Source organism: Engystomops pustulosus, chromosome 8, assembly GCF_040894005.1.
Source record: "Engystomops pustulosus chromosome 8, aEngPut4.maternal, whole genome shotgun sequence".
NCBI classification, from domain to species: domain Eukaryota; kingdom Metazoa; phylum Chordata; class Amphibia; order Anura; family Leptodactylidae; genus Engystomops; species Engystomops pustulosus.
Window position 1 is genome coordinate 113,747,916 of NC_092418.1, and position 225,121 is coordinate 113,973,036.

General features: G+C 44.5%; 1 protein-coding gene across 1 annotated transcript; it reads left to right on the forward strand.

Moving 5' to 3' along the window:
- The first annotated feature begins 70,638 nt into the window (after positions 1 to 70,638).
- On the forward strand, positions 70,639 to 200,927 carry TMEM163 (transmembrane protein 163). Its single transcript, XM_072122277.1, has 8 exons — positions 70,639 to 71,139; positions 77,589 to 77,708; positions 143,028 to 143,071; positions 144,714 to 144,805; positions 168,860 to 168,956; positions 183,076 to 183,187; positions 195,337 to 195,478; positions 196,332 to 200,927. The coding sequence occupies exons 1-8, from the start codon at positions 70,950 to 70,952 to the stop codon at positions 196,390 to 196,392; spliced, it is 858 nt and encodes a 285-aa protein (XP_071978378.1). The 5' UTR covers positions 70,639 to 70,949; the 3' UTR covers positions 196,393 to 200,927.
- Positions 200,928 to 225,121: the final 24,194 nt, after the last annotated feature.

The window sequence follows — 225,121 nt, forward strand, 5'->3', positions numbered from 1 at the left end:
GAGAGGATCCACACTGACAACTAGGAGCGAGAGGATCCACACTGACAACTAGGAGTGAGAGGATCCACACTGACAACTAGGAGCGAGAGGATCCACACTGACAACTAGGAGCGAGAGGATCCACACTGACAACTAGGAGTGAGAGGATCCACACTGACAACTAGGAGTGAGAGGATCCACACTGACAACTAGGAGTGAGAGGATCCACACTGACAACTAGGAGTGAGAGGATCCACACTGACAACTAGGAGTGAGAGGATCCACACTGACAACTAGGAGTGAGAGGATCCACACTGACAACTAGGAGTGACAGGATCCACACTGACAACTAGGAGTGACAGGATCCACGCTGATAACTAGGAGCGAGAGGATCCACACTGACAACTAGGAGTGAGAGGATCCACACTGACAACTAGGAGTGACAGGATCCACGCTGACAACTAGGAGCGAGAGGATCCACACTGACAACTAGGAGAAGAGGATCCACACTGACAACTAGGAGAAGAGGATCCACACTGACAACTAGGAGTGAGAGGATCCACACTGACAACTAGGAGCGAGAGGATCCACACTGACAACTAGGAGTGAGAGGATCCACACTGACAACTAGGAGCGAGAGGATCCACACTGACAACTAGGAGTGAGAGGATCCACACTGACAACTAGGAGTGAGAGGATCCACACTGACAACTAGGAGTGAGAGGATCCACACTGACAACTAGGAGTGAGAGGATCCACACTGACAACTAGGAGTGAGAGGATCCACACTGACAACTAGGAGTGAGAGGATCCACACTGACAACTAGGAGTGACAGGATCCACGCTGACAACTAGGAGTGACAGGATCCACGCTGATAACTAGGAGCGAGAGGATCCACACTGACAACTAGGAGTGAGAGGATCCACGCTGACAACTAGGAGTGACAGGATCCACGCTGACAACTAGGAGCGAGAGGATCCACACTGACAACTAGGAGTGAGAGGATCCACACTGACAACTAGGAGCGAGAGGATCCACACTGACAACTAGGAGTGAGAGGATCCACACTGACAACTAGGAGTGAGAGGATCCACACTGACAACTAGGAGTAAGGGGATCCACACTGACAACTAGGAGGGAGAGGATCCACACTGACAACTAGGAGGGAGAGGATCCACGCTGACAACTAGGAGCGAGAGGATCCACGCTGACAACTAGGAGCGAGAGGATCCACACTGACAACTAGGAGTGACAGGATCCACACTGACAACTAGGAGTGAGAGGATCCACACTGACAACTAGGAGTGAGAGGATCCACACTGACAACTAGGAGCGAGAGGATCCACACTGACAACTAGGAGCGAGAGGATCCACACTGACAACTAGGAGCGAGAGGATCCACACTGACAACTAGGAGCGAGAGGATCCACACTGACAACTAGGAGCGAGAGGATCCACACTGACAACTAGGAGCGAGAGGATCCACACTGACAACTAGGAGCGAGAGGATCCACACTGACAACTAGGAGCGAGAGGATCCACACTGACAACTAGGAGCGAGAGGATCCACACTGACAACTAGGAGCGAGAGGATCCACACTGACAACTAGGAGCGATAGGATCCACACTGACAACTAGGAGCGAGAGGATCCACACTGACAACTAGGAGCGATAGGATCCACACTGACAACTAGGAGTGAGAGGATCCACACTGACAACTAGGAGTGAGAGGATCCACACTGACAACTAGGAGTGAGAGGATCTACACTGACAACTAGGAGTGAGAGGATCCACACTGACAACTAGGAGTGAGAGGATCCACACTGACAACTAGGAGTGAGGGGATCCACACTGACAACTAGGAGTGAGAGGATCCACGCTGACAACTAGGAGGGAGAGGATCCACACTGACAACTAGGAGTAAGGGGATCCACACTGACAACTAGGAGTGAGAGGATCCACACTGACAACTAGGAGTGAGAGGATCCACACTGACAACTAGGAGTGAGAGGATCCATACTGACAACTAGGAGTGACAGGATCTACACTGACAACTAGGAGCGAGAGGATCCACACTGACAACTAGGAGTGAGAGGATCCACACTGACAACTAGGAGTGAGAGGATCCACACTGACAACTAGGAGCGAGAGGATCCACACTGACAACTAGGAGTGAGAGGATCCACACTGACAACTAGGAGTGACAGGATCCACACTGACAACTAGGAGTGAGAGGATCCACGCTGACAACTAGGAGTGAGAGGATCCACACTGACAACTAGGAGTGAGAGGATCCACACTGACAACTAGGAGTGAGAGGATCCACACTGACGACTAGGAGTGAGAGGATCCATTTAGAGATAAGTCACTCGGGGACAGCTATTACTGGTCTGGGTCGTATTCTTTATAATCTGCTAATGTGATACCAAGTATTAAATATATAATTACAGGATTTTGGCCTATTTTTTTTTTTTTTGGGGGGGGGGGGGGTTCTGTGTATGTTTCTATTGAAGCACGTTCTTTTTTTCTGGGGGGTATGGTATGGTGATACATGCGTGTCCGTGCACTCGTTCGTTCGTTAAAGGAAACCTACCATAATAGAACTACCTAAAAAGATCTTTATCGAGGGGAGGCATATTGCAGAGCTGACTGTGTGTGTGAGATGTAGCAGTGCTGAGAGTGTCATTGGGGAAGATTTATCGAGCTGTCTAAAAGTCTGAATATTCCTATCACAGCTCCCTTTAAAATATTCATGGGCACTGGTGAAATGAAAGCTGAGCTATAATTGGTTGCCCTGGGCAACTAGGAATATTCTGACTTTTAGACAGCTTGATAAATCAGCCCCATTGTGTGTAATAGGCATCTCATGGATCTCATCATCTCTGATCTGTCTCATCTCTTTCTATGTGTCAGATACTAGTGAATGTTCAGAAGGTAAATGAAAGTGTAGATAAACCCTGTACCCTTATAATCTAAGCACATTGTGAGCTCCCAGGAACTCACAGCACAGAGGACTCATGAAGTGTCTGCTCAGAGAGTCCCCGCTCACAGCACAGGGGGATCATGAAGTGTCTGCTCAGAGAGTCCCCACTCACAGCACAGGGGGATCATGAAGTGTCTGCTCAGAGAGTCCCCACTCACAGCACAGAGGGATCATGAAGAATCTGCTCAGAGAGTCCCCGCTCACAGCACAGAGGGATCATGAAGTGTCTGCTCAGAGAGTCCACGCTCACAGCACAGAGGGATCATAAAGTGTCTGCTCAGAGAGTCCCCGCTCACAGCACAGAGGGATCATGAAGTGTCTGCTCAGAGAGTCCCCGCTCACAGCACAGGGGGATCATGAAGTGTCTGCTCAGAGAGTCCCCGCTCACAGCACAGGGGGATCATGAAGTGTCTGCTCAGAGAGTCCCCGCTCACAGCACAGGGGGATCATGAAGTGTCTGCTCAGAGAGTCCCCACTCACAGCACAGAGGGATCATGAAGAATCTGCTCAGAGAGTCCCCGCTCACAGCACAGAGGGATCATGAAGTGTCTGCTCAGAGAGTCCACGCTCACAGCACAGAGGGATCATGAAGTGTCTGCTCAGAGAGTCCCCGCTCACAGCACAGAGGGATCATGAAGTGTCTGCTCAGAGAGTCCCCGCTCACAGCACAGAGGACTCATGAAGTGTCTGCTCAGAGAGTCCCCGCTCACAGCACAGAGGGATCATGAAGTGTCTGCTCAGAGAGTCCCCGCTCACAGCACAGAGGACTCATGAAGTGTCTGCTCAGAGAGTCCCCGCTCACAGCACAGAGGACTCATGAAGTGTCTGCTCAGAGAGTCCCCGCTCACAGCACAGGGGGATCATGAAGTGTCTGCTCAGAGAGTCCCCGCTCACAGCACAGGGGGATCATGAAGTGTCTGCTCAGAGAGTCCCCGCTCACAGCACAGAGGACTCATGAAGTGTCTGCTCAGAGAGTCCCCGCTCACAGCACAGAGGACTCATGAAGTGTCTGCTCAGAGAGTCCCCGCTCACAGCACAGAGGGATCATGAAGTGTCTGCTCAGAGAGTCCCCGCTCACAGCACAGAGGAATCATGAAGTGTCTGCTCAGAGAGTCCCCACTCACAGCACAGAGGGATCATGAAGTGTCTGCTCAAAGAGTCCCCGCTCACAGCACAGAGGAATCATGAAGTGTCTGCTCAGAGAATCCCCACTCACAGCACAGAGGGATCAAGAAGTGTCTGCTCAGAGAGTCTCCGCTCACAGCACAGAGGGATCATGAAGTGTCTGCTCAGAGAGTCCCCGCTCACAGCACAGAGGGATCATGAAGTGTCTGCTCAGAGAGTCCCCGCTCACAGCACAGAGGGATCATGAAGTGTCTGCACAGAGAGTCCCCGCTCACAGCACAGAGGAATCATGAAGTGTCTGCTCAGAGAGTCCCTGCTCACAGCACAGAGGAATCATGAAGTGTCTGCTCAGAGAGTCCCCGCTCACAGCACAGAGGATCATGAAGTGTCTGCTCAGAGAGTCCCTGCTCACAGCACAGAGGAATCATGAAGTGTCTGCTCAGAGAGTCCCCGCTCACAGCACAGAGGGATCATGAAGTGTCTGCTCAGAGAGTCCCCGCTCACAGCACAGAGGAATCATGAAGTGTCTGCTCAGAGAATCCCCACTCACAGCACAGAGGGATCATGAAGTGTCTGCTCAGAGAGTCTCCGCTCACAGCACAGAGGGATCATGAAGTGTCTGCTCAGAGAGTCCCCACTCACAGCACAGAGGAATCATGAAGTGTCTGCTCAGAGAGTCCCCGCTCACAGCACAGAGGAATCATGAAGTGTCTGCTCAGAGAGTCCCCGCTCACAGCACAGAGGGATCATGAAGTGTCTGCTCAGAGAGTCCCCGCTCACAGCACAGAGGGATCATGAAGTGTCTGCACAGAGAGTCCCCGCTCACAGCACAGAGGGATCATGAAGTGTCTGCACAGAGAGTCCCCGCTCACAGCACAGAGGAATCATGAAGTGTCTGCTCAGAGAGTCCCCGCTCACAGCACAGAGGGATCATGAAGTGTCTGCTCAGAGAGTCCCCACTCACAGCACAGAGGAATCATGAAGTGTCTGCTCAGAGAGTCCCTGCTCACAGCACAGAGGAATCATGAAGTGTCTGCTCAGAGAGTACCCGCTCACAGCACAGAGGGATCATGAAGTGTCTGCTCAGAGAGTCCCCACTCACAGCACAGAGGGATCATGAAGAATCTGCTCAGAGAGTCCCCGCTCACAGCACAGAGGGATCATGAAGTGTCTGCTCAGAGAGTCCCCACTCACAGCACAGAGGGATCATGAAGAATCTGCTCAGAGAGTCCCCGCTCACAGCACAGAGGAATCATGAAGTGTCTGCTCAGAGAGTCCCCGCTCACAGCACAGAGGGATCATGAAGTGTCTGCTCAGAGAGTCCACGCTCACAGCACAGAGGGATCATGAAGTGTCTGCTCAGAGAGTCCCCACTCACAGCACAGAGGGATCATGAAGAATCTGCTCAGAGAGTCCCCGCTCACAGCACAGAGGAATCATGAAGTGTCTGCTCAGAGAGTCCCCGCTCACAGCACAGAGGGATCATGAAGTGTCTGCTCAGAGAGTCCCCGCTCACAGCACAGAGGGATCATGAAGTGTCTGCTCAGAGAGTCCCCGCTCACAGCACAGGGGGATCATGAAGTGTCTGCTCAGAGAGTCCCCGCTCACAGCACAGAGGGATCATGAAGTGTCTGCTCAGAGAGTACCCGCTCACACTCTGGGATCTTACACCGCCCATCACTGGGTGATAGGAGCTAAAACACCAATAACACTGAGTAACATTGTACAGTAAGGGGTTAAACATGATCTTTATTGGGTAAACATTGAGATGTGAGAACTTTATTTCATGGGAAAACCCCTTTAAGGAGATGTCTTACTACACAAAACCTTGTGGGCTCAGGACCCGGTTTTGCCATCCAGCATTTAGTTTGCTTTATATAAAGGATGCTAAATCCTAATGGGCAAAAGGAGCGGTTCCCTCTATCCACCAGGACCTACCTGCACCCCACATTACATCCATGTCACCCTGCACCCCACATTACATCCATGTCACCCTGCACCCCACATTACATCCATGTCACCCTGCACCCCACATTACATCCATGTCACCCTGCACCCCCACATTACATCCATGTCACCCTGCACCCCACATTACATCCATGTCACCCTGCACCCCACATTACATCCATGTCACCCTGCACCCCCACATTACATCCATGTCACCCTGCACCCCCACATTACATCCATATCACCCTGCACCCCCACATTACATCCATGTCACCCTGCACCCCCACATTACATCCATGTCACCCTGCACCCCCACATTACATCCATGTCACCCTGCACCCCACATTACATCCATGTCACCCTGCACCCCACATTACATCCATGTCACCCTGCACCCCACATTACATCCATGTCACCCTGTACCCCACATTACATCCATGTCACCCTGCACCCTCACATTACATCCATGTCACCCTGCACCTCACATTACATCCATGTCACCCTGCACCCCCACATTACATCCATGTCATCCTGCACCCCACATTACATCCATGTCACCCTGCACCCCACATTACATCCATATCACCCTGCACCTCACATTACATCCATATCACCCTGCACCCCACATTACATCCATGTCACACTGCACCCCACATTACATCCATGTCACCCTGCACCCCACATTACATCCATCTCACCCTGCACCCCAATATTACATCCATGTCACCCTGCACCCCACATTACATCCATGTCACCCTGCACCCCCACATTACATCCATGTCACCCTGCACCCCAATATTACATCCATGTCACCCTGCACCCCACATTACATCCATGTCACCCTGCACCCCCACATTACATCCATGTCACCCTGCACCCCCACATTACATCCATGTCACCCTGCACCCCCACATTACATCCATGTCACCCTGAACCCCCACATTACATCCATGTCACCCTGCACCTCACATTACATCCATGTCACCCTGCACCCCCACATTACATCCATGTCACCCTGCACCCCCACATTACATCCATGTCACCCTGCACCCCCACATTACATCCATGTCACCCTGAACCCCCACATTACATCCATGTCACCCTGCACCCCACATTACACCCATGTCACCCTGCACCTCACATTACATCCATGTCACCCTGCACCCCCACATTACATCCATGTCACCCTGCACCCCACATTACATCCATGTCACCCTGCACCCCACATTACATCCATGTCACCCTGCACCCCCACATTACATCCATGTCACCCTGCACCCACACATTACATCCATGTCACCCTGCACCCCACATTACACCCATGTCACCCTGCACCCCCACATTACATCCATGTCACCCTGCACCCCACATTACATCCATGTCACCCTGCACCCCACATTACATCCATGTCACCCTGCACCCCACATTACATCCATGTCACCCTGCACCACACATTACATCCATGTCACCCTGCACCCCCACATTACATCCATGTCACCCTGCACCCCCACATTACATCCATGTCACCCTGCACCCCACATTACACCCATGTCACCCTGCACCCCACATTACATCCATGTCACCCTGCACCCCACATTACATCCATGTCACACTGCACCTCACATTACATTCATGTCACCCTGCACCTCACATTACATCCATGTCACCCTGCACCTCACATTACATTCATGTCACCCTGCACCCCACATTACATCCATGTCACCCTGCACCCCACATTACATCCATCTCACCCTGCACCCCACATTACACCCATGTCACCCTGTACCCCCACATTACATCCATGTCACCCTGCACCCCCACATTACATCCATGTCACCCTGCACCCCCACATTACATCCATGTCACCCTGCACCCCACATTACACCCATGTCACCCTGCACCCCACATTACATCCATGTCACCCTGCACCCCACATTACATCCATGTCACACTGCACCTCACATTACATTCATGTCACCCTGCACCTCACATTACATCCATGTCACCCTGCACCCCACATTACATCCATGTCACACTGCACCCCACATTACATCCATGTCACCCTGCACCTCACATTACATTCATGTCACCCTGCACCACACATTACATCCATGTCACCCTGCACCCCCACATTACATCCATGTCACCCTGCACCCCACATTACATCCATATCACCCTGCACCCCACATTACATCCATGTCACCCTGCACCCCCACATTACATCCATGTCACCCTGCACCACACATTACATCCATGTCACCCTGCACCACACATTACATCCATGTCACCCTGCACCCCACATTACATCCATGTCACCCTGCACCCCCACATTACATCCATGTCACCCTGCACCCCACATTACATCCATGTCACCCTGCACCCCCACATTACATCCATGTCACCCTGCACCCCCACATTACATCCATGTCACCCTGCACCCACACATTACATCCATGTCACCCTGCACCCCACATTACATCCATGTCACCCTGCACCCCCACATTACATCCATGTCACCCTGCACCCCCACATTACATCCATGTCACCCTGCACCCCCACATTACATCCATGTCACCCTGCACCCACACATTACATCCATGTCACCCTGCACCCCACATTACATCCATGTCACCCTGCACCCCCACATTACATCCATGTCACCCTGCACCCCACATTACATCCATGTCACCCTGCACCCCCACATTACACCCATGTCACCCTGCACCCCCACATTACATCCATGTCACCCTGCACCTCCATATTACATCCATGTCACCCTGCACCCCCACATTACATCCATGTCACCCTGCACCCCCACATTACATCCATGTCACCCTGCACCCCACATTACATCCATGTCACCCTGCACCCCCACATTACATCCATGTCACCCTGCACCCCACATTACATCCATGTCACCCTGCACCCCACATTACATCCATGTCACCCTGCACCACACATTACATCCATGTCACCCTGCACCCCACATTACACCCATGTCACCCTGCACCTCCATATTACATCCATGTCACCCTGCACCCCCACATTACATCCATGTCAACCTGCACCTCCATATTACATCCATGTCACCCTGCACCCCCACATTACATCCATGTCACCCTGCACCCCCACATTACATCCATGTCACCCTGCACCCCACATTACATCCATGTCACCCTGCACCTCCACATTACATCCATGTCACCCTGCACCCCCACATTACATCCATGTCACCCTGCACCCCACATTACATCCATGTCACCCTGCACCCCACATTACACCCATGTCACCCTGCACCCCACATTACATCCATGTCACCCTGCACCCCACATTACACCCATGTCACCCTGTACCCCCACATTACATCCATGTCACCCTGCACCCCCACATTACATCCATATCACGCTGCACCCCACATTACATCCATGTCACCCTGCACCCCCACATTACATCCATGTCACCCTGCACCCCCACATTACATCCATGTCACCCTGCACCCCCACATTACATCCATGTCAACCTGCACCTCCATATTACATCCATGTCACCCTGCACCCCCACATTACATCCATGTCACCCTGCACCCCCACATTACATCCATGTCACCCTGCACCCCACATTACATCCATGTCACCCTGCACCTCCACATTACATCCATGTCACCCTGCACCCCCACATTACATCCATGTCACCCTGCACCCCACATTACATCCATGTCACCCTGCACCCCACATTACACCCATGTCACCCTGCACCCCACATTACATCCATGTCACCCTGCACCCCACATTACACCCATGTCACCCTGTACCCCCACATTACATCCATGTCACCCTGCACCCCCACATTACATCCATATCACGCTGCACCCCACATTACATCCATGTCACCCTGCACCCCCACATTACATCCATGTCACCCTGCACCCCTACATTACATCCATGTCACCCTGCACCCCACATTACATACATGTCACCCTGCACCCCACATTACATACATGTCACACTGTACCCCCACATTACATCCATGTCACACTGTACCCCTACATTACATCCATGTCACCCTGCACCCCCACATTACACCCATGTCACCCTGCACCCCCACATTACATCCATGTCACCCTGCACCCCACATTACATCCATGTCACCCTGCACCCCACATTACACCCATGTCACCCTGCACCCCACATTACATCCATGTCACCCTGCACCCCCACATTACATTCATGTCACCCTGCACCCCCACATTACATCCATGTCACCCTGCACCCCCACATTACATTCATGTCACCCTGCACCCCCACATTACATCCATGTCACCCTGCACCCCCACATTACATCCATGTCACCCTGCACCCCCACATTACATCCATGTCACCCTGCACCCCACATTACATCCATGTCACCCTGCACCCCCACATTACATCCATGTCACCCTGCACCCCACATTACATCCATGTCACCCTGCACCCCCACATTACATCCATATCACCCTGCACCCCACATTACATCCATGTCACCCTGCACCCCCACATTACATCCATGTCACCCTGCACCCCACATTACATCCATGTCACCCTGCACCCCACATTACATCCATGTCACCCTGCACCCCACATTACATCCATGTCACCCTGCACCCCCACATTACATCCATGTCACCCTGCACCCCCACATTACATCCATGTCACCCTGCACCCCACATTACATCCATGTCACCCTGCACCCCACATTACATCCATGTCACCCTGCACCCCCACATTACATCCATGTCACCCTGCACCCCACATTACATCCATGTCACCCTGCACCCCCACATTACATCCATGTCACCCTGCACCCCACATTACATCCATGTCGCCCTGCACCCCCACATTACATCCATGTCACCCTGCACCCCCACATTACATCCATGTCACCCTGCACCCCCACATTACATCCATATCACGCTGCACCCCACATTACATCCATGTCACCCTGCACCCCCACATTACATCCATGTCACCCTGCACCCCCACATTACATCCATGTCACCCTGCACCTTTCATTACATCCATGTCACCCTGCACCCCACATTACATCCATGTCACACTGCACCCCACATTACATCCATGTCACCCTGCACCCCCACATTACATCCATGTCACCTGCACCCCACATTACATCCATGTCACCCTGCACCCCCACATTACATCCATGTCACCCTGCACCCCCACATTACATCCATGTCACCCTGTACCCCACATTACATCCATGTCACCCTGCACCCCACATTACATCCATATCACCCTGCACCCCACATTACATCCATGTCACCCTGCACCCCCACATTACATCCATGTCACCCTGCACCCCACATTACATCCATGTCACCCTGTACCCCACATTACATCCATGTCACCCTGCACCCTCACATTACATCCATGTCACCCTGCACCTCACATTACATCCATGTCACCCTGCACCCCCACATTACATCCATGTCACACTGCACCCCACATTACATCCATGTCACCCTGCACCCCACATTACATCCATCTCACCCTGCACCCCCACATTACATCCATGTCACCTGCACCCCCACATTACATCCATGTCACCCTGCACCCCCACATTACATCCATGTCACCCTGCACCCCCACATTACATCCATGTCACCCTGCACCCCCACATTACATCCATGTCACCTGCACCCCCACATTACATCCATGTCACCCTGCACCCCCACATTACATCCATGTCACCCTGCACCCCACATTACATCCATGTCACCCTGCACCTCACATTACATTCATGTCACCCTGCACCCCCACATTACATCCATGTCACCCTGTACCCCCACATTACATCCATGTCACCTGCACCCCCACATTACATCCATATCACGCTGCTCCCCACCTCCTCCTCTCCCTCTATTACCCCCTTCTATTCCTCAGGGCTGCAGCTTCTACCAGGGATCTCCATGGTTTCTGTGTAACGCTAGAGTTGCTCCTCCCACACAAGTCACATGGCGATGACATCATCAAAGGTCCTTTACACCATGAGGAAATCATGTACAGTAACTTCTTAGAGCAGACACTTTCCTGTGAATATACAATGTACAGGAGATCAACACAATCCAGTCCCTGCCCCATCTATAGACCACAACCAGGGCAGACCAGGAGACCTCACAACCTCCAGCCTGAGAGCAGAGCTGGGGCTTCACTGCTGTCTCCAGGACCTGGCAATAAAGGAAGCATTTGATTGGTTGGCTGGTCTGTTTGACTGACAGATATTGCTCACAGAATAAGAATTCTGTCTCACAGAATAGTATTTTGTAGTACAGAAGTAGAATTCTGTGGCAGAGAATGGTATTTTTTAGTACAGAAGTAGAAATCTGTCCCACCGAATAGTATTTTGTAGTACAGAAGTAGAATTCGGTTGCACAGAATAGTATTTTGTAGTACAGAAGAAGAATTTTGTCACACAGAATGGTATTTTGTAGTACAGAAGTAGAATTCTGTCGCGCAGAATAGTATTTTGTAGTACAGAAGTAGAATTCTGTTACACAGAATGATATTTTGTATCACAGAAATAGTTTTTGTTGTACACAAAAAGAGTTTTGTCTCACAGAATGGCATTTTGTAGTACAGAAATGTAATTTTGAAAAGACTCTTATACAAAAGTCATTTTGTTAAAAAAAATTATTCTGTGCCACAAAATAAAAAATGTGTGTCACAGGACAAGTTTTGTGTCTACAAAATTTAATTCTGTGTCATAAAAAAATATTCTGTAAACACAAAATCTTTTTTTGTTCACATAATCTATTATGTAAGCACAAAATAAATTTGGTGTTCACTAAAAGTAGATGTGTAGTTTTGTGCAAGTGTAATGTATTTTGTCTTCAAGTAGAATATTTTGTGAACACAAAATTATTCTGTGCTTACAAAATGGATTCTGTGTCACAAAATGCACTGTGAACAAACGGCGCCCCATACACCACTGCCCTGCCAGGACTTTTGATGCTGTGATATGGAACCTTCACTGCTGCCCCCCAGGACCATTCACCTTGTAGTATGGAAGACTCACTACTGCCTCCCAGGACTTACATTTATAGATGCTATCTCCTTGTCAGAGGGGCGGGTCCTTACTCAGGCTGACAAATGAGATAACAGAGGAAGAACTTTCTCCAGAAGTTTTATTTTGGGGCTAATAAATGAATCTTTAAAGCCGGGGAGGTTCTCTTTCCGTGTTCTGTAGTGCGGCTTATTAGCGCATCACATTGAAGTGTCTGTATCAGTCCTGTGTCTGTTGTGTAATGACAGAATTGCTGCTCGCACTTTGCTGATAAAAGATTTCGAGTGACTCCCCTTTTACCACCGCTCCGCAACTTCTATTCACTAAGGTCTGAATGGTGTGACCTCCCTCCATGGAGATCTCACCCTGCATGTACAGCGCTCATTACTGCCATTATCCACCAGCTTCACTAACCCACACAATGTTCACATTTACCAACATCATCTCCAAATAGAGCAGAGCTGCTGGTGTATCTAAGCCGCTCATGTGTGATACTGTCTCTTGGGCTGTGTATCTAAGCCTCTTATGTGTGATACTGTCTCCTGGGCTACGTATCTAAGCTTTTTATTTGTCATACTCTCTCCTGGGCTACGTATCTAAGCCTCTTATGTGTGATACTGTCTCCTGGGCTACGTATCTAAGACTCTTATGTGTGATACTGTCTCCTGGGCTACGTATCTAAGCTTCTTATTTGTCATATTCTCTCCTGGGCTATGTATCTAAGCCTCTTATGTGTGATACTGTCTCCTGGGCTACGTATCTAAGCCTCTTAGAATAATAATAATAATCTTTATTTATATAGCACCATCAAATTCCGTAGCTTTACAAATCACAGGGGACAAATACAAATATAATATTACATTACAGAGTACAAACAGTCATATGGGACAATAGGAGTGAGGGCCCTGATCACAAGAGCTTACAGTCTATGAGGATGAGGGGTGTGACACAAGAGCTTACAGTCTATGAGGATGAGGGGGGACACAAGAGCTTACAGTCTATGAGGATGATGGGGGGACACAAGAGCTAACAGTCTATGAGGATGAGGGGATGACACAAGAGCTTACAGTCTATGAGGATGATGGGGGGACACAAGAGCTAACAGTCTATGAGGATGAGGGGATGACACAAGAGCTTACAGTCTATGAGGATGAGGGTGACACAAGAGCTTACAGTCTATGAGGATGAGGGTGACACAAGAGCTTACAGTCTATGAGGATGAGGGGTGACACAAGAGCTTACAGTCTATGAGGATGAGGGGGGACACAAGAGCTTACAGTCTATGAGGATGATGGGGGGACACAAGAGCTAACAGTCTATGAGGATGAGGGGGGTGACACAAGAGCTTACAGTCTATGAGGATGAGGGGATGACACAAGAGCTTACAGTCTATGAGGATGAGGGGGGTGACACAAGAGCTTACAGTCTATGAGGATGAGGGGGGGACACAGGAGCTTACAGTCTATGAGGATGAGGGTGACACAAGAGCTTACAGTCTATGAGGATGAGGGGGGACACAAGAGCTTACAGTCTATGAGGATGAGGGGGGACACAAGAGCTTACAGTCTATGAGGATGAGGGGGGACACAAGAGCTTACAGTCTATGAGGATGAGGGGGGTGACACAAGAGCTTACAGTCTATGAAGATGAGGGGTGACACAAGAGCTTACAGTCTATGAGGATGAGGGAGTGACACAAGAGCTTACAGTCTATGAGGATGAGGGGTGACACAAGAGCTTACAGTCTATGAGGATGAGGTGGTGACACAAGAGCTTACAGTCTATGAGGATGTGGGGTGACACAAGAGCTTACAGTCTATGAGGATGAGGGGGGACACAAGAGCTTACAGTCTATGAGGATGAGGGGAGGACACAAGAGCTTACAGTCTATGAGGATGAGGGAGTGACATGAGCTTACAGTCTATGAGGATGAGGGAGTGACACAAGAGCTTACAGTCTATGAGGATGAGGGGTGACACAAGAGCTTACAGTCTATGAGGATGAGGTGGTGACACAAGAGCTTACAGTCTATGAAGATGAGGGTGACACAAGAGCTTACAGTCTATGAGGATGTGGGGGACACAAGAGCTTACAGTCTATGAGGATGAGGGGAGGACACAAGAGCTTATAGTCTATGAGGATGAGGGGAGGACACAAGAGCTTACAGTCTATGAGGATGAGGGGTGACACAAGAGCTTACAGTCTATGAGGATGAGGGAGGACACAAGAGCTTACAGTCTATGAGGATGAGGGGGTGACACAAGAGCTTACAGTCTATGAGGATGAGGGGTGACACAAGAGCTTACAGTCTATGAGGATGAGGCGAGGACACAAGAGCTTACAGTCTATGAGGATGAGGGGAGGACACAAGAGCTTACAGTCTATGAGGATGTGGGGTGACACAAGAGCTTACAGTCTATGAGGATGAGGGTGGACACAAGAGCTTACAGTCTATGAGGATGAGGGGAGGACACAAGAGCTTACAGTCTATGAGGATGAGGGAGTGACATGAGCTTACAGTCTATGAGGATGAGGGGTGACACAAGAGCTTACAGTCTATGAGGATGAGGGGAGGACACAAGAGCTTACAGTCTATGAGGATGAGGGAGGACACAAGAGCTTACAGTCTATGAGGATGAGGGGGTGACACAAGAGCTTACAGTCTATGAGGATGAGGGGTGACACAAGAGCTTACAGTCTATGAGGATGAGGGGAGGACACAAGAGCTTACAGTCTATGAGGATGAGGGGTGACACAAGAGCTTACAGTCTATGAGGATGAGGGGTGACACAAGAGCTTATAGTCTATGAGGATGAGGGGGTGACACAAGAGCTTACAGTCTATGAGGATGAGGGGGGACACAAGAGCTTACAGTCTATGAGGATGAGGGGGGACACAAGAGCTTACAGTCTCTGAGGATGAGGGGGGTGACACTAGAGCTTACAGTCTCTGAGGATGAGGGGGGTGACACAAGAGCTTACAGTCTATGAGGATGAGGCTGTGACACAAGAGCTTACAGTCTATGAGGATGAGGGGGTGACACAAGAGCTTACAGTCTATGAGGATGAGGGGGTGACACAAGAGCTTACAGTCTATGAGGATGAGGGGGGTGACACAAGAGCTTACAGTCTATGACAGTGATGGCTAACCTATGACACGCGTGTCAGTGCTGACACGCGTAGCCATTTTCACTGACACGCGGCTGCCTGAGAGTTAAGTTTCATCCTACATGACCAGGTGCAGTAGCCGGGAGGCTGAGAGATTGCACTGAGCTTCCAGCACTCCCCCCTCCTCCTCCTCCCCCGGGCCGGCCCCTCCCCACGTGTGAGCTGTGCCTAGTGTCTCCAGTCAGCACAGGTATCAGCATGGGGCACAGCAGGAGAGGTGATCCGGCCATACACCCAGGAGGCTCCTCTGCAGCTCCTGATAGTTGTGGTGGGGGGAGGATGGCAGCACAGTCAGAGGCCACATTGCTGCTGCCCTGTGTGATGTCCCAGCAGCTGCCACCTCTACACTGACCATCTCCAGAGCAGGGATGAGGGAGGACAACCACTCCCATCATACAGTGAGTAAGGTCAGTGCACTGTATGATAGAAGACAGTCATCAGGGATTGTGTGTCAGTTTTGTGACGTACAAGCCCTGAAATAATCACAACGCCTTGTAAATCACCAGACATTGCGATTATTTTGCTCCTCATGAGGGAGATGCAGACAGCGGCGCCTGCGCCCTCGCTATAACCTGTGAACTTTCATGACAGAAAGTTCACAGGTTACTAAGCATTTCCACACGTGTCTGATTGTAACCGATCTATTACAATGTGCGATTTGCACATAGTAATAGATGATTGGGAAAATCCCCATATACTGCCATACTGTAGTATGGCAGTACATGGTAGGATCAATCAGACAACCTACGGTTAAAGTACCCTAGAAGTTAAATAGTATACATATTTGTTATTTAAACTATAAATATCACAAAATTATGTTTTTTTTGTCAAGGTGACACACCACCCGAGTTATGCTCGGTTTTTTGGCGAATTTTTGACACGCCAAGCTCAAAAGGTTGCCCATCACTGGTCTATGAGGATGAGGGGGTGACACAAGAGCTTACAGTCTATGAGGATGAGGGGGTAACACAAGAGCTTACAGTCTATGAGGATGAGGGGTGACACAAGAGCTTACAGTCTATGAGGATGAGGGGGTGACACAAGAGCTTACAGTCTATGAGGATGTGGGGGGTGACACAAGAGCTTACAGTCTATGAGGATGAGGGGGTGACACAAGAGCTTACAGTCTATGAGGATGAGGGGGTGACACAAGAGCTTACAGTCTATGAGGATGAGGGGGTGACACAAGAGCTTACAGTCTATGAGGATGAGGGGGGACACAAGAGCTTACAGTCTATGAGGATGAGGGGAGGACACAAGAGCTTACAGTCTATGAGGATGAGGGGTGACACAAGAGCTTACAGTCTATGAGGATGAGGGGGTGACACAAGAGCTCACAGTCTATGAGGATGTGGGGGGCACAAGAACTTACAGTCTATGAGGATGAGGGGGTGACACAAGAGCTTACAGTCTATGAGGATGATGGGGGGACACAAGAGCTAACAGTCTATGAGGATGAGGGGGTGACACAAGAGCTTACAGTCTATGAGGATGAGGGGGGTGACACAAGAGCTTACAGTCTATGAAGATGAGGGGTGACACAAGAGCTTACAGTCTATGAGGATGAGGGTGACACAAGAGCTTACAGTCTATGAGGATGAGGGAGTGACACAAGAGCTTACAGTCTATGAGGATGAGGGAGTGACACAAGAGCTTACAGTCTATGAGGATGAGGGGTGACACAAGAGCTTACAGTCTATGAGGATGAGGTGGTGACACAAGAGCTTACAGTCTATGAGGATGAGGGGGGACACAAGAGCTTACAGTCTATGAGGATGAGGGGAGGACACAAGAGCTTACAGTCTATGAGGATGAGGGAGTGACATGAGCTTACAGTCTATGAGGATGAGGGAGTGACACAAGAGCTTACAGTCTATGAGGATGAGGGGTGACACAAGAGCTTACAGTCTATGAGGATGAGGTGGTGACACAAGAGCTTACAGTCTATGAAGATGAGGGTGACACAAGAGCTTACAGTCTATGAGGATGAGGGGGGACACAAGAGTTTACAGTCTATGAGGATGAGGGGAGGACACAAGAGCTTACAGTCTATGAGGATGAGGGGTGACACAAGAGCTTACAGTCTATGAGGATGTGGGGTGACACAAGAGCTTACAGTCTATGAGGATGAGGGGGGACACAAGAGCTTACAGTCTATGAGGATGAGGGGAGGACACAAGAGCTTACAGTCTATGAGGATGAGGGAGTGACATGAGCTTACAGTCTATGAGGATGAGGGAGTGACACAAGAGCTTACAGTCTATGAGGATGAGGGGTGACACAAGAGCTTACAGTCTATGAGGATGAGGTGGTGACACAAGAGCTTACAGTCTATGAAGATGAGGGTGACACAAGAGCTTACAGTCTATGAGGATGAGGGGGTGACAAAAGAGCTTACAGTCTATGAGGATGAGGGGTGACACAAGAGCTTACAGTCTATGAGGATGAGGCGAGGACACAAGAGCTTACAGTCTATGAGGATGAGGGGGTGACAAAAGAGCTTACAGTCTATGAGGATGAGGGGTGACACAAGAGCTTACAGTCTATGAGGATGAGGCGAGGACACAAGAGCTTACAGTCTATGAGGATGAGGGGAGGACACAAGAGCTTACAGTCTATGAGGATGTGGGGTGACACAAGAGCTTACAGTCTATGAGGATGAGGGGGGACACAAGAGCTTACAGTCTATGAGGATGAGGGGAGGACACAAGAGCTTACAGTCTATGAGGATGAGGGAGTGACATGAGCTTACAGTCTATGAGGATGAGGGGTGACACAAGAGCTTACAGTCTATGAGGATGAGGTGGTGACACAAGAGCTTACAGTCTATGAAGATGAGGGGTGACACAAGAGCTTACAGTCTATGAGGATGAGGGGGGACACAAGAGCTTACAGTCTATGAGGATGAGGGGAGGACACAAGAGCTTACAGTCTATGAGGATGAGGGGAGGACACAAGAGCTTACAGTCTATGAGGATGAGGGAGGACACAAGAGCTTACAGTCTATGAGGATGAGGGGGTGACACAAGAGCTTACAGTCTATGAGGATGAGGGGTGACACAAGAGCTTACAGTCTATGAGGATGAGGGGAGGACACAAGAGCTTACAGTCTATGAGGATGAGGGGGGACACAAGAGCTTACAGTCTATGAGGATGAGGGGTGACACAAGAGCTTATAGTCTATGAGGATGAGGGGGTGACACAAGAGCTTACAGTCTATGAGGATGAGGGGGGACACAAGAGCTTACAGTCTATGAGGATGAGGGGGGACACAAGAGCTTACAGTCTCTGAGGATGAGGGGGGACACAAGAGCTTACAGTCTCTGAGGATGAGGGGGGTGACACAAGAGCTTACAGTCTATGAGGATGAGGCTGTGACACAAGAGCTTACAGTCTATGAGGATGAGGGGGTGACACAAGAGCTTACAGTCTATGAGGATGAGGGGGTAACACAAGAGCTTACAGTCTATGAGGATGAGGGGTGACACAAGAGCTTACAGTCTATGAGGATGAGGGGGTGACACAAGAGCTTACAGTCTATGAGGATGTGGGGGGTGACACAAGAGCTTACAGTCTATGAGGATGTGGGGGGTGACACAAGAGCTTACAGTCTATGAGGATGAGGGGGTGACACAAGAGCTTACAGTCTATGAGGATGAGGGGGTGACACAAGAGCTTACAGTCTATGAGGATGAGGGGGGACACAAGAGCTTACAGTCTATGAGGATGAGGGGAGGACACAAGAGCTTACAGTCTATGAGGATGAGGGGTGACACAAGAGCTTACAGTCTATGAGGATGAGGGGGTGACACAAGAGCTTACAGTCTATGAGGATGTGGGGGGCACAAGAACTTACAGTCTATGAGGATGAGGGGGTGACACAAGAGCTTACAGTCTATGAGGATGATGGGGTGACACAAGAGCTAACAGTCTATGAGGATGAGGGGGTGACACAAGAGCTTACAGTCTATGAGGATGAGGGGGTGACACAAAAGCTTACAGTCTATGAGAATAGCCATAACCTATTTAGGACTTAATCTACTATGGACAGTCTCCAAGGGGTTAAATGGTTACCCTTCATGATGACAAGTTCCCTTTAAATGCGGTGATGTGGATAATAGCATTCCAGGCGCCGTCCCATACACCCTCCAGTTTCACAGACAGCAGAGAATGGTGCCTGGCTCCGCGCTGCGCTCACTCTCACCCTCATGTCAACAAACACGGATTTATTAAGATTTTTGACAAATAGGAATGAAATTCCCTCATACACCATCACCTCCATCTCATACCGTAAGTAAATGTATCATGGAGTGTGGCAGGGTGGCGGCCACTAGAGAAGCTTTTGGGCATAAAATGTGCATTTTGCCTTATGAAAAGCTGAGTAGAAGACAGACCTGGAAAAGGTGGGTCTGTCTAATTAAGTTGACTAGTTTTCAGCTGGAGGGGCTGCACTAATACATGGGGCAGACTTCACACTGGGCTCCACCCTGGGGAAGAGACAGGCGACGGCAAAGGCCTGTGGAGCGGTGGCAGTGAACTGTTACTGTGTTTTTGGGGTGGCTGGCAGTAGGCCAGCACCTGGTGAGGTAGGGAACCTTGATGTTTAGTTAGTGCCGGAGAGGCTTAGGTATTATTTTTATGTTTTGAGTTTGTGTACTGCCAAATAAAGCTGGCTGAGGCCAGTCTTAACCTTACTCACATTGTGTGAATTCCCTGTGTGTGCTGGTCGTCTGCTTAGGAGACGACGATCCCCGGAGCTAATCTCCTACATATGGTGGCGGTATGCTATGGCATGGAAGTCAGCACACACAGCGAGATTTAAAGGGCCAGTAGCCCTCATGTGAGAGACTGTTCCTGCTGCTGGAGGCGCTGTGGTCACGGGAAGATTTGTCTTGGTGTGAGAGATATACAGAGACTGCTGGTTTGCTGTGGGAGTAATCGCCATGGGTCCGATGGATGAGTTCCAGAGACGCTGCCGGCAGATGATGTGGGAGGACCTTGGAATGCCAGAAGCCATTCGGGTTATGGAGACCCCAAATGCCAAGCCGAGCGGATCCCAGCCGATGGTTCGAGATGTCTGTGATCGGTCTGCAGTTCCTGAGGAGAGGTTGCTATGTGCCGTTGCCGGGGGCAACCGACGGGAGCAGCTTTGCAGATGTCTACGGATGAACCGGTGTGTGGCGGAATGTCCGGCGGCCAAGTGGCCACGTGTTGCAGCGTGTATGCAGCAGTGCAAAGATGTGGTTGCTAGGGGCAACCAACGGCAACAGCGTGCGGCTGTGCCATGTGAGGTCAGTGCACCTCATTGTCCTCTGGTCAGGAGACCAGAGAAGTTGCCAGTCAAGACCTGTGAGATGATAGTGGGTGGAATCCCGCTGATGGTGGAACTGGACTGTTCTCGGGATGTCTCCAGAGTTAATCCGGACATCTTATTGTTCCTGAAGTACCAGCCAGGGAAGGGTAAGACTGTCTGGATTGACTTTGAAAGTGATATTGCGATTGTGACACATAAGCTGGAGATTTGTGCAGATCTGGAGGTGGAGTTCATCCTGGGGAAAAACCTCCCTTTTTTCTGGGACTTGTGGGAAAGTATTCCAAGTAGTGGGAATAGCTGCTTTTCCTGGGAGACCCCTCTGACATCGGGTACAGTCCCAATCTCCCCAAAGGACGATCTGGAGAAGTCTCAGCGACCTGAGGTGATGGTGGGTGGAGTCTCAACAGGTGGCAGTCTGAACTGTGACCAAGGGGTCTTGATCCCACAGAAGGAGACTCTGCCACTGAGACTGATAAAGTCTGATGGACTATGTGATGATGATAATATTTGTGATGCCTTAATTTCTGAAGTTAAACCAGAAAAGTGTAATGTTGTGCATAATCTGCCTCTAACCTGTGATTATAGTGTTAACTGTGATTATATGACACTACCTGTAACATGTGACAATTCTGCAATGCCGATAACATCTGATAGCGTTACAATGTCTGTTCAGAATTATGCAGAGTGTGAAATAGGTGCAGCCCTAGATACTGAGAGAGTTAGCTCAGAGGTGCCCCTAGAGGTTGTGAGTTGTAATGACACAGGTAGCGAGCCTGAGATGTATAATGTAGCTAATGGCAGTTCAGATAGGGATACCGCCATAGCAAGGGCAGGTGAAGATAATGAGATCCTGATTGTTAGTGGTTTCCCTTCAGCCCAGAGTTACACAAACAGTGAGTGTGAACAGAGCCCTAGAGAAGCAGCTACTCGCTCAGAACCTGCAGGAGGTGAGGATAGCCTGTGTCAGTCACCTGTGGAGGAGTCTCACATCAGTATTCAGGAAATGTCAGGGGGAAACCAGACATCTGATACACCTGAGGCTTCTGAGGAGATTGATGTACTGAGTTCGTGTGTGAACAGGGCCAGAAGAAGCATCAATAAACTGAAGCGTCATGTGAATACTGGTTTGCGGAATAACTGGTATAAATGCTACAATTGTCACGTGTCTTATAGAAGAAAAGATGACCTAAAGAGACATATATTACAGAAACATGAGTTGAAGATTGATATCTCGTACTGTCCTTTCTGTGATACAGTGTTTGCAAAGAAAAGTGAATGGGAGGTTCACATGTGTACGTGTTCGGGGAACAAAAGAAAGTGCCAAAATGGTGATGCCGACCTCCAGGTGTGTTCTGTCGTGATGTGGCACCAGAAGTGTCCTAGGAAGGAGACCAGGCGTAAACCAGACCCCTGTACACCTGCTGATGAACCGCAGAATACGCATGATGGCGTGCTGACTGAAATTGTGTGTGAACAGGGTGGAAGCGCCACGCTTAATCATACACCTACGGATGAGGGGACCCCAGATCCCCAGAAGGTGGTGGAACATGTGATGCACCAGCCCTTTGGTAGTTCTGCCTGCAGTGTGGTGAGTGCAGTCTACAACTCTGTGAGGGAAGGTCGCCCATGCATCCGCAGTGATCGTGATGTTGCTGAGAAGGAGGAGAAGCCCTTGACTGACGTTACAGTGACTGGATCAAGGCCTCTCATAGGCATTCTGGAGCCACCGGTTGCCACAAGTAATGACTTTGCTTGCAAAGGTTTGGGGAAACAGGAGTCCAACCTGGCTTTTCTTCAGCAGCCAACTGGAAAAGCCGTATTGAAGACAAATACAGTGACTGGTGCCCGAGACACTGTTACAGGTGCGACGTCCGATATATTGGGCTGGGAAGCTGGTGCAGTACAAGGCGGTGTGGGTGTGACTAAGTCTGTAGTCTCAACCGTGATGGCCACCCAAGTGGGATCGCTTATAACCAGTAACCTGAATACAGTCTTGGGAAAATCCGAAGAATGGGTTAATGGTTACCCCCCGAAGACAGGTGAAGAGCTGTCTCAGCCTGCTGAACCTGTGGAGAAGGTTGAAGTGGCGCCAAGTCTACAACAAAGGGACCAGCCGAGTTGCTGTGTACGTGTGGAAGCTCTGTCGTCTCGTCTCTGTCATAGTGCATGCCAGCATTCTCTGGGCAAGTGGAGGAATACCCAGATGGGCCCTACAGAGACTCCAGCACAGCTGCACCCAACGGTAGATCTGCCTGATCATCTGAGGAGCGAAAGTGAAGATGGTCTGGATGGTGAGAAGTGCCTTGAAGATATACCGGGTGATGACTGCAGTGGATGTGAGGAGACGGTGTCTGATATAATGTCAACAGAGCCCTCGAAATTCCTACACAGGAAAGACTCGGTGAAGACTGAGGTGTTGGCCAGCAAGGCGTATGAAGGACTGACCGAGGAAGAGGTCAGCCAGGAACCTAGTGCAAGCCATGAAGAGTTTAAGGCTGCCATTGTGGAAAGTCCATGCCAGGACTTGGGTCCGAAGTCCGAAGTGTTAGCTGGAGGTGATGAGGATGATGCTGATGTTGAGATGAGTTTCACCTACACCGAGAGCGGAGGTTGTGACCTCAGAGGTAGCAAGCGCACAGCTTTGCAGACATGTGACCAGAAGCTCACCAATGTGAATCGTGCCCTGGTTCTGAACGGTAATGCCCCCTTCAATGACAAAGAAGGTGCCGAAGCTGAAGACTGGAAAACGGGCAAACCCGTGCGTGTCGTGTGCAATGCTAAGGGGAATAAGCACAGTGCATATGCCTCAGTGGATGGTAACCGGTGTGACGGCATCCACAAGGTGATGAAGAGATGGGGCCTAACCATGCCAAGCCCTGAGGGGTATGTGGAGTCTCCACTAAAAGGCAAGAGAAAGAGGAGAAGAAAATCTATCATTGTTAATAGAGACATGATTGAAGATGATCAGTTGTGTGAAGGAAGAGATGCTGGGACTAATTTTGAGCTGTCTGTGTCTCCTGCAGTTAAGGAAAAAAGCTGTCATTTTCCAGGTATAGAAGATGTAGTAGATAGTAGGGTCTCTACAGTGCTTCTAGGAACCGTAGGGATTAGACCCCAATATAGGAGCTTTGACCCCGGAGGGAGAATTAAGCTTATTGATCAGGCCTACGGCCTTGATCACAGGGGGAGGATATGTGGCAGGGTGGCGGCCACTAGAGAAGCTTTTGGGCATAAAATGTGCATTTTGCCTTATGAAAAGCTGAGTAGAAGACAGACCTGGAAAAGGTGGGTCTGTCTAATTAAGTTGACTAGTTTTCAGCTGGAGGGGCTGCACTAATACATGGGGCAGACTTCACACTGGGCTCCACCCTGGGGAAGAGACAGGCGACGGCAAAGGCCTGTGGAGCGGTGGCAGTGAACTGTTACTGTGTTTTTGGGGTGGCTGGCAGTAGGCCAGCACCTGGTGAGGTAGGGAACCTTGATGTTTAGTTAGTGCCGGAGAGGCTTAGGTATTATTTTTATGTTTTGAGTTTGTGTACTGCCAAATAAAGCTGGCTGAGGCCAGTCTTAACCTTACTCACATTGTGTGAATTCCCTGTGTGTGCTGGTCGTCTGCTTAGGAGACGACGATCCCCGGAGCTAATCTCCTACAGGAGTAATGATACATACATATTCCTGGAATGAACATGACGTAGTATCCCCCAACTATAACCACGAAAATCATCTAAAGTAAATGAAAAATAATGTACATCTAAACATTCAAAACACAAACAATAATAGGATTGTGAAGATGTTACACTATCAAATATTCCAGATTAGGAGCCGGAAATGGAAATAGTAAAAAGAACCACTCTAGTTAATGAATCTGTGCAAAATTATTTGTTCTCTATGTATCTTACATGGGGCACATGCATCATAGTTTTTCGGCTGCCACTTTTTCAAGTTTCCTGGAGTCGCCCTTAATCATTACAATGGGGCAGATTTATCAAGCTGTCTGAAAGTCAGAATATTTCCAATTGCCCATGGCAACCAATCACAGCTCCCCTTTAAAATATTCATGAGCACTGGTGAAATGAAAGCTGAGCTGTAATTGGTTGCCATGGGCAACTGGAAATATTCTGACTTTCAGACTGCTTGATAAATCTGCCCCAATGTATCTTAAGGTTTTCCCCTTTGTGATACATGTGATGAGTTGCCCGTTGAGTCTCACTTTTGTGACATTTTATGGAATGCGTCTTTTTAGTCCCAAATAGTAGATACCAAAAGTAAGCCTGGGCCCAGCGTGTTCTGTTTTGTGACTTATTAGGCGCAAGAATGGGACAATTTCAGAGCCCAAAAGTCTCAAACGTTGAACAAACATCTGGGCTACAAAGATAAAGACGGCCACTACATGGAATCCTGGAGGCAGAGAACTTTGGTGCCCTGGTTTATACTGCACCTAAAGAGTCTCCAACTGCGAAAAGTCGCACAAAAAAAGAAAAAGAAAGTAATAGGAGTGATACATAATAATAATAATAATAATAATAATTCTTTATTTACAGTATATAGCGCCTACAGATTATGCAGCACAGCACAAAGCATGTCCCCCAATGTATAATACACCAGAGCTGCACTCACTATTCTGCTGGTGGTGCAGTCACTGTGTACATATATGACGTTACTTATCCTGTACTGATCCTGAGTTACATCCTGTATTATACTCCAGAGCTGCACTCACTATTCTGCTGCTGGGGCAGTCACTGTGTACATACATGACATTACTTATCCTGTACTGATCCTGAGTTACATCCTGTATTATACTCCACAGCTGCACTCACTATTCTGCTGCTGGTGCAGTCACTGTGTACATACATGACATTACTTATCCTGTACTGATCCTGAATTACATCCTGTATTATACCCCAGAGCTGCACTCACTATTCTGCTGCTGGTGCAGTCACTGTGTACATACGTGACATTACTTATCCTGTACTGATCCTGAGTTACATCCTGTATTACACTCCAGGGCTGTACTCACTATTCTGCTGCTGGTGCAGTCACTGTGTACATACATGACATTACTTATCCTGTACTGATCCTGAGTTACATCCTGTATTATACCCCAGAGCTGCACTCACTATTCTGCTGCTGGTGCAGTCACTGTACATACATGACATTACTTATCCTGTACTGATCCTGAGTTACATCCTGTATTATACCCAAGAGCAGCACTCACTATTCTGCTGCTGGTGCAGTCACTGTGTACATACATGACATTACTTATCCTGTACTGATCCTGAGTTACATCCTGTATTATACCCCAGAGCTGCACTCACTATTCTCGCTGGTAGTGCAGCCACTGTGTACATACATGACATTACTTATCCTGTACTGATCCTGAGTTACATCCTGTATTATACTCCAGAGCTGCTCTCACTATTCTGCTGCTGGTGCAGTCACTGTGTACATACATGACATTACTTATCCTGTACTGATCCTGAGTTACATCCTGTATTATACCCCAGAGCTGCACTCACTATTCTGCTGCTGGTGCAGTCACTGTGTACATACATGACATTACTTATCCTGTACTGATCCTAAGTTACATCCTGTATTATACTCCAGAGCTGCACTCACTATTCTGCTGCTGGTGCAGTCACTGTGTACATACATGACATTACTTATCCTGTACTGATCCTGAGTTACATCCTGTATTATACTCCAGAGCTGCACTCACTATTCTGCTGCTGGTGCAGTCACTGTGTACATACATGACATTACTTATCCTGTACTGATCCTGAGTTACATCCTGTAAATCTTTTATTTTATATATAAAAATGAAAAACATTACAACAATAAACATAAATCAAGCCATAACTTCTGGCAAAACAAAACAATAATAATAATAACAAAACAATAATACAAACTAAAAGAGACTTACAAAAATCTCCTGGCCCAGCCACACACACACCACACAATCAGCATTATAAAACAAAACCTTCACCCAATCCCACCACCTAATTTTTTTTTTTTTTTTTTTTTATATAATTTTTTATAATAAATTTTTTTTTTTTTTCCATAAATAACTAAAGAATACACAGCAGAAAAAAGACAAACAGGAAATAAAAACATTAAATATAACTAACTAAATCCCACGCCCATCACCCTCCCACCCAGACACTGGTCTAACGTCCAAAGTTCGCGCTATATAGTCCAGACCAGTGCCCAGGATCATAAAGTCCAAGTCCCGTCCACCCCCCTCCCAACCTAACACCCTAACACCAACACCCCAAAACCAACCACCTATATACACATTAACTATAACTACATAAATACACACTGTACACAAAATACAAACACATTAAACATATCAACATATAACAAACCAACCACATAAAGCCCAGGTTCGGTGCCTGCAAGCCCTACATCTCTATATGCTCATAACACAAAACAAAAATCTACAGTGTCAGCTTCAGCCCAACACCAGGAGCGGAGATGACAGACTAAGGGACACTAAAGGAGAACCCCCTCCAAAGGAGAGAGGCCCTCCCCGTGCCCAGCCTCTCATACTCCAGAGAGCGCACCTTCACCAGGTCACCCAGAATGTTCCTAACCACCTCATCCACCGGGAGGATTTTACGCTGCGTCGATACTAAACACCGTGCGTTCCACGTGTGGTACCTGACCACTAGACTGACTAGAAATAACGTGCATCGGTCCCGGCCACCCAGGCCTCTGAATGCTCCATAGGCCCACTCCGCATAGGAGAGACCGGCCAACCCGGGCCAATGGATGGAAGCGCCCACCCGGTTGTACACCTCTGTGTTAAAGGGACAATGAAGCAGGAAGTGGTCCATGCTCTCCAGCAGACCACCGCACTCCTCCCGGGGACAACCCCTTTCCTCAGAGCTCCTACACTTCAGATTGTCCCTCACACACAGCTTTCCATGGAAGCAGCGCCAAGTCAAGTCCCAAAACTTCAAGGGGATCCTGATGGAATTCAAAAGACCTAAACCCACCCCCAGATCCCGACTTGGGCAATCCCTGAGGGCCAGAGGCTTCTGAAAATGGGTCAACAGAACCCTTTTGTCAAGGAGTTTCCTCGACATGGTCCTGATCTCCCACATTCCCAGACCCCACCGGCGAATCACCTTCAGAACCGGGGTAGCGTAAGCCGGAAGATGCCCATGTGGTGTACGGAGATCCTTCACTCGCCCTCCTGTCTCCCATTCCTGGAAGAAAGGCCGAAACCATCCCCTACAGGAGTATACCCACGGAGGAGCCCATCCCCTGCAGGAGTATACCCACGGAGGAGCCCTCTCTTTCCAGAGGTTTGCTACATTGATCTTAAGAAAGGTATTCACTAGGAACACCACAGGGTTGACCATACACAACCCTCCTTGTCTCCTCGTGCGGTAAGTAACCTCCCTCTTGATAAGGTTCAGCCTATTCCCCCATAACAGCTGGAAGAACAGACTGTAGACCCGAGTCCAGAGGGGTTCTGGCAACATGCACACACTGCCCAGATATATCAGCAATGGGAGCAGGTAAGTTTTAATCAAGTTCACCCTTTCCCTGAGGGTCAAAGACCAACCCTTCCACTGGTCCACCCTCTGAGCGGCGATCTTAAGCCTGCCATCCCAGTTTTGCATGGGGTAATCCCCCTGGCCAAATTCGATGCCGAGAACTTTGGCAGAGTCTTGGGGCCCTGGAAGAGTGTCCGGGAGATCAAAGCCTGGATCCCCCTCTCCCAGCCAGAGACTCTCACACTTATCCCGGTTGATCTTGGACCCAGAAGCCTCTGAGTAGCGGTCAACCTCTGACATCACCCATTGCGCCTCCCCTCTCGAGGACACAAAAACGGTGACATCATCAGCGTACGCTACCACCCTTAGAGTGGCTTCCGGTGCCTCCTGGTCCATCCCGACTCCCACCAACGGCCCACGATCAACCCTCCTAAGGAATGGGTCAATCGCGAACACGTATAAAAGTGGGCTCAGAGGACAACCCTGGCGAACACCAGACCCGACCTCAAAAGAGCGGCCAATCCAACCGTTCACAAGCGGGAAACTCTCTGCCCCTGCATACAAAACTTTTAGCCAATTGACAAACTCCCCCGGCAGGCCATACCTCAGAAGGACAGACCAGAGGTACTCGTGGTCAACCCGATCAAACGCTTTTGACTGATCCAAGGACAGCAAGTACCCCTTCCAGTTACCAGCCCTGCCCTGCTCCACTGCCTCCCGAACACAAAGCACAGCACTAAATGTACTGCGGCCTGGAACAGAGCAGTGCTGGGTCCCCGAAAGGAGCCGGGGCGCAAACTGCACCAGCCGATTAAACAGCACCTTTGCCAAAACCTTTCTGTCCGTATTGAGAAGCGCTATGGGACGCCAGTTCTCAATACGAGATCGGTCCTTACCCTTTGACAGGATGATCAGGGCAGACCTCCTCATTGACTTCGGCAGAGCGCCCGAGGAAAGACACTCATTGAATACCTCAGTCAAGAGGGGAACCAAGGCGTCCTTAAAGGTCTTATAGAACTCAGATGTTAAGCCATCCGGACCCGGCGATTTCTTGAGGGCGAGCCCTTCAATCGCCAGGCTGACTTCCTCTTCCCTGATCATCTCTGTCAAAACATCAAGAGAGGGGTCTACTCCTGGCTCAGGGACAGTTTCAGCCAGAAAAGCCGATATCACATCCCGATCTAGATCCTTCCTGCCCAAGAGGTGTGAGTAGAAGGATCTGACGACCTCCAGAATCCCTGATCTGGACCTTTTCAGGGATCCCGTACTGTCAACCAGTCCTGTGACAACTTTACCATTCACTGACATCTTGCAGTTTCTGTAAGGGTCGGGCGAGCGGTATTTCCCGTAATCCCTCTCAAAAACCAAAGATGCGTGTCTATCGTACTGACACCTCTTCAGCAAAGATTTCACTCTGGAGATGTCCTCACGACTACCTCCAGTCGAGACGAGATGCTCGAGTTTCCTCCTCAGGCCCTGATACAGGCGGTACCTGTCCAGGCTCCTGAGGCTCGAGAGCTGGCGGAAGAATCTCGCCACCCTTTTCTTGAGCATCTCCCACCACTCTGACTTACTGCTACAAAGGCCCAGCAATGGTACCTGGCTCTGAAGAAAGTCCTCAAAGGATTGTCTGATCTCTGCTTCCTCCAGGAGAGACGAATTGAGCTTCCAGTAGCCTCTTCCCATCCGGGGGGTCTCTGTAACATTCAGAGAAAACAAAATTAGACAGTGGTCGGAGAACTCCACCTCAACAACGGACACTGCTGAAGAAATGGCTTCCTCCTTTAAATAAAACCTGTCTATTCTAGACCTGCAGCTACCCCTATAATAGGTGAACCCCGTGTGGCCTGGGGTGTGCCGGATGTGGACATCCACCAGGCGAGCCTCACTAGCTATGCTATTAAGAGCGACGCTATCATAAGTCAGCTTGTCTCTGGAACCTCCCCTATCCTGGGACCTCGTGACAGCATTGAAGTCCCCTCCAAAGACCACCTGCCGACTTGTAAAAAGGTAGGGCTTGATCCTCATAAAGAGACACTTCCTGTCCCACTTGGACTGGGGACCATAGATGTTAATTAGGCGCAGTTCTTGTCCCTTCATGAGGACATCCAGGATCAGGCACCTCCCCATTTCTAACTCAATAACTCGTCGGCATTCTACCGGCGCGGTAAAAAGGACCGCCACTCCGCTATACGGCTCGGCCGCAAGAGACCAATAGGAAGGCCCGTGTCTCCATTCCCTCTTAGCTTTAAACACGGCCGCCAAATCTGGCAGCCTGGTCTCCTGCAAAAATAAAATGTCGACTTCAACACGGCCGAGAAAATCAAAGGCCGCAAATCTAGCCGCATCAGACTTAATGCTGGCGACATTAATGGACGCCAGCGTCAACGGAGTGGGTGCCGCCATCATGAGTGATTAAGTTAGACGGCTTTTTTCTTACTATTTCCCTTCCCCCGACTCTCCTCTGAAGATGATGCCTTTTCCCTTTTCCCTTCAGAATTGGGGCAACTTCTTTTTAACGAAATTGAGGTGTCCATGTTATTACTGGCCCCCAAGGACCCACCCGGACCACCCTCTCCTTCGTCCTTGTCTCCTGACTCTGAGTCAGTCTCCCACTCTGAGGACCCAGCATCCCCAGAGGATAGAGACTCGGCGCCCCCTGCAGGCTGCTCCGCCGCCACCTCCAGAACCCCACCCTCAGCCTCTCCTTCCGAGGAGGCGATCTCATCGAGGGTGAGGAACCGGTTGGAAAGCTCAACCAGAGGGGAGGAAGTTTTCCCTTCCTTAGGTACCTTAGATACGCCGCGTTTTTTCTTTTTCTGCTTGCGCTTATTTTCTAGCCAAATCCTGTTATCCTCATCCATACTCTCATAATGGGAGGATGTGGAGGACATGGCACCTTTCTCGCGCTCCATCCTCCTGACCTCCTCATCCAACTCATCATCCCTCAGGGCCTCAGTAGCATGACCAGCCTCTGAGGAAGGACCAAGGGTCACCCCAGCAACCTGAGGCTTCCCCAGTTCTCTCCCTTTTTGTCTGGCTTCAAGCCGCCTCAACTGAGAAGGTGACTTATTCTTGCTTTTCTTCACAGGCCCCTCAGCTCCTCCACCTCTGCTGGTACCTTCCCCAGCAGAAGCAACCTCATGGCTCTCCTCCACTGGGGTCACAACCGCATTGGCAAAGGAGCGAGGACAACGGCTGAAAGGGTGACCGAGCTCACCACACAGGTTACACCTAATGTCCTTACAGGATGCAGCGAGATGACCTAGCCCACCACACAAAGCGCACTTCTGCACTTGGCAGCTGGCGCTAAAGTGTGTGGGGTCACCGCACCTGTGACAGACCTTCGGCTGCCCCTGGTAGAAAATCAGGATTCTGTCCCGCCCAAGAAAGGCTGAAGAGGGAATGTGGGCGACTGTGCCGCCTGAACACTTCAACTTCATCATGAAGGTCCAGGCCCCAGACCAAATGCCAAATTCATCACGGTTTTTCTGAGGTACCTGAACTACTTCGCCATAACGACTTAGCCAAGTCATGATGTCCATGCAAGAAAGTGACTCGTTACGGGTCAAAACGGTCACCTTCTTGACTGTGTTTTGGCGAGACACTGCTTGCACAGCAAAGTCTCGCCAGCCAGGCTCGTTCTTTGCCAGCTCATAATTCGACCAGAAGAGCTCTAAGCCCTCCGGCCGGACAAAGCTGACATCGAACTCCGGAGTACCATAAGGATGTATCAGGGCAAAGATGTCACTAGCCCTGAAGTTCATCTTCAGGAGGAGCTCCACCACCCTTGACCTGGGTGGGCATGCGTCACTGCCCCTCCAGCGAAGACGAACCACATTCCTACGGGAAGCTCCGGGCCCGGTTGTGGGTAAAGACCATACAGTCTCTCCCCCCCTTTTCTCTTGGAAGGCTGCCAGGCCATGCCTGTCTGTCCAGAAGGACAGATCAACCTCTCTCCCCTCTACATTGATTGACTTTTCCCCTCTCCTGAGAGCCTCCAGAAGACGCCTTTGCAAAACGCTGTTCCCAGAGCCAGGAGACAAGGAGTTAACCCCACTTGCCCCAGCGGTGACACTCGCATAGCTCCTTATGGGAGCGGCCACCACTGGGGGTGCAGATGGATCAGCACAAACCACATGATTAACCCCCTCACCACCATCCACCACTCCCACACTCACCACACTATGTACATTACTGTCTCGCTTCCCTCGCTTCCTTGCATCACTCACACCAGCTGGGCCAGGAGGACCTGGGGTTGCCTCAGCGTCACTGGACACTGGGGGTAGAGCCACCTCCATAGCTGATACAGCCTGAGAAGAGGCAGCTCCAACCCCGATCTTACTTGTGCCCTCTGCCTCATTGGCATTAACCCCTTGTTGTCCCGCAGTTTTTTTAAGGTTGGAGCATCCCTGCTCGCTGGATGAAAGAGGCCTCCTGTCTTTATTTACTCCGGACAGTCTCTTTGTGCCATCTCCAGGGTCAGATGAGCCAATACAAAATAAAACCTTTCCTGCGCCCTTTCCCGCAGGCTGCACAGGACGCTTGGGAGGCGCCGCACCACAAGCCCCAGCAGCCCCATCACACTGCCGCTGCTCACCGGACCTAGCAGCAGCCACAGTGCTAGGGACTACAGGAGCCACCGCCACTGCCCCTGGCACTGGGCCACCCCCCCCTCCCACTAGGGGGCAGCGCACAGTACCAGGACCTGCTGGATCGCCCTCACTGTCCGGCCTTTCGGCCGATGCCTTCCCTGCACCATCCTTGCTACTACAAACAAGGCTGGTGCTCTGCGCCATGATGGAACGTGGCTTTGCAATCTCCCCGCACCCTGGCACCGAGTCCACTGCAGGATTCGTGCTGGGCTGGGTAACGGGGCCTACACGACAGGCTGGCACTGCTGCCCGCCCGGAGGGAACAGGGAGGGGACGAAACACCAGATTCACCTCCTGAGACGCCTTGGTCTTCCTGGCTCTCTTCTTTCTCTTTAGGTCGTCATCTGGGATATCATCGCCGAAGGAAAAGTTCTGGAGGTGAACTGGGGACTCGAGCTGTCGGATCTGAGCCATTAGCGCCCCCCCCTGGCCGCTGTCATCACTTTCCTCCTCCAGGTTGGCAGAGCCGCAGCCTGATGGTAATGGCGCTTGCTCCGCAGGCAGCCTGTCGTGCGAGGCCTGCTGGTGTTGGCGCAGGCCACCAGACGGACACGGCTGGTCTTCCTCATCCTCCTCATCATCGCCATCATCCGCCTGGATCTGAAGCCCCTTCAGCTTTCTCAGCTTCTCCTGGCGCATCTCCTCAAATCTGGCGTCGTTCTCCAACTTTTCGCGGAACGGACCGCTGTGCTCGCGGATTAGATGACGCTTCTCCTGCAGAGCGGTGACCTCGGCTTTTAGTCTGTCTATGGTGGTAAGAAAATCAGACTTTTTCTTCTGTGTAGCCACCCCCGCTAGGGCCAAGGTCTCCCTTATCTCCTCCTGGAGCCTCCTCAGCGCTTTTCCAGCTTCCTCGTACTCACGGAGGTGCTCAGCAATCCGGGAGCCATAGATGGAAGCAGACTCCCGGGCCTTAAGATCACCCCATGCCTTTTGCACACCTCCGTGAGCACCCAGCTTTTCAGCTGAACCACCCAGCTTTCCCGCACAGTCACTCAGCTTTCCAGGAGGAGCACTCAGGCTGATGTTACTTGCCTTGATCTTCTGTGATCTGGAGACCTTGCAGCTTCCCTGGGTCTTGGGGGTGGCAGCCGAGGTCACATCGCTGCGTCCTTGGCTCCGGGCAGATCTTCTTACCCCCTCCGCTTTGGCCGGTAACTGGCTTCTCCTGCCCCCCGCCGGCCTGGTCCGGGAGGCAGAAGCCTGGGATTTTCCTGGCTCACTCATCCCAGAAACCTACTCCCTCCCTGGGGAGGAGAGAGCAGGCCTGGGTGGATGGAGATTGCTCCAGGTGGTGCAGGAGCTCAGTCACAGACAACCACACCCGTCAGCAGTGCACAGCAAAATGAGTCAGCACTCACTATTCTGCTGCTGGTGCAGTCACTGTGTACATACATGACATTACTTATCCTGTACTGATCCTGAGTTACATCCTGTATTATACTCCAGAGCTGCACTCACTATTCTCCTGCTGGTGCAGTCACTGTGTACATACATGACATTACTTATCCTGTACTGATCCTGAGTTACATCCTGTAAATCTTTTATTTTATATAAAAGTGAAAAACATAACAATAATAAACATAAATAAAGCCATAACTTCTGGCAAAAGAATTACAAAAGAACAAATATAAACGAAAATAAACTTACAAAACCTCCTGGCCCAGCCACACACACACCACACACTCAGCATGAAAACAAACAAAACCTTCACCCAGTCCCACCACCTAATTTTTTTTTTTTTTTTTTTTTTTATATCGAAATACACAGCAAAATACACATAAATAAATAAACAATAAATAAACACAGAAATAACAATGAATATAACGGAAATAACATTAACATTAAATAACAATAAATATAACTAACTAAATCCCACGCCCATCACCCTCCCACCCAGACACTGGTCTAACGTCCAAAGTTCGCGCTATATAGTCCAGACCAGTGCCCAGGATCGTATAGTCCAAGTCCCGTCCACCCCCCTCCCAACCTAACACCCTAACACCAAAACCCCAAAACCAACCAACCTATATACACAAGAACTATAACTACATATAACACAAGATACAAACACATTAAACATACCAACATATATCAAAACCACATAAAGCCCAGGTTCGGTGCCTGCAAGCCCCTACATCTCTATAACCTCAGATACAAAACAAAAATCTACAGTGTCAGCTTCAGCCCAACACCAGGAGCGGAGATGACAGACTAAGGGACGCTAAAGGAGAACCCCCTCCAAAGGAGAGAGGCCCTCCCCGTGCCCAGCCTCTCATACTCCAGAGAGCGCACCTTCACCAGGTCACCCAGAATGTTCCTAACCACCTCATCCACCGGGAGGATTTTACGCTGCGTCGACACTAAACACCGTGCGTTCCACGTGTGGTACCTGACCACTAGACTAACTAGGAATAACGTGCAGCGGTCCCGGCCACCCAGGCCTCTGAATGCTCCATAGGCCCACTCCGCATAGGAGAGACCGGCCAACCCGGGCCAATGGATGGAAGCGCCCACCCGGTTGTACACCTCTGTGTTAAAGGGGCACTGAAGCAGGAAGTGGTCCATACACTCCAGCAGGCCACCGCACTCCTCCCGGGGACAACCCCTTTCCTCAGAGCTCCTACACTTCAGATTGTCCCTCACACACAGCTTTCCATGGAAGCAGCGCCAAGTCAAGTCCCAAAACTTCAAGGGGATCCGGATAGAATTCAATAAACTCAAACCCACCCCCAGATCCCGACTTGGGCAATCCCTGAGGGCCAGAGGCTTCTGGAAACGGGCAAACAGAACCCTTTTGTCAAGGAGTTTCCTCGACATGGTCCTGATCTCCCACATTCCCAGACCCCACCGGCGAATCACCTTCAGAACCGGGGTAGCATAAGCCGGAAGATGCCCATGCGGTGTACGGAGATCCTTCACTCGCCCTCCTGTCTCCCATTCCTGGAAGAAAGGCCGAAACCATCCCCTGCAGGAGTATACCCACGGAGGAGCCCTCTCTTTCCAGAGGTTTGCTACATTGATCTTAAGAAAGGTATTCACTAGGAATACCACAGGGTTGACCATACACAACCCTCCTTGTCTCCTCGTGCGGTAAGTAACCTCCCTCTTGATTAGGTTCAGCCTATTCCCCCATAACAGTTGGAAGAACAGACTGTAGACCCGAGTCCAGAGGGGTTCTGGCAACATGCACACACTGCCCAGATATATCAGCAATGGGAGCAGGTAAGTTTTAATCAGGTTTACCCTTTCCCTGAGGGTCAAAGACCAACCCTTCCACTGGTCCACCCTCTGAGCGGCGATCTTAAGCCTGCCGTCCCAGTTTTGCATGGGGTAATCCCCCTGGCCAAATTCGATGCCGAGAACTTTGGCAGAGTCCTGGGGCCCTGGAAGAGTGTCCGGGAGATCAAAGCCTGGATCCCCCTCTCCCAGCCAGAGACTCTCACACTTATCCCGGTTGATCTTGGACCCAGAAGCCTCTGAGTAGCGGTCAACCTCTGACATCACCCATTGCGCCTCCCCTCGCGAGGACACAAAAACAGTGACATCATCGGCGTACGCTACCACCCTTAGAGTGGCTTCCGGTGCTGCCTGGTCCATCCCGACTCCCACCAACGGCCCACGATCAACCCTCCTAAGGAATGGGTCAATCGCGAACACGTATAAAAGTGGGCTCAGAGGACAACCCTGGCGAACACCAGACCCGACCTCAAAAGAGCGGCCAATCCAACCGTTCACAAGCGGGAAACTCTCTGCCCCTGTGTACAAAACCTTTAGCCAATTGACAAACTCCCCCGGCAGGCCATACCTCAGAAGGACAGACCAGAGGTACTCGTGGTTAACCCGATCAAATGCTTTTGCCTGATCCAAGGACAGCAAGTACCCCTTCCAGTTACCAGCCCTGCCCTGCTCCACTGCCTCCCGGACACAAAGCACAGCACTAAATGTACTGCGGCCTGGAACAGAGCAGTGCTGGGTCCCCGAAAGGAGCCGGGGTGCAAACTGCACCAGCCGATTAAACAGCACCTTTGCCAAAACCTTTCTGTCCGTATTGAGAAGCGCTATGGGACGCCAGTTCTCAATACGAGATCGGTCCTTACCCTTTGACAGGATGATCAGGGCAGACCTCCTCATTGACTTCGGCAGAGCGCCCGAGGAAAGACACTCATTATATACCTCAGTCAAGAGGGGAACCAAGGCGTCCTTAAAGGTCTTATAAAACTCAGATGTTAAGCCATCCGGACCTGGCGATTTCTTGAGGGCGAGCCCTTCAATCGCCAGGCTGACTTCCTCTTCACTGATCATCTCTGTCAAAACATCAAGAGAGGGGTCTACTCCTGGCTCAGGGACAGTTTCAGCCAGGAAATCCGACATCACATCCCGATCTAGATCCTTCCTGCCCAAGAGGTGCGAGTAGAAGGATCTGACGACCTCCAGAATCCCTGATCTGGACCTTTTCAGGGATCCCGTACTGTCAACCAGTCCTGTGACAACTTTACCATTCACTGACATCTTGCAGTTTCTGTAAGGGTCGGGCGAGCGGTATTTCCCGTAATCCCTCTCAAAAACCAAAGATGCGTGTCTATCGTACTGACACCTCTTCAGCAAGGATTTCACTCTGGAGATGTCCTCACGACTACCTCCAGTCGAGACGAGATGCTCGAGTTTCCTCCTCAGGCCCTGATACAGGCGGTACCTGTCCAGGCTCCTGAGGCTCGAGAGCTGGCGGAAGAATCTCGCCACCCTTTTCTTGAGCATCTCCCACCACTCTGACTTACTGCTACAAAGGCCCAGCAATGGTACCTGGCTCTGAAGAAAGTCCTCAAAGGATTGTCTGATCTCTGCTTCTTCCAGGAGAGACGAATTGAGCTTCCAGTAGCCTCTTCCCATCCGGGGGGTCTCTGTAACATTCAGAGAAAACAAAATTAGACAGTGGTCGGAGAACTCCACCTCAACAACGGACACTGCTGAAGAAATGGCTTCCTCCTTTAAATAAAATCTGTCTATTCTAGACCTGCAGCTACCCCTATAGTAGGTGAACCCCGCGTGGCCTGGGGTGTGCCGGATGTGGACATCCACCAGGCGAGCCTCACTGGCTATGCTATTAAGAGCGACGCTATCATAAGTCAGCTTGTCTCTGGAACCTCCCCTATCCTGGGACCTCGTGACAGCATTGAAGTCCCCTCCAAAGACCACCTGCCGACTTGTAAAAAGGTAGGGCTTGATCCTCATAAAGAGACACTTCCTGTCCCACTTGGACTGGGGACCATAGATGTTAATTAGGCGCAGTTCTTGTCCCTTCATGAGGACATCCAGGATCAGGCACCTCCCCATTTCTAACTCAATAACTCGTCGGCATTCTACCGGTGCGGTAAAAAGGACCGCCACTCCGCTATACGGCTCGGCCGCAAGAGACCAATAGGAAGGCCCGTGTCTCCATTCCCTCTTAGCTTTAAACACGGCCGCCAAATCTGGCAGCCTGGTCTCCTGCAAAAATAAAATGTCGGCTTCAACGCGGCCGAGAAAATCAAAGGCCGCAAATCTAGCCGCATCAGATTTAATGCTGGCGACATTAATGGACGCCAGCGTCAACGGAGTGGGTGCCGCCATCATGAGTGATTGAGTTAGACGGCTTTTTTCTTACTATTCCCCTTCCCTCTACTGTCCTCTGAGGATGATCCCTTTTCCATTTTACCTTCAGAATTGGGGCAACTTCTCTTTAACGAAATTGAGGTATCCATATTATTATTGGCCCCCAAGGACCCACCCGGACCACCCTCTCCTTCATCCTTGTCTCCTGACTCTGAGTCAGTCTCCCACTCTGAGGACCCAGCATCCCCAGAGGATAGAGACTCGGCGCCCCCTGCAGGCTGCTCCGCCGCCACCTCCAGAACCCCACCCTCAGCCTCTCCTTCCGAGGAGGCGATCTCATCGAGGGTGAGGAACTGGTTGGAAAGCTCAACCAGAGGGGAGGAAGTTTTCCCTTCCTTAGGTACCTTAGATAGGCCGCGTTTTTTCTTTTTCTGCTTGCGCTTATTTTCTAGCCAAATCCTGTTATCCTCATCCATACTCTCATAATGGGAGGACGTGGAGGACATGGCACCTTTCTCGCGCTCCATCCTCCTGACCTCCTCATCCAACTCATCATCCCTCAGGGCCTCAATAGCATGACCAGCCTCTGAGGAAGGAACAAGGGTCACCCCAGCAACCTGAGGCTTCCCCAGGTCTCTCCTTTTTTGTCTGGCTTCAAGCCGCCTTAACTGAGAAGGTGACTTATTCTTACTTTTCTTCACAGGCCCCTCAGCTCCTCCACCTCTGCTGGTACCTTCCCCAGCAGAAGCAACCTCATGGCTCTCCTCCACTGGGGTCACAACCGCATTGGCAAAGGAGCGAGGACAACGGCTGAAAGGGTGACCGAGCTCACCACACAGGTTACACCTAATGTCCTTACAGGATGCAGCGAGATGACCTAGCCCACCACACAAAGCGCACTTCTGCACTTGGCAGCTGGCGCTAAAGTGTGTGGGGTCACCGCACCTGTGACAGACCTTCGGCTGCCCCTGGTAGAAAATCAGGATTCTGTCCCGCCCAAGAAAGGCTGAAGAGGGAATGTGGGCGACTGTGCCGCCTGAACACTTCAACTTCATCATGAAGGTCCAGGCTCCAGACCAAATGCCAAATTCATCGCGGTTTTTCTGAGGTACCTGAACTACTTCGCCATAACGACTGAGCCAAGTCATGATGTCCATGCAAGAAAGTGACTCATTACGGGTCAAAACGGTCACTTTCTTGACTGCGTTTTGGCGAGACACTGCTTGCACAGCAAAGTCTCGCCATGCGGGCTCGTTCTTTGCCAGCTCATAATTCGACCAGAAGAGCTCTAAGCCCTCCGGCCGAACAAAGCTGACATCGAACTCCGGAGTACCATAAGGATGTATCAGGGCAAAGATGTCACTAGCCTTGAAGTTCATCTTCAGGAGGAGCTCCACCACCCTTGACCTGGGTGGGCATGCGTCACTGCCCCTCCAGCGAAGACGAACCACATTCCTACGGGCAGCTCCGGGCCCGGTTGTGGGTAAAGACCATACAGTCTCTCCCCCCCTTTGCTCTTGGAAGGCTGCCAGGCCATGCCTGTCTGTCCAGAAGGACAGATCAACATCTCTCCCCTCTACAGTGATTGACTTTTCCCCTCTCCTGAGAGCCTCCAGAAGACGCCTTTGCAAAACGTGATTCCCAGAGCCAGGAGACAAGGAGTTAACCCCACTTGCCCCAGCGGTGACACTCGCATAGCTCCTTATGGGAGCGGCCACCACTGGGGGTGCAGATGGATCAGCACTCCTACCAGGATCCCCCCCAGCACCATTCACCACCCCAACATTCACCACACTATGTGCATTACTGCCTCGCTTCCTTGCATCACTCACACCAGCTGGGCCAGGAGGACCTGGGGTTGCCTCAGCGTCACTGGACACTGGGGGTAGAGCCACCTCCATAGCTGATACAGCCTGAGAAGAGGCAGCTCCAACCCCGATCTTATTTGTGCCCTCTGCCTCATTGGCATTAACCCCTTGTTGTCCCACAGTTTTTTTAATGTTTGTGCATCGCTGCTCGCTGGCTGCTAGAGGCCGCTTGTCCTTATAAATTCCAGACAGTCTCTTTGTCCCATTCATATCTCCAGGGTCTGATGTTCCAATACAGAATAACACGTTTCCTGCGCTTTTTAATGCAGGCTGCACCGGATGCTTGGGAGGCGCTGCACTACAAGCCCCAGCAGCCCCATCACACTGCCACCGCCGCTCACCGGAGCTAGCAGCAGCCACAGCGCTAGGGGCCACAGGAGCCACCGCCCCTGGCACAGGGCCACCCCCCCCTCCCACTAGGGGGCAGCGCACAGTACCAGGACCTGCCGGATCGCCCTCATTGTCCGGCCTTTCGGCCGATGCCTTCCCTGCACCATCCTTGCTACTACAAACAAGGCTGGTGCTCTGCGCCATGATGGAACGTGGCTTTGCAATCTCCCCGCACCCTGGCACCGAGTCCACTGCAGGACTCGTGCTGGGCTGGGCAACGGGGCCTACACGACAGGCTGACACTGCTGCCCGCCTGGAGGGAACAGGGAGGGGGACATACACCAGATTCACCTCCTGAGACGCCTTGGTCTTCTTGGCTCTCTTCTTTTTCCTCTTTTGGTCGTCATCTGGCATATCATCGCCGAAGGAGAAGTTCTGGAGGTGAACTGGGGACTCGAGCTGACGGATCTGAGCCATTAGCGCCCCCCCCTGGCCGCTGTCATCACTTTCCTCCTCCAGGTTGGCAGAGCCGCAGCCTGATGGTAATGGCGCTTGCTCTGCAGGCAGCCTGTCGTGCGAGGCCTGCTGGTGTTGGTGCAGGCCACCAGACGGACACGGCAGGTCTTCCTCATCCTCCTCATCATCGCCATCATCCGCCTGGATCTGAAGCCCCTTCAGCTTTCTCAGCTGCTCCTGGCGCATTTCTTCAAACCTCGCGTCGTTCTCCAGCTTTTCCCGGAACGGACCGCTGTTGTCCCGGATAAGCCGACGCTTCTCCTCCAGAGCGGTGACCTCGGCTTTAAGCCTGTTGATGGTGTTAAGAAGATCAGACTTTTTCTTCTGTGTAGCCACCCCCGCTAGGGCCAAGGTCTCCCGTACCTCCTCCTGGAGCCTCCTCAGCGCCTTGCCAGCTTCCTCGTACTCACGGAGGTGCTCAGCAATCCGGGAGCCATAGATGGTAGCAGACTCCCGGGTTTTTAGATCTCCCCATGCCTTTTCCACACCTCCGTGAGCACCCAGCTTTCCAGCTGAACCACCCAGCTTTCCCGCACAGTCACTCAGCTTTCCAGGAGGAGCACTCAGGCTGATGTCACTTGCCTTTATCTTCAGTGTTCCGGAGACCTTGCGGCTTCCCTGGGTCTTGGGGGTGGCAGCCGAGGTCACATCGCTGCGTCCTTGGCTCCGGGCAGATCTTCTCACCCCCTCCGCTTTGGCCGGTAACTGGCTTTTCCTGCCCCCCGCCGGCCTGGTCCGGGAGGCAGAAGCCTGGGATTTTCTTGGCTCACTCATCCCAGTAACCCACTCCCTCCCTGGGGAGGAGAGAGCAGGCCTGGGTGGATGGAGATTGCTCCAGGTGGTTCAGGAGCTCTGCAGCACACAACCACACCCTCCAACAGCTCACAGCAGAATGACAATGCACTCACTATTCTGCTGCTGGTGCAGTCACTGTGTACATACATGACATTACTTATCCTGTACTGATCCTAAGTTACATCCTGTATTATACTCCAGAGCTGCACTCACTATTCTGCTGCTGGTGCAGTCACTGTGTACATACATGTCATTACTTATCCTGTACTGATCCTGAGTTACATCCTGTATTATACTCCAGAGCTGCACTCACTATTCAGCTGCTGGTGCAGTCACTGTGTACATACATGACATTACTTATCCTGTACTGATCCTGAGTTACACCCTGTATTATACCCCAGAGCTGCACTCACTATTCTGCTGCTGGTGCAGTCACTGTGTACATACATGACATTACTTATCCTGTACTGATCCTGAGTTACATCCTGTATTATACTCCAGAGCTGCACTCATTATTCTGCTGCCGGTGCAGTCACTGTGTACATACATGACATTACTTATCCTGTACTGATCCTGAGTTACATCCTGTATTATACTCCAGAGCTGCAATCATTATTCTGCTGCCGGTGCAGTCACTGTGTACATACATGACATTACTTATCCTGTACTGATCCTGAGTTACATCCTGTATTATACCCCAGAGCTGCACTCACTATTCTGCTGCTGGTGCAGTCACTGTGTACATACATGACATTACTTATCCTGTACTGATCCTGAGTTACATCCTGTATTATACTCCAGAGCTGCACTCACTATTCTGCTGCTGGTGCAGTCACTGTGTACATACATGACATTACTTATCCTGTACTGATCCTGAGTTACACCATGTATTATACCCCAGAGCTGCACTCACTATTCTGCTGCTGGTGCAGTCACTGTGTACATACATGACATTACTTATCCTGTACTGATCCTGAGTTACATCCTGTATTATACTCCAGAGCTGCACTCACTATTCTGCTGCTGGTGCAGTCACTGTGTACATACATGACATTACTTATCCTGTACTGATCCTGAGTTACATCCTGTATTATACCCCAGAGCTGCACTCACTATTCTGCTGCTGGTGCAGTCACTGTGTACATACATGACATTACTTATCCTGTACTGATCCTGAGTTACATCCTGTATTATACTCCAGAGCTGCACTCACTATTCTGCTGCTGGTGCAGTCACTGTGTACATACATGACATTACTTATCCTGTACTGATCCTGAGTTACACCATGTATTATACCCCAGAGCTGCACTCACTATTCTGCTGCTGGTGCAGTCACTGTGTACATACATGACATTACTTATCCTGTACTGATCCTGAGTTACATCCTGTATTATACTCCAGAGCTGCACTCACTATTCTGCTGCTGGTGCAGTCACTGTGTACATACATGACATTACTTATCCTGTACTGATCCTGAGTTACATCCTGTATTATACCCCAGAGCTGCACTCACTATTCTGCTGCTGGTGCAGTCACTGTGTACATACATGACATTACTTATCCTGTACTGATCCTGAGTTACATCCTGTATTATACTCCAGAGCTGCACTCACTATTCTGCTGCTGGTGCAGTCACTGTGTACATACATGACATTACTTATCCTGTACTGATCCTGAGTTACACCATGTATTATACCCCAGAGCTGCACTCACTATTCTGCTGCTGGTGCAGTCACTGTGTACATACATGACATTACTTATCCTGTACTGATCCTGAGTTACATCCTGTATTATACTCCAGAGCTGCACTCACTATTCTGCTGCTGGTGCAGTCACTGTGTACATACATGACATTACTTATCCTGTACTGATCCTGAGTTACATCCTGTATTATACCCCAGAGCTGCACTCACTATTCTGCTGCTGGTGCAGTCACTGTGTACATACATGACATTACTTATCCTGTACTGATCCTGAGTTACATCCTGTATTATACTCCAGAGCTGCACTCACTATTCTGCTGCTGGTGCAGTCACTGTGTACATACATGACATTACTTATCCTGTACTGATCCTGAGTTACACCATGTATTATACCCCAGAGCTGCACTCACTATTCTGCTGCTGGTGCAGTCACTGTGTACATACATGACATTACTTATCCTGTACTGATCCTGAGTTACATCCTGTATTATACTCCAGAGCTGCACTCATTATTCTGCTGCCGGTGCAGTCACTGTGTACATACATGACATTACTTATCCTGTACTGATCCTGAGTTACATCCTGTATTATACCCCAGAGCTGCACTCACTATTCTGCTGCTGGTGCAGTCACTGTGTACATACATGACATTACTTATCCTGTACTGATCCTGAGTTACATCCTGTATTATACTCCAGAGCTGCACTCACTATTCAGCTGCTGGTGCAGTCACTGTGTACATACATGACATTACTTATCCTGTACTGATCCTGAGTTACATCCTGTAAATCTTTTATTTTATATAAAAGTAAAAAACATAACACAAACCAAACATAATATACAATATATACAAAATATATACAATATCTTACCTGCTGGTCCAGCCCCATTCATACCTAGCAAAAATAATGACTTACAATACACCAAATACTACAACCCCCACACAACCGATTATTACATCCTAAACCAAACCAATAACAAACACAAGCCATACCCACAAATAAACATAAATGACCATAAATATACATAAACCCACCCCACACCCTCTAATAACAAACCACCCCACACAGATCACATCCCACACCCATTTTTTTTTTTTTTTAAATATATATAATAACAAACACAGAATACACATAACACTACACTAAACTAAATCCCTCGCCCGCACCCTCCCCTTCCCCCCAGACACTGGTCTAACGTCCAAAGTTTGCGTTAAGTAGTCCAGACCAGTGCCCAGGGTCGTTCATAAGTCCCACCACCATCACCCCCCTCCCAACCTAACACTATGTCCCAAACCCAACTATATACAATATATACAATATATATACAGTAATTACAACATAACATAAAGAAAACAGAATACAAATAAAGTCTAAACAACATCAATCCAAACCACATAAAGCCCAGGTTCGGCGCCTGCAAGCCCCTACATCACTACATGCTCAGAACACAAAACAAAAATCTACAGTGCAGCATCAGCCCAACACCAGGAGGGAGATGACAGACTAAGGGACACTAAAGGAGAACCCCCTCCAAAGGAGAGAGGCCCTCCCCGTGCCCAGCCTCTCATACTCCAGAGAGCGCACCTTCACCAGGTCACCCAGAATGTTCCTAACCACCTCATCCACCGGGAGGATTTTACGCTGCGTCGATACTAAACACCGTGCGTTCCATGTGTGGTACCTGACCACTAGACTAACTAGGAATAACGTGCATCGGTCCCGGACACCCAGGCCTCTGAATGCTCCATAGGCCCACTCCGCATAGGAGAGACCGGCCAACCCGGGCCAATGGATGGAAGCGCCCACCCGGTTGTACACCTCTGTGTTAAAGGGGCACTGAAGCAGGAAGTGGTCCATGCTCTCCAGCAGGCCACCGCACTCCTCCCGGGGACAACCCCTTTCCTCAGAGCTCCTACACTTCAGATTGTCCCTCACACACAGCTTTCCATGGAAGCAGCGCCAAGTCACGTCCCAAAACTTCAAGGGGATCCTGATGGAATTCAATAAACTCAAACCCACCCCCAGATCCCGACTTGGGCAATCCCTGAGGGCCAGAGGCTTCTGGAAATGGGTCAACAGAACCCTTTTGTCAAGGATTTTCCTCGACATGGTCCTGATCTCCCACATTCCCAGACCCCACCGGCGAATCACCTTCAGAACCGGGGTAGCGTAAGCCGGAAGATGCCCATGCGGTGTGCGAAGATCCTTCACTTGCCCTCCTGTCTCCCATTCCTGGAAGAAAGGCCGAAACCATCCCCTACAGGAGCATACCCACGGAGGAGCCCTCTCTTTCCAGAGGTTTGCTACATTGATCTTAAGAAACGTATTCACTAGGAACACCACAGGGTTGACCATACACAACCCTCCTTGTCTCCTCGTGCGGTAAGTAACCTCCCTCTTGATAAGGTTCAGCCTATTCCCCCATAACAGCTGGAAGAACAGACTGTACACTCGAGTCCAGAGGGGTTCTGGCAACATGCACACACTGCCCAGATAAATCAGTAACGGGAGCAGGTAAGTTTTGATCAGATTAACCCTTTCTCTGAGGGTCAAAGACCAACCCTTCCAATGGTCCACCTTCTGAGCGGCGATCTTAAGCCTGCCGTCCCAGTTTTGCATGGGGTAATCCCCCGAATTCGATGCCGAGAACTTTGGCGGAGTCCTGGGGCCCTGGAAGAGTGTCCGGGAGATCAAAGCCTGGATCCCCCTCTCCCAGCCAGAGACTCTCACACTTATCCCGGTTGATCTTGGACCCAGAAACCTCTGAGTAGCGGTCAACCTCTGACATCACCCATTGTGCCTCCCCTCCCGAGGACACGAAAACGGTGATATCATCAGCATACGCTACCACCCTTAGAGTGGCTTCCGGTGCTGCCCGATCCATCCCGACTCCCACCAACGGCCCACGATCAACCCTCCTAAGGAATGGGTCAATCGCGAACACGTATAAAAGTGGGCTCAGAGGACAACCCTGGCGAACACCAGACCCGACCTCAAAAGAGCGGCCAATCCAACCGTTCACAAGCGGGAAACTCTCTGCCCCTGCGTACAAAACTTTCAGCCAATTGACAAACTCCCCAGGCAGGCCATACCTCAGAAGGACAGACCAGAGGTACTCGTGGTTAACCCGATCAAACGCTTTTGCCTGATCCAAGGACAGCAAGTACCCCTTCCAGTTACCAGCCCGGCCCTGCTCCACTGCCTCCCGGACACAAAGCACAGCACTAAATGTACTGCGGCCTGGAACAGAGCAGTGCTGGGTCCCCGAAAGGAGCCGGGGCGCAAACTGCACCAGCCGATTAAACAGCACCTTTGCCAAAACCTTTCTGTCCGTATTGAGAAGCGCTATGGGACGCCAGTTCTCAATACGAGATCGGTCCTTACCCTTTGACAGGATGATCAGGGCAGACCTCCTCATTGACTTCGGCAGAGCGCCCGAGGAAAGACACTCATTGAATACCTCAGTCAAGAGGGCAACCAAGGCGTCCTTAAAGGTCTTATAAAACTCAGATGTTAAGCCATCCGGGCCTGGCGATTTCTTGAGGGCGAGCCCTTCAATCGCCCGGCTGACTTCCTCTTCCCTGATCATCTCTGTCAAAACATCAAGAGAGGGGTCTACTCCTGGCTCAGGGACAGTTTCAGCCAGGAAACCCGACATCACATCCCGATCTAGATCCTTCCTGCCCAAGAGGTGCGAGTAGAAGGATCTGACGACCTCCAGGATCCCTGATCTGGACCTTTTCAGGGATCCCGTACTGTCAACCAGTCCCGTGACAACTTTACCATTTACTGACATCTTGCAGTTTCTGTAAGGGTCGGGCGAGCGGTATTTCCCGTAATCCCTCTCAAAAACCAAAGATGTGTGTCTATCGTACTGACACCTCTTCAGCAAGGATTTCACTCTGGAGATGTCCTCACGACTACCCCCAGTCGAGACGAGATGCTCGAGTTTCCTCCTCAGGCCCTGATACAGGCGGTACCTGTCCAGACTCCTGAGGCTCGAGAGCTGGCGGAAGAATCTCGCCACCCTTTTCTTGAGCATCTCCCACCACTCTGACTTACTGCTACAAAGGCCCAGCAATGGTACCTGGCTCTGAAGAAAGTCCTCAAAGGATTGTCTGATCTCCGCTTCCTCCAGGAGAGACGAATTGAGCTTCCAGTAGCCTCTTCCCATCCGGGGGGTCTCTGTAACATTCAGAGAAAACAAAATTAAACAGTGGTCGGAGAACTCCACCTCAACAACGGACACTGCTGAAGAGATGGCTTCCTCCTTTAAATAAAACCTGTCTATTCTAGACCTGCAGCTACCCCTATAATAGGTGAACCCCACGTGGCCTGGGGTGTGCCGGATGTGGACATCCACCAGGCGAGCCTCACTAGCTATGCTATTAAGAGCGACGCTATCATAAGTCAGCTTGTCTCTGGAACCTCCCCTATCCTGGGACCTCGTGACAGCATTGAAGTCCCCTCCAAAGACCACCTGCCGACTTGTAAAAAGGTAGGGCTTGATCCTCATAAAGAGACACTTCCTGTCCCACTTGGACTGGGGACCATAGATGTTAATTAGGCGAAGTTCTTGTCCCTTCATGAGGACATCCAGGATCAGGCACCTCCCCATTTCTAACTCAATAACTCGTCGGCATTCTACCGGTGCGGTAAAAAGGACCGCCACTCCGCTATACGGCTCGGCCGCAAGAGACCAATAGGAAGGCCCGTGTCTCCATTCCCTCTTAGCTTTAAACACGGCCGCCAAATCTGGCAGCCTGGTCTCCTGCAAAAATAAAATGTCGGCTTCAACACGGCCAAGAAAATCAAAGGCCGCAAATCTAGCCGCATCAGACTTAATGCTGGCGACATTAATGGACGCCAGCGTCAACGGAGTGGGTGCCGCCATCATGAGTGATTGAGTTAGACGGCTTTCTTTTTACCCATCTTACCACCACCCTCGGGAAATGAACACCCCCTTTTTAGACATATTGTGGTGTCCATCTCCCGCACCTCTGATGCCTCATCCTCGTCTCCAGACTCTGGGCCAGTCTCCCCTCCTGAGGACCCTGACTCCCCAGGGGGAGACTCGGCACCCCCTGCAGGCTCCGCCACCTCTGGCCCTTCACCCTCAGCCCCTCCATCGGCAGGAGAGGCTCCATCCAGGGCCAGGAATCGATTTGAAAGTTCGACCAGCGGGGGGTTGGTTGCACCTTCCTTGGGTACCTTAGTCAAGGAGGGAGAAGATCTTACACCTCCCTTCTTTTTACCCTTTTTCTTCTTTTTGGCGCCACGCTTACGCTTTTCCTCTAGCCACGCCCTATTATCCTCATCCATACTCTCATAATGGGAGGAGTCTGAGGACGTGGCACCTTCCTCTCTCTCGATCCTCCTGACCTCCTCATCCAGTACATCATCCCCTGGGGCCTCAGCGACAGGTGTGGTCTCCCGGACAGCGCCAGAGGTTGTCCCAGCAGCCCGAGACTCCCCCCGCTCTCTCTCCTGTTGACGCTTCTCTAGACGCCTTAGTTGGGCAGGCGTCTTTTTCCTGTCTTTCTTCCCTGGCCCCTCCATTCCTCCGCCTCTGCTAGTCCCCTCCCCAGCAGATTCAGCCTCATGGCTTTCATCCGCTGAGTCTGAGCCTGCATTAGTGAAGGAAAGAGGACAACGACTGTACGGGTGACCGAGATCACCACACAGGTTACATCTAATCTGCCCTGTACAGGATGCAGCAAGATGGCCGACACCCCCACACTTCTGCACGGTGCAGTTTGCGCTGAAATGTGTGGGGTCACCGCACCTGTGACACAGCTTAGGCTGCCCCCGGTAGAAGATCAGGATCCGATCCCTCCCCAGGAAGGCTGATGAAGGGATGTGGGCGACTGAGTTACCTGAACGCCTCAACTTTACCATGAAGGTCCAGGCCCCTGACCAGATACCAAACTCGTCTCGATTTTTCTCGGGTACTCCCAGTACCTCTCCATAACGATTCATCCAGGTCATGATGTCAAAGCAAGATAATGATTCGTTACGGGTAAGAACGGTCACTTTCTTGAGTTCGCTCTGGCGGGACACTGCTTGCACAGCAAAGTCCCGCCACTCGGGCTCGTTGTATCTCAGCTCATAGTTGGACCAGAAGAGCTCAAGCCCCTCCGGCCGAACAAAGCTGATATCAAACTCAGATGTACCATAGGGATGGATCAAGGCAAAGATGTCAGCCGCCTTGAAGTCCATCTTCAGCAGCAGCTCAACTACCCGTGCCCGAGGGGGACACACATCACTGCCACGCCACCGAAGACGGACCACATTCCTACGGTTAGCACCCGGCCCGGTTGTCGGGAGCGACCATGATGTCTCCCTGCCTCTTTGCTCTCGGAAGGCAGACAGGCCGTGCCTCTCAATCCAAAACGACAAATCAACCTCCTGCCCCGCTACATTGATCGTCCTTTCACCCTTCTGTAAGGCCTGCAGGAGGCGCCGTTGCAAAAAGCCGTCCCCAGAGCCCAGAGACGAGGATGATGGAACCCTACTTCCCCCAGCAGCGACACTGGCATAGCTCTTAATAGGGGCCGCCACTGGGGGAGCAACCGGACCAACCCCTGCACCCACCACATTAACACTACCCACCTGCATGTTACACTCAGCCGCACCACTCACACCCCCAGTCACTCCATCACCCACCCCCAAAGCTGGAAAAGATTCAGCACCACTCACACCATTCAAATTATCCACCACAACATTACTGACTCCACTCACACTGGCTGGACCAGCAACAACATTAGGGGACATGACCACCTCCGCATCTTCAGGCACAAGGGACGGGGGTCCCCTCGCCGAGCATCGCCCAGAGGGGACCCCAACTTGTGTCACACTTGTGCCCTCCGCATCATTGGTAGCAGATGTTATTTTACTTTTCTTAGGGGAAGGTAAGAGTCGCCGCTGATCTTTGGCCGGTGTGAGGCGCCGCTGATCCCCACCTTCCTCAGCACTCGTCTGCAGACTATCTCCAACACCGACACAAAACAGGACTTTAGGTTTAGGTTTGGGAGGTTCGGAGCCCTCAGCCTCAGCGACCCCTCCACGCTGCCGCCGCCCCATAACCAAGTGATCAGCGGCAACAGCATGAAGAGGCGCCGAGGCACCGGAAGCTGCCACCAGTGCCGGGCTATCCCCCCCTCCCACCGGGGGACGCACCACAGCACTGGATTTGGATGGTATCGCCACTGCCGAGCCGCCCTGACTGTCCGGCCTTGCGGCCGATGCCTCCCCTGCTCCCCCACTGTTACCACAAGCAGAGACGGAGCCCATCGCCACATCAGATGTCACACCTGTAATCTCCCCGCTCCCTGGCACTGAGTCCACTGCAGGACCCGTGCTGGGCTGGGTAGCGGGGCTCGCACAGTGAGCTGACCCTGCGGCCGACTCGGGTTTTACGGGGAGGGGGCTGTAGACTAGACTCACCACTTCCACGGATTTGGTCTTCTTCTTTCGTGGTTTGCTGCCCCCCGGTGCATCCTCCGGCAGATCGTCTCCAAAAGTAAAGTCCTGGAGGTGCACAGGGGACTCGAGCCGTCTGATCTCCTCCATCAGCGCCCCTCCCTGGTGGCTGTCACTATCCTCACCCGGGCCGGCAGAACCGCAGCCAGATGACATAGCCGCTTGTCCTGCAGGGGGCCCACTGTACGGCACCGGACTTTCCTCCTCCATCTGACTCTCAGGCTGAAGCCCCATCAGCCGCCTCTGCTTCTCCTCCTCCATCTCCCGGAATCTCTCATCATTAAGAATTTTTTCTTTAAACGGACCGCTCCTCTCCAGCAGATACGCCTTCCTCTCCTCCAAGGCCTGGATGTCAGTCTGGAGCCTGGATATCTCTGCCAGAATCTGCTCCTTCCTCCTCTTCTGGGCAGAGCTTGCCCTGGCATGGGCGCACCTGAGCTCCTCCCGCAGTCTCCTCACCGTCTTGCTGGCTTCTTCGTACTCAGAGAGGTGGCCCAGAGCCCGGGAGGCATAGCTGGAAATAGACTCCCGGGTCCTCAGCATTCCCCAGCCCTCTTCACTGAGGTCAGCCTCACCTCCCTGAGCACTCAGCTTTCCCGCAGTATCCAGCTTTTCCTTGGTACCCAGCTTTCCCGAGGTATCCAGCTTTCCTGGGGTTTTGGTGCTTTTTGATGCCTTAGCTGGCCTGGGGGTACTTGGAGCAGCATTGCTGCTGTTCCGTGCAGATCTTCTTACCCCCAAGGCTTCCGCAGCGCTGGCCGGTTCCTGGCTACCCCTGCCTCCCGCCGGCCTAGACCGGGAAGCAGGAGCCTGGGACTTGCTGCCCTGGCTCATGCCTGAAAACCCACTCCCTCCCTGGGAGAGGAGAGAGCAGGCCCCAGGTGGAGGTGGTTTTCCCTGGAGCTCAGGAGCAGCAGCAGCACACAGCCTCTCACAGCAACAGAGAGTTAACGAGGTAACGAGCAACACCAGAGATGCACTCACTATCTGCTGCTGGTGCAGTCACTGTGTACATACATGTCATTACTTATCCTGTACTGATCCTGAGTTACATCCTGTATTGTACCCCAGAGCTGCACTCACTATCTGCTGCTGGTGCAGTCACTGTGTACATACATGTCATTACTTATCCTGTACTGATCCTGAGTTACATCCTGTATTATACCCCAGAGCTGCACTCACTATTCTGCTGCTGGTGCAGTCACTGTGTACATACATGACATTACTTATCCTGTACTGATCCTGAGTTACATCCTGTATTATACCCCAGAGCTGCACTCACGATTCTGCTGCTGGTGCAGTCACTGTGTACATACATGACATTACTTATCCTGTACTGATCCTGAGTTACATCCTGTATTATACTCCAGAGCTGCACTCACTATTCTGCTGCTGGTGCAGTCACTGTGTACATACATGTCATTACTTATCCTGTACTGATCCTGAGTTACATCCTGTATTATACTCCAGAGCTGCACTCATTATTCTGCTGCCGGTGCAGTCACTGTGTATATACATGACATTACTTATCCTGTACTGATCCTGAGTTACATCCTGTATTATACTCCAGAGCTGCACTCACTATTCTGCTGCTGGTGCAGTCACTGTGTACATACATGACATTACTTATCCTGTACTGATCCTGAGTTACATCCTGTATTATACTCCAGAGCTGCACTCACTATTCTGCTGCTGGGGCAGTCACTGTGTACATACATGACATTACTTATCCTGTACTGATCCTGAGTTACATCCTGTATTATACTCCAGAGCTGCACTCACTATTCTGCTGCTGGTGCAGTCACTGTGTACATACATGACATTACTTATCCTGTACTGATCCTGAGTTACATCCTGTATTATACTCCAGAGCTGCACTCACTATTCTGCTGCTGGGGCAGTCACTGTGTACATACATGACATTACTTATCCTGTACTGATCCTGAGTTACATCCTGTATTATACTCCAGAGCTGCACTCACTATTCTCCTGCTGGTGCAGTCACTGTGTACATACATGACATTACTTATCCTGTACTGATCCTGAGTTACATCCTGTATTATACCCCAGAGCTGCACTCACTATTCTGCTGCTGGTGCAGTCACTGTACATACATGACATTACTTATCCTGTACTGATCCTGAGTTACATCCTGTATTATACTCCAGAGCAGCACTCACTATTCTGCTGCTGGTGCAGTCACTGTGTACATACATGACATTACTTATCCTGTACTGATCCTGAATTACATCCTGTATTATACCCCAGAGCTGCACTCACTATTCTGCTGCTGGTGCAGTCACTGTACATACATGACATTACTTATCCTGTACTGATCCTGAGTTACATCCTGTATTATACTCCAGAGCAGCACTCACTATTCTGCTGCTGGTGCAGTCACTGTGTATATACATGACATTACTTATCCTGTACTGATCCTGAGTTACATCCTGTATTATACCCCAGAGCTGCACTCACTATTCTGCTGCTGGTGCAGTCACTGTGTACATACATGACATTACTTATCCTGTACTGATCCTGAGTTACATCCTGTATTATACTCCAGAGCAGCACTCACTATTCTGCTGCTGGTGCAGTCACTGTGTACATACATGACATTACTTATCCTGTACTGATCCTGAGTTACATCCTGTATTATACCCCAGAGCTGCACTCACTATTCTGCTGCTGGTGCAGTCACTGTGTACATACATGACATTACTTATCCTGTACTGATCCTGAGTTACATCCTGTATTATACTCCAGAGCTGCACTCATTATTCTGCTGCTGGGGCAGTCACTGTGTACATACATGACATTACTTATCCTGTACTGATCCTGAGTTACATCCTGTATTATACTCCAGAGCTGCACTCACTATTCTCCTGCTGGTGCAGTCACTGTGTACATACATGACATTACTTATCCTGTACTGATCCTGAATTACATCCTGTATTATACCCCAGAGCTGCACTCACTATTTTGCTGCTGGTGCAGTCACTGTGTACATACGTGACATTACTTATCCTGTACTGATCCTGAGTTACATCCTGTATTACACTCCAGGGCTGTACTCACTATTCTGCTGCTGGTGCAGTCACTGTGTACATACATGACATTACTTATCCTGTACTGATCCTGAGTTACATCCTGTATTATACCCCAGAGCTGCACTCACTATTCTGCTGCTGGTGCAGTCACTGTACATACATGACATTACTTATCCTGTACTGATCCTGAGTTACATCCTGTATTATACCCAAGAGCAGCACTCACTATTCTGCTGCTGGTGCAGTCACTGTGTACATACATGACATTACTTATCCTGTACTGATCCTGAGTTACATCCTGTATTATACCCCAGAGCTGCACTCACTATTCTCGCTGGTAGTGCAGCCACTGTGTACATACATGACATTACTTATCCTGTACTGATCCTGAGTTACATCCTGTATTATACTCCAGAGCTGCTCTCACTATTCTGCTGCTGGTGCAGTCACTGTGTACATACATGACATTACTTATCCTGTACTGATCCTGAGTTACATCCTGTATTATACCCCAGAGCTGCACTCACTATTCTGCTGCTGGTGCAGTCACTGTGTACATACATGACATTACTTATCCTGTACTGATCCTAAGTTACATCCTGTATTATACTCCAGAGCTGCACTCACTATTCTGCTGCTGGTGCAGTCACTGTGTACATACATGACATTACTTATCCTGTACTGATCCTGAGTTACATCCTGTATTATACTCCAGAGCTGCACTCACTTTTCTCCTGCTGGTGCAGTCACTGTGTACATACATGACATTACTTATCCTGTACTGATCCTGAGTTACATCCTGTATTATACCCCAGAGCTGCACTCACTATTCTGCTGCTGGTGCAGTCACTGTGTACATACATGACATTACTTATCCTGTACTGATCCTAAGTTACATCCTGTATTATACTCCAGAGCTGCACTCACTATTCTGCTGCTGGTGCAGTCACTGTGTACATACATGACATTACTTATCCTGTACTGATCCTGAGTTACATCCTGTATTATACTCCAGAGCTGCACTCACTATTCTGCTGCTGGTGCAGTCACTGTGTACATACATGACATTACTTATCCTGTACTGATCCTGAGTTACATCCTGTATTATACTCCAGAGCTGCACTCACTATTCTGCTGCTGGGGCAGTCACTGTGTACATACATGACATTACTTATCCTGTACTGATCCTGAGTTACATCCTGTATTATACTCCAGAGCTGCACTCACTATTCTCCTGCTGGTGCAGTCACTGTGTACATACATGACATTACTTATCCTGTACTGATCCTGAGTTACATCCTGTATTATACCCCAGAGCTGCACTCACTATTCTGCTGCTGGTGCAGTCACTGTACATACATGACATTACTTATCCTGTACTGATCCTGAGTTACATCCTGTATTATACTCCAGAGCAGCACTCACTATTCTGCTGCTGGTGCAGTCACTGTGTACATACATGACATTACTTATCCTGTACTGATCCTGAATTACATCCTGTATTATACCCCAGAGCTGCACTCACTATTCTGCTGCTGGTGCAGTCACTGTACATACATGACATTACTTATCCTGTACTGATCCTGAGTTACATCCTGTATTATACTCCAGAGCAGCACTCACTATTCTGCTGCTGGTGCAGTCACTGTGTATATACATGACATTACTTATCCTGTACTGATCCTGAGTTACATCCTGTATTATACCCCAGAGCTGCACTCACTATTCTGCTGCTGGTGCAGTCACTGTGTACATACATGACATTACTTATCCTGTACTGATCCTGAGTTACATCCTGTATTATACTCCAGAGCAGCACTCACTATTCTGCTGCTGGTGCAGTCACTGTGTACATACATGACATTACTTATCCTGTACTGATCCTGAGTTACATCCTGTATTATACCCCAGAGCTGCACTCACTATTCTGCTGCTGGTGCAGTCACTGTGTACATACATGACATTACTTATCCTGTACTGATCCTGAGTTACATCCTGTATTATACTCCAGAGCTGCACTCATTATTCTGCTGCTGGGGCAGTCACTGTGTACATACATGACATTACTTATCCTGTACTGATCCTGAGTTACATCCTGTATTATACTCCAGAGCTGCACTCACTATTCTCCTGCTGGTGCAGTCACTGTGTACATACATGACATTACTTATCCTGTACTGATCCTGAGTTACATCCTGTATTATACCCCAGAGCTGCACTCACTATTCTGCTGCTGGTTCAGTCACTGTACATACATGACATTACTTATCCTGTACTGATCCTGAGTTACATCCTGTATTATACTCCAGAGCAGCACTCACTATTCTGCTGCTGGTGCAGTCACTGTGTACATACATGACATTACTTATCCTGTACTGATCCTGAGTTACATCCTGTATTATACCCCAGAGCTGCACTCACTATTCTGCTGCTGGTGCAGTCACTGTGTACATACATGACATTACTTATCCTGTACTGATCCTGAGTTACATCCTGTATTATACTCCAGAGCTGCACTCACTATTCTGCTGCTGGGGCAGTCACTGTGTACATACATGACATTACTTATCCTGTACTGATCCTGAGTTGCATCCTGTATTATACTCCACAGCTGCACTCACTATTCTGCTGCTGGTGCAGTCACTGTGTACATACATGACATTACTTATCCTGTACTGATCCTGAATTACATCCTGTATTATACCCCAGAGCTGCACTCACTATTTTGCTGCTGGTGCAGTCACTGTGTACATACGTGACATGACTTATCCTGTACTGATCCTGAGTTACATCCTGTATTACACTCCAGGGCTGTACTCACTATTCTGCTGCTGGTGCAGTCACTGTGTACATACATGACATTACTTATCCTGTACTGATCCTGAGTTACATCCTGTATTATACCCCAGAGCTGCACTCACTATTCTGCTGCTGGTGCAGTCACTGTACATACATGACATTACTTATCCTGTACTGATCCTGAGTTACATCCTGTATTATACCCAAGAGCAGCACTCACTATTCTGCTGCTGGTGCAGTCACTGTGTACATACATGACATTACTTATCCTGTACTGATCCTGAGTTACATCCTGTATTATACCCCAGAGCTGCACTCACTATTCTCGCTGGTAGTGCAGCCACTGTGTACATACATGACATTACTTATCCTGTACTGATCCTGAGTTACATCCTGTATTATACTCCAGAGCTGCTCTCACTATTCTGCTGCTGGTGCAGTCACTGTGTACATACATGACATTACTTATCCTGTACTGATCCTGAGTTACATCCTGTATTATACCCCAGAGCTGCACTCACTATTCTGCTGCTGGTGCAGTCACTGTGTACATACATGACATTACTTATCCTGTACTGATCCTAAGTTACATCCTGTATTATACTCCAGAGCTGCACTCACTATTCTGCTGCTGGTGCAGTCACTGTGTACATACATGACATTACTTATCCTGTACTGATCCTGAGTTACATCCTGTATTATACTCCAGAGCTGCACTCACTTTTCTCCTGCTGGTGCAGTCACTGTGTACATACATGACATTACTTATCCTGTACTGATCCTGAGTTACATCCTGTATTATACCCCAGAGCTGCACTCACTATTCTGCTGCTGGTGCAGTCACTGTGTACATACATGACATTACTTATCCTGTACTGATCCTAAGTTACATCCTGTATTATACTCCAGAGCTGCACTCACTATTCTGCTGCTGGTGCAGTCACTGTGTACATACATGTCATTACTTATCCTGTACTGATCCTGAGTTACATCCTGTATTATACTCCAGAGCTGCACTCACTATTCAGCTGCTGGTGCAGTCACTGTGTACATACATGACATTACTTATCCTGTACTGATCCTGAGTTACACCCTGTATTATACCCCAGAGCTGCACTCACTATTCTGCTGCTGGTGCAGTCACTGTGTACATACATGACATTACTTATCCTGTACTGATCCTGAGTTACATCCTGTATTATACTCCAGAGCTGCACTCATTATTCTGCTGCCGGTGCAGTCACTGTGTACATACATGACATTACTTATCCTGTACTGATCCTGAGTTACATCCTGTATTATACTCCAGAGCTGCACTCATTATTCTGCTGCCGGTGCAGTCACTGTGTACATACATGACATTACTTATCCTGTACTGATCCTGAGTTACATCCTGTATTATATTTCAGAGCTGCACTCACTATTCTGCTGCTGGTGCAGTCACTGTGTACATACATGACATTACTTATCCTGTACTGATCCTGAGTTACATCCTGTATTATACTCCAGAGCTGCACTCACTATTCTGCTGCTGGTGCAGTCACTGTGTACATACATGACATTACTTATCCTGTACTGATCCTGAGTTACATCCTGTATTATACTCCAGAGCTGCACTCACTATTCAGCTGCTGGTGCAGTCAATGTGTACATACATGACATTACTTATCCTGTACTGATCCTGAGTTACATCCTGTATTATACTCCAGAGCTGCACTCATTATTCTGCTGCCGGTGCAGTCACTGTGTATATACATGACATTACTTATCCTGTACTGATCCTGAGTTACATCCTGTATTATACTCCAGAGCTGCACTCACTATTCTGCTGCTGGTGCAGTCACTGTGTACATACATGACATTACTTATCCTGTACTGATCCTGAGTTACATCCTGTATTATACCCCAGAGCTGCACTCACTATTCTGCTGCTGGTGCAGTCACTGTGTACATACATGACATTACTTATCCTGTACTGATCCTGAGTTACATCCTGTATTATACTCCAGAGCTGCACTCACTATTCTCCTGCTGGTGCAGTCACTGTGTACATACATGACATTACTTATCCTGTACTGATCCTGAGTTACATCCTGTATTATACTCCAGAGCTGCACTCACTATTCTGCTGCTGGTGCAGTCACTGTGTACATACATGACATTACTTATCCTGTACTGATCCTGAGTTACATCCTGTATTATACTCCAGAGCTGCACTCACTATTCTGCTGCTGGTGCAGTCACTGTGTACATACATGACATTACTTATCCTGTACTGATCCTGAGTTACATCCTGTATTATACTCCAGAGCTGCTCTCACTATTCTGCTGCTGGTGCAGTCACTGTGTACATACATGACATTACTTATCCTGTACTGATCCTGAGTTACATCCTGTATTATACTCCAGAGCTGCACTCACTATTCTGCTGCTGGAGCAGTCACTGTGTACATACATGACATTACTTATCCTGTACTGATCCTGAGTTACATCCTGTATTATACTCCAGAGCTGCACTCACTATTCTGCTGCTGGTGCAGTCACTGTGTACATACATGACATTACTTATCCTGTACTGATCCTGAGTTACATCCTGTATTATACCCCAGAGCTGCACTCACTACTCTGCTGCTGGTGCAGTCACTGTGTACATACATGACATTACTTATCCTGTACTGATCCTGAGTTACATCCTGTATTACACTCCAGGGCTGCACTCACTATTCTGCTGCTGGTGCAGTCACTGTGTACATACATGACATTACTTATCCTGTACTGATCCTGAGTTACATCCTGTATTATACCCCAGAGCTGCACTCACTATTCTGCTGCTGGTGCAGTCACTGTGTACATACATGACATTACTTATCCTGTACTGATCCTGAGTTACATCCTGTATTATACCCCAGAGCTGCACTCACTATTCTGCTGCTGGTGCAGTCACTGTACATACATGACATTACTTATCCTGTACTGATCCTGAGTTACATCCTGTATTATACCCAAGAGCAGCACTCACTATTCTGCTGCTGGTGCAGTCACTGTGTACATACATGACATTACTTATCCTGTACTGATCCTGAGTTACATCCTGTATTATACCCCAGAGCTGCACTCACTATTCTGCTGCTGGTGCAGTCACTGTACATACATGACATTACTTATCCTGTACTGATCCTGATTTACATCCTGTATTATACCCAAGAGCAGCACTCACTATTCTGCTGCTGGTGCAGTCACTGTGTACATACATGACATTACTTATCCTGTACTGATCCTGAGTTACATCCTGTATTATACTCCAGAGCTGCACTCACTATTCTGCGGCTGGTGCAGTCACTGTGTACATACATGACATTACTTATCCTGTACTGATCCTGAGTTACATCCTGTATTATACTCCAGAGCTGCACTCACTATTCTCCTGCTGGTGCAGTCACTGTGTACATACATGACATTACTTATCCTGTACTGATCCTGAGTTACATCCTGTATTATACTCCAGAGCTGCACTCACTATTCTGCTGCTGGTGCAGTCACTGTGTACATACATGACATTACTTATCCTGTACTGATCCTGAGTTACATCCTGTATTATACCCCAGAGCTGCACTCACTATTCTGCTGCTGGTGCAGTCACTGTGTACATACATGACATTACTTATCCTGTACTGATCCTGAGTTACATCCTGTATTATAACCCAGAGCTGCACTCACTATTCTGCTGCTGGTGCAGTCACTGTGTACATACATGATATGACATTCATGTTGTGTACCATTCATCACCGGTTCTGTGTATTTCTGAGATTTTTACATAGTTCCATCAATTTATTTGCAAATAAAACTGAAGGTAACACATTTTGTTTCAGAGAAGAAAAAAATCTAATCAATATCGAGGCCTTTCCTTCAGAGTTAGCAGATACCTGCTGAGTTATGAAGTTGCCATGACAACCAATTTTATTTCTGTCTCGCTTTAGACCGGGCCCCGGCAGCGGGGGGGTTCCCCAGGGTCCAACTGACCAACTAAAGAATAAGAGTTTAGCATCACATCTTTCAGAGCCGTCCCCGGAGATTCCCGCCTGAGTCACAGGATTGGTCCAGAAAGAGCAGAAAACTTATGTGTGAAAAAGACCAGAAAGTTCATGTAAAGCGAACAATATTTATTCATTACTCTTAAAGGGGTCGTCCATAAAGAGTCTGAGTAACAGCTCATTAAACAGTGTGGGGCCCAACCAGAGATTTACTATAGGGCCCAAAAATGTCTCCTAGTGCTACAAGAATCCCGGGACCTGATCCTGCATTTACTCTGACGATTCCCCGGATGTCTGTTGCTCCATCATTGGAATTAAAAAAAAAAAATTCTGACTTTACCCATGGAAATTAAAGGAAGGAAGAAGATGAACTGCAGCAAGGGGAATTTATCAAGGATCCGATTGTGATGAATGTGTCTTGACACAATGGGGCTCATTTACTAAGGGTCCGAATCGTGCATTTTCGCCAGGTTTCCCAAATATTTCCGATTTGCGCCGAATTGCCCCAGGATTTTGGCGCACTCGATCGTATTGCGGTGCATTGGCGCCGTCTTTCACGCGACAGAAATGTGGGGGGCGTGGCTGTCGGAAAACCCGACGGATTCAGAAAAAATGCGGAATTTTAAAAAAATTGTGTCGCAAGATCAAGCACTTACATGCACCGGGCCGAAGAAGGTGAACTCCAGTGGACCTCCGCTCAGCAGCGACACCTGGTGGATATCGGGCGCACGACCTTAGTGAATCCCGGCAGGACCCGAATCAGCGTCGGAGAACGCACAGCGGGATCGTGACAGGACCAGGTAAGTAAATCTGCCCCAATGTAATGATGATCTTCTAGATCAGTGATGGCTAACCTATGACACGCGTGTCACTGCTGACACGCGTAGCCATTTTCACCGACACGCGGCTGCCTGAGAGTTAAGTTTCATCCTACATGACCAGGTGCAGTAGCCAGGAGGCTGAGAGATTGCACTGAGCTCCCAGCACTCCCCCCTCCTCCTCCTCTCCCGGGCCGGCTACTCCCCACTTGTGAGCTGTGCCTAGTGTCTCCAGTTAGCACAGGTATCAGCACGGGGCACAGCAGGAGAGGTGACCCGGCCGTAAACCAGGAAGACTCCTCTGCAGCTCCTGATAGTTGTGGTGGGGGGAGGATGGCAGCAAGTCAGAGGTCACATCGCTGCTGCCCTGTGTGATGTCCCAGCAGCTGCCACCTCTACACTGACCATCTCCAGAGCAGGGACCAGGGAGGACAACCACTCTCATCATACAGTAAGTAAGGTCAGTGCACTGTATGATAGAAGACAGTCATCAGGTCTTGTGTGTCAGTTTTGTGACGTACAAGCCCTGAAATAATCACAACGCCTTGCAAATAGCCAGACATTGCGATTATTTTGCTCCTCATGAGGGAGATGCAGACAGCGGCGCCTGCGCCCTCGCTATAACCTGTGAACTTTCATGACTGAAAGTTTGCAGGTTACTAATCTTTTCCACACGTGTCTGATTGTAACCGATCTATTACAATGTGCGAATTGCATATAATAATAGATGAAAATCCCCATATACTGCCATACTGTAGTATACTGTAGTATGGCAGTACATGGTTGGATCAATCAGACAACCTAGGGTTAAAGTACCCTAGAAGTTAAATAATTATACATATTTGTTATTTAAACTATAAATATCATAAAATTATGTTTTTTTGTCAAGGTGACACACCACCCGAGTTATGCTCGGTTTTTTGGCAAATTTTGACACACCAAGCTCATAAGGTTGCCCATCACTGGTCTAGATATACATGTGTCAGGAAACACAGGACATGGCAGCCGATGTGTATGGGGGTCAGAGCGCCCACTACTGTGTGACTTCAATGGATCTGTGAGCAGCATAACTAATCCAGAAGGTGTATATTCTATAGATAGGGATATGTTCTAGCGATATATATATCGTTAAATGTTATATTTATGGCATTTTTGCCTATTTAAGCCCATGTGTTAACAGGACGTCCCTGATCTCAGTAAGCAGATACGTTTTCCCGCTTTTCACCGCTTTCTATTTCTATTGATTTTGCTCCATTTTGGATAACGCCGGTGAAATTCTCTAGGATCCCATTTGTTGGGTTTGTGAGTCAGAGAGGAGAGGAGGCGGCCGGACACTTCATCCAGCTGCTCCTCCGGGAATATAAATCCTGCAGCCTGTTGTCTTGGTAAAAACACAATATTAGGACGTGGAGCGGTGTGTCTTGGGGATTATGCACAGGCTTAAGCCCTAACCCAGTTGTTGCTCTATAGATTTAGGCCACAATGCGGACGGCTTACAAATCCACATTTCCCTTTTTTATCTTCTCCTGATACATTCACTTCTTCCATTTTTTGCCGCTGCTTACATGTAACAAAGGAGAAACATAAAGATAAATCTCCCCCAATTGTCTTCTTTGGAATTGTTCTAACTAAATGGGGGACATTTACTAAGGGCTTAAGGGTTTTCTGTCGGACTTTGCACATTCTTTTAGGTGTAAACTACTTGCACAGGTATTTAAGAAGTGTCTATGACCCTTTTGTGGCCCATGCAACACAAATTAGGGGGCGTTCCAGAACTTCCAGTGCTCAGTCGGCACATGCACCAAAGTTAACATGCAAAGTCTATCCTATGTTAAAGGTGCACCACAAAAAGTTGGTGAACTCTGTTGGACCAGTGCAGGGAAGCGACAAATTCATGATTTTTGGCACACGTTCTTAATGAATCTGGCGCCCCCAGCATTATACACGGGCAGAGCACTTTTAGTGCAGTTTCCTAATTTCTTAGTAAATGTGCCTCAATGGGGCAGATTTACTTACCCGGTCCATTCGCGATCCAGCGGCACGTTCTCTGCGGTGGATTCCGGTCCGGCTGGGATTTATTAAGGTAGTTCCTCCGACGTCCACCAGATGGCGCTGCTGCGCTGAAGAGCATCGGAACGCACTGGAGTTCACCGAGCCGGGCTGAGTGAAGGTAAGTGCAAGCTCCGCGACACATTTTTTGTTTTAAATGCTGCGGTTTTTCCGAATCCGTCGGGTTTTCGTTCGGCCACACCTCCGATTTCCGTCACGTGCATGCCAGCGCCGATGCGCCACAACCCGATTGCGTGCGCCAAAATCCCGGGGCAATTCAGGGGAAATCGGCGCAAATCGGAAATATTCGGGTAACACGTCGGGAAAACGCGAATCGGGCCCTTAGTAAATGACCCCCAATATCTTCTAATTTCTCCGCAGGATGGATAGTAACTTAGCTTGGGATTAATGATGTCACTGCACCAGGCCGGTGATGTCACTTCAGTCTTCAGGTGTCACATTGTACCATTGGCCCACATTTACTAAGGTGCTTGCGCCAGTTTTCTGTTGGACTTTGCACATTCTTTTCAGTGCAAACTGCTTGCACAGGTACTTAAAAAGTGTCCACGCCACTTACATGTCGCATGGGACACAAATTTATGCACTGCAGGAGGCGTTCCGGTTCTCACTCGGACCGTGCACCACATTTATCATGCAACAGACAATCGCACGCCTCATTGAAAAGGTGCCCAAAAAAAATGTGGCGCTCTATGTTGGAACAGTGCAGGGGGCGCCAGATTAATGAAGAACATGCACCAGAAATCCTGAATCTGGCGCCCCCTGCACACTACACAGGACACTGCACATAGTACACAGGACACTGCACATAGTACACAGGACACTGCACATAGTACACAGGACACCGCACATAGTACACAGGACACTGCACATAGTACACAGGACACCGCACATAGTACACAGGACACCGCACATAGTACACAGGACACTGCACATAGTACACAGGACACTGCACATAGTACACAGGACACTGCACATAGTACACAGGACACCGCACATAGTACACAGGACACTGCACATAGTACACACTGCTTTGCTTGTAGTAATCTGGGCCAATGTTTTTTTGACCCACTCCGGAAAACAATATACAGCATCCCTCCTTGTAACCATCTCTCTGCAGATTGCCCGATCACACAGGGCTGGTATAATGCCGGGCACATTTGGAGATGCCATTAATCAGCTCCGCTAAGTGGGAGCTAATATTGGAGTTGGCACAAGATCCACAGAACAGTAAATATCAAGGAGCTTTAAGAGGGGTCACTTCCCTGTCTGCTTATTTACTCTGTCTTCAGATTACATATCTTAATTTCTTGACGTGCTCCATTTAAGGAGTTTTTCTTTGGGATTGAAGCCTCCTTGGCATTCTTAAAGGGTATTCTGGGATGAGAAGGGAGTCTACCTGCTCCGACATCACCCCGAAACCAACACTGTAGCTTTTTACTTAGCACTTTTTAAGCTTTACTGATGTACCAGTCCTGTTTCCCAGTGATCCGTCATTTAAGAGAAAATTCATGTTTTTATCTATGCAAACAAGGTTCTCGGTGCACCCAGCACCTACTGTCCTCTCTCTAAGCTGTCCTGAATATTGCAGTATCACCCCTTTACACAGTTGACATCTCATGCAGTAAGAAGGTGTAGAAAAGAAGAAAATAAGTGCACAGTAGGAATGGTCCCACCCCCAGGGCACTAAGAATCTTATAATTTCCTTGGAAACAGGGAAGGTGTGTCTGGAAAACTTTTGGAGCTCCAAGATACTCCTATTAACAGGTAAGTATTGGTTTATTTCTTATTTTACGTTTTATGCTACAAGTTATAGTAGCAGCAAAATCTACTCCACTATGCAGCAACTATACCTCCCTACATTAAAGGAGACACTAATGGCTGCTCAGAGGTTGATTCTGGTATTGTTATAAAGATTAGAATCTCACCTTAAGATCACATTTTCGGTTCTGTAGCTCAGAGAATCCCAATCCTGATGACATTCATGTTTCTAGTTACTATAGAACAGTGGTGGCGAACCTATGGCACGGGTGCCAGAGGCGGCACTCAGAGCCCTTTCTGTGGGCACCCGGGCACACCAGACAGGACTCAAAGAATTTTTCTGCAGTTCCAAGCAATTTAAAATATGCTGCTTTTAGTCATATTTTGATACTTACTTCGCTACTTGGGACTGTAGGAAGAGGGAGAATGAATAAGCAGGTCGAAATTATCTTTGAAGGACCTCCAGCTGGCCCCACGATTCTCTGTGAACAGACACCGGAAAGAAGCTAAAATGATGCAAATTTTCCATCTTTCTACTGTGTTGCTGTCCTCAGGAGGCCAATTTGATTGTTGAAGAACAGGGAGCAGTAAGTTACTGCTTTAATTTTTGGTTGGCACCTCACGATAAATAAGGGGGGTTTGGGGTTGCTATTTGGGCACTCGGCCACTAAAAGGTTCGCCATCACTGCTATAGAACAAAGAATAGAGGAAGTGCCCCTCCCTCTGCAGCCACTAAACTTGACTCATCTCAGGAACAAGATGACTCTTCTTAGCTCATTTTCACATGAATATGGAGGAGAATTTTTTGTAGGTAAACAAGTGAGATATCACGTAAAAGTGGACAATTTAGAAAGTACTTAAGGGGGCTGGTAGTTTTATGGGGTAAAATCTGGTGACAGTGTCCCTTAAAGTTATAGAAGTCAACAGAAGACTTTGTAACCGCTGATATCAGCAAAGATGTAATGTATGAGCAATCAATGTGGTTAATGATGATAGTGTTAGTGGGGGAGGGGTAACGATTGCTGGAAAATGATTGTCACTTTGTGTAAATGGGCAATTGTATTGTTTTCTCAGAAGACGTGTGACCTTTACAGATTGCAAAACAAAAACAGAATATCATCCCATTTATTTGTATGAGGCTTGTAGGAATCGACTTACCTCCCAACCCTCATACAGTCCCATATACATAAACACAGAAATTAGTGGTTTTGAGCCCCTGCGCATTATGTGACATAGTGGGGCAGATGTATTATCGTGGCAAAAAAGTTTTGGCAGCTCACATTTTTTAAAGTGCAAAAGTGTTGCGGATCATTTACAATGCGTTTGCGCCAGAAAGAACAGATGTTTCCCACTATCTCGTCTCGTCAGTCTTTTTTTGGCTTAAGTGGGTGTGGCCTATATTTTCTACATTTATGTTGAGTTTTTTTTAGGCACAATTTTTGGCGCAGAACAGACCAGGAAAAAAATGGTCAAATCAAAAGAAAAACAGGCGCAGCCCATGTAAGATTGTGGCGCAAATCTCATTTATGTCTGCACTTTTATGGCGCTCGACTGATTAGTTCCGTCTGCACATTAATTACTTACAGCCATGCGCTACTTTAATACATCGAGCTTTCCATAGTTGGATCTTAGATGCCGACTGTCGAGGTTGCGACAGAATTAATAAATCCCCCAAGTGAGCCGCTGCTCTGCAGATGTTTGCTCGACATCTATCACTATTTTGTGCCTAAAAAAATGGCTAAAAAGTAGCAAAAATACCCCTGCCCTGAGCAGCTGCACTTGAAAGGGTCCGTCGGACGCATTTCTGTCGGGTTTCACGTTTTTTTCCAAGGTTTTTGGCGCACGCGATCGGATTGTGGCGCATCAGCGCCGGCCTGCATGCAACACAAATCAGGGGATGTGGACATTGGACAACCCAACTGATTTGGACAAACCGTGGAATTTTAAAACCAAATTGTGTAGCAAGATCAGCAGTCACATGACCAGGAAGAAGGTGAACTCCGGCGGACCTCAGGGGGGGAAGCGACACATGCAGGAAATTGGACGCACGATCTTAGTGAATCGCAGCAGCTCCAAATCCTCGTCGGACATTTCGGATCGGCGCTGTCAATGGGATGGGTAAGTAAATGTGCCCGTTAGTCTTTGCACTTACAACACTATGGGGCTTATTTACTAAGGGTTGCGAATCGCACTTCCATCGGACTTTGCACCGTTTTCGGGGATTTGCACGGCTTTGATAGGTATTTAACAAGTGTCTGCGCTGGGATTGTGCCGTACGTGATCAGTTTTTGGCACAGCTGCGCTGCTTCCATATGACACAAACTAGAGCGCGTCCCTGACAATCCGTCTGATTTGGACTGAGCGTGGGATTTAACTTTCAAATTGTGTCGCAAGCCGAAGCACTTACATGCACCAGGAAGAAGAAGGTGAACTCCGACCTGAGCAACACATGCAGAATATCGGGCACATGATCTTAGTGAATCTCAGCACAGTCCATTATACATGGACAATGCAGTTTCTGTGAACTCCAGCGGCCGGATAAGTAAATGAGCCCCAGTGTAGTCTGGAAATTGTACAAGCAGTTACTATTTTGTGCAAAAATAAAGCCCTTAATGTTTTGTCAACTTTTCTCAATTTTGCTTCATTACTGGTCACAAATGAAACATACTTTGTAGGGTAACAATATGAGACAAATTAGACAAAAATGAATCGGACCTCCGACAATTCCAAAACCCCTTCTAATAAGGCAAAACTAGATCATTCATAAATCACCAGACAAGAAAAGAAACAAACCAGACGAACCACGACAGACCAGAACCTGAGACACACAATGATTAATGCCCCCCAATCTCTAAATTCCAAGTCAGGCTTTGATTCAGTTTCTTCTGGGCCCCTTCTAAAATGTCCCCCCATGTCCATTGTACTGCTCTTCTGATAACTGATCATGCACATTTGCCTGAGCCTCCCACTGTGTCGTGTGATTCCTGCATTGGGTTGCTGTGCTCCCCTGCTCTGTGATGCTGGGATACCCTGCACATTGATCTTGTGATCACCTGCACTTTGAACCTGGGATGATCTCTTCCATTGTGATGCTGTGATCCTATGCACACTGATCCTGTGATCCCCTGCGCTGTGATGCTTGGAATATCCTCTGTGGTCTTTGACCTTATGATCCCGAGCACTGTGATGATGTGATCCCTGAACATTGATGCTGTGATTCCTTGCATTTTTATCTTGAGATCCTCTACACACAGAAAACATTGCAGTTTAGGGCAGTGATCCATTCTTGCTGGTATGCCTTGCGCTGTGATTCTCTGCTGATCCACAGCCCATTGACATAATGGTCCACTACACTATGATGCTGTGATCCCTTCTACTTTGAATTAGTCATTCTTTGCACATCGATGCTGGGATCCCCTGCACATGATGCCCTCCTGCATATTGATATTGTAATTCCCTAAACACTAATGCCGGGATCCCCTGCCCTTTTGATGGTGTGATCCTTGCACATTGATGCTGTTATTATACCTTATGGTCCCTTGCATTATGATAATGTGAGCCCCTACACATTGATGCCGTGATTTCCTGAACTCTGATTCCAAGATCCCCTGTACTTTGATGCTGTGATACTGTGCACTCTGATGTAGTGATCCCTGCACATCAATGCTATGATGATTCCCTGCCCTTTGACCTTATAATACCCTGCCCTATAATGTGATCCCTTACACACTGATGCTGTGATCCCCTGCGCATGGATCCTGTGATCCTCTACACATGGAGGGCACTGCAGTTTCTTAGAGGCAGTGGTTATAATCAGAGCCTGTACACCTGCTCCCCTGTCTTAGTTATGGATCAGAACAGTTACATTATGTGCAGAATAGACCCTATGGCTAGAGATCAGTTATATTGCTGGATATTATAGGGTCCCACCTCTCCTTATCACATACCTCTCTGTCTGTGGGGGGCTGTGTAATATCTATGGAAATCCCTCAACCATGTGCATATAGGATAAAGATCCCATATCTTGTACTGTATCAGTAGTCCCTATACATTGCTAATAGATTTATAGGATATAAACCTTCTTGAGTCCTTTGTATATTGCCTTATATTTAGGAAGGAAACAGTCAGTGGGGTGCATTGCATTGTGCACAGGGCTGTGTGTGGGGCTCCAGTCACCTGCCTGTGTCTCCCCCCTGTACTGCTGAGTGATGCTGCAGCCTGAGCTCAGTAGTCAGTGCCTGCCTGCCTGCCTGCCTTGCTATCCTCCTCTCTCTGGCTGTCATGAGCTTGCACTGAGCTTGCACTGAGCTTGCACTAGTAGAGAGTGATCCAGCAGCACCCAGTGCACACAGCCCAGCACCCTCTCCTCACACCTGGGTGCCACATTCCTCATCTCCAGGCACCATGGACCCCTTTGACACAGAGCTCTGCTACCCCCCGGATCCCAGCATCGTGCAGCCCAACTGTAACGGGCAACCAGCTACAGGACACCCTGAGCCCAGCAAGACCCTGGAGGTCCCAGTCCCAATGGACAGGGAGCAGCAGATGAAGATGAGTGAGAGTGGCCAGTTCAGTGATCTGGTGGAGAACAGAGGTGGGTGAGTCCTGGGACCGGTGCAGCACCCATAGGTGCAAGGGGGGGGGGGGGGTTGAGGGTCCCAAATAAAGTAACTTTATTACACTACATCAGCTGCAGCAGGATCCATTATAGACATTATTAGTGAACAGTTCATGGGGTTCAATAGATCATTAACCCTATCTGACCTGTATCTACCCCTCTAAGAAGATGTAATGTGTTGTCTCTACCTTGTACTTTATCTATAATATATGAGATGGAATCAATAAACTGAATATGATCCTAGTAATTTATTATATCTACAGTGTATCATATCCAGATACATGATGTTTACTCTAAAATGTATCAGATCCCAAACATAGACATGATAGTTACATTGTATCAATCCCCTGATTCATAAAGTGTAATCTCTACCCTGTATAAGACATTTAGCAGTTGATGTGATCTCTATATTGTACCAGACCTGATGTACAGAATGAGCTGAGCTTTACTGTCAGACCCCTGTTATATCATTTATGATCTCTAAGTTGTATCAGACCCCTGATCTTTACATTGTAAGTTTAGGATCACAAGATGTTTGAGAGCCACAATGAATCCTACCTGTGATGTCTCAGGATCCCTTTGTGTGTGTGTAATTGATAATAGCTACAATTATGTATAAATATTATATTAAATAAATATTATTGTAACAAATCCCTGATAATGATCTATGATATCTGCACTGCACATAGTATATACCCTGTGATCTGATGGCAGTGACTGCTCGGTGTGATATATGTGAATACTATATCAGTCACATAATTTTAGACATAAATAATACATTATCTGTCACAAATAATTCTATTGTATCAAAACTGTATAATCCAGCCATTATTCTCTAGTAGATCTCTAATATTGTGATCAGGAGAGGAGGGATTGTATTCTGCTTGGCTACTTAATATAATGGTCATACAGTATTATTAATTATAATGCATATCTATCTACATCGAAATATGATCCTAACATGATATCAGATAGAATATATCCCTATATTGTATCATATTTCTCACATATAACAATTTATCTCTACATTTTATCAGATCCCCAATAGCCGATATGTAACCTTTACTGTGTACTAGTTTCCTGATATTAATGCACTTCATTTATTGTATTAAACCCCTGATAAAGATCTCTGAAATGTTATAATATTAATTCATTAAAATATATCATGACGTGTTATATATGGCTTCAGATCTCTAATATGCAGTGTGATCCCTACATTGTAACATATCTTTAATGTATAGAATTTCTACATTGCCTTATATCTACATTTTTATCTATCTATCTATCTATCTCATATCTATCTATCTATCTATCTATCTATCTCATATCTATCTCCATATCTATATCCATATCTATCTCATATCTATCTATCTCATATCTATCTATCTATCTATCTATCTATCTCATATCTATCTATCTATCTATCTCCATATCTATCTATCTATCTATCTATCTATCTATCTCCTATCTATCTATCTATCTATCTCATATCTATCTATCTATCTCATATCTATCTATCTATCTATCTATCTATCTATCTATCTCATATCTATCTCATATCTATCTATCTATCTATCTATCTCCTATCTATCTATCTATCTCATATCTATCTATCTATCTATCTATCTATCTATCTATCTCATATCTATCTATCTATCTATCTATCTATCTCCATATCTATATCCATATCTATCTCATATCTATCTCATATCTATCTATCTATCTATCTATCTATCTATCTATCTCCTATCTATCTATCTATCACATATCTATCTCCTATCTATCTATCTATCTATCTATCTCATATCTATCTATCTATCTATCTATCTCATATCTATCCATCTCATATCTATCTATCTATCTATCCCATACCTATATCTATCTATCTATCTATCTCATATCTGTCTGTCTGTCTATCTATCTATCTATCTATCTATCGGTGTATCTATGTAATCTAATCAGCTTTCTACCTCTACACTAATGGAACTCCATTCATTTAACCCTGTCACCTCCATAGCCTGTGACTCCTATAGATATGTTATTAGGTACAAACTAAATTATATAATATAATATAATATATCACCCACTCTGGAAGTGTAAGGGGGCACTGAGGGGAGTCATCTGTACACACGTTATAATTTGACGTTGTAGATAAGAAGTGGCAGAAGTTCTTGTTTTATACCTGCGATATCACTTTAAGACGTGACATATGGTAAATATCTTGGGGGGGGGGAGATGTTGGGGAACAGGACACCATTACATAAGGAGGGTCACAAACAGCTTTTAATTTTGTCAGAGACATGGTGCCCTGACCCTGAAGTGCCTAACCCAGTGTCATGTCTGTGATATGTCATTAGCACCCATGTAAGGTATGCCAGGGGTGTGAGTGTGCACTTGGCTGGATCTGATTGTGTTGTGCTATGTGCAGGGTAGTGAGTGTTTATTGAGTATACATTGAGTGTGGCATTACATGTATATGGTATATGAGTGTGTATGATGTGTTACCTGTGTTTGTTTTATAGACTATGTGAGTGTATAGGATTTTAAGTGTATATTTTTGTACATGTGATGTTCTTGTATAATGAATGTTTGTAGATGTGTGTATTATATATATATATATATATATATATATATATATATATATATATATATATATATGTCATAGAAAGTATTGTGTATGATGTGTTAAGTGTGTGCAGAGTAGTGTATGTTTGTGTGGTATGACAAGTATTGTGTATGATGTGTGATGTGTGTATTATAGTGGTGTGTGTGTCTGGTTGTGATGATGGTTTGTGTTTGGCATGTATTGGATTTATACAAGACCTGTGCATTGTGCTTTTTGTATTGAAGTGTTTGTGTATCTTAGTGTATGGCATGTGTGTGCTGTGTGTATGGAGTCTGCTCATTGTAGGTGCTTTCTGCTATTCAGATGCTTCAAGGGCAGAATGAATAATTTAATACGGAGTCAGATGTGGAAAGCATAAAATCAAAGCAGAGGCATAATACCATTCACATGATGAGTTAACAGGGAGGGAACAAATCACATTAAGGGGCAATTAAGATGAAAGAAAGAAAGAAAGAAAGAAAGAAAGAAAGAAAGAAAGAAAGAAAGAAAGAAAGAAAGAAAGAAAGAAGGAAAGAGAAAAAAAAAGAAAGAAAGAGGAAAATCGATCCAAGATTAATAATGAAAATATAAATAAACAGATAGTTATTAAGTTTGAGATAGAAAGATTACTGGAAAATGTTATAAGATAAATAGACGGAAAAAGTGACTTGTATACAGAAAGGAGATGAATAATTATAGAAAAAATAGATATGAGATGTAAAGATGATTGGTAGTTAGAGCCATAGATAGAGAGATCACAAGAAAAACTGCTTATAGACAAGTATTGGTATGAACAATATATACAACAGATATATATATATATATATATAACATTATCACATAGGAAACAGCTGGATATATAATTAAAAACATAGTCAAATAAGAAATATAAAGTTTCATAGATAGCAATATAGATAAATAGATACAATAATAAGATAAGTGAATAGATAGAATAGAAAGATATGAGATGTATAATAGATAGAAGGATACATACATACATAAATCCTGACTAGTCCGTATTCTATATGCAGTAAGTAGAATCTTTGCAAATTTTTCTGTACACAAAGAATTTTTTGGGGTAAACTTTGACCCTTTCGCCGCCATCACCATAAGGGTTAAAGCAATTTTGCAGAATTTTTCCCTCCCACAATTTGCTAATGTTGAAATAAAGGGTTAACGCCGTCATCACTTTGACTAAATATAGTTATTGATTGTCAGCGGATGATTCCGGCCCGGCGCAGGGATTTATCAAATGCTTTACAAGGGATTAAAAAGGGAGAACAAAGGCGAATGACGACCATATGGCAGGACCCCGACTCAGGGAACAGCTGGAGAGGGGGAATGGATGGGACTGGCACCTGTACTGCCCCCCTAGGGACCAGCAGAGCCTGTATGGGGGCGGGGGGGGGGGGGGTAATCTGTAGAGCTGAGATCAAAATAGGGAAGTGAAGACACAGTAATAGAAAGCGACAGACATAGATACAGATGGGATGTGGAGGAGGAAGAGATGGAAGGCTATTTTGGGATTCCTACTCTGCTCTCCGCCTGATGGTGGGATCGGCTGCTTCGCTCTCTACAAGGAATATGTCATTGCCAGGAAATAATTGTATTTGTTCTAGATTTTTTTTTCCCCCCCCGGAAACTAATTTTAGATCCCTAGAAATACATTGCCAGGTGTTTGCTGTTGTGCTGTATACAAACAATAAAATCAGATTAAGAATTTGCCGGGAAACCAGGATTATTGTTGTTTGAGTAAAATAATATCGTGTCATTGGCATAGATAGAAATCATCGGCAAAACCTAGAATAGGACCCTCCCACCCCAAATTTTGCATGGCTTTATATGTGCGATTGCTTGAAGGTATTTTATGACTGTACTGGAGCTCCCTATTTGTTCTGAAATAATAAATAATAAAATTCTAGCTGTCAGTGGCCACCACTAGGGGGCACCAAATGTGTTTGAATGCAGACAAGTGATAATTGAACGTTTCGGAAACTGTATAAATCTGTTTCTGTATGTATGTATATATATATATATATATATATATATATATATATATATATATATATACACACACATGTTCTAGTGGCATGTATACTATGCTTCTATACGATATAGAGCTTATATACTCTGTATACAAGTTTATGTTGGTCCAAATTAAGCCAATGCTCCTTTTAACATGGACTATTTATTTTTTTGGGGAAAGTTGGATGAAAAGTTAGTTACTAGTGATCATGGTAGTTATATTGGTGACTTAAAGGTACACTGTCACCAGCTTTTACCCCATTAAACTATTAGAAATATCCTTTCTAGAAATCCCTCTTTTAAGTGAAATCTCCTTCATTGAGCAGAGAAGGGTCATATTTTGCCTTTTAGAGGCTGGCAGGAGAGTGTAAATTCAGACTCCCCTCTCTTTGGTTTTATAGCACGTAGAACCATGTGTTTGGTGTCATTTTAAAGATAAGAATCTCATCTTGCGCATCGTATCAGGCTTCTAGTTTCCAAGGGCTACAGAATCAGAGATAGAGGCACTTAAATAAAAGGCGGAACTGGACCTCTATCTGTTGCTCACATTCCCAACAATGAATTTAACTGCCTGTATCTCCAGAGCCAGAAGAGTGATCCAAAAATAATGAGATTTTTTTTTTTTCTTAAATATAACACCAGTAGTGGATGAAATTATTTTTTTATAGGAAAATTTGATTTTTTTTTTAAAAAAAAGGTTGTTTAGAAAGGACATTTCATACCTTTCCGTGTAGTTTAAAGTGATAAAATCTGATGACAGGTTCCCTTTATAAACAGTTCATGTTGTTTTCGTTGGGCAGTGACAACTGCTGTGAGTATATTCAGGTGGTTGTCACGTATCAGACTCCTTCAGTATCACTTTCCTCTGCTGGCATCATGTTCATTCATCCTCGGCTGATTTACATAGCAGGGGGCTCGGCAGATTAACCAACCATACGGACGCCTTTACAGGGCGGATTCTAATTAGTGCGACTTTTTTGCTTTTATTTCATGTGATCCATGAATATTGATGTACTCTGTTTCCATGGATTCAGATTCTATATGTGCATATAGGATATAGTAGTAGCATCATCCGCAGCATAAGTGCACTATGAGCCGTATACTGTACAGTATAGACAGAATGGATTCTTCATACTTTTGGGTTAATTCCATGCTCTGTTATTTTTCCAAGCCCACTTCCCTTCTTTTATTGGGTCAGGGTATCATAGTTCCTCACAGACTCAAACAGAGTTTTTGTTACGGAGTTGAAAACGAAAAAAATTTATAAAATATAAGCTCCACCCCTGAGGAGCTGAGGACACACCCCCACCAGTCCACTAAACACCCACATTTGGATTATTCTATACACATCCTGTCTCTTTTGCTATTGGCCAGGACCCTTTTCTGCAACTGTGCAAATCCTGGCACAAACACATATTTTCACTTTTCTCTGTACTCATGAGTGCTATTTAATGGCACCTGTTTTTCTGCAATTCTTTAAAAAGATGAATTTTTATGTGTTTTTAGAGACAGTAAATATTTTGTGAATTTTTCCTTTAAGGGTCCCTCTGTAATGCTTATAGGCAGCACTAGAGACAGAGATACATTGTGAGATTTAGATACTTTCTCTTTAGTGACCATTATATTACATTGTATTACCAAGTATTACATAGTTCCCCGTCAATGGGCTGTTCTTCAACACAAGTTTTGAAATGTGTTAAAGGGCCATTCCCATTGTAAATAATAACCCAGCAAGGATATCATGACTTCTGCTGTCTATGAAGTAATATTCATACATCTGATTTTTGTTATTCAGGTTTATTAGAAAGCAGCACAAAACTGAAGCCACACGAAGCCCAAGATTACAGGAAAAAGGCCTTATGGGTATCGTGGTCGTCCATCGTGGTCACCTTGGTGTTGGCGGTTGCAGCCTTTAGTGAGTATGCAGAATGTTTTAATACATTTTACAAATAATTTTGGTTTTTTTCCAGTTTGACACAGATTACCCCTCTCTAGAGACCATCGGTAGGGATGAGCAGACCCAAATCTGTGTATGAGTACATCCAGAACATAGCACGCTCAACCCACTGCTGGTAACACCCGTGATCTGTGCTGTCACCAATCGTGGGTATTAACTGTTTAAATGCCGCCAGGAATGCCCTGGGGGTGACCTTTTGGGTACCCAAGCCAAGACCCGAAATGAACTCCGAAAAGGGCTGCTCATCGCTAACCATAAGTATACAGTCAGGAAGGCTGCACGGTCATTTCTATATTAGTCTAATCATCAGCAGTGACTGTATTAGGAGGTTGTGCCCTCCCCTTGTAGGGTCCATGCAATTGCATAATTTAGGTGCTTGCTGCCCAAGATGGTGACCCCCAGTGAGACAGCAGAAACGGCTGTAATCACAAGGGGTCACCATAACATCACATGGCACAGCTAAACCAAGTGTCCCAGGAATGTGTAGACAGAAAGAAACAATTTATATCGTAGTGCTGATTAAATAACTGGATTTAAAAGCTTTATTGAAAAAAATAAAAAGAATCAATTTTTTTCGCTTCTTTAACCATCAGGACTAATAACAAAGTAATAACTTTGCCTTGAATCTCTTTGTTTATAAAATGTTGCAATAGTTGAACGATTGTTGACCCATTTCCCAACTCGATTAGCAAAGCATCATGTAATACTGCCCTAATATGTCCCTGCCTATGTCTCACATGACTCCACCATGCACTTATCTCTTTGACGACCTCAATTAGATTATGGATCTCAGAGGAGTCTCTAATGTTAAAAAAGCAATTTTCCAGAAATACACGTCCACTGCCGGATACATATATCAGATGACTTTTAATTTAACAGAGAAAACAATTCTTGGTCACATTTCCATCTAAAATTCCAAATTGTCTGATGAATATCATGCAGTGCACTGTCTCTTAAAGGGACGGTACACTGATACCATAGAGAGATCCTAATAATGGGTCTCGCCCTTAGATGTGATAATTCAGGAGAGGTGTTTGTAACAAATCTGCCCAATGATTCCACAGTCGCTTACTTGTCCTTTGTTTTTTTCATTTGAGATCTTGAGTTTACTGTTGGGAAGTTGTATTCCCTTAATTACCTTTTATAATGCATTGTACAGAGGTCTTCACTCATTGATTCTCTAGATGGATTCTAATGAACTTTAGGGTCCCGCCAAGGGGTCTCCCAACACCCCTGATATAAAAATGGTAATTGAGGGAGGGTGTTCTGTGTGGAGGATTCGGGTTCTGCCGGGATTCACTAAGGTAGTTCCTCCGACATCCACCAGTTCATCGGAGTTCACTGGACTTCACCAAGCCGGGCTGAGTGCAGGTAAGCGCGTGTCCAGCTGCACTTTTTTTTTAAAAATGTGGCGGTTTCTCCCAATTCGTCGGGTTTTCGTTCGGCCACACCCCCGATTTCCATCACGTGCATGCCGGCGCCGATGCACCACAATCCGATCAGGAGCGCCAAAAACCCAGGGCAATTCAGGGAAAATCAGCGCAAAACGGAAACATTTGGGTAACCCGACGTAAAAACGTGATTCGGGACCCCCAATCTGTCTGCTCTAGCATTCAGCTATGAAGCTGCTTCTCGTCAGTTTGGAGCTCAATGCATTAGATGGATTTATTATATTATATAGGTACCAGGTAAAAGGTCTCTATATTATTGACTATGGGGCTCATTTACTAAGGGTCCGAATCGCGCACTTTCGTCAGGTTTCCTGACGATTTCTGATTTGTGCCGAATTGCCCCGGGATTTTGGCGCACGCGATCGGATTGTGGCTCATCAACGCCGGCTTTCATGCAACAGAAATCGGGGGGCGTGGTTGTCGAACAACCTGACGGATTCGGAAAAAACGCAGAATTTAAAAAAGAATTTGGGGCACATTTACTTACCCGATTCAGCGGTGCGTTCTCCGACATTGATTCGGGTCTTCCGGGATTCACTAAGGTTGTGCGCCCGATATCCAGCAGGTGTCGCTGCTGCACGGAGATCCGCCCGAGTTCACCTTCTTGGTGTATGTGAGTGCTGATCTTGCGACACAAATTCTTTTTAAAATTCAGCGTTTTTTCAGAATCCGTCGGGTTGTCCGACGGCCACGCCCCCCAATCTCTGTTGCATGAAAGCCAGCGTTGATGCGCCACAATCCGATCACGTGCGCCAAAATCCTGGGGCAATTCGGCGCAAATTGGAAATCGTCAGGAAACCCGACAAAAGTGCGCGATTCAGACCCTTAGTAAATGAGCCCCTTTGTGTCGCAAGATCAGCACTCACATGCACCGGGACGAAGAAGGAGAACTCCGGCGGACCTCGGCGCAGCAGTGACATATCGGGCGCACGACCTTAGTGAATCCCGGCAGAATCCGAATCAGTGTTGGAGAATGCGCCGCTGGATCGTGACTGGACCGGGTAAGTAAATGTGCCCGAATGTGTCCGTTCTCGCTAATTTCTTCTTAAAAGAAAAGGGAGGCTCTAAGATATCCTTTACCTCCTTATAGTCAGGGGGCAGGGCTAGACTCTTCTGCATTGCTGACAGGTTCCCTTTTAATACGACAAGTATAATTACCACCATGTCCGGTCAAGAGGCCAATTACAGTCGCTCCTCGTATCTCCAGCTTCACTCAACAAGAGAGATAAATCACCCGTGCTCAATCTACAATACATGACCCGAGGGAATTGTGTCAGCTCCCAAGGACGGATTATTGGATTCAACCTGAGGCCTTTCTGCAAAATTTAGCATATAGTAAAGGAAGCAATTTATACTGAGAGAATGGTGGCAGCGCCGCACAGATTACCATATAACCGCGAATGGGGATGGAGAACCTGAGCCGCCCCCGAACTCCATGTGCTGAAGTGTGAATAGAGCTCAGCCGCTCTCACTCGTAAAGTCAGAAGAGCAGAAATGTTATCACTCGCCGGCCGAACATTCCCTCCATTAAAATATGGAAATAAGACTTACACCAATATACTGAATAATAAGGGAGAGCTTAAGAGAGAAAAACAAAAATTGTAAGTGGGATGAACAAAAGATATTCAAATGAACAAGTGTAGCCCTGAATATGTATGAAATAGAATTGTCCATGAAGAAACCTGTCTAAAATCCATAGGGGCAGTATTATAGTAGTTATATTCCTGTACATAGGGGGCAGTATTATAGTAGTTATATTCCTGTACATAGGGGGCAGTATTATAGTAGTTATATTCCTGTACATAGGGGGCAGTATTATAGTAGTTATATTCCTGTACATAGGGGGCAGTATTATAGTAGTTATATTCTTGTACATAGGGGGCAGTATTATAGTATTTATATTCCTGTACATAGGGGGCAGTATTATAGTAGTTATATTCTTGTACATAGGGGGCAGTATTATAGTAGTTATATTCCTGTACATAGGGGGCAGTATTATAGTAGTTATATTCCTGTACATAGGGGGCAGTATTATAGTAGTTATATTCTTGTACATAAGGGGCAGTATTATAGTAGTTATATTCCTGTACATAGGGGGCAGTATTATAGTAGTTATATTCCTGTACATAGGGGGCAGTATTATAGCAGTTATATTCTTGTACATAGGGGGCAGTATTATAGTAGTTATATTCTGGTACATAGGGGGCAGTATTATAGTAGTTATATTCTTGTACATAGGGAGCAGTATTATAGTAGTTATATTATTGTACATAGGGGGCAGTATTATAGTAGTTATATTCCTGTACATAGGAGGGCAGTATTATAGTAGTTATATTCTTATACATAGGGGGCAGTATTATAGTAGTTATATTCCTGTACATAGGGGGCAGTATTATAGTAGTTATATTCCTGTACATAGGGGACAGTATTATAGTAGTTATATTCCTGTACATAGGGGACAGTATTATAGTAGCTATATTCCTGTACAAGGGGTCAGTATTATAGTAGTTATATTCCTGTACATAGGGGGCAGTATTATAGTAGTTATATTCTTGTACATAGAGGCAGTATTATAGTAGTTATATTCCTGTACATAGGAGGGCAGTATTATAGTAGTTATATTCTTATACATAGGGGGCAGTATTATAGTAGTTACATTCCTGTACATAGGGGGCAGTATTATAGTAGTTATATTCTTGTACATAGGGGGCAGTATTATAGTAGTTATATTCTTGTACATAGGGGCAGTATTATAGTAGTTATATTCTTGTACATAGGGGGCAGTATTATAGTAGTTATTTTCTTGTACATAGGGGGCAGTATTATAGTAGTTATATTCCTGTACATAGGGGGCAGTATTATAGTAGTTATATTCCTGTACATAGGGGGCAGTATTATAGTAGTTATATTCTTGTACATAGGGGGGAGTATTATAGTAGTTATATTCTTGTACATAGGGGGCAGTATTATAGTAGTTATATTCCTGTACATAGGGGGCAGTATTATAGTAGTTATATTCCTGTACATAGGGGGGCAGTATTATAGTAGTTATATTCCTGTACATAGGGGGCAGAATTATAGTAGTTATATTCCTGTACATAGGGGGCAGTAATATAGCAGTTATATTCCTGTACATAGGGGGCAGTATTATAGTAGTTATATTCTTGTACATAGGGGGCAGTATTATAGTAGTTATATTCTTGTACATAGGGGGCAGTATTATAGTAGTTATATTCCTGTACATAGGGGACAGTATTATAGTAGCTATATTCCTGTACAAGGGGGCAGTATTATAGTAGTTATATTCTTGTACATAGGGGGCAGTATTATAGTAGGTATATTCTTGTACATAGGGGGCAGTATTATAGTAGTTATATTCTTGTACATAGGGGGCAGTATTATAGTAGTTATATTCTTGTACATAGGGGGCAGTATTATAGTAGTTATATTCTTGTACATAGGGGGCAGTATTATAGTAGTTATATTCCTGTACATAGGGGGCAGTATTATAGTAGTTATATTCCTGTACATAGGGGGGCAGTATTATAGTAGTTATATTCCTGTACATAGGGGGCAGTATTATAGTAGTTATATTCCTGTACATAGGGGGCAGTAATATAGTAGTTATATTCCTGTACATAGGGGGCAGTATTATAGTAGTTATATTCTTGTACATAGGGGGCAGTATTATAGTAGTTATATTCCTGTACATAGGGGACAGTATTATAGTAGCTATATTCCTGTACAAGGGGGCAGTATTATAGTAGTTATATTCCTGTACATAGGGGGCAGTATTATAGTAGTTATATCCCTGTACATAGGGGGCAGTATTATAGTAGTTATATTCCTGTACATAGGGGGCAGTATTATAGTAGTTATATTCTTGTACATAGGGGGCAGTATTATAGTAGTTATATTCTTATACATAGGGAGCAGTATTATAGTAGTTATATTCCTGTACATAGGGGGCAGTATTATAGTAGTTATATTCTTGTACATCGGGGGCAGTATTATAGTAGTTATATTCTTGTACATAGGGGGCGGTATTATAGTAGTTATATTCTTGTACATAGGGGGCAGTATTATAGTAGTTATATTCTTGTACATAGGGGGCAGTATTATAGTAGTTATATTCTTGTACATAGGGGGCAGTATTATAGTAGTTATATTCTTGTACATAGGGGGCAGTATTATAGTAGTTATATTCTTGTACATAGGGGACAGTATTATAGTAGTTATATTCTTGTACATAGGGGGCAGTATTATAGTAGTTATATTCCTGTACATAGGGGGCAGTATTATAGTAGATATATTCTTGTACATAGGGGGCAGTATTATAGTAGTTATATTCCTGTACATAGGGGGCAGTATTATAGTAGTTATATTCTTGTACATAGGGGGCAGTATTATAGTAGTTATATCCCTGTACATAGGGGGCAATTTTTATTAGTAAAAACAAACAAAAATTTACAATACATTCTTGTCAGAATGAAAAATAAAACAATTATTTAACAGAGATTAAACACATCAGCAAAATAATGAATTTAGAGTAACTTCAAATTAAAAAGTCCATCACTGGTAATAAGGAAAAAAAAATAAATAAACAGAATTCCATGACATATAATCCATCACTGTAGATTTATGTTCCTCCATAACTGAACATTCTGGCTCTTTTTCCTAAACTCTAATGATTGGATCCACCTCAGCTCTGATAGTATCTGTGTGACTGCGGTCATGGGCTGGAAGGACTCATTATGGACGGACACTCTGGTCCTGGTGTGCCAGTGGTAGTATTTAGTTACCGTGATGATCAGGTACATGGTCCCCCTGTCTATGCCGGCTACCTGTGGTGTCACCCCATAGATTACATCAGGGTAGGTCAGAGACTGCAGTCTTGGTATCATAAGCCTGCGGGACACCTCCTGCCATATCCGCCTCCCTCCCTGGCACTCGGTAATGAAGTGCTGCATCGTCTCCTCCTGCTGACAACCCAAGGGGCACATACGGTCTGAGACACTTAAAAACTTTAAATTACCCCTAACAAAAAGCTTCCCGTGCAGTGATAGCCAAGCAATGTCGAATAGTTTTGCAGGAAACCTAGGACTATTGAGGAGCTTCAGACTTTTCTGCAATGTGGCCGTTGCGCAGTCCCTCAGAGCTGGCTGTAAAGTATAAAAGGTCCTACAGACACTCATATAAAGGTCCTTCCTGGTCTTACTCTCCAGATAGGTCTTATCTATTCTCCACTTTTTCACACACCTGAGACCATACTCCAGATACTGGGGGAGGAAGCCAGGAGTCCATCGGCCCCTCTTGAGACTGCCGCCTCGCACCCAAGACTCTGCAAAAGGCAATATCCAGTCCCTGACACTACTTACCCACAGGAGACCATTGTTTGAGTCCAAGCTTCCAAAATTAACTTTCAGAAACATGGAGTCAAAAAATACCCTTGGATTTAACATATCCAGTCCACCCTCTCTCCTCTGCAGGTAGGTGATCCCTCTTTTTACTGGGTTCAACCTATTCCCCCATAAAAGCTGGAAGAACAGGCTAAAGAGCCGAGCGGAGAAAGATTCTGGCAAAGGAAAGACGACAGAGACGTAAAGGAAGACAGGGACCAGGTAAGTCTTCAGCAGAGCAACCCTTTCTCTATAGGTCAGCCTCCAGTTCTTCCATCGCTGAACCTTTGCATTTCCGGTATCCAACTTCTCTTCCCAATTTAGCTTGGCATTATCTTCCCTCCCAAATTTCACCCCAAGAATCTTAATATGGGTGGAGGCCTTGGCGAACTGCGGTAGATCAAAGCCAGGAGCAGCATCCAATGTCCAGAAAGCCTGACTCTTCTCTAGGTTGACCAGAGACCCGGAGGCCTCTGAGTAACTTCTGATGGCTGCAGACAACATCTCCACCTCACGAGGTTCAGATATCACCACAGTCACATCATCCGCGTAGGCGACTACCTTCAAAGGCAAGCAATGGGGACCGGCACCACCTGAAAATCACACCGCTGCAGTGATCGCAGAAACAAGTCTATGGCAAACACATACAGCAGTGGACTCAGGGGACAACTTTGTCGCACCCCTGCCTCTACTTCAAAAGTGTCCCCCTGCCAACCATTGATCAGAGGAAAGCTCTTCGCCTCTCTGTACAAAGTTCTCAGCCAATCTATAAATTGTCCCGGAATACCGTACTTTGACAAAGTGGCCCATAGATAATCGTGATCAACCCTGTCAAAGGCTTTAGCCTGGTCCAGACCTACAACATATCTCCCACACCTCAGAGCTTTACATCTCTCAAACATCTCCCTTATCGAGAGGACTGCTCCAGAGATGTTCCGCCCTCTTACTGTGCCGTACTGAGAGCCTGCCAACAGTGCCGGGGACAAACAGACTAACCTAGAAAACAGAATTTTTGCCAGAATTTTCCTGTCGACATTCAAGAGGGCGATCGGCCTCCAGTTCTTGATGTCACTAGGCTCCTTACCTTTGGACAGCAGAATAAGGGAGGACACTCTCATGGATGGAGGCATCAGGTGATTTTCTTGACAATTAGTAAATACATCCACAAGGATCGGGGCTAAGAGGTCTCTGAATTTCTTATAGAATTCACATGTTATACCATCAGGACCTGGTGCCTTCTTCAGATGTAACTTATCAATGGCCTCTTTAACCTCCTCCTCTGTTATTCCTGCTGTCAAAGGAGAGAAATCCAAATCTCTAGTGTCAGGACCTGGAGTTGCCTCCAAGAATTGAGCCATTTTGTCTTTGTCCAAAACCTTCTTCTGAAATAACTCGGCATAGTAGGATCTCACCACCCCCAGGATACCCTCCCGAGATTCCTGTAAAACACCCTGGGAGTCAGTGAGACCTGTGATCGATTTCTTAGCCACACGTTCCCGGCAACTCTCATATGGATCTGGCGTGACTACGTTTCCATAGTCACGCTCCACAACCAGGGACGTGTAGCGGCTGTACTGATACTGCTTTATTTCAGATTTCAGTCGGTCAATCTTTTGTTTTTCATCCCCACCCACCGAATAGAGTGACTCCAATTCTTTCCGCAGCTTGAGATACTGGCTGTACTTACTCTTACCCTTCTTTACTGACAGTCTCTTTAAGAGGGACCGGATCTCCTCCTTGACATCCTCCCACCAGTCAGATGCATGATTATAGAAATACACTCTGTCCAATTCACCCTGTATAAGAGAGTGGACTTGTTCCTGGACAAAAACCCTCTTCTAATAGGGCAGAATTTAGTCTCCACAAGCCTCTTCCTATATCTGGCCGTTCTGTATTACCCAAGTAGAAGTATAGGGCCAGGTGATCCGAGTATGGGACAGACTTCTCACTTCTATCCCCAATGACCTCCGAGGGACTCACCAGCGCTAGGTCTATTCTGCTATACCTCCCAGCACAGGAGTAGGTAAATTTGGGTTTTCTACCACCCTGCACAAAGACATCAGATAAACCTGACTGTGTGATCATATCATTTAAGACCTTAGAGTCCCTAGCAAGAGGTCTACCAGTGGGTCTGTCACTCAATGTCCTAGTGGCGTTGAAATCACCCGCCATGATGACTGGGAGAGATGTAAATAAATATGGTTTCACGTCATTAAATAGATTGATTCTCTCAGTCACTGTCTATGGACCATAGATGTTGATAAGCCGGAGCCTTCTACCTCGGATAGTAACCTCCAACACCAAACATCTTCCCATCGACACCTCGGTTAGTCTGTGAATGGTGACATCGTGGGTACTAAACAGTATGGAGACCCCGGCACATGGCTCCACAGACAGTGACCAGATGGACGGCCCGGAGCGCCATTCTCTCTCTGCTTCTTTTAACAAACTAAGACTATTAAGATGAGTCTCCTGTAGGAAAAAGACATCGGCATCGAGATAATGTAGATGTTCATACACCGCATGTCTTGTCCTTCTTGCCCTAATGCTGTTGACATTGCTAGATATTATTTTCAGGTTGAAGTTCGCCATTAGAGCTATAACAAGAAGCAGAGAGAGTGTCCCCATCATCATAAATCTGGATCAGATCCCTCCTCTTCACCACCCGTCTCCATGTCTGATTCAGGCTCTGGCCCCACCCTATGGGGTCTACGTTTTGAGGGGGGGGTCACCATCGGGATCCTCATCATACTCTGCCACCATCCTCTGCAGTTCCCTCTCTAGCTCCTGCTCTGCGTCTGACTCTGAGAGGACACTGAATCTATTCACTGTCATGGTCATGTCTGTTCCACTGTCCACTCTGATCTTTGATGACTTGTGAACTGTGGTCCACTCACCCTCAGGCTTCCGGGTGGACCTATCTTTTTTCCTCCTCTTATTAGCAGATGTTGTGGCTGGAGAGGGAATGAGCACTGAGGGTGGTGCAACCTGCTGGACAACTTCCATATCTCCCTCTGTGGTTTGGATCTGAGGCTGGTCTGGTGTTGGCATAGCATCACTTGACTCTAGGACCTGCTGAGGTTCTGGCGTAGCCTGATCTGACCCTAATAGCAATGCCTCCTCCTCCCCCAGGTCATCTGCCCCTGCCAATAGGTCTTCATCAGGGAAGCTCTTACATATGTTGTGCCAGGCATTGGGACAATCCCTGTGGGCATGGCCGATCTCACCGCACAGGTTACACCTGATGTTCTGGCAGTCCGCACTCACATGGCCGATATCCCCACACAGGCTGCACTTGACCACAGAGCAATTACTGGCGATGTGACCGACTCTACCACATTTAAAGCATCTACGGGGCTGACCCGGATAGAAACATACTCCCTTCTCCCGGCCAATGAAGAAGGAGTTGGGCAGGTGCTGGGTTATGTTGTTGTACTGTCTTAATTTCACCAGGACCTTCCACCCTCCTGTCCAGATCCCGTCCTCATCCCGGGTCTTGGTGAGCTCTGACATGAGGTCACAGTGCCTCTTGAGCCAAATGACAATATCCTGCTGGGGAACAGACTCATTCCAGAAGATGACTGTGACTGTGACTGTACCAAGTTTAGAGATGGGGATGAAGCTGAAATTATTCCACCCCTCTGCATCTCTAAACCTGGGGAAGATGGCCCAAAACCGGTCCAGGTTGCACATCAGCTTAAAGCTCACGTCATATCCCTGGCGATCGGGGAGGTTAATTACTGCCAAAATGTCACTTGGCGAGAACCCCATTTGTTCACACAATAGTGATCTGACCACAAACCGCCTGTCAGGTAGGTCCTCCTTGGCCCCTCTGTGCCTAAATCTCACCACATTCCTCCTCTTAAACGCCTGACCGGTGTAATGAGAGCCAGATGAAAATGATGGTGCACCCCGGCTCCAGGCGTTGCCAGAAGAAGACTGGTGAGGGCCCGTACCCTGCTGTGTCTGGGGGCGCTGCGGGGGCTGCTTGGCTCCTGCACTCTGAGGGTCTGCTACCTCAGCAACTAGAGGGGGGAAGTCCTGAGCATCAGACTGTACTACCCCCTCCCCACCATCAGCCTCCATACACTGCTCTGCCTGCTCTATGGCAACATCCCACACAGACTGCGCTTCCCCTGCTGGAACATTATCACACACAATGGTATCAACATTGGTAAAAGGAACAGACGCAGATAAATCAGCATTATCACCAACATTGGGGGCAGCAGTGTCACAGACATTAGGGGCGGCAGTATCGCCAACATTGGGGGTAGCAGTATCACAGACATTAGGGGCGGCAGTATCACAGACAGTAGGGGCAAAGGCATTAGGCACTGATGTATGAGCAGTATCAGGCACTGAAGTCCCATCAATGTCAGTACCATCAGTCCCAGCAGAGTCCTGATGATCCTGCTCAGATGCCACAGTGTTACCTTCAGGATCAGGTGCACAGTCCTGCTGCAATGAGCCGTCATCTAGGACTTGTGGTGCTTTTCCTCCACCACTAGCATCAGGCAGATGTCCACGTTGCACGCTGAATGCTGGGACATGTGGTGTTTTCACTGCTCTAGTGGCATCAGAGGGACGGCTGTGATCCTTTTGCAGATTGCAGGTTGCTGGGACTTGTGGTGCCTCTGCTGTGGGTGGCTGCTGATCCATGGCTTTATCTTTCTTGTAGAGATCCCTTTGCTGGTACGGGAAAGTCGCAGGCTGGAGTATAGGTTTCCCCTGGGTCTGCTGGACACCACCAGCGCAGGTCTCAGTTGCAGGATTAGATGCCCCTCCATGATGTCTCTGGGCCTGGAAGCGCTCCTGGTTCCTGTAGGTCTCTGCCAGGGGACCCATCTGCTCCAGGACAGCCTCAGTCTGGGCGACATTGTCAGCGAGCTGCTTGGCCAAGGTGGTGAGCTTCTTGTCTAACAGCTCATGTCTCTCCGGGTTTGCTGCCTTCAGCTTGTAGGCACAGTCAATGTTTTTTTGTAGCAGCAGTTTTTGTTCCTTCAGGTTTCCCAGTCTCTTTACCAGTGTTGGGATCTGATCAGCCAGGAGGAGCTCAGGTGCACGCTCAGCCGCTGCATAGGGAGTTGCCGCAGGTGCACGCTCAGCCGCTGCACAGGGAGTTGCTGCAGGTGCACGCTCAGCCGCTGCACATGGAGTTGCTGCAGGTTGCTTACTGGTGGTAGGTACTGGCACTCTGCTGGGTCCGGGCCTCTGCGCCACTGTTGGGCTCTGGCGCGCTGCGGCTCTTACTGCTGGGGGATGACACTGTCCAGTAGCAGCACTTGTGGCAGCCTGAGGCCTCCCTGCTAGTTTGGTCTCGGCCTTTCTGCCTCCACTCCCATACCTTGTGCGCTCACAGCGGATCAGTACAGGCTGCTGCAGGTTCTCCAGCAAGGTCTGCTTCTCCAGAGATGTTCTCCTCTGCCTGGCTGATGGAGGTGTACACGGCACAGGTGAGGCCGGGGCTGGAGGCTTCCTCTGCTCCTGCACAACCTGCTCGCTCCTCTGTCCTGGATGACCCGACATTGTGTTCCCACTCACTGGCTTCTGCTGCACATTCACACTGGTAGGTGATTTCACCAAACTGGAACTTACTGCTGCTGCTTCTTTCTTCACAAACTCTTCATTCTTTACTTCACTGCTTCTGGCTGAACTGCAGCCGCTGACATGACTTACTGCACCGGAGACTATAGGATTTTCATCCATTGGTTTGGGTGTCTGGGAGTTATTTCCCAGAGAAGGCCTTGGAGCCTGGGCCTTGCATGGGGAAGATCCCCACCCAGGGTGGCCCCGCCCTGGGCTAGCTCCATACATGAGGAGACCTCAGGAGCTCACACTGCACACAACCTCTCAGCAAGGGGGCAGTATTATAGTAGTTATATTCTTGTACATAGGGGGCAGTATTATAGTAGTTATATTCCTGTACATAGGGGGGCAGTATTATAGTAGTTATATCCCTGTACATAGGGAGCAGTATTATAGTAGTTATATTCCTGTACATAGGGGGCAGTATTATAGTAGTTATATTCCTGTACATAGGGGGCAGTATTATAGTAGTTATATTCCTGTACATAGGGTTATATTCTTGTACATAGGGACAGTATTATAGTAGTTATATTGTTGTACATAGGGGGCAGTATTATAGTAGTTATATTCCTGTACATAGGGGGCAGTATTATAGTAGTTATATTCCTGTACATAGGGGGCAGTATTATAGTAGTTATATTCCTGTACATAGGGGGCAGTATTATAGTAGTTATATTCCTGTACATAGGGGGCAGTATTATAGTAGTTATATTCCTGTACATAGGGGGCAGTATTATAGTAATTATTTTCTTGTACATAGGGGGCAGTATTATAGAAGTTATGCAGGAGGAAAAAAGGAGGGGTATCATCGGCAACAGGCAGGTGAAGTAAAAAATCCAATCTTTATTTCCAAGACATGATTAAAAAGTGATCACTGGGGAGAGAAAATGGTTACGCGTTTCGGACCATGGGAATGAGGTCCTTATTCATACCTGTATTTCATCTAGTGTGAGCTGGCTTTATGGAGAGGAGGAAACACGTCAGTAGGGAGAGACCTCCCTCCTAGCCAAATTCACACAGGTGGAGACAAATTAGCAACAATGGGGAAAAAGGAAACAGAAAAAAATCCACACAGGCAAGGAAACAAAAAACAAAACAGAAGTTATATTCTTGTACATAGGGACAGTATTATAGTAGTTATATTCTTGTACATAGGGGACAGTATTATAGTAGTTATATTTTTGTACATAGGGGGCAGAATTATAGTAGTTATATTCTTGTACATAGGGGGCAGTATTATAGTAGGTATATTCTTGTACATAGGGGGCAGTATTATAGTAGGTATATTCTTGTACATAGGGGACAGTATTATAGTAGTTATATTCTTGTACATAGGGGGCAATATTATAGTAGTTATATTCCTGTACATAGGGGCAGTATTATAGTAGTTATATTCCTGTACATAGGGGGCAGTATTATAGTAGTTATATTCTTGTACATAGAGGGCAATATTATAGTAGTTATATTCCTGTACATAGGGGGCAGTATTATAGTAGTTATATTCCTGTACATAGGGAGCAGTATTATAGTAGTTATATTCTTGTACATAGGGGGCAGTATTATGGTAGTTATATCCCTGTACATAGGGGGCAGTATTATAGTAGTTATATCCATATACATAGGGGCAGTATCATAGTAGTTATATTCTTGTACATAGGGGGCAGTATTATAGTAGTTATATTCCTGTACATTGGGGGCAGTATTATAGTAGTTATATCCATGTACATAGGGGCAGTATTATAGTAGTTATATTATTGTACATAGGGGGCAGTATTATAGTAGTTATATTCTTGTACATAGGGGGCAGTATTATAGTAGTTATATTCTTGTACATAGGGGGCAGTATTATAGTAGTTATATTCCTGTACATAGGGGGCAGTATTATAGTAGTTATATTCCTGGACATAGGGTTATATTGTTGTACATAGGGACAGTATTATAGTAGTTATATTGTTTTACATAGGGGGCAGTATTATAGTAGTTATATTCCTGGACATAGGGGGCAGTATTATAGTAATTATTTTCTTGTACATAGGGGGCAGTATTATAGAAGTTATATTCTTGTACATAGGGACAGTATTATAGTAGTTATATTCTTGTACATAGGGGGCAGTATTATAGTAGGTATATTCTTGTACATAGGGGGCAGTATTATAGTAGTTATATTCTTGTACATAGGGGGCAGTATTATAGTAGTTATATTCTTGTACATAGGGGACAGTATTATAGTAGTTATATTCCTGTACATAGGGGGCAGCATTATAGTAGTTATATTCCTGCATATAGGGGGCAGTATTATAGTAGTTATATTCCTGCACATAGGGGGCAGTATTATAGTAGTTATATTCCTGTACATAGGGGACAGTATTATAGTAGTTATATTCCTGTACATAGGGGGCAGCATTATAGTAGTTATATTCCTGTATATAGGGGGCAGTATTATAGTAGTTATATTCCTGTACATAGGGGGCAGTATTCTAGTAGTTATATTCCTGTACATAGGGGGCAGTATTATAGTAGTTATATTCCTGTACATAGGGGGCAGCATTATAGTAGTTATATTCCTGTATATAGGGGGCAGTATTATAGTAGGTATATTCGTGTACATAGGGGGCAGTATTATAGTAGTTATATTCTTGTACATAGGGGGCAGTATTATAGTAGTTATATTCTTGTACATAGGGGGCAGTATTATAGTAGGTATATTCTTGTACATAGGGGGCAGTATTATAGTAGGTATATTCTTGTACATAGGGGACAGTATTATAGTAGTTATATTCTTGTACATAGGGGGCAATATTATAGTAGTTATATTCCTGTACATAGGGGCAGTATTATAGTAGTTATATTCCTGTACATAGGGGGCAATATTATAGTAGTTATATTCTTGTACAAAGGGGGCAATATTATAGTAGTTATATTCCTGAACATAGGGGGCAGTATTATAGTAGTTATATTCCTGTACATAGGGGGCAGTATTATAGTAGTTATATTCTTGTACATAGGGGGCAGTATTATGGTAGTTATATCCCTGTACATAGGGGGCAGTATTATAGTAGTTATTTCCATGTACATAGGGGCAGTATTACAGTAGTTATATTCTTGTACATAGGGGGCAGTATTATAGTAGTTATATTCCTGTACATAGGGGGCAGTATTATAGTAGTTATATCCATGTACATAGGGGCAGTATTATAGTAGTTATATTCTTGTACATAGGGGGCAGTATTATAGTAGTTATATTCCTGTACATAGGGGGCAGTATTATAGTAGTTATATTCCTGTACATAGGGTTATATTCTTGTACATAGGGACAGTATTATAGTAGTTATATTCTTGCACATAGGGGGCAGTATTATAGTAGTTATATTCCTGTACATAGGGGGCAGTATTATAGTAGTTATATCCTTGTACATAGGGGGCAGTATTATAGTAGTTATATTCTTGTACATAGGGGGCAGTATTATAGTAGTTATAGTCTTGTACATAGGGGGCAGTATTATAATATTCCTATACATAGGGGGCAGTATTATAGTAGTTATATTCCTGTACATAGGGGGCAGTATTATAGTAGTTATATTCTTGTACATAGGGGGCAGTATTATAGAAGTTATATTCTTGTACATAGGGACAGTATTATAGTAGTTATATTCTTGTACATAGGGGGCAGTATTATGGTAGTTATATCCCTGTACATAGGGGGCAGTATTATAGTAGTTATTTCCATGTACATAGGGACAGTATTATAGTAGTTATATTCTTGTACATAGGGGACAGTATTATAGTAGTTATATTCTTGTACATAGGGGGCAGTATTATAGTAGTTATATTCTTGTACATAGGGGGCAGTATTATAGTAGTTATATTCTTAGTAGGTATATTCTTGTACATAGGGGGCAGTATTATAGTAGGTATATTCTTGTACATAGGGGACAGAATTATAGTAGTTATATTCTTGTACATAGGGGGCAATATTATAGTAGTTATATTCCTGTACATAGGGGCAGTATTATAGTAGTTATATTCCTTTACATAGGGGGCAATATTATAGTAGTTATATTCTTGTACAAAGGGGGCAATATTATAGTAGTTATATTCCTGTACATAGGGGGCAGTATTATAGTAGTTATATTCCTGTACATAGGGGGCAGTATTATAGTAGTTATATTCTTGTACATAGGGGGCAGTATTATGGTAGTTATATCCCTGTACATAGGGGGCAGTATTATAGTAGTTATATCCATGTACATATGGGCAGTATTACAGTAGTTATATTCTTGTACATAGGGGGCAGTATTATAGTAGTTATATTCCTGTACATAGGGGGCAGTATTATAGTAGTTATATCCATGTACATAGGGGCAGTATTATAGTAGTTATATTCCTGTACATAGGGGGCAGTATTATAGTAGCTATATTCTTGTACATAGGGGGCAGTATTATGGTAGTTATATCCCTGTACATAGGGGGCAGTATTATAGTAGTTATATCTATGTACATAGGGGCAGTATTACAGTAGTTATATTCTTGTACATAGGGGGCAGTATTATAGTAGTTATATTCCTGTACATAGGGGGCAGTATTATAGTAGTTATATCCATGTACATAGGGGCAGTATTATAGTAGTTATATTCTTGTACATAGGGGGCAGTATTATAGTAGCTATATTCTTGTACATAGGGGGCAGTATTATAGTAGTTATATTCTTGTACATAGGGGGCAGTATTATAGTAGTTATATTCCTTTACATAGGGGGCAGTATTATAGTAGTTATATTCCTGTACATAGGGGTCAGTATTATAGTAGTTATATTCTTGTACATAGGGGGCAGTATTATAGTAGTTATATTCCTGTACATAGGGGGCAGTATTATAGCAGTTATATTCTTGTACATAGGGGACAGTATTATAGTAGTTATATTCTTGTACATAGGGGGCAGTATTATAGTAGTTATATTCTTGTACATAGGGACAGTATTATAGTAGTTATATTCTTGCACATAGGGGGCAGTATTATAGTAGTTATATTCCTGTACATAGGGGGCAGTATTATAGTAGTTATATTCTTGTACATAGGGGGCAGTATTATAGTAGTTATATTCTTGTACATAGGGGGCAGTATTATAGTAATTATATTCTTGTACATAGGGGGCAGTATTATAGAAGTTATATTCTTGTACATAGGGACAGTATTATAGTAGTTATATTCTTGTACATAGGGAACAGTTTTATAGCAGTTATATTCTTGTACATAGGGACAGTATTATAGTAGTTATATTCTTGTACATAGGGGGCAGTAGTATAGTAGTTATATTCCTGTACATAGGGGGCAGTATTATAGTAGTTATATTCTTGTACATAGGGGGCAGTATTATAGTAGTTATATTCTTGTACATAGGGGGCAGTATTATAGTAGTTATATTCTTGTACATAGGGGGCAGTATTATAGTAGTTATATTCTTGTACATGGGGGGCAGTATTATAGTAGGTATATTCTTGTACATAGGGGGCAGTATTATAGTAGTTATATTCTTGTACATAGGGGACAGTATTATAGTAGTTATATTCCTGTACATAGGGGGCAGCATTATAGTAGTTATATTCCTGTATATAGGGGGCAGTATTATAGTAGTTATATTCCTGTACATAGGGGGCAGTATTATAGTAGTTATATTCCTGTACATAGGGGGCAGTATTATAGTAGTTATATTCCTGTACATAGGGGGCAGTATTATAGTAGTTATATTCCTGTACATAGGGGGCAGTATTATAGTAGTTATATTCCTGTACATAGGGGGCAGTATTATAGTAGTTATATTCCTGTACATAGGGGGCAGTATTATAGTAGTTATATTCTTGTACATAGGGGGCTGTATTATAGTAGTTATATTCCTGTACATAGGGGGCAGTATTATAGTAGTTATATTCTTGTACATAGGGGGCAGTATTATAGTAGTTATATTCTTGTACATAGGGGGCAGTATTATAGTAATTATATTCTTGTACATAGGGGGCAGTATTATAGAAGTTATATTCTTGTACATAGGGACAGTATTATAGTAGTTATATTCTTGTACATAGGGAACAGTTTTATAGCAGTTATATTCTTGTACATAGGGACAGTATTATAGTAGTTATATTCTTGTACATAGGGGGCAGTAGTATAGTAGTTATATTCCTGTACATAGGGGGCAGTATTATAGTAGTTATATTCTTGTACATAGGGGGCAGTATTATAGTAGTTATATTCTTGTACATAGGGGGCAGTATTATAGTAGTTATATTCTTGTACATAGGGGGCAGTATTATAGTAGTTATATTCTTGTACATGGGGGGCAGTATTATAGTAGGTATATTCTTGTACATAGGGGGCAGTATTATAGTAGTTATATTCTTGTACATAGGGGGCAGTATTATAGTAGTTATATTCTTGTACATAGGGGACAGTATTATAGTAGTTATATTCCTGTACATAGGGGGCAGCATTATAGTAGTTATATTCCTGTATATAGGGGGCAGTATTATAGTAGTTATATTCCTGTACATAGGGGGCAGTATTATAGTAGTTATATTCCTGTACATAGGGGGCAGTATTATAGTAGTTATATTCCTGTACATAGGGGGCAGTATTATAGTAGTTATATTCCTGTATATAGGGGGCAGTATTATAGTAGTTATATTCTTGTACATAGGGGGCAGTATTATAGTAGGTATATTCTTGTACATAGGGGGCAGTATTATAGTAGTTATATTCTTGTACATAGGGGGCAGTATTATAGTAGTTATATTCTTGTACATAGGGGACAGTATTATAGTAGTTATATTCCTGTACATAGGGGGCAGCATTATAGTAGTTATATTCCTGCATATAGGGGGCAGTATTATAGTAGTTATATTCCTGCACATAGGGGGCAGTATTATAGTAGTTATATTCCTGTACATAGGGGACAGTATTATAGTAGTTATATTCCTGTACATAGGGGGCAGCATTATAGTAGTTATATTCCTGTATATAGGGGGCAGTATTATAGTAGTTATATTCCTGTACATAGGGGGCAGTATTCTAGTAGTTATATTCCTGTACATAGGGGGCAGTATTATAGTAGTTATATTCCTGTACATAGGGGGCAGCATTATAGTAGTTATATTCCTGTATATAGGGGGCAGTATTATAGTAGGTATATTCGTGTACATAGGGGGCAGTATTATAGTAGTTATATTCTTGTACATAGGGGGCAGTATTATAGTAGTTATATTCTTGTACATAGGGGGCAGTATTATAGTAGGTATATTCTTGTACATAGGGGGCAGTATTATAGTAGGTATATTCTTGTACATAGGGGACAGTATTATAGTAGTTATATTCTTGTACATAGGGGGCAATATTATAGTAGTTATATTCCTGTACATAGGGGCAGTATTATAGTAGTTATATTCCTGTACATAGGGGGCAATATTATAGTAGTTATATTCTTGTACAAAGGGGGCAATATTATAGTAGTTATATTCCTGTACATAGGGGGCAGTATTATAGTAGTTATATTCCTGTACATAGGGGGCAGTATTATAGTAGTTATATTCTTGTACATAGGGGGCAGTATTATGGTAGTTATATCCCTGTACATAGGGGGCAGTATTATAGTAGTTATTTCCATGTACATAGGGGCAGTATTACAGTAGTTATATTCTTGTACATAGGGGGCAGTATTATAGTAGTTATATTCCTGTACATAGGGGGCAGTATTATAGTAGTTATATCCATGTACATAGGGGCAGTATTATAGTAGTTATATTCTTGTACATAGGGGGCAGTATTATAGTAGTTATATTCCTGTACATAGGGGGCAGTATTATAGTAGTTATATTCCTGTACATAGGGTTATATTCTTGTACATAGGGACAGTATTATAGTAGTTATATTCTTGCACATAGGGGGCAGTATTATAGTAGTTATATTCCTGTACATAGGGGGCAGTATTATAGTAGTTATATCCTTGTACATAGGGGGCAGTATTATAGTAGTTATATTCTTGTACATAGGGGGCAGTATTATAGTAGTTATAGTCTTGTACATAGGGGGCAGTATTATAGTAGTTATATTCCTATACATAGGGGGCAGTATTATAGTAGTTATATTCCTGTACATAGGGGGCAGTATTATAGTAGTTATATTCTTGTACATAGGGGGCAGTATTATAGAAGTTATATTCTTGTACATAGGGACAGTATTATAGTAGTTATATTCTTGTACATAGGGGGCAGTATTATGGTAGTTATATCCCTGTACATAGGGGGCAGTATTATAGTAGTTATTTCCATGTACATAGGGGCAGTATTACAGTAGTTATATTCTTGTACATAGGGGGCAGTATTATAGTAGTTATATTCCTGTACATAGGGGGCAGTATTATAGTAGTTATATCCATGTACATAGGGGCAGTATTATAGTAGTTATATTCTTGTACATAGGGGGCAGTATTATAGTAGTTATATTCCTGTACATAGGGGGCAGTATTATAGTAGTTATATTCCTGTACATAGGGTTATATTCTTGTACATAGGGACAGTATTATAGTAGTTATATTCTTGCACATAGGGGGCAGTATTATAGTAGTTATATTCCTGTACATAGGGGGCAGTATTATAGTAGTTATTTTCTTGTACATAGGGGGCAGTATTATAGTAGTTATATTCTTGTACATAGGGGGCAGTATTATAGTAGTTATATTCTTGTACATAGGGGGCAGTATTATAGTAGTTATATTCCTATACATAGGGGGCAGTATTATAGTAGTTATATTCCTGTACATAGGGGGCAGTATTATAGTAGTTATATTCTTGTACATAGGGGGCAGTATTATAGAAGTTATATTCTTGTACATAGGGACAGTATTATAGTAGTTATATTCTTGTACATAGGGGACAGTATTATAGCAGTTATATTCTTGTACATAGGGGGCAGTATTATAGTACTTATATTCTTGTACATAGGGGGCAGTATTACAGTAGTTATATTCTTGTACATAGGGGGCAGTATTATAGTAGTTATATTCTTGTACATAGGGGGCAGTATTATAGTAGGTATATTCTTGTACATAGGGGGCAGTATTATAGTAGTTATATTCTTGTACATAGGGGGCAGTATTATAGTAGTTATATTCTTGTACATAGGGGACAGTATTATAGTAGTTATATTCCTGTACATAGGGGGCAGCATTATAGTAGTTATATTCCTGCATATAGGGGGCAGTATTATAGTAGTTATATTCCTGTACATAGGGGGCAGTATTATAGTAGTTATATTCCTGTACATAGGGGGCAGTATTATAGTAGTTATATTCCTGTACATAGGGGGCAGCATTATAGTAGTTATATTCCTGTATATAGGGGGCAGTATTATAGTAGTTATATTCTTGTACATAGGGGGTAGTATTATAGTAGGTATATTCTTGTACATAGGGGGCAGTATTATAGTAGTTATATTCTTGTACATAGGGGGCAGTATTATAGTAGTTATATTCTTGTACATAGGGGGCAGTATTATAGTAGTTATATTCCTGTACATAGGGGGCAGCATTATAGTAGTTATATTCCTGTATATAGGGGGCAGTATTATAGTAGTTATATTCTTGTACATAGGGGGCAGTATTATAGTAGTTATATTCTTGTACATAGGGGGCAGTATTATAGTAGTTATATTCTTGTACATAGGGGATAGTATTATAGTAGTTATATTCCTGTACATAGGGGGCAGTATTATAGTAGTTATATTCCTGTACATAGGGGGCAGTATTATAGTAGTTATATTCTTGTACATAGGGGGCAGTATTATAGTAGTTATATTCTTGTACATAGGGGGCAGTATTATAGTAGTTATATTCTTGTACATAGGGGGCAGTATTATAGTAGTTATATTCTTGTACATAGGGGGCAGTATTATAGTAGTTATATTCTTGTACATAGGGGGCAGTATTATAGTAGTTATATTCCTGTACATAGGGGGCAGTATTATTGTAGTTATATTCTTGTACATAGGGGGCAGTATTATAGTAGTTATATTCTTGTACATAGGGGGCAGTATTATAGTAGTTATATTCCTGTACATAGGGGGCAGTATTATTGTAGTTATATTCCTGTACATAGGGGGCAGTATTATTGTAGTTATATTCCTGTACATAGGGGGCAGTATTATTGTAGTTATATTCTTGTACATAGGGGGCAGTATTATAGTAGTTATATTCCTGTACATAGGGGGCAGTATTATTGTAGTTATATTCCTGTACATAGGGGGCAGCATTATAGTAGTTGTTTAGTGGGTTTACTGAGGTACTACAGCTTATCTCTACATCAAATGAATGGTCTATTCTGTGATCATCACCTGCTGATCTGTGGGATATTGGGTGTTGGGCACCAGTATTTTGATTTGACCTTTTCTGTGGATTAGTAATCATTACTTTTTGCCCTTAAAACCCTTCAGATCATCAGACAAGGCTCCAATCTCATTCATGATACACTTCCTAATTCCCACATGTCGTCCTCTAACCTGTTTAGCATTGTTAGTGAGCTTTACCATGGACATGTTGCAGCATTTTGGAGTCTTTGCTTCTATGGATCGATATTATTCTCTGGATTTACTTTGGGGAGTGAAGGCTTATTAATCTGATGTTACTTTAAATTCTGTCGCGTTCCCCTGATAAATAATTGATAGACGCTGCTGAATGTATTAGATGTCTGTCGAAAAAGAAATGAGAAATGACGGCATATCTGTATTTTATATGTGGATGTTGTGCTGCTTTGTTAAAATATGATCAATGGTCACATAATACAATCTAGATGTAAGTATTATATAACAGGCCAGGCACATAGGAATACTGCGGGGGTCCATACATTATGGATATGTGCAACATGGACCCATAATAGAAAATCTTTGCTTATAAAATTTTTAGTATATATATATATATATGTTTTATGCAAAAACTTTGGGTGGAATTATAAACTTGCGCCACGATTCTGGTGGTTTTGCGACAAATACACTGTCTAGAATGCCTTGCACCACATTTATCAAGGCTTTTAGATTCTTTTTGGCACTTTCCCGAATTGTACGATTAAGGGGGCGTGTCCTCCTAGATGGGTGTGGCCTCGCGAGAGAGGGGCGTGTCTTGCGGGAAATCTCCTGTGCGCCCAAAATTCTGGAGCACAGTTTAGATCAACTAAAAGTAGGTCTAATTTAGGAACCGACAGTCTTATGCTGCACCAGAATTCATCATCACAGTGATAAATCTGGAGCAGCAAAAGACTAGAAAGCTTCGGAGCCTGAGACATATTGATAAATCTCTTCATTTTGTTGCAAATCCTCTGAAGGTCTCACTCGGGGGTTCTTCTGAGCCTCCTGCATACTGTGATGCTTATTGCAGTCAGTGTCTAACAATTTGCGCTTAGCGCCCTCTAGTGGTGACTATAAGCAGATAGAATTTTTCGTTTATTTCAATGCAGAAGATTTGGAGCCAACAAATTCTCATTGCTATTAAGATAAATTAAATTACGATAAAGAATGATTCCGAATGATTCCTGATGAGTCTTTATAGTCAATCCATTCTCTACTATTGAATCAGTAGTCACCGAGACGCGGTTTGTTCTCCAATAAGATCCTTTGGAAATAACTCGTCCAGGCCCAGGCTGGGGTATACAATGTATCTCACAGTCTCCGGATATGTCTTTGACCCTATAGAAGCAGGAGGGGCTCTTTGCATTACTCTGTGTTTTTGCTGAATGGGCTTCCAGTAAGAGACAATCTGGGACGCTCGCAGTCTCTTAAGAAGCTTCTGAGATTGATCTTGTTGTCCACCTTCCTTTTTATGTAGCAGCTTTAATGTAATGAGAGAACATGGCTTGGTAAGAAACACAGGGCGATGCGGCTTCACGTGGAGGGAATATAAAAGCCGGGATTATAACGCCGCTGCTTGATCTTTCTGGGAGCCTTGGAATAAATCTTGGCTTGTCACAATGTGATTTGAGATTGACGTGTTAGATAGAAGCGATAACCCCCCGCCGCTCCTCGCTATATCCCCCGACACAAAGTCACCGCCAGTCATCTCTGCCCAGGGCAGAGGGGTTTTTTAATTAAAAAAAACACTGCAATTCTTAGTTGTATTTGTATGCAGGGAAGGAAATATGGACAATTATATGACACACATATTACACGGTACTATTATTATTACAGTGACCATTTAATGTCCAATACTTGCACCTCTAGGCTTGTGATCTGGGTTTTGTGACTTTCATACAAACATAAAATGCAAGGTATGTCTCTGTGCAGACTGCTGTCGGCTTTCATAGGTATGGAACATAATTGTGAACATTTACTTACCCGGTCACTGGAGTTCACAGAAAGTGCATTGTCTGTGTATAATGCGCTGTGCGGGGAGTCACTAAGATCGTGCGCCCGATATCCTGCATGTGTCGCTTCCCCGCTCAGGTCCCCGGAGTTCACCTTCTTCTTCCTGGTGCATGTAAGTGCATTGTCTGTGTATAATGCGCTGTGCGGGGAGTCACTAAGATCATGTGCCCGATATCCTGCATGTGTCGCTTCCCCGCTCAGGTCCCCGGAGTTCACCTTCTTCTTCCTGGTGCATGTAAGTGCATTGTCCGTGTATAATGCGCTGTGCGGGGAGTCACTAAGATCCTGCGCCCGATATCCTGCATGTGTCGCTTCCCCGCTCAGGTCCCCGGAGTTCACCTTCTTCTTCCTGGTGCATGTAAGTGCATTGTCCGTGTATAATGTGCTGTGCGGGGAGTCACTAAGATCATGTGCCCGATATCCTGCATGTGTCGCTTCCCCGCTCAGGTCCCCGGAGTTCACCTTCTTCTTCCTGGTGCATGTAAGTGCATTGTCCGTGTATAATGCGCTGTGCGGGGAGTCACTAAGATCGTGCGTCCGATATCCTGCATGTGTCACTTCACCGCTCAGGTCCCAGAGTTCACCTTCTTCTTCCTGGTGCATGTAAGTGCATTATCCGTGTATAATGCGCTGTGCGGGGAGTCACTAAGATCATGTGCCCGATATCCTGCATGTGTCGCTTCCCCACTCAGGTCCCCGGAGTTCACCTTCTTCTTCCTGGTGTATGTAAGTGCATTGTCCGTGTATAATGCGCTGTGCGGGGAGTCACTAAGATCATACACCCGATATCCTGCATGTGTCGCTTCCCCGCTCAGGTCCCCGGAGTTCACCTTCTTCTTCCTGGTGCATGTAAGTGCATTGTCCATGTATAATGTGCTGTGCGGGGAGTCACTAAGATCTTGTGCCCGATATCCTGCATGTGTCACTTCCCCGCTCAGGTCCCCGGAGTTCACCTTCTTCTTCCTGGTGCATGTAAGTGCATTGTCCGTGTATAATGCGCTGTGCGGGGAGTCACTAAGATCGTGCGTCCGATATCCTGCATGTGTCTCTTCCCCGCTCAGGTCCCCGGAGTTCACCTTCTTCTTCCTGGTGCATGTAAGTGTATTGTCCGTGTATAATGCGCTGTGCGGGGAGTCACTAAGATCCTGCACCCAATATCCTGCATGTGTCATTTCCCTGCTCAGGTCCCCGGGCTTCACCTTCTTCTTCCTGGTGCATGTAAGTGCAATGTCCGTGTATAATGCGCTGTGCGGGGAGTCACTAAGATCCTGCACCCGATATCCTGCATGTGTCGCTTCCCCGCTCAGGTCCCCGGAGTTCACCTTCTTCTTCCTGGTGCATGTAAGTGCATTGTCCGCGTATAATGCGCTGTGCGGGGAGTCACTAAGATCCTGCACCCGATATCCTGCATGTATCGCTTCCCCGCTCAGGTCCCCGGAGTTCACCTTCTTCTTCCTGGTGCATGTAAGTGCATTGTCCGTGTATAATGCGCTGTGCGGGGAGTCACTAAGATCCTGCACCCGATATCCTGCATGTGTCGCTTCCCCGCTCAGGTCCCCGGAGTTCACCTTCTTCTTCCTGGTGCATGTAAGTGCATTGTCCGCGTATAATGCGCTGTGCGGGGAGTCACTAAGATCCTGCACCCAATATCCTGCATGTGTCATTTCCCTGCTCAGGTCCCCGGAGTTCACCTTCTCCTTCTTGGTGCATGTAAGTGCATTGTCCGTGTATAATGCGCTGTGCGGGGAGTCACTAAGATCATGCGCCCACTATCCTGCATGTGTCGCTTCCCCGCTCAGGTCCCCGGAGTTCACCTTCTTCTTCCTGGTGCATGTAAGTGCATTGTCCGTGTATAATGCGCTGTGCGGGGAGTCACTAAGATCGTGCGCCCGATATCCTGCATGTGTTGCTTCCCCGCTCAGGTCCCCAGAGTTCACCTTCTTCTTCCTGGTGCATGTAAGTGCATTGTCCGTGTATAATGCGCTGTGCGGGGAGTCACTAAGATCGTGCGTCCGATATCCTGCATGTGTCGCTTCCCCGCTCAGGTCCCCGGAGTTCACCTTCTTCTTCCCGGTGCATGTAAGTGTATTGTCCGTGTATAATGCGCTGTGCAGGGAGTCACTAAGATCCTGCACCCAATATCCTGCATGTGTCATTTCCCTGCTCAGGTCCCCGGGCTTCACCTTCTTCTTCCTGGTGCATGTAAGTGCAATGTCCGTGTATAATGCGCTGTACGGGGAGTCACTAAGATCCTGCACCCGATATCCTGCATGTATCGCTTCCCCGCTCAGGTCCCCGGAGTTCACCTTCTTCTTCCTGGTGCATGTAAGTGCATTGTCCGTGTATAATGCGCTGTGCGGGGAGTCACTAAGATCCTGCACCCGATATCCTGCATGTGTCGCTTCCCCGCTCAGGTCCCCGGAGTTCACCTTCTTCTTCCTGGTGCATGTAAGTGCATTGTCCGCGTATAATGCGCTGTGCGGGGAGTCACTAAGATCCTGCACCCAATATCCTGCATGTGTCATTTCCCTGCTCAGGTCCCCGGAGTTCACCTTCTCCTTCTTGGTGCATGTAAGTGCATTGTCCGTGTATAATGCGCTGTGCGGGGAGTCACTAAGATCATGCGCCCACTATCCTGCATGTGTCGCTTCCCCGCTCAGGTCCCCGGAGTTCACCTTCTTCTTCCTGGTGCATGTAAGTGCATTGTCCGTGTATAATGCGCTGTGCGGGGAGTCACTAAGATCCTGCACCCGATATCCTGCATGTGTCGCTTCCCCGCTCAGGTCCCCGGAGTTCACCTTCTTCTTCCTGGTGCATGTAAGTGCATTGTCCGTGTATAATGCGCTGTGCGGGGAGTCACTAAGATCCTGCACCCGATATCCTGCATGTGTCGCTTCCCCGCTCAGGTCCCCGGAGTTCACCTTCTTCTTCCTGGTGCATGTAAGTGCATTGTCTGTGTATAATGCGCTGTGCGGGGAGTCACTAAGATCCTGCACCCAATATCCTGCATGTGTCGCTTCCCCGCTCAGGTCCCCGGAGTTCACCTTCTCCTTCTTGGTGCATGTAAGTGCATTGTCCGTGTATAATGCGCTGTGCGGGGAGTCACTAAGATCATGCGCCCACTATCCTGCATGTGTCGCTTCCCCGCTCAGGTCCCCGGAGTTCACCTTCTTCTTCCTGGTGCATGTAAGTGCATTGTCGGTGTATAATGCGCTGTGCGGGGAGTCACTAAGATCATGCGCCCACTATCCTGCATGTGTCGCTTCCCCGCTCAGGTCCCCGGAGTTCACCTTCTTCTTCCTGGTGCATGTAAGTGCATTGTCCGTGTATAATGCGCTGTGCGGGGAGTCACTAAGATCGTGCGCCCGATATCCTGCATGTGTTGCTTCCCCGCTCAGGTCCCCGGAGTTCACCTTCTTCTTCCTGGTGCATGTAAGTGCATTGTCCGTGTATAATGCGCTGTGCGGGGAGTCACTAAGATCGTGCGTCCGATATCCTGCATGTGTCGCTTCCCCGCTCAGGTCCCCGGAGTTCACCTTCTTCTTCCCGGTGCATGTAAGTGTATTGTCCGTGTATAATGCGCTGTGCAGGGAGTCACTAAGATCCTGCACCCAATATCCTGCATGTGTCATTTCCCTGCTCAGGTCCCCGGGCTTCACCTTCTTCTTCCTGGTGCATGTAAGTGCAATGTCCGTGTATAATGCGCTGTACGGGGAGTCACTAAGATCCTGCACCCGATATCCTGCATGTATCGCTTCCCCGCTCAGGTCCCCGGAGTTCACCTTCTTCTTCCTGGTGCATGTAAGTGCATTGTCCGCGTATAATGCGCTGTGCGGGGAGTCACTAAGATCCTGCACCCAATATCTTGCATGTGTCATTTCCCTGCTCAGGTCCCCGGAGTTCACCTTCTCCTTCTTGGTGCATGTAAGGGCATTGTCCGTGTATAATGCGCTGTGCGGGGAGTCACTAAGATCATGCGCCCACTATCCTGCATGTGTCGCTTCCCCGCTCAGGTCCCCGGAGTTCACCTTCTTCTTCCTGGTGCATGTAAGTGCATTGTCCGTGTATAATGCGCTGTGCGGGGAGTCACTAAGATCGTGCGTCCGATATCCTGCATGTGTCGCTTCCCCGCTCAGGTCCCCGGAGTTCACCTTCTTCTTCCCGGTGCATGTAAGTGTATTGTCCGTGTATAATGCGCTGTGCAGGGAGTCACTAAGATCCTGCACCCAATATCCTGCATGTGTCATTTCCCTGCTCAGGTCCCCGGGCTTCACCTTCTTCTTCCTGGTGCATGTAAGTGCAATGTCCGTGTATAATGCGCTGTACGGGGAGTCACTAAGATCCTGCACCCGATATCCTGCATGTATCGCTTCCCCGCTCAGGTCCCCGGAGTTCACCTTCTTCTTCCTGGTGCATGTAAGTGTATTGTCCGCGTATAATGCGCTGTGCGGGGAGTCACTAAGATCCTGCACCCAATATCTTGCATGTGTCATTTCCCTGCTCAGGTCCCCGGAGTTCACCTTCTCCTTCTTGGTGCATGTAAGTGCATTGTCCGTGTATAATGTGCTGTGCGGGGAGTCACTAAGATCATGCGCCCACTATCCTGCATGTGTCGCTTCCCCGCTCAGGTCCCCGGAGTTCACCTTCTTCTTCCTGGTGCATGTAAGTGCATTGTCCGTGTATAATGCGCTGTGCGGGGAGTCACTAAGATCATGCGCCCACTATCCTGCATGTGTCGCTTCCCCGCTCAGGTCCCCGGAGTTCACCTTCTTCTTCCTGGTGCATGTAAGTGCATTGTCCGTGTATAATGCGCTGTGCGGATGCATCCAATCTTCATTACCATTCCTATAAGAATTGTGCACCTCAATGTCCTATGCTTAACACCATATACTGTAAAATTTATTAAAACATGAGTTTTAGATGCCATTCTTGAAGGAGTTTTATAAAAACCATTTTTCTCCATTTATCATGTGATCTGGATACCGGAGGATTGAACGTGCCATGATATGTCCCATACAGAATGGATCTCTTATGTTCATGTTTAACTTCTATTTGACTTCTAGGGCATCAGATGTGACACAATTAATGAAAAGTTCATGTCTCAAAGGCTGAGGTCACACGTGGCGTTTTGAACCTGTTTTTGGCCCGGTTTTAAGGAGTCCGTAAAAAACGCATCCGTTTTTGATCGCTTTAAAAATGGGAAAAATACGGATTCAAAACGCCACGTGTGACCGCAGCCTTAATGATTGAAGCACATGGTGTGACCCGAACCTGAAATCTATGCATATTTCCTAGGGTAAATTATAATAGATAGAGGTTCTACTCTACCTTTGCCCAGACCATGGATGGAAAAGTGACAAATGTGCTGCACAACCCTCAAAAAGTCACCATATCAGAAATGACAACACCGGTACATTATCACTGGCCATTGCTGTGGGTTTGTGTTGTAGGTTTGTTTCAGTAGCACCATGCAAAGTGCAGTGTTGGAGTCTGGATACTGTTCTAGGTTTGATTATTCAGTGGCACCATGCAAAGTCTGGAATTGATGGGATGGAAATGGAATTTGCTATTTTGATACAATAACACTATCAGAGTCAAGATATTACTCAGCCTAGGTCAGTGCAGATATTGCTCTAAGCTTGGTTCAGTATCAGAATGCAATGTTCTGGAGCACCATCAGAGTCAAGGTATTGCTCTAAGTTTGGTTCTGGAGTGCCATGCATGGTGTAGCACGCTCAGAGTCCAGCTGTTGCTCCAAGTTTAGTTCAGTGGTAGAATACAATGTTCAGGAACACCATCAGATTCTGGTATGGCTGCAAGTTTATTTCAGGAGCATCATGCAAGGTTCAGTAGAACATTTGGAGTTTGGGTTTTGCTCTGAGTTTGGTTCAGTAGCACCTTTGGAGTCCAGATTTTGATTCAGTAGGACTATGCCAGGTTGAGTAGCACCAGGTGGATCAGTAGAAGATGGTGTTACATCTAGACTACAGGCCACCACACTGGGGTACACTACTCATGGCTGTGTAGGGAATGTTCATATCTCACTATTTATAAAACTGTTTCACAAAAGACTTTATTTACCTATTAAACAAACAGGTAAATAGATCCGAGGGGGGGGGGGAGGGGATTATTGATTTCCCTGGAGAGTCTCCCCCTCATCTCCCCCAGAAACAATGTTTCTTTCTATGGCTGATTGGTGAACGCCGTGTTCCTGTCTCATTTGTGACCAGATCAGCGACCGCAGTGATTAAAGCCGCGGAGAGCCGCTTCATCATCCTTCACACTGTCCACTTTTCTCGCTGTTTGCACTAAACTGTTGTGTGATCCCAGTGATTTATCTGCAGCCCAAACACCGGTCCATTATTTATTTATAGCCGTTAATATTCACGGTGTAGACGATGAGAGTCACCACTTGTTCTGTATTGATTACTTTCTTCATAACTAGTAACTAATGACGGACTCTTTGCTAATAAAACTTTTCAATATAAAGAAGCCATAATTTATTATTATTACTTGATGTAACTCAATTCTCTTAAAGGGATGTTCCCTCGAAGACAAGATAACAAAATAACACGTTTTCACTGTTATTAACAAAAATGCAGCATTTCACAGATATAAGTCCAACCTGTTTCTATCAGTCCTGGTATGTACAATTTCGGTTGTCCCTGGATCCGACCATAATTCAGAAGTTTTGGGTCGGGCATGGCAGATTAATCTCCTGTCTGATGCTGCCCTGAGCTCCAAATCGCTGCCAAATCACATGCATTGGGGCAGATTTACTTACCCGGTCCTTTCCCGATCCCGCGGTGTGTTGTCCGACGAGGATTCGGGTCCGGCGCTTTTCACCAAGATCGTGCGCCGAGTTACTGCATGTGTCGCTGCTGCGCTGAGGTCCACCAGAGTTCACCTGCTTCTTCCCGGTGCATGTGAGTGCTGATCTTGCGACACAAATCCTTTTAAAAATTCCGCGGTTGTCCGAATCTGTTGGGTCGTCCGACGACCCGCCCCTCCAATTTCTGTCGTGTGCAAGCTGGCGCCACAATCCGATCGCGTGCGGCAAAAACCCGGGGCAATTCGGCACAAAACAGAAATATTTGGGAAACCCGACGAAAGTGCGCGATTCGGACCCTTTGTAAATGAGCCCCACTGTGTTTGGATTTTTGAAAAAACTCCATAGTTCAGCTCATGCTCTCTCTCCTCTCCAAACTCAGTGACCTCATCCCCACAACTGGAAGCAAAATTTGTTTATTCTGTATTTAATAAACTGAAGCAAGACAATCACCCAGATAATCATCTCCAAAAATATTTTTAAAAATGCATGAAGTTGAAAATCTGCTCGGGGTATGATGAAGTCTCTTCAAATATACAGCCATATACTGTAGAAACACGAGTAGGGGTACAGCCCCTGTTCTGTCGCTGTGTTTTATTCTTGGCCCATACATTTCTTCCACATGAGAGTCAAGTGGCTTAAAATCTTGGCCAATGATCCCCTGGTTTCACAGCCGATTTCCCCTGGGTATCCCTGCAGGTGTGATTTCAGCAGATTTTGCATGAATGCATTGGGGAGCAGTGAGAAGTCATTCTTCCAATGTCTATGGGGGGAAGGGCAGGGAAGACAATGGGGGTTCCTCCAAAATTCATGTTGGATGCTGTATCATGCCGCTGCATAGGCAACTACATGATCTCAGTGACAGATTCCTGTAACATGGGTTGTCTGTAGCCTTGCAGCGCCGGCGTCCTGGGTTCAAGTCCCAGGGTCAAAGAGTTTGTATGTTCTCTCCGTGTTTGCATGGGTTTCCTCTGGGTCCTCCAGTTTCCTCCCACACTCCAAAACATACTGGTAGGTTGATTAGATTGTGAGCCCCATTGGGACTAATTTGGTAAGATTTGTGCAGCGCTGCGTAATCTGAGTCCCCTATATAAATAAAGGAATTATTATTCATTGTTGTTTCCTAGTTATAGCCTTATATGTAAATATTTCTATTTTCCGGGCAAGGTGCATTATTCGTATCTATATGATACTGTACAGTACAATCTGTACGATACATATCCATATGTATACATCTAATACTTGTAGGGCGTGCCATCCAAAGGTGACTAGAAAATTGTCTGCCATGTGCAGAAGCTGCATTATTAACTGATATTGCATTATGTGATATGCTGAAGGACCTGTGGTCACATGACTCTCCTGTGCTGGTCCTCAGAACAGTGAGGTTGTTTTGGCTGTTGCAGGGACCAGGCTGAAAGGGGTTTTCCAGGTCATATATATATATATAAACAACCCAACCATATAATCAGTTAATAAATATTTGTTTCTGGCAGTAAAACTCCTCTGATATGAATCTGGAAGCATAACACAGGATCACACCATTCACAATAGATGAATTTGATTTTGGTCTCCAGTGGGACTTTAATCCAGAGGGCGTGACCATCCACCATAGGGACGAGGAGACCTGGATTGTTGGGGATCTACACATTATAACTGTTTGGGGTGTATTCTGAAAATATATATATATATATATATATATACATGGGTGGCACGGTGGCACGGAGTGAGTAGCACTTCTGCCTTGCAGAATCCCACCCAGGTCAACACCCGCAAAGAGTTTGTATGTTCTCTCCGTGTTTGCGTTGGTTTCCTCAGGGTCCTCCGGTTTCCTCCCACACTCCAAAACATACTGTTAGGTTGATTAGACTGTGAGCCCCATTGGGGACAGGGACTGATTTGGCAAACTTTGTGCAGCGCTGCGTAATCTGTGTGCGCTATAAAAAGGAATTATTATTATTATAGGTCACTGAATAATTAATTGGTGTAATCTTAACTTAATATGGGGCGATTATTTACATATGTGCCATTTTAATGCCATAAATGACAATAAGGCTCCATGTCCAATCTGGCATTGAACTGTATCCCCGAGCCTTCAATCATTGTCAGAATTAGTCTTCCTGTCACACACGTCAGCAGACTGAATGTATTTGATTATAGACATGTGAATCATCTAGAACATGTAGTCACAGGGCAATCATACGAGGTCTATGGAGTACTGAGGCTGTACATAAGGAGGAAATAAGATGATCAGGCATATGGAAATCGAACTGCCTGATCCTTCTGTCCAGCTGACCTTTACCTCCATGTATATATTTGATAGCTGACCCCAAATTAACAAACTAGACCAAGTGTGCATTGTCATCTGCCATTGGAGGAGAGGCGAGAGGTCCTCATGTTCATCTTATGGTCAGATGCTGAACTCATTGGGATCAGTGTATATATTGTATATATGCCGCTGTTAGTACAGGACATATTAGTCTCTGTGCGGCTGCTCCATCTCTTGAGATTTTTATATTTTGAGCGTTCCCCTTGTTTAATTACTTTGTTCCACGTTTGGAATCGGTATAAATGGGATTTACATCATCAGGAACAAATTGCCGTTTTTTTTCTGCCGTTTTCAGTTTCTGATGTTTTACACAGGGAAGTAATGACACGTCTCGCAGGGATGAAAATGACATCTGCCGCAGCATTTGACAGTGAACTCTGTACAATAGCAAATGAGACCCTCTGCCGGCTATTTATCTCCACCCAGTTATCACAGAGGAGGGAATTGCTCTTTGTGGAAGATCTGTTTCCTTATAATTACGGTAAAGTAATTGCAAGTCAAGTGAATGGAAATTGAGCTGCAGTTCCCTGACCCGGCCACAACACAGAGATTGGAGCAGTTGTGCTTGTAGCTCTGTTCTCCCTGTTGCTTGTACCAGTGAAGGTGGAGCTGGTGGGGTGTCTGGGATCGGATACTGAAGACCGGGGCTGGTGGGGTGTCTGGGATCTGGTACTGAAGACCGGGGCTGGCGGGGTGTCTGGGGTCTGATACTAAAGACCGGGGCTGGTGGGGTGTCTGGTATCTGATACTGAAGACCTATCCAATATAAGTAGTAAAATTCCAGCAACCCAATCAGTCCCAGATTCCAGGTGCTGTCCCGCTGTCCCAGGTAGTGGGACCTCAACTTTGTCCTACTACATGGGGAGCTGTAACCGGATAATATGTGGAGTTCCCCTTAAATACTCAAAATGCATTATTTGGATTATGTGATAGCATTGGGGCTGATTTACTAAAGGTCTGCGGATCGCATTTCTGTCTTCTCAACGTTTTCAGGATTTGCGGCTTCCATGTGACAGAAATCCGAGGGGCGGCTGTCGGACGATCCGATTGATTCGGACTGAGCGGGTTTTAACATTCAAATTGTGTTGCAAGACAAAGAACTTACATGCACCAGGAAGAAGAAGGTCAACACTGGGGACCTGAGCGGGGAAGCGACACATGCAGGATATCAGGCGCACAATCTTAGTGACTCCGCGCACAGCGAATTATACACGGAGATTGCACTTACATGCACCAGGAAGAAGAAGGTGAACTCCGGGGACCTGAGCGGGGAAGCGACACATGCAGGATATCGGGCGCAGGATCTTAGTGACTCCCCGCACAGCGCATTATACACGGACAATGCAGTTACATGCACCAGGAAGAAGAAGGTGAACTCCGGGGACCTGAGCGGGGAAGTGACACATGCAGGATATCAGGGGCACAATCTTAGTGACTCCCCGCACAGCGCATTATACACGGACAATGCACTTACCTGCACCAGGAAGAAGAAGGTGAACTCCGGGGACCTGAGCGGGGAAGCGACACATGCAGGATATCGGGCGCAGGATCTTAGTGACTCCCCGCACAGCGCATTATACATGGACAATGCACTTACATGCACCAGGAAGAAGAAGGTGAACTCCGGGGACCTGAGCGGGGAAGCGACACATGGAGGATATCGGGCGCAGGATCTTAGTGACTCCCTGCACAGCGCATTATACACGGACAATGCACTTATATACACCAGGAAGAAGAAGGTGAACTCCGGGGACCTGAGCGGGGAAATGACACATGCAGGATATCGGGCGCACGATCTTAGTGACTCCCCGCACAGCGCATTATACACGGACAATGCACTTACATGCACCAGGAAGAAGAAGGTGAACTCCGGGGACCTGAGCGGGGAAGCAACACATGCAGGATATCGGACGCACAATCTTAGTGACTCCCCGCACAGCGCATTATACACGGACAATGCACTCACATGCACAAGGAAGAAGAAGGTGAACTCCGGGGACCTGAGCGGGGAAGCGTCACATGCAGGATATCAGGTGCACGATCTTAGTGACTCCCCGCACAGCGCATTATACACGGACAATGCATTTCCATGCACCAGGAAGAAGAAGGTGAACTCCGGGGACCTGAGCGGGGAAGCGACACATGCAGGATATCGGGCGCAGGATCTTAGTGACTCCCCGCACAGCGCATTATACATGGACAATGCACTTACATGCACCAGGAAGAAGAAGGTGAACTCCGGGGACCTGAGCGGGGAAGCGACACATGGAGGATATCGGGCGCAGGATCTTAGTGACTCCCTGCACAGCGCATTATACACGGACAATGCACTTACATGCACCAGGAAGAAGAAGGTGAACTCCGGGGACCTGAGCGGGGAAATGACACATGCAGGATATCGGGCGCAGGATCTTAGTGACTCCCCGCACAGCGCATTATACACGGCAAATGCACTTACATGCACCAGGAAGAAGAAGGTGAACTCCAGGGACCTGAGCGGGTAAGTGACACATGCAGGATATCAGGCGCACGATCTTAGTGACTCTCCGCACAGCGCATTATACACGGACAATGCACTTTAATGCACCAGGAAGAAGAAGGTGAACTCCGGGGACCTGAGCGGGGAAGCGACACATGCAGGATATCAGGCGCACGATCTTAGTGACTCCCCGCACAGCGCATTAACCACGGACAATGCACTTCCATGCACCAGGAAGAAGAAGGTGAACTCCGGGGACCTGAGCGGGGAAGTGACACATGCAGGATATCGGGCACAGGATCTTAGTGACTCCCCGCACAGCGCATTAACCACGGACAATGCACTTCCATGCACCAGGAAGAAGAAGGTGAACTCCGGGGACCTGAGCGGGGAAGGGACACATGCAGGATATCAGGCGCACGATCTTAGTGACTCCCCGCACAGCGCATTAACCACGGACAATGCACTTCCATGCACCAGGAAGAAGAAGGTGAACTCCGGGGACCTGAGCGGGGAAGGGACACATGCAGGATGCACACGATCTTAGTGAATCGGGGCAGATGTGCATTCCGGTCGGACAAAGCACATTCAGGTGAACTCCGTTGGCCGGGTAAGTAAATGTGCCCCATTGTCTCAATCCTACATGATATAAATGAGCTATAATTCTCATTAGTTCTCAGATACATAATCATGGAATATGAGAATAGTAAATGTGTCACATGCAATAGATCGTATTATTACCTCCGGCAGCCAACGCAGCGTCTTATATGTGAAATATAACGTATGAAGCAGCATATGGAGACAGGAATCTCAGCTTCACAGTGTAACACGTCCTAGCAAAGTGTTCATCGTGCACATAACGCCGCTATATGACTGCAATGTCACCGGATCTAAACACAAATGAGACGTGAGAAATACAGTGGGTGCAGAAAGTATTCAGAACACTTTAAATGTTTTACTCTTTGTTTCAATTAAGCCAATTGGTAAGTTCTTTTTTGCTCATTAAATGGGTTTTCCAATGAAAGAAAATTCTCAGTTTTATTGCTGTTACTTCATGATTCCTCATTGCTGTGAGATTCTGTGTGCTGACAATGTGCTTAGATTATCAGGGTACAGGGTTATCTACACTTTCATTTAGCTTCTGAAGATTCACTAGTATCTGACACATGGAGAGATGAGACAGATCAGAGATGATGAGATCCATGCGGATCCTGCTGGACCTGCGGGCTGCATAAGCCGGGGGATTGTAGGACTGGCCGTGCTCTGCAGCTTTGTGCGGAGCACGGCCTCTCCCGCACCTCCCCTCACCTGGCGTCATGTGGTCCAGCGTCCACTGTGGCCACATGGGGGCAGTGGCCTGGGGATACTTATACCCGGGTGCAGAGCTAGCCCAATCTCATTCTGGACTGCTCCACGCTCAGGAAAGATCCCTCACCCCCCTCACAATGTTATGCTTTTTGTTGTATTTGTTATAATGTTAATAATGTTTGTTGGTAGTCACAGCTACGCCTATCTTTGACCCTCTCAGGATTTTAGCTGAGTGTGAGGGCTGAGTGTGGGGACTGAGTGTGACCTTCACTTGAGTAGCAGTGAGCCGCGGTGACCCAGCCTGCCGACTACAAAGGGAGCGGAGCTGATTTTCTCGATCCATTCTCAGTGATCCTGGATCATGTTGAGTGTCTGATATTGATGGCTTATTCTATAGGTTGGTAAATTTATATTTATAGATGGTCAGTGGGAGACCCCATGCACTACATTCCTGCCTCTTGCTTTTGTTTGCGGTTTTTGGGTTGCTGAGGTGGGATCTGAGTTTTCTCCAGTCTCAAACATTAGTATTGAAGATTGAATTTTATTACCTGGCATCCATTGGGTCTTACTCCCTGCCGATAGCTTAGATGCACATGAAAGGGGGAATTAATTGTATAAAATAAACTGAGAATAAAACTTTTGGGCATATTTACTTACCCGGTCCAGTCGTGATCCCGCGGTGCGTTGTCCGACGAGTATTCGGGTCTGGCCGGGATTCACTAAGATCGTGCGGCCGATGTCCACCAGGTGTCGCTGCTGCACCAAGGTCCACCGGAGTTCACCTTCTTCTTCCCGATGCATGTAAGTGCGTGATCTTGCGACACAAATCGTTTTTTACCTACCGCGTTTTTTTCCAAATCCGTCGTGTTGTCTGGCGGCCACGCCCACCCGATTTCTGTCGTGTGAAAGCCGGCACCGATGTGCCACAATACAATCGCGTGCGCCAATATCCCGGGGCAATTTGGAGCAAAATGGAAATATTCGGGAAACCCGACGAAAGTGCGCCGTTCGGACCCTTAGTAAATGAGCCCCATTATCTCTGGTTTCTCTGTTTCCCATATAAAGAACTTGTTAATCTATGATTTATGTCTGACCCAGAAAGGTGTAAATAATGTGCCATGTGAACATCTTGTCTGGAGATTGTTAGACATACGACATTTACAAGTCACATGCGACCCCTGACGTGGCAGCACATAGTAGGGTTAGTAAGGTGGTGCCCTGCTATATGCCACATCCAAGCACCCAGGAAAGGGGCCGACAGCGACTGCTTTAAATTGGAAGAGAAATGATAGAATGGTTCAGCGTGATTCTGCTGCTGACACTTATCTAAGCTCATGTGAATCGTGTTACAGACAAAGATATGGACTGCAACTCTCAGCTGATTATTCAAAATTAGATCTGCCATCACAGTTCAGTTCACAGCTAGATGTGCAAGCGTGTCACACGTGGTTAGGCGGCTATTCATGGGTTCTGCTGGCGACATCATCATTCTTCCTGTGAAGATGATCCAATTTACGCTTTGATTAATTAACAAAAGAATTTAGAAATATATCTACATGTGTAGACTCATCAAAATGGAAATACTAAGCTATGTACAGGAATATAACTACTATAATACTGCCCCCTATGTACAGGAATATAACTACTATAATACTGCCCCCTATGTACAAGAATATAACTACTATAATACTGCCCCCTATGTACAGGGATATAACTACTATAATACTGCCTCCTATGTACAAGAATATAACTACTATAATACTGCCCCCTATGTACAGGAATATAACTACTATAATACTGCCCCCTATGTACAAGAATATAACTACTATAATACTGCCCCCTATGTACAGGAATATAACTACTATAATACTGCCCTCTATGTACAGGAATATAACTACTATAATACTGCCCTCTATGTACAGGAATATAACTACTATAATACTGCCCCCTATGTACAAGAATATAACTACTATAATACTGCCCCCTATGTACAGGGATATAACTACTATAATACTGCCTCCTATGTACAAGAATATAACTACTATAATACTGCCCCCTATGTACAGGAATATAACTACTATAATACTGCCCCCTATGTACAAGAATATAACTACTATAATACTGCCCCCTATGTACAGGAATATAACTACTATAATACTGCCCTCTATGTACAGGAATATAACTACTATAATACTGCCCTCTATGTACAGGAATATAACTACTTTAATACTGCCCCCTATGTACAGGAATATAACTACTATAATACTGCCCCCTATGTACAAGAATATAACTACTATAATACTGCCCCCTATGTACAGGAATATAACTACTATAATACTGCCCCCTATGTACAATAATATAACTACTATAATACTGCCTCCTATGTACAGGAATATAACTACTATAATACTGCCCCCTATGTACAGGGATATAACTACTATAATACTGCCTCCTATGTACAGGAATATAACTACTATAATACTGCCCCCTATGTACAGGAATATAACTACTATAATACTGCCCCCTATGTACAAGAATATAACTACTATAATACTGCCCCCTATGTACAGGAATATAACTACTATAATACTGCCCCCTATGTACAAGAATATAACTACTATAATACTGCCCCCTATGTACAGGAATATAACTACTATAATACTGCCCCCTATGTACAGGAATATAACTACTATAATACTGCCCCCTATGTGCAGGAATATAACTACTATAATACTGCCCCCTATGTACAGGAATATAACTACTATAATACTGCCCCCTATGTACAGGGATATAACTACTATAATACTGCTTCCTATGTACCAGAATATAGCTACTATAATACTGCCCCCTATGTACAGGAATATAACTACTATAATACTCCCCCCTATGTACAAGAATATAACTACTATAATACTGCCCCCTATGTACAGGAATATAACTACTATAATACTGCCCCTATGTACAGGAATATAGCTACTATAATACTGCCCCCTATGTACAAGAATATAACTACTATAATACTGCCTCCTATGTACAAGAATATAACTACTATAATACTGCCCCCTATGTACAAGAATATAACTACTATAATACTGCCCCCTATGTACAGGAATATAACTACTATAATACTGCCCCCCATGTACAGAATATAACTACTATAATACTGCCCCCTATGTACAAGAATATAACTACTATAATACTGCCCCCAACGTACAGGAATATAACTACTATAATACTTTTCTCTATGTATAGGAATATAACTACTATAATACTGCCCCCTATGTACAGTAATATAACTACTATAATACTGCCCCCTATGTACATTAATATAACTACTATAATACTGCCTCCTATGTACAGGAATATAACTACTATAATACTGCCCCCTATGTACAGGGATATAACTACTATAATACTGCCTCCTATGTACAGGAATATAACTACTATAATACTGCCCCCTATGTACAGGAATATAACTACTATAATACTGCCCCCTATGTACAAGAATATAACTACTATAATACTGCCCCCTATGTACAGGAATATAACTACTATAATACTGCCCCCTATGTACAAGAATATAACTACTATAATACTGCCCCCTATGTACAGGAATATAACTACTATAATACTGCCCCCTATGTACAGGAATATAACTACTATAATACTGCCCCCTATGTGCAGGAATATAACTACTATAATACTGCCCCCTATGTACAGGAATATAACTACTATAATACTGCCCCCTATGTACAGGGATATAACTACTATAATACTGCTTCCTATGTACCAGAATATAGCTACTATAATACTGCCCCCTATGTACAGGAATATAACTACTATAATACTCCCCCCTATGTACAAGAATATAACTACTATAATACTGCCCCCTATGTACAGGAATATAACTACTATAATACTGCCCCTATGTACAGGAATATAGCTACTATAATACTGCCCCCTATGTACAAGAATATAACTACTATAATACTGCCTCCTATGTACAAGAATATAACTACTATAATACTGCCCCCTATGTACAAGAATATAACTACTATAATACTGCCCCCTATGTACAGGAATATAACTACTATAATACTGCCCCCCATGTACAGAATATAACTACTATAATACTGCCCCCTATGTACAAGAATATAACTACTATAATACTGCCCCCAACGTACAGGAATATAACTACTATAATACTTTTCTCTATGTATAGGAATATAACTACTATAATACTGCCCCTATGTACAAGAATATAACTACTATAATACTGCCCCCTATGTACAAGAATATAACTACTATAATACTGCCCCTATGTACAGGAATATAACTACTATAATACTGCCCCCTATGTACAAGAATATAACTACTATAATACTGCCCCCTATGTACACGAATATAACTACTATAATACTGCCCCCTATGTACAAGAATATAACTACTATAATACTGCCCCCTATGTACACGAATATAACTACTATAATACTGCCCCCTATGTACAAGAATACAACTACTATAATACTGCCCCCTATGTACAGGAATATAACTACTATAATACTGCCCCCTATGTACAGGAATATAACTACTATAATACTGCCCCTATGTACAGGAATATAACTACTATAATACTGCCCACTATGTACAAGAAAATATTTACTATAATACTGCCCCCTATGTACAAGAATATAACTACTATAATACTGCCCCCTATGTACAAGAATATAACTACTATAATACTGCCCCCTATGTACAAGAATATAACTACTATAATACTGCCCCCTATGTACAGGAATATAACTACTATATTACTGCCCCCTATGTACAACAATATAACTACTATAATACTGCCCCCTATGTACAAGAATATAACTACTATAATACTGCCCCCTATGTACAAGAATATAACTACTATAATACTGCCCACTATGTACAAGAATATAACTACTATAATACTGCCCCCTATGTACAGGAATATAACTACTATAATACTGCCCCCTATGTACAAGAATACAACTACTATAATACTGCCCCCTATGTACAGGAATATAACTACTATAATACTGCTCCCTATGTACAAGAATATAACTACTATAATACTGCTCCCTATGTTCAGGAATATAACTACTATAATACTGCTCCCTATGTACAGGAATTTAACTACTATAATACTGCACCCTATGTACAAGAATATAACTACTATAATACTGCCCCCTATGTACAAGAATATAACTACTATAATACTGCCCCCTATGTACAAGAATATAACTACTATAATACTGTCCCCTATGCACAAGAAAATAACTACTATAATACTGCCCCCTATGTACAAGAATATAACTACTATAATACTGCCCCCTATGTACAAGAATATAACTACTATAATACTGCCGCCTATGTACAGGAATATAACGACTATAATACTGCTCCCTATGTTCAGGAATATAACTATTATAATACTTCCCCCTATGTACAGGAATATAACTACTATAATACTGCTCCCTAAGTACAGGAATATAACTACTATAATACTGCCCCCTATGTACAAGAATATAACTACTATAATACAGCCCCCTATGTACAAGAATATAACTACTATAATACTGCCCCCTATGTACAGGAATATAACTACTATAATACTGCCCCCTATGTACAAGAATATAACTACTATAATACTGCCCCTATGTACAGGAATATAACTACTATAATACTGCCCCCTATGTACAGGAATATAACTACTATAATACTGCCCCCTATGTACAGGAATATAACTACTATAATACTGCTCCTATGTGCAAGAATATAACTACTATAATACTGCCCCCTATGTACAGGAATATAACTACTATAATACTGCTCCCTATGTACAGGAATATAACTACTATAATACTGCCCCCTATGTACAGGAATATAACTACTATAATACTGCCCCCTATGTACAGGAATATAACTACTATAATACTGCCCCCTATGTACAGGAATATAACTACTATAATACTGCCCCCTATGTACAGAAATATAACTACTATAATACTGCCCCTATGTACAGGAATATAACTACTATAATACTGCCTCCTATGTACAGGAATATAACTACTATAATACTGCCTCCTATGTACAGGAATATAACTACTATAATACTGCCCCCTATGTACAAGAATATAACTACTATAATACTGCTCCCTATGTACAGGAATATAACTACTATAATACTGCCTCCTATGTACAGGAATATAACTACTATAATACTGCCCCCTATGTACAGGAATATAACTACTATAATACTGCTCCCTATGTACAGGAGTATAACTACTATAATACTGCCCCCTATGTACAGGAATATAACTACTATAATACTGCCCCCTATGTACAGGAATATAACTACTATAATACTGCTCCCTATGTACAGGAATATAACTACTATAATACTGCCCCCTATGTACAAGAATATAACTACTATAATACTGCCCCCTATGTACAGGAATATAACTACTATGATACTGCCCCCTATGTACAAGAATATAACTACTATAATACTGCACCCTATGTACAGGAATATAACTACTATATTACTGCCCCCTATGTACAGGAATATAACTACTATAATACTGCCCCCTATGTACAAGAATGTAACTACTATAATACTGCCCCCTATGTACAGGAATATAACTACTATAATACTGCCCCCTATGTACAGGAATATAACTACTATAATACTGCCCCCTATGTACAGGAATATAACTACTATAATACTGCCCCCTATGTACAGGAATATAACTACTATAATACTGCCCCCTATGTACAGGAATATAACTACTATAATACTGCCCCCTATGTACAAGAATATAACTACTATAATACTGCCCCCTATGTACAGGAATATAACTACTATAATACTGCCCCCTATGTACAAAATATAACTACTATAATACTGCCCCCTATGTACAGGAATATAACTACTATAATACTGCCCCCTATGTACAGAATATAACTACTATAATACTGCCCCCTATGTACAAGAATATAACTACTATAATACTGCCCCCTATGTACAGGAATATAACTACTATAATACTGCCCCCTATGTACAGGAATATAACTACTATAATACTGCCCCCTATGTACAGAATATAACTACTATAATACTGCCCCCTATGTACAAGAATATAACTACTATAATACTGCCCCCTATGTACAGGAATATAACTACTATAATACTGCCCCCTATGTACAGGAATATAACTACTATAATACTGCCCCCTATGTACAAGAATATAACTACTATAATACTGCCCCCTATGTACAGGAATATAACTACTATAATACTGCCCCCTATGTACAAGAATATAACTACTATAATACTGCCCCCTATGTACAGGAATATAACTACTATAATACTGCCCCCTATGCTTTTATGTTCAATAGTAACCATATCAATATCTAATACTATGAGCTATAGCTGCAGACTGAAGTAATATACTATGTAGCTAACGCTCGTATCATATCCCTACATCCAGCTCTGTACAATGCACAGTATGTAACTCTCTGGTACAGATTCCTGTGTGATACGTGGGTAGGGACATAGGATGACATTTGCTGTAGTCCGGGTGTCAAGGGACCGATCTTCACCATCTCTTGTTTCCATAGCAATGATGTGTGTGGCAGGCACCAGCATCCAGTGAGACCTAGAAGGGGGATGATAGTGGATTAGTTACCGTAGTTTATCACATTAATATTCATGTTGCTTCCTGTATAACATCATTGTATTTGTGGCGTCTATGTTATAATAGGGATATGATCTTATGTAAGGAAGTAGAAGTTTGTGTTTTGGTTTACGCTTTTTTATGTTATAAGATTATCCCAAAATTCTGTGATTTAAAAGGATAAGAATGATGGGATCCCTCGTGGTCCAGTGGGAGAAGGGAAAATCCTGGAAATAAAACCTGGTATCCACTGAATGGAGTTATTTCTCTCGGACTTGTTACAGGTGATCCTATATTAGTAGGGCTTTTTCTAATCCCAGACACAATTGGCGGAGTAGCCCTTTTAGGGCATAAAATGCCCCTTTCAGGGTGTATCCCCTGCATGACTGACACGCCCCTTTTGCAGGACATGCATGGACCTTAAAAGTATGAAACCCCTTCCTTAAGGTAACCTACATAACCTACATCGACCCCCAGTTCCCTCAGGAAGGGGATGAAATGTCCTTTCTAAAATTTCCTCTATTATGTGAAATCTTACCCGTTTACCTATAAAAAAAAAAAAAAATGCTCCAAAGTCATCTGAAAATGAGCAGAGAAAAGTCAGATTTTACCTGAGATAAGTCAGGCTCAGAGGCTGGATGGGCAACATCATGTCATATGCCTTTATCTCGGGCTCCCCAGTAAGTAATGTCCCACACACAGCCCCCCCCCATAAGTAATATGCCCACACAACCCCCCCAGTAATGTTCCACAAGACCCACAGTGAGTAATGTCCCCCACACAGTTATCTCCCATGATCTCCCCCTTCCCTTAGCTGCTATTATGTTTCCTCCTCACAGATGCAGCTCTGTGCATTACTTTCCCCTCCCGATCATGTGATCATGACATCATCACCGGTCCTGCAGCCTCCAGGAGTATTATTCTCCTGGAGGCTAGGACCTGCAGGGGAAAGTAATGCACACGATCTGTATCCTGAGGACACTGATCGTGATAAGAGAAGGGAGGATGCTTGGAGAGCGGGGCAGATGTCCTGCGGACCCGGGGCTCCCGCCAAGAGATTTTTTTTTTTTTTTTTTACATATTTTAATTTTTAGTCTCTGCACTTACAACAACATGTGGTATGGAGATTGTACAAGCAGCACTGCAAAAACGTTCTTTTACCTTTTCTCATTCTTGTTTCCTTATTGGTAACAAACAAGATCTTCTTTATAGGGGAAGAATTTGTGTCAAAATTAGTTGCAGATGAATTGGTCATACAATAATACAAAATGCATTTAATAAGGCGAAAACACAACATACATAAATTACAAGACAAAGCAGACGCCTCACGAGAACAAGGGGTCCGGTGGATTCACAGGTACTTCAGTCTGCCCCATCGTCGATCCATGAGAGTAATGGAGCAGACGGCCGCACATGACCATTCTGCTCCATACATCTCTATGGAGCTGACGGAGATCGCCGAGTCATTTTTGTGATCTGTGCCTCTTCAGGGTATTTATCTTAATCTATTATCACTCCCTTGTCATCAGGGCAGATCACAATATTGTTGGTTTGTAACTTGTGGATCGCTTTAAATCCCTTTGCTATTTTAGAATTCTGTATGTATCTATTAAGGTTCTATTAGTTCGGGGGATTGTTATGCAGGGGGGGGGTGTGTGGTCACAATTTCTATTAGACAATGGGGGGAGTTACTTATCATATGCCACGCCCACTCCCCCCTCTGTGAAGACCGTGGACGGGTGGGGGAGGGGGAAAATAATCCATAGGGTTGGTGATACGCCTGCATTTGGGATTATTTCATGGCTTCAATGACACTTTTGTGACATAGAAATCCTGATAAATTCCCCCAATACTTCATCCCTTCTTTCCATGTTAATTCCATCCATTGATCGGTGTAATATCAGTGCTACATTCCCTTTCCCTACTTCGATTGTCCTAGATCCTGGCCGGTGGGTGATATCATCACAATATAGTCACATGACATTTTCTAGGGCAGGATAGTCAGCAGATTCTGGCAGAGCTGATATTACTACTTCCTGCTGATGAGATATAAAACCCAACATAGATCATTTTATCGCCTTATAAGACGCGCTTCTCGGACTTTAATTACATTTAATTATTTTTTCGAACTAATTAAAAGGAATTACCAATCTCCCCGCTGTAGGATTGATTTTACCCAAGAGCAGATGCACCCGGGCTTGATAAGCAGAACCGTATTTTACCTTCATTTACAAAAAATTTTAGCATCATAAATTCAGATCAATAATAAATAATCTTTAAAAACTTTGACCCCAGTTGCCGTTCTTTTACTATAAACATATAGGATCAAATAAGGTCATGTTAAAACAATAAAAGTGGAGAGGTAGAGATCACAACACATCACTGGGGGACCTTCTAATGAGAGTGGTCAGTGCCCCTTCATCCTTCCAATATTATATTGCAATAATATCACAATAATCCTTAGAATAATACCGCTACACCGTGCTTTCTTTATGTTGACATTCGGTGCTTTAGTAACACTAAAAAAACTCTATGGGCCACATTTATCAAAAACAGATACATATAACTATAGCAAAGTGCCAAACAATATTACGTCTAATTTCAATATTTGTAAGTGGTGCTCAAATAATACTGCAACGTGGCATAAATAGTGCTGCCATACAGTGGTCAAATAATACTTTTTATTTCTCATATATCACTTTAATATGGCACCACACAAGATATCAGGGCTGGCATCAGCACTGGGCATGCCTCAGCAAGAGCCAGGGCCCAGAGCTGCTGGGGGGCCCATATAAGGCTTTAAATAAGGAATCCATGGGGGGGTAAGGGTGGCTTATAGAAAAAAAAAATCATCAGGGGGCTGTTTGGGATGATAAACTAGGGAATATTTTAGGGTACAGGAGACTGTTTTACATTCTAAATTTTTAATGCCTCCACGTGAGTTCACTGCAAAGGGGCCCACGGAGGCTCTGTCGCCTAGGGGCCTACTGATACCTGGAGCCCACTCTGCTAGACATTCATATTGGGGCACATTTACTTACCCGGTCCAGTCGCGATCCAGTGGCGCCTTCTCCGACGAGGATTCGGGTTTGCCGGGATTCACTAAGGTCCGTCCGCCCGATATCCACTAGGTGTCGCTGCTGCGCTGAGGTCCGCCGGAGTTCACCTTCTTCTTCCCGGTGCATGTAAGTGCTGATCTTGCGACACAAATTATTTTTTCCGTCGGGTTGTCCGAGGGCCACGCCCCCCCGATTTCTGTTGTGTGAAAGCTGGCGCCGATGCGGCACAATCTGATCCCGTGCACCAAAATCCCAGGGCAATTCAGGGCAAATTGGAAATCGTCGGGAAACCCAACAAAAGTGCGGCGTTCGGACCCTTAGTAAATGAGCCCCACAGTGTACACTCACGGTGTATTAAAAATGGCATTATTTCTGTTCCTAATTTGCCAGTTACATCTTTTAATTTATAGTTTACTCTGTATCTAATTTATTCATTGTTACCTGTACCTTATTTATTTATTTATTTATATTTGCTTTTTAAAGTTTTAATTATATTTACTTAAATTTTTAACTTTTTTTTTTTGTGATCCTTTTATACTCTGTATCCCAATACATTACAGACTACCAGTAGAAACTATAGTAGGCAGCAGAAACTGAAAGGTGAAATAATAGGGTCGTAGATTTGACCTCTTTTTTCCAGAAACAGACTGACCAAAAAAATGATGCTTTTGTTGATTTTGTAATTTTCTCTGCTCAATCACATTGCAAAACCACTGTACGATTCACTGGATCATCCGCCATCAGGTCTGCGGTGGGAAACCTGATATCCCGTTAACTCACTTGATTCACAGTTCAAAACCCTTTACAAAAAATATTTTCTTTTCCTTTAAATCAGTTAAGAGTAAAAAAAATTACTGGAAAAACATTCCAAATCAAATATCGCAGTCCGTCATGGAAGCGTCTGCTTGGCGCGGCGCCAGGGAACTCTCCGTGGTAATGCAAAAATTACATTGCTTATTTTTGCACGCTGACAACCAAACCTGTCCAACTGTGAGGATTATGTAGATGTAGAGATTTATTCACTGCTCAAGATGTCAGGGCGAGATTCAAGGACGGAGAAGATCAAATCTGGACACTGGAGTAATGCGATCAGAAGGTCGTCCTAATGTGCAGTGATAGAGATTTTAGGAGGTAGTCCGGAGCGTAACTACAGTGATAGCAGCCATAGCAGCTGCTATGGGACCCACAGTGTCAGGGGGCCCTGTCATCTGATCTGACACTAAAGAATGGAGGATGTTCACCAATATTTACCAATATTTACTTACCCAGTCCAGTTGCGATCCAGCGGCGGGTTCTCCGACGTTGATTTGGGTACGGTTGGGATTCACTAAAGTCCGTGCGCCGATATCCACTAAGGGTCGCTGCTGCGCCGTGGTCCGCTGGAGTTCACCGGAGTTCACCTTCTATTTCTTGGTGCAGGTAAGTGCGTGTCAAGCTACACTTTTTTTTTTAAATACCGTGGTTTTGCCGAATCCGTCAGGTTTTCCAACGGCCACATCAACTGATTTCTGTTGCATGCAACCTGGCGCAATTGCACCGAAACCCAATCTCGTGCGCCAAAATCCCGGCGGAATTCGGCGCAAATCGGAAACCGTCAGGATACCCGATGGAATCGCGCGTTTCGGACCCTTAGTAAATGAGCCCCATTATGCTGCACATTGTACAGGATAACATGTACATAACATATGAGAGATATGTATTTTGTATATGTGTATATGGTGTATGGTGTGAATATACTGTATGGGGGTTATTTATCATACTCCGGTCTCTTGATGTATTTCGGGACTATTTCTACACCTTCCCGGATGCAGAGATTGCGCAGGTGAGGGGACAGGAACTCCCCACACTGGGCCATTCTGCGCAGCCCGTGCCCACCCTGCACTGGTTATGCCCACCCTTCATGTCCATCCACGTCCCCCTGGCATGGAGGAGGCAGGAAGGGGAAAAAAATTGCACGAGCTATCAATAAGCTAGTATTGTCTATCACTTTAAGGCTTCTATGTCACTGATGTGGGAGCAGAAGCTCTGATAAATACCCCCCTATGTGTGTATATGTGCTGTACATCTGTATATGGCACTGTATGTGTATATATATGATGTTTATAAGTCTTATATGTGTGTGTTTATGTGTGTAAGAGTGTATAAATGTGTGTGAGTGTGTGAAGAATTGTATGTTTATGTATATAAGTATATAAATATATATATATATGAGTGTAATATTTATAGTTTAAAGCAGTAAGGGGGCCCCATTCACAAGTCTCATATGGGTCTTTACCTCTCCTAGTTACACCCTGGAGGCAGTATAGCTACACAGGATCCTAAAGCAAGAACATGTAGTATTTTGAATAATTTAATGGTAAATATTTATTGTGGGTGAATAATACACAATGACAAACCCCCTGTGTAGCTATAGACGCAATTCAGAACATTGAAGATACTTACAGCCACCACTATTGGGTGTCCTGTATACACATTATATAAAATGAGCTCTTTAGCTCCACCTAGTGGTGGCTACAGGCAGACAGAAATGTTTTTAGTGTTGTGTCTAGGTTTTAGTGAATGTGTATTAGAAAATACTTCATTTTAGTTGCCACTCAGTTTGGTTACAGGTTTTAGTGAAGTTATTCCCTGTTATTTTCCTAGTGACGGGGGCTTCTGGCTGGGGGGGTTGTCGCTATATTACAGCTCAGACTTGTCTAGGGATGTGTTGTGACAATGATGTTCTGCTCTTGTCATGTTTTTCCTGAGTATTATTCAGCATATGTTCCCGCAAATCATTTTGCTAATGTGTGAAGATGATGTGTAGGAGGATCTGCACCTTGTAGTGATCAGTGATATGGATGGAGCTGAGCTGAGACTCCATTAGATGCACAGATTTATCTCTATACAGCCTGTCTGAGGGCAATATTCTGCATATTCTATAGGTTTATGGTTTATAGAAAGTCAGCTAAAAACTAAAGATACATAGATAGAAATAGATACATAGATGCCGGGATAAATATGAGATATAAACATAGATATGAGACATGAGGTGCAAACATCTGGAAGCAGGAGAAATTAAGTGACCTGTGTAGCAAATGCTATGTATTAGGCTGCATTCACACGAATGTATGGGGGACGTATACATTATGGGCTCACGGGGCCATGCGCTGTATATTCCTATGGAGAGGGGCGGGGGTGAGCTGCTATAGATCCTTATGCACCTGTAGTTTAGTGTCTTGTATCTTATTGTTCTGTGACCGCTATAAAAAACGTTTATACTTACCTAGAGGTAAGTCCATGTTGGTCTCATCTCTGGTGCTCTTGCTGAAGCCGGTATATTTGTCTGGATCTACAATTATAAAATATACAGTTCCGACTTGCATACAAATTCAACTTAAGAACAAACCTACAGACCCGATCTTGTATGTAGCCTGAGGACTGCCTATAGTACTGTTTTATTGGACACCCTATGGCACTATTATTCACACCTTTGGGAAGTTTATTGCCTCAAGTTTCAGATTGAATAGGACTTTGTCACCTGATTGACCCCATTATTAACTCAAATGTCAGGTTTAGAGATAGCTGAGGGAGAGTTGTTTTATCTTCGGATCTATAGCACCTAGAAACATGGTGTATGTGTGATATAGGGATCCCTGGGTAGATGGTTTAGTGTCTTGTATCTTATTGTTCTGTGACCGCTATAAAAAACGTTTATACTTACCTAGAGGTAAGTCCATGTTGGTCTCATCTCTGGTGCTCTTGCTGAAGCCGGTATATTACAGTCTGGGGGCATCGTTGCACATGCGCCATATGTACAGTACATGCACAGTGTACTACATCGGCTTCACTATCTGGTGTGTGAACAGGACCGTGCCTGTTACACATAGATATATCGTCACTAGAGATGAGCGAACACTAAAATGCTCGGGTACTCGTTATTCGAGACGAACTTTTCCCGATGCTCGAGTGCTCGTCTCGAATAACGAACCCCATTGAAGTCAATGGGAGACTCGAGCATTTTTCAAGGGGACCAAGGCTCTGCACAGGGAAGCTTGGCCAAACACCTGGGAACCTCAGAAAAGGATGGAAACACCACGGAAATGGACAGGAAACAGCAGGGGCAGCATGCATGGATGCCTCTGAGGCTGCTTAATCGCACCATTATGCCAAAATTATGGGCAACAGCATGGCCATGACAGAGTGACAGAATGAAGCTAGATAGCATCTAAAACATCCAATAATTGACCCTGACACTATAGGGGACGGCATGCAGAGGCAGCGGCAGCAGGCTAGAGAGTGGCATGGCGACATACCCTAATTGGACTCAGGCTTCAAACCAATGGGTGTCAGAGAGGAACCAAAGGAGGTGAGCAAGAAGCGCTCAAATAATATCGGTACATGATAAAAGTTTGCCAGTATATTTTGTGGATTACACAGCAGGGTGGCGACAAAGTTAACATGGAAGCCATGAAAACAACCCAAAATTCTGCCTGACACAGCTCGTTTGATAAGGGGACCATGTATGCTTACAGTTCATGCCAGTCGCTGCACTGGCTGCCAGTCTCCTTTCGAATACAGTTTAAAATAATAATAACCCTCATCCATAAAGCTCTGTATAATGCTGCACCCCCCTACCTCTCCTCTCTTATCTCAGTCTATCGCCCAACCCGTGCTCTTAGATCCGCCAGTGATCTTAGATTAACCTCTACCCTAGTGCGGACCTCCCACTCGCGTCTCCAAGACTTCTCTAGAGCTGCACCAATTCTATGGAATGCTCTGCCCCGGACTATCAGACTAATACCTAACCTCCAAAGTTTCAAACGTGCTCTTAAAACCCATTTCTTTAGGCAAGCCTATAACACTCATTAACTGCATGAAGTTTTAACTCTTCTACTAACCCGTCCTGTGTCGTCCTCCCATCTGTTATCCAGCAACCAACAGGCACCAGACTTCTCTACAGTCCCATTCACCCTGGACCTGGTATATAAGATGACGGCTGAGTGGTTCAAGCGACAGCAATTCCATTTATTATATTTTTTTCTATTCCCTAAGAAGAATGGCTTGACCATTAAATATTCTTTTACCTCGTGTTACCCCATCATCTTCATAAACCGTAAGCTCTGGCGAGCAGGGACCTCACTCCTGTTGTTCCATACAAATGTTGTGCTCTGTTACATTACATTTGTATTTGTTTCCTATGATTTGTAAAGCGCTACAGAATATGATGACGCTATATAAATAAAGATTATTATTATTATTATTATTATGGAGGCAGTGAACTAGTAGTAGATTAAAGGTGCTGCAGTTAAAACTATGTTAGTTGGATCTTGTGATGGAGCTGGCGCTCCGCTGCCAGGCGAGCTTTCGCCAATCCAAGCCCCTGTCTCTAGGCTACTCCCCAAACAGCACTTCTAAGAACCTTTTGTATAAGATCAAGTGTAGTAGCGTTCTTATAAGTTTAGGATATGTCGGGTGAGGGGAATGTAAACAGCTGCGCAAGAAGCGCTGAAATAATATCCCTAAATGGTAAAAGTTTGCCAGTATATTTTGTGGATAACACAGCAGGGTGGCGACAAAGTTAACAACTTTGATGTGGAATCCATGAAAACAACCCAAATTTCTGCCTGACACACCTCGTTTGATAAAGGGACGATGTATGGAGGCAGCTATATGGACGACTTTTGGAGGTAGCAATGGAGACAACGTGTGGAGGCTGCTATGGAGACAATTTAATTTGGATAGTGCCTGTATGTGGCAGTCCCAAACATTTTTCAAACCAGAGGAGCAGGTAGGTGGCCCTCCAGTAAAATGGAATAGATTGAGTGCCTGTATGTGGCAGTCCCAAAAATGTTTCAAACCAGAGGAGCATGTAGGTGGCCCTGCAGTAAAATGGAATAGATTGAGTGCCTGTATGTGGCAGTCCAAAAAATTTTTCAAACCAGAGGAGCAGGTAGGTGGCCCTCCAGTAAAATGGAATAGATTGAGTGCCTGTATGTGGCAGTCCCAAAAATGTTTCAAACCAGAGGAGCAGGTAGGTGGCCCTGCAGTAAAATGGAATAGATTGAGTGCCTGTATGTGGCAGTCCCAAAAATTTTTCAAACCAGAGGAGCAGGTAGGTGGCCCTCCAGTAAAATGGAATAGATTGAGTGCCTGTATGTGGCAGTCCCAAACATTTTTCAAACCAGAGGAGCAGGTAGGTGGCCCTCCAGTAAAATGGAATAGATTGAGTGCCTGTATGTGGCAGTCCCAAAAATGTTTCAAACCAGAGGAGCAGGTAGGTGGCCCTGCAGTAAAATGGAATAGATTGAGTGCCTGTATGTGGCAGTCCCAAACATTTTTCAAACCAGAGGAGCAGGTAGGTGGCCCTGCAGTAAAATGGAATAGATTGAGTGCCTGTATGTGGCAGTCCCAAACATTTTTCAAACCAGAGGAGCAGGTAGGTGGCCCTCCAGTAAAATGGAATAGATTGAGTGCCTGTATGTGGCAGTCCCAAAAATTTTTTAAAACAGAGGACCGGGTAGGTGGCCCTCCAGAAAAATGGAATAGATTGAGTGCCTGTATGTGGCACTCACAAAAATTGTTTCAAACAGAGGACCGGGTAGGTGGCCCTCCAGAAAAATTAAATGCATGAAGTACTATAGCAAGAGCCAGTGGGCCCTGTCAAAAAATAGCCATTTTCCTCTGCTTTACTGTACAAAGAGGAGGAGAAGGAGGAAAATGAGGAGGAGGAGGAGTGGATCAATTATTCAGGTTGAGCTTCCTTCACCTGGTGGAGATTGGAAATTCTGAGAAATCCAGCCTTTATTCATTTTAATAAGCGTCAGCCTGTCAGCGCTGTCAGTCGACAGGCGTGTACGCTTATCGGTGATGATGCCACCAGCTGCACTGAAAACCCGCTCGGACAAGACGCTAGCGGCAGGGCAGGCAAGAACCTCCAAGGCGTACAGCGCCAGTTCGTGCCACATGTCCAGCTTTGAAACCCAGTAGTTGTAGGGAGCTGTGTAATCATTTAGGACGATGGTATGGTCAGCTACGTACTCCCTCACCATCTTTCTGTAAAGATCAGCCCTACTCTGCCGAGACTGGGGACAGGTGACAGTGTCTTGCTGGGGTGACATAAAGCTGGCAAAAGCCTTGTAAAGCGTACCCTTGCCAGTGCTGGACAAGCTGCCTGCTCGCCTACTCTCCCTCGCTACTTGTCCCGCAGAACTACGCACTCTGCCGCTAGCGCTGTCAGAAGGGAAATACTGTTTCAGCTTGTGCACCAGGGCCTGCTGGTATTCATGCATTCTCACACTCCTTTCCTCTGCAGGGATGAGAGTGGGAAGATTTTGCTTGTACCGTGGGTCCAGGAGAGTGAATACCCAGTAATCGGTGCTGGAATAAATTCTTTGAACGCGAGGGTCACGGGATAGGCAGCCTAGCATGAAATCTGCCATATGCGCCAGAGTACCAACGCGTAAGAATTCACTCCCCTCACTGGCCTGACTGTCCATTTCCTCCTCCTCCAACTCCTCCAACTCCTCTTCTTCTGCCCATACACGCTGAACAGTGAAGGACTCAACAATGGTCCCCTCTTGTGTCTCGCCAACATTCTCCTCCTCTTCCTCCTCATCCTCCTCCACCTCCACCTCCTCCGATATGCGCTGAGAAACAGACCTGAGGGTGCTTTGGCTATCAACAAGGGAATATTCTTCCCCTGTCTCTTGTGACGAGCGCAAAGCTTCCGACTTCATGCTGACCAGAGAGTTTTTCAACAGGCCAAGCAGCGGGATGGTGAGGCTGATGATGGCGGCATCGCCACTGACCATCTGTGTTGACTCCTCAAAGTTACTCAGCACCTGACAGATATCAGACATCCACGTCCACTCCTCATTGTAGACTTGAGGAAGCTGACTGACCTGACTACCAGTTCTGGTGGAAGTTGACATCTGGCAGTCTACAATCGCTCTGCGCTGCTGGTAAACTCTGGATAACATGGTCAGTGTTGAATTCCACCTCGTGGGCACGTCGCACAACAGTCGGTGAGCGGGCAGTTGGAGGCGGCGCTGCGCTGCCCTGAGAGTGGCAGCATCTGGGCTGGACTTCCTGAAATGCGCACAGATGCGGCGCACCTTCGTGAGCAAATCAGACAGATTGGGGTATGTCTTGAGGAAACGCTGAACTATCAGATTTAACACATGGGCCAGGCATGGCACATGTGTCAGTCTGCCGAGTTGCAGAGCCGCCACCAGGTTACGGCCGTTGTCACACACAACCATTCCCGGCTTGAGGTTCAGCGGTGCCAGCCACAGATCAGTCTGCGCCGTGATGCCCTGTAATAGCTCTTGGGGGGTGTGCCTTTTGTCGCCTAGGCTCAGCAGTTTGAGCACCGCCTGCTGTCGCTTAGCGACGGCACTGCTGCTGTGCCTAGAGCTACCGACTGATGGCGCCGTGCCCACGGATGGTAGTTCGGAGGAGGAGGTGGAGGAGGGGTGGGAGGAGGAGGAGGCATAGTAGGCCTGAAACACCTGGACCGAGGTAGGCCCCGCAATCCTCGGCGTCGGCAGTATATGAGCAGCCCCAGGGTCAGACTCGGTCCCAGCCTCCACCAAGTTAACCCAATGTGCCGTCAGCGATATATAGTGGCCCTGCCCGGCAGCACTCGTCCACGTGTCCGTGGTCAGGTGGACCTTGTCAGAAACGGCGTTGGTCAGGGCACGGATGATGTTGTCTGACACGTGCTGGTGCAGGGCTGGGACGGCACATCGGGAAAAGTAGTGGCGGCTGGGGACCGAATACCGAGGGGCGGCCGCCGCCATGAGGTTGCGAAAGGCCTCGGTCTCTACTAGCCTATAGGGCAGCATCTCCAGGCTAAGCAATCTGGAGATGTGCACATTAAGGGCTTGGGCGTGCGGGTGGGTTGCACTATATTTGCGTTTCCGCTCCAGCGTCTGGGGTATGGAGAGCTGAACACTGGTGGATGCTGTGGAGGATCGTGGAGGCGACGATGGGGTTTTTGTGGCAGGGTCCTGGGCAGGGGGCTGACTAGCAGCTGACACAGGGGAAGGAGCAGTGGTGTGCACGGCCGGAGGTGAACGGGCTTGTTGCCACTGAGTGGGGTGCTTAGCATTCATATGCCTGCGCATACTGGTGGTAGTTAAGCTAGTAGTGGTGGAACCCCTGCTGAGCCTGGTTTGGCAAATGTTGCACACCACAGTCCGTCGGTCATCCGGTGTTTCCTTAAAGAACCTCCAGACTTCTGAAGATCTAGCCCTCGCCGCAAGAGCCCTCGCCACGGGAGCTTCACTAGTTGACACATTTGGCGCTGATGCACCAGCTCTGGCCCTGCCTCTCCGTCTGGCCCCACCACTGCCTCTTCCAACCTGTTCTGGTCGAGGACTCTCCTCCGTCTCAGAAGCACTGTGTTCACCCGGCCTCTCAACCCAGCTTGGGTCTGTCACCTCATCATCCTCCGATCCCTCAGTCTGCTCCCCCCTCGGACTTCCTGCCCTGACAACAACTTCCCCACTGTCTGACAACCGTGTCTCCTCATCGTCGGACACCTCTTTACACACTTCCACTACGTCAAGAAGGTCATCATCACCCACAGACTGTGACTGGTGGAAAACCTGGGCATCGGAAAATTGCTCAGCAGCAACCGGACAAGTGGTTTGTGACTGTGGGAAGGGTCCAGAAAACAGTTTCTCAGAGTATGCCGGTTCAAATGGCAAATTTTCCTGGGAGGGGGCAGACTGGGGGGGAGGAGGCTGAGGTGCAGGAGCTGGAGGAGTGGCGATTTCGGTGACATGGGTGGACTGCGTGGAAGACTGACTGGTGGTGGACAAATTGCTCGAAGCATTGTCAGCAATCCACGACATCACCTGTTCGCACTGTTCTGGCCTCAACAGTGCTCTACCACGAGTCCCAGTAACTTCAGACATGAACCTAGGGAGTGTAGCTCTGCGGCGTTCCCCTGCTCCCTCATCAGCAGGTGGTGTCTCACCCCGCCCAGGACCACGGCCTCTGACCCCTGCAGTAGTTGGACGCCCACGTCCCCGCCCTCGTCCTCTACCCCTAGCCCTCGGGTTAAACATTTTTAAAATGAGAGTTATAACTTTATTTTTTTTTTAACTTTTTTTTGTTTTTTTTTGTGTTTTTTGTTTTTTTTTGTGTTTTTTGTTTTTTTTTGAGTTTTTAAAACCAAACAATGCTATCCTATTGCTATGGCTATTTTCTAGCCAAGTATCAAAGCACACTACTATGCCAGATGAGATGACACTGAGTTAGTGCCTAATTGAAATCCAACCCCTACTAAATTTTCCCACTTCGGTCTTTGCTATGGATATGTGCGTCACTAAGCGCAGAACACAGCGGTCGCAAGTCTCACTACAAATTGCTCAGAATTGGCAAGTACATGCACTGCAGAAAGTACAGCCACCAGCAGATCAACCAGAAATCAAATATATAGAACGCTACTGTAGGCGTAAGTAAGCTGTTTGTATTCTCCTATGGCTATTTTCTAGCCAAGTATCAAAGCACACTACTATGCCAGATGAGATGACACTGAGTTAGTGCCTAATAGAAATCCAACCCCTACTAAATTTTCCCACTTCGGCCTTTGCTATGGATATGTGCGCCACTAAGAGCTAAACACAACACAAGTCCCCCTGCTAATTCCTCACAAAATGGTACTAGATGCAAATTAAAATAAAAAAAGTAGAACGTTATTGTAGCCCTAAGAAGGGCTGTTGGGTTCTTTGAGAATCACTCCTGCCTAACAGTAAGCTAATAGAACACCCTAACGCTTTCCCTGACCAGCAGCAGCTCTCTCCCTAGCGGCATCCAGAGACAGAATGATCCGAGCAGCGCGGGCAGCGGCTAGTCTATCCCAGGGTCACCTGATCTGGCCAGCCAACCACTGCTATCGACGTGTAAGGGTACCACGTCATGCTGGGTGGAGTGCAGAGTCTCCTGGCTTGTGATTGGCTCTGTTTCTGGCCGCCAAAAAGCAAAACGGCGGGAGCTGCCATTTTCTCGAGCGGGCGAAGTATTCGTCCGAGCAACGAGCAGTTTCGAGTACCCTAATGCTCGACCGAGCATCAAGCTCGGACGAGTATGTTCGCTCATCTCTAATCGTCACACCTCCCCATCCGCGGTGTGTGACATCGCTGTACGTGTTGTACCTTCCCGCTGACATTTTTACACTGATACTGTGGGGCGGAGGACGATTACTGACAGGTGAGTGATGGCGTCTCCTCTCCAGAGCCTCAGCATTTATCATCTTCCAGGAAAGGTCACACACAATACAGATACAGATGTCGGCTCCTTATACCTTCACTCTGCTCCTAGGAAAACACAAGATCGAGGTCAAGAAATAAGCCACACAGGAGACCATCTTATATCACCGAGGAGAATGATCCATTCTTCTTGTACTTCTTCTACAATGCAAGATTATTCACACAATCCTGGAATGTTATATACTGTCTATAATGCCTGTTATATACTGTATATACAGCCTGTTATACTATATAATAGTATTTAGACTTTTTTGGATACAGGCGGTCCCTTACTAAAGAACACCCGACTTACAGACGACCCCTAGTTACAGACGGACCTCTGGATGTTGGTAATTTGCTGTACTTTAGTCCTAGGCTACAATAATCAGCTGTAACAGATATCACTGGTGTCTGTAATGAAGCTTTATTGTTAATCCTGGTTCTTATGATAACCCAACATTTTTAAAATCCAATTGTCACAGAGACCAGAAAAAAATTTGTCTGGATCTACAATTATAAAATATACAGTTCCGACTTGCATACAAATTCAACTTAAGAACAAACCTACAGACCCGATCTTGTATGTAGCCTGAGGACTGCCTATAGTACTGTTTTATTGGACACCCTATGGCACTATTATTCACACCTTTGGGAAGTTTATTGCCTCAAGTTTCAGATTGAATAGGACTTTGTCACCTGATTGACCCCATTATTAACTCAAATGTCAGGTTTAGAGATAGCTGAGGGAGAGTTGTTTTATCTTCGGATCTATAGCACCTAGAAACAATGGGGGCAGATTTATCAAGTTCCTGAAAGTCAGAATATTTCTAGTTGCCCATGGCAACCAATCACAGCTCAGCTTTCGTTTTACCAGTGCTCATGAATAATTTAAAGGGGAGCTGTGATTGGTTGCCATGGGAAACTAGAAATATTTTGCCTTTCAGACACTTGATAAATCTGCCCCATGGTGTCATATTGAAATTAAGAATCTTATCTTTCAGATGACATCAGGCTTGTGGTTCTGCGAGTTGCAGAATCTGAGATACGAGGAGCTAAATACATAGTCAGAAACTAAATGTTATACTGCAGCTCACATTTCCAACTATAATGTAACTTTAACAGTCTGGATCTCTGGTTCTGTTGTTCACAGAACCACAAGCCTGAAGTAGTGTAGAAGGAAAGCTATGGGAGTCTGAAGTGACTCTCCTCCTTCAGCCTCGAAATTTTTATCAGGTTAAATTTTCTGCTCATTTTCACATGGATAAGTTTTTTTTTTATAGGTAAATATGGAATATTTCACTTAAAGTAATTCTAGAACATGATGGTAGTTTAGTGGGGTAAGGGCTGGTGATACTATCCCTATAAAGCAGATAAAGCGGTGCCGGCCGCAAGGTCCCCGCATTTGTATGCGCATGCGCCACACTATGCTGCCGACTCGGAGTAGCGGTGTAGTTTGCGTCGCTCCAGGTGCGCGAGAATGCCTGGCGGTCAGCGACAATTCAGGACAGCGGGCAGGATGTGGGCAGGTGACGTGTGCAGGGGAGCATACTTTTTTCCCAAGGGTAGGGGGAAACTACTCCTCTTCAGCTGCGCCCAGGGGGCAACTAGACTAGTCACACAGTACATGTAATTCAAAGGTAATACAGGCGGTCCCCTACTCAAGGACACCCAACTTACAGACGACTCATAGTTACAGACGGACCCCTCTGCCCACTGTGAACTTTGGTGAAGCTCTCTGGATGCTTTACTATATATAGTCCCAGTTTAAAATAATCTGTTTAAAAGTGTCTGTAATGAAGCTTTATAGATAATCCTTGGTCCCATTGCAGCAAAAAATGTTGAAACTCCAATTGTCGCTGGGACAAAAAAAAAAAAAAAATTGTCTGGATCTACAATTATAAAATATACGGTTTCGACTTACATACAAATTCAACTTAAGAACAAACCTACGGACCCTATCTGGTACGTAACCCTGGGACTGCCTGTATATAAGATATCCTTTGTTCTGCAGTGTATGTGCAATGCTCTATGGGGACAGGGGGGGTTACTAAAAAGGGGTCTCCTGGTGACAGGTTCCCTTTAAGGGGGGACATGCTTCAGAAATCTTTTAACAAATTCTTGGATTTTTACTAAACGGTTAATATGTGGAGAGCGGTTGATGCTATATGAGATTTATAGGACTTGCCGGGCCGGAGCTGCCGTTCCTTTATATTCCTGAGCACAGGAAAGGTCGGTCTCTCGGCGGCGTCTTCATCTCTGCAGGCGCGGTATATTTGTTCTAGCCCAGCAAGGTGCTTTAACGTTCGCTGTCATAATTACGAGGAGCTGCACGGCTACGCTCAGACACATCAAAGAAATTCTGCAATTAGACGCTTTGCAGCCGATCCTGTCTTGAAGGTGTAGGCAAGCTTTATGGGATCACACATCTCAGGCGAGCGGCCCGGCGGGGGAGGGGGCGGATATGCTGCCTCTGATTTTAATGGTATGGCCACTACTTTATGATGGCAACTAAAAATAACTTCTGTATGTGACATTTTATCTGCACTTCTATGGAACATTTGATAGTAAAACAGTGGCCTCACCTTTAAGTAACCTGAATTTTCTCTTTGGCTATCTTCTAGATCCTTTCAATAGTGGATAGGAAGATAGGAGAGGAGGGAGGAAGCGGCTTTATACTTTATTATAAAACAGGATTAAAGGATAAGCTGGAATTCTGCATTGTCCCCCGCACCGGGGTCTGACCTAATGGTTTGGGGGCAGCTAGATTCCCCTGTTATCTGAGTGGCTGGATGAAGCCTAGCGTTGGACAGGTCGCAGTCGCTGGGTCCAGGGGGAACAGGACTCGTCCACAATGGGCAGGTCTGCCATGTGGATTGCAAGAAGAGGGAGAAGCCTCAGTACAGTGGAAGTAGTTCCCCCTGGGGCACTCTCGGCGTATGTGTGATATAGGGATCCCTGGGTAGATGGTAAAGGGGAGACTCATGATGTCTGCGGCAGCCAGGGATTGCACGTAGACAACATGTACTACATCAACTTACAGTTCCTATATTCCAGAACTTTAATGCAGAAACAGTAACAGGCTGAAGTAGAGGTCCTGTATGCCAATGTCCAAGGACGCTGGTTAGATGCAGTCTGGTAAGAGAAGCTCAAAGCCAAGATTCAGGAACTTAGAACTGGAGAAGGTAGAAGCTGCTTGGGCAGATTTGGGCAGAATCTGCAGCAGGCCTGATGGGGATGGATTACCATCAGGTAGAGGAGAGCAGCAGCAGGCCGTGTGTCCTGCATCAAGGATTACTAAGAACTCTCAGAAGATTTGTCCTCTCTTAGGACCCGAAAAATTCTCTGGAACTCTATCCATAGGGAGTATTAAAAAACTTCCCTGTGGGCAAAGCTTCCAGGCATCCACCAATAACAGATCAGGCAGATCACATCAATAACACAACAGTTCTAACTTTTTGTTATAGAGGTTCTCCCTTTCCAGATAGGGAGATATTATACAGGCTGCATTACCAGTTATGGTCAGCAGATGGTGCACAGAGGTGATCAGGCTCTATGGACAGAAACCAATCTAATAGGAGGAACATTTTATAATGGCCGCATTGGCAGGGTCATTATACGTCTACTCTTAGGCCTCATGCACACAATCGGATGCTTGCCTGGGCCTTAGGTAGACCAGTATCCAGCCAGATGCAGGAGCGAGGATAGGTGGGAGCTGCTCACACCACACCTACCCCCTCCATTTAAAGCCGAGTGGCTGGAATTATAATATGGTTAAATATAGGAAATGTCCTATATTTCTTCCTGCTTGGTCATGGAGCGGTGAGATGTCCAGGTGGCAGAGATGGCCAAGAATGTTGCCAGATCACGGTCCCGCTCCCATAAGTGTGCATAAGGCCTTAAAGGGTTTTTTTTTAAATTAAAATATTGAGAGCTTATCCTTACCTAGTAGTGTTCTTTAAGAAGCATTCATTAGTATTCATAAGCTTTAAGATTGTGCAGGTGCAGGATCAAAATCCATCATGATAAACCAAGGGCACTTACTCATAGATCCAGACACCTTGACTCAACTTTGTAAATTATGCTAATGGACTCCGGATGGACGTTACCAGAGGCCCTCCATGCTGTAGCTTCACAGGCTGTTATACTGGGCAGGAACACTCCCCCCCCCCTTGCATGGAGTGAGATTACAGCAGGCAAAGGGAGACAGGGTAACAGCCTGTGAAGCTACGGAGGGGCTCTGGTAATGCCCCCCACAGCGCTTGTGACTCATTAGCATATGTTTAGTAATTGATTTTTAGAAGGAAGGAGGCCATGGGTAACAAATATAAGATGATGTCACAGTCACAGTGCCCGGATCTATGAGTATTGTCCCTGGTTTATCAGGATGGATTTTGATTATATATTCCCTCTAAGACTATTGGGTATAACCAAATATAACATTATGTTACCATTCATTTACATTCAATGTTTGCAAAAAAAAAAAATAATCACAATGATGAAAAACACATATTTGTGGATTTATGTCTCAAAAACATGTGACTTTAGCCTTATATCCTGCATAGAGGTAACATTCAAATGCTCCGGAATGTTCTCGATCATCTCCACTCATCTCATGCAGTCTTTACAGCAGGCGTGAAAGTGAGATGTCAAGCTTACGAGGGTTCTGCTGACATCTACAGGCCAGTAGGAAAACTGCAATATTTTAAAATTGATTTATATACTTCCACCTGTGCTGTAATTGTACAATCCATAACCGGCTGTGTATAAAATTGTTATGTTCTCTAATAAATTTGACTTCTATAGTCCCAGAGAATATAATAGAAGAGAGTTCAGTGCCCTGTCTCCTTTAGGAATGGTTAGTGGCAGGGAAGACTTAATACTGGAAAATAGAGATGATATGGTAAATCCACCTCTAGAGAGACGCGTCATGAGAAGTCATCTGCACTCTGAGCATGGAGAGAAATGTCATGTTTGCCATGAAATCTTGTAATTAATGTCACCGTTCACGCTCAATAGAACACAGATTCCTGTCAAATTAAGAATGGCGTGACTTTCCCTCCCGGCCATATAAATTAACCACTTCCCATCATGCTGTCATCTACTGATCAGTCTATTAGAATACGCCTCGCCTCTGAGAGCTCAGTCATGTGAGAAGCAGCCTCAATGGATCTTTGTATATTTATGAGATGTTGCACTATTCATATGAGCCTCTAGGTGTCTCTAGCGCAACAGAAGCAACTCTCCACTACGGCATGTCACTTTCAGACTTGCTGCGAAATAAATCTAACCATATTGTATTCATTACCAAATGAAACGGCCAGTGAATTACTATAGATGGAGATAAGATGAGATCAGGACGCTCCAGGATTAGTAGTTTTGGGGCCACAGGTTGGGCTTCGTCATTGTATGTCATCAATATATTTCCCTATGTGTTTGCCATGTTACCAGCATCATTATGTAGAAATGAAGACTAATTCAGTCCCCCCTTCTCTTTCCAGCCGTTTCTGTGATGAGGTACAGTGCGTCATCCTTTGGATTTGCAGTAAGTAGTTTTCAGTATTACTCATAATTTAGATTAATTAAGTTCTGACAGTCAACATTTTCAGGGGTAATATAAAAATTAAAGGGATTTTTCTTTTTGCGGTAAATGTGGTCTCCCCATCCCAAGAGACAATAAGGGGGGTACTTAAAGTCACCCATACTAACCAGACAGATCTTTGAAAACTGCTATTAATGAGTACAACTATCCCTATTGTGTTATTCACAATACCTGAAAAGTCAGTTTGTAAAGCTAATCCACCATCTATGCTAATGAGCCCATGTGAGTCCGATCATTGGGGCAGATTTACTTACCCGGTCCATTCACGATCCAGCGGCGCGTTCTCTGCGCTGGATTCAGGTCCGGCCGGGATTTATTAAGGTAGTTCCTCCGCCGTCCACCAGGTGGCGCTGCTGCGCTGAAAAGCATCGGAACGCACTGGAGTTCACCGAGCCGGGCTGAGTGAAGGTAAGTGCAAGCTCTGCAACAGATTTTTTTTTTTTAAATGCGGCGGTTTTTCCGAATCCGTCGGGTTTCCGAATCCCGGGGTAATTCAGAGGAAATCGGCGCAAATCGGAAATATTTGGGTAACACGACGGGAAAACGCGAATCGGGCCCTTAGTAAATGACCCCCATTGTCTTTTCTCAGACATGTGCCTGACTTATTAATGTCCTTCCCCCAATTCTCCTCACTGAAGAGAATTCCTGAGGGAGGGGGGAACTGATTTCTCTTCAACCAATCACATACAGCCAGTATTTCTCTCAGAGCCACATTCACTCATCCCTCAGGAATTCTCTTCAGCATGTCACACAGCCAGCCCGTGAATAATGTAGCAGAGCCAAGGTGGCTCAGCCGAAGAGAAAGCAAGTCCCTTGTCAATCAGGAATCTGGAGGCTGAGCTAGAAGAACATTAAAATGCACAGATGGGGAGTCAACTTTACAATCGGCCTGAGCAACTTTTCAGGCATGTGGAAGAACAATATAGGGATAGTTGTTCTGTTGTATAATAGCCGTTTTCAAAGATATGTTTAGTTAGTGTGGATAAGTTTCACTGACAGGTTCCCTTTAAGGAAGTGCATGTACATTAGACTGTAATATATATATATATACTGTTTATTCTCCTTAAAATATTCAGAACTTTGGGTCTATTTTAATAAATGATATGTTATGTAATTTACAACATGGTTTGGGTTTCAACCAAGTACAATAGTCGCCACGCCAACTACGAAAACTCTGATTGTTGACTTCGATACCACAATAAGCCTCTTCCAAAAATAGCCGCACACTCCGGCAGAATCTGAAACGTCTAATTGTCTTCTTTTGTTGTGGTAACAATGTATCGCCGTCTTCCGTGTGGATATTTAGAGAGATGACATTTACCATACATTGCTATGGAATACATGTTGAGCTCCTACTGAGATAATTACTAACTGTGTGTATATATATATTAACCCGTAAGATGCAGAGAGCTAAGAACACAGCAGTGTGAGGACACTCCTCCTAACACTGGCAGCAGATTTATATGGTCACACCTGCTGATAGATTCCCATTTATGTGAATTCCAGTATAGAGAGAACATATAGGAGATGACTTTTTACGTTCTGTAATATTTTATAGTTACACTCTGCTTTCTCCACTTTTCAGTTTGACGCTGTTCTGGATGTCTTATCCTCAGCGATCGTCTTATGGCGCTACAGTAACGCAGCGGCCGTGCACTCAGCGCACAGGGAATACTTGTGAGTACACGGACTTATCTATAGGGAACCCCAGGCACTTGTATGATCACTGGTCTAATTTCTATAGAAATTACTATACTTTGATATTCTGTTCCTTAGAAGCCTCTAAAAGTGACTGAACTCTGCATCTCCATTCATATGGTTTTCTATGGAAGACTAAGCAGCAGGGAAAGTCTCCCGCTACAGCCAGTTGTCTTGCAGATAGCGGCTAGTAGTAGATACAGGATTTACAGTGCATCTGTCAGTATGTATGACCATGTTGACTGTGGCCATTGTGCCCGGAGAGATGTTCACGCACACTTATGTGTGTTTTGTTAGTAGCAACAGGACTGTGAAATATGGATTTATATTCCAGGATCATCGGTTCTCCAAGTGCACGGGGGATGTCTCCTCACACAGCTTTTTTCTGTGATCTCTGTAGCTATTATTAGGTATTGTTGCTGTAAAGATGTGTAATTATACCTTTGTGTGTGTTGTTAGTAGCAGCAGGACTGTGAAATATGGATTTATATTCCAGGATTACAGTTTCTCCAAGTGCACAGGAGACGTCTCCTCACACTGCTTTTTTCTGTGCCCCCTGCAGCTATTATTAGGTATTTTTCTTGGAGAGGTGTGTAATCATACCTTTGTGTGTGTTGTTAGTAGAAGCAGGACTGTGAAATATGGATTTATATTCTAGGATTACAGTTTCTCCACAGACTCCACAGTGGCTCCACAGACCCTCCTTCTCGTCTTGATAAAAGCTGTGTAGAGTAGCTAACTGCAGAAAGCTTAAAGCACAGCAGTGTGAGGACGGCCCCATTTACAATCCTGGAATAAAAATCCATAATCCACATTCCTGCTACTACTAGAAACACACACAAAGCACTGATTACACATCTCCAGGGACAATACCTAACACTGTCTGAAAAGCGTACAGAGCACAGCAGTGTGAGGACGCACCCCCAGTGCACTTGGGGAAGCTACAGCATAGAATTTAGATCCATGTGCTACAGTCCTGCTGCTACTAACAACATACACAAAGGACTGATTACACATCTCTCCAGGGACTATACCTAACGCTGGCTGCAGTCTGCACTGTCACACCTGCTGACAGGTTCCCTTTAGGTGGAGGGCTCCTGCTACAGCCAGTTGTCTTACAGAAAAACGCACGTTCTGCTGAGATTTGTGATTTCATTAAGGTGACCGATATTTTTGGTAACATATAGAAGATTCTTTCTAACTTCCCCTTGATATCTGATCATGTTCCCAGCCCGGTCCTGTTTATTAATCCGAAGCTTCATGACTCTCCATCCCCAAGGTTTCTTAAAGTAATTTTTTAAAAATTTTTCATGAAAATTTTAATTAGTGATTCACTGGCTGCGAATAACCTGAGATAATGATATTCGCTGTGAGACGGATCTGTTATCCTCATTATTTTGCGGCTAATGTGAGCGCGTCAGTAACTCGAGATAATGAACACAGCGCCGATGCAAACGAATGCCTAATGAGTCGCATTTTCGGTTGCTAAGGAAAGTGTTATATTTGTTAACGAGGCTGAGGTGTGCGGTGGCAGCGCTTCCCCGAATCTTATCTAGTGACAAGATCAAGCGTTCTCACTGCATCCATTATATAGGACTTCTACATCCATGTATAGGACAGTGAGGCAGATGTTCATTACCTGGGGGGGAGAGGGGGTGCTGCAGGTTTGGGGCATATTGGTTTCTGAGCGGCGAGTAATTATCAAATGCAGATCTCAATTTTCTTGGCAACAGATACTTTATTATTACTATAAAAAACAAAAAAATTAATAAAATGGCAGGTTAAATACCAGCAAATACCCAGGTTATACCAGAGTAACACATAAATACAAGATATATATAACTTATATACCAACTATATACCATAGCTATACATATATACCAGCTTATATACCATAACTTATATACCAGCTGTACATATATCACTATATACAGGAGATCCCCAGGTTATACCAGCTGTACATATATCATTATATACAGGAGATCCCCAGGTTATACCGGCTGTACATATATCATTATATACAGGAGATCCCCAGGTTATACCGTCTGTACATATATCACTATATACAGGAGATCCACAGGTTATACCGGCTGTACATATATCATTATATACAGGAGATCCCCAGGTTATACCGGCTGTACATATATCATTATATACAGGAGATCCCCAGGTTATACCGGCTGTACATATATCATTATATACAGGAGATCCCCAGGTTATACCGGCTGTACATATATCATTATATACAGGAGATCCCCAGGTTATACCGGCTGTACATAAATCATTATATACAGGAGATCCCCAGATTATACCGGCTGTACATATATCATATACAGGAGATCCCCAGGTTATAGCGGCTGTACATATATCATTATATACAGGAGATCCCCAGGTTATACCGGCTGTACATATATCATTATATACAGGAGATCCCCTGGTTATACCGGCTGTACATATATCATTATATATAGGAGATCCCCAGGTTATAGCAGCTGTACATATATCATTATATACAGGAGATCCCCAGGTTATACCAGCTGTACATATATCATTATATACAGGAGATCCCCAGGTTATACCGGCTGTACATATATCATTATATACAGGAGATCCTCAGGTTATACCAGCTGTACATATATCATTATATACAGGAGATCCCCAGGTTATACCAGCTGTACATATATCATATACAGGAGATCCCCAGGTTATACCGGCTACATATATCATTATATACAGGAGATCCCCAGGTTATACCGGCTGTACATATATCATTATATACAGGAGATCCCCAGGTTATACCAGCTGTACATATATCATTATATACAGGAGATCTCCAGGTTATACCGGCTGTACATATATCATTATATACAGGAGATCCGCAGGTTATACCGTCTGTACATATATCACTATATACAGGAGATCCCCAGGTTATACCAGCTGTACATGTATCATTATATACAGGAGATCCCCAGGTTATACCGGCTGTACATATATCATTATATACAGGAGATCCCAAGGTTATACCGGCTGTACATATATCATTATATACAGGAGATCCCCAGGTTATACCAGCTGTACATATATCATTATATACAGGAGATCCCCAGGTTATACCGGCTGTACATATATCATTATATACAGGAGATCCCCTGGTTATACCGGCTGTACATATATCATTATATAAAGGAGATCCCCAGGTTATAGCAGCTGTACATATATCATTATATACAGGAGATCCCCAGGTTATACCAGCTGTACATATATCATTATATACAGGAGATCCCCAGGTTATACCGGCTGTACATATAACATTATATACAGGAGATCCCCAGGTTATACCGGCTGTACATATATCATTATATACAGGAGATCCCCAGGTTATACCGCCTGTACATATATCATTATATACAGGAGATCCCCAGGTTATACCAGCTGTACATATATCATTATATACAGGAGATCCCCAGGTTATACCGGCTGTACATATAACATTATATACAGGAGATCCCCAGGTTATACCGGCTGTACATATATCATTATATACAGGAGATCCCCAGGTTATAGCAACTGTACATATATCATTATATACAGGAGATCCCCAGGTTATACCGGCTGTACATATATCATTATATACAGGAGATCCCCAGGTTATACCAGCTGTACATATATCATTATATACAGGAGATTCCCAGGTTATACCGGCTGTACATATATCCTTATATACAGGAGATCCCCAGGTTATACCGGCTGTACATGTATCATTATATACAGGAGATCCCCAGGTTATACCGGCTGTACATATATCATTATATACAGGAGATCCCCAGGTTATACCGGCTGTACGTATATCATTATATACAGGAGATCCCCAGGTTATAGCAACTGTACATATATCATTATATACAGGAGATCCCCAGGTTATACCGGCTGTACATATATCATTATATACAGGAGATCCCCAGGTTATACCGGCTGTACATATATCATTATATACAGGAGATTCCCAGGTTATACCGGCTGTACATATATCCTTATATACAGGAGATCCCCAGGTTATACCGGCTGTACATATATCATTATATACAGGAGATTCCCAGGTTATACCGGCTGTACATATATCCTTATTAGAGATGAGCGAACATGCTCGTCCGAGCTTGATGCTCGTTCGAGCATTAGCGTACTCGAAACTGCTCGTTGCTCGGACGAATACTTCGCCCGCTCGAGAAAATGGCAGCTCCCGCCGTTTTGCTTTTTGGCGGCCAGAAACAGAGCCAATCACAAGCCAGGAGACTCTGCACTCCACCCAGCATGACGTGGTACCCTTACACGTCGATAGCAGTGGTTGGCTGGCCAGATCAGGTGACCCTGGGATAGACTAGCCGCTGGCCGCGCTGCTCGGATCATTCTGTCTCTGGATGCCGCTAGGGAGAGAGCTGCTGCTGGTCAGGGAAAGCGTTAGGGTGTTCTATTAGCTTACTGTTAGGCAGGAGTGATTCTCAAAGAACCCAACAGCCCTTCTTAGGGCTACAATAACGTTCTACTTTTTTTATTTTAATTTGCATCTATTACCATTTTGTGAGGAATTAGCAGGGGGACTTGCTACCGTTGTGTTTAGCTCTTAGTGGCACACATATCCATAGCAAAGACCGAAGTGGGAAAATTTAGTAGGGGTTGGATTTCTATTAGGCAATAACTCAGTGTCATCTCATCTGGCATAGTAGTGTGCTTTCATACTTGGCTAGAAAATAGCCATAGGAGAATCCAAACGGCTTACTTGCGCCTACAGTAGCGTTATATATTTGATTTCTGGTTGATCTGCTGGTGGCTGTAGTTTCTGCAGTGCATGTACTAGCCAATTGTGAGCAATTTGTAGTGAGACTTGCGACCGCTGTGTTTTGCGCTTAGTGACGCACATATCCATTGCAAAGACCGAAGTGGGAAAATTTAGTAGGGGTTGGATTTCAATTAGGCACAGTCTGCCATTTGTCCTTTTTTATTTTACGTTTATTTTGTTTAATAACTCAGCGTCATCTCATCTGGCATAGTAGTGTGCTTTCATACTTGGCTAGAAAATAGCCATAGCAATAGGATAGCATTGTTTGGTTTTAAAAACTCAAAAACACAAAAAAAAAAAAAAAACACAAAAAAAAGTAAAAAAAAAATTAAAGCTATAACTCTCATTTTAAAAATGTTTAACCCGAGGGCTAGGGGTAGAGGACGAGGGCGGGGACGTGGGCGTCCAACTACTGCAGGGGTCAGAGGCCGTGGTCCTGGCCGGGGTGAGACACCACCTGCTTATGAGGGAGCAGGGGAACGCCGCAGAGCTACACTCCCTAGGTTCATGTCTGAAGTTACTGGGACTCGTGGTAGAGCACTGTTGAGGCCAGAACAGTGCGAACAGGTGATGTCGTGGATTGCTGACAATGCTTCGAGCAATTTGTCCACCAGTCAGTCTTCCACGCAGTCCACCCATGTCACCGAAATCGCCACTCCTCCAGCTCCCGCACCTCAGCCTCCTCCCCCCCAGTCTGCCCCCTCCCAGGAAAATTTGGCATTTGAACCGGCATACTCTGAGGAACTGTTTTCTGGACCCTTCCCACAGTCACAAACCACTTGTCCGGTTGCTGCTGAGCAATTTTCCGATGCCCAGGTTTTCCACCAGTCACAGTCTGTGGGTGATGATGACCTTCTTGACGTAGTGGAAGTGTGTAAAGAGGTGTCCGACGATGAGGAGACACGGTTGTCAGACAGTGGGGAAGTTGTTGTCAGGGCAGGAAGTCCGAGGGGGGAGCAGACTGAGGGATCGGAGGATGATGAGGTGACAGACCCAAGCTGGGTTGAGAGGCCGGGTGAACACAGTGCTTCTGAGACGGAGGAGAGTCCTCGACCAGAACAGGTTGGAAGAGGCAGTGGTGGGGCCAGATGGAGAGACAGGGCCAGAGCTGGTGCATCAGCGCCAAATGTGTCAACTAGTGAAGCTCCCGTGGTGAGGGCTCTTGCGGCGAGGGCTAGATCTTCAGAAGTCTGGAGGTTCTTTAAGGAAACACCGGATGACCGACGGACTGTGGTGTGCAACATTTGCCAAACCAGGCTCAGCAGGGGTTCCACCACTACTAGCTTAACTACCACCAGTATGCGCAGGCATATGAATGCTAAACACCCCACTCAGTGGCAACAAGCCCGTTCACCTCCGGCCGTGCACACCACTGCTCCTTCCCCTGTGTCAGCTGATAGTCAGCCCCCTGCCCAGGACCCTGCCACAAAAACCCCATCGTCGCCTCCACGATCCTCCACAGCATCCACCAGCGTTCAGCTCTCCATACCCCAGACGCTGGAGCGGAAACGCAAATATAGTGCAACCCACCCGCACGCCCAAGCCCTTAATGTGCACATCTCCAGATTGCTTAGCCTGGAGATGCTGCCCTATAGGCTAGTAGAGACCGAGGCCTTTCGCAACCTCATGGCGGTGGCCGCCCCTCGGTATTCGGTCCCCAGCCGCCACTACTTTTCCCGATGTGCCGTCCCAGCCCTGCACCAGCATGTGTCAGACAACATCACCCGTGCCCTGACCAACGCCGTTTCTGACAAGGTCCACCTGACCACGGACACGTGGACGAGTGCTGCCGGGCAGGGCCACTATATATCGCTGATGGCACATTGGGTTAACTTGGTGGAGGCTGGGACCGAGTCTGACCCTGGGGCTGGTCATATACTGCCGACGCCGAGGATTGCGGGGCCTACCTCGGTCCAGGTGTTTCAGGCCTACTATGCCTCCTCCTCCTCCCACCCCTCCTCCACCTCCTCCTCCGAACTACCATCCGTGGGCACGGCGCCATCAGTCGGTAGCTCTAGGCACAGCAGCAGTGCCGTCGCTAAGCGACAGCAGGCGGTGCTCAAACTGCTGAGCCTAGGCGACAAAAGGCACACCGCCCAAGAGCTATTACAGGGCATCACGGCGCAGACTGATCTGTGGCTGGCACCGCTGAACCTGAAGCCGGGAATGGTTGTGTGTGACAACGGCCGTAACCTGGTGGCGGCTCTGCAACTCGGCAGACTGACACATGTGCCATGCCTGGCCCATGTGTTAAATCTGATAGTTCAGCGTTTCCTCAAGACATACCCCAATCTGTCTGATTTGCTCACGAAGGTGCGCCGCATCTGTGCGCATTTCAGGAAGTCCAGCACAGATGCTGCCACTCTCAGGGCAGAGCAGCGCCGCCTCCAACTGCCCGCTCACCGACTGTTGTGCGACGTGCCCACGAGGTGGAATTCAACACTGACCATGTTATCCAGAGTTTACCAGCAGCGCAGAGCGATTGTAGACTGCCAGATGTCAACTTCCACCAGAACTGGTAGTCAGGTCAGTCAGCTTCCTCAAGTCTACAATGAGGAGTGGACGTGGATGTCTGATATCTGTCAGGTGCTGAGTAACTTTGAGGAGTCAACACAGATGGTCAGTGGCGATGCCGCCATCATCAGCCTCACCATCCCGCTGCTTGGCCTGTTGAAAAACTCTCTGATCAGCATGAAGTCGGAAGCTTTGCGCTCGTCACAAGAGACGGGGGAAGAAGATTCCCTTGTTGATAGCCAAAGCACCCTCAGGTCTGTTTCTCAGCGCATATCGGAGGAGGTGGAGGTGGAGGAGGATGAGGAGGAAGAGGAGGAGAATGTTGGCGAGACACAAGAGGGGACCATTGTTGAGTCCTTCACTGTTCAGCGTGTATGGGCAGAAGAAGAGGAGTTGGAGGAGTTGGAGGAGGAGGAAATGGACAGTCAGGCCAGTGAGGGGAGTGAATTCTTACGCGTTGGTACTCTGGCGCATATGGCAGATTTCATGCTAGGCTGCCTATCCCGTGACCCTCGCGTTCAAAGAATTTATTCCAGCACCGATTACTGGGTGTTCACTCTCCTGGACCCACGGTACAAGAAAAATCTTTCCACTCTCATCCCTGCAGAGGAAAGGAGTGTGAGAATGCATGAATACCAGCAGGCCCTGGTGCACAAGCTGAAACAGTATTTCCCTTCTGACAGCGCTAGCGGCAGAGTGCGTAGTTCTGCGGGACAAGTAGCGAGGGAGAGTAGGCGAGCAGGCAGCTTGTCCAGCACTGGCAAGGGTACGCTTTACAAGGCTTTTGCCAGCTTTATGTCACCCCAGCAAGACACTGTCACCTGTCCCCAGTCTCGGCAGAGTAGGGCTGATCTTTACAGAAAGATGGTGAGGGAGTACGTAGCTGACCATACCATCGTCCTAAATGATCACACAGCTCCCTACAACTACTGGGTTTCAAAGCTGGACATGTGGCACGAACTGGCGCTGTACGCCTTGGAGGTTCTTGCCTGCCCTGCCGCTAGCGTCTTGTCCGAGCGGGTTTTCAGTGCAGCTGGTGGCATCATCACCGATAAGCGTACACGCCTGTCGACTGACAGCGCTGACAGGCTGACGCTTATTAAAATGAATAAAGGCTGGATTTCTAAGAATTTCCAATCTCCACCAGGTGAAGGAAGCTCAACCTGAATAATTGATCCACTCCTCCTCCTCCTCCTCATTTTCCTCCTTCTCCTCCTCTTTGTACAGTAAAGCAGAGGAAACTGGCTATTTTTTGACAGGGCCCACTGGCTCTTGCTATAGTACTTTATGCATTTAATTTTTCTGGAGGGCCACCTACCCGGTCCTCTGTTTGAAACAATTTTTTTGAGTGCCACATACAGGCACTCAATCTATTCCATTATTCTGGAGGGCCACCTACCCGGTCCTCTGTTTTAAAAAATTTTTGGGACTGCCACATACAGGCACTCAATCTATTCCATTTTACTGGAGGGCCACCTACCTGCTCCTCTGGTTTGAAAAATTTTTGGGACTGCCACATACAGGCACTCAATCTATTCCATTTTTCTGGAGGGACACCTACCTGCTCCTCTGGTTTGAAAACTTTTTGGGACTGCCACATACAGGCACTCAATCTATTCCATTTTACTGGAGGGCCACCTACCTGCTCCTCTGGTTTGAAACATTTTTGGGACTGCCACATACAGGCACTCAATCTATTCCATTTTTCTGGAGGGACACCTACCTGCTCCTCTGGTTTGAAAACTTTTTGGGACTGCCACATACAGGCACTCAATCTATTCCATTTTTCTGGAGGGCCACCTACCTGCTCCTCTGGTTTGAAAACTTTTTGGGACTGCCACATACATGCACTCAATCTATTCCATTTTTTTGGAGGGCCACCTACCTGCTCCTCTGGTTTGAAAACTTTTTGGGACTGCCACATACAGGCACTATCCAAATTAAATTGTCTCCATAGCAGCCTCCACACGTTGTCTCCATTGCTACCTCCAAAAGTCGTCCATATAGCTGCCTCCATACATCCTCCCCTTATCAAACGAGGTGTGTCAGGCAGAAATTTGGGTTGTTTTCATGGATTCCACATCAAAGTTGTTAACTTTGTCGCCACCCAGCTGTGTTATCCACAAAATATACTAATAAACTTTTATCATTTACCAATATTATTTCAGCGCTTCTTGCGCATCTGTTTACATTCCCCTCACCCGCCATATCCCAAACTTATAAGAACGCTACTACACTTGATCTTATACAAAAGGTTCTTAGAAGTGCTGTTTGGGGAGTAGCCTATAGACAGGGGCTTGGATTGGCGAAAGCTCGCCTGGCAGCGGAGCGCCAGCTCCATGCCAAGATCCAACTAACATAGTTTTAACTGCAGCACCTTTAATCTACTACTAGTTCACTGCCTCCATACATGGTCCCCTTATCAAACGAGCTGTGTCAGGCAGAATTTTGGGTTGTTTTCATGGCTTCCATGTTAACTTTGTCGCCACCCTGCTGTGTAATCCACAAAATATACTGGCAAACTTTTATCATGTACCGATATTATTTGAGCGCTTCTTGCTCACCTCCTTTGGTTCCTCTCTGCCACCCATTGGTTTGAAGCCTGAGTCCATTTAGGGTATGTCGCCATGCCACTCTCTAGCCTGCCGCTGCTGCCGCTGCCTCTGCATGCCGTCCCCTATAGTGTCAGGGTCAATTATTGGATGTTTTAGATGCTATCTAGCTTCATTCTGTCACTCTGTCATGGCCATGCTGTTGCCCATAATTTTGGCATAATGGTGCGATTAGGCAGCCTCAGAGGCATCCATGCATGCTGCCCCTGCTGTTTCCTGTCCATTTCCGTGGTGTTTCCATCCTTTTCTGAGGTTCCCAGGTGTTTGGCCAAGCTTCCCTGTGCAGAGCCTTGTCCCCTTGAAAAATGCTCGAGTCTCCCATTGACTTCAATGGGGTTCGTTATTCGAGACGAGCACTCGAGCATCGGGAAAAGTTTGTCTCGAATAACGAGTACCCGAGCATTTTAGTGTTCGCTCATCTCTAATCCTTATATACAGGAGATCCCCAGGTTATACCGGCTGTACATATATCATTATATACAGTAGATCCCCAGGTTATACCGGCTGTACATATATCATTATATACAGGAGATCCCCAGGTTATACCGGCTGTACATATATCATTATATACAGGAGATCCCCAGGTTATAGCAACTGTACATATATCATTATATACAGGAGATCCCCAGGTTATACCGGCTGTACATATATCATTATATACAGGAGATCCCCAGGTTATACCGGCTGTACATATATCATTATATACAGGAGATTCCCAGGTTATACCGGCTGTACATATATCCTTATATACAGGAGATCCCCAGGTTATACCGGCTGTACATGTATCATTATATACAGGAGATCCCCAGGTTATACCGGCTGTACATATATCATTATATAGAGGAGATCCCCAGGTTATACCGGCTGTACATATATCATTATATACAGGAGATCCCCAGGTTATACCGACTGTACATATATCATTATATACAGGAGATCCCCAGGTTATACCGGCTGTACATATATCATTATATACAGGGGATCCCCAGGTTATACCAGCTGTACATAAATCATTATATACAGGAGATCCCCAGGTTATACCGGCTGTACATATATCATTATATACAGGAGATCCCCAGGTTATACCGGCTGTACATATATCATTATATACAGGAGATCTCCAGGTTATACCGGCTGTACATATATCATTATATACAGGAGATCCCCAGGTTATACCGGCTGTACATATATCATTATATACAGGAGATCCCCAGGTTATACCGGCTGTACATATATCATTATATACAGGAGATCCTCAGGTTATACCGGCTGTACATATATCATTATATACAGGAGATTCCAAGGTTATACCGGCTGTACATATATCACTATATACAGGAGATCCCCAGGTTATACCGGCTGTACATATATCATTATATACAGGAGATCCTCAGGTTATACCGGCTGTACATATATCATTATATACAGGAGATCCCCAGATTATACCAGCTGTACATATATCATTATATACAGGAGATCCCCAGGTTATACCGGCTGTACATATATCATTATATACAGGAGATCCCCAGGTTATACCGCCTGTACATATATCATTATATACAGGAGATCCCCAGGTTATAGCAACTGTACATATATCATTATATACAGGAGATCCCCTGGTTATACCGGCTGTACATATATCATTATATACAGGAGATCCCCAGGTTATACCGGCTGTACATATATCATTATATACAGGAGATCCCCAGGTTATACCGGCTGTACATGTATCATTATATACAGGAGATCTCCAGGTTATACCAGCTGTACATATATCATTATATACAGGAGATCCCCAGGTTATACCGGCTGTACATATATCATTATATACAGGAGATGCCCAGGTTATACCGCCTGTACATATATCATTATATACAGGAGATCCCCAGGTTATAGCAACTGTACATATATCATTATATACAGGAGATCCCCAGGTTATACCGGCTGTACATATATCATTATATACAGGAGATCCCCAGGTTATACCAGCTGTACATATATCATTATATACAGGAGATTCCCAGGTTATACCGGCTGTACATATATCCTTATATACAGGAGATCCCCAGGTTATACCGGCTGTACATGTATCATTATATACAGGAGATCCCCAGGTTATACCGGCTGTACATATATCATTATATACAGGAGATCCCCAGGTTATACCGGCTGTACATATATCATTATATACAGGAGATCCCCAGGTTATAGCAACTGTACATATATCATTATATACAGGAGATCCCCAGGTTATACCGTCTGTACATATATCATTATATACAGGAGATCCCCAGGTTATACCGGCTGTACATATATCATTATATACAGGAGATCCCCAGGTTATACCGGCTGTACATATATCATTATATACAGGAGATCCCCAGGTCATACCGACTGTACATATATCATTATATACAGGAGATCCCCAGGTTATACCGGCTGTACATATATCATTATATACAGGGGATCCCCAGGTTTTACCAGCTGTACATAAATCATTATATACAGGAGATCCCCAGGTTATACCGGCTGTACATATATCATTATATACAGGAGATCCCCAGGTTATACCGGCTGTACATATATCATTATATACAGGAGATTTCCAGGTTATACCGGCTGTACATATATCACTATATACAGGAGATCCCCAGGTTATACCGGCTGTACATATATCATTATATACAGGAGATCCCCAGGTTATACCGGCTGTACATATATCATTATATACAGGAGATTCCAAGGTTATACCGGCTGTACATATATCACTATATACAGGAGATCCCCAGATTATACCAGCTGTACATATATCATTATATACAGGAGATCCCCAGATTATACCAGCTGTACATATATCATTATATACAGGAGATCCCCAGGTTATACCGGCTGTACATATATCATTATATACAGGAGATCCCCAGGTTATACCGCCTGTACATATATCATTATATACAGGAGATCCCCAGGTTATACCGGCTGTACATATTTCATTATATACAGGAGATCCCCAGGTTATACCGGCTGTACATATATCATTATATACAGGAGATCCCCAGGTTATACCGGCTGTACATATATCATTATATACAGGAGATCTCCAGGTTATACCAGCTGTACATATATCATTATATACAGGAGATCCCCAGGTTATACCGGCTGTACATATATCATTATATACAGGAGATGCCCAGGTTATACCGCCTGTACATATATCATTATATACAGGAGATCCCCAGGTTATACCGGCTGTACATATATCATTATATACAGGAGATTCCAAGGTTATACCGGCTGTACATATATCACTATATACAGGAGATCCCCAGATTATACCAGCTGTACATATATCACTATATACAGGAGATCCTCAGGTTATACCGGCTGTACATATATCATTATATACAGGAGATCCCCAGGTTATACCGGCTGTACATATATCATTATATACAGGAGATTCCAAGGTTATACCGGCTGTACATATATCACTATATACAGGAGATTCCCAGGTTATACCGGCTGTACATATATCATTATATACAGGAGATCCCCAGGTTATACCGGCTGTACATATATCATTATATACAGGAGATCCCCAGATTATACCAGCTGTACATATATCATTATATACAGGAGATCCCCAGATTATACCAGCTGTACATATATCATTATATACAGGAGATCCCCAGGTTATACCGGCTGTACATATATCATTATATACAGGAGATCCCCAGGTTATACCGCCTGTACATATATCATTATATACAGGAGATCCCCAGGTTATACCGGCTGTACATATTTCATTATATACAGGAGATCCCCAGGTTATACCGGCTGTACATATATCATTATATACAGGAGATCCCCAGGTTATACCGCCTGTACATATATCATTATATACAGGAGATCTCCAGGTTATACCAGCTGTACATATATCATTATATACAGGAGATCCCCAGGTTATACCGGCTGTACATATATCATTATATACAGGAGATGCCCAGGTTATACCGCCTGTACATATATCATTATATACAGGAGATCCCCAGGTTATAGCAACTGTACATATATCATTATATACAGGAGATCCCCAGGTTATACCGGCTGTACATATATCATTATATACAGGAGATCCCCAGGTTATACCAGCTGTACATATATCATTATATACAGGAGATTCCCAGGTTATACCGGCTGTACATATATCCTTATATACAGGAGATCCCCAGGTTATACCGGCTGTACATATATCATTATATACAGGAGATCCCCAGGTTATACCGGCTGTACATATATCATTATATACAGGAGATCCCCAGGTTATAGCAACTGTACATATATCATTATATACAGGAGATCCCCAGGTTATACCGTCTGTACATATATCATTATATACAGGAGATCCCCAGGTTATACCGGCTGTACATATATCATTATATACAGGAGATCCCCAGGTTATACCGGCTGTACATATATCATTATATACAGGAGATCCCCAGGTTATACCAGCTGTACATATATCATTATATACAGGAGATCCCCAGGTTATACCGGCTGTACATATATCATTATATACAGGAGATCCCCAGGTTATACCGGCTGTACATATATCATTATATACAGGAGATCCCCAGGTTATACCGGCTGTACATATATTTTTATATATAGGAGATCCCCAGGTTATACCCGCACGCTCCATATCATTATATACAGGAGATCCCCAGGTTATACCCGCACGCTCCATATCATTATATACAGGAGACCCCCAGGTTATACCGGCTGTACATATATCATTATATACAGGAGATCCCCAGGTTATACCGGCTCTACATATATCATTATATACAGGAGATCTCCAGGTTATACCGGCTGTACATATATCATTATATACAGGAGATCCCCAGGTTATACCGGCTGTACATATATCATTATATACAGGAGATCCCCAGGTTATACCGGCTGTACATATATCATTATATACAGGAGATCCCCAGGTTATACCGGCTGTACATATATTTTTATATATAGGAGATCCCCAGGTTATACCCGCACGCTCCATATCATTATATACAGGAGATCCCCAGGTTATACCCGCACGCTCCATATCATTATATACAGGAGATCCCCAGGTTATACCGGCTGTACATATATCATTATATACAGGAGATCCCCAGGTTATACCGGCTGTACATATATCATTATATACAGGAGATCCACAGGTTATACCGGCTGTACATATATCAGTATATACAGGAGATCCCCAGGTTATACCGGCTGTACATATATCATTATATACAGGAGATCCCCAGGTTATACCGGCTGTACATATATCATTATATACAGGAGATCCCCAGGTTATACCAGCTGTACATATATCATTATATACAGGAGATCCCCAGGTTATACCAGCTGTACATATATCATTATATACAGGACATCCCCAGGTTATACCGGCTGTACATATATCATTATATACAGGAGATCCCCAGGTTATACCGGCTGTACATATATCATTATATACAGGAGATCCCCAGGTTATACCAGCTGTACATATATCATTATATACGGGAGATCCCCAGGTTATAGCGGCTGTACATATATCATTATATACAGGAGGTGCCCAGGTTATACCAGCTGTACATATATCATTATATACAGGAGATCCCCAGGTTATACCGGCTGTACATATATCATTATATACAGGAGATCCCCAGGTTATACCGGCTGTACATATATCATTATATACGGGAGATCCCCAGGTTATACCCGCTGTACATATATCATTATATACAGGAGATCCCCAGGTTATACCAGCTGTACATATATCATTATATACAGGAAATCCCCAGGTTATACCGGCTGTACATATATCATTATATACAGGAGATCCCCAGGTTATACCGGCTGTACATATATCATTATATACGGGAGATCCCCAGGTTATACCCGCACGCTCCATATCATTAGATAATCAAAGAGGAAACAGAAAATAAATGAAAATATTTAACAATAGAAATATTCCCAGAATTTGGATCCTGGTCATCTCTGCCAGACAATTGACTAATCACAACTAATCAGACAGACAGGATTTTCTCGGGGCTCAGCTTGTTTTCCCCTCGGAGGGAGAGTCCGTGCACAGCTCCCAATCTGTTCACCCAATCTGTGCACCGAGTATAAAGAAGCTCAAATATGTGAAAACCATTGCACAATAACACTGAGAGGCCAATAATCATCACATCCCGCCAGAGAACATTCACCTAGAGTTCTGTGCTCATTCATTCCATAACACAATGTATCATTCTACGTCTGGGCTTTTGATACTTGCAGCCACCACCAGGGGGAGCTAAGGAGTCTATTGCATACTGCATAGTAATCACCCTCTAGTGGTGACTACAGACAAGTCAATATTTAATTTTTCCACTCCATGTTTTTACCCATATGATTATATAATATTATATATATTATTATATAATATGATAATATTATATATCGGTAACATATAATAATGATAACATTTGGACCTACAGTATGTAGATGTTTGATTTATACATTTTAACCAATTTACAGGTAAAGACAGGAAGGAAATACTATCTATGCTAGTGTCATAAATAGTACTGCACAGTGTAGGCACAGATAGTACTGCATCTCATGGACACACATGCATCACTCTGAGAGATGGAAGGTAGTACTATCTGTGCCAACTGAACTGATAGTACTGCATCATAAAGACACAATACTCTGGAGTACTTTCTTAGCCAGAATTAACACTTTTCACCTTTGAGACTGACATGTTCTTGAGAAGCAATAAAATATATGCCTATACTCTGCAGTACTATCTGTGCCAACAGCATGACAGCATTATATAAAATATGCCAGTCTTAAAGGTAAAAGTAAGTACTATCTGTGACAGCATCACAGATAGCACCGCACCGTATAAGCACAGATAGTACTGCATATGATTGACACACGTCAGTCTCAATGATGGAAGGAAGTGTCATAGATAGTACTGCACAGTTTAAGCTCAGATAGTACTGCATATGATTGACACATCAGTCTCAATGATGGAAAGCAGTGGTACAGATAGTACTGCACAGTATAAGCACAGATAGTACTGCATATGATTGACACATCAGTCTCAATGATGGAAAGCAGTGGTACAGATGGTACTGCACCGTATAACCACAGATAGTACTGCATATGATTGACACGTCAGTCTCAATGATGGAAAGCAGTGTCACAGATAGTACTGCACCGTATAAGCACAGATAGTACTGTATATGATTGACACGTCAGTCTCAATGATGGAAAGCAGTGGTACAGATGGTACTGCACCGTATAAGCACAGATAGTACTGCATATGATTGACACATCAGTCTCAATGATGGAAGGCAGTGGTACAGATAGTACTGCACAGTATAAGCACAGATAGTACTGCATATGATTGACACATCAGTCTCAATGATGGAAGGCAGTGGTACAGATAGTACTGCACAGTATAAGCACAGATAGTACTGTATATGATTGACACGTCAGTCTCAATGATGGAAAGCAGTGGTACAGATAGTACTGCACCGTATAAGCACAGATAGTACTGTATATGATTGACACGTCAGTCTCAATGATGGAAAGCAGTGGTACAGAAGGTACTGCACCGTATAACCACAGATAGTACTGCATATGATTGACACATCAGTCTCAATGATGGAAGGCAGTGGTACAGATAGTACTGCACCGTATAACCACAGATAGTACTACATATGATTGACACATCAGTCTCAATGATGGAAGGCAGTGGTACAGATAGTACTGCACCGTATAACCACAGATAGTACTGCATATGATTGACACATCAGTCTCAATGATGGAAGGCAGTGGTACAGATAGTACCGCACAGTATAAGCACAGAAAGTACTGTATATGATTGACACATCAGTTTCAATGATGGAAAGCAGTGGTACAGATAGTACTGCACCGTATAACCACAGATAGTACTGTATATGATTGACAAATGACATCTCAATGATGGAAGACAGTGTCACAGATAGTACTGTACAGTATAAGCACAGATAGTACTGTATATGATTGACACGTCAGTCTCAATGATGGAAAGCAGTGTCACAGATAGTACTGCACCGTATAAGCACAGATAGTACTGCACCGTATAAGCACAGATAGTACTGTATATGATTGACACGTCAGTCTCAATGATGGAAAGCAGTGGTACAGAAGGTACTGCACCGTATAAGCACAGATAGTACTGCATATGATTGACATGTCAGTCTCAATGATGGAAGGCAGTGGTACAGATAGTACTGCATATGATTGACACATCAGTCTCAATGATGGAAGGCAGTGGTACAGATAGTACTGCACCGTATAACCACAGATAGTACTGCATATGATTGACACATCAGTCTCAATGATGGAAGGCAGTGGTACAGATAGTACTGCACAGTATAAGCACAGATAGTACTGTATATGATTGACACATCAGTTTCAATGATGGAAAGCAGTGGTACAGATAGTACTGCACCGTATAACCACAGATAGTACTGTATATGATTGACAAATGACATCTCAATGATGGAAGGCAGTGGTACAGATAGTACTGTACAGTATAAGCACAGATAGTACTGTATATGATTGACACGTCAGTCTCAATGATGGAAAGCAGTGTCACAGATAGTACTGCACCGTATAAGCACAGATAGTACTGTATATGATTGACACGTCAGTCTCAATGATGGAAAGCAGTGGTACAGATGGTACTGCACCATATAAGCACAGATAGTACTGTATATGATTGACATGTCAGTCTCAATGATGGAAGGCCGTGTCACAGATAGTACTGCACAGTATAAGCACAGATAGTACTGCATATGGTTGACACATGACATCTCAATGATGGAAGGAAGTGTCATAGATAGTACTGCACAGTATAAGCACAGATAGTACTGCATATGATTGACATGTCAGTCTCAATGATGGAAGGAAGTGTCATAGATAGTACTGCACAGTATAAGCACAGATACTACTGCATATGAATGACACATCAGTCTCAATGATGGAAGGCAGTGTCACAGATAGTTCTGCACAATAAAGGCACAGATAGTACTGTATGCCTTGGACATGCCCCTTTACTATACTGTACATGTACATAGGAAAAAACACTTGCTATAATTCAGGTCCTCATTACAATATTGAATAAACATTGGGCATCTGGGGCAATGCCTCATTTGCATATTTTTGGATTAATTAGCTTCCAGCAGATCCTACTGCAGGAGGACGAGTCCTGTCTGGAGCTCCCGCTCTTCACATATTCCTGCACCTTGTTATGACAGAAAGTGAGACAGGTTCTTGTATCTCCATAATGACACATAGAAAGAATAATTTATGGCGCGTCCCATCACACCCCGGGACGCATCTCCGCTTATTGCGGCTCCAGAATGTAAATGACACCCGCTGCATACATTGTATCACCAGGGAGAGGATGGAAGGGAATGTTTCTGTATTTCATCCTCCCTCCACATGTAGTTGATCAATGTTGTTTTTTATGTAGTTTTTATGTTCCTTTTCATTCCTGTAACTGTAGAGGCACCGCTGGTACTTCCTCCCTTCTTTTCCCTATAGATCACATAGGTACAGATAGTTCAGTCCTCAGTATCTGCTTGCAATTCACATATAAAGCACAGATAGTACTGCCTCCTTGTCTCTTCCTGAAATTGATGTACATACAAATAACTACCAACTAGATTTCCTTGTAATCAAAGTAGGCACAGATAGTACTATGTTTCTGTATGCCTCGCAGTTTGTATAGGCACAGATAGTACTGTAACCTTGTGTTAACTAGAAAACATATGTTCATTTTATTGCACAGAAAGTAAGTTTTCTATTTGTAATGTAGTAGGTAGGTAATAATGTGCTGCATGTCTTTCCCTATCTTTCTCTAAAAATGATCTTGGCACAGATAGTACTTCTTTTTTTGATTTTGATTCTTTGCTCCATATGCTGTAGGCACAGTAAACAGTCTCCCTTTCTTCCTCTATAAATAATAAAGGCACAGATATTACTTCTTCTTGCCTTTTTCTCTCAAATACGTTCTATCCCTGTGATTGATGTAGGCACAGATAGTGCTTCCTCCCCTCCACCAATTATTTCCTGTCTGTTCTTGTAATTAGTGTGGGCACAGATAGTACTGTTTCTCTAACTCCTCTTGTAATTGGCATAAACATATGGTATTTCGTGACTAAGATAAAGCAACAATTATGGTCAAATCGAAGCAAAAGAATCCCCATATTTTTATTTGTAACCCATTCTTCTTGAGACACCTTAGCCAAAAATTTAAAGGGGATTGTCTAGTGTTAGAAAATCACAGCTATGTTCTTGTGCCACGTCCCTCTACAGGTTGTGCGCGGCATTACAACTCATGTCCCACTCGATTCAATGTAACTGAGCTGCAGTACCAGACACAACCAGTAGGCAGACGTGGTGCTGTTTCAGATTATTCTAATTTCGGACAACCCCTTTATTAGAATCTTTCACATCGTGAATTATGTGTCTCACTCTGGAGTTCCTGATATAATTCTCGTTTTGCCGTCGCCTCCGGCAGAACACAGTTTCTGTAAAATCAATGCAGCACCAATAACTGCATTGGAAATTGCAGGATTAACAAAATCCATAACACTTCATGAATAATTCATAGGAAGTCTAATTTCCATGCAGCGGGTGGCCCCTCCTCGTGCGCAGCCTGTGATGTATGCATTGTGTGTGATCACACTAGCAGAACTTATTATTCCCCATAATTTATATGGCTCGACGTGTTCTCCTGCACTATAGCTGAGATATAGTCCCTGCAGCCCCTGGCGTGCGTGATCTAGCTTCTATATCAGCCTGCAAATGGAAGTGTAGGTGCACTAATATATTGTAAATGTCATCCTGAACAAAAGAGCTTTTGCTTTTTACAGAAACAGCGCCACTCTAGTCCAGTGGTCGTGCCAGGTATTGCACCTCGGCCCCTTGTAGTTGAATTTGAATGGCGCAGGTTCTAAGGAAAGCAATCACTGGGGCAGATTTACTTACCCGATCCAGCGGCGCGTTCTCTGTTCAGGATTCGGGTCTTCCGGCGATTCACTAAGGTCGTGCGCCCAATGTCCACCAGGTGTCGCCGCTGCGCCAAGGTGTGCCGAGGTTCGCTGGAGTTCACCATCCTATCCTGGGTGCAGGTAAAGCGCGTGTCAAGCGACACATTTTTTTTTTTTAAATACCGGTTTTTCTAATCCGTCGGGTTTTCGGCGGCCACGCCCTCCGATTTCCGTTGCATGCATGCCTGCGCCAATGCGCCACTATCCGATCGTGTGTGCCATAAATCCGGGGCAATTCGGCGCAAACAAGTAATATTCGGGAAACCCGACAAAAAAGAGAGATTCGGACCCTTAGTAAATGTGTCCCACTATGTTTACAATTATTTATTCTTTCCTATGTGCATTACCAAGAGTTAAGGGGGATTTGTCAGCAGATGTGGCCTTGCAAAACTGCAGTCAGTGTCAGGATTGTCTCTGCAGGGCTGTAGTTATAACGTTGCATGTGTTGTTAGTAGCAGCAGGACAATGGCTTTATATTCCGGCACTGGAGTTGTCCTGACACTGCTCTGCTCTTCCTCTGCTATTTCTCTGGTTCCTTTCTATTCAACCAGATGCCTTCTACAACTTGTATTTAGCGCAGGGGGTGGGGCTGTGGAGCAACTCAATGCAGAGAGCACAAAGCGATACAGTGTAACTACACCGTTCTCAGTGGAGAAGTTACAATCCTGTAACATAAATCCATATATCACAGTCCTGCTGCTACTACCAACACACACACAGGTCTGGTAAGACATTTCTCCAGGGACATTACCTTACACTGTGTGCTGTCTGCATGGTCAAAACTGCCAAAAAATTATCTCTAACTTAATTAATCATTCTTTAATTTCTTTCTTTCTTTAATCCTTCCTTCCCTTTCTTGCTGTCTTTTCTCTCTCTTTTTTCCCTTTCCCGTTTTTCCCTTACCTTCTCCCACTCATTTCTGTTTCCTTTCTTCCTTGCTCTTCCTACCTTCTTTGCTTCACCCCTTACATTTTTTTTTCCCTTTAATCCTCCACCTTTCCCTTTCTGTTCCACCCTATTGCCCTGGATCCTCTCCTTCTCTTTTCCTTCCTTGCTTCCTCTTTCCCCTCCCGTCTTCCCTTTCCTCCCTGCTTCCTTTCTTTTCTCCCTTCCAGTAAATAAAGGTGGGACAGTCATAACATAAAGTTGTGTTGGTTCTTGGTGATGTTCCTGGTTTTGGGCACATGGAGGGTGACCCTTATTTAGTATTGAGGGGTCTGAAGTGTCCGGTTATTTGTTGATGACATAGTTTTCGCCTCCCCGGTCTCGTATGTTTCCTATGTACAATTTGTAATTAATTATATAAACGACCTCCAGTCCTTGGCTGATTCATTAGACGTCTATTGCAACCCTCTTCCTTTCCGATTAGAAAATTGTGGTTGGGAGGAATCAGGGATCATTTTGGCTCCTATTAAGTGCAAATAAATTTCCTTTGGACATCCCGGACCTGCATTGCAGTTGGGAGAGAAGGATGTGACGCACATCTGCCATCCCCAGGGTCTTACTGTGTGTCATATTTCTGGGTGTAATTCATAGTAAGTCTTGTGTTGCAGGTTACGGCCTCGGAACACAACAAAGCAGCTGAATTCATTACTGCAGAGTCCGGAGTGGGTGCCTTGTGCATCCGGCTCATCCAGGCGATGGCTGACATCAGCCATTCCAAAACAGGAGCGACAAATTCCGTCTGTGCCTCTCCTCAGCTGCACTTTAATATTGCACAGATCAGCTCCGACTAATAAGACGTTGCCTGTCAGCACTATGCCGCCGCCTGACTTATTACCAAAATATTCCGAGAGAGATTTCTGTGCAAACAAATCCTACAAATGCAAATACTAAACGCGGCTTTCTTCCTCTCGCCTTTATTGGAATTAATTTTTTATTGCTTGTGACAAGAATGAATTCTTCCCAAGGACATTGTCAGCATTGTCAGAATGCGGAGGTACACCCAGCCTGGGAGATACAGGATCTCTATAAAACAGCTATAATCGTGTAAAAAGTGCCCCCAGGCCCCTTAAGTGGTGATCCCCAAAATCAGAGATCCCACACAATGTATATAAAAGGCTTTCCACCTTATTTGGGCAGATGATATCATAGAGACCCAACATTCACATCTGTCACCAAGTATAGATAAAGGAGCAATTTTTTTCCTGGGTAGTAACATTATTATGGCCGCCTGCAGCCACCACTAGAGGGAGCTCTATTCATTGGAATTATATAGACAACAGTGAATTCGTGATATCCCTTTAAATGGGGGCTGCAAGTAGCCACAGTGACAAAAAAGACTCAATACAGACCCCAAACTAAATCCATTTTAACACAGACTCCAGATCAGATCCATTTTAATACAGACCCTAAACCAGAATCACCTTAGTTCAGACCCCAGACTAGACCCATATTAATATAGACCCCAGGTCTGATCCATCACCTTAATCTAGACCCTCCTTACCCAGCCCAGAGCAGACCCTCTGCCAGCGTCATCAAAACAAATTTCTTTCCCAAAGATCCTCAGACCAGATCCTTATTAATTCAGACCCTATGCCAAATCCACCTTATTACAGAACCCGGACTAGACCTCGGAAAAAAGACCCCAAGTGCTTTCGATTCCATACCAGTCCCGTAAATCCAGACCAGAATGACCTCAGTAGAGATCCTATAACAGTCCCATCTTAATAAAGACCCCAGACCTGATCCAACTTAATATAGACCCTAGGTCTGATCCACCTCGCTACAAAGTAGACTTTGTTAAAAAAAATCATGTTACTTTGATTCTACACAAAAGAGGATGGAGAAGTCTTGTACTCAGCTGTGTGTTGTATCATTTGTGGTGTCCCTTTAAGAAAGGACCTTAAATTGGCTGTAACTATGATATAATAACTTTTATAAAGAAGTCTCAACCAAAAATGTCAATCTTGTGTTTTGTCCCCTTCCCCAGAGCCTGCGTGATCCTGGGGGTGATATTCCTGCTGTCAGCTGTCTGCATCATGATAAAAGCCATCCATGACCTTTCCATCCATGTGATCCCAGAAGTTGTGAGTATCTGAGATGATGAAGCGTCACTACTCGGCTTTCTATCCTTGATCCATGATTGACGGCTGATGATCTATAATTAGGATTAGGCATCTGATTGGCTAGGATGTGCCTTCTACCTGTTTAGTCTTTTAACTGCTCACTATGCACAGGGCCAAACATTGTATAGTGGTTGTACTTGGCATTGCAGCTCATCCGCTTTCTCTTGAATAAGACTAAGCTACAATGTACATAAAGGAGAGGAGATGGAGACGTGCCGGCTCGACCTGCGCTCCATTCACTTCTTTGAGACTTCCAGGATTGTTTACTGCACTTTGTTTCATATAGGGCAGTGATGGCGAACCTTTTGGAGACAGAGTGCCCAAACTACAACCAAAATCTACTTGTATGTCGCAAAGTGCCAACATGATAATTTCAGCAGTAACTTATTGATTCCTTCTGAATCACAGATTTTACTCGTATTGGTGTCCTGAGTTAACCAATACAATAGAAAGATGGATAAATTTGGATTGTAGCTTCCCTCCAGGGTCCCCTGAAGAGGAAGGATCAGGGGACCCAGAGCAGGAGCTCAAATGACAAACCACCTCTATCCACAGCTTCCCGCTCCTCCTGTAGTCCTGGCAGCCAAGGTAGCTTTAAAATAGCACTGAGCTTGGCACGTCCTGGGCTGTATTGGATCACAGAAGAAAGCCTTGAGTCCTAGCTGGCAAACTCTGTGTTGGGGTGAAGTCCTGGGTGCCCACAGAAAGGGCCCAGAGTGCCACCTCTGGCACCCGTGCCATAGGTTTGCCACCACTGATATAGGGGCTTTTCCACAACCTTCCTGTAAAATCCCTGAAGCAAGAATCCATATTTCTCCTACACCGGCTTCCAGGTCACTCCAGGTCTTCCGGTTTTGGCTCTGCACTGGCCAATGTGTGGTCTCCACGGAGCAGCGGACAACAAAGGAAGTGGCATGATATGGTCAGATGAAGTCATGTCCCACGGTCCAAGTAGGCCACTCATTGTCCAAAGTAGTTCCTGGACTCGGTGCCAAAAACTGGAAGTAACAGAGCGATGTGCAACTGCCCCCCAGGGGATTCCCATAAATCTGAAAACCATGTTCATGGTAAACACGTCCATGTCCCTCAGAAGTAGGACCCACAATGATGATAAAATGATCTCCTATCTTGTGGGGTATCTTTGAGATATCTTTTTACTAAAAAATTAATCATGGAATTACCTGTTAAATAATTTTCTGGATTTACCTTTTTAGGGGATTTAAGTGAAAAAAAAGCATTGTAGTTTTTATGATAGAAAAAGCACCACACCTGTCCATGGGCTGTGTCTAGTATAGCCGTTACCCTCAATTTAATGAAAGGGGCTGAGCTGCAATACCACACCCAACCTGTGAACCAAGGTGGCGCTGGTTTGTCTCATCCCATACAAACCTTTAAAAACTTTTAGCAATGCGTTCACCCCACTAAAGAATCCTGTTGTCAGTTGATCATGGCTGATAACAGAGAACAATAGATTGCATTCATCTGCATCGCAGCCAAAGAAAATATTAAGGATAGTCATTAGACTAGAGTGGAGTCAGATTAGGGATGATTTGCAGCACATTTAAGGGGATATTTAGCCTAGAGGTGACATTAGTCCTATAGATGGTGACATGAAGTGTATGTGACTCCTGCCGCCCTCACGCTCGCAGTGTCCTCGGCTCCGTCACTGTCGTCGGGCCTGTGGAGATGATTATATTATGGCTAATTGGGAAAATGAGGCTGATATAAAACATGAATATATATTTATTATGCCAATTTATGAAAATGAGGCTAATTACATTTCCGGAGCTCGACAGAAGAACATCCTAATTAACGTTTTAATATAAAACAGAAATAAAAATGACAGAACGAATATCCCTCCATGTTCTGTACAAATACAATAGAAATCTAGCAATTTACCAAGATGCACAAGAGGAACCGGAGGAATTGGAAAGAAATTCTACTTCCAGAATTGTTCTTTCTTCTTGCCCTGTTGTTCCCATAAAATAAGTGGGTCACATTTACTAAGAACAGTATCCTGTGTACTATGTGCAGTGTCCTGTGTACTATGTGCAGTGTCCTGTGGGCAGTGTCCTGTGTACTATGTGCAGTGTGTACTATGTGCAGTGTCCTGTGTACTATGTGCAGTTTGTACTATGTGCAGTGTCCTGTGTACTATGTGCAGGGTCCTGTGTACTATGTGCAGTGTCCTGTGTACTATGTGCAGGGTCCTGTGTACTATGTGCAGTGTCCTGTGTACTATGTGCAGTGTCCTGTGTACTATGTGCAATGTCCTGTGTACTATGTGCAGTGTGTAATTTGTGCAGGGGGTGTCCTATGTGCAGGGTGTGTACTTTGTGCAGTGTGTACTATGTGCAGGGTGTACTATGTGCAGTGTGGACTATGTGCAGGGTGTGTACTATGTGCAGTGTCCTGTGTACTATGTGCAGGGTGTACTATGTGCAGGGTGTACTATGTGCAGTGTCCTGTGTACTATGTGCAGGGTGTACTATGTGCAGGGTGTACTATGTGCAGGGTGTACTATGTGCAGTGTCCTGTGTACTATGTGCAGTGTGTACTATGTGCAGGGTGTACTATGTGCAGTGTCCTGTGTACTATGTGCAGGGTGTAGTATGTGCAGGGTGTACTATGTGCAGTGTCCTGTGTACTATGTGCAGGGTGTACTATGTGCAGGGTGTGTACTATGTGTAGTATGTACTATGTACAGTGTATACTATGTGTAGTGTGTACTATGTGCAGTGTACTATGTGCAGGGTGTGTACTATGTGCAGTGTGTACTATGTGCAGGGTGTACTATGTGCAATGTACTGTGTACTATGTGCAGGGTGTGTACTATGTGTAGTGTGTACTATGTACAGTGTGTACTATGTGTAGTGTGTACTATGTGTAGTGTGTACTATGTGCAGGGTGTGTACTATGTGCAGGGTGTGTACTATGTGCAGTGTGTACTATGTGCAGTGTGTACTATGTGCAGTGTGTACTATGTGTAGTGTGTACTATGTGCAGGGTGTACTATGTGTAGTGTGTACTATGTGGAGGGTGTACTATGTGCAGGGTGTGTACTATGTGCAGGGTGTGTACTATGTGCAGTGTGTACTATGTGCAGTGTGTACTATGTGCAGTGTGTACTATGTGTAGTGTGTACTATGTGCAGGGTGTACTATGTGTAGTGTGTACTATGTGGAGGGTGTACTACGTGTAGTGTGTACTATGTGCAGGGTGTACTATGTGTAGTGTGTACTATGTGCAGTTTGTACTATGTGCAGGGGGTGTACTATGTGCAGGGTGTACTATGTGCAGGGGGGTGTACTACGTGTAGTGTGTACTATGTGCAGGGTGTACTATGTGTAGTGTGTACTATGTGCAGTTTGTACTATGTGCAGTGTCCTGTGTAGTGTGCAGGGGGCGCCAGATTCAGAGTTTCTGGCTCCTGTTCTTTATGAATCTGGCACCCCCTGCACTGCTCCGACAGGGTGCACCACTTTTTTGTTGCTCCTTTAACAAACTTATGCACTGAAGGGGCGTTCCGGTGCTGAGCACCAGAACGCCCCCTGTAGTGCAGAAATTTGTGTCACATAAAGAATAGTGCAGCTGTAACACAAAATAGTCACGTGCGTTACATTTGTGGTGCGGGCATTTCTTAAATACATGCGCTAGCAGTTTGCACTTAAAAAAACTTGCAAAGTCTGACAGAAAACTGGAGCAAGGACCTTAGTTAATCTGGGTCATTGTCTGTCCATACTATGACAAAAGTCCAAAGATCCTGTAGGAGAGACTTACAAAACAAACAATCCTCCACTGATCGCTCCTATAGGGCAGGCATCCTCCTCTCCCAACTGTTACATAGAAGGGTGGAGTCACATTTGGTCCGCCCCTGAGGAACCTCATTTTCTATTGTAGGTCAGGATGGATAGTGGGCACTTATGTTATTGGGCACTGTGGCTGACTACGTTATACTGGTGCTGTGGCTGGCTATGTTATCCTGGTTCTATCATTGACTGTGTAATTATTGTGACTGGGCTAAGGATTGGACTTTACCGCAAAGATGCTGAGTAGGCTATACAGTCCAATTTCACAGTTACATGGAGCAGTTATTTACCTGTGAGGCTACCACTCCATTCACGTGGCAATCCTAGGGCTCCGACTATTACTAGATAGATAGATAGATAGATAGGAGATAGATATGAGATAGATAGGAGATAGATAGATAGATAGATAGATAGATAGATAGATATGAGATAGATATGAGATAGATAGGAGATAGACAGACAGATAGACAGATAGATAGATAGGAGATAGATATGAGATAGATAGATAGATAGATATGAAATAGATAGATAGATAGATATGAGATAGATAGATAGATAGATAGATAGATAGATAGATGGATAGGAGATAGATAGATAGATAGATAGATAGATAGGAGATAGATAGATAGATAGATAGATAGGAGATAGATATGAGATAGATAGATAGATAGATAGATAGATATTAGATAGATATTAGATAGATAGATAGATAGATAGGAGATAGATAGATAGGAGATAGATAGATAGGAGATAGATAGATAGGAGATAGATAGTTAGATATGAGATAGATAGATAGATAGATATTAGATAGATATTAGATAGATAGATAGATAGATAGATAGGAGATAGATAGTTAGATATGAGATAGATAGATAGATATGAGATAGATAGATAGATAGATATGAAATAAATAGATAGATAGGAGATAGATAGATAGATAGATAGATAGATAGATAGATAGGAGATAGATAGATAGATAGATAGATAGATAGATAGATAGATATGAGATAGATAGATAGGAGATAGATAGATAGATAGATAGATATGAGATAGATAGATAGGAGATAGATAGATAGATAGATAGATAGGAGATAGATAGATATGAAATAAATAGATAGATAGGTGGATAATGGATAGATATGAGATAGATCTTTTAGCCACACACAGATACATCTTATCTCCTGCATCTTCATTTCTCATGGAATGTTGTTCCAGTTTCTACAATACACTCTGAGCACCAGGTGACGAACCTACAGTGCCCCCTGTTGGGGAGCAGTCAGTATTGCCTCCACCTCCGGCAGGGAGGATAGAGTTAATCCCTCTGGCTCTGCATTTATATAGCGCGTTGCTCCCATGGGACACACAAGCTCTGATCCGCAGTGAGCGGCTTCTCGGGTGCACTCAGCAAGTCCCTGTGTATATGGAAGAGCTCGGCGCCAATAATGCAGAGGTTACACTGCGGCTGATGGGATCTGTGATACACGGAGACAGAGACTTCTTCAAGGTCACAGTCAAGGATAAAGCACATTGATGGAATAATATCAAGCTTTCCTGGAATATCCCATTGATTCCTAGAAACATTGGATCTGACGGAGTCTCCAGTGTCAGAATATGGATAACTATGATATAGGCAAAGATGACTATGAATAATTTATAGATTTCCTATAGTATAGAGAAATGTATTCACATATTGATTGTCTACATACTGTATAAGCTCCATTCACACATCCTTCCCGATAAAAAGGCATGACTTTACAATTTAGAATATACTATTTTCCTGTATGTACCTTATAAAGGGAACCTGTCAGCAGGTGTAACCATGCAGTACTGTGGCCAGTGTCTTGTATTGTCCCTGGAGAGATGTGTACCGTAATCATACCCATGTATGTTGTTAGTAGCAGCAAGATTGTAGCTTCTCCAAGTGCACTAAGAGGGGTGTCCTCACACTGCTGTGCTCTGTGCTGTCTGTTGAGAAGCTCCATAGTTGTTCCCCTTTGCTGTAAATAAAAGTTGTAGAAGGCTTCTGGTTGAATAGAACAGCAAGGAAGGTGCATTGGAACAGCTCATTGTAGAGAGCTAAGAAATATGGATTCTTTTGCTAGATTTAATTGGGGTTGTCCTTACACTGCTTTGCGTTGAGCCTTTGCATTGAGCTGTTCCATGGCACATTCCCTCTGCTGCGAGGAAAGCTGTATCTGACTTCTGGTTGAGTACTACAGCAGTTAATTGAAGAAGGGAGGGAGCAATACACTGGTTGCCATTCTGAATGATTAAACTGCTCTGAGGTTCCCTTAAAAAACAAAACATTTAAAGAAAAATTGTGTTTTTTTCACATATAATGGGGGTCATTTACTAAGGTCCCGAATCACGTTATTCCTTCGCGTTACCCGAATATTTCCGATTTATGCCAATTTTCCCTGAATTGCCCCGGGATTTTGGCGCTCGCAATCCAGCGCCGGCATGCATGCAATGGAAATCGGGGGCGTGGCTGTAAGAAAACCTGACGGATCTGGAAAAAACGCTGTATTTTAAAAAAAAGAGACGCTTGACACGCGCTTACCTGCACCCAGCGTAGCTTCGTGAACTCCAGTGAACAGCAGCAGCAGCGACACCTAGTGGACATCGGGCGCACTACCTTAGTGAATCGCCGGAAGACCAGAATCCTCCATTGAGAACGCGCCACTGGATCGGGACAGGACCGGCTAAGTAAATCTGCCCCAATGACTTGAAAAAGAGTTAATTTACATATTACTAAAATAAAGTTTTTTAACAAGTTAGATTGTGCTCTGCGCATTAAGCTGCTCCACAGTCCCTCCTCTTTGCTCTTATTAAAAACTATAGAAAGCTTCTGGCTGGTGGAACAGCTCATTTCAGGTAGCTAAGAAACATGGGGCCAGATGTATCACTTTTCTGCGCTTAAGTGTAGTTGCTGCACCTAAATTCTGGTGCATTGTTGCACCCATTTTATCACAAGCTACAACCATCTGTGATGAGTTGAGTTCCTGCCTCTTATTAATTACTTTACTTTAGGAGCAGTTTAGGACCAATGTTAGATTTGGGCAGTTACATGTGATCCTCCTATCTGCTTCTCTCCCGCACCTCAGCATGAGAATGACCCCCACAGCAGAGCCCACGGCTGTGAGGGGATTCCCCAGTGCTGATCCCCTGCTGCCCCCTGTAATTCTGGCCAGTATCCTCCTCAGGCACCAGTGGGGTCATCCTGCTACACAGGGCACTTCTCTGTAGTATCTGCAAAATTCTGCAAACTTCTCTTCTCTTTTGCTCTGAGCTGAGGCTTCTGCAGATTGTTTGTAAATAGAAGGTCATTGATTGTAAACAGAGGCTGCACATCATGCCTATAGTGTGTCTAGTGTCTGTAACATCTGGCTGAGCTCTACTGATGGGGATGAGCTGCTCTGCACAAGAGCTCAGTGTTGCTTCTCAGTTTTATGAAAATTCGCTAATGATGTATCATTATTAGGCGCAGAAAAACATCTTAATTGCTCGGATAAATAAGGGAAACCTGGTTATTTTGGCTGTGCGGCTAGTTTGGTGTTTAGTCACAAAACTGGCGCAAAAACTGGAGAAAACAACAGAAAAACAAGTGATACATTTGGCCCATGGATTCTTATTCCAGGATTGTACTGGAGGGTGTCCTCACACTGCTCTGCTCTGAGTTTAGTAAAACTTAGGAAATTATATTCAATTTTATTCTTTATATGCAATGACAGATTAGGTGTCTTTAGGGATTATGGTAGATATATACATAGATATACAGATATATCGCACCCCCCTCCACTGTATACATGAGATCTCCTCAGCGTTGATGAATGAGCTCTCTATAAATTAGCCACCTATGTATCATAGGGATCAGAAGATCCTACTAGGTGAATGGTGTCCATTGCCCGTAGGCGCACGGCCCCCATATCCGTGATTACTCATTGGCCATCAATATGCTGTATAATTCCAGGAGAGGAAATTAAATACCCAGATCACATTGCCAGCGATGAAGCTGTGCCAGTGTGCGATCCGCTGACTGTGCCAGTCTGGAGAGTGAATAAAATGCCAGGTGGGCGTCACCGAGAATCCCTCCAAAAGCCGGCGGCCATTAATAACGAGAGACGGAGAAAATCATCTCAGAGGCCGGCAGCAGCTTCAGGATTGATGATGGTGTGGAATTTAATCACGGATCTGTTGTTGTTTCTCATTACGGGTGAATTATGTCTGTTCTCTTTATGCGAGGACAAATCTTTAAAGGAGACGACTTTTAGAGTCATTTATATTTCGGACATAAAATTGAGAGGTGGTTTATCCATCTGGGGACCGAGAAGGATACAAGGGAGTCACGGATGAAGAATGACGCGTATGGACACATCAGTAGGGAAATAATCTGGATGGAAAAACTATAAGGACATCTCGAGGGGATTCATTTCAGTTGACAGCTTGTAATGCCACATTTGTCCTTTTGGGGCAGTGTAGGGAAATGTGATAGCTACATTGTAAGATTTGATCATTTGGTCTCTGTGGTTGACTTTGTGATATAGACAAAGAGGAATGATATGGAGGGCAAAATTTTGCTAGAAAGTGTAGTAGTCCCACTACAAAATGAAACCCCCCAGCATTGATTGCACCCACTCCAACTGATAGTGTTCCAGATTATGGAGAGAGCTCCCGGGGCGCATGCCCCGTTGCCTCCACCACTTTGCATCCATCAAAGGTGTCCCTAATCTTCATAGAGCCCAGGGTTCATGTGAGTCTGAATCCATCACTGTCTGTAGTCGATAAGTTGTGATTTATATTCAGTATCAGTTTGAGGTTCTGTTATCTTGGATCTCTGGGGAAGCAATATTTTTTCTGGGGAGCAACATTTACTGTATTTAAAAAATCTAGTGGGAAGGGCCCCACAAGTTTGTGCCCATGGGCCCCCACCACCCCTGATGACCAGCCGTTTCTCTCACTGTGTCCATAGAGCTTGCGTTCTTCTGTCGCACCGTACACATCTTGCTGTAAGGAGGAGGGGCTTAAGATGTTGTGCACCAAAAAATGCACCAAAATTTTGGCATCTCTTTTGTGAGACCGAGATAAATAATGACACATAATTACATTATAAAACTGATGAGGCTCCTTCGTTTGCTCTCTATAAGGATGCAGCAAATTTTGGTACCTCCATTTTTGGATGAGAATCCGTTTTATTCCCATGCACAGGGTTGTTTTGGAGGAAAGCCTTGTTCAGATTTCTTATGATATCATAGCTGCCAGACGCTTGCTGGGGGCAGTCCAGGAATTTGGTAGGAAGTGCAGCATATGTCATGGATCTGCGTTCATCCGCTCCTGGATCGGGTCATGCTTGGCTCTGGGACGATGTTTGTAGAATCTTAGAGGAAGACAAATGCAGAAATAGAATTATATAACCCATTTAGTAGCAGAATAGCACATTACCCAGTTTTCGGCTAGATCATACCCCTGACCTTTGGAATGGAGAAAGAGGGGGGATATGGTGATTTCTGCACCATGCAAATTTGTTGTGTCCTTAGCCACACCCTTTGTCACACCCCTAATCTCAGCCCCTTCTGGGCCACCTTAGTGCCCACCACAATGTACAATACACTCTTTGTGTGATCCTGCTGTATAATGGGCACCCCCATTTATAATGCTCCCCCTACACTTATAATGACACCCATCAATTCATCTAGCCTCCCCCCTGTTTTGTCTGCTCCCACTTATGATGCACCTTTTTCTGTAGACTCCTTAAAAAAAACAACCCTCCTTTGTAATGCTGATTCCACCTTCACCCCTAACTTATAATACTCCCCCCCCCACACACACAAACATTATGACCCCATTGTGGTCCATGGCATCTCTGCTTCCTCCTTTGCCTATACTGTTTGCGGCTCTATGGCCGGTAACATCATCAGCCACACACAGCAATGGCAGAAGGGTGGAGCGGGAGCTGATGGCTTCCTGCTCCACTATTACTCCAAACTATATCTGCATCTGGAGGGCGCCAATACAGATGGAAACTGGGACACACCCATACAGACCCTGCTGTTTTATGGCAGTCTGTGTCTCTGCTGCTACAGGAGCCCATGAAAAAAGCCAGAGATCCATGCAGACACAAGGCACCAGAGCTGCAGCTGTGAACAAGAGGTAATATCCGGGACCGGCTGCCTATTCCGTATATTGGTATATTATTTTGGGTCTATCAAAAGTGAACTTTGCCTTTAATTACAAGAAGTCCCTGGCAGCAATCACAGCCCATAATACTGGTGACTGCTGGGGGCTCCGCCGGGCACCGGGTCCTGCTCCTGTTTGGCTGCTTTGCCTGTTATGTGCAATATCTCTAATAAAGGCTTATGTACTGCCGGACCCAACTCTAAAAATACATATCCCATCCCCCGAGAGAATGGAATTAGTGTAGAATTTAATTCGGCAACGAAATTACTGCTGCTCACATGAGGCGACCCTGTGTAATCCCCGAATGAATGATGAATGAACCGGGAGATCGGGAGCTTGTGAATTAAGACTTCTAATATCAGCTCCGAGATGTAATAATGTTTTATAGCGATGACATAAAGTAACATCGTGGGAAACATTTTATACTGCATGTCCCACCATGAATCAGGATGCAACACAAATGTTATATTCTTCTCATGTAGTCTATGGTGTTGGTCCAAAGAGGATGGCGCACTCAGAGGTGGGTATATGACTCTTGGTCAGAGTATTCCAGAATCTTATCGAGTGTGCAGCTCAGTCAGAGCAGCAGAGTCCGTGTTCCAGACCAGGAAGCAGAGAGCCAGGTAGAAAGCTAGAATGAGCAGAACTCCAGGAGCCAGTGGTACAACAGAGTCTTTGCTAGGGTGCACAGGTTGGAGGGACAGCAGTGGCTATGAGGAGTAGCCTTTGCACCCGCTCCCTGGAGAGGCTTCTCCACGCCCCTGTAGCCTCTGCAGAAAATTAGTATATTAGCCAGATAAAATAAGAATAAAGTTAAAGTGTTATATAATAAGGGAAAAACGGTTTAGGGCTTAAGATGTTACTAGGAACCTGCCATGAGATTTACCTTAATAGATATATTCCCAATGGTAAATTTCCTTTAAGCCACCTTGGCCAAAATACTTGGGCATTGCGCACCAAAATAACACAGAATCACTTCTAAAGGTATTTAAGCCCCCCTCCCCCTTTCTGACGTGTCCAAAAGAGGGGCCTGGCGGAAAATAGTCTGTGTGCCAAAAAATACTAGTCAATGGGGGTCATTTACTAAGGGCCTGAATCGCGTTTTTCCGACGGGTTATCCAAAAATTTCCGATTTGAGTCGATTTTCCCTGAATTGCCCCCCGATTTTGGTGCACGCGATCGGATTGTGGCGCATCGGCGCCGGCATGCACGCGACGGAAATTGGGGGGTTTGGCCGTGCGAAAACCCAACGGATTTCGGAAAAACCGCCGCATTTAAAAAAAAAAAGTGTCGCTTGACACGCGCTTACCTGCAGCCAGCGGAAGACACCTAGTGGACGTCGGAGGAACTACCTTAGTGAATCCCGGCAGAACCCGAATCCACCCCAGAGAACGCACCACTGGATCGCGAATGGACCGGGTAAGCAAATCTGTCCCAATGCGCCACATTGTAGGACACAATTTAGACCAGCTTGATGCAGGTATAAAACGGAACGCAGCATTCATAAACTGTGCCAGATATCATCATCACAGCGATGAATCTTATGCAGCACAAAACTAGTGTTGTCGAGGTCTGCACTGTCGGAGCTGACGACTCATTAATAAATTCTCCCCCAATGTATGTGTTATCAAGAGTAGAAAAAAGATACTGTTAAAAAACTTCCCCTATATACAAAAAAATAGCTACTATAATACTGCTCCCTAGGAATATAATAATAATAAAGCTGCATTAATACTGTAATATAATATTTACAATCCTGAACATGTAATAAAATTGTCGTATCTGATTGCTTTGTAATTATAATACTTGGAAGTTGTACTGTGTAATAATACAACATGAACAGGTGCGGCTCCTGGTGAGAAACTAATTTTCTGTCTCCCGGGGAGAGCGATGTGGAAATTAAGAACAGGGGATTGTGCATGTTCGGTGGCAGCGAGAGCTTCTATAATAAATTGTATACTCTACTCAATGGGTTTGATAAATTAGTGTAAATTGGCGCGGGGTCCCTGGTGCATGTTAAGGAGTCTAGTCTTAATGGAGCGTCACTAACAATCAGGGCCGCTACGAGGAGCTGACAGATCAGGGATAACATACTGCACACCGCTGCCTCACGCTGATCTGTAGAGAGGCCGATGTGTGAGGTGAATAGTAATCAGAGGTGAACCACAAATCCCGCGCTCCCTAAGGAGACAGAACCAGCTGATGGGACAAGACAGAACAGGACAGAACCTTAAGCACTGAGGACTGAGAACCAAAAATTATATATCACCAGACAATCAATAACCCATCTCCGGGTGCACCTTGTCCTAACACCTTACCCGCATAATACGGGCCCGGGCATAATTATACACATACATCTAGAAGGATGCAAGATCTGTCTGGGTCCTAAATTTGTCCTTCTATGTTTTTTGGATAATTCACACTGAATGTTTTTTAAAAATATTCTCTTAAAGGGGCAGTTTTGTCTTCAAATGAGGCCACCATGACAAAAAAAATGTATGTCAGGCAGGGGGCGTTACCAGCTACGTAAAAGATATGCAATGTAATCATCAGTGGTGTCCACCTACTGTACAAAAGATCTGTGGTCCGTGCTCCGGATCTTTAGACCTCGCGACTTCCCTGATATCTGGTGAAAGAGTATTGAGGGCTTCAGGCTGGTGCATTTCTTCAGACCAATGGCCCCCATGTAGAAGTAAATGGTCCTCAGGTTGGGAAAGGAATATACTCCAACACTTTCCAGCCTTGTAATAGTGTTATGGCAGCTTCCTGCTGTGACCACTAGAGGGGGTTCAGAGATTATTTCAGCTCTTATTTAGTTTGGAGAGCTCCCCCTAGTGGTGACTGCAGGCAGTCAGAATTGTATCATCTGTGTGAGCCCCTGTCTGATACATTATAGAAAACTCTTAGAATATGGTAAAGGTGCGCAGGACAGCGACCAAGGTAACTAGAGGAAGGGGTGACTTTGAGTACAAAGACCGTTCATCGGACTTGGGTTTATTCAGCTGCGGGATTGAATGGGAAAAATAAGTGGGTTTATAATTTTAAAAAGAGATAAAGGACATATTATTGAGGGCACAGAGTATATATTAATTCATTACCCGGACACCATATGTAAGTAAATAGATAATGGGGGGTACTGTAAAGATAAATAGAAATTGGTGTGCTTTGTAAATATCAATCCCCAAAACATTTGAGATAATACATATTTGTATGCATGAATCCTGGTTTTGTTGTTGTTCCATGATAGAGCTTGGTTATGGTGCTGTATTTATGAGCTGAGCTTTGTTCGTCTCCAGACTCCAGCCAGGTCTGTCACATGTGCTCCGTGTGAACCTGCTCTCATCCGTGAAGGGCACAGGGCACCGGTGGCTGATTTGCCGATCCTGAAATGCCAAGCGTCCTGCACGGTGTTGGGCTGTGAGCACAACCCCCATCTGTGGACGCCGGGCCCTCATACCATCCTCACTGGGTTGGTTTCGAACCGTTTGTGCAGACACATGTACATTGGTGGCTGCTGGAGGACATTTTGCAGGGCTCTGGCAGGGCTCCTCCTGTTCCTGCTGCTGGAATGTTGTCCTTCTATTGCCCCCTCCACATCTCCTGGTGTACGGGCCTGTCTCCTGGTATCCGCTTCTCCTCCACATCTCCTGGTGTACGGGGCTGTCTCCTGGTAACACCTCCAGCCGCTGGACACTATACTGACAGTCATAGGAAACCGTCTGGCCACAGCTCACACTGATGTCCCATCCTGGATGAGCTGCACTGCCTGAGCCACTTGTGTGCGTTGTAGAATCCATCTCATGCTACCATGAGTGGGAAAGCACCACCAACATTCAAAATTGACCAACAAATCAGCCAGAAAGCATTGATACTGAGAAGTGGTCTGTGGTCCCCACCTGTAGAACCACTCCTTTATTGAGTGTGTCTTGTTGATTGCCTGTGAAACTGATTGTCAATCAGTGTTGCTTCCTAAGTGGAAAGATTTGAAGTATGATTTACTTGGATTTATATTGTGTTGTTGAAGTGTTCCTTTTATTGTTAAGGATATTATATATATTATAAGGATAACCTTTTAATCTGGCCTTCCCCTCTTGCAGGACAGCTTTTTATTCACTGTCTCCATTTTAAGTGGACTCCTCTGTACGATGTTGGCGGTTGTGAAATTCATGTTGGGGAAAATCCTGACAAGTCGAGCGCTGATCACGGATGGTAAGTAATTCCATATATGTATGCATTAGCATGACACCTGCATAAAACCCTTAAAAAGGATCACTTCTAAAATGTTCCATGCTGTTACCTACTGACAGCATAAAAAATAGGGATATCACATGCAAACTACTATAATACTGCCCCCTATGTACAAGAATATAACTACTATAATACTGCCCCCTATGTACAAGTATATAACTACTATAATACAGCCCCCTATGTACAAGAATATAACTACTATAATACTGCCCCCTATGTACAAGAATATAACTACTATAATACTGCCCCCTATGTACAACAATATAACTATTATAATACTGCCCCCTATGTACAGGAATATAACTATTATAATACTGCCCCCTATGTACAGGAATATAACTACTATAATACTGCCCTCTATGTACAAGAATATAACTACTATAATACTGTCCCCTATGTACAAGAATATAACTACTATAATACTGCCCCCTATGTACAGGAATATAACTACTATAATACTGCCCCCTATGTACAGGAATATAACTACTATAATACTGCTCCCTATGTACAAGAATATAACTACTATAATACTGCTCCCTATGTACAAGAATATAACTACTATAATACTGCCTCCTATGTACAGGAATATAACTACTATAATACTGCCCCCTATGTACAAGAATATAACTACTATACTACTGCCCCCTATGTACAAGAATATAACTACTATAATACTGTCCCCTATGTACAGGAATATAACTACTATAATACTGCCCCCTATGTACAAGAATATAACTACTATAATACTGCCCCCTATGTACAAGAATATAACTACTATAACACTGCCCCCTATGTACAAGAATATAACTACTATAACACTGCCCCCTATGTACAAGAATATAACTACTATAATACTGCCCCCTATGTACAAGAATATAACTACTATAATACTGCCCCTATGTACAGGAATATAACTACTATAATACTGCCCCCTATGTACAGGAATATAACTACTATAATACTGCTCCCTATGTACAAGAATATAACTACTATAATACTGCCCCTATGTACAAGAATATAACTACTATAACACTGCCCCCTATGTACAAGAATATAACTACTATAATACTGCCCCCTATGTACAAGAATATAACTACTATAATACTGCTCCCTATGTACAAGAATATAACTACTATAATACTGCCCCCTATGTACAAGAATATAACTATTATAATACTGCCCCCTATGTACAGGAATATAACTACTATAATACTGCCCCCTATGTACAGGAATATAACTACTATAATACTGCTCCCTATGTACAAGAATATAACTACTATAATACTGCCCCCTATGTACAAGAATATAACTACTATAACACTGCCCCCTATGTACAAGAATATAACTACTACAATACTGCCCCCTATGTACAAGAATATAACTACTATAATACTGCTCCCTATGTACAGGAATATAACTACTATAATACTGCCCCCTATGTACAAGAATATAACTACTATAATACTGCCCCCTATGTACAAGAATATAACTACTATAATACTGCCCCTATGTACAAGAATATAACTACTATAATACTGCCCCCTATGTACAGGAATATAACTACTATAATACTGCCTCCTATGTACAGGAATATAACTACGATAATACTGCCCCCTATGTACAGTAATATAACTACTATAATACTGCCCCCTATGTACAAGAATATAACTACTATAATACTGCCCCCTATGTACAGGAATATAACTACTATAATACTGCCTCCTATGTACAGGAATATAACTACTATAATACTGCCCCCTATGTACAGTAATATAACTACTATAATACTGCCCCCTATGTACAGGAATATAACTACTATAATACTGCCCCCTATGTACAAGAATATAACTACTATAATACTGCCCCCTATGTACAAGAATATAACTACTATAATACTGCCCCCTATGTACAAAAATATATCTACTATAATACTGCCCCCTATGTACAGGAATATAACTACTATAATACTCCCCCTATGTACAAGAATATAACTACAATAATACTGCCCCCTATGTACAAGAATATAACTACTATAATACTGCCCCCTATGTACAAGAATATAACTACTATAATACTGCACCGTATGTACAAGAATATAACTACTATAATACTGCACCCTATGTACAAGAATATAACTACTATAATACTGCCCCCTATGTACAAGAATATAACTACTATAATACTGCTCCCTATGTACAAGAATATAACTACTATAATACTGCACCCTATGTACAAGAATATAACTACTATAATACTGCCCCCTATGTACAAGAATATATCTACTATAATACTGCCCCCTATGTACAAGAATATAACTACTATAATACTGCCCCCTAACTACTATAATACTGCACCCTATGTACAAGAATATAACTACTATAATACTGCCCCCTATGTACAACAATATAACTACTATAATACTGCCCCCTATGTACAAAAATATATCTACTATAATACTGCCCCCTATGTACAAGAATATAACTACTATAATACTGCACCCTATGAACAAGAATATAACTACTATAATACTGCCCCCTATGTTCAAGAATATAACTACTATAATACTGCACCGTATGTACAAGAATATAACTACTATAATACTGCACCCTATGTACAAGAATATAACTACTATAATACTGCCCCCCTATGTACAAGAATATAACTACTATAATACTGCCCCATATGTACAAGAATATAACTACTATAATACTGCCCCCTATGTACAAGAATATAACTACTATAATACTGCCCCGTATGTACAAGAATATAACTACTATAATACTGTCCCCTATGTACAGGAATATAACTACTATAATACTGCCCCCTATGTACAGGAATATATCTACTATAATACTGCCCCCTATGCACAAGAATATAACTACTATAATACTGCACCCCATGTACAAGAATATAACTACTATAATACTGCCCCCTATGTACAGGAATATAACTACTATAATACTGCCCCCTATGTACAAGAATATAACTACTATAATACTGCACCGTATGTACAAGAATATAACTACTATAATACTGCCCCCTATGTACAAGAATATAACTACTATAATACTGCCCCCTATGTATAATTCTGCCCCTTATGTACAAGAATATAACTACTATAATACTGTCCCCTATGTACAGGAATATAACTACTATAATACTGCCCCCTATGTACAAGAATATAACTACTATACTACTGCCCCCTATGTACAGGAATATAACTACTATACTACTGCTCCCTATGTACAGGAATATATCTACTATACTACTGCTCCCTATGTACAGGAATATAACTACTATACTACTGCCCCCTATGTACAGGAATATAACTACTATACTACTGCTCCCTATGTACAGGAATATAACTACTATACTACTGCCCCCTATGTACAGGAATATAACTACTATAATACTGCCTCCTATGTACAAGAATATAACTACTATAATACTGCCCCCTATGTACAGGAATATAACTACTATAATACTGTCCCCTATGTACAAGAATATAACTACTATAATACTGTCCCCTATGTACAAGAATATAACTACTATAATACTGCCCCCTATGTACAAGAATATAACTACTATAATACTGCCCCCTATGTACAAGAATATAACTACTATAATACGGCCCCCTATGTACAAGAATATAACTACTATAATACGGCCCCCTATGTACAAGAATATAACTGCTATAATACTGCACCCTATGTACAAGAATATAACTACTATAATACTGACCCCTATGTACAAGAATATAACTACTATAATACTGCCCCCTATGTACAAGAATATAACTACTATAATACTGCCCCCTATGTATAATACTGCCCCCTATGTACAAGAATATAACTACTATAATACTGTCCCCTATGTACAGGAATATAACTACTATAATACTGCTCCCTATGTACAGGAATATAACTACTATAATACTGCCCCCTATGTACAAGAATATAACTACTATAATACTGTCCCCTATGTACAGGAATATAACTACTATAATACTGCTCCCTATGTACAGGAATATAACTACTATACTACTGCTCCCTATGTACAGGAATATAACTACTATAATACTGCCCCCTATGTACAAGAATATAACTACTATAATACTGCCCCCTATGTACAGGAATATAACTACTATACTACTGCTCCCTATGTACAGGAATAGAACTACTATAATACTGCCCCCTATGTGCAAGAATATAACTACTATAATACTGCCCCCTATGTACAAGAATATAACTACTATAATACTGCCCCCTATGTACAAGAATATAACTACTATAATACTACCCCCTATGTACAAGACTATAACTACTATAATACTACCCCCTATGTACAGGAATATAACTACTATAATACTGCCCCCTATATACAGGAATATAACTACTATAATACTGCCCCCTATGTACAGGAATATAACTACTATAATACTGCCCCCTATATACAGGAATATAACTACTATAATACTGCCCCCTATATACAGGAATATAACTACTATAATACTGCCCCCTATGTACAGGAATATAACTACTATAATACTGCCCCCTATATACAGGAATATAACTACTATAATACTGCCCCCTATGTACAAGAATATAACTACTATAATACTGCCCCCTATGTACAGGAATATAACTACTATAATACTTCCCCCTATGTACAGGAATATAACTACTATAATACTGCCCCCTATGTACAAGTATATAACTACTATAATACTGTCCCCTATGTACAGGAATATAATTACTATAATACTGCCCCCTATGTACAGGAATATAACTACTATAATACTGCCCCCTATGTACAAGAATATAACTACTATAATACTGCCCCCTATGTACAGGAATATAACTACTATAATACTGTCCCCTATGTACAAGAATATAACTACTATAATACTGCCCCCTATGTACAGGAATATAACTACTATAATACTGCCCCCTATGTACAAGAATATAACTACTATAATACTGCCCCCTCTGTACAAGAATATAACTACTATAATACTGCCCCCCTATGTACAGGAATATAACTACTATAATACTGCCCCTATGTACAAGAATATAACTACTATAATACTGCCCCCTATGTACAAGAATATAACTACTATAATACTGCCCCCTATGTACAAGAATATAACTACTATAATACTGCCCCCCTATGTACAGGAATATAACTACTATAATACTGCCCCTATGTACAAGAATATAACTACTATAATACTGCCCCCTATGTACAAGAATATAACTACTATAATACTGCCCCCTATGTACAAGAATATAACTACTATAATACTGCCCCCTATGTACAGGAATATAACTACTATAATACTGCCCCCTATGTACAAGAATATAACTACTATAATACTGCCCCCTATGTACAAGAATATAACTACTATAATACTGCACCGTATGTACAAGAATATAACTACTATAATACTGCACCCTATGTACAAGAATATAACTACTATAATACTGCCCCCTATGTACAAGAATATAACTACTATAATACTGCTCCCTATGTACAAGAATATAACTACTATAATACTGCACCCTATGTACAAGAATATAACTACTATAATACTGCCCCCTATGTACAAGAATATATCTACTATAATACTGCCCCCTATGTACAAGAATATAACTGCTATAATACTGCCCCCTAACTACTATAATACTGCACCCTATGTACAAGAATATAACTACTATAATACTGCCCCCTATGTACAACAATATAACTACTATAATACTGCCCCCTATGTACAAAAATATATCTACTATAATACTGCCCCCTATGTACAAGAATATAACTACTATAATACTGCACCCTATGAACAAGAATATAACTACTATAATACTGCCCCCTATGTTCAAGAATATAACTACTATAATACTGCACCGTATGTACAAGAATATAACTACTATAATACTGCACCCTATGTACAAGAATATAACTACTATAATACTGCCCCCCTATGTACAAGAATATAACTACTATAATACTGCCCCATATGTACAAGAATATAACTACTATAATACTGCCCCCTATGTACAAGAATATAACTACTATAATACTGCCCCGTATGTACAAGAATATAACTACTATAATACTGTCCCCTATGTACAGGAATATAACTACTATAATACTGCCCCCTATGTACAGGAATATATCTACTATAATACTGCCCCCTATGCACAAGAATATAACTACTATAATACTGCACCCCATGTACAAGAATATAACTACTATAATACTGCCCCCTATGTACAGGAATATAACTACTATAATACTGCCCCCTATGTACAAGAATATAACTACTATAATACTGCACCGTATGTACAAGAATATAACTACTATAATACTGCCCCCTATGTACAAGAATATAACTACTATAATACTGCCCCCTATGTATAATTCTGCCCCTTATGTACAAGAATATAACTACTATAATACTGTCCCCTATGTACAGGAATATAACTACTATAATACTGCCCCCTATGTACAAGAATATAACTACTATACTACTGCCCCCTATGTACAGGAATATAACTACTATACTACTGCTCCCTATGTACAGGAATATATCTACTATACTACTGCTCCCTATGTACAGGAATATAACTACTATACTACTGCCCCCTATGTACAGGAATATAACTACTATACTACTGCTCCCTATGTACAGGAATATAACTACTATACTACTGCCCCCTATGTACAGGAATATAACTACTATAATACTGCCTCCTATGTACAAGAATATAACTACTATAATACTGCCCCCTATGTACAGGAATATAACTACTATAATACTGTCCCCTATGTACAAGAATATAACTACTATAATACTGTCCCCTATGTACAAGAATATAACTACTATAATACTGCCCCCTATGTACAAGAATATAACTACTATAATACTGCCCCCTATGTACAAGAATATAACTACTATAATACGGCCCCCTATGTACAAGAATATAACTACTATAATACGGCCCCCTATGTACAAGAATATAACTACTATAATACTGCACCCTATGTACAAGAATATAACTACTATAATACTGACCCCTATGTACAAGAATATAACTACTATAATACTGCCCCCTATGTACAAGAATATAACTACTATAATACTGCCCCCTATGTACAAGAATATAACTACTATAATACTGCCCCCTATGTATAATACTGCCCCCTATGTACAAGAATATAACTACTATAATACTGTCCCCTATGTACAGGAATATAACTACTATAATACTGCTCCCTATGTACAGGAATATAACTACTATAATACTGCCCCCTATGTACAAGAATATAACTACTATAATACTGTCCCCTATGTACAGGAATATAACTACTATAATACTGCTCCCTATGTACAGGAATATAACTACTATACTACTGCTCCCTATGTACAGGAATATAACTACTATAATGCTGCCCCCTATGTACAAGAATATAACTACTATAATACTGCCCCCTATGTACAGGAATATAACTACTATACTACTGCTCCCTATGTACAGGAATAGAACTACTATAATACTGCCCCCTATGTGCAAGAATATAACTACTATAATACTGCCCCCTATGTACAAGAATATAACTACTATAATACTGCCCCCTATGTACAAGAATATAACTACTATAATACTACCCCCTATGTACAAGACTATAACTACTATAATACTACCCCCTATGTACAGGAATATAACTACTATAATACTGCCCCCTATATACAGGAATATAACTACTATAATACTGCCCCCTATGTACAGGAATATAACTACTATAATACTGCCCCCTATATACAGGAATATAACTACTATAATACTGCCCCCTATATACAGGAATATAACTACTATAATACTGCCCCCTATGTACAGGAATATAACTACTATAATACTGCCCCCTATATACAGGAATATAACTACTATAATACTGCCCCCTATGTACAAGAATATAACTACTATAATACTGCCCCCTATGTACAGGAATATAACTACTATAATACTTCCCCCTATGTACAGGAATATAACTACTATAATACTGCCCCCTATGTACAAGTATATAACTACTATAATACTGTCCCCTATGTACAGGAATATAATTACTATAATACTGCCCCCTATGTACAGGAATATAACTACTATAATACTGCCCCCTATGTACAAGAATATAACTACTATAATACTGCCCCCTATGTACAGGAATATAACTACTATAATACTGTCCCCTATGTACAAGAATATAACTACTATAATACTGCCCCCTATGTACAGGAATATAACTACTATAATACTGCCCCCTATGTACAAGAATATAACTACTATAATACTGCCCCCTATGTACAAGAATATAACTACTATAATACTGCCCCCTATGTACAAGAATATAACTACTATAATAGTACCCCCTATGTACAAGACTATAACTACTATAATACTACCCCCTATGTACAGGAATATAACTACTATAATAATGCCCCCTATGTACAAGAATATAACTACTATAATACTGCCCCCTATATACAGGAATATAACTACTATAATACTGCCCCCTATGTACAGGAATATAACTACTATAATACTGCCCCCTATATACAGGAATATAACTACTATAATACTGCCCCCTATGTACAGGAATATAACTACTATAATACTGCCCCCTATATACAGGAATATAACTACTATAATACTGCCCCTATGTACAGGAATATAACTACTATAATACTGCCCCCTATATACAGGAATATAACTACTATAATACTGCCCCCTATATACAGGAATATAACTAATATAATACTGCCCCCTATGTACAGGAATATAACTACTATAATACTGCCCCCTATATACAGGAATATAACTACTATAATACTGCCCCTATGTACAGGAATATAACTACTATAATACTGCCCCCTATATACAGGAATATAACTACTATAATACTGCCCCTATGTACAGGAATATAACTACTATAATACTGCCCCCTATATACAGGAATATAACTACTATAATACTGTCCCCTATGTACAAGAATATAACTACTATAATACTGCCCCTATGTACAGGAATATAACTACTATAATACTGCCCCCTATGTACAAGAATATAACTACTATAATACTGCCCCCTATGTACAAGAATATAACTACTATAATACTGCCCCCTATATACAGGAATATAACTACTATAATACTGCCCCCTATATACAGGAATATAACTACTATAATACTGCCCCCTATGTACAGGAATATTACTACTATAATACTGCCCCCTATGTACAGGAATATAACTACTATAATACTGCCCCCTATGTACAGGAATATAACTACTATAATACTGCCCCCTATGTACAGGAATATTACTACTATAATACTGCCCCCTATGTACAGGAATATAACTACTATAATACTGCCCCCTATATACAGGAATATAACTACTATAATACTGCCCCCTATGTACAGGAATATAACTACTATAATACTGCCCCCTATGTACAGGAATATAACTACTATAATACTGCCCCCTATGTACAGGAATATAACTACTATAATACTGCCCCCTATGTACAGGAATATAACTACTATAATACTGCCCCCTATGTACAGGAATATAACTACTATAATACTGCCCCCTATGTACAGGAATATAACTACTATAATACTGCCCCCTATGTACAAGAATATAACTACTATAATACTGCCCCCTATGTACAAGAATATAACTACTATAATACTGCTCCCTATGTACAAGAATATAACTACTATAATACTGCCCCCTATGTACAGGAATATAACTACTATAATACTGCCCCCTATGTACAGGAATATAACTACTATAATACTGCCCCCTATGTACAGGAATATAACTACTATAATACTGCCCCCTATGTACAAGAATATAACTACTATAATACTGCCCCCTATGTACAGGAATATAACTACTATAATACTGTCCCCTATGTACAAGAATATAACTACTATAATACTGCCCCCTATGTACAGGAATATAACTACTATAATACTGCCCCCTATGTACAAGAATATAACTACTATAATACTGCCCCCTATGTACAAGAATATAACTACTATAATACTACCCCCTATGTACAAGACTATAACTACTATAATACTACCCCCTATGTACAGGAATATAACTACTATAATAATGCCCCCTATGTACAAGAATATAACTACTATAATACTGCCCCCTATATACAGGAATATAACTACTATAATACTGCCCCCTATGTACAGGAATATAACTACTATAATACTGCCCCCTATATACAGGAATATAACTACTATAATACTGCCCCCTATGTACAGGAATATAACTACTATAATACTGCCCCCTATATACAGGAATATAACTACTATAATACTGCCCCTATGTACAGGAATATAACTACTATAATACTGCCCCCTATATACAGGAATATAACTACTATAATACTGCCCCCTATATACAGGAATATAACTAATATAATACTGCCCCCTATGTACAGGAATATAACTACTATAATACTGCCCCCTATATACAGGAATATAACTACTATAATACTGCCCCTATGTACAGGAATATAACTACTATAATACTGCCCCCTATATACAGGAATATAACTACTATAATACTGCCCCTATGTACAGGAATATAACTACTATAATACTGCCCCCTATATACAGGAATATAACTACTATAATACTGTCCCCTATGTACAAGAATATAACTACTATAATACTGCCCCTATGTACAGGAATATAACTACTATAATACTGCCCCCTATGTACAAGAATATAACTACTATAATACTGCCCCCTATGTACAAGAATATAACTACTATAATACTGCCCCCTATATACAGGAATATAACTACTATAATACTGCCCCCTATATACAGGAATATAACTACTATAATACTGCCCCCTATGTACAGGAATATTACTACTATAATACTGCCCCCTATGTACAGGAATATAACTACTATAATACTGCCCCCTATGTACAGGAATATAACTACTATAATACTGCCCCCTATGTACAGGAATATTACTACTATAATACTGCCCCCTATGTACAGGAATATAACTACTATAATACTGCCCCCTATATACAGGAATATAACTACTATAATACTGCCCCCTATGTACAGGAATATAACTACTATAATACTGCCCCCTATGTACAGGAATATAACTACTATAATACTGCCCCCTATGTACAGGAATATAACTACTATAATACTGCCCCCTATGTACAGGAATATAACTACTATAATACTGCCCCCTATGTACAGGAATATAACTACTATAATACTGCCCCCTATGTACAGGAATATAACTACTATAATACTGCCCCCTATGTACAAGAATATAACTACTATAATACTGCCCCCTATGTACAAGAATATAACTACTATAATACTGCTCCCTATGTACAAGAATATAACTACTATAATACTGCCCCCTATGTACAGGAATATAACTACTATAATACTGCCCCCTATGTACAGGAATATAACTACTATAATACTGCCCCCTATGTACAGGAATATAACTACTATAATACTGCTATATAGTCACAGTTGAAGCAGTAGAACCTTATGAATAAAGTTTGTCAGTCGTATTTTCGGGAGCAGATGCTCTTTAATGCTCACCAACCCTCTTTGTGCCTGAGGGCACATTAATATATTTATATGGAGGATGTGCGTCTCGCTATGATTTTGGAAATTACAGTTGCCAACTTTAATCAAATATTGATACGTAATAAAGAATATGATGGCGGCACAATATTTATGGTCCTATGGAGTTTATCTTCCTCATCAGATGCTAGTGAGAAATATAGTGAGATTTACATCTGTGTACAGAAAACATAAGTATAAGTATACAAGTATAAGGCCTCGCCCACCCTGTGATAATTATCCCTGTAGTATTAATATTAAATTCAGCACATGGCCACGCCCCTTTTATCTTGGCAATTGTAAAAATGTGCAAAGTAGACATAAAAGACTGTAAAATAAAATACATTTAGCAACATTGTATTCCAGTTACATCCAAAGCTGCATTCTCTCTACAATTTGTGCTCTCTTTATAGGATTTAACTCTTTGGTGGGCGGTGTCATGGGATTCTCCATTCTCATAAGTGCAGAGGTTTACAAGCACAACACTAAAGTCTGGTACCTGGACGGTTCTGTGGGAATCATGATCGGACTAATAATTATGAGCTACGGGGTTAAGTGAGTACATTGTGCAAATTTTGTATGTGTGTGATATGGAGGGACAGAGGTAGAGGATCCCTTTAAAACTGCACTTTTCACTAACTCATTTGGACCTTCCCTAAGGTCTAGATGGTCCGACCCCCACCTATATTACATTTATGGTATATTTTACCTTTCCAAGGTGAATGCTACTTTAAAAAAAGCTTTCACCCATTAATATTTGTTTGGCATGCTGCCCAAAGAGAAACATTGCCTGAAGAAGCAGAGCTGTCAATTACAAACCCTAATCAATAGTCCCACCCCCGAGGAGCTGCTTGCTCCTGTAAACAGTGGGAGTTTCATAAAAAAAAATAAAAAATTCAGAAGCATCTTTCAATTGCACGAAAAAGCAGATAGCAAAACAAACAGAGGAGGAGTCAGAAGAAATTGTTCAATCATGAAGCCTTAACGGTAGCTCCGCCCCCAACGAACTTGCTACTGCAAACTGATGGGCAGTATTTTTGCACAGATGTCACATAGTACACAACAGCAGATAGTGAGCAGAGGATAAACCTGACCTGAGTAAAAGCAGAGTTGTCAGTCACACAGACTGACATATAGCCCAGCCCTTGAGTAGCTGCCTGCTCAGTAAGCAATGCGAGCAGCACATAATATTGTATAAAGCTGCATTGTTCAGCTGCCCTCAGGTAGTGCACAACCGCAGATAGTAAACAAACAGATGAGGAACAAAACTTATTAAATCAAACAAATACTGTTATTTACATAACCTGAAATATATCCCCGCCCCCGAGGAGCTGTGATACACAGAAGTGTACCTGTAACATTGTATACAATTTTTTTCAACACTGTTGTCTGTTCTGTTGATAAACAGGTTACTATTGGACATGGTTCCCCGAGTGAGACAGACTCGCCACTATGAGATGTTTGAATGAAGACCCATGGAAAATTGTTTACTCCCATCACAAATGACAGCAGCAATTCTTTCAATGGTGTGTATCCCACTTATATCGTTGGGTTGTATGACAATTCAAAACTGTATAATGACCCATCTGCGCAAAATTAACATATACTGAACTAATGTGTGACGGCTGATCCTCATGGGTGGAGCATCCTGAAGAAGAAGCAACACACCAACCTCCATGAAATAGACTTCTGATATTTGTATCTATGACCGTTCTTTACGTAATCTACGAAATAGATCCCCAACTCCAGAACATGTCCGACTGTGGGCGCATCAGCGGAAGGACTGAAGAGCAGAGTATTTTTCTATATACATCTATATTATATGTGTGCATAGAGGCCTCATGAACTCTGTATGTATTATAACGCCACTAACTCAGAGCGAAGCCCAAGTACTACAGCACAAGGAGAAGGCATCATTCCATTACAACATTCCATATTCTGTTACCTATAGGGGGCAGCACTGTGCTAGCTAGTGCTGGGTAAGAGAATATATTCAAAAAGTTTGTCAAGCACAAAAGTTTTACTGGTGACAAAAAAATTTTTTCCCATCCCCCACTCATGGCCAGTCATACCTTGGTCAGCAGAGGGCAGCAATGAGCATAGGGAAAGGTCTCCCAGAATAAATGTAACATGAAATCTATAAAGCTAAACAGATTTGATTGATTTCTTAACACATCCTCCATGGCGGCCAGGATGATGTTTTTCTGACAAAGAGCTCCGAAACCCCTCCATAGACACTACGTAAGATGATACATTTCTGTCGGCCTGCAGCCACCACTAGGGGGAGCTGAGTAGCATAGTGCATACAGTCTATGTCTAGAGTTCAGTAATAATACTAGGTATTAAGCTCCCTCTACTGGACACTACCATCCGTTTACATGCAGGGGAGTGGGAGCTACTTACAGATATAATTAGATATATTTGATAAATGTTGCATTTTGGTCTTCAAAAATAAAGGTGGAGATTCCCTTTAAGAACATGTGGTATAAAATGAATACTAATACCCATTGGTTTTTTGACCACTGTTAAGAAGCACACTGATGACCGTAGACATGAGATGTTCGTTGGAGGGTATTCTAAAAAATCTAACATACATTGGAACAGTCCTGAATAATTCTTCCCCCTCCCCGAGGGGGATCCGAGTTCCGAGGAGCCGGATTCCTAACCTGGTGGATAGGGGGGATCTCAGAATTTCCAGCTTTTGGTAGCACAGGCCTAGGAGCTTTTAACGCTGTGAATATTTCAGGTTGACCACACCCCTTTTCCCAAAACCATACCCCATTTCGGATCGGAAACACCACTTTTTTTTAACATAGGCCTCTACTTGTTGGTTATATCTCGTTTTTTAGGACCTGATTGGCCCATAATGTGCCCATACTACATATGAATATACAAGGGCCTGGCACGTGCAGGGCATTAGAAGGGACTTGCCTCCACTTCTCGGGACTCCAAATTACTTTTTAGTTTTTAAAAGGATATCCAGGAGAACTGGGGTGCTGGGTTCCGTAGCACAATACTTTCATTCAAATCTTTTGGGACCACAGGTGGGATGTGGTTTATTCACATTTGCCTAAAATCAGTCATTGACAGGGGTGGGTCTTGAAATATTCCACAATTAAAGATTCAAAAAGTCATTGAGTATGTTAAAGGGAACCTATCACCACATTTTTCACAAATACTAATGCTAATGACAGGTACCCATAGATCCCTTAAAACAAAATGTCACCCTTCTTTCAGCTATAATTGTTTCCCTTAACATCCCCATAAAATCAACTTTATTGCCTTACCTGGCATACAGCCAGAAGCAGCAGTGAGTCAGAAAGGGAGTGTCCTGCTTGGCCTAGTCCACAGCTCCACATCATGTCCTATTTCTCTTCTCACCATTCAGCACCTCATGTCATGTGACCAGCGTCGATATAATCTAAGGTCATTCATCCCCAAACATTTGCAAAATGTACCCAATGTATCTGATCGCATGAAATGACAGCATTGCCTCCATGGACTTCTACTTCTCTGCATGCCTCCACAGAGCTTGCTGTGATTTCATGTGATCAGATACATACATGGGGTAGATTTAGCAAATGTTAGTGCTAAATGAAAACATGGGCATGGTGAGGAGCCGCTGGACTCAACAGAACATCCCCCCCCCCTCCAACTTGCTTCTGGATCTGGCTGTATGACAGGTAAGATAATAAAGTTGATTTTATGGGGATGAGAGGGAACAATTTTCTAAAAGAAGCTAATAGAAGGGTGGCATTTAGTTAATAGGGCTCTAAAGGAAAAATGTGATGACAGGTTCCCTTTCATGAGGGTCATGGCAGCTTCGTTATGTCTATGGTCAGCAGAATCTTACATATTTGGAAGCACAATTGTATATGTATCCCTCATTTACATGGCAAGTAATGCAGACTATGGCGGCATAGTATTAGTATATTTTTATGACACTCGGGTGCAATAATTAGTATAGCTGCAATCTGGAATCATTGTGCTCCAGACATGGAGTTTGGGGCGGGGGCAACAATTTTTTGTATATTTTGTGGCTGTCAGTAGAGAATTGTTAATGATATATCTTGTGGCGTATTATATGGGGTGTAAACAGGGTCTTACAACGCAAATCTATAGTATAAAGCAATACAGGTTCTATGGGGCAAAGACGTCATGTGATATAAATAAAGCACAATTATGTTTAGGGTTTTTTTTTTTTAATTACATTTTTAAATTAAATTTACTTATAATTTTTTTTTTTACTTATAATTATATTTTAATTATATTAGTCCGGATAGAAAAACCTAAAACAGGGAATAAGTTTACTGTAACAGGTCAGTTAGTAAGCCATTGGCGCCATCGGACGATTTGAACATATTTAATACCTTCCTGCAACTTTTATTACTTTTTTTAAATTTTACTTTGTAAAGGGAAACCGGCAAAATAAAGAAATATAAGTTCCCTTTTGCAGGGAGTAAAAGGGACAACCCTTGATGTAGGAAAAGATGAGAGGGTCATGTATTGGGCTATAGAGAAGGTGGATCCAGGGGTGGCGCTATAGGGGCGTGGCGGTGGTGGTCACCACCAGGATCGGAAGCCTGGAGGAGACCAATGGCCTCTCTAGGGTTTACAGATTTTTGAATTATTGTCCCGGGCTAGAAGTTACACCTATGGGTAGGATCTACGTGTTCCTGCCCTGTGATTGGTAGATTGAAACTGCCATAGTTCAGGTGTGACCACACCAATTCTCCACTATACAGGAAGGGGATAGATAGAGATGAACAGACCCAAAATTTCCGTTTGGGGTCGGGGTCAGGGTGCGTCATGTGCAACTCGGACATATTGCCGGATCGCAGGCTTAACAGCTGTTTGGCTGCCGATCCAGCAATCATCTCTAGTGACAGGTGCTGGTGGCACCATCAGTACAAAGGTATTGCCCCAATTTTCACCCCAATGGGGGTAATCAATTCTGTTTCTCCTCAAAGAAATATCTAGATGAGATGTTTGAACTGAAATATCAAGTATACAGCTCTTATGCAGAGTTATGCGTCTCCATGGTAACAGACTACAAAGTAACCAGGTTTGTAGTCTGAGCATGCAGTCATGCGTTACTTCACTAAGCCCTTTTTTTTTGCCAACCTACAGTAGGACACAATATAAAAATACAAATAAATTGGTTGTAAAGGAGGGCGATCCCTTTAATATTCGAGTTGCTAGAAGACGGTAGTCACGTCCTATCAGGGCCGGTTTTAGACAAAGTGGGGCCCCAAAATAAAACTATTTTATGAACAGTCACATTCAATAAGAGGCTCCTTTAGCCCTGCACAATAGTAGCATTTTGTAGTTTACAAACAGTAGTATGTTTGGACAATCTGTAATATGGTCTATATGCAGGGGCCCCCTTTAGGACAGGGGGCCCTGGGCAAATGCCCAGTTTGCCAGCCCCTAACGCCGGCCCTGTGTCCTATCACAACTGTGACATTAATCAGAAAAAATAAATGATGAATGAAATTGTCAAATGCACAAAGGGAAAAAAAACATGTAAATTGTTCAAATACAAAATGTTTAATACGTGCGATTTATTTTTGTAGCTATTTCACATCCGTGTGAAGTTTGCACATATATGTTACATGATGAGCGTCAGTCACCTTCCATTATAGGCTCCATATTGGAAATCCGGGCGTCCTAATGACCTTCTGTAGCGTTGCGATAATCCGGTTAAACTTGAAATGTTTGGTGAGCAGAATTGTTCTCGACTGTCTGTGGTTTTAGGTGAAAATGTGTTCTGTATCCAAGTTTTCTGGAAATCCCAACAATTGTATTGTAACCAACATTGAATTCCCTGAATGTAATGTAGATTTTAATGTCTTCCTTAAAGAAGGTGCATTGGACTCTGGATGGTTTTAGGGGATGGGGGGAGCGTCCAGAATCAAGTGATTGAGCGACTTGTTACAACAACCCCCGGCAGCAACGGAATAAAGAACAGTCTTTCAACAATAAATATTTATTCAAAAATAAATGTGTCTTTTTGATTTTTGTTCTTTTTAGACTCTATGTAGGAGGAGACTATGTAGGGTCTCCTGTGTTACCATAATGTGTTACTTCTTACTACAATTATTCTGAATACAGTAGAGACAGGTGTAGCCGGTGTAGGTCACTATATATTTTTTACAGAAATTAAAGCTTGCAAAATCATGTCAGTGTAAGAAGGGTTGGTACAGAGAGTATAAGCATGGTGGGGTAAAGGAATAGAGGAATAGAAAATAGTTTAATAGAAAATGCATACTGAGCACCAAACCTGCAGCTCCATGAGCAGGATATGTCCACGGAGCTCTGAACCTGCAGCTCCACAAGCAGGAAACACCTAATTAGCTCTGAATCTTCAACTCGACAAGCATTAAATATCCAAAAGGATCTGAACCTGCAGCTTCACAATCAGGAGACACCCACTGAGTTCTGAACCTGCAGCTTCACAATCAGACAACCACTGAGCAATGAACCTGCAGCTTCATAAGCAGGAAACACTCACTGCGCTCTGAACCCGCAGCTCCACATGCAGCAAACACCCAATAAGCTCTGAACCTGCAGCTACACAAGTAACAAACACCCAATAAGCTCTGAAAATGCACTCATTGATCTCTGAACTTGCAGCTCCACAAGCATGTAACACCCAATTAGCTCCAAACCTACAACTCCACAAGCATGAAACACCCAACTAGCTCTGAAACAGCAGCTCCACAAGCAAACACCAACTGAGCTCTAAACCTGCAGCTGAACAAGCATGAAACACTCACTGAGCTCTGAGCCTTCAGCACCACAAGCAGCAAAAACCCAAGGAACTCGAAACCTGCAGCTTAACAAGCAGGAAACACTCACTGTGCTCTGAACCCGCAGCTCCACATGCAGCAAACACCCAATAAGCTCTGAACCTGCAGCTACACAAGTAACAAACACCCAATAAGCTCTGAACCCACAGCTCCACAAACAGGAGACAACCACTGAGCTCCAAACATGCATCTCCACACAGAGGAAACACTCACTGAGCTCTGAACCAGTATCTCCACAAGCAGCAAACACCCACTGAGCTCTAAACCTGAAGCTCCACAAGCATGAAACACTCACTGAGTTCTGAACCTGGAACTCCCCAAATAGGAGACACCCATTGAGCTCCAAACCTGCCGCTTCACATTGAGGAACACTCACTGAGCTCTGGACCTGCAACACCACAAGCAGCAAAAACCCAATGAGCTCTGAAAATGCAGCTTAACAAGCATGCAACACTCACTGAGCTCTGAACCTTCAGCACCACAAGCAGGAAACACTCATTGAGCTCTGAACCTGCAGCTCCACAAGCATGAAACACCCAATTAGCTCTGAACCTACAACTCCACCAGCATGAAACACCCAATTAGCTCTGAACCTGCAGCTCCACGAACAGGAAACACCCACTGAGCTCTGAATCTGCAGCTCAAAAAGCAGGAAACACTCATTGACCTCTGAACTTGCAACTCCACAAGCATGTAACGCCCAATTAGCTTTGAACCTACATCTCCACAAGCATGAAACACCCAATTAGCTCTGAACCTGCAGCTCCACAAACAGGAGACACCAGCTGAGCTCCAAACCTGCAGTAGCACATGTAGGAAACACTCACTGAGCTCTTAACCTGCAGCTCCATAAGCAGGAAAGAAGCTCTGAACCTGTAGCTTTACAAGCATGACAAACCCACTAAACAAAATGTAACAGGAAGATCAGGAGGATAGACCTAGAATGGGACATTATACTGTGTATGGACACTAGGACAGGGTGAGGTTATATTCTGACCCCCCCTCCACATTACTAAAACATGAGGTAAGTGGCCAAACGCTTTCACCTTTGTCTTTCCATGTTTGTAAAGTTGTAAGGAGTGAGAGTCACAGTCACAGAGCTACAGAGCACATAGAACTATTATGGCAGTACAGTGCCATCTAGTGGAAATCCACCACATCTACAGTGTACATGGAACTAATAGGGAGATATGGCCCCATCTAGTGGAACAAAATAAGATCTTCAGTGTACATAGAATTGTGCTGACGATACAGCGCCATCTAATGGTGATAAATGAGATCTGCAGCAAACATTCAATCCTAGTGGTGAAACAGTGTCATCTAGTGGAGATAGACGACATCTACACTGTACATAATATTTTCATGGTGATAGGGCGCCATCTAGTGGTGATAAAAGAGACCAACAACATCCATAGAATGATTATTGTAGTATAGTGCCATCTAGTGGAGATACACAAGAACTACAGCATGCATCGCATTTTTCTTGTAATAGCGCGCCATCTAGTGGTAATACAAGAGACATACAACATTCAAAGAATTATTATGGGAATAGGGCGCCATCTAGTGGAGATAAATGTGTACAACGCCTTCTAGTGGAAAAACTCCATATCTACAGCATACAAAGCATTGCTCTGGTAATAGGGCACCATCTAGTGGTAATAAGAGAGATCTACAACATTAAATTATTTTTAGAAATATAATCAATTTGGAAAACACAGTTACGCCTTATGCTGATTCGCTTTTTTGAACGGATTTCAATGTGAGGTGGAGATGACACCTCTCCCCGTTATTCTTTGGATCAGTACGTCCCAAGTTTAATCCCCCCCCCCCCCCCCCCGCTAGGTAACCTTCATCACTTATACAATATACTGCAATACAACAGTTTTGCAGTATATTGTAGACTTATTACAGCCTCAGACAGACTGCAATGTAGAAATAATAATGACAGCTATGGGAGGCTTGAACAGCGCCCTCCGATGACGTCACAGAGGGCAACAACCACCATTTAAAGATGTAAACCACCCGATGTAGATTTACGATGGGCAGTCGTGAAGGGGTTACATTTGCAGAGATCAGTAGTCCAGTGCATGTAGAAGCAGTTAAACAATCTTTACAGAAAACTGTCATACAAGCCCAAATAAATGTGCCCCTGTATCCTCTCTGAGCTGGCGGGTGGAGACTTAGCTGCTGTGACTCACTGCTCCCCCTCCCCTCTCCATAGACCAGTGATGGCGAAACTTTTGGAGACAGAGTGTCCAAACTACAACCAAAACCCACTTATATGTCGCACAGTGCTAACATGACAAGTAACTTATTGATCTCTGCTGTATCACAGGTTTTATTCGCATTGAGTTCACCAATACAATAGAAAGATGATGGAGACATTTGGATTGTAGCTTCCCTCCAGGGGCCCCTGAAGAGGAAGAATCAGGGGACCCAGAGCAGGAGCTCCAATGAAATTCTCTCTCTCTATCCACACCTTTTTGATCCTCCTGCAGTCCTGGCAGCCAAAAAGCGCTGAGCTCGGCACATCCTGGGCTGTATTGGACCACATGAGTCTTGAGTCCTCGCTGGCAAACTCTGTGCTGGGGCGATGGCCCGGGTGCCCACAGGAAGGGCTCCGAGTGCCACCTCTGGCACCCGTGCCATAGGTTCGCCACCACTGCCATAGACTGTTAATGAGTTGATGAGTAACACATTGCACTATACGTCAGATACACAAGAATAACCCTGAGATTTTGACTGCGATTCACAAGATGAAAAGAAGTTGAGTCCGGAACATCTGGAGCAGAATATTTATGGTCATGAAAGTGTTAATACCGTGTTTTATGGATCAGGACTTTGTTCTCCTGCAGAAGCCGATCTCATTATCCTCATGCACATAGCACAGACCCCCGGCCTTTACGCTGCTCTCTGCTGCCTCCTGACATTTGCACCAAACATCACACGGACGACCCGGGGCCACAGGACTTCAATCCCCCCCAAATCCCTGAGGATTTTCTGACTTTATGAAATTCAATCCAAAAGTTCCTAATAACAAGATTTCATTTTCAGCAGTGACCCCGGCGCCGGGGGCAGGAGACGGTTCCCGCGTAATTGAGGTTTGTTTTTCTTTTTCGCTGGCATTTTGTAACGCGCTAATGTTCTGCTCTCATTGATTTTTATGTCACAGCGTAATCTGCGAGCACTTACCGCACAGTAATATCACATCGATCGCATCAACTCACCCACAGCCGCAGTGTAACGGCTCCAGAAGAGACAGACACAGGTTATAACCAGCAGCAATGAGACTCGTGAGCTACAGGAGAGAAGGGGTTAAATAATAATACTACTGCCCCAGTAAGGAGAAGAATTCTGGGGTGACTGCACATAACAGCCCCCCACACAGAGGAAGACGAGATATGAGGAGCTCACATTCTGCTAATGGAGATACTGGGGACCAATTATTATACGCACAAAGCAAGTTAGAATGTATCCTGAGTTACATCCTGTATTATACCCCAGAGCTGCACTCACTATTCTGCTGCTGGTGCAGTCACTGTGTACATACATGACATTACTTATCCTGTACTGATCCTGAGTTACTTCCTGTATTATACCCAGAGCAGCACTCACTATTCTGCTGCTGGTGCAGTCACTGTGTACATACATGACATTACTTATCCTGTACTGATCCTGAGTTACATCCTGTATTATACTCCAGAGCTGCACTCACTATTCTGCTGGTGCAGTCACTGTGTACATACATGACATTACTTATCCTGTACTCATCCTGAGTTACATCCTGTATTATACTCCAGAGCTGCACTCGCTATTCTGCTGCTGGTGCAGTCACTGTGTACATACATGACATTACTTATCCTGTACTGATCCTGAGTTACATCCTGTATTATACTCCTGAGCTGCACTCACTATTCTGCTGCTGGTGCAGTCACTGTGTACATACATGACATGACTTATCCTGTACTGATCCTGAGTTACATCCTGTATTATACCCCAGAGCTGCACTCACTATTCTGCTGCTGGTGCAGTCACTGTGTACGTACATGACATTACTTATCCTGTACTGATCCTGAGTTACATCCTGTATTATACTCCAGAGCTGCACTCACTATTACAGCTCTGGAGTATAATACAGGATGTAACTCAGGATCAGTACAGGATAAGTAATGTCATGTATGTACACAGCGACTGCACCAGCAGCAGAATAGTGAGTGCAGCTCTGGGGTATAGTACAGGATGTAACTCCGGATCAGTACAGGATAAGTAATGTCATGTATGTACACAGTGACTGCACCAGCAGCAGAATAGTGAGTGCAGCTCTGGAGTATAATACAGGATGTAACTCAGGATCAGTACAGAATAAGTAATGTCATGTATGTACACAGCGACTGCACCAGCAGCAGAATAGTGAGTGCAGCTCTGGAGTATAATACAGGATGTAACTCTGGATCAGTACAGGATAAGTAATGTCATGTATGTACACAGTGACTGCACCAGCAGCAGAATAGCGAGTGCAGCTCTGGAGTATAATACAGGATGTAACTCAGGATGAGTACAGGATAAGTAATGTCATGTATGTACACAGTGAGTGCACCAGCAGCAGAATAGTGAGTGCAGCTCTGGAGTATAATACAGGATGTAACTCAGGATCAGTACAGGATAAGTAATGTTATGTATGTACACAGTGACTGCACCAGCAGAATAGTGAGTGCAGCTCTGGAGTATAATACAGGATGTAACTCAGGATCAGTACAGGATAAGTAATGTCATGTATGTACACAGTGACTGCACCAGCAGCAGAATAGTGAGTGCAGCTCTGGGGTATAATACAGGATGTTACTCAGGATCAGTACAGGATAAGTAATGTCATGTATGTACACAGTGACTGCACCAGCAGCAGAATAGTGAGTGCAGCTCTAGAGTATAATACAGGATGTAACTCAGGATCAGTACAGGATAAGTAATGTCATGTATGTACACAGTGAGTGCACCAGCAGCAGAATAGTGAGTGCAGCTCTGGAGTATAATACAGGATGTAACTCAGGATCAGTACAGGATAAGTAATGTCATGTACGTACACAGTGACTGCACCAGCAGCAGAATAGTGAGTGCAGCTCTGGAGTATAATACAGGATGTAACTCAGGATCAGTACAGGATAAGTAATGTCATGTATGTACACAGTGACTGCACCAGCAGCAGAATAGTGAGTGCAGCTCTGGAGTATAATACAGGATGTAACTCAGGATCAGTACAGGATAAGTAATGTCATGTATGTACACAGTGACTGCACCAGCAGCAGAATAGTGAGTGCAGCTCTGGGGTATAATACAGGATGTTACTCAGGATCAGTACAGGATAAGTAATGTCATGTATGTACACAGTGACTGCACCAGCAGCAGAATAGTGAGTGCAGCTCTGGGGTATAATACAGGATGTAACTCAGGATCAGTACAGGATAAGTAATGTCATGTATGTACACAGTGACTGCACCAGCAGCAGAATAGTGAGTGCAGCTCTGGGGTATAATACAGGATGTTACTCAGGATCAGTACAGGATAAGTAATGTCATGTATGTACACAGTGACTGCACCAGCAGCAGAATAGTGAGTGCAGCTCTGGAGTATAATACAGGATGTAACTCAGGATCAGTACAGGATAAGTAATGTCATGTATGTACACAGTGACTGCACCAGCAGCAGAATAGTGAGTGCAGCTCTGGGGTATAATACAGGATGTAACTCAGGATTAGTACAGGATAAGTAATGTCATGTATGTACAAAGTGACTGTACCAGAAGCAGAATAGTGAGTGCAGCTCTGGGGTATAATACAGGATGTAACTCAGGATCAGTACAGGATAAGTAATGTCATGTATGTACACAGTGACTGCACCAGCAGCAGAATAGTGAGTGCAGCTCTGGGGTATAATACAGGATGTTACTCAGGATCAGTACAGGATAAGTAATGTCATGTATGTACACAGTGACTGCACCAACAGCAGAATAGTGAGTGCAGCTCTGGAGTATAATACAGGATGTAACTCAGGATCAGTACAGGATAAGTAATGTCATGTATGTACACAGTGACTGCACCAGCAGCAGAATAGTGAGTGCAGCTCTGGGGTATAATACAGGATGTAACTCAGGATTAGTACAGGATAAGTAATGTCATGTATGTACACAGTGACTGCACCAGCAGCAGAATAGTGAGTGCAGCTCTGGAGTATAATACAGGATGTAACTCAGGATCAGTACATGATAAGTAATGTCACGTATGTACACAGTGACTGCACCAGCAGCAGAATAGTGAGTGCAGCTCTGGAGTATAATGCAGGATGTAACTCAGGATCAGTACAGGATTAGTAATGTCATGTATGTACACAGTGACTGCACCAGCAGCAGAATAGTGAGTGCAGCACTGGAGTATAATACAGGATGTAACTCAGGATCAGTACAGGATAAGTAATGTCATGTATGTACACAGCGACTGCACCAGCAGCAGAATAGTGAGTGCAGCTCTGGGGTATAATACAGGATGTAACTCAGGATCAGTACAGGATAAGTAATGTCATGTATGTACACAGTGACTGCACCAGCAGCAGTATAGTGAGTGTAGCTCTGGAGTATAATACAGGATGTAACTCAGGATCAGTACAGGATAAGTAATGTCATGTATGTACACAGCGACTGCACCAGCAGCAGAATAGTGAGTGCAGCTCTGGGGTATAATACAGGATGTAACTCAGGATCAGTACAGGATAAGTAATGTCATGTATGTACACAGTGACTGCACCTGCAGCAGAATAGTGAGTGCAGCTCTGGGGTATAATACAGGATGTAACTCAGGATCAGTACAGGATAAGTAATGTCATGTATGTACACAGTGACTGCACCAGCAGCAGAATAGTGAGTGCAGCTCTGGAGTATAATGCAGGATGTAACTCAGGATCAGTACAGGATTAGTAATGTCATGTATGTACACAGTGACTGCACCAGCAGCAGAATAGTGAGTGCAGCACTGGAGTATAATACAGGATGTAACTCAGGATCAGTACAGGATAAGTAATGTCATGTATGTACACAGCGACTGCACCAGCAGCAGAATAGTGAGTGCAGCTCTGGGGTATAATACAGGATGTAACTCAGGATCAGTACAGGATAAGTAATGTCATGTATGTACACAGTGACTGCACCTGCAGCAGAATAGTGAGTGCAGCTCTGGGGTATAATACAGGATGTAACTCAGGATTAGTACAGGATAAGTAATGTCATGTATGTACACAGTGACTGCACCAGCAGCAGAATAGTGAGTGCAGCTCTGGAGTATAATGCAGGATGTAACTCAGGATCAGTACAGGATTAGTAATGTCATGTATGTACACAGTGACTGCACCAGCAGCAGAATAGTGAGTGCAGCACTGGAGTATAATACAGGATGTAACTCAGGATCAGTACAGGATAAGTAATGTCATGTATGTACACAGCGACTGCACCAGCAGCAGAATAGTGAGTGCAGCTCTGGGGTATAATACAGGATGTAACTCAGGATCAGTACAGGATAAGTAATGTCATGTATGTACACAGTGACTGCACCTGCAGCAGAATAGTGAGTGCAGCTCTGGGGTATAATACAGGATGTAACTCAGGATTAGTACAGGATAAGTAATGTCATGTATGTACACAGTGACTGCACCAGCAGCAGAATAGTGAGTGCAGCTCTGGAGTATAATACAGGATGTAACTCAGGATTAGTACAGGATAAGTAATGTCATGTATGTACACAGTGACTGCACCAGCAGCAGAATAGTGAGTGCAGCTCTGGAGTATAATACAGGATGTAACTCAGGATCAGTACATGATAAGTAATGTCATGTATGTACACAGTGACTGCACCAGCAGCAGAATAGTGAGTGCAGCTCTGGGGTATAATACAGGATGTAACTCAGGATTAGTACAGGATAAGTAATGTCATGTATGTACACAGTGACTGCACCAGCAGCAGAATAGTGAGTGTAGCTCTGGAGTATAATACAGGATGTAACTCAGGATCAGTACAGGATAAGTAATGTCATGTATGTACACAGCGACTGCACCAGCAGCAGAATAGTGAGTGCAGCTCTGGGGTATAATACAGGATGTAACTCAGGATCAGTACAGGATAAGTAATGTCATGTATGTACACAGTGACTGCACCAGCAGCAGAATAGCGAGTGCAGCTCTGGGGTATAATACAGGATGTAACTCAGGATCAGTACAGGATAAGTAATGTCATGTATGTACACAGTGACTGCACCAGTAGCAGAATAGTGAGTGCAGCTCTGGAGTATAATACAGGATGTAACTCAGGATCAGTACAGGATAAGTAATGTCATGTATGTACACAGCGACTGCACCAGCAGCAGAATAGTGAGTGCAGCTCTGGGGTATAATACAGGATGTAACTCAGGATCAGTACAGGATAAGTAATGTCATGTATGTACACAGTGACTGCACCTGCAGCAGAATAGTGAGTGCAGCTCTGGGGTATAATACAGGATGTAACTCAGGATCAGTACAGGATAAGTAATGTCATGTATGTACACAGCGACTGCACCAGCAGCAGAATAGTGAGTGCAGCTCTGGGGTATAATACAGGATGTAACTCAGGATCAGTACAGAATAAGTAATGTCATGTATGTACACAGCGACTGCACCAGCAGCAGAATAGTGAGTGCAGCTCTGGAGTATAATACAGGATGTAACTCAGGATCAGTACAGGATAAGTAATGTCATGTATGTACACAGTGACTGCACCAGCAGCAGAATAGCGAGTGCAGCTCTGGAGTATAATACAGGATGTAACTCAGGATGAGTACAGGATAAGTAATGTCATGTATGTACACAGTGAGTGCACCAGCAGCAGAATAGTGAGTGCAGCTCTGGAGTATAATACAGGATGTAACTCAGGATCAGTACAGGATAAGTAATGTTATGTACGTACACAGTGACTGCACCAGCAGAATATTGAGTGCAGCTCAGTACAGGATAAGTAATGTCATGTATGTACACAGTGACTGCACCAGCAGCAGAATAGTGAGTGCAGCTCTAGAGTATAATACAGGATGTAACTCAGGATCAGTACAGGATAAGTAATGTCATGTATGTACACAGTGAGTGCACCAGCAGCAGAATAGTGAGTGCAGCTCTGGAGTATAATACAGGATGTAACTCAGGATCAGTACAGGATAAGTAATGTCATGTACGTACACAGTGACTGCACCAGCAGCAGAATAGTGAGTGCAGCTCTGGAGTATAATACAGGATGTAACTCAGGATCAGTACAGGATAAGTAATGTCATGTATGTACACAGTGACTGCACCAGCAGCAGAATAGTGAGTGCAGCTCTGGAGTATAATACAGGATGTAACTCAGGATCAGTACAGGATAAGTAATGTCATGTATGTACACAGTGACTGCACCAGCAGCAGAATAGTGAGTGCAGCTCTGGGGTATAATACAGGATGTTACTCAGGATCAGTACAGGATAAGTAATGTCATGTATGTACACAGTGACTGCACCAGCAGCAGAATAGTGAGTGCAGCTCTGGAGTATAATACAGGATGTAACTCAGGATCAGTACAGGATAAGTAATGTCATGTATGTACACAGTGACTGCACCAGCAGCAGAATAGTGAGTGCAGCTCTGGGGTATAATACAGGATGTAACTCAGGATTAGTACAGGATAAGTAATGTCATGTATGTACAAAGTGACTGTACCAGAAGCAGAATAGTGAGTGCAGCTCTGGGGTATAATACAGGATGTAACTCAGGATCAGTACAGGATAAGTAATTTCATGTATGTACACAGTGACTGCACCAGCAGCAGAATAGTGAGTGCAGCTCTGGGGTATAATACAGGATGTTACTCAGGATCAGTACAGGATAAGTAATGTCATGTATGTACACAGTGACTGCACCAGCAGCAGAATAGTGAGTGCAGCTCTGGGGTATAATACAGGATGTAACTCAGGATCAGTACAGGATAAGTAATGTCATGTATGTACACAGTGACTGCACCAGCAGCAGTATAGTGAGTGTAGCTCTGGAGTATAATACAGGATGTAACTCAGGATCAGTACAGGATAAGTAATGTCATGTATGTACACAGCGACTGCACCAGCAGCAGAATAGTGAGTGCAGCTCTGGGGTATAATACAGGATGTAACTCAGGATCAGTACAGGATAAGTAATGTCATGTATGTACACAGTGACTGCACCTGCAGCAGAATAGTGAGTGCAGCTCTGGGGTATAATACAGGATGTAACTCAGGATTAGTACAGGATAAGTAATGTCATGTATGTACACAGTGACTGCACCAGCAGCAGAATAGTGAGTGCAGCTCTGGAGTATAATACAGGATGTAACTCAGGATTAGTACAGGATAAGTAATGTCATGTATGTACACAGTGACTGCACCAGCAGCAGAATAGTGAGTGCAGCTCTGGAGTATAATACAAGATGTAACTCAGGATCAGTACATGATAAGTAATGTCATGTATGTACACAGCGACTGCACCAGCAGCAGAATAGTGAGTGCAGCTCTGGGGTATAATACAGGATGTAACTCAGGATGAGTACAGGATAAGTAATGTCATGTATGTACACAGTGAGTGCACCAGCAGCAGAATAGTGAGTGCAGCTCTGGAGTATAATACAGGATGTAACTCAGGATCAGTACAGGATAAGTAATGTTATGTACGTACACAGTGACTGCACCAGCAGAATAGTGAGTGCAGCTCAGTACAGGATAAGTAATGTCATGTATGTACACAGTGACTGCACCAGCAGCAGAATAGTGAGTGCAGCTCTAGAGTATAATACAGGATGTAACTCAGGATCAGTACAGGATAAGTAATGTCATGTATGTACACAGTGAGTGCACCAGCAGCAGAATAGTGAGTGCAGCTCTGGAGTATAATACAGGATGTAACTCAGGATCAGTACAGGATAAGTAATGTCATGTACGTACACAGTGACTGCACCAGCAGCAGAATAGTGAGTGCAGCTCTGGAGTATAATACAGGATGTAACTCAGGATCAGTACAGGATAAGTAATGTCATGTATGTACACAGTGACTGCACCAGCAGCAGAATAGTGAGTGCAGCTCTGGAGTATAATACAGGATGTAACTCAGGATCAGTACAGGATAAGTAATGTCATGTATGTACACAGTGACTGCACCAGCAGCAGAATAGTGAGTGCAGCTCTGGGGTATAATACAGGATGTAACTCAGGATTAGTACAGGATAAGTAATGTCATGTATGTACAAAGTGACTGTACCAGAAGCAGAATAGTGAGTGCAGCTCTGTGGTATAATACAGGATGAAACTCAGGATCAGTACAGGATAAGTAATGTCATGTATGTACACAGTGAGTGCACCAGCAGCAGAATAGTGAGTGCAGCTCTGGAGTATAATACAGGATGTAACTCAGGATCAGTACAGGATAAGTAATGTTATGTACGTACACAGTGACTGCACCAGCAGAATATTGAGTGCAGCTCAGTACAGGATAAGTAATGTCATGTATGTACACAGTGACTGCACCAGCAGCAGAATAGTGAGTGCAGCTCTAGAGTATAATACAGGATGTAACTCAGGATCAGTACAGGATAAGTAATGTCATGTATGTACACAGTGAGTGCACCAGCAGCAGAATAGTGAGTGCAGCTCTGGAGTATAATACAGGATGTAACTCAGGATCAGTACAGGATAAGTAATGTCATGTACGTACACAGTGACTGCACCAGCAGCAGAATAGTGAGTGCAGCTCTGGAGTATAATACAGGATGTAACTCAGGATCAGTACAGGATAAGTAATGTCATGTATGTACACAGTGACTGCACCAGCAGCAGAATAGTGAGTGCAGCTCTGGAGTATAATACAGGATGTAACTCAGGATCAGTACAGGATAAGTAATGTCATGTATGTACACAGTGACTGCACCAGCAGCAGAATAGTGAGTGCAGCTCTGGGGTATAATACAGGATGTTACTCAGGATCAGTACAGGATAAGTAATGTCATGTATGTACACAGTGACTGCACCAGCAGCAGAATAGTGAGTGCAGCTCTGGAGTATAATACAGGATGTAACTCAGGATCAGTACAGGATAAGTAATGTCATGTATGTACACAGTGACTGCACCAGCAGCAGAATAGTGAGTGCAGCTCTGGGGTATAATACAGGATGTAACTCAGGATTAGTACAGGATAAGTAATGTCATGTATGTACAAAGTGACTGTACCAGAAGCAGAATAGTGAGTGCAGCTCTGGGGTATAATACAGGATGTAACTCAGGATCAGTACAGGATAAGTAATTTCATGTATGTACACAGTGACTGCACCAGCAGCAGAATAGTGAGTGCAGCTCTGGGGTATAATACAGGATGTTACTCAGGATCAGTACAGGATAAGTAATGTCATGTATGTACACAGTGACTGCACCAGCAGCAGAATAGTGAGTGCAGCTCTGGGGTATAATACAGGATGTAACTCAGGATCAGTACAGGATAAGTAATGTCATGTATGTACACAGTGACTGCACCAGCAGCAGTATAGTGAGTGTAGCTCTGGAGTATAATACAGGATGTAACTCAGGATCAGTACAGGATAAGTAATGTCATGTATGTACACAGCGACTGCACCAGCAGCAGAATAGTGAGTGCAGCTCTGGGGTATAATACAGGATGTAACTCAGGATCAGTACAGGATAAGTAATGTCATGTATGTACACAGTGACTGCACCTGCAGCAGAATAGTGAGTGCAGCTCTGGGGTATAATACAGGATGTAACTCAGGATTAGTACAGGATAAGTAATGTCATGTATGTACACAGTGACTGCACCAGCAGCAGAATAGTGAGTGCAGCTCTGGAGTATAATACAGGATGTAACTCAGGATTAGTACAGGATAAGTAATGTCATGTATGTACACAGTGACTGCACCAGCAGCAGAATAGTGAGTGCAGCTCTGGAGTATAATACAAGATGTAACTCAGGATCAGTACATGATAAGTAATGTCATGTATGTACACAGCGACTGCACCAGCAGCAGAATAGTGAGTGCAGCTCTGGGGTATAATACAGGATGTAACTCAGGATGAGTACAGGATAAGTAATGTCATGTATGTACACAGTGAGTGCACCAGCAGCAGAATAGTGAGTGCAGCTCTGGAGTATAATACAGGATGTAACTCAGGATCAGTACAGGATAAGTAATGTTATGTACGTACACAGTGACTGCACCAGCAGAATAGTGAGTGCAGCTCAGTACAGGATAAGTAATGTCATGTATGTACACAGTGACTGCACCAGCAGCAGAATAGTGAGTGCAGCTCTAGAGTATAATACAGGATGTAACTCAGGATCAGTACAGGATAAGTAATGTCATGTATGTACACAGTGAGTGCACCAGCAGCAGAATAGTGAGTGCAGCTCTGGAGTATAATACAGGATGTAACTCAGGATCAGTACAGGATAAGTAATGTCATGTACGTACACAGTGACTGCACCAGCAGCAGAATAGTGAGTGCAGCTCTGGAGTATAATACAGGATGTAACTCAGGATCAGTACAGGATAAGTAATGTCATGTATGTACACAGTGACTGCACCAGCAGCAGAATAGTGAGTGCAGCTCTGGAGTATAATACAGGATGTAACTCAGGATCAGTACAGGATAAGTAATGTCATGTATGTACACAGTGACTGCACCAGCAGCAGAATAGTGAGTGCAGCTCTGGGGTATAATACAGGATGTAACTCAGGATTAGTACAGGATAAGTAATGTCATGTATGTACAAAGTGACTGTACCAGAAGCAGAATAGTGAGTGCAGCTCTGTGGTATAATACAGGATGAAACTCAGGATCAGTACAGGATAAGTAATTTCATGTATGTACACAGTGACTGCACCAGCAGCAGAATAGTGAGTGCAGCTCTGGGGTATAATACAGGATGTTACTCAGGATCAGTACAGGATAAGTAATGTCATGTATGTACACAGTGACTGCACCAGCAGCAGAATAGTGAGTGCAGCTCTGGGGTATAATACAGGATGTAACTCAGGATCAGTACAGGATAAGTAATGTCATGTATGTACACAGTGACTGCACCAGCAGCAGAATAGTGAGTGCAGCTCTGGGGTATAATACAGGATGTAACTCAGGATCAGTACAGGATAAGTAATGTCATGTATGTACACAGTGACTGCACCAGCAGCAGTATAGTGAGTGTAGCTCTGGAGTATAATACAGGATGTAACTCAGGATCAGTACAGGATAAGTAATGTCATGTATGTACACAGCGACTGCACCAGCAGCAGAATAGTGAGTGCAGCTCTGGGGTATAATACAGGATGTAACTCAGGATCAGTACAGGATAAGTAATGTCATGTATGTACACAGTGACTGCACCTGCAGCAGAATAGTGAGTGCAGCTTTGGGGTATAATACAGGATGTAACTCAGGATTAGTACAGGATAAGTAATGTCATGTATGTACACAGTGACTGCACCAGCAGCAGAATAGTGAGTGCAGCTCTGGAGTATAATACAGGATGTAACTCAGGATTAGTACAGGATAAGTAATGTCATGTATGTACACAGTGACTGCACCAGCAGCAGAATAGTGAGTGCAGCTCTGGAGTATAATACAGGATGTAACTCAGGATCAGTACATGATAAGTAATGTCATGTATGTACACAGTGACTGCACCAGCAGCAGAATAGTGAGTGCAGCTCTGGGGTATAATACAGGATGTAACTCAGGATTAGTACAGGATAAGTAATGTCATGTATGTACACAGTGACTGCACCAGCAGCAGAATAGTGAGTGTAGCTCTGGAGTATAATACAGGATGTAACTCAGGATCAGTACAGGTAAGTAATGTCATGTATGTACTCAGCGACTGCACCAGCAGCAGAATAGTGAGTGCAGCTCTGGGGTATAATACAGGATGTAACTCAGGATCAGTACAGGATAAGTAATGTCATGTATGTACACAGTGACTGCACCAGCAGCAGAATAGTGAGTGCAGCTCTGGGGTATAATACAGGATGTAACTCAGGATCAGTACAGGATAAGTAATGTCATGTATGTACACAGTGACTGCACCAGTAGCAGAATAGTGAGTGCAGCTCTGGAGTATAATACAGGATGTAACTCAGGATCAGTACAGGATAAGTAATGTCATGTATGTACACAGCGACTGCACCAGCAGCAGAATAGTGAGTGCAGTTCTGGGGTATAATACAGGATGTAACTCAGGATCAGTACAGGATAAGTAATGTCATGTATGTACACAGTGACTGCACCTGCAGCAGAATAGTGAGTGCAGCTCTGGGGTATAATACAGGATGTAACTCAGGATCAGTACAGGATAAGTAATGTCATGTATGTACACAGTGACTGCACCAGCAGCAGAATAGTGAGTGCAGCTCTGGGGTATAATACAGGATGTAACTCAGGATCAGTACAGGATAAGTAATGTCATGTATATACACAGTGACTGCACCAGCAGCAGAATAGTGAGTGCAGCTCTGGAGTATAATACAGGATGTAACTCAGGATCAGTACAGGATGAGTAATGTCATGTATGTACACAGTGACTGCACCAACAGCAGAATAGTGAGTGCAGCTCTGGGGTATAATACAGGATGTAACTCAGGATCAGTACAGGATAAGTAATGTCATGTATATACACAGTGACTGCACCAGCAGCAGAATAGTGGGTGCAGCTCTGGAGTATAATACAGGATGTAACTCAGGATCAGTACAGGATAAGTAATGTCATGTATGTACACAGTGACTGCACCAGCAGCAGAATAGTGAGTGCAGCTCTGGGGTATAATACAGGATGTAACTCAGGATCAGTACAGGATAAGTAATGTCATGTATGTACACAGTGACTGCACCAGCAGCAGAATAGTGAGTGCAGCTCTGGGGTATAATACAGGATGTAACTCAGGATCAGTACAGGATAAGTAATGTCATGTATGTACACAGTGACTGCACCAGCAGCAGAATAGTGAGTGCAGCTCTGGGGTATAATACAGGATATAACTCAGGATCAGTACAGGATAAGTAATGTCATGTATGTACACAGTGACTGCACCAGCAGCAGAATAGTGAGTGCAGCTCTGGAGTATAATACAGGATGTAACTCTGGGTCAGTACAGGATAAGTAATGTCATGTATGTACACAGTGACTGCACCAGCAGCAGAATAGTGAGTGCAGCTCTGGAGTATAATACAGGATGTAACTCAGGATCAGTACAGGATAAGTAATGTCATGTATGTACACAGTGACTGCACCAGCAGCAGAATAGTGAGTGCAGCTCTGGGGTATAATACAGGATGTAACTCAGGATTAGTACAGGATAAGTAATGTCATGTATGTACAAAGTGACTGTACCAGAAGCAGAATAGTGAGTGCAGCTCTGGGGTATAATACAGGATGTAACTCAGGATCAGTACAGGATAAGTAATTTCATGTATGTACACAGTGACTGCACCAGCAGCAGAATAGTGAGTGCAGCTCTGGGGTATAATACAGGATGTTACTCAGGATCAGTACAGGATAAGTAATGTCATGTATGTACACAGTGACTGCACCAGCAGCAGAATAGTGAGTGCAGCTCTGGGGTATAATACAGGATGTAACTCAGGATCAGTACAGGATAAGTAATGTCATGTATGTACACAGTGACTGCACCAGCAGCAGTATAGTGAGTGTAGCTCTGGAGTATAATACAGGATGTAACTCAGGATCAGTACAGGATAAGTAATGTCATGTATGTACACAGCGACTGCACCAGCAGCAGAATAGTGAGTGCAGCTCTGGGGTATAATACAGGATGTAACTCAGGATCAGTACAGGATAAGTAATGTCATGTATGTACACAGTGACTGCACCAGCAGCAGAATAGTGAGTGCAGCTCTGGGGTATAATACAGGATGTAACTCAGGATTAGTACAGGATAAGTAATGTCATGTATGTACACAGTGACTGCACCAGCAGCAGAATAGTGAGTGCAGCTCTGGAGTATAATACAGGATGTAACTCAGGATTAGTACAGGATAAGTAATGTCATGTATGTACACAGTGACTGCACCAGCAGCAGAATAGTGAGTGCAGCTCTGGAGTATAATACAAGATGTAACTCAGGATCAGTACATGATAAGTAATGTCATGTATGTACACAGCGACTGCACCAGCAGCAGAATAGTGAGTGCAGCTCTGGGGTATAATACAGGATGTAACTCAGGATGAGTACAGGATAAGTAATGTCATGTATGTACACAGTGAGTGCACCAGCAGCAGAATAGTGAGTGCAGCTCTGGAGTATAATACAGGATGTAACTCAGGATCAGTACAGGATAAGTAATGTTATGTACGTACACAGTGACTGCACCAGCAGAATAGTGAGTGCAGCTCAGTACAGGATAAGTAATGTCATGTATGTACACAGTGACTGCACCAGCAGCAGAATAGTGAGTGCAGCTCTAGAGTATAATACAGGATGTAACTCAGGATCAGTACAGGATAAGTAATGTCATGTATGTACACAGTGAGTGCACCAGCAGCAGAATAGTGAGTGCAGCTCTGGAGTATAATACAGGATGTAACTCAGGATCAGTACAGGATAAGTAATGTCATGTATGTACACAGTGACTGCACCAGCAGCAGAATAGTGAGTGCAGCTCTGGAGTATAATACAGGATGTAACTCAGGATCAGTACAGGATAAGTAATGTCATGTATGTACACAGTGACTGCACCAGCAGCAGAATAGTGAGTGCAGCTCTGGGGTATAATACAGGATGTAACTCAGGATTAGTACAGGATAAGTAATGTCATGTATGTACAAAGTGACTGTACCAGAAGCAGAATAGTGAGTGCAGCTCTGTGGTATAATACAGGATGAAACTCAGGATCAGTACAGGATAAGTAATTTCATGTATGTACACAGTGACTGCACCAGCAGCAGAATAGTGAGTGCAGCTCTGGGGTATAATACAGGATGTTACTCAGGATCAGTACAGGATAAGTAATGTCATGTATGTACACAGTGACTGCACCAGCAGCAGAATAGTGAGTGCAGCTCTGGGGTATAATACAGGATGTAACTCAGGATCAGTACAGGATAAGTAATGTCATGTATGTACACAGTGACTGCACCAGCAGCAGAATAGTGAGTGCAGCTCTGGGGTATAATACAGGATGTAACTCAGGATCAGTACAGGATAAGTAATGTCATGTATGTACACAGTGACTGCACCAGCAGCAGTATAGTGAGTGTAGCTCTGGAGTATAATACAGGATGTAACTCAGGATCAGTACAGGATAAGTAATGTCATGTATGTACACAGCGACTGCACCAGCAGCAGAATAGTGAGTGCAGCTCTGGGGTATAATACAGGATGTAACTCAGGATCAGTACAGGATAAGTAATGTCATGTATGTACACAGTGACTGCACCTGCAGCAGAATAGTGAGTGCAGCTCTGGGGTATAATACAGGATGTAACTCAGGATTAGTACAGGATAAGTAATGTCATGTATGTACACAGTGACTGCACCAGCAGCAGAATAGTGAGTGCAGCTCTGGAGTATAATACAGGATGTAACTCAGGATTAGTACAGGATAAGTAATGTCATGTATGTACACAGTGACTGCACCAGCAGCAGAATAGTGAGTGCAGCTCTGGAGTATAATACAGGATGTAACTCAGGATCAGTACATGATAAGTAATGTCATGTATGTACACAGTGACTGCACCAGCAGCAGAATAGTGAGTGCAGCTCTGGGGTATAATACAGGATGTAACTCAGGATTAGTACAGGATAAGTAATGTCATGTATGTACACAGTGACTGCACCAGCAGCAGAATAGTGAGTGTAGCTCTGGAGTATAATACAGGATGTAACTCAGGATCAGTACAGGTAAGTAATGTCATGTATGTACTCAGCGACTGCACCAGCAGCAGAATAGTGAGTGCAGCTCTGGGGTATAATACAGGATGTAACTCAGGATCAGTACAGGATAAGTAATGTCATGTATGTACACAGTGACTGCACCAGCAGCAGAATAGTGAGTGCAGCTCTGGGGTATAATACAGGATGTAACTCAGGATCAGTACAGGATAAGTAATGTCATGTATGTACACAGTGACTGCACCAGTAGCAGAATAGTGAGTGCAGCTCTGGAGTATAATACAGGATGTAACTCAGGATCAGTACAGGATAAGTAATGTCATGTATGTACACAGCGACTGCACCAGCAGCAGAATAGTGAGTGCAGTTCTGGGGTATAATACAGGATGTAACTCAGGATCAGTACAGGATAAGTAATGTCATGTATGTACACAGTGACTGCACCTGCAGCAGAATAGTGAGTGCAGCTCTGGGGTATAATACAGGATGTAACTCAGGATCAGTACAGGATAAGTAATGTCATGTATGTACACAGTGACTGCACCAGCAGCAGAATAGTGAGTGCAGCTCTGGGGTATAATACAGGATGTAACTCAGGATCAGTACAGGATAAGTAATGTCATGTATATACACAGTGACTGCACCAGCAGCAGAATAGTGAGTGCAGCTCTGGAGTATAATACAGGATGTAACTCAGGATCAGTACAGGATGAGTAATGTCATGTATGTACACAGTGACTGCACCAACAGCAGAATAGTGAGTGCAGCTCTGGGGTATAATACAGGATGTAACTCAGGATCAGTACAGGATAAGTAATGTCATGTATATACACAGTGACTGCACCAGCAGCAGAATAGTGGGTGCAGCTCTGGAGTATAATACAGGATGTAACTCAGGATCAGTACAGGATAAGTAATGTCATGTATGTACACAGTGACTGCACCAGCAGCAGAATAGTGAGTGCAGCTCTGGAGTATAATACAGGATGTAACTCAGGATCAGTACAGGATAAGTAATGTCATGTATGTACACAGTGACTGCACCAGCAGCAGAATAGTGAGTGCAGCTCTGGGGTATAATACAGGATGTAACTCAGGATCAGTACAGGATAAGTAATGTCATGTATGTACACAGTGACTGCAGCAGAAATGTTGGACATTAGATTGAGCTGTGACATTGCCTTATTCCTGAGAGTGACAGGTGCAGCAGATTTCCCATTGCTTCAGTGTAAATAAAATCTTCTTCCACATTCAGCTGTAAGAGAATGTTTTTTTTTTTTTTCTCAAATCGAGTCTTAAAAAAAAAAGTTCCAACAATAATCACAAAACAACCTTTAGAAAGAGTTAAAAGGCACATACTGTATTCAAATTAAATTAAGACAAAGACGACAATTTCAAAAGAAGACACCAAAAAAAAAAGCACAGAATCTGAAATTTACAAGCGACGGCCCAAAATACAGAGAAACGAGCACAAAAATCCCCCAAAACGACAAAAAGGCAGTTCTAGTTCTTCATGTGCAAATAAACTTGCATATTTATGAGATAATGAGGTCCTCGTCGTCTTCTGTACAGTGTGGATTCTTTTCAGTTTTCATCGTGGGGAAAATGAAAATTTAAAATGAAATTTTTTTCTTCTTCACTTTTTAACCCCATAAATTGACAGAAAATAAGTAACAAGCAATAAAACAGAAAAACCTGTAACAAAACCAACAAGAAATAAAAATCAGTGCAAAAATCAAAGAACAGAATGCCCTCTTCTTAACGTATCCTAAGTTTAGGTTAATAAACGGATCAAAGGAAAGCGAGACGTCACATGACCAGTAGGTGGCAGTGTCCCGGCTTGGGATTTGTACAGATAACGTGGAATGTTTGGTAACATGTCTGACTTTAAAACAAACCCGTAAGCAAGAATGTAATTTTTAGCTGGTGATAGGTTCCAGTAGCCTATGATTTAAAAATGCCTATGTCTGAATTGTTTCAGTAGTTTATACAAGTTTATTTCACATTACCTGGCTCCCTGCCAGCAACAAGTGGCGAGTCCCAGCTGCAGCCTGTGTGTGCCTATCGCAGTCTTCTCTCCAACACATTCATGAAGCTCCCCCTCCCCCCTCCCGTTCATTGATCTGGAAGATGACGGAAGGGGGATGGTGTGGAGTAGAGAAAGAATTCATGTACACCTACCCTGGGACTCACTACAAACTGCTGACAGGGAGCCATGTAATGCGAATACAAGTTAGATAAAGTACTGAAATGATTCAGAATACAGCAGCACAGCAAAGGCTAGTGGAACCTGTCCCCAGCTCAAAAAAATGACTTTCCTTGCAATGGGTTACTTTAAGTGCCAGGTTTGGACCCACAAAGGACAGGCTTAAAAAGATGTATTCCAAAAAAACACACTGGTAGTGTATGGTATTGCAGCTCAGGTCACTGACAGCAATATTACTGTAGAGCCCAGGGATATTATAGGGCCCAATATGGCAGTGGCAATTATAGATAGGGTGCAGGGGGGCCTCCCTACAGGGCGCAAGCGGAAGGGGCCTCCCTACAGGGGGCAGGGGCCTCCCTACAGGGCGTGGGGGCAGTAATCCAATAGCATTAAATAATGGCTTGTAGTATCCAATAAGCTCAAAACATCCATAAGGGGGCGCTATTAATAAACCCCCTCTCTTACTACTGAGCAGCAACCGGACTACCGGTATATACTCGAGTATAAGCCGACCCAAGTATAAGCAGAGGCCCCTAATTTTACCACAAAAACCTGGGAAAACCTATTAACTCGAGTATAAGCCGAGGGTGGGAAATGCATTGGTCACAGCCTCCCCAGTATATAGCCTGCCGGAACCTGCCCCATAGTATATAGCCAGCACCTGACCCCAGTATATAGACTGCACCTGCCCCCCAGTATATAGACTGCCGGACCCTGCCCCATAGTATATAGCCAGCACCTGCCCCCCAGTATATAGCCTGCCGGACCCTGCCCCATAGTATATAGCCTGCCGGACCCTGCCCCATAGTATATAGCCTGCCGGACCCTGCCCCATAGTATATAGCCTGCCGGACCCTGCCCCATAGTATATAGCCAGCACCTGCCCCCCAGTATATAGTCTGCCATCCTATATCCCCCAGTATATAGCCAGCAGCGGGGAAAGCCGGAAAGGTCAGTTTTGATATATTTTTTTTACTCGAGTATAAGCCGAGTTTGAGTTTTCAGCACATTTTTTTTGTGCTGAAAAACTAGGCTTACACTAGGCTTAGACTAGGCTTAGACTAGGCTTAGACTAGGCTTAGACTAGGCTTAGACTAGGCTTAGACTAGGCTTAGACTAGGCTTAGACTAGGCTTACACTAGGCTAGTATATATGGTAATTTTTCAATTATAAAAAATATGAAAAGAAAAGCAAAAAAAATACAAAAATGTAAATTAAGAGGAAATTCAACAGTTGGATGTAAGTACCTGCCACAAAATTACTGATGCTGCTCTGTGTTTGTTCTGGGAGAGCCAGAGAGTTGGCTGGAATCTGACATCTGCTCCTTTTAGGTTTATCTTTTTTTATAAACTGTTATATAAACATTACATTTTTTTAGAATTAAACAAACAACAAAACCCATGTACCGATCAAGCATCAGGAGGCATCCGGGGGGAGCGACGTGACACACAACTTCATACTGGCAACTGAAATTCAAGCTTTGGAGACCCCCCCCCCCCCCCCCAATACACGTGACCCCGAGATACCCCTCACCAGTGCACAGGGCAGACGGCCCACAGTTTCCCAAATTCCTGGCCCCCCCCCCCCCCCCCCCCCCCCTCAAAATGGAGGGGACCTGTCACAACAAATTTTTCCAATGCAATAAAACAAAAATTAAAAAAACCCATAGAAAAATATAGAAAACCAAATTCCAGATCTTCAGCGGTCTCGCCAAGCGATGCGTCTCTATGGTAACAGACAACAAACAAGCAACATGTATTCAGACACTTATCTGTCCGCTACATTTTACAAACTTATGGGGGACGTATATACGGTGCGCTGTATATTCCTATGGAGAGGGGCGGGGGTAGCTGCGCTCCTCCCCTGTGCCGATGTATGCCCCCGCCATGCTATGGTACGGTGGGCATACATCGTCTGCATGTAGCCTCTTTTGTTTCCTACATAAGCAAAATCTAGAGGACAGACAGAAGGCAATGCAGCTGTAGGATCAGACTACAATGTTTGTAGTCTGTTACCAGGGAGATACATAGAGCCGCAAAGGATTAACCTCCAATGGATTGATCAGAGGCATCGGTCTCAAGAGCCTCGCGCCTCAGTGGATATTTCAGAATCTGGGCTGCCAACCTCGGTGCACCCATAAAGGTATATATCAAGGTCAAAGGTGATATAGCTACCCTTGAAAAACAAATAATGAACATAAAA

What these genes read in the sequence shown, in the direction of transcription:
- TMEM163 (XM_072122277.1), top strand. Translation starts at nt 70,950, where the DNA reads ATGGACCCCTTTGACACAGAGCTCTGCTACCCCCCGGATCCCAGCATC. An exon ending in TGATCTGGTGGAGAACAGAG is followed by an intron (nt 71,140 to 77,588) that starts GTGGGTGAGTCC and finishes TTTGTTATTCAG; the next exon opens with GTTTATTAGAAAGCAGCACA. An exon ending in TCCATGTGATCCCAGAAGTT is followed by an intron (nt 168,957 to 183,075) that starts GTGAGTATCTGA and finishes CCCCTCTTGCAG; the next exon opens with GACAGCTTTTTATTCACTGT.